Raw genomic sequence first — 281,290 nt, 5'->3', positions numbered from 1 at the left:
TACAATTGAGACCCAAGTCATATTGTAATTGAATGTTATTAAAATCTACCTTTTCAATCTACAGCGCTTTAATCTGTAAATTGCAATGCAGTATGGCTACCTGGAGGTGTTCTGTAGACAGACTGTGTACAGTACGCCCCCCAGCAACATCATTTCCTGCTTGTGTGATTGGCTCACTGACTTTCCCAGAAGTCTGCACTAAACTAAAAGTCAGATTTCAGGCATCTCCTTCAACAAAAATGTCATTTTTGGTGACATACAATTTATTTATTTATTTATTTATTTCAGGTACTTATATAGCGCTGTCAATTTACGCAGCGCTTTACACATATATATTGAACATTCACATCAGTCCCTAACCCTCAAGGGGTGCACAATCTAAGGCCCCTAACTTACATTCATACATATGCATATTAGGGCCAATTCAGACAGGATCCAATTAACCTACCAGCATGTCTTTGGAGTGTGGGAGGAAACCGGAGCACCCGGAGGAAACCCACGCAAGCACAGGGAGAACATGCAAACTCCATGCAGGTGGCGCCATGGTCTGGAATCAAACCCATGACCCATTTACTGCAAGGCAGATGTGCTAACCACTAAGCCACTGTGCCACCCCATACAATAGGAAATCACGTCTAAAAGTGCAGCAGCTGATTGATAAATATAAAACCACCCCCATTAGATTCACAGACAAACAGCTATTTCTCCAGAATAACAAAAGGTAGGAATCTGCAACAAAGTTTTACAATCCTTTTTTTTTCTCAGCAAAAGTGGAGTTACTCTTAAAGTTGATTGCATGGTCAGATTGTAACATGTATGGAAGCTGAATAAAGACCAAAGGATGGATCTCCCACCCGGCTCTTATCTTGCCAGGGTCACATCAGTAGACCAAGCCTTACCTTTAAGCTGAGCTACTCCTTTCACTGACCCAAATGTGTTCTCTGTATTTTCTATGGTATATCCACTCAAGCTGCCTTTTTTAACTTTTTACAGCAAAAAAGTTTACAAAAACAAAAAAAATCTTAGGGATAATTGGGAAAATGCTCTTTACATTGATGGTCAGTGAGATTAATGCACTCCTTACAGACAGATAAAAAGATTGCTGTGTCATTTTGCTAACTCTGCCAAGTGCCATTGGTAGTCACCATCAGGTGGGATGTAAGTCAGTCAAGACTCGCAGAACCTTCACTGAGAGTGGCTGCACTAGAGGGTGCACATCCCGGCATTGTTTTTTTCCGGGGGTGATCAGCTGTTTTGTAAAAGGCATCTGAGCAGCTAATTAGCCACTGGATTGCTTTTACAGGTGGCGGAGGCTTTGGACTCCAGATATCTGAGTACCTGCCACTGCCTATTGCTATCACAAGTGATGTTTACATATGTAAATGGAAATTGCACCACACGTGAGGTATTGCTGCCAGTGTCAGAGCGAGAGCAATAATTCTAGCCCCAGACCTCCTCTGTAACTCTAAACTGGTAACCTGTAAAGGCTTATAAAATGTTGTCTATGGAGATTTCTAAATACCATAGTTTGGCAGCGTTCCACAATTCTGAAATGTTTGGTATCTGTTTACCCAGCGTAACACCTTATTTTATATTTTACAAAAAAAATGGGTATTATATTGTGTTTGTGTGCATTGAAATTCATGAAAGTGTATTTTTTTGAATTGAGTTAGAAAAACTGCTGCATAAATACCGTGTCACACAAGTAGTTGCCAATCCCACCATTTTATTCTCTATGACCTATGCTAAAAACTATGTAATCTTTTTTTTTTCGGGGGGGGGGGGGGGGGTTCTAAATACTTTTCTAGCAAAATATACAGGTTTTTAAATGTAAACAAAGTGTCAGAAAAGGCTGGATCATTAAGTGGATCTAGTATTATCGCTCTCCTTAAAGCAGAATTTCACCCTACAGAGGAAGTTCTGCTTTATGCCCTCCTCCTCTTCTTCCTTTGGAACGTTTTGTTTTGAGGGGTGGAGCCTCCATTTCTGGTTGGCTCAGCTAAGCAATTCCAGCAGAATTTCAACCCCCTCCACACAAGTTTCTAGGACATGTCAGGTCCCAGAGGGCTGTGGAACCATTCAGAAATCACAGTTTGTGCATGCTCAATGGGAAGCCAGCTTCCCACAGTTAAAATGCCAGCATCGGGGACCTGAAGAACCGGCCCAGATGCATATGGCGCTGGATCCCTGGACAGGTGTCATTTTATTAAAAGTCAGAAGATTCAGTATTTGAACCTCTTTAAGGTTTTTGACATGAGTAGTGCAGCTAAGAAGCCATGGTGGTGAAAGGAAATTTGTATGGGCCAGGCAAAATTTGAGGCTCTGTCCCATAGCATCCAAAAACGTCTTGAGTGAAGTTGCTATTTAAAATTCATAGTCATTTTAAAGAATATGTAAACCCAACATTTCATATGCCTGATATGTGACTGTTGTACCATATACTTGTATGAAAAAGTATCCTGTTCTCTTTGTATTGCTTTCTTTGTGTGAAATCCCTGGTTTTCCCGACAGTCCCTCTGCTTTTCCATTATAAAGTGACCACACTGAGCATGAGAGAGCACAGCGTGGTCAGTTCACTAGCTGTGTTGGGAACTCAGCCTGCTCTCCTCCAATGAGAAGTCTTGTCCTGACACACCTCTGCTGCACAGCTTTTCACTGGGAAGTTCAGTGTGCAGCTGTTTCTCCTCGCCCAGCTCTTATGCAGCTGAGAATAGAGAGTATGTGATACCTTTTTTCCCTTTTTAGAAAAGTTATTTATAATGTTTTTTTAAATCTATACCCAAATATGTTGCCTTTCATTTCTTTTTGGACTGAATGGATTGTTTTACAAGGTGAGGGTTTACAATCCCCTTAAGGCTAGGTTCACAATGTTGCAGGCTCAGGACAGCGTGTAAATTGCACCATTCCTACATGTACAACTACCCTCTGCCGAAACGTGCTGCTATTTTGTAGACGTGGGGCTGCCATTCATTCTTAATGGCACCCTCACACATCTGAAAATGCAGCGCATTTTTGGGTGTGGAAAATTGCATGGTTTTTAAAAAGTGTAGATGATGGGGGTGCATGCAAACCTGAGCTGCAGCAAATGCATAGATGTGAACCTAGCATAATGCAAAATTCTGTGGTTTATTTAATTATTTAATCTCTTGTTGACATATCACCTTATTTCAACACATTACAATGTTTCCAGGAGAGAAAACTAATGGGCAGTGCCTTGCAGGTATTAAACTGTCACATATTAAAGGATAAGTTCACCCTTGGGAACATGTAACTTGTTCCTGCTGCAGCCTGGGGATCTGAACCCCTATGTGACAGCAGTACAGGGAGGAGTTCCCTGTACCAGCTGTCACTTTTTGAAAAGAGCAGAACAAAATCCTTTCCAGATGTCAACTTGTACACTGCTCAAACAAATTAAAGGAACACTTTGAAAACACATCAGAGCTCAATGGGGAAAAATATCATGCTGGGTCTCTATATTGATATGGATTGGGTAATGTGCCTGACATGTCGGGGCATGCTCCTAATGAGACAACGGATGGTGTTCTGGGGTATTTCCTCCCAGATATGGACCAGGGCATCACTGAGCTCCTGGACAGTCTGAGGTGCAACCTGGCGGCATTGGATGGATCGAAACATGATATCCCAGAGGTGTTCTATTGGATTTAGGTCAGGTGAGGGCCATTCAATGGTATCAATTCCTTCATCCTCCAGGAACTGCCTGCATACTCTTGTCACATGAGGATGGGTATTGTTGTGCACCAGAAGGAACCCAGGACCCAGTGCACCAGCGTAGTGTCTGACAATGGCTCCAAGGATTTTATCCCGATACCTAATGGCTGTCAGGGTGCCATTGTCTAGGCTGTAGAGGTCTGTGCGTCCCTCCATGGATATGCCTCCCCAGACTATCACTGCCCCACCACCAAAATGGTCATGCTGAACAATGTTACATGCAGCATAACGTTCTCCACGGCTTCTTCAGACCCTTTTTTCATGTCTGTTACGTGCTCAGGGTGAACCTGCTCTCATCTGTGAAAAACACAGGGTGCCAGTGGTGGACCTGTCAATTTGGGTGTTCAGTGGCAAATGCCAATCCAGCTCTATGGCGCGGGGCGTGAGCACAGGGCCCACTAGAGGACATCGGGCCCTCAGGCCACCCCCATGAAGTCTGTTTCTGATTGTTTGGTCATAGACATTCACACCAGTGGCCTGCTGGAGGTCATTTTGTAGGTCTCTGGCAGTGCTCATCCTGTTCCTCCTTACACAAAGGAGCAGATACCAGTCCTGCTGATGGGTTAAGGACCTTCTACGGCCCTGTCCAGCTCTCCTAGTGTAACTGCCTGTCTCCTGGAATCTCCTCCATGCTCTTGAGACTTCTGAGAGACACAGCAAACCTTCTGGCAATGGCACGTATTGATGTACCATCCTGGAGGAGTTGGATTGCCTGTGCAATTTCTGTAGGGTCCAAGTATTGCCTCATGCTACCAGTAGTGACACTGACCCTAGCCAAATGCAAAACAGTCAGAAAAAGAGAGTAGAGAAAAAAATGTCAGTGGCCTCCACCTGTAAAAGCATCCCTGTTTTGGGGGTCGTCTCATTGCTGCCCATCTAGTGCACCTGTTAACACCAAAGCAGCTGAAACTGATTAACAACCCCCTCTGCTACTTAACTAACCAGAACAGTATCCCAGGAGTTTCATTGACTTGATGCTATACTATGATTAAAAAGTGTTCCTTTCATTTTTTTTGAGCAGTGGAGTTCTCAGTAAACTATGACTGTGCTGTTGAGCACTCTGGTAGATCATTGATTCTGCCTGTCAGTGCGAAACTGCCTGCCATGACTATTGCTGGTACAATGCTTTCCAGGCTTCTACAAAAAAAAATAGACATTTTTACCTGCAAAAAATTGTGCATTTATTTTTTTATTTAAAAATGAACTTATCCTTTAATGTGTTGTGTAATGCGGTTTTCAAGTGCTGGTTGCTTACCACATTATAAACATAATGTGTACATGGCTTGTGACTAGTAAACATTCCTTACAGTAGACAGTGCTGAAATTGTGGTTTTGAAAAAATATCTGATGTATACTAACACCCTTTAACTCTAAAAGAAAGCTAACTTTAGAGTAGATGTTCTGCCAAAAACTTGGTGCAAATAATCGCTACATAACATGTTAGGGAATTCACGGATGGAATATCTCATCGACTGGTTGCTATAAAGGCTGTAGAATAGTATTACAGTGCAGTCTTGTGCCTGAACCACCCCTTGTAGAGTTGGACTAAGAGGGGACATGTTCCAGGAACAGTGCTGGTTGGAGTGCCTGAAAGCACGCAACATCTACCTCTTGCCTCCAATATTCCTATCATTGAGCAGCCTCTATTGTTCTTCCAATTTGCTCTTTTCCTGTCTTCCATATGCACAGCATGCTCACAGCAGTGAGTGAGTAAGATCTATAATTCTGCTAATGCAAGGATGCCTTTAGACGGTTTCATTGGACGCGTTGTGTTTTCTTAACCACCTCAATATCAGCATGATCCACCCCTGCCTTCCAAGGACATTTTTTCAGTTTTCAGTGTTGTGAGAGTTTGAGGACAATTACTTGGTCTTGGAGTATTTCTTTTGATGTTATTTAATAACCATTGTTTTTTTTACCATATGAGGTGTGCCCAGAAAATAAGAATATTTAAAAAATAATTTTATTGAAAAATGTTACGCTCGAACATTGTCTCCTTCAAAGTATGCACCTTGTGAGTGTACACAGCACTCCCAGTGATTTTCCATTTTTCATAGCAGCCCTGGAAGTCTTCAAGTGGGATGGTGTTCAGAGCCTGCGTAGAGGATCTTTGGATGTTATACACACCACCTAAATAGTGTCCTTTCCAATCCTTATTCATCTTGGGCATATGAAAATGTCAGAAGGAGCCCAGACGGGGGGTGGATGAGGAAGCACCGTGATGTGTTTTTTAGCCAAAAACTCTCTGACAGCCAAAGCACTGTGACTTGGTGCGTTTTCATGATGAAGGATCCAAGTTGAGCTGATCGTAGGATGTACACAAAAAACATTTCTGAATCAAAGATTTTACCTGGAAATACTTGGTTGCTTGAGACAGTTTGACCAGTAGGTGCAAATACCTTATGGACATTACAACATGAATAAAAAAAACAATGACCATTGATGTGACTTTTGATTTGCTCATTTGAGCTTTCTTGGGGCGAAGTGGCAAGGGGCCGAGGGTGTGTGCCATTCTGAACTTTGTTTCGTCATCTCGGGAATGTACTTAAACACCCAGGATTAATCTCCTGTGATCACTCGACTCAAAAATGTAGGCTCTCCAAACGGGCAAACAGGTCTTGGCAGACAATTTGACAGTGTTCCTTCTAATCAGGTGACAAGTTATTTGGAACAAGTTTTGCACACACTTTTCTCGTGTTCAAATCCTGAGTCACGATTTCATGAACTATTGACTTGGTAATTCCTGTTTCCTCTGCAGTCATTCTGATAGTGAGCCGTCAGTCACGGTAGAGAACAAACCTCACTGCATCTACATTTTGTTCTGTATTTGACAGAGGGAAATCCTGCTTATCGTTCGTCTTCAACACCACTTCGTCCTTCCTTGAAGGCCTTGTACCATCTGTACACCTGTGCAGATGATAATGCAATTTCTCCATAAGCTTTCCACACCATTTCCAAAGTTTCTGATGCACTTTTACCCAATTTCCCACAAAATTTTACTGCGTACTTCTGTTCCAAACTTGCTGGCATTTTTCTTAATACGAGGCACTTGAACAAGGTGTTGCAAAAAAGAATGTCTTGACTCTGACAGGGCTGGAATGCAACTCATCAGTATTCTAACATATACCTGGCACCCCATCCCAAGTGACCTTGGCCAGCTTCTCCTTTCACAGAGCGTAGGAACTTCATTCTCAATATATTCTAGGCACACCTCGTATGAAGAAATGATACATTCTTAAATTATGATTTAACCACTGGCCGACCCACTCACAGTAAATGTACTGCAAGCGGGCTGCAGGTGCAGGCACGGCCATGTGCATGTACAGTGCCGACATTCTTCTGGGTTTGTTGACCCTGCTGTGATTGGAGACAGCACGAGTTTGGCAGCAGATTTTAGCTAATCATTTTGGCTGAAAACCTACTAATCAGCTGTGTCCAATCACAGCATAGAGTTCTGTGTTTACAAACACATAACTTTGTACAAAAAACAGTGTTCTGGCTGTTTTTTTCTGCCTGAAAAGCAGGGATTAAAAAAACAGCCAGATCTGTGAGTAAAAGCAACATACATTACACTTGTTAGACACACAGGTAACCCCTTGATGTTAACCCTTTGCCAGCCAGTGTCCTCGGTACAGTGTATCTGATCACTGTATTAGTGTCACTAGCAATGTCAGTATCAGTGTCCCTCCCAGTCAGTGTCTGTTAGCGCCAGATTGTCCACCACACTATCACAGACCCACTCTAAGTTGTTGATCACCATCGTTACCAGCGTCTAGGTGCGTAAATGCCAGTATATGCCATAGTTTGTAGGGATTTTTTTTTTAACCAAAGACATGTAGCAGAATATATTTTGGCTTAAATTTATAAATTTTAAGAAATGTAACATTTAGTTTTCTTCAATATGTTTTATAACAGAAAATAGAAAAAAAATTCTAAATTTTGGGTCTTTATATAAAAAAAAAGCCCAGTGGTGGTGATCAAATACAAACAAAAGAAAGCTCTATTTGTGTGAAAAAATTATAAAAATTTGGGTATGGAGTTGCATGGACTGAGCAATTGCCAGTTAAAGTAGCACAGAGCTGAAAAGCAAAAAAAAAAAACTGCTCTGCTCATGAAGGGAGTAAAACCTGCTGGAGGTCAAATGGTTAATATTTTGGGGGGGGGGGACACTTAGTGTACAGTCCTTTTATATGCATAGCAAAACAACATCATCAAGACAGGAGTTTCTAAACAAAGGGCTAGTAGTTTACTGTGTTTCAGACTTGGGGGGGGGGGGGGGGTTGGCTGAGAAGAAAGGGAAAGACTGGCTGCTGATCAAATCCAGTGTCTACTACTTCTAATAGGTTCACAGCGATCACAATCAGGTACTAAGCCACTCTGCTTCTTTGACATGCACTATCAGGCAGAAGTATAAGGATGTTTTTAAAATGTCTTCTCAGATAAACTGGTGCCCCAAGTGGCCTATAATTACAGTGACCAGTTGTGATGTGGTTAAAGGATAACCTAGTCTATCATATCCTACATTAATGCCATATTTCTTTGTCGTTAACTCAGGACAGCACTCCATATGGACCTGTGCACATACTGTCACCTGCAGGAGAAATGGACAGCAAGTTCTTGGTAGACTGATGGGGACAGCGCTGCCTAGTGGCTGTAACCCATCACTACTAAAGAGCCTATGTTTTTCCCAGTATCTTAACCACTTCCTGTCCGGTCCATGTACATAAAAGGACGGACAGGAGCGGGTGGCCGTTTATAAATATCCTTCCGCTTCCCTACCTTTGTGAGCTCCCTGGGAGCACGCGACACCGCGATACAATGCCCTCTGGGAGGTCCCGATCATGTGATCACTGATTGGCCAATCAGTGATCACATGAATAGTAGTAAGCAAGATGTCACTTCCTGACATCATTACTTACAACTAGTGAAATCTATGAATGTGACAAGCTGTGACCAATCACAGCTCTCACAATATTTCTTAATGGCTGCAGGAATGCAGCCAGAGAGGAGAAATGATTGCTTTTGCAGCCTTTATGGGTGTAAAAGCAACCAGTGTTCAAATTAAAAATCTTCATCACCCCCCACCAGTAGTACAGTCTCACTGGTGACACTGTACTGCTAGGGTGACAGTATGTAAAAAAAAAACTATAAATAATAATATAAAAAAATAAAAACGTGTGAACAGTTATAATTTTTGGTTATAAACGAATTTTTTTTTTTTTTTTTTACTAAAAAGATGAATACATTTTGGCCAAGATTTATGATGAAATATTTATTTTCAAAGTTTTATAAGAAAAACACTTTTTTTAAAAATGTTTGGACTTTTTCATTTATATAGAAAAAAATAAAATCCCAGTGGTGAATAAATACCACCAAAATAAAGTTTAATCTGTCTCAAAAAAATGCTAAAAAATTCATATGGATTCAGTGTTGCATGACTGCGCAATTGTCATTCAAAGTGCGACAGCGCTGAAAGCTGAAAATTGGCCTGGACTGGAAGGGGGTGAAAGTGTCTGGACTTGAAGTGGTTAAAGTGTTGCTAAACCCACAAGAGTAGAATCAGTCTGTATATGCAGTAAAGCATGCTTGTTATACTCACTGTGGAACCTAAGGGGTTAATCCTCCGCATTGTCTAAAAACACTGTTTGACCCTGACTTCTGTGATCTTACCCTTTTTCAAAGGACCACCTCTTATCTCCAGACTGAACCGTAGGCATGCACATGCTCAATTTGGTGTGTATTGCTAGAGATATTTTTTTTTTTCTTGGGAGAGTGCATGTGATCAGCACAGGGCCAATCAGCACTGTCTAGACCAGGGGTGGGCAAACTTTTTGACTTGAGGGCCGCAATGGGTTCATATATTGGACCCGGGGGCCGGACCAAGAGTAGATGAATTATGTGTATGTGTCATCCATAGTAAGTATAGTAATATTCCCCCATAGTAAGCATAGTAATTAATCCCCCATAGTAATTCATCCCCCATATAGTAATTCATCCCTCATATAGTAATTCATCCCCCCTATAGTAATTCATCCCCCCTATAGTAATTCATCCCCCATAGTAATTCATCCCCCATATAGTAATTCATCCCCCATAGTAATTAATCCCCCATATAGTAATTCATCCCCCATAGTAATTCATCCCCCATATAGTAATTCATCCCCCATACAGTAATTCATCCTCCATAGTAATTCATCCCCCATATAGTAATTCATTCCACATAGTAATTCATCCCCCATATAGTAATTCATCCCCCATAGTAATTCATCCCCCATATAGTAATTCATTCCACATAGTAATTCATCCCCCATATAGTAATTCATCCCCCCTATAGTAATTCATTCCCCATATTAAGTCCCCCATATAGTAATTCATCCCCCATATTAAGTCCCCAAGTCCCCCATATAGTAATTCATCCCCCATATTAAGTCCCCAAGTCCCCCATACAGTAATTCATTCCCCATATTGTGTCAATTCACTTACCTTTGCTCCGCGCGTTCCTCTCGCCGTGTCCCGCGCCGTTCCGGCGTAGCATGAAAATCTGTCTCCTATGAGGATCTGTCCCCCTCGACGTATCTGCGCATGTGCCAGTTTCAGGCATTAGCAGCCGATCGGCGATCTCCGGCACATGCGCAGATACGTCGAGGCGGACAGATCCTCATAGGAGACAGATTTTCATGCTACACCGGTCTTCGGGGCGGACTGTGAGAGGAGCCTAGCTCCGCGGGCCGGATTAAAAGGTCCACCAGGCCGTATACAGCCCGCGGGCCGTAGTTTGTCCATTGCTGGTCTAGACAGAGGTCAGGGGATTGCCATCCTCCTAGAGCAGAAAGAAAACTCCTATAAGCTTTAGCTAGTGCTCTGCTGGACACTGATAGACGTCACAAGACTGCTCTAACAGCTGATGAGAAAAAGTATTTAGCAGTTTATATTTACTAAAATAATTGCATTTCCATGTTGTGTGTTCTGTGGGAGACCAGATATAGTGAATGCCGGGTCCTGGGTTTAGTAACACTTTAAAGAGAAATGTGTTCCACCAGCTGCTCCTGCTTGCTGTTTTTTTTTCCCTCCCTTCTTTCCCTTTTTTTTGCTATTAAACATGTCCAGTAAAAAAATCTAATTTTGTCAAATTTAGGCCAAAATGTATTCTACTACATGCCTTTGCTAAAAAAAAAATCCCAATATGTGTAAATTAATTGGTTTACGTGAAAGTTATAGCGTCTACAAATGGCGGTATATATACTGTGATTTTTTTTTTTAATTGTAATGGCGGCGATCAGTGACTTATAGCGGGACTGCGGCGGGCATTCTGACACTGGGGGGGGGGGGGGGGGGGTAACTGACTTGGTGTCACTGACATCCCCAGGGACACCAATACAGTGATCAGTGCTAATAAAAGCACTGACACTGTACTAATGGCACTGGGCAGGAAGGGGTTAACTTTTGGGTGCTCAAAAGGGTTAACTGTGTGCTGTGCTTTCCAGTGTAAGTACATGGCTTTGTATGGCTCTGCTATACAGAGCCATACAAAGCAGAGTGCAGAAGCTAACGGGAAAGATCTGTATTGTTTATACACAGGTCTCTCCCCCGTCAGAGATACTCACCGATTACCAGGTGCCAGCAAGAAATCACCGTCTGGGACCCGGTGATTGACAGCTGAGGCCACGAATGGTGGTGCGGGTAGGGCACGTGCGCACGCCCCTTACCTGGAACTGCATAATCACGTATATATATATATATATATACACACACATGATTTTGCACACCCGTGCCGCCCTGTAGCAGTATTTCTGCTATAGGGCGGCTTAGAAGCAGTTAATTAAACAAGCTGAATTTAGAGGCTGATTGGCTATCATGCACAGCTGCACCAGATTTTGCACTCTCCAGTTTTAGTAAATCAACCCTAGTGTCTCTGTTCTTCGGGTTATTGAACTGTTGTATAACAATAGTCAGACAGTCTAACAATAATTCAGACGTCAAGAAACGTGAGACATCAGATCTGTATGTATTCTTTGTTCTGAATAACTTTGTAAAACTACAACATAAGCACAAACAAAACATATGTGTCAGTACATTAAACATTGTACAACAGCTTCATCCCATCAGTGAGTGTACTCTAGGACAATTCCACCATAAGTCCAGGAATAGCTTGGAGCTCCACTGTATGCTGCTTGTTAGATCCAGAAGCAGTCACGAAATGGAGAACAGGAAGTTCCAGGTTAAAGGTTACTGTCTCTATGTGAAAATTACCACTTCCTGTCATGTCCTGATATAACTAGGCATAATAACTAACTTTGACCACTAGATGGCAGCAACATCACATAACATTGCAGTATATTCCATTACAGCACATTACATACATTTATTTTCAACAAAATGGGCAGAACAGTCTCCTTGATGAGCAGATCAGTTGTGCTCCATTGAGACAGCCCTGCTTTGGAAATTGCAGTGGCTGGTGTGATAATGCTGGCAGTTTAGATTTTACATTTGACAGGACAGATCCAAGAAGCTGTGTATTCCCAGCAGGTCCCCCAGGTGTCAGAGCACCAATATTGTGTCTTCTTGATAGCTCTGCACACTCGACATCCATAGGAAGTAGGCTGCTCACACCTTCGGATCACTGACTGGGGAACAGGTGACTTGACTCTTTTTTACGTCTTTAGGGCGAATGGGTCTCAACTGTTTTAACCACTTGCCATCTTGAGGATATACCCCACCCTTCCTGACCAGGCCATTTTTTGCATTACAGCGCTGCATTATTTTAACTGACAATTGCGCAGTCATGCACCACTGCACCCAAATTAAATTTACATCCTGTTTCCCCACGCATTGTGCATTTTTGGTGCTATTTGATCACCTGTGTGATTTTTATATTTTGTGCTATAAAAAAAGACTGACAATTTTGAGAGAAAAAAAACAATATTTTTGACTTTTTGCTATTAAACATGTCCAGTAAAAAAAATTTAAAAGGTCAAATTTCATCATAAATTTAGACTAAAATGTATTCTGCTATGTCTTTGCTAAAAAAAAAAATCCCAATAAGTGTAAATTAATTGGGTTATGTGAAAGTTATAGCGTTTACAAACGGCGGTATAGATACTGGAATTTAAAAAATTTTGATTTTTTACTAGTAATGGCGGCGATGAGCAACTTATAGCAGGACTGCCGTGGGCATTCTGACACTGGGGGGAACTGACTTGGTGTCATTGACATCCCCAGTGACACCAATACAGTGATCAGTGCTAAAAAAAAAAAGCACTGACACTGTACTAATGGCACTGGGCAGGAAGAAGGTTAACATGAGGGGTGATCAAAGGGTTAACTGTGTGCTGGGTGTATTTTACAAGGGGACAGTGTCTGTGTGCTCACTGTAATCACACTGCTTTGCATGGGTGTGCTGTGCATAGCCATCCAAAGCAGTGTACACGAGCTGACAGGGAAGAAAACTGTTTTGTTTACATACAGTTCTTCTCGTCGGAGATGCTCAACAATCACCAGGCACCAGTGGGTAATCAGCAGCTGGGACCCAGTGATTGACAGTTACGGCCATGAATGGTGGCACAGGTAGGGTGCATGCACCCCCTACCCACAAACGCAGAATCATGTGTGTGTATATATATATATATATATATATATATATATATATATATATATATGATTTTGTGCACCGTGCCACCCTGTAGCCGTATATCTGCTATAGGGTGGTCGGAAAGCAGTTAAGCATGAATTAGGAGCAGCAGTGTGCATGAGGCCCTACAGTGCCTTTGGCTGCCATCCTGGTTTGGGGCATTTAACTACTTCATTTTTTTTTGCTATATAAATGAAAAAGTCCAAAAATTTTGAAGAAAAGTGTTTTTCTTATAAAAGTTTTGCAAATAAATAATCTTCATAAATCTTGGCCAAAATGTATTCAGCTATCTTTTTAGTATAAAAACATATCCAAATTCTTGCAGCCATTGAGAAATACTGTGAGAGCTGTGATTCGTCACAGCTTGTCACATGGTACAAGGCTGTTGTGAATAGCCTTGTACCATGTGATCTCTGTGATCATTCACAGATTTCACTAGTAGTAAGCAATGATGTCAGAAGTGACATCTTGCTTACTACTATTCATGTGATTACTGATTGGCTAATCAGTGATCACATGATCGGGACCTCACACAGAGGTCCCGTACAGCGATCGGTGTTCCACTGTGTCCTCCGAACAGAGCAGGCACCGGATTGTGGTGCCGCGTGCTCCCAGGGAGCACGCACAGGCTGAAAATGTGGGCGCCAATTATGAATGGCAACCCACTCCTGCACTGCTCCCATCCTGCCATGTATATGGGCCGGACGGGAAGTGGTTAAAGCAGAAATGCATGAAAAAAAATTTTCGTGCCCGTGCGGTGGGGCTGTTCTGGCACTGCACATGTTAAATGCTCATTTTGTTCTAAGGGAGAGGACACCTAAGATATACTCACCTGACCCACTGCTCCTCCCCATACAAGACCAGTTCTTTTGGCTCCTGCCCCTTCCCCTCCCATCCAGTCCAGCGGTCTTGTAAATGGACTGTTCCTGACGTCATCACACTCCACAGACATGTAGCTTATCAGATATGTAGCTAGTGTCTCAATGCAGTTGATTTTATAAAACTGGAGAGTGTAAAATTTGGTGCAACTGTGTATAGAAACCAATCCGCTTCCATTTTTATTTTTTTATCAAAGCCTTGTTGAACCAGCTGAAGTTAGAAGCCGATTGGTTACCATGCACAGCTACACCAGATTTGCAGTTTTAGTAAATCTACCCCGGTGTGACTACAACCAATGTAGCTGCAAATCCTCTTCCATTCTGCCCATTCATGCTCTCTATCATGAACCCTCCTTGGAGAGAACTTACAAAGCAGCCTTTTCCACCTCATCTTCAGACCCAGAATTCGAGGTACCATAGCTATTGCCACCCAGGTGTACAGAGAGATTCCGTTTTCCATAACTTGCTCAATGCTTGCAACTTCTTTTCATAGGTCAACCATCAAAGCTAGACGGCTCAATTCTGTTTGTGCAAATCAAAGAGTTGTCCCCTTTTTTCAGTGAGCGATATATCTGAGAACAAAGCAGAGTATTATTACAGGGCAGATTTTTTACTTTGGGTATTCTTTTTTTTCAGCACATTCCTCTTCAGTGTTCATCTTTGTTCAAGGCACGTCTCCTGTTGTCCCTTGGAACTGTGCAACCTTCATTTAGTTCTCTTTGTTTTACAGAAACTCTTCCAGTGATATTAAAGCGGTTGTAAAGCTCAGACATAAATAATGAACAAAACATTTCCCTCTATATTGTATACTTACCTCAATTAAGAGCACTAAGTGTCATTTCTGTCTGCTGCTTCATTCCTCTGCTATTACCATGAACCACTTTGACATGTTTTCCTGACACCAAGTGAAAAAAAGGTGACACAAAAGGGATCTCCAGCACACAGCCTGTGATTGACAGCCGCATCTCTGTTCCTGTGTGCTGTGTGAAGGGGGTGTGTGTCCCTTCCCTCCAATCAGCTCTCCGTTCTTCTCCCTGAGCTCTTTAGTGTGTAAAACTCTCTGCCTCCTGCTTTCTGAAAGCTCACATAAGCTTTATAATTTCTGGAATTTGAACAGATGTAGAGGAGACTGCAGATACATAGGTACACCTAAGGAAAGAGGATTTGTTTAATCTCTGTGTATCACCAGAGGCCAATAACGTCACTGGCTATATGTAAAGGTTTACAAACACTTTAACCCCAGAACCAAAAAAATGTATATATTACAGCTTCCCAATCAATAGATGTGGTGGCTGCATTTGTTTTCTTCTTTTGAGGGCCATAATCACAGTTCACATCAGTGCTTGCAGGCCCAGTGCTTTCCGGTTGTAGAACAGGCTGCATTTTTGCTGCACAGAACTGTACTAGGACGCAGTAAAACACATAAAAAATGCATTAGAACACACATGTCCCTATTTAAATTGACTAAAAAGAGAGGGGAAAAAATGAACAGGAAAGCATAAAAAAAAGCACCCAACTGTATCAAAAATGCACCGAAACAGTCCAAAAACACGCATGTGGAAACGCATCTCTATGGTGTGAACCCGGCTCTTAGGTTTTGTTTTTTTTCTCTACTCTGCTTTTCTTTGGTGATCTGGCCAGTAACACACCTGTATTAGAGTCTCCTACTCTGGGTGAAGGAGCACAGGGGGCACCTTAGGGCAGCAGCATTGTCAATCTTGGACAGAAGTCTTAGGTGGACCTGCAGATTAAGACACACTAACAAATTGAAATCAAACTCCAGCTAATACTTTGCATAGCAGTTTTTTTTTCATTTTGGGATAAAGGCTTTCCATAAATAAAATCAGATCATTGTAAGCACCCCTACATGTGTTACATGATTTGTCTCATCCCTGTAACTGCAAGAAAGCTTGTTCTTTTGAAAAACAACAGACTTACTGGCCAGATCACCAGATGAAAATACAAGAAAGCCTAAAAAAGAAAACTAATGCAGCCATAGCATCTAAGAAATGGTAAGTTGCAATATAAGCCAAGCTCTCTTTTTTATGGTTTTCTCATTCCACTTTAATTAGAACATTGTCGTGCCTTTGCTGTGCCATGCTCTGGATCATTACAAAATTTCTTTGTGCACTTTGAAAATAGTAAAGGCAATCAGGGTTTACCTGAATGTCTCATCAACTTTTCAGAAGTCAGACTGTTCATTGTTCCATATGATCCTCAGGTCTTCTAACATCTTCTGCAACCATTTCCTGGTGTATTTCCAGGTTATTTCTCAGGCATATGCCATGAAGCAGAAGGTTCCACCACTCCAGGTTACTGTTCATTCCACATCAAGTGCTTTCTGGGCTTTTCACAATCATACACTGCTCAAAAAAATTAAAGGAACACTTTGAAATCACATCAGATCTCAATGGGGAAAAATCTCATGCTGGATATTTATACTGATATGGACTGGGTAATGTGTTAGCAATGTAAGGATGCCCCATCGTTTGATGGAAATGAAAATTATCAACCAACAAAGGACTGAATTCAAAGACAATCCTAAAATTAAAGTGAAAAAAATGATGAAGCAGACTAGTCCATTTTGCTGAAATTTCATTGCAGCAACTCAGAATGGTACTCTGTAGTTTGTATGGCCCCCACGTGCTTGTATACATGCCTGACAACATCAGAGAATGCTCCTAATGAGACAACAAATGGTGTTCTGGGGTATTTCCTCCCAGATCTGTAACAGGGCATCACTGAGCTCCTGGACAGTCTGAGGTGCAACGTGGCTGCGCCGGATGGACCAAAACATGATATCCCAGAGGTGTTCTATTGGGTTTAGGTCAGGTGAGCGTGGGGGCCATTCAATGGTATCAATTCCTTCATTCTCCAGGAACTGCCTGCATACTCTCATTACATGAGGCCGGGCATTGTCATGCACCAGGAGGAACCCAGGACCCAATGCACCAGCGTAGGTCTGACAAGGGGTCCAAGGATTTCATCACGATTTCTAATGGCAGTCAGGGTGCCATTGTCTAGCCTGTAGAGGTTTGTGTGTCCCTCCATGGATATGCCTCCCCAGATCATCACTGACCCACCACCAAAACAGTCATGTTGAATGATGTTACAGGCAGCATAACATTCTCTACGGCTTCTCCAGACCCTTTGACGTCTGTCACATGTGCTCAGGGTGGACCTGCTCTCATCTGTGAAAAGCACAGGGCGCCAGTGGTGGACCTTCCAATTCTGGTGTTCATTGGAAAATGCCAATCGAGCTCTATGGTGCTGGGCAGTAAGCACAGGACTGACTAGAGGACGTCGGGCCCTCAGGCCACCCTCATGAAATCTGTATCTGATTGTTTGGTCAGAGATATTCACACCAGTGGCCTGCTGGAGGTCATTTTGTAGGGCTCTGGTAGTTCTGTTTTGTGTGTCAGATATGTAAAGCAGCACCTTGGTCACTGACAAGGTTGATGTGGCTGACAGTTTCAGTTGTAAAAATTTTGCAGACAGTCATTCAATTCAACTCATTCTTCAGGAAAGCCAAGGGTTTAATTTATTTATTTTTTTATTGTGTTTCCTGTCCATCATTCAATTTTATATGAAGCGTGTACTGTGTCTATACTTGCAGCGCTCCCCTCTGTTTCTGTGTTGGGCTCCTTACCGTGCTTTTCTTCTGCATGCTACTACTGAGACATTCTAGCAGTGATAGGATATAGCCAGAAGGTGGAGCTGTTCCCTTTGGCTGTGTCTGTGGGGTTTTTCTTGTGTGTGTTAACAATCTAATGTCTATTCCTCCTACAGGTGGCAGTATATAGGTTTATGGAGTGGTTTGTATCTCCATGACAACACAGAAAAAATTTTTATGGGGAGTATAAAATTCTTATTTCCAGTAACCAGTCCCATTTTTTTTTTTTGCGCTTTCAGAAAATGCCCTTAATTTAAAATGTTGTCTACCTTTAGGCATAGGCCAAGTTGCCCAGTTAAAATGACAGTTTGGAGCATTCTGTTCCATAATAGGAGACAAGTCATTTTTGCTGTGACTTTTCTGAGCTACATCCATATTGTAGCCCAGTCACACAGAAAGAATTGATGACAATAGGTCAAAATAACAGTTTGGTGACAAGCATTTCAGAAGAAAAAAGGTCAGCAATGGCAGCTCCCATTTTTCTCTCTAAAAAGCAAAAACAGTTATTCAAATACAGTACCTTGGATTAAATCTTTCATTGCCAGAGATGTTTTTTTTTTTTTTAAGGGGGGGGGGGGGGGGGGAGTTTGCACACAATAAAATGTACATTTTAGACCCAAAAACTGGTAAAGTATTTCTAAAGGCTAGTTTTTTGATTTTTTAAATAAGGATAAGTTAAAAAAAATTAATAAATGCACTTTTTATTTGCAGGTTAAAAAATGTAAATTTAGGAGCCTGGAAAGCATTGCACCAGCAGTCAGCATATCGCTGGTGCAATACAGGCCTCCTGCAGACTGTTAGTGTGATCACTCTGGCCGTACAAACATACATACAAAGAATCAAATGAACTACCAGAGCGCTCAACAATGCTGTGCTAGTTGGGAACTACAAGTCAACATCCACGAAGGATGTCAGGACCTGTAGTTTCCCATTCACAAAGCTCTGTAAATGAATGACAGCACGGCCATTTTTTTTTTTTTAATTTTTCACAGCTGAGGAGGAGGGGGGGATACACTCTCCTCTAGCTGTCACATTGGGTGGGGGGACATGATGCAGGGGCCAGTCATACAGCAAGGCAGGCCATAGATGGGCCGTTTATTGGCCGATAAAAGAAAAATTGGTTGGCCCCGTTGCTGATGCTGCCACCCATGTCCACAAAAATATATGAGGAGATCCGCAAAAAACAGCCGACAGACTGGCCCCACTAACGGCGTGATTATCTGCCGATTTTTCCTGCAGACGAATATTCGGCCAATAAACGACCCGTCTATGGCCTGCACAACATGTTACACTCTGGACATAGGTCACCTCTTTGGCATTCCCTGCTGGCACTGTCCACTCCTTTTTCCAAGCTGTGTGCTATAGGGGTGTGTAGGCACGCTCTCAAGCATGATGCATACAGAGGCGGACACATGCAATGATGGTAAGCCAGACCCCCGGCTCTCTCCTTACAGGAGTGTCACTGACAGCAGGAGAAGCCTATGGCACCCACTACTGTCTGTGTCTCCTGCAACGCCAGGAAGTGGAGGGGTAATTCTGCAAAGGGGACAAGCTGAAGCAGTGTTTACGGATGGAACGTGAAACAGTGCGGCATTTTTTTTTCCCTATAATACATTTTCAACAGAGAGAGAGAAGAATCAGCTAAAGAATATTTGCCACAAGTGATGCCTTTTATGTCTGCTCTGTACATTCAGGTAGGAAAGCAGAACCTGGGATACATGGCTGGGGGAGGGGGGGTTAGCAGTACTTTTGGAAGTGATTGAGCAGCTTTACAGCTACCCTAATCACTTCCACTGGAAAGGTAACAGTCACACAAGCTGTAGCGAGAGAGAGAGTGTGAATGTGTGTGTTTGTAAATGCTGCTTATATAGAATTCGGTCCACTTGTCCCCTAAATACACCGAAAGAGAGAAACTGACTGCCTAGGGTAACGCCAGCACAGAGCCCCTGCCTTCTGTTTAAGCTGTAAAACAGCTAAAAAAGGTCAATCAGAACTGCAGACCTTTTATGAATGCATGAGCAGGGATGTTGGACTGGTGCCATGTATGACACAAACATTAATAAATGTGAAGGATCACAGTATTTTGGATCCATTGGTCAAGGCTGTTTATGTGCGAAAGCAACCACAGATCAACACACAGGAGGTTGTTGAAGGTTGTAAAGCTGGAGTGAGCAAAATCTGGATAGAAACCAATCAGCTTCCAGGTTTTATTGTCCAAGCTTAATTGAACAAGCTGAAGTTAGAAGCTGATTGGCTACCATGCACAGCTGCACCAGATTTAGTAAATCTGTCCTAGAGAGCCAGAGCCCTGAGTGGTCTATCACTATTATGAACAAACCATCAGTTCCATTCATAAGAGAGACTGAGTTAGGGATCACATGATGACGTTGAACAGGCTGTAGCAATTAATTATAATTGTCCATCCACATATTTTAATAGTAAAAGTCTGTGCCGATTTCAATATAATTTCTTCTTAGGATGTTTAAAGTTAACCTGTCAAAATTTGGGCAATTCAAACTGAACGTGGGTACCCTCATCAAAAACTTTACAAGAAAACTTCTGATTAACCACTTCTTGTATATAAACGGCCGGACGGTGGCACTACAGGTCAGGTGGCTGTTTATAAACGGCCTCCCCACACCCTGCTTGTGCGCGCTCCCTGGGAGCACGCAGCACCGCGATCCGGTGCCCTCTGTGTCCTCTGGCCACAGTGGAACACCGATCATTGGACGGGACCTCTGTATGAGGTCCCGATCATGTGATCACTGATTGGCCAATCAGTGATCACATGCAGAGTAGTAAGCAAGATGTCACTTCTGACATCATTGCGTACTACGTATGGAATCTGCAAATGATCACAGAGGTGACATGGAACAAGGCTATTCACAACAGCCTTGTACCATGTGACAAGCTGTGACCAATCACAGCTCACTCAGTAGTTCTCAATGGCTGCAAGAATACAGCTAGAGAGAAGGAGGAATGATTGCTTTTACATCCTTTATGGGTGTAAAAGCAATCAGTGTGAAAAAAGAAAAAAAAATCATCACCCCCCACAAGTAGTACAGTGTCACCATGGTGACACTGTACTGCTAGGGTGACGGAATGTAAAAAAAATAAATATAAAGAAATTTAAAAAAAAAAGTAAAAATTTTTTTTTAAAAATTATACTTTTTGGTTATAAACTAATTTGGGTTATTTTTTTTTTTTACTAAAAATATAGCGGAATAACTTTTAGCAAAGATTTTTGATGAAATACTATTTATTTGCAAAATTTTATAAGAAAAACTTTTTTTCAAAATTTTTGGACTTTTTAATTTACATAGCAAAAAAAATAAAAATCCCAGCGGTGAATAAATACCACCAAAATAAAGCTTTATCTGTCTCAAAAAAATGCTAAGAAATTCATATGGGTACAGTGTTGCATGACCGCGCAATTGTCAAAGTGTGATAGGAAGGGGGTAAAAGTATCCGGACTGGAAGTGGTTAAAGGATAAGGTCACCTTTTGACAAAAAATAATAAATGCTAATGTTTTTGCGGGTAAAAAAAAAATGTGCATGTATTATTTTTTTTGGCAGGAGCCTGTACAGCATTGCACCAGCAATTAGCAGATCGCTGGCACTATGCAGGTCTCCCTTCCATTCCGTATAAGCAAGCAGATACACACTGAGAGGATGAACTAATTAACTACCACAGTGCTCACAGCACCATGGACTTTCATTGAGAGCTAAAAGGTGACAGCTGCTAAGAGTACTTTTCGCATTCACAGGACTCCACCCGCTTGGCTGCATTTTTTAAACATTTTGACAGCTAGCGGGGGAGATTATTAAGTTGGGGAGCGGAGGCTGGTTCTTTTATAACTTGCTACATGTTACACCCTGAATGAAAAAAAAAAAAAAAAAAGTGAGACCCCCCCCCCCCCAAAAAAAAAAAACCCTCTAAAAAGTGAAACAACATTCTGAAGAGTGAGCTCAATATAAAATCGTAGGACTCTATTCCTCAGAAGGGTGAACCAACACTCTAAAGGGTTAGCTCAATAACCACTGTGAATACAAATACAACATTGAATGGAAATATGAAAAACAAAGAAACTTCTGAAACGTGAAATGACACTCTGAAAAGCAAGCTTAATAGTGAAGAAATAACTAATATCCCTCTGAAGGGTGAAAACAACGCTCTGAAGAGCCAGCTCAGTAACCACTATAAATATATGATCAGTATTCAATAACACAAAAAGGTCAGCTGAAAAGTGAACCCCATGCAAAAGAATAGTCTTCTGAAGGGTGAGTTCAAAACTGTATAAGCAGGATACAGTGGGGAAAATAATTATTTGATCCCCTGCAGATTTTGTAAGTTTGCCTACTTGCAAAGAAATGAAGGATCTATAATTTTTTTATCATAAATGTATTCTAAATGATAGAGACAGATATCAACCAAAATGCAGAAAACACACAATACAAATGTTATAAATTGAGTTGCAGTTCAGTGAGTAAAATTATTTTATCCCCTACCAACCAACAATAATTCAGGCTGGAATAGGCTACAAGACCATCAGCAAGAAGCTTGGTGAGGAGACAACTGTTGGAGCAATTATTTGCAAAAGGAAGACATACAAAATAAACATCAATCTCCCCCGGTCTGGAGCTCCATGGAAGATTTTGCTTCATGGGATAAGAAATATCATGAGAAAAGTGAATGATCAGCCCAGAACTACATAGGAGGAGCTTGTGAATGATCTCAAGGCAGTTGGAACCACAGTCACCAAACAAACCATTGGTAACACAATATGCCGCCATGGATTGAAATCCTGCAGTGCCCACAAGGTCCCCCTCCTCAAAAAGGCACATACAGGCCTATCTGAAGTTTGCCAATGAACATCTAAATAATTCAGAGAAGGATTGGGAGAAAGTGCTGTGGTCAGATGAGACCAAAATTGAGCTCTTTGGCATTAACTCGACTCACTGTGTTTGGAGGAATAAAAATGCTGACTATGACCCTAAGAACACCATCCCTACAGTCAAGCATGGAGGTGGAAAAATTATGCTTTGGGGATGTTTCTCTGCTAAAAGTAAGGGCCGAATTTGCCGCATTGAGGGTCCAATGGACAGGGTCATGTATTGTAAAATCTTGGATGAAAACCTTCTTCCCCAGAACACTGAAGAACACTGAAGATGGGTCATGGCTGGTCGTCCAGTATGACAATGACCCAAAACATACCACCAAGGCAACAAGTGGCTCAAGACACAGCACATTAAGGTCATGGAGTAGCCTAGCCAGTCTCCAGACCTTAATCCTATAGAAAATATATGGAGGGAGCTGAAACTTCGAGTTTCCAAGCAACAGCCAAGAAACCTTAAGTATTTAGAGAAGATCTGTAAAGAAGAGTGGACAAAAATCCCTCCTTAGATGTGTGCAAACCTGGTAACCACTACAAGAAATCTCTTACCTCTGTGCTTGCCAACAAGGGTTTCTCCACCAAATACTAAGTAGTGTTTTGCTTGGAGATTAAATACTTATTTTATTTACTGAACTGCAACTCAAATGTTTATATTTATTTGTATCATGTTTTTTTGTTCTGGATTTTTGGTTGGTATCTGTCTCTATCATTTAAAATATACCTATGATAAAAATTATAGACCCATTTCTTTGTAAGTGGGCAAACTTACAAAATCTGCAGGGGATCAAATAATTTTTTTCCCCACTGTATCTTGCTAATTCCACTCTCAATGTGTATCTTCCATAAACATAAAACTTTCTGAGGCTTACTAGAGTATATGTGACCTCCACCTGAGAAGTCACAGAGCTTTTGTATCAAGCAAGATGCTCCTCCGCACCATGGTACATGGGCTAATTGCTCGCCTTCTGATCTCTCACTCCACGTTCAGTAGCAGTATCATACATGTAAAAAAAATGCAAATAATGCTTCCCACAGTGTATAACTAATTGATACATTTATTAGACGCAATAGAAGACCCCACATAAAATAGTAGTACTCTGCAGAGTGAACTTAAACTGTGCGGAAACGTAACTCCACTCACATCACATGTCCTCCACCAAGACAGAGTACTCTGAGGCTTACCAGAGCATATGCGATCTCCTTAACAGAAGTCATAAGCAGCGTTTGTATTAAGCAGGTTGTTCCTCCACACTGTGGCACATGGGACAATCACTCATTTCCAATTCGCTCCCTCAATACTCAAAATTCGGCAGCAGTACATCAGCATCATACATGTAATGAAATGCAAATAACACCTCCCATACTGTAAATCTGATTACTACATTAAAATCAGTTAAAACCACTTACAATCGAAGGTCTTGAAAAGTGGCATATAAAATCACATATGCCAGAATCCTTGGCAACGCGGGTTCATGTGTAATATCAGAACGGTCTCAAAGCAATTTGGAGGCGAGTGATTGTCCCATGTGCCAGTGTGGAGGAATAACCTGCTTAATACAAACACTGTTTATGACTTCTCGTGTGGAAGTTGCATATCCTCTGGTAAGCCTCAGAGCACTCCAGGGGTAGGCAACCTTTAAGAGGTGGAGATCTACCTGGACATGGGAGAAGTCAAAGATCTCAGGGCACAGCGTCAACTCCTCACACCTGATTCAGATCTCTAATTACCGTGCTATTGTGTCTCAATCACGTACATTACATGGCAAACATGGGTTTTAATCTGATAGTGAGAAGGCAAAATATTCACAATTGTTGAGCGAACCCTTTAGAGTGTTTGTTCACCCTTCTGAGGAATATAAGTCATTATTACTGAGCTCACTCTTCAGAGGTTTTTCATTTATTTTTACTGAGTGCTGATTGAACTACCAGAGAGCTTGTGGAATGAGAAGGATGCTGAGAAAGCAGATATATTCTATAGCAAGGGACTGGCTAGCTCTCTTGGTGCAGGATTCAGAGCTGAACACAGGGGGACTTCCGGTTTCCTCCACAGACACATTGCTGGCCTAATGCTGTGGGACTCTGCACATCAGTTCAGCACAGCGGTGATGCAGATCGCTACACCGGGATTGCATCAGCTTCTCTGCATCAGGGCTGTCACTGTCAGATTTTCGCAGACATCTCTGTTCGCTGTGCTGACAGGCCTTCAGGTGGTAAAAGCCAAGAACCAGGGCAAGAACGCTCATTCCTAGGAGACCATGCTATCCATGGGATTGGTGAGCAGGAAGATACCCAACCTCTGTCATCAATCTAGATACATGGGATGCAGACACCTTTACACCTCAGTTACCAGGAGCCCTTTGCTTTCAGCAGTACCACGGCTTATGTATTTAACATCATTGAATTACCAGTATTCACTAATGTCCATGAGCTCTAGCATTGGTAGCAGAAGACAGCGTATACCACCATATCAGGATCTTTAAACATTGCCATCTCTAGTTAAAGGGACCTTTTCTCTTTTAAGACCATTGTTATTCAATTTAGGGTGTTTGTATCTATTTATGTCAGAGTATACATTTACATAACTCTTCGCATGCACTGTTGCGGCACCAGTGGCACAGAGGGAGCTGAGAAGTTAACAAGCCTTTTCTTCTCCCCCTTGCTGCTGGTGTTGCATCTAAACAGTTGAGGCTTACCACTTATGACTACATAATCTGTTAAACGTTGCCAATTGATTATTTCTACTTTACCAGTGTTTTGCTTGTATGTGTTAACTGGAGTTACATAGTTAGTCTGGCTGAAAAAAGACAAAATCCATCCAATTCAACAATAAAAAAAAGTTATAATCCTACACCCACAGTTGATCCAGAGGAAGGCAAAAAACCCAGCAAAGCATGATCCAATTTGCTCCTGCAGGGAAAAAAAAAATCCTTCCTGAGGCAAATCAGGTATTCCCTGGATCAACTTTATCTATAAATGGTAGTATCCAGTTATATTCTATGTATCCAAGAAATAATCCAGGCCTTTTTTAAAGCAATCCACTTAGCTGGCTAGAACCAACTCTTGAGGGAGTCTATTCCACATTTTCACAGCTCTCACTGTGAAGAAACCTTTCCGTGTTTGGAGATTAATTTTTTTTTTCCTCCAGACATAAAGAGTGCCCCCTTGTCCTCTGTGATGACCTCAGGGTGAATAACTCTACACCGAATTCACTATATGGACCACTGATGTATTTATACATGTTGATCATATCCCCCCTTATTCTCCTCTTCTCAAGAGAGAATAAATTCAGTCCCTCTAATCTTTCCTCATAGCTGAGCTCCTCCATGCCTCTTATCAGTTTGGTTGCCCTTCTCTGTACTTTCTCCAGTTCCCCAATGTTCTTTTTGTGAATTGGTGCCCAAACTGCATATTCCAGATGAGGTATTACTAATGATTTGTACAGGGGTAAAATGATATCTCTCTCTCTGGAGTCTATACCTCCTTTAATACATGAGAGGATTTTGCTCGAGTTGTATATCCTAAACCCATTATTTTTGTGGTCTACTCTTTTGAACAAATTTAATATAGAGGTGTCTCTTGCATTATAATTCTAGACTGTTAAAATAGGTTTGAACCCAAAGTGTCAGAGATGGTGGGAGGCTTGCAAGGTCAGGGCAACCACTGTGGACAAGCATTAAGTGACCCCTACAGGGGTAGAGGTATGAAAGGCAGCTAACGTTTTAATAAAATCTTGACTACTACTGTGAAAATTGACCTTTTCTGTTTCCCAAAACCTGCATTGGTTGTCCTAGTGAAGGGCAGTTTACCGAGTTTACTTTAAGCCATTTAAAAAAAAAAAAAAAAAAACATGCTTGCTTGTAAAGGATTGTTCTAAACCCTTTGGGTGGACAGTTTGATGGGACGCAAAATGTAATAAATATTTAAGAAAGAAAAATAAAGACGCAGAATAGTATTGCTATAGGCCCTACCTACAGTAGATATATAGAGCCTACACACCAGTTAAAATGTCAGGTTTCTGCGATGTTAAAAAATTAGAAAGATAAATAATTTCAGAACTTTTTCCACCTTTAATGTGACCTATAAATTGTGCAGCTCAATTGAAAAAAAAATGAAATCTTTGTGGGGTGGGGGGGGGGGGGGGGGTGGGGGGTAATAAACATAAAAAACTAAAATAATGTGGTTGCATAAGTGTGCACACCCTTTTATAAAACTGGGGATGTAGCTGTGTTCCGAATTAAGCAATCACATTCAAAATCATGTTAAATAGGAGTCAGTACACACCTGCCATTATCTAAAGTGCCTCTGAATAACCCTAAATAAAGTTCAGCTGTTCTAGTAGGTCTTTCCTGACATTTTCTTAGTCGCATCCTACAGCAAAAGCCATGGCCCGCAGAGAGCTTCCAAAGCATCAGAGAGATCTCATTGTTAAAACGTGTCTATCAGGAGAAGGGTACAAAAGAATTTCCAAGGCATTAGATATACCATGGAACACAGTGAAGACAGCCATCAAGTGGAGAAAATATGGTGCAACAGTGACATTACCAAGAACTGGATGTCCCTCCAAAAGTAATGAAAAGACGAGAAGTAAAACTGGTTTGGGAGGCTGGCAAGAGCCCTACAGCAACATTAAAGGAGCTGCAGGAATATCTGGCAAGTACTGGCTGTGTGGTACATATGACAACAAACTCCCGTATTCTTCATATGTCTGGGCTATGGGGTAGAGTGGCAAGGCGGAAGTAAAAAACAACAAACATCCAAGCCCAGCTAAATCTTGCAAAAACACATCTGAAGTCTCCCAAAAGCATGTGGGAAAATGTGTTATGGTCTGATGAAACCAAGGTTGAACCTTTTGGCCATAATTCCAAAAGATGTGTTTGGTGCAAACACAACACTGCACATCACTAAAAGAACACCATACCCACAGTGAAGCATGGTGGTGGCAGCATCATGTTTTGGGGCTGTTTTTCTTCAGCTGGAACTGGGGCCTTCATCAAGGTAGAGGGAATTATAAAAAGTTCCAAATACCAGTCAATATTGGCACAAATACAAAAAATGGCCACTGCCCCAATCTATAACTGGCCTTCACAGCAAGGAGCACATGGAAGGGCGACGTATGTCAAACAACAACAGAGAAAAATGCCTAGTTCAGCTTGCCAACCAGCCTGTAAACAAACTGACTTAACCTGCGTAAGCTACAGAGCCTCGTCGGCTTATGCATGTATTTCCAAATGTGTGCTAACTAAACCCGGTTTTAACGCATAGTGTTAGGTTAATTCGGTTTGTTTGCAGGCTGTTTGGCAAGCTGAGCTAGGAATTTTTCTCTTTTGTTGTTTGACATGCATCGCTCTTCCATGTGCTCCTTGCTGTGAAGGCCAGTTATAGACTGGGGCAGTGGCCATTTTTTGTACTGTTGAATTGTAGGTGATTGGGCGCACTGGACACCTTAGCTGCCATTTTGCTATAAGCTGGGTGTCCAGTGTGCTCCTATATCTTTAAGGAGGGGTGGGCTCCCTCAGGTCCACCTGCCCTTGGTCTATCCATTAAATACATATGCCTCTACTATGGGGGCTCTCAAAATTTGTAGAGTTAGGAACTACAGAATATCTGGGTGCCATGACGAGGCTCTGTAGGTTACGCATGTATTTGCAAATGTGTGCTAACTAAACCCGTTTTTAAAGCATACTGTTAGACAGGATAATTTGGTTTGTTTGAGGCTGCTTGGCAAGCTGAGCAGGGAATTATTCTCTTTTATTTTTAAATATTGGCACAAAACCTTCAGGCTTCTGCTAGAAAGCAGAACATAAAGAGGAACTTCAACTTTCAGAATGACAACCCAAAGCATACAACCAAATCAACAAAGGAATGGCTTCACCAGAAGAGGATTCAAGTTTTGGAATGGCCCAGCTAAAGCCCAGACCTGAATCTGATCAAAAATCTGTGGGGTGATCTAAAGAGAGCTGTGCACAGGAGATGCCCTCACAATCTGACAGATTTGAGTGTTTTGAGTGTTTTTGCAAGGAAGAGTGGGCAAATATTGCTAAGTCAAGATGTGCCATGCTGATACTCATACCCAAAAAGACTGAGTGCTGTAATAAAATCAAAAGGTGCTTCAACAAAGTATTTAAGGGTATGCACACTTATGCACCCATATTATTTTATTTTTTTTATTTTTACTTCCCTCCATCTAAAAGATTTCAGTTTGTTGTCCAACTGAGTTGTATAGTTTATAGGTTACATTAAAGGTAGAAACAGTTCTGAAATAATTTATCTGTCTCATTTATTTTACATCACAGAAACCTGACATTTTAACAGGGGTGTGTAGACTTTTTATATCCACTGTATGTACAAATATCAGAAAATCTATATTTTTAAGATGGGGTCCTAATCTGACATCTGGCAATGACAAAGGAAAATTACCAGTGTACTTTACTGAAAGAGTGCTGGTTTCCAGAGCTGGAATCTGCTGCATTCCAGCTTCTGGAACACACATGAATTGCTGTTTGTTTATAAATTTAGCAAGTATACCACAAGCCCGAGCAAAAGTTTAAAACAAAAATATTAATTTTACGAAATGTAAAAATGGGATTTTTTTTTTTAACTTACCATACCATTCTTTTCTTGGAGTATATTAGGGGACACGGGATAAAGTTTTCAGATACACTGGGTTATGCTGCTGCCTTCAGGAGACTGGACACTGTCAAACAAAAGCTGTAAGAACTGCCTTGTATAATCCATCCCACTCATCAGATCTCAGTTTAGTAGCAAAGCAATAGCAAGAGTGGATCATAAGAAGAGAGGGGGAGGGACCTGTCTTAATGTGTTCAAGAAAAAAATTTTGATACGTCACAAATTCTGTTCTCTTAATCATACATCAAGGGGTACACAAAATATTTAGGCACATAGGAAGGTCCAAAATCAGTTCAACTGAAGGGTGGGCAACAGAAAACAAAACACTAATAGGCCCACAAAAACCAAACATGGTAACAGAAGGGGCTCAATAAAGCCTACAAAGCCAACTGGGAAACTTTAGAATTGAAGCTGGCAGCAACAAAGACCCAAACATCCACCTGCTAAAAAAACATGCGAATAGAAGAGCGAGTAGCGGCTTGAGTTCTGAGAAAAAGTACTTCTTGGGCTTTCTAGAATCAGGCATCTAAGTGAACTCATGGAGTATGCTTGGACAAGGATCTATAGGCTTGAAAGACAAGTTGCTGAATCCACCTGGCAATAGTGGAAATGAGAAGCAAGCTGTTCCCTGTGGGGACCTTCAGGAATGACAAAGTTAGACCGTCTAAAGGGAGCTGCAGTTGAGATGTAGACTCTAACAACATGTACTGCATCCAGACAAATAAGTGGAAGAATTCCTATAAACGTCTTCTCCCCCCCCTTTTTAAACATCTTGCAAACCCTGTGTAAAAATATGCATGGTAGGTCAGAGGAGGGAACTTTCTACAAATAGTTAGAGTTAGGCTTTACTACCACTTTTATAAAGCAAGACAAAGAAAGGAGGAGAACAATGTATTTGCAAAATGTGAACGAAAAACCCCACCTTGAGAAGAGAGGAGGCCTTTGGTATCAAAGCAACCTTATTTCTGAAGGACAAGAAAGAGTTATTTAAAGGTTAAAGCCGCCAACTCAAACTCACCTCACGGAGGTGATGGCAATGAGGAAAGAAATCTTGCGAGTATGAGTAGACAGAGGAATTCCTAATAGGCTCAAAGATTGGTTTCTGAAGAAAGGACAGCACCAGGTTGTGATCCCACAATGTCGCTAGGGGACATACAGGTGAAATAATGTAGACAAGCACCTGTATGAAGGGCCTTCGATTTTTGATAAAGAACCGCTAGGGCTTAGAGCTGACCCTTGATTATACTCAAGGCAGAAATGTTGATCTAGACCAGACTGGAGAAAAGACAGAATTCATCTCAGAATACTTTCTAAGATTACATTTCTTTGCCTATAAAACACGAGAATTAAGCTTTCCAGGTGCAATAGTAGACACTGCAAAAAGTTGATTTCCTAATGTTTAAAAGCATAGGGAAAACTGATCCAGACAGGCCCCTGTCCTTCAAGACAGAGCCTTTAATAATCAGGCCATTAAGCCCTTCAAGAGGCAGGGTGCGAATCTGAGCCCTGGGATAAAAGATTTAGACAGTCTGCGAGAGCCCATGGAAAGTCTATCTGGAGGTGAAAGAGGTCCATGCCCCACATCTGCATGGGGAGTTCAGTGTGGTGGGATTTGCCTGAATGCCCTTCATCTCAATCCTGCAGAACAGGCAAGGAAGGAGTTTCAGATGAAAAAAGGCATAGATCAGGCTGACCTGATCTCATGGACACCAAAGCATGCACTACAAAAGGTAGGACAATCCATGGACCTGGAGACAAATCTGTTTGTTGATGAACCTGAAAGCCAGTAGGTCTCTGGTGTCCCCAACCTGCAACACGTCTTGAAAACATCTTTACACCACTCTCCATAGTTCAGACAGTAACAACTGAGGAAGTCCGCCTGCCAATTTCCATGTCTTAGTTGTGCATAACAGACAGGTTTAGAAGATAACATTCTGCCCATGCGAGAATCAGATCTACTTCTCTATGAGCTTGGAGGCGGCTTCTGGTCCACCCTGGTGGGTGATGTAAGTAATGGAAATGACTAGAGATGAGCGAAGAAATGAAAAATTCGATTCGACTGATTCGGCGAATTCGTGGACAATATTCGATTCGAGTCGAATAAATTCGCTGTGAATTTAACTTAAAAAAGGGTGTTTCTAGGCTTCAGAGAGACTTAATATTAGTGCAGAACACTGTACCTTTAATTTAAATGCCCTTGGAGTCTGCTGGGGAAGAGAAATAATACTGTCACTCAGTATGACATGCAGATGAGTGCCGTCGATCTTAGAATCACCGCACACTTCACTCATTTGGCCAGTCACGGGGCCAAAACCAGTGTTTGGAGCCACAGTGTGGCGGTGGAGGCAGCAGCAATGGGAGGCCATACAGCAACCTATGACAAAATGGAAACCAGCAGGAGTATGAGGAGACCTGAAAGTGGCACATGGCAGAGTGGGAGCAATGGGAGGCGGTACAGGGACCCAGGTCACACTGTGGGCCCAGCAGCAGCGTGACCAGGCGGTACGGGGGCCCATGGCAGATTTGGGGCCTGGCAGCACCTATGGGAGGCCTGTAATCTGCCAGCACCCTATGACAAAATGGAACCCTGGGCTGGGGCAGGCAGAACCGCCGTATCTTTATCACGGTTTTCCCAGGCCACCGAATGGCGACGCTGAGTAGGAAACTTTGCCTCCGCTACTCCTCACTGGCTGACTGCTACTTCCTCCGTGCACACCGGCACCACTACTGGCCGTGGTGGTAGGCTGCAGTGGAGCTGGTGCTCTACTCCGTGGCCGTTTGCCTCCACTGACACTGCTGCGACCCTGCTGCCTCCTGGCAGCAGCAATGGGAGGCCGTACAGGGACCCATGAGAGACTCTGGACTTGGCAGCAGCATGAGGAGGCGGTATATAGGGGCCCATGGCAGATTAGGGGCCTGGCAGCAGCTATGGGAGGCCCGTAATCTGCCAGCACCCTATGTCAAAAAATTCAACACACCAGCAGTGTGAAGAGACCTGAATGTGGCACATGGCAGAGTGTGGCGATGGAAACAGCAGCAATGGGAGGCCGTACAGGGACCCATGAGAGACTCTGGACTTGGCAGCAGCATGAGGAGGCGGTATATAGGGGCCCATGGCAGATTAGGGGCCTGGCAGCAGCTATGGGAGGCCCGTAATCTGCCAGCACCCTATGTCAAAAAATTCAACACAACAGCAGTGTGTGAGGAGACCTGAAAGTGGCACATGGCAGAGTGTGGCGATGGAGACAGCAGCAATGGGAGGCCGTACAGGGACCCATGAGAGACTCTGGACTTGGCAGCAGCATGAGGAGGCGGTATATAGGGGCCCATGGCAGATTAGGGGCCTGGCAGCAGCTATGGGAGGCCCGTAATCTGCCAGCACCCTATGTCAAAAAATTCAACACAACAGCAGTGTGTGAGGAGACCTGAAAGTGGCACATGGCAGAGTGTGGCGATGGAGACAGCAGCAATGGGAGGCCGTACAAGGACCCATGAGAGACTCTGGACTTGGCAGCAGCATGAGGAGGCGGTATATAGGGGCCCATGGCAGATTAGGGGCCTGGCAGCAGCTATGGGAGGCCCGTAATCTGCCAGCACCCTATGTCAAAAAATTCAACACACCAGCAGTGTGAAGAGACCTGAATGTGGCACATGGCAGAGTGTGGCGATGGAAACAGCAGCAATGGGAGGCCGTACAGGGACCCATGAGAGACTCTGGACTTGGCAGCAGCATGAGGAGGCGGTATATAGGGGCCCATGGCAGATTAGGGGCCTGGCAGCAGCTATGGGAGGCCCGTAATCTGCCAGCACCCTATGTCAAAAAATTCAACACAACAGCAGTGTGTGAGGAGACCTGAAAGTGGCACATGGCAGAGTGTGGCGATGGAGACAGCAGCAATGGGAGGCCGTACAGGGACCCATGAGAGACTCTGGACTTGGCAGCAGCATGAGGAGGCGGTATATAGGGGCCCATGGCAGATTAGGGGCCTGGCAGCAGCTATGGGAGGCCCGTAATCTGCCAGCACCCTATGTCAAAAAATTCAACACACCAGCAGTGTGAAGAGACCTGAATGTGGCACATGGCAGAGTGTGGCGATGGAGACAGCAGCAATGGGAGGCTGTACAGGGACCCATGAGAGACTCTGGACTTGGCAGCAGCATGAGGAGGCGGTATATAGGGGCCCATGGCAGATTAGGGGCCTGGCAGCAGCTATGGGAGGCCCGTAATCTGCCAGCACCCTATGTCAAAAAATTCAACACAACAGCAGTGTGTGAGGAGACCTGAAAGTGGCACATGGCAGAGTGTGGCGATGGAGACAGCAGCAATGGGAGGCCGTACAAGGACCCATGAGAGACTCTGGACTTGGCAGCAGCATGAGGAGGCGGTATATAGGGGCCCATGGCAGATTAGGGGCCTGGCAGCAGCTATGGGAGGCCCGTAATCTGCCAGCACCCTATGTCAAAAAATTCAACACACCAGCAGTGTGAAGAGACCTGAATGTGGCACATGGCAGAGTGTGGCGATGGAAACAGCAGCAATGGGAGGCCGTACAGGGACCCATGAGAGACTCTGGACTTGGCAGCAGCATGAGGAGGCGGTATATAGGGGCCCATGGCAGATTAGGGGCCTGGCAGCAGCTATGGGAGGCCCGTAATCTGCCAGCACCCTATGTCAAAAAATTGAAAACACAACAGCAGTGTGTGAAGAGACCTGAATGTGGCACATGGCAGAGTGTGGCGATGGAGACAGCAGCAATGGGAGGCCGTACAGGGACCCATGAGAGACTCTGGACTTGGCAGCAGCATGAGGAGGCGGTATATAGGGGCCCATGGCAGATTAGGGGCCTGGCAGCAGCTATAGGAGGCCCGTAATCTGCCAGCACCCTATGTCAAAAAATTCAACACAACAGCAGTGTGTGAGGAGACCTGAAAGTGGCACATGGCAGAGTGTGGCGATGGAGACAGCAGCAATGGGAGGCCGTACAGGGACCCATGAGAGACTCTGGACCTGGCAGCAGCATGAGGAGGTGGTATATAGGGGCCCATGGCAGATTAGGGGCCTGGCAGCAGCTATAGGAGGCCCGTAATCTGCCAGCACCCTATGTCAAAAAATTCTACACACCAGCAGTGTGAAGAGACCTGAATGTGGCACATGGCAGAGTGTGGCGATGGAAACAGCAGCAATGGGAGGCCGTACAGGGACCCATGAGAGACTCTGGACCTAGCAGCAGCATGAGGAGGCGGTATATAGGGGCCTATGGCAGATTAGGGGCCTGGCAGCAGCTATAGGAGGCCCGTAATCTGCCAGCACCCTATGTCAAAAAATTCAACACACCAGCAGTGTGTGAGGAGACCTGAAAGTGGCACATGTTTGAGGCATGATTCATGGCGGATTTAGTCAGTTGTGTCAGGAACTGGTGGTTTGAAATCCAGACTAATCCACGCCTGATTCATTTTCACAAACGTGAGTCTCTCCACACTTTGGGTGGACAGTCGTGTCCTCCGCGGAGTTACAATACCTCCTGCCGCACTAAACACGCGCTCCGATGCCACGCTACTGGCCGGGCATGACAGCCTTTCAAGGGCAAATTCAGCTAGTTGGGGCCAAAGGTCAAGTTTTGTTGCCCAGTAGTCAAGGGGATTGTCTACCTCGGTTGGCAGGGTGCTGTCCAAGTAGGCCCAAGCCTGTTGTTTGAGCTCCTGCTCCAGGTCCACCTGATGCTGCTGCTGCGGCTGGTTAGTAGTTTCCTCACTGCGCTGGTGAAGAAAGCTACTCATCGACTGCAGACTGAGGCAGCCGCTGCTGGTGGAGCTGCCACTGCTCCTACCACCCCACCCCTCCCCTGCTGCCATGCCAGCGGAACGCGAGCGCACAGGGCCCACAGTGTCTGAGGATGGACGTTGGCGCACAAAGGCAGAGACCAACTGACTACATAGGTGGTTTTTATAGTACGTAATTTTGGCCTCCCTCTCAGCAGGTGTGAAAAAGGCCACCATTTTGGACCGGTAGCGAGGGTCCAACAAGGTGGACAGCCAAAAGTCATCCCTCTGTCTGATGGTTATTATTCGGCTGTCGCTACGCAAGCAACCGAGCATGCTATGGGCCATTTGTGCCAAGGAATGCGAGGGACTCCCTGCCTCCATCTCCACAGCATACTGCCACGGTGCGTCTGGGTCCTCTGTCTCCTCCTCCTCTACCAGATGCTCCTGCTCCTCCACTCCTGTCCGCTGAGTGGAAAAACCACCCATTTCACTCAATAATTCCTGAGCACAAATGTCCTCCTCTACCTCCTCCTCTTCTTCCTGTCCTGCCCCCACAGGGGTCATGTGGCGTTGAGATCTGTGCGCCACGTCTACCGCACCCTGACCAGCCATTGTTAACAGCATTTGTTCCAGGACGTGCAACAGAGGAATGACGTCGTTCATCCCATAGTCCTGCCGACTCACAAATAGCGTGGCCTCCTCAAAGGGCCTGAGCAAGCGGCAGGTGTCACGCATGAGCTGCCAATGGCTGACATCTAAGTTACACAGGGGAGTACCTTTATCCGCTTGTAACATAAGGAAATCGGTGATGGCCTTTCGCTGCTCGTAAAGGCGGTCTAACATGTGTAGGGTTGAATTCCACCTTGTTGCAACGTCGCAGATCAGGCGATGCTGTGGAATTCCGTTCTGCCGCTGCAGCTCAATGAGGGTGTTCTTTGCGGTGTAGGAATGGCTGAAATGCATGCACAGTTTACGTGACATTTTAAGGATGTCTTGCAGTGGGATGGTGGATTTTAGGAACTGCTTGACAACCAGATTGAACACGTGAGCCATGCATGGCGCATGGCACAACCTTCCTTGACGCAGAGCAGACACCATGTTCTTTCCGTTGTCGGTCAACATGGTTCCGATTTTAAGTTTGCGCGGAGACAGCCATCTGTCGATTTCTCTGTTCATTACACTCAGCAGTTCCTCCCCTGTGTGACTACGTTCGCCAAGGCATACCAGGTGCAGCACAGCGTGACACCGTTGCGCCCTGCACATGTGATATGCCGGTCGGGTAATGGGACTTGGCACGGGGGTGGCGGCTGAGGACACGGCGGAAAAAGAGGTGGTAGAGGCGGACATGTTTGCTGGACCAAGGACGTGCAAACGTGGAGGCAAAAGCGTCGTGACCTGTCCAAGTTGCTGGTGCGGCTGTGCCGGCACCACGTTCACCCAGTGGGCCGTAAATGACATGTACTGTCCCTGACCGTAGTTACAGCTCCACACGTCGGCGCTGCCGTGCACTTTGGCAGAGACCGACATGCTCAAAGACTGGCCCACCATCTCTTCTACATGTGAATGCAGGGCTGGCACTGCCTTTTGGGCAAAGAAATGACGGCTTGGCACTCTCCACCGCGGCGCGGCACAAGCCATCATTTCTCGGAAAGGTGCTGAGTCCACCAGTTGGAAAGGGAGGGACTGCAGCACCAGCAACTTGGACAGGAGGACGTTCAGCTTTTGCACCGTCGGGTGCTTGCTCGCAAACTGTTGTCTCTTGGAAACGGATTCCAAGAAAGACTGTTGACGGAATCCGAGAAGAGGAGTAGCAGGAGAAGGAGCATCTGAACGAGCGGAAGATGCCAACGAGCGACAACTCCCCTCAGCAGAGGTGTTGGAGCCTTGACTGGCTGATAGAGGGCGATTGACAACGTCGGGTGACGGAGCAAGTAACGGAGCGGGTGATGGAGCGGGGGCTGGGGCAGGCAGAACCGCCGTATCTTTATCACGGTTTTCCCAGGCCAACGAATGGTGACGCTGCATATGCTGACGCAACGCTGTAGTCCCAACATGGGCCCCCTGGCCACGCTTGCATTTCTGGCCACATAGTCGACATACGGCTACGTTTACTTCCTCGGGCGGCTTGACGAAAAATTGCCACACCACCGAGTAGGAAACTTTGCCCCCGCTACTCCTCACTGGCTGACTGCTACTTCCTCCGTGCGCACCGGCACCACTACTGGCCGTGGTGGTAGGCTGCAGTGGAGCTGGTGCTCTACTCCGTGGCCGTTTGGCTCCACTGACACTGATGCGACCCTGCTGCCTCCTGGGCAACCCACCGACTGTTTCGCTCGCTGCCAAGCTGGCACCCTCTTCTCCTGATGATGCGGAAGAAATTGCCTGATGACGACGAGGCAGCCAAGTGCGATCAACCTCCTCATCATCAGGTACGGTCTCCGCCTCACTACTAGCCCCCTCGGCTGCGTCTGGGTCAGGAGACAGACCTGTCTCTAGACCGGCTACAGAGCCACTCTCCTCGCCAGTACTTCTTCGCCTGGCTGCTGAAAAGGCCGATGTCTCCCCCCGTTCCTGACCGCCCTCTGTTAGCTCTTCCTCACTGTACAGTGGGGCTGAGCCCACAGCATGCGATACTTCGCTTGGTGAGGGAACAGCAAAGGACAGGGGCAGGTAGAGGACATGTGATTTCAGTGGGCTTGCTCCCGGGCCATGCCAACTAACGGTTGTGTCTGACGTACCCACCGACCGTTGGCTGTAGGTGTCAGAGGTGACCTGGGAAGAGGAAGACGACCGAGCCAACCAATCAATGACGGCAGGGTTGTCGGTGGAGACACGACCGCTGGATGACACCGGGAGCACTGGCCTCTGGCTGCGAATAGTGCTGCCTCGACCCCTTCCTCTGCTGCCACGTCTGCTCGCTCCTAAAAAATTGCCTCCTCTGCCACTCCTCTGCATGTTGTCTGACATACTCTTTAATTCAACGATTATGTGTCCCTGAGTAACAATTCTCTGGCACTCAGTAACAATTCTGTCTGTCCCTGAGTAAAAATTCTGTGGCCCTAAGTAAAGTTTCTGTGGCCCTGAGTAACAATTCTCTGGCACTCAGTAACAATTCTGTCTGTCCCTGAGTAAAAATTCTGTGGCCCTAAGTAAAGTTTCTGTGGCCCTGAGTAACAATTCTCTGGCACTCAGTAACAATTCTGTCTGTCCCTGAGTAACAATTCTCTGGCACTCCGTAACAATTCTGTCTGTCCCTGAGTAACAATTCTCTGGCACTCAGTAACAATTCTGTCTGTCCCTGAGTAACAATTCTCTGGCACTCAGTAACAATTCTGTCTGTCCCTGAGTAAAAATTCTGTGGCCCTAAGTAAAGTTTCTGTGGCCCTGAGTAACAATTCTCTGGCACTCAGTAACAATTCTGTCTGTCCCTGAGTAACAATTCTCTGGCACTCAGTAACAATTCTGTCTGTCCCTGAGTAACAATTCTCTGGCACTCCGTAACAATTCTGTCTGTCCCTGAGTAAAAATTCTGTGGCCCTAAGTAAAGTTTCTGTGGCCCTGAGTAACAATTCTCTGGCACTCCGTAACAATTCTGTCTGTCCCTGAGTAACAATTCTCTGGCACTCAGTAACAATTCTGTCTGTCCCTGAGTAAAAATTCTGTGGCCCTAATTAAAGTTTCTGTGGCCCTAAGTAACAATTCTCTGGCACTCAGTAACAATTCTGTCTGTCCCTGAGTAACAATTCTCTGGCACTCCGTAACAATTCTGTCTGTCCCTGAGTAACAATTCTCTGGCACTCAGTAACAATTCTGTCTGTCCCTGAGTAACAATTCTCTGGCACTCAGTAACAATTCTGTCTGTCCCTGAGTAAAAATTCTGTGGCCCTAAGTAAAGTTTCTGTGGCCCTGAGTAACAATTCTCTGGCACTCAGTAACAATTCTGTCTGTCCCTGAGTAACAATTCTCTGGCACTCAGTAACAATTCTGTCTGTCCCTGAGTAAAAATTCTGTGGCCCTAAGTAAAGTTTCTGTGGCCCTGAGCAACAATTCTCTGGCACTCCGTAACAATTCTGTCTGTCCCTGAGTATGAATTCTGTGGCCCTAACTAGCGTTTCTTTGTCCCTAAGTAACAGTTCTGTGGCCCTGAGTAACAATTCTGTGTCTGTGCGAGTAACAATTCTGTGGCCCTAAGTAACAGTTCTGTGGCCCTCAGTAACAGTTCTGTGTCTGTGCGAGTAACAATTCTGTGTCTGTGCGAGTAACAATTCTGTGGCCCTAAGTAAAGTTTCTGTGGCCCTCAGTAACAGTTCTGTGTCTGTGCGAGTAACAATTCTGTGTCTGTGCGAGTAACAATTCTGTGGCCCTAAGTAAAGTTTCTGTGGCCCTAAGTAACAATTCTCTGGCACTCAGTAACAATTCTGTCTGTCCCTGAGTAACAATTCTCTGGCACTCAGTAACAATTCTGTCTGTCCCTGAGTAAAAATTCTGTGGCCCTAAGTAAAGTTTCTGTGGCCCTGAGTAACAATTCTCTGGCACTCAGTAACAATTCTGTCTGTCCCTGAGTAAAAATTCTGTGGCCCTAATAACGTTTCTGTGGCCCTAAGTAACAATTCTCTGGCACTGAGTAACAATTCTGTCTGTCCCTGAGTATGAATTCTGTGGCCCTAACTAGCGTTTCTTTGTCCCTAAATAACGATTCTGTGGCCCTCATTAACAAGTCTGTGTCCCTGAGTAATGGTTCTCTGTCCCTAAGTAACTTTTCTCTGTCCCCAATTATCGTTTCTGTGGCCCTAACTCTGTCCCTGTCCCTAGTACAGAGCGGTCTGCCTCTGTTCAATGACTGCAGGCAAATGAAGAATTCCAAAATGGCCGCTAGTTATAGCTCGACCATTACACAGTGCTGGCTGGCTGGCTGCTGATTGGCTGATGCGATCACATGTAGTTGAGGAATGCATTATGGGTCAGCGCGCCTTGTCTGCGCGCCTTCCCAGACATCCCCGCTCCGTCGCCGCACATGTCAGCCGCCATTTTCTGAAAAATTTCGATTCGCGCGTCCGAATTAGGCTATTTTTCGGATTCGGCACGAATCGAAATTTTTCCGATATTCGACTCGAATTCCACTTCGGATACTTCGATTCGCTCATCTCTAGAAATGACATTTTCTAAATAAAACTTGTTGAGATAACCTAGCAGTTAAGGAGTTCAGTGTTGAAGGGATAACCAATATCACTCTGAGCTGCAGAATACCGATCCGTAGGCTACCTCTTTACATCGAGAGTGTATTGAAGTTGGCATGTTGTGAGAACCATCCAGACCAGTGAGAGGAAGGATTTCCCTCACCCCAGCGGTGCGAGTGCTGGGATCATGATTCACCAGGCTAGGGCAAGCCCAGTTTTGTAGCTCAGGTGAATGTGGCAGTCCAGGGACTGAGTCAGCTTTTCCTGCGTTGCCAGAACATTGAGTTGCTATATTCTGGAATATTGGGCAAATGGGACTAATTTAAAGGAGGACAACATCAAGCCCAGAACCAGCATGCAAAAGCAAAAGGTTGGTTGGCTCCTGGACTGTAGAATCTGCACATGGGAGCAGAGAGTTTGGAGCCAGTCCCAAGGATGAAACTTTGAACAAGGCCATATCCAGGACCAGGCATAGACAAACAATGAGACAAGTCCAGAGCTGACTTCTGGAGAAATAGAATCCACCCAAACCTCTGTAGGGCCTGGACAGTCTGAGGGATGTTGGCTGATAGAGCTTGCGCCAACTATTGTCTCAGAAGACAGTTTTCCAGCTATCCAACCACAAAGCTGTTCTGAAAGTTAAGCAGAGCAAGAATAGGGGCCAACACTGATGCGCCAGGAAGGTGGAGGGATGCGAGTAGGCATCCATGATGTCGACAGAGGCCAGAAGGTCTCCTGGATGCAGGAAAGCAATGACCAACCCAGCAGATTCCATGTAGAATTGTTGTACCTATAGAAAGAAGTTGAGCACCTTAAGATACAGTATGGGGGAAATGCCCCCTTTGACGTTGGGAATGGTGAACAGGTTTGAAAAAAAAAAAAGGTTTTGATTCTCAGAGGAGAGATGTTTGCTCTTCTGGGACACTATGAAAAACTGAGGCTTGATTGGGGGGGTTATATTTTGCTGAACTTGCACTTTTGCCAATATCCACTCTCTTAAAGGTATCATAGCAGCATAACTGTGTACCTGAATACTTCATCCAGTGTCTCTTAAATGATTAGGAAAGATATTTCTTATATTTTCTAATGGTACAGTCAGATATGCTAACAGGCAAAGTTGGAAAACATGCTTCTTTCACTCTGACAACACAGATTTAAATGTGAAGAGGAAAGTAGTCACAACCATCATATTACAAATCCTTTATTTGACGAAAACATGAAAAAATGTCTCTTGTATATGTTTTTTCAGGCACAGTATTTTATCAAAAGGACTCTATGAGAAACAAACATTCCAAGCCTCTCTGCTTGCCAGAACCAGGTTCTCATCAGAAATTACAAATGAAACAAGTGTACTTTATTCTACCACCCCCTCCCCAGTATGGCACCAACACAGGGCATGTTAGAAGTTTGAAAGAAAGTTACATGATCAGTAGGTAGTAAAGTAGCAGCTGCAGTCTGGGTTGCCCTCTGCTGCTGTTTTCAAAACTATATGTTCTACAAAGGATTCAAGGGAGAGTTTTAATCATTTGAAAAACAGGCATTTAGAATTATATTCTGCACTTGCAACTCAGCTTAGAAACTGTGGGAAGAAATGTATGGGGGCAGCCTATTTAAATCAAATTTTATCAACCATTTACATAAACAGAATCGCCAAACAGTGTGCATCTCACACATGCTATGCATTCACAATGATTTCCATGGAAGAAAAGAAGCAAATCACAAAACTGACAAGTTAAACTTCACTGATATGTTGAGGTGCTAACTGAAGTCTATGCACCCATCCTGCAAACTGATTAAAGGTCATTGCCCCACTAGGAGGTGAATAACAAATGAACAAACCTGCACCAATGTCATTTACATTACCATTGACACTTTCTATATTTTTAAACACACAGCTTCTCATTAAAGTAAACATATCCTGTACTCTAAAACGAACAGTGCTGTCTGAGAACAGACTTCAGGAAATCTTGTACCACCTTTTTTTGTGCAGTCTCCCCAGTACCCCATCTAAGATTTCATCTTGCTATAAAAGGTCTCAACTTTAGGCAGAAACCCCACCTACCTGCTGGCCCGTCTAAAAGAATGCTTACTGTCTATATAGGTTATCTCATAACTTAGGGGCAGCAATTTTCGTTTTAGATTCTCTTTAAGAAGTAACATTTCAAATCAAGCAAAAACTATTAATTTTAATTTGCTGTTCTCTGCAAAAAAAACAAAACAAAAAACAACACTGAATACTCCTCTGTTGCTTCCTCCACTACTCATTTCTTCAGTAGCAAAGAGAAACCGCCACTTGAAGATCCTCTAGAACCTGACACCTTTGGAGCTGTAGATTTCTAGATCCCCTTTTTTGCTGTGAAACAGCTAACATCAGCGACTGAGTCGCTTTACCAGCTTGACAACATTCAAATACTGAGCTGCTTTCTGTTAAGAATTATTTTGGTGGGGTAAAAGTTTAGTTGATTCAGAAGCGATATGAGTTTTAGGAGTCCAACAGTCTGGTCTCTTACATCTCCAGTAGCTCTAATTGGTGAGTTCTTGCTAATGTGGTCTCTGGCCCAGTTCTTGGCCATTTTAGCTACTGCTAATACAGTGGTGTTACTACTCTGTTGAACTGAAATCATAAAAGCCATACCATAATGATCACCCACCATAATCCGTCAAAGCATGTAATCCATTAGACCTCCGAAGGTATGCTGTGGTATCTGGCACCAAGCCATCAGTAGCAGATCCTTTAAGTCCTGTAAGCTGCGAGGTGGGGCCTCCATGGATCTGACTTGTTATTTCAGCACATCCCATAGATGTTCAGTTGGATTGAGATCTGGAGAATTTGAAAGCCACGTCAACACTTCAACTCGTGTTCCTCAAACCATTTTTTCATTCCTCAGACACGGCCACCGTCTTCCATTGCTCTATGGTCTGGTTCTGATACTCACATGTCCATTGTAGGCACTTTTGGCTGTGGACATGGTCAGCATGGGCACTCTGACCTGTCTACAGCTATGCAGTCCATACACAGCAAACTTTGATGAATTGTGTTCTGACAGCTTTCTATCAGAACCAGCATGAACGTTTTCAGTAATCTGAGCTACAATAGCTTTTCTCAGCCTTTGCTTCCCACATATACCAAGGAGCCTTGGCTGCCCATGACCCTGTTGTCAATTCTCCTTCCTTGGACCACTTTTGGTAGCCCTCACAAGGGCTGTATTTTGGAGTTGCATGAAATGAAAAATAAAATAAAAATCTAAGGCTCCAATCACACAATTACCATCCAAGATTCAGAGATACAGGCTTGCATGAAAACTTTCATTCTAATGCAGAACACTGCAGCTGTGAGCAACAGATAGAGACTGGTGGACAACATAAAACAGCCCCAAAACATAAAACACTTGCAAAATCAACACTCCAAAAAAAAAAAAAATTAAAAAATATAATGTACACTTAAAGAGTTAAATAAATAATTTCATGATAAAGGATATATTGCACCATTGGTAGGCATACATTAAATTCAGGAAAAATGCAAAACACTTCCAAATAGTATCAGAATCCACAGGATTTGGTTGATCTTGGGACACACACAGCCACTTTTTGACATGTGATTGTATACCAGGCATCACTAAATGTCGGACTGCGGTCCAAACCTGGACCAAATGACAGTCCTATCTGGACCACGGCTCCACCACCCAGCAGCCTGGGTGTCCTCTCCCAGCTGATGACCTCCTCCTCCCGCCGCCACCTCCTCAACATTCATTACTACAGCAGCTGGCAGGCAGAAGGTGCTGCACACCCAAAGGGCAGGTTTGCCCAGACTCAAAAGTCAGTGACTTGCTGCCAGGACAAGGGTCAGTCCCAGCTACCAATCTCCTACCAGCCAACAGGAAATGCTGGGCCGTCCTGCCCCTATCCAGACATGCCGTGGCCCCACCCACCAACCGCTGTACAAGGTAGGATTGCAAAGGTTGGAGACAGGCTATGACTGGAAGGAGGGAACGGAATGTAAGGGAGGGGGCTTTCATGTAAAGGGGTCTGGGGGTTGTAAAGTAGTGGCTGTTAAAGGACCTGGGAAACAAGAAGGGAATTGTGAAGGGACTGGTATACAAGAAATGGGGGGGGGGGCTGTGAAGGGAAATGGGAAACAAGAAAGGGGGGCTGTGGAGGGGACTTGGATGCAAGAAAAGGGGGGGGATGTGGAAGGGACTAGGATACAAGAAAGTGGGGGCGGGGCTGTGATGTAAGGTGAGGGTTGTTATGTGAAGGGAACGTAAATGTAAAAAGGAGGCCTGTGATGTGAAGTGGTGACAGGGGACACCAATGTGAAGGTGAGGGGAACTGTGATGTGGGGCTGAGGACACTGATGTAAAGGGGGAAGGTCTGTAATGTAAGGGGGGGCTGTGATGTGAAGGGGGACTGGGGACACTGAAAGACACTAAAGGGGGCTGTATTGTAAATGGGGGACTTTGATGTAATGGGGGACTTTGATGTAATGGGGGCTCTGCAAAGTGTGAGCTGTAATGTAAAGGGGGGCTGTATTATAAAGGGGTGTGCTGTGATGTAAAGGGTGGCTGTGTTGTAGATGGGGGCACTGTAATGGAAAGTGGGGCTGTGATGTGAAGGGAGGTGATGTAATGTAAAAGGGGTTTGTATTGTAAAGGACGGATGCTGCGATATAAAGAATGACACTGATGTAGAGAGGGGTTCTGCAATGTTAAAAGGGGACACTGAAGTAAAGGGGAGACTGTGATGTGAAAAGGGCTGTGGTGTAAAGACACAAATATAATACTCTGACCCCTGCTAGATTTTACTGACCGGAGATCTGTGAATTTTAATTCCATACCCCTGTTGTATACTATATTCATTGAAGGTGTTCTGATTTACCACTCACAGGGTTTATGTTCACTTCCTTACCAGCACAAATATCGAAGAGGTCTGTTCTTGGCAAATCAGTGTGAACTCTGATCCTATTTGGAAGTGTTGCATTTATCTTGAATATCATTTATGCCTACCAATGGTGCAATAGATCCTTTCTCATTAAATTATTTATTACATTTACACTTTAGGTGTACTTTGTTAATTTTAGCTCTTTTTGGAGTGCTGATTTTGCAGGCTGTTTTGTGCTTTTGGGCTGTTTTGCAGTTTTGGAGTTGCTCTGACCCAGTTGTCTAGCCAGCTCTGTGATGGACGATATCACAGAGGCAGTCCCAAACTTTGGAAGGATTGTGACTTGGAGGCTGGGATCCACCAAGATGTCTGACCAGCAGCTGTCTCTGCCTCTCAGTGTGCCACTGAGAGCCTAAGCCAGCCACTCACACCCCTTCCACAGCCCAGCACTCCAGTGAGCACTGAGGGAAAGAGCACAGAGGAGTGACTGATAGTCACTGCTCTCTGCTCAGTGAAGGCAGAAAATTAAGTGATCAGCGGTCATGTAACCGCTCAGTTCTCAGTCTTGAAGCTGGTTGGAGACAGCTGCAGCATTTCCCACTTCTCCTTTAAGGCTCTTGCACACCTTTCCATTCTTGGGCTAGAGAATGCACTAGGACACACGTTTGCGCTTGTTTTTCCCAACACAGCTCCTAATGAGCTATTTTGTAGTTCAATTCCACTTTAAGAGATGCCTCTTTATTGGCTAACTTAAAAAGGGTGATGATAATGAAGTCTGATGAAATTCCTCAATTGGCAAAAAAAAAAAAGATTTAAAACACTTCTAGGTTAGGCAGCCAGAGAAGGGGGCACATTTGTCAAACCACAGGGACAGCACAGTGGCTAAATGGTTAGCACTTCCGCCTGGCAGTACTAGGGTCGTTGGTTTGAATCCCAGCCACGGCACCACCTGCCTGGAGTTTGCATGTTCTCCCTGTGCCTGCGTGGGTTTCCTCACACACTCCAAAGACATGCTGGTAGGTGAATTAGTTCCTGTCTAAATTGGCCCTAGTATGTGTATGTATGAATGTGAGTTAGGGACCTTAGATTGTACACCCCTTGAGGGTTAGGCACTGATGTGAATGTACAATATATATGTAAAGGACTGCACAAATTTACGGCACTATATAAGTACCTGAAATAAATAATACACCACAGTCCAGGCTTGAGCCATATTTGACAGTTTTACATAGAACTGAATTTTCATACATCTCAAACTTTCAACTCTAAATTTATAATTCATAACTCATATGGAGGGTCTCCAAATTTCAGCCTTCCAGCATTTCAGGCTGCAAGCCCCATAAAGAATTGCAAGACTCTGACAGCCAGAGGCATTAAGCCTAATACACTCGATCATAAAATTGTCCTAAAAATCCTGTTTTTTTAAGCGATCGTATGATAATCTGATCATTAGTGCCGAGTTTTTGTCCGAAATTATTTGAAAGGACAAGCACGAAAATTTTTCTCGTAGGATACCAGATTATCCGATTTTTGTTTCATCAGTAAAGTTTTTGTCCGAAAATACAATACAAATATATTACATCATTTCCAATTTTTTTTTTCTGTTGTACAAGAATTTTCGTAACCTCTTCACTCTCGATATTAGACTAGCATGCAAAAACAAACAAAAAAAAAAAACACGGACGATCATTAGTCCACTATTCTCAACGTGTTTACGGAGCTTTGCTCTAAGTCACTGCTCTCTCTGCTCCTCCAGGGCTCACTGGTGTGCCGGGCATAAGAGGAGGCAGGCGCAGCTGCCTCAGATTCTCAGCCGCATGCTGAGAGGCCGAGCCAGCTGTCAATCAGGCAGCTTGGTGGATACTGATTAAATTGGTGATTTTTCCAGAGCCTGCAGTGGCTCTGTGACAGCTGACAAGCAGGCTATAGCCTGCTGTGTACAGATTGTACAAGGGAATTATGGACAAAAAAGACCATACTTTTGTTTTAATAATCAATAGTTATGAAACTGTGAGAAGTTACCCAGTTCAGCTAAATTGGCCACTCAACTACATCCATAAGAAATGTTTTAACGTCCAAAGGATTTGTGAATCTGTTATACAGTATCTTGTGATCCAGGCATCCCTGCCAGACATTACAGTCCAATCCCCAACTTGCACTGTAGAACACCATCAGGATATTAAAACAACAGCAGCAAGCTGATGAGGTCATCCTGTTGTAGGAGGCTGGCTGGTCCCTAGTGCTGACCTACCCTCTACAGGGAAGTGAAGGAGGCCAATAAGAGGAAAGATTTAGGTACTTGCACAAATTGAATTTGCAAACAAAAACCAAGTTAAGGGTTTATTTTCTAAATACATAACTGTAAAGAAACATAAAGTGGTTCTAAAGGCAGATTTTTTTTTTTTTTTTACCTTTTATGCATTAAGGTAACAAACCTTCTGGGTGCAGCTCCCCACTCAGCCTTCCTTATACTTACCCAAGCCCCATCCTGATCCTGCAATGTGCAGTGGGAGCCATTGTCTCCTGCTGCTCTCAATCAGATGCAAAGAGGAGAGAGCTAGGGGGGTTTGGGGCTGAGCTACGCTGTGTGTGAATGGACAATGTCCAGCCAAAGGAGCACAGCTCAGGAGTGAGCCTGCTTAAGTGCTCCCATAGCAAGATTCTTGCTATGGGGGGCACTCAGTGGGGGTGGGAGGGTTGGAGCCAGGAATGCTAGTGGGGGACCCAAAATGAAGAGGATCGTGGCTGCTCTGTGCTAAATCATTGCACATAGCACGCAAGTATAACGTTTGCTGTCTTTTTTAAAAAACTACAACCTTTTAGAATAACTTGAACTCTACGCTATTCATTTGAAATTCTCCTGGAGGTTGTTAAAAAATTATATATTGCTTTTTAACACAAATTGCTAGTCAGCCAATCACATGGCAGCAACTGCTGGTCTACTGGGATTTTTACGCAAAACCATCTAGGGTTTACAGAGAATGGTTTGAAAAAGAGAAAATATCCAGTGAGCGGCAGTTGTGTGGACAAAAATGCCTTGTTGATGTCAGAGGAAAATGGGCAGAATGATTTGAGATGATAGAAAGGCAACAGTAACTCAAATAACCATGTTACAAGCAAGGTATGCAGAATACCATCTCTAAATGCACATGTTGAACCTTGAAGCAGATGGGCTACAGCAGCAGACCACACTGGGTGCCACTCTTGCCAGCTAAGAACAGGAAACGGAAGCTATATTCGCACAGGCTCACCAAAATTGGGCAACAGAGGATTGGAAAAATTTTGCCTGGTCTGATATCTTAATTTCCCTAGAGATGGTTGTGCGTGAACATCCCAGTAGATCATCAGCTGTCGAAATACTCAGACCAGCCTGTCATGTTCAAAATCACCTAAATTCCCTTTTCTTCTGAGGCTCGGTTTGAACTTCAGCAAGTCATCTTCACCATATCCAAATACCTAAATGCAATGAGATGCTGCAAAGTGATTGGCTGATTAGCAATTAAACAGGTGTACCTAATAAAGTGGCGGGTGAGAGAGAGTGTGTGTGAGTGTGAATATATATACATACATATACACACACACACAAACACATATATATATATACACACACACACACATATTTATATACACACACACTCACATATACTCTTAACTGTAAGCTCCAAGGAGCAGGGCCCTCCTATCCCTCTTGTATTGAACTGTATTGTTGTTGTATTGTCTCCCGTTATATTGTAAAGTGCTGAGCAAACTGTTGGCGCTATATAAATCCTGTATAATAATAATATACACACACACAGAGTGCAATTTTAACCTTTAATTTGAAGCTGTCCCTGCAGTGCTCTTTTCATCACAAGATGTCCTCAGTCTTCTGAGTTGCGATGCCCAGTGTTAACCAAGAACATATTGGGATTGATTTACTAAAACTGGAGAGTGCAAAATCTGGTGCAGCTCTGCATAGAAACCAATCAGTTTCCAGTTTTTTTTTTGTCAAAGCTTAACTGAACAACATTAGCTGTCATGCACAGCTGCACCAGATTTTGTACTCTCCAGTTTTAGTAAATCAACCCTAGTGTGAATACATATGGTAGCCTGTAGCCTGCATTCAATCTAAAGCTGTGTACACACTAGATGGTTTTTTTTTTTTTTTTTGTTCAACCCATCAAGCTGAACAAAAAAAAAAAAACCTCAAGAGATCACCTTACCAATGCAAGCAAGTTTAGTGCAGCGATCTCCCCCCACTGTTCTTTTGTGTTCTGACGGGGACACTGATCTGTGCTAGCAAACATTGGTTGTGAGCGCTGATCGGATGCTGGTTTTCCAGCATGCCCATTTGAAAAAAGCCAGTTGTGAGGCCGGGTTCAGTAGAACAGACAGCTGTACACACGGGCCGAAAATCCTGCTTAACTGACTGATTTCACCCGATTTTCTGCCCCTGTGTACATGGCTTAATGGTGCAAAGAACAACACTGATGTCATCACATCAGATACACACTCTGCACCGAGGACCGCCTACCACCAGGTGGAGACCAAAGTGGGAGAGGACACAGCGCTTAATGCTACAGACCAGAAGACTTTAGAAAAAAGGATTTAAATAAAGCATTGCTGGGGAACCTTTAAGGGGAAGTGGGAATGCTCTGGCTTGATATTTTTTTTTATATCTGGCTGAAGTTGAACTTTTCATATAATTGGGAGACAATGGAAGGTGTGCTCTTTTACCTGCAACACCACTGACCATTTCGTTTAAAATAGAAATAAAAAGCAAAACATTTGTGTGTGTGTATATATATATATAAATAAAACATTATAAATACCTTTTCTTCCTCTTGTGACTACATGCCCACTATTCTCAGCAGCATAAAAGCTGGGGGAGGAGAAACTGCAGCACAATAAACTTGTCAGTGAAAGGCTGTGCAGGAAAGGTGTTTCAGTAGAGGTTTGATCATTGGAGAGCATACTGAATTCCCAGTACAGCTAGAGAACTGGCCACGCTGTGCTCTCATGCTAAGTGTGGTCAGTTTTTGATAGGAAAGCAGAGCAGACAGGCAGAAACACCACAGATTTCAAAGGAAACAATACAGAGAACAGGATACTTTTTCACACAAGTACATGGTACAGCAAGCACGTATCAGGAATATGACATGTTGGGTTTACATATTCTTTAAGATGTAGGGCTAAATCCTGGTTGCTGCCATCTGTGTTTATCAGGTCAGGCCAAGGGAAAGTGTAGCATGGCCATGTGCTTCCAACCTCATCCCAGAGGGGTGTGCTACAGTTCACTCACCATGAGGAAAGCAAAAAAATTGCTAGCAGTGAATGATGGGATTTTAACAACTTCTCTTTTAAGCCTGTAATTATGAACAATTAAAGTGTAGGTAACCTCTAACAATATTTTTTTTTCTAACGGTTTATCAAGTGGAGAAATAAAGGCTTTTCATCCAGCCAGAAATCGTGTGAGTTGATAACATCTTGTACTCTCTGCCTCTGAACTGTTTTCAGTTTAGCATCCTTTCCTGCGGACTACAAAACAGTCTCCCACCACTGTTTATAGAGGAGAGGGAAGAATTATGCTGTCCTTACACATTCCTTTTCCTAGGATGACAACGCTGCTCAGAATAGTTGTCACCCTAGGCCAGGAAGTGCAATAATTACAGCATTACCATATATTAATATGAGAAAAAGTGTGAATAAAGAAAACTAATGCAGCCACCACATCTAAGGACCAGTAAGCTGAAATAATAATTTGTTTGTCCTTTTTCGATTTGCATTGTGTATATAAAAAAAAACCCCATAAAACACCGAAATGCATACTTATTCACAAAAATAACAATTTGCTTTGACAAAGTAAACCTTACATCTGAGTAGGCACACATACACTAAAGACACACATTTTTAATTAAATTGTAAACATTTTAATAAAATAAGAAAACAGTAAACGTAATGGTTAGTCTCCAGGAATAAAATTTTTCTTTGATGCATATTTAAAGTAAAACATTAAAGGGAAGAAAACAAACGCTGCAAAACAGAGAGACATTTGCCTGAGATACACAAGGCCAATACCAGATACACAATCTGAGCAAAAGCCACATGCTTGATAGTTAAGATGTCTTTTAAAGCTGCCATTTAACTACTATAAATAGTGGATGTTTCCTTCTGTGACCCATAAAACCCAAAGTCCATGTCTAACTACTCTTATGACTTATTTGTTCATTTCTGATGTGTTACTGCACTTCGCTCCTTGCACTGTTCACTGAACAAATTAGCAATTGTTTCAAAGGTATTCATATTTAAAATGAAGGCTAGTATTTAAATAGCAGCCATACCAAACATTTGCACATTTTATAAATACTTTGAGGTCACATTCACATCACAGCAGTCCCTTGCAGTGAGCGAATACACTTTATGGCATGAATGGTTAATGCAGTCCATTCCTTACTAAGGGGCTACCAATGCAACACATCAGATGAAGAAATGTGCACAACTCTTTTCTGAAAATGCAGCACACCACAATACACAGTATGTGTGTTGTGGTGCACTGCTGTGTGTCACACTCTACTATAATGTGCATTGGGGTGCAATTCACAATGAATGGTACCACAAAGCGATGCAAGTAGAGTAGGTGCAGTGTAGCGCGTTGTGGCAACATACTTTAAAGGGTTAGTTCACCTTTACAAAAATTGCCCATGTAGGTAAGAAGTGTCCGTAGATAAAAGTAAATTGTGCCTCTGAATTAAATTAAATAATGCCCTTTCTATAGGTGTATGCCATTTCCATAGTTCATGAAGCCTGAGTGGAATACTCCCATGACATTGCTAAGTGAGGCTTAATCATTACTGCTCACCTCCACCATCATAGAAGTGAGGTTTTTCTTACTAAAACCCCCATACATAGCATGTAAGAGCTCTCTCCTGTGATGGTGGAGGTGAGCAGCAACGACTAGGCCTCACTTAGCAACGTCCTGGGACTATTCCAGGTCAGGCTTCATGAGGTAAGTAAATGGCCTACACCTATAGCAAAAGTAGTAGTCTACTTTAGTCAGAGCTGCACAGTTGTTTTTATCTTTAGATGCCCCTTATCTGCATAGGTAGTTTTTTGGGAAAGGTGAACCAGCCCTTTAACAAGTACATTTAAGGCTGCATAGCTTGAAGCTCCAAAAACACTCAAAACTTAAAAAATAATTTGTTCTCTATGGTGCCTGTTCTTGTGATCAGATGCGAACAGGAACCATAAAGAACAAATGATATTTAAAGTTTGAGCTTTTTTGGAACTTCAAGCTACAAAACACTCAAGTGTGAATGCAACCTTACACCCCGGTCACATCAAGTCTGACTTTGAAATCATGCGACTTACAGTGAAGTCGCACGATTTCAAAGTTGGGGGACATGACGATTTCAAATGAGATTTGCAAGACATCTGACACAGATGTCTATGAAAATCACATGAAAAGTAGTGCATGTACTACTTTAGAAATCGGTGCGGCTCCAAGCAAGTCGGACAATAGGGTGCGACTTGGCATATGATTTCCAAGTTGCATGGCATGAAAATCGCATGCCAAGTCGCACCCAGTGCAACTGGGGTGTTAGAGTGCATTGCGACAACACATGTGCGTACAGGCTCTTATTGTTTGAATTCTGATGAGGTTATTGCAAACGGCAGTGCAAAATGCAACAGCAAAGGGCAATGAGCCCAGGAAAGTGAGTAAACAATGGCAATCGGGAAATTAATACAGTTTTATGTTACTACTGTCAAACCAACATGAAATCCACTGCAATATTTCTATGACTTGAGGACATGTGTCAACAAGCTTTTTCTCGCTTTATATGGGATTTGCATTCCCATACAAGTCTAAGAGAATGAAAAAAAAATATTTGAATAGTTCAAAACAGGTCAGAATGAGGACAATTGCAGATCAAGTTCACTTGTCCATGAAATCTGAATGATCTCAGAAGTATCTCAAACTGATGTCATTAATACAAGCCTAAAGCTCTTCAACAGTTTAAAATGTCTTGGCAGCATACTGGCAAGATATATCTGGAAAGCGGTGCAAGTTACTTAAGAAAGACCTTTGAGGCTTTCCCAACTGTTTTTACCAGCTGATCAAATTAGATAACCAATTCCAAAACTTTAGTAGGAGGAATCTGCAATTGTACACTGAAAATTGTCAATTTCCCTTTTTGGATTTGTCTTTCAAGAACCAGCTTACCTGTAATGCTAGCCATACATGCATGGATTTCTCTCAATCAGCGTCTAGAGTAAACAAGTGAAAGCTAATAGATTCCTTGTGGCTATTGTACTGAAGCACCCGAGAGACCAGTGGAAGCTTGAATACCCAGTGACTGCATCTGAAAGAATACAGTCACTGTTCGGCCAACAATTTTCCATTCTGTTTCTTCGAATTTTCAGTCTATCAAGCTGGTTGGTGCTGACAGTGACACCCACAGCTCAAGTTTTGCCCAAATCAGCACAAATTCTCTAGTATATGGGGTTATTATTTTAATGCTCTTCCTGGACAATCAGCTCATAATTTCTATGCTTTTTAGGTAAAGCTGGAATTCAGCCACATTTTAAAATGTGCCAGATGACTATAAATTAAGCCCAGCAAGGTGCATGCCACCTTGTGGACTTATCTCTAAATTACAACTATCATTTTTAATGAGCACCAGGAGCATAGTTATCGTTCTACTCTCTGCGCTCCATTTCTGGATCTTCTGGTCTCAGGTGCTGCAGAGTCATATGCAACCAACCACCTTTCTCTTTCCCCTGTCCTATCACAGAGCACTTTTTATTATGTGAACCCATTCACAAAATACAAAGCCTTCTGTAAAGAGACAGATGAGGAGGGCAGCATTTTTCCTATCAGAATGCTGGGAGTTTAATGATGACTATACTCCTGGCACTCAGTAAAATGATCAGTTGCAAATAAAAGAAAAAAGTCCATGAGGTGGCACGCACCTTGTAAAATGTGCAGGCTTACTATTTATTAAGTCTAACAAAGTGGCTGAATTCCTGGAGAACAGCTTAAAAGGTTATGTATCTGTGGAGACAAGTCAAACCTTGAAGAAAAATGCCACAATATGCCTATGTTTGGTTTTGAACACATTTTTTGCACTTTTTATAATAAACGTGAATAAAATACTGTTTTCGAATTAAAAAATGGAGCTGATGCTACAGAACCATTGCTTTTATACCAATCTTAAAATAAAATTACCTATGTCAATAAATTATAGTAACTTGACATACATTCTGTATATCTGCCAACATACAGTGAAACCATTGTATTGCATGTTGCAGTGGATTGCTCATTAAGCTTAAGAATTACAGTGAAAAAGTTGATTTGATCACAGGAACTAGGGTACACATTTCAAAGAATAGTCATTGTATGAAACAAATGCCAACAAGGTTCCATTTTCTTAAAGTGCAGGCACATGCAACGGACTGAGAACACCTTCACAGGCATGACAAAACCTGATTTATCTATGGTACTTCTTGAACCCTAAAATGTATAAAAGGAAATTATCCAATGTTAAAGTGACATCTAGCTGAGGTTTGTTTCTGTAAGAAAATATATTAAAGTTCAATAAATATGGATAAGGCCCTATACAGGAGACCTGGCATTGCATTTAAACAAGTGGGGTGTGCCCTTTTAGCATGATGTTGAGTCCATGGCCGAAAGAGTCAAGATGCTTCTGTCATTCGAGTAGTAGGGATCCATTTCACTCCAAGATCTAAAGCAATAAAAAGAAACAAATGGGCAAACTAGAAACCTCTTATATCAACAGAAATGCTATTCAGTGTCTCCTGGTCTTCTCATCTGGCAAAGAAACCACGAATACTGCAAATACATTATCAGTTCTATGTTCATTAAAGGTCTAAGTGCATAATTTCAGAGAAAACCAGTCAAAACATAATACTCAGCAGCATTCAGAAATTCTGATTCAGCCATTAGTGATGTTTGTTTTAGATGTTTCCTAGACTCTACCTATGAACATCCAGGGATATCTGGTTTAAAATAATCTGACTGAAGTGCCTCTTAAATGTTACAAATGTCTGAATAGATATATGATATTTCCAATCAGGTCTACCTGTCAGTATTTCAGGGGGACCTGATCAGACAGTCTATTCACCCCTATGGGTGAGTGTAAATGGATTTGTGCCTGTTCACACCTGCCTACCTCTGATCTGGTCTTACAAAAAACGTAAGAGGATCTGTCCTCCATCTAGGCAGATCAGATTAAAGAGCAGTCAGGTGTAAATGGATAGCGGAGTCCATTTACTCCTGGCCCATAGACCAGAACAGGCTGTGTCCATGTTTATGTATCTGCCCACTCTGCGATCTGCAGGGGATCAGTGTACAGATCCCCTGCTGATCAAAACAGAATCTGCCCCATCTGAAAGGTGAAAGGGGTTTTACCCAGTGTTTAGGAATAAAGAATAAGTCAGTGTAAACATTACTGCTTTCTGTAAAATCGTGGTCATCAAGCATAAACATGCCAGCACACAAGCGAATTATAAATAAAGGTTCATTTACACCTAACTTGCAGATAATTGGCCTGGATGTGGGTCGCTTAAATCCCTACTCAATTATCAGCTTGCCTTTGGTTCACAAAGTTTGGCATAATTGGTTGTACTTGCATCTATACGTACATATAGTGTGCCTTTTCATTGTCCCTTTTCACAGTCCAAACATGAAGCGGGATATGAAATAGTCTGTCTGTACACATCTGATTTACACCAAAGTTCAATCATTTGTACCTTGATTCCACTGTGTGTGCACTTTTAGATATTTGGTAATCGTGGATAATGGCTTTATAATTTGTAGGTAATATAGGGGACGTCACTCCAGTAAAATATACATTTTTACCAATATTCTAATAATGAATTCACCTTTACCCTTGCCAGGTAATGCAATGAGAAAAATAGACATGCCTTGGGCATGTGCCTTAACAGATGCTGCCATTATTCTTTACGTCTCCTGACATACGCCAGATTTCTAATCAGGATCAGGGCATCAGAGAAAAGAATCCCTGTGCAGCATTTTCTGGCTGCATTATTATTGATACATGGAGGGCAGGGAAGGGAAGCTAGTTGATTCAATTTTCTAATCAGTCGAAAGGCAAACTTCTGAGTACAGTACTGTTTCTAGCTAGAATTTATGATCATTTTCACTAATTTCTATTTTTACAAGAGGTTTATGGTTCTGTGGAAATTGCTGGATTATCAGTGTTAATGAATAGATGCTATTGCACACTGGCACCAAACAAATGACCTAAAAACTGTTCAAGGAAGGCTCCTGGCAGGTGTGTAAAAAAGACAGAATTCTACAAGGACTGGGCGAGTAGAGCGGTGGACAGTGATCTCTATAACACATTCAACTAAAGGGATGATTTTACTGCGCTACTTTTACTACAATATTATTGTTTCTATGAATAAACCTCAACTTCTGCTGCAATATTTGTTTCCTTAAGAAGGAAGCCATGCAAAGGTTTTCTGTTAATATGGATCATGTGCTAAAGGGCATAGAAAGTTAACTAAATAAAGGTGGCGTATGCAATGCATAATTTAGTGTTAACATTCCTATCTGAAACTAGCGCTTTAACCTTTTTTGGCTTTGAGTTTCCTGCTAGCAAGTGCACCATCATGTGCTTGAACTCCACCTTTGTATTTAGTAGGATCCACAAATACACCTTTATCCCTCCATAAAAGGCTCAGTGAAGCATCTAGATAACATACATTTTAAATGCCTGTGTGTCCACTACTTAAACCTCACATTTTTACAGAAAACTCTCTATATCTCTGGTGTCTACACAACACTTAAAGGAAGACAGCTGTACTTGGCAATATTTATCCTTTAAATTAAAAATCAATAACATTGTTGATTAGTGCTAGTAATCACAGGAGATGGAAAGATCCTCTTCTTCACACCATTTGGACTTGTGCTTTATTAAAGCATAATTTTCATTAAAAACTGAAAAGCTGACCATACACTACATGAATTTTGGCCAGTTCCTGAGGCATTTTTGTTTGTTCAGCCCACAGGCTGATGGACTGCTTTAAGTGGTTGTAAAGGCTGAAAGCTTTCTTTTTACCTTCCTGCATTCTATGCAGACAGGTAAAAAAAAATAAACTTTCACTATGCAGCTCCCCCCCCCCAATACTTACCTGAGCCTGATCCCAATCCAGCTGTGTGCACAAGAGCAGCTGCTGTTCCAGCTCTCTGCCTCCTCATTGGCTCATGGTGGGAGCCATTGTCAATCACAGCCAGTAAGGAGGGAGCAGGGGACGGGGCAGCCAGTGTCTATGGATGCAGCCAGTGGAGCTCAGGAGGAAGCCCGCATGATTCCCCTCCCCCCCCAGCAAGCAGCTTGCTAGGGGGTACTCAAAGGGGGGAGGAGCAGCGGTGGAGGACCCAAGAAGAGGAGGATTGGGGCTGCAGTGTGCAAAACCATTGCACAGAGCAGGTAAGTATAGCATGTTTGTTATTGAGAAGTAAAATTGAGCCTGTATTATCACTTTAAGAAGAGGCTCTGACAATACTCCTGAAAAATTGTTTGCTCAAAGCCAGCCAGACACCTCTTTACAAGACTGAGGGCTGCCTTTTTTTTCTTTTGCATAAAAATACATGTTTTAATGGAAAAAAAACTGTCTATGTTGCATGATGCTTGCACAGCTGTTTTTTTTGTAACTTTATTGCTATCACAAAGTCGTAAACAAGCCCCCTGTCACAGCTATGGGCTGTGACAGGTACTCTTTGTAGAGACATCAGGGGTCTTTTAGACCCCTGATGTCTCCTTTGCCCTCCAAGGCCGCTGATCATGTTTAACTTTCCAGTCTGATTGCCAGCTTTAAAAAAACCGTACCAGGATCATGGTTGCAACCATAATGCTGGTAGAACCGCTTGCTGTCCAGGAAGTTTATATGCATATGCTAAACGGAAAGTTGTTAATCTTCTGTAAACTGTAGTAACCCTAATCATTAGTGTTTTTGAATTAGTTTTTACCATCTATAGATCAGCTGCATACACTATTGGGCCAATGTGAGTAGTTATCAGAGACTAACAGGTAAATGTGTAGAAGGGTGCTTTTTCTAGACAGGAAGATATTGATTAGAATTTACGTAGACCCAAACAGAAGTATTTGAATGCATTTGTAAGCAAACAGGAATTTAAAAGGACTATTCCACCACATATGCAAAGAAGAGATTTTTTACTCACCATAAAATCTTTTTCTCCAGTCATTCATTAGGGAACACAATGGTTGGTACTTGTGTCATAATGAATGCTGGAAGAAAATGAGTCACCAGGAAAATTATGGGACTGATGCTTAAAGTGCCAAGTAGATAAATTAAACACTTCATAAATAGGCTTGCAGTGTAACATGCTGATCTATGCTTCTCAGCTCCAAAAGAAGTCACTCTAGGGCCTGGAAAATGATACTAGTTGCTTGCTGCTGAAAGATAAAGCCACTTGCTGGCAATCAACCCATTTGCAGAACACCAATGATCATATCATTCAGTAACAAGTAATTAGAACATCCTGTGTAACGGATACCTTATACTCTGCTGATATCAGCACCTTCACAATGGAGGTCTAATTTAGCTAGGTTTCACTACAGGCACATAGGTTTTCAGGAAGAGAGTGACACCATATGCATAAAAGTGATGGTGGTGGAGGAATAGTGCTTTAGCTTAAGTTATCTTCAAACATTAGTGCATACATCAGTCAAAATAATGTAAAAAGCAGAAATAAATGGGCATTTTCAGGATGAATATAAAATAAAACTCCTGTAGGAGACCCAAGTGATAACGTTCCCCACCTGCACCTACTAGTAAGAAATTGTGGATCTTTGGCAATGCATAAAGTACGTTTTGAGACATAACAGTGGTCACATTCTCAGTTAAAGTGGTGCAGCAAAGGGCACTAGGGCAATTCTATAAGGAGTAACATTTTATTTTAACCTGGAAATCTCCATCAAGTGTTTTTTGCACAAAGGGAGCTGGTTTTCCTAGTAAAGTACTTCATAATCCTTAGCTAATTAACATGTCAGCGTATGATTAAGTATGGATTATAATACTGTCTAGGATAAAACAAAAGCAATCACCAATTTCATTATCACAGTGCAGAGAATCCTTGTCCCAGTTTGAGAAAGAAAAGACAGATTTACTTGTGCATAGGACAAAGTTATAGAAATTATAGAATGATTAATAAACACCATATACCACCCAGGATTAATGTGTACATGATAAAGTTGAGATTTTTCTGTAATTGTCAGCTGTGGATTCCAAAGGAGAAAGCAGTGCTGCTTAATATCTATGTAAGCCATGCATGTATTTGACACCTTTTTTTATCAAGATCTTTATGAACAAATGAGCTCAAGATGATAGAATGACACCCAACACACAAATAAAATATTTTACAGCTACTCAATGAGTTAGTATTCTAAGCCACTACCTTCATATCAATTTCTATGCATAAAACACCATCATGCATCATAGATTAAAATATCGAACAATGCAACATATGTGGTATCAATTAAAAATACACGCCATCAGAAAAGATTATAAATGACCATGTAAACAATCTATATTACAGTTGGTTCTCTGACACATTCTGATTTTTGCATCATCGGTCAGAAGCAATCTGTCACAGCCAATCGACTTACCAGTGTCAAAATTGACTGACAGCTCACTAAACCAATAAAATGAAAGGTCTGTGGTTTACAATTTCCATAGTTTTAGTTGCATTGAATCATATTGATATGTGCATGGTCACATTTAACTCATCTGTTTGCAAAAAAAACAAACATTTAAAAAAGGCAGTCAGTATGAAGGCATCAAATAGTATAAAGTTTTCTAGAAAAACAAGCAGTGCTGTTTGTATATTTTGTTGTACTAATTCAATAAATGTTTCCGATAAAGATTTCTAGAAAAGCTTGAAAAACATATCACTAGTCAGAATGATTTTTCATTACAGGAGAAAGTGTGGCTTAGGATAATGACTCAAGTAGCAATGTTTTAAGCTAATTAAGGCACCAAACAAAATTGTTCATAGTAGGTAAAATCCCATCAGAAACCAAGAAGCAAATCAGTAAAAGAAAGATTACATATCCCGCATTCCCAGTTGGCAAAACAAAAACAGCATTTGTAATTTTGCAAAGGATGCATTTATTTATGAAAATGGAGATATCTCATAAGAATGCTAAAAAAATTACAATTTGTTTATAACATGGTCTTTATAAATATTTACTCTTTTGATGCTTTGAGCTACACACAGACACTTAAAATAGAAATATGTATTTTATACTTTGCCATTTATGTTCTAAATATAAAATAAAAGAAATTTGCATATTGCTCCATTTGAAACATACATTAAAAACAAAAAGAACAGAGCTAGCATGAAAATGTTCTCCCATCTTTGGAACACAGTTAATGTGTCTATTTTGTTGTTTGATGCAGTAGTTAGTAGATATCCAACTTTCTGCTAGTTTTTGACTAATGTGGCATTACAAGGCAGGGCAAGGAGATAATCAGCTATTGCCTTTGCAGTAAGTTCAAGTATGTGTTATGGCTAACGGATAGCCATCATGTCTATGAATCGCTCACACAGACAACTGCATTCCATACTACCAAGAATTCTACCACAGCAACAAGCACATTTGGATCACTGGCAAAATGTATGCCTCAATAACACATATATTCATATGGAATCATCAGGGAAAAAAAACTCTTTACTAAAATTATCCTTCTGCCTTGCCTTAGAATTTTTATTTTTTTAAGGTAGGAGGGCTTTATATGTAACTCGTTGTACCCAAACCTGCATTACATTAGAATATCTTATTAGTCAAAAAGACTTACATGTATTTTTAATGTAGGAGGGATTTATATTTAACTTTGTACCCAAACCTGCATTACATTATTTTGAACTTAAGCTGAGGTTTTCCTCCCCACGTTCCCCTGCTTCTTATGGTACATATCTAAAAGACAAGTCACAGCTCAGGTAGTACGGTGCAGGAGCATTAGAGGAGGAAAGTTTAGGTTTGGGAGTTTCAGTTGGTGCACTGTAGATGAATCAGTTTAACAACCCTGACTGGCCTTAAAGCTGGCCATACACTTATCAAAATTCAGGTAGTTCAGCAGGGACTGGCCAAATTTTGATGAGGATGTGGCCATCCCTGCTTGAGAGACGTCCATCTTTTGACGGACTTCGTTCAAAGGGACCAGTTGGAAAATGTTCCTCAATCAGCTGCAGTCACTGTCTGAATACAATGTCCTAACAGGGATGGGGATGCTCCATCCACCTTGTTTGTGTGGATGGATGAATCTTATTTTTTCTTTTTCGTTCAGCCAACTCTAACCATGTATGGCCAGGTTTAGTCCTCCATCCATACATTTGTCATATCACAAAATGGCTGCCTCAACAGTGTTTGTGAACCAGAGACTTAACTCCTGCTGGGGAATATTCAACACTTTCATAGTGGGAACACTAAGGGATACACATCAAAGGCCTTTACCCCTAAACTGAGTAAAAGTGTATGGCATAATTCAATAGCTTAAGTGTTTTCCAACATTTGAATACCACACTTACCAGAAAGAAATTGGAAATCATTCTTCTGTGTACATAAAATCAGAAATATGTGTGTGAACTGGACAGAGGACATTGCAAGACTGTACAGAAAATGGTGATAGACAAAAGACTTAAACCAACAGATAAACCCAGCATAAATATTTTTGGTAAGCAATTTCTGGGAAGGAAGGCAGTATTAAAAAATAAGCCACCTTCATTTTGGGACATATGCTGAAAAAGACATTTTCTATCATTTAAAAGGCGCATGCCCAAAAGTTCAAATGAAAATCCCAGAAATCAAATGATCACATAAAGAGGTTACCCGATACTGAATTACGTAGACAAGATGCTAGCAAAAGGAAAAAGAGGAAAAAAGCCAGACAAATAAGACATGTACAACAAAGATGCATCATACAAAAATATACAGAAGACATAGGAAATTAAACAAGAGAAAGAAAAGTTCATCAATGCATGTTGATCCATCTTGGTTCTTAATGACCTAGGAGTATTTAAGCCCCGAGAGAGAGAGAGAGAAGTAAAGAGAGAAATAGAGAGAAAGAAATGGAGAGAGAGAGAGAGAGGCCTTTCTCTTAGTCATCTAAAGCTGCAGGCTCATCGTTTTCCAGTTTATAGGAGAATCGTTGGCAGCAAAGGGTATTTAGAGAAGTTCCACACCTGGCGACCCGTGGAGCTGTGCAGCGGCCCATCACTCGTTCCAGCAGTCTTCTAACAGGCACGCATGCTGTCTCCCCGCTGGTGTAGCAGCACATTGAGTCCAAGCAGTTGATACCTGATCCTGTCTCAGCAAGCTGAGGAGGAGATAGAAATATGACAGCAAGGCATTGTTACAAGTGCATTTACACCATAATCAGAGAAACATTTATGAAATGATGTTTCAGTCGAAAGAGAAAGTTAGAGATGCTGAAGAAAAGAAAAAAATACAACGGACATGTAGAATATGTTAGCATCTTTTAAAATATGTACAGAAATGATTACTAAATCCTTAAACCTACACTGCTGGTAAGAGCACCCATCTGTAAAGTCTGACAGTCATGTATGCTACAGTGCAGTGCACTGTATCATTATCTGAATCCAATGAGGGTTAGATGGTATTTCAAAAGACACATGTATAAACACACAATGAGCCTAATAAAGTACCCATTGCAAATAGTCTTACTTGAGGGATGAGAGGCCCAAACAAATTAACTGTACTCACCACAGTTGTTCACTAACAATTCAGAACAAAGACCCAGCTCAACAAACAATTTTTTACATACAAAGGTTAAGCATTAAAGTGACACTAAACTATAGCCTATTTAGCCCTCCTAGCTGTTATCTGGGACTACAAAATGATTAGCTTTTATGTTGGGGGTAGGTGGATCTGAGTAATTTAGAAAAAGAAAAAATTAGAAAAGCTGATACCACTAGTCCACAAAACTGTTGCGTTTTGCTGGCCCACAATAAAACTTAAGGTGGCCTGTACATGCTTCAATTTTAGTAAAAAAAAAAAAAAAAAAAAGCAAATCTTTCTTTCCAATCAATTTGGATCAGAAATGATCAAACTGAGTCAAATCGGTCAGGGCAGAAAATTATTGATTGTGTTACATTCATTCAAACATGAAGAAACACTGCTCAGGTGAGTGAAATGGCCAGTCCCAAAGCCTATCCCACTGACAGGTGCTGGCCCAGCTCGCCACCATGCTGAATTGTGAAGAAAGGGAAGGAAGGCCGCACTCCGCAAAGGGATAACGAAGATAAAATGTCTATTCCAGATGACAGTAAACAGGATACAGGGAAATGATAGATCGGTTTCACACGATTTCAGTGCTTCTTCATAACCAGAAGCTAATGGCAAAACCACCACCTAAAAGACAAACACGCATAGGTTGTCACAACCTTTTTGATGTCTATAGTATTATTATATGCAATATTTTTGATATGTAAAAATTTACACGTGCACTATCTTTTGTTTAGTATGTTTTTAAAGGTATATGATTTTTGTGATGCTTGTCAAGCAGGAGTTAATGGTGCTAATTTAGTTCCTCCCCTTGTCAGGTACATTTGCCTTTTAGGCCGTGGTTTTGCCATTACTGCCAGGTTATGAATAAGAACTGAGATTATGTGAAACCAGGCAACCATTTCCCTGTATCCTGTCATCTGGAATAAAGACATTTTATCTTCGGTATCCCTTTGCAGAGTGCAGCCATCCTTCCCTTTCTTAACCATTCAGAACGGTGTTGCATTGATGGTAGCACTGAAATGTTTAGTTTATCAATGCACTTGATCTGATTTATGAGTTTACTTGGTAAAAACAGATTAACTTGTATGTATCATATCAATCAAATCATCTGACAACTATAGATCCCTATCAAGTGCTTGCAGGGTCTTTAAAGGAATTAAATATCGGAAAATGTGCACGTATGGCAGAAAGATACTGCATATGTTTGTTTTTTTTTACTTAATTTGCTTAAACATGTTACAAGTATGTGTTTTCCTATGCTGATATCCAAGATATGTGTTCTCCACTCAGGAATCATGTATACAAAAAAAAAGTAGCATGTACCTTACTGTGGAAAAAAATTCACTTGCCTGACAGAAAATACGTATGGCCCCCATGATTAATCTTCAGCAACTGTATGTGTAGCGATAGCTACATATACTGTAGCAAAGAAGTGTAGCATGTAGTAGCAATAAGGTTAATGATCCCACAATGCTCCAAATAAGAGCTTGGCTGCTTTGCAGAATGGAGAGATAAGCATTTTACTGGCATTATGTCCTATTCGTATGCTCTGCACTATGCAGCTGTACAAGCATTCCCATGGAATTATTCCCACTGACTACTATATTTGAATGATGAGGCAAACAGCCACCCAGTGAGGAATTTCACATATTTGATTTTCATCTGGAAAAAAAATTGATGCACAAAAAAGCTTTCATCTGAGCCCATCTTTAAAGTAAACCATCTTAAGTGTAGAGGTGAGCAATGGTAAGCTCTTCTGAAGTTGTTGGTTGCCTGCGTGTCATGCAGATGCTTTTGCTTCAATACTACAGTTACTGAATGGAACAAGTATATGGATAAAGACTTCTGACAATCTGCACACTTTTCTGATCTACATTGGCTTAGTGGCAACGTATTGAAGATAAAGGAGCAGTATCACTAGGCAGCAAGCATTTAAAAGAGAGGTCAATAGTGGCAGCCTTCATACTTCCTTCAATAGGTTTATGTTAAGGCTGACAGTACATGGATATGCCATGTATTTGTTTAGGACACTCCATTAAGAAGCAAAGGAGCAGAATGCTACACAAAACTCTTTTGCAGATATCCCCTTCATCCAGGATCCAGGTGTAATTTCTGCCTTGTGACCAATACCTCTCAATGCAGTCCTATTCTTCTGTCCATCTTTCCTTTTCTCACTATGGGAGTATGAAAGGGAATGGGGGACAGATCCTATTACTCTATGTGCACATGGCCTAAATGTTCAGGCTTTTTAAGCTTCCAGTTTAGGGTACATGTAGTTTAAACATATAGTGTCCACCATGGGGAGAAAAAAAAGTACAGTAGTAGTGTAGTTTCAATATGCAATGGTTGTATTAATGTCCAATCTGCAATTAAGGTAAATGTATATGGGCATGTCTGAAAAGCATTTTTTTAAGACTTTAGAGCACAATATCCAAAATGTGAACTGCAGCATAAGGAGCATTGCACACTGTACTTGCACTATTTGTTGCTTTTGCTAGGTCAGTGTGAATGTAACATGAATTCACTGTAAACACATTTTAAATGCAATGAAAGCTGCCCGCACACACAAGCCCTAAGTGTTTGAGGACCAGACTTTGGAGACACTGCATTAGAGACAGCAAAACCATTTACTGTCAAAGTCAAGGTTATCTGAAATGAAATTCTCAAGTATAAACCAATAGGATCTGATAAAACAGCTGACTAAAGAGTTTTTTCTTTGAGAGCATCAATGACCTCAAAGTGCCAGTATATATTTAGACATGGTTCTCATGCAGTGAGTGGTACATGCACCCCAGGGGGTACTTCTGCTTCTTACTTTGTTCATCATTACAGTTCAGAGTTTTAGCAAAGTGTTTTGTACTTTAATAAAGCCAAGGTACAATCTACTAAAAGTAATGGCATATTAGATGCATTTGTTTATATACTGCATCTTTGTAACTAGTCCTTTGTCAGATATGTAGATTTTAAAAAACAAATGTAGAAAGCATCAGCGCAAAGCACTGAAAGGGCCTCACAGACTACACTGATATCAGTGATACAAATAGTAAAATATCTGATAAATGCACTTTAAAGGTGTATTGCAAACATACAAAACATATGTAGCACTTGCCTGGCAAGTGTGTGAGCCAGCAAAAATATTTCTATAGGGAAACAAAATTTTTAACTAGATTTGGTCTTCTAAACCACAGGTACAGGACCAGTGTTTCGGGGGGGGAGGGAAAAAAAAAAAAAAAAAGACATGCCTATTTAAATCTTTGCAAACTAATGAGCAATTCCATGAGTCTCAATCATGAAGACATCACATAACAGGAGTGGGCATCTACCAATATATTTATAATTCATTTACAGAGCCACTATCATCTCCTGCGTTGCATAATGTCTCATAATCAGACCACCATAATCCATTAGGCACACCATACATGTGCCTAGAGGTCCTGTATAGCTATTGCCTACACATTTTTTTTCCAGCATCTGTACAAATACAGTCATCTCAAGCTTACATGAGGCATGCTTAATCTTTCTGCTTAGACCTAGCCTACAGAGTGTGCTTGCTATACTTTTATGAGACTTAGATTCATAGCAGAAATACTATTGACTGGCTCACTTAGGACCTGCTACGGTATAAGTGCAAAGTTAGTGACCCCTCTAATGCAGGTCACATGCCCAGTGTGTTTGCACTGGATTGCAGGGTAAAAAAAATGCCATGTAGTCCAGTTGCACAGAACTGCATGTGAACTGCACAGCAGTTCAAAATGTGATTATGTTAAAGGGGGGCGATTCTTTTCTATACCCACTGTATTAATGAACTATAGAAACTGGTAAATAGCTTATTACCATGCATAATTATGACTGAATGCTGTGTATTCCACCATTATTCCTACAGTACTTCCTAAAATGATTACTTTATATAGGATACAAAGGCATGCTGTCACAGAAGCCATCACTCATCTGGCAGCCTCCAGTGGCTGTTATTTTCTTGGTTATCGTCTTTTTACTATGGCTGGAAGGTGGGTGACAGTCTATGGCAGTGGTGTCAAATTGGAGGCCCTCCAGCTGCTGCAAAACTAGAAGTCCCAACATGCCTCTACCTTTGGGAGTCATGCTTGTAACTGTCAATCTTGAAATGCCTCATGGGACTTGTAGTTTGGCAACAGCTGGAGGTTCGCCAGTTTGACACATGTGGTCTATGGCTTTGTTGACACATGGGGGGGCCTCTGTACTGGTGTCTCCTGGCAGTCAGTAGCAAAGTAAAAATCATAAACATAAAAAACTTGTAAATGGCAAAGTGCTCTTAAATCAAATGCTTTTGAAAAGAAATCCTTAACACTTGTTTTTGCAGGTCTGCTATGGTCGACCATTTTTTTTCTTCAGATCTTCTATATTTTAAATTTACACAAGTTCCAAAGGCTCAAATGTCTGCTCGTTTTGGAAAAGGTTTCAGAAGTCTCCCACTCTTCAACTAGAAACATTTCCAGCATGCTTGAATGTACTTTCTCCACCCTAAGCAACAGAATTTCATCACGCAGAAACGCTTATTCTCCAATTTCTCAAACTTTTAACTACGAAGGAACCCATGAGTTGTATATCCATGAAGAACCCAGCAAGTTGTATATACAGGTATAATAATAAAGACTATGGTGTACCAAGACTTGACATGGTCACATTTTATAAACACTCCATTGCTCTATAGAAGAAAATTATTTTCAGTAATAATTAAATATGAATAAAATAAAGGAAGACAGAAAAAACTGTAGTACTCCCTTCCACTAGAAGTCAGCGAGAGAGAGAGAGAGAGAGAGAGAGAGAGAGACCCACTGACTTTGGTGATCAATATAGTGCTCCCATACATTTGTGTTCATCCTTAAAAAATTCAACCTTACAGACAGCTAAAAAGATAAATTTGTGTCAAAGGTTATCAGAAGGAGGAGAGACTGGTCACACACCACTAACCCAGCCAGGCCCCAGAACTATGCAGGCACTGTCAGACAAGAGGTAAATTTTCCATTGCTCAATACTGAAAGACCCTCTACCCTCCTCTTGAGGAACCCTAGTGTTCCACAAAACCCTGGTTGAGAATAGTTGCTTTAATTGCCTATTTCTGTTAGTTGATATAAATACTATAGACATTAAATCAAGCCAGAACTGGTTAGCTCCACACACAATTGTGAGCATATGCTGAGAATGTTTTTATTTGTTGGTATTTTGGCTGTCTGCTGAGGTATAAAGAAGTGATATTTAACACATTAAATCCCAACTGCACATAGTGATTTAACAGGGATGGACAAATTCTAGCCATTAAACAGCACTCTAAAAAAAAAAATACAAAAAAACCCCCACATTAGGTAGTACTCTCCTTGAATCTCTTCCATTGATGTCAATGGAAGCACATTTTTTGGCCCCAAACATGGCCTGTTGGCTTCTATACTTGAATGGACAGTTCATGACGTTTTAATTCATTTGTCCACCCCCGTTATTTCAAGATATAAAAAGATAAGAAAGGTGCACAAAATGTTGTTTTTACTAGCATTATTGAGGTGTCAAAGACTATGGAAAAAATAGCGTTAGTTGACATGCTGTCTTTTCTAGATGTGAAAGCACATAATGTGGGTTAAGTCACACGTCCACTAATGGATGAATTCACAAACACTTATATGTTTTCTAAAGTGATAACATGTGTGGCATAAACACGGTTCTTTAATGACGAATACATGCCACCATTTCATGGGCAGTACCACAAGTGACTACACATCACATTGCAGTTTAGCGTACTACCTAGTCTGCTCAAGTGCTCTGCTGGTTTGAGGCATCTGCTAGCAATTGCCTATTGTCCGACCCTCTGTGCTCGCTTTCAGTAAAGTCAAATGCTGAGCTGACTGAACCCTTATCCTCTTCCATCTAGAGGGATAGAAAAGTAATACAGCTAGTAAAAGAACAGCCATTACACGGAATTGTTGAAAAAATTGATATCACCTACATATCTATTCACATACAGATATAAATCTTTCCTTAAAGGCAAGCTGAAGTATGTTGACTTGTTTTCCATATTTGTATTTCCCAAACCTGCCCTAATGCTTTGTGGGTATCCACAAAGATAGCCAAACCACAATTCTCATATTAGGAATTCATCCAATGGACCACAGGTAATTACATTTAAAATGTAGTGTTGGTGGGATGTGAGAGCAGGTTTGAGAAACACGGATTTAAGGTAAGAGAATGTACTTGCAGGAGGAATTACTGTGTGGTCTCTGCATTGTAACAGCAGAAGATCTCTGTGAAAACACATGCTTAGTATAAATATGTGCTGTGGATTTAAAGCTAGTTGAGGCACCTTTGTGGTGCACTGTACTCCAACAGCTTACATGTATACGAAGCCTGCAGTTATCCGATGTGGTCACCATGCAGTAAACACCTCTAAAGGAGGCTGCACACATCCACACGTATACTCACAATGGTACCAGGGCTTCATAGAGCCATTTTCTTAAGAAAATAAAAACACTTACTACTTTAAAACACTGGGAGACATCCACTTTAAAAAAAAAAAATTTCAAAAGGTGGTAAAGTTCCACACAGCATGTTTCCTAGCGTTTTCTTAGCTTTAAAACGGTAGTATGACATCCAAATATTTCTCAAGAAAAACCTTCAGGGGAGGAAAAAAAAACATGCCTACCTGCATAGAGGCCGTTTTTTTTTTTTTAAATATGCTTCTAAAGCATGAAAAATTGATAATGCATTTTTCATGTCACAGATGAAACTGTAGGCAGAAGACCTGCAACACCTTTCCATTAAAGAAAGGCTGTTTCATGGACGACACCTGGAGTGATCAATTCATGACAAACCAGTATGCTTAGTCAAAAAGGCAGTCCAAAGAGTGCAGTGCCCCAAGCAACCAATCAGAAATAATCTCTTAATAAACCTTCTACTCTCTTTGTATGTTCTCTCTGCTCTTTGCAGTGCCATTTTGAGTAAGTCCTACTTGTAGATATTGAGTGTGATCATGGAGGTGCATGCTCAATATTATCCATAACACAAAGTGCTGTAACTGAATTCGGAGGAACATTTACTAACAGTTTCTGTAGATTTTTGGAACTAGTTCATAATTACGATTTAATTATCAAAAGCTGAAAGTGCAAGAGGGTAGAGGCCCTTTAAACATAAGATATGTTTGTGCTTTGCATTTTCAGAGTCTGACAACAAATTTTCAAAGCCCACTTGAACCTTATGTATTTATTACAGTAATGCAGTCAGATACATATACAGTAATATACTTTTTCTACATACTATATAGAGGCAAGGGTTAAAAGAATGCAGGAGAGTTGGACTGCAGCTTGTACAGAACACAGCACCCTGGGTTTCCAGTGGTGCCACACTCCCTCTGCACAATACTCCAATCAACAGCAGTCACACACCCTAAGCAGTGCTGCTCACTGAAGCAATGCGCAAGGGGTGTCACACCACTAGAAACCCACATCCCTGCAATATGTGTAAGTAATGAAAAAACAAAAAGACAAGCATCTTTATTATTGCATATGCAGCCTGAACACATTACAGCAACACATATGGAAGTTTCAATATGGTTTTAAGAAATAATAATGTATAAACTATGCAGTATGTGCTTTTTTTCTTCCACCAATACTCTGTCATATGTTATAGGTGCTGTCACACAGATAGAGGGCAGAAAGGGATTGTCATTTTTTGCTCATCTATTTTCCATTTATTTCATTAATATTTTTTCCTTTATATTACTTTTAACATGGAGTGAACAAACATTCAGAAGTTTGCCAGTCGAATGTACAATCCAGCATATACAGTATAAGATGCTTTTACAAAGCATTTTCAAAAGTTTTACTAGGATTCCAGCAGCTGATTCCTGAAGCCATTAACTCTTTTTTCATAACCAGGGGTCATTGATGGCTGGATGCTGATAATTAACAGTCTAAATATGGGTCAGTAAACTTGACCATAAACATAAGACTAGTTTGCATAACTAAATTTTATATATGTTTAATGACATAAGGCTTTTATTTTGAACAATTAAAAAAAATCTATTTTCCAGTGCATTTTTTTAATACAGTTATTGTATCTGACCAGTATAGTTCCAGAACACTGTCAGCCTGCCATGGCATCTGCAGGCTGATTTTGTCAAATAAGCCCCTAGGCTGCATGTGGTAACTATGTCATAGCTGGCAGGAAGGGACCAAAGATGTCAGTAACTGACAGGATTAAGAGCCACCAGTTGTGTTATGTTTTGGTTTGAGACTTTCAGAGGGAAAAGGTTTGTTAAGGGATAATTAAACCCAAACACAAAAATATCTATTGTATTTTGCAGATTGCCAGGTCTTCGTTGTGGTGGCTGTGTGTGTTTTCATTTTTTCAGGCCAAGATCATGTTCAGCAAGTACAGAATATATATGTTGATCATATCAGAATGAGTCTTTGTCACTTTACACGAGCTGAACTGGAACCATAAAAACAAGGTTATCTTTCTTCGGTAAACTACTAACCTCATCAGCCTCAATGTAATAGAGCAAAGGCTACCCCTATAGATACAGTGGACAGGTGACTGTAGCCAGGAAATGTGAATGCGATACATGCAGAATTATCAGCTAAAATAAAAGAAATAAAGCCTGATGGACTGGTAAGCTGCAAAATATTACATTTTGTTTTTGTTTAGATATGCTTTAAAACTGAACTCCAGTCATACCTTGAGTTTTGCACAGGTGTACAAAATTCTCTCCTGTACTAAAACATGCTTACTCCATTTTCCCTGCAGATTCCAAGCTTTCCACAGAATGCAATAGAAACAGCTGTAAGTCAGATACAGTCCATTTCATTTCCTGGCTGGAGAATATCCATCATCCAAGCCTTTCCTCCCCAGCCTTACTATCCATGGCCTGCTTCTTTTAATTATTGGATTTCAGTTCTTTCAATTAGGAAGGCTCAATAATACATGTGGGCAATACATGTAATACATGTGGACATGCACATGCAGCCTGCCTTAGAACGCCCACTCCAGAATGATATCAACACATTAAGGCATTTTGATATTTGCATAATGCCTTCTAGAAGCCAAGTCTACTGTTTGCATCAGAACTGAGGGCTCTTGAGAGGAGTGCTGAGGCAGGGTGCTGTGATATTTTCAGGAAACTATGTAACAACAATGATCTGCCTGTATAGCACAGAGATCATGTGATGTCACTAGATCTATAATAAAAGGTATGTAGTGAAAGTGGAAAGGTTTTTTTTTTTAAATGTCATTAGAAAGTTGAGTTGGGAAGGGGGGGGGGGGGGGCAAGGAAGGGAAAACAAAAGGATAAACCATGAACCATGCTGATATGCTGTTAGCAGCATAACATTAAAACCACCATTACCATTGTGAATGGTGTTGACATCCCCAACAGGGTGTTGAAGATCTATTTAAAAGGGTTGGTTTACAACAGGAACTGTACAGGAACTGAAGCTTGCTGTAAACATTGCAAATTCTTCATAAAAGTGTGCCCTTATAAAATTGAAGCCTGCGTGTACAAGATCTGAAGGAGCAATTACAAAATTATAAAACATTCAGAAAAACAGGCACCATTTCAGAGGCACCGATTACCTGGCTTTTGACATATATTGTGTGTCTCGTTAATAGGTTATATGAAATTGGATACACTGTCCTTCTAACCCTAAACAGTTATTTTGACGTTTGGTCAATTCTGAAGAGTTAAATCACCAAACACATTTTTGACATCTCTTGAAGACCCCAGTGGTGAAATCTATGCTTTTGAATTCTGGTGCACAACCACTGCAACCTTTTTGAAGGTTTTTATTTTACATTATGTAAAATGAGCAAAAGCAATAAAACTGCAAGGTGGTGGGAAGAGTCGGTAACACCGACTAAAAGATCTCGAGAGTCATGAGTGATATAAAAAGTCAATATGTGTTTTAATCCATCAGATTCTACGAACAAATTAAGTCTTTTGAGCGGAATGAAAATTTAAATAATTCAGCCATCACATGAATGGACAATAATAAAGACTACATGCACAAAGTTGTACATGTTTTTGATCTCTAATCATTTCAAAACCAGCAGGTCCATCCCAGAATATAGGTTTCACAAAGCCAAGTTGTAGATATTTAATAATTATATACTTTCCAATATCAAAAGCATGTTTAAATGAAAAAAGGTTAACAGCCAGGTAACCAATGTGAATTAAAATAAATTTAGAATGTTAGAAAACCTTATTTTTTTTTTTGTTAGTGGCAGCCTACGATCTTGCTCTTGAACTGGATTGACAGACTCTTGAATTCTGCATTTATTTGTCCACTCCTGATATACTTCTACTTTACGATATTCACTCATGTAACCCCATTCTAAAGGTCAGACATTACTAAGCTGCTCTGGAACACAATCTAAAAGTAACCACACTCTGACATCAAGAAGGGAAATTATTTAGACACAAAGCTACCTCCCTTGTTTTATTTGACTTTTAAGCGCTAGGCTGCGAGTTAAAGCCTGTCTCAAAAGAGTTTGCTAATTTTCCAGATGGATACATGTTGTCATTTTGATTTACTAAGAGCCATACAAATGACTATGATCAAAAACTTACTATGTCCCCAACCAAAGTGTACAGCAAAAAAAAAAAAAAAAAAAAAAAAAAAAGAGAAGCACAAAAACAAAGGAACAACTCTTCTCTCATCTAATTTTTTACAGTGGCTTTTTGCTATAGGCAATTCCATTTACATGGGCAGCTAGGCATCCTTCTTGTAGTGATAAAATTGGTATTTAGAAGTACAATAGCAACAACTTTTCATTTTTTTGGAGAGAGTGGGGAAGGGTTTGCAAGCCTGACAAATTTTTGTCTGTCTTCACAGTCGCGACTCACCATCTCTATTTGTTCTAATAACCAGGAATTTTGAGCTGTGACTTAAGCAACAATAGAGGGGAAGATTTTCAATAGGGACACTTCACATCCTGAATTTCCAGCTTTAGGTATACTTTAAGTATTAGCTTTTGTTATTCATACTACAGCTTGGAGTTAAAAGAAAAAAAAAAAAAAATCACAATCAACTTTCTATACTGTGGTTTTCAAAACTGCAGATCAGATCCATCCCTATGTAAATCTCTTAAAAGACAAGTTCACCTTTTGAAAAAAATAAATAAATGCAAATTTCTGTGCACGCATTTATTTTTTTCTAAGGGGCCTGCAGCATTGTACCCATGAACAGCAGATTGCAGGTGCAATCTCAGACTCTCTGCATAGCTGCCTGCCTGTACAGGTAGGCAGTTACCTGAGAGCAGGAAGACTAGGAGAGCACTCACCATCACCGCTGCAGTTCTCTCTCCCTGTGATTGGTAACCTATACTGAACCATTTGGATTTTAAACACTTTGTGTCCTATCTCTAATTGCATAAAAACAAAGATTCCTGGCTGTTTTCAACAGGTACAGTGGTTTTCAAGTTAAAACCTTTTTTCCTCCTTAATGCATTCCCTGGATTAAGGTAAAAAACTTCCCACCACTTGACCCCCCCATCTATCCTTAAGCACTTTCCCAACTCCTCCACCGATCCAGTGTTGTCCCATATGCAGTTCTGCTCTCTTCTCTTCATACAGAGTACAATAATTATTTGATCCCCTGCAGATTTTGTAAGTTTGCCCACTTGCAAAGAAATGAAGGGTCTATAATTTTAACATAGGTGTATTTTAAATGATAGAGACAGACTATCAAACAAAAATGCAGAAACAACTCGTGATACAAATGTTATAAAATGAGCTGCAATTCAGTGAGTAAAATAAGTATTTAATCCCCTACCAACCAACAATAAGTCTGGTTCCCACAGACTGGCAATGTGCTCATGTGGTACACAGATTAGTCCTGTCAATTTCAGAAGGTGCTTCTAATGACAACTCGTTCTGTGTATAAAAGACACCTATTCACAGAATCTCTTTCTTCTATTCAAACCTTACCACCATGGGCAAGACCAAAGAGCTGTCAAAGGGACATCAGGGACAAGACTGTAGACCTTCACAAGGCTGGAATGGGCTACAAGACCATCAGCAAGAAGCTTGGTGAGAATGAGACAACTGTTGGAGCGATTATTCGCAAATGGAAGAAATACAAAATAAACATCAATTGGCCTCGATCTGCAGCTCCATGCAAGATTTCGCCTTATGGGGTAAGGATGATCATGAGAAAAGTGAGGGATCAGCCTAGAACTACGGGAGCTTGTGAATGATCTCAAGGCAGTTGGGACCACAGTCACCAAACAAACCATTGGTAACACAAACGTCGCCATGGATGAAATCCGACAGCACCCGCAAGGTCCCCCTCCTCAAGAAGGCACATGTATAGGCCTGTCTGAAGTTTGCCAAAGAACAACTAAATGATTCAGAGAAGGATTGGGAGAAAGTGCTGTGGTCAGCAGAGACCAAAATTGAGTTCTTTGGCATTAACTCAACCCACCGTGTTTGGAGGAAGAAAAATGCTGACTGTGACCCTAAAACACCATCCCTACAGTCAAGCATGGAGGTGGAAACATTCTGCTTTGGGGCTGTTTCTCTGCTGGCATGGAAATTTTGTATTGTTGGTCGAACTTTAAATGTGTCATATATGAGTGTTATTCATATGTCTCTCGTGTGGCTTAATTAAAGCTCTGAAGGCTGCGATTGGGCCATGCGCATGTACAATGTATGTATTACAGTACTCAGCTCGGTAATGGATGAGATGGCGGATCTGCGCTTATAGACCGGCGTGTATACCACCACGGCATTCGATGCGAATGCCGCTGGCAGTAGACCGCGGGCCTGTATCCACATATCAGCAGCATAGTACCACATGGACTTCGTGCCGCAAGGCGCCAAGCAGTACGAACTCCGCGTGTAGGCTTATGCATATCTTACAACCTATTACCAACTTGAAACTGTATCTTGGATGGATGTGTTTTAATAAAGATCGTACCGGGCCCATCCAGGTACAGACTGGTGTTTAGCTTAGGGAATGCTTGTACAAAGAATTTACATACCAATAGGAGCTAGTAGGACAGGAAATATGCCCTCCATAGAAGGCTCATGGGGGGGAAGGGGAGGAAGTTTGCTGACCTCAGAAGGCTCATGGGGGAGGACCAGTGATAGATAATAGGAAAGACTATGCTCCAATCGGAATGTACATCCTGTGTATAGGCACTCCCCATTGCTTTGTTCGGTGGGAGGGGATTGACTTTATTCATGTGGGGGGCATGTGTGTGCTTGTAATAAAACCGAGGGCTGAGTCTGAAGCCGGCCCTTATGTGAATTCAACCATCAACCTGAGAATGTCGTGTGATCATTCTAGGGTAACGGAGCTCCATCACCCACATTTCAACAGAAGCTAAAGTAGTTGGATGGGCAGGAATCGTGTAGTTTAGCTGCAGTCGTGGTAAGCGAGATTCGCACAGCTTTATGGGGGATTTCTGCGCATCCAACTGCGAGTACTCACGGTAAGGAGAAATTCGTTAAAGCAAATTTCCAAGACACTGCTAAAGGTACAGGCCGACTTTGCTGCATTGAGGGGCCAATGGATGGGGTCAGGTAACGTAAAATATTGGATGAGAACCTTCTTCCCTCAGTCAGAACACTGAAGATGGGTAGTGGATTGGTCTTCCAGTATGACAATGACCCAAAACATACAGCCAAGGCAACAAAGGAGTAGCTCAAGAAGAAGCACCTTAAGGTAATGGATTGGTCTAGCCAGTCTCAAGACCTTAATCCTACAGAAAATTTATGAAGGGAGCTGAAACTTTGAGTTGCCAAGCAACAGCCTTAAGGATTTAGAGAAGATCTGTAAAGAAGAGTGGATCAAAATCCCTCCTGAGATGTGTGCAAACCTGGTAACCACTACAAGAAACATTTTACCTCTGTGCTTGCCAACAAGGGTTTCTCCACCAAGTACTGTCATGTTTTTCTTGGGGATCAAATACTTATTTTACTCACTGAACTGCAACTCAATTTATAACATTTGTATCATGTGTTTTTTCTGGATTTTTGGTTAATATTCTGTTTCTATAATTTAAAATACACCTATGATAAAAATGTATAGATCTTTCATTTCTTTGTAAGTGGGCAAACCTACAAAATCTGCAGGGGATCAAATAATTATTATCCCCACTGTATTCTAAGAGATGACATGGCAGCAGCAGGAATCATATGTTTAGCTTTTTTTTGCTTTTTTTTTTTTTTTGCTTTTTAATGTCGCATTAAAAAGGACATAATTGAAAAAAAAAAAAAAAAAAGCCTCGCTTTCATTTGTAAATAATTTTGCTCTGCTTTGTGCCAGAATCATCTTTGTGTAATGTTAAATAGGATTTCAAATTTCAAATTATGGATTACAATTTATACCTATTATCGACATTTACTTTTTTTTTTTTAAATCAATGCTAGTCAAACTAGAAAAAAAAGTCTATTTTTTTTCACATTTTTGTCTATAGACTGTGTAAAAAAGGAAATCATATTTTGGAGGCAGTATTACCAAAAGAAAGCCCCCTTTGTGGATATACAGTATGTTTTACCTATGAATTATCTTATCTTCAGTCTTCAAACTTACGGCTTAATTACTAGGCCCATAGCTGGAAATCCATAGGCAGTGTACAGGTGTGGGAGCTGAATTAATATTCGGTATAAGTTTCAGTGTCTCATTATGTTCAAACTATAAAATTCATAACTTTCTTTGTTAATAATAACAGTACTTCAGTGAGGCTCCAGCAGTTTACCACACCCACTCCAGTAGCTGCTTCAAATTGAATTTTTAAAAAATAGAAATCCTAGATTTATTTTTACCTACTGAAATACAGCACAAACTGCATAGTACAATGAGAATTCTCTATATAACATCATTTCTTTTCTTTTTTTTTTTTTTTCAGTGTGTTGCTTCCTACTGCTCTGTTTTCAAACCCATGAGTCATAATTGTGAAAAAGAAAGTACAAATAAAAATACATTTACAGTGGAACATAGTGTGAATGCACACTGAAAGCCCAAGCACAAAGAAATTTTATCCAAAGAAACAAACACCAATCAAAAAATAAACCATAAAACATATAGCTGGCCTGCCTTCTGCAGCCTAGAATTATCTAGCATGCACCAAATATAGTTTTAATTGTACGTTTATCCTCCATCAACAAGCGCTCAAATCATGCTGAGAAAAGTAACACAATAGCACAGTAGGTCTGTTATCAGAGTGTCATGCTAGGGATTTTAACGCACGACATGCACTCTTATTGCAGGCTCTTGGACCTGATAAAATAAATAAATAAAAGGAATAGCAAACTGAACAGCTGGCAGCTCTGGCTGTTAACATAATGGTACTCATGCCTCGCTCCATCTCTCTAAGTGCTGGTTAGTAGAGCCTCAGCATGCATAACAAATAAAGTGGATGAGGAACCTCCCCTCCTACTCTACCTAATTTTGCTCAGCTGATTCCTTGCCCGTGACAGAGGCTGCAGGGCGATGAACTCGTCACTTAAAGTAACTCTGTTGGAATACATCTATAGGTGGACAGAAAAGTTATGTAACACACATCATGTCAATAAGAATTAGTCATTTCAAACATGGGTGAGGAACTTCAACACATTAAAAGCAAGTAGTGGGAAGAAAAAAGACTTGTGTATCATCATGCACAGTAAAATATTGGAAATGTAATGCAATACAAAGTAAATTTGCTTGCCATTCTAGAATATTTCTGTGGGCAACACATCGCTTGCCACACATCTTCATTCTGAACACCTGTCCTTACAACAAAATTAAAATGCAGACTAATCGATCTACATATAAGGGGGCTCATTTACATCAAAGACTGATATTTCTATACGTTATTTTCATAAAAAAACATTAAGGATTACACAGTAAAAATAAAAAAAACAGGCAAGGCTATAGTTGACATGTACACACGTCAAAACTTTATTATGGTAGATTACAGTTCACTTGAATTTTTCTTACTGTACTAGATTGAATTGCTGACATTTGTATGTAACAAAAGCATTTAAAATCATGCTAGATATTTGCAAAACAAATATATTGGTATTAAAATATTGCGATGCCAAGCCACCCATATAAGTAACAATCTACAGAGTTCGGCTTCTGTAATATTTTTCAAGTTTAAAATAATTCATATTGCTGGATTATGAAAGTATTTACATAGTGCAATAAGGCTATCGTAATTGATTACCCATAAAAATGACTCTAAAACATTTATTGCTGTATAAAAAATGTCCACAGAAATTCCAGTTTCCAACTGTGATTCTATATCTCCCCCAATGCAACTTTCCTGTAACAAAAGGTCTAGAAATTTCCAATAAAGACCCTGTACCTTTAGCCCTCCTAGGGCCAATCTTCTTTGCTTTTAGTGGTTTCCCATAGAATTTTATAGGTCTTAGAGGAGAACTACACTATATTGCCTAAAGTATTGGGACACCCCTCCAAATCACTGGATTCCGTTTGCTTCAACCACTTCCATGGTCACAGGTGTAAAAATCAAGCACCTAGGCATGCACGCTGCTTCTACGAACATTTGTGAAAGAATGGGTCGCTCTCAGGAGTTCAGTGAACTCAAACTAAAGACCTCCAAACTTCATTTGGCCTTCAGATTAGCACAACAGTGCATAGAGAGCATCATGGAATGGGTTTCCATGGCTGAGCAGCTGCATCCAAGCCTTACATCATCCAGTGCAAAGCAAAGCCTTGGATGCAGTGGTGTAAAGCACGCATCCATTGGACTCTAAAGCAGTGGAGATGTGTTCTCTGGATTGACTAATCACGCTTCTCTCCCTGGCAATCCAATGGATATGTCTGGGTTTGGTGATTGCCAGCAGTACTTGCCTGACTGCATTGTGCCAGGTGTAAAGTTTGGTGGAGGGGGGATTATGGTGTGGGGTTGTTTTTCAGGGGTTGGTCTTGGCCCCTTAGTTCCATTGAAGGGAACTCTAAAGGCGTCAACAGTCCAAGACATTTTGGACAATTTCATACTCCCAACTGTGTGGGAACGGTTAGGGGATGGCCCCTTCCTGTTCCAAGATGACTGTGCACTAGTGCACAAAGCAAGGTCCATAAAGACATGGATGAGTGAGTTTGGGGTGGAAGAACTTGACTGTGCTGCACAGAGTCCTGACTTCAACCCAATAGAACACCTTTGGGATGAATTAGAGCAGAGACTATGAGCTAGGCCTTCGCGTCCAACATTAGTGCCTGACTTGACAAATGCGCCTGTGGAAGAATGGTCAAACATTCCCTTTGACACACTCCTAAACCTTGTGGACAGCCTTCCTAAAAGAGTTGAAGCTGTTATAGCTGCAACAGGTGGGCCAACTCAATGTTGAACTCTACAGACTAAAACTGGGATGCCATTCAAGTTCATGTGCGTGTAAAGGCAGGCGTCCCAATATTTTTGGCAATATAGCGTATTCGAATACTGTGGTGTTGGATTTGGAGAGAGGAAATAATAAAAAGTGGTATTAACCCAAAAACAAAAAATTCTATATATTGCAGCTTACCGATGCTTAAAGAAGAGCTCCACCCAAAAAGGGATGTTCCACTTTAGGCCCCCTCCCCAGCTCCTGTTTGTGAATTGGAGCTTTTGGGGAGGAGTGGGTACCCAATTTTGATAGGTACCCGCTCCACTCCCACTTCTGTTCCGACTGCCTAGGCGATCAGAAGTGGAAGTTGTCCTCCCCTCTCCCTCCCACAGTCTTCTGAGACACGCAACAAGTGTCTGCTGACTGCTGGACCATTCACAATGTGCAGCGCTGCTTGTGCATGAGCAGTGGGCGAACGGCTGAGAAGCCACAAGGGATCACAGCCAGGTGCCCATAGTAAAGATGCCAGTGCCGGGGACACACATACACAGGGAGAAAACTTCTGGGCCAAGCAGAGCGCAGGAATGCAGGACAGTTGGGTAGTTGTTTATTAAAAGTCAGTAGCTACAGTTTTAGTAGCTGCTTCTAACTTTTACACAGGAGACTGGAGCTCTGTTTTAAGCTTGACAGCTGCATTAATAATTTTATTTTTTTAGGCTTCTTTTCCCCTTTACTACCTGGTGATCCTGAGAGTACCAAACCTCCTGTCTTAAGGTGTCTTGACGTTACTGGAAGAACAATGGAGACACTTTGGACAGCAGCATTGTCAATCTGTATAGAGTGCAGTGTTAGAGGCACTAGCAGATTTAGATGGACTTCACATAAGTTACTAACAAATTAAAGTTGAACTCAAGTAAACATGTTTTAAGCAGTTACAGCAACAGGTTTTTCCCTTGCGGCATTAAAGTTTTATATAAATTAAAGTTGTCCAGTGTAAGCACCCCTAGAAAAGTGTTAAACTGTTTGTCTGAACCCACTAACTGCCACTTTCCAGGACAGCTTGGACTGTTAAAAGGAAGTTAAAATAAATATTTACCGGCTGGATCACCAGGTGAAAAAAGGGGAACAAAACTTAAAAAAAAAAAAAAAAAAAAAGAAAACGAATGCAGCCACCACATCTGATTGGTAAACTGCAATATAATACGTTTGTTTTTTGGCTTAATATCGTTTTAAATTTGAGACTCAACTCCCCAAGCCTGATAGTTAAAATGGAAAAAATTACAATATTAGAACCATTTGTGACAAGTACTTACAAAGACAAGACAAGTACTTACAAAGGCAAATAATGGCTATGTAGCATATATGTGTGTAACATTCCTGTGGCATTAATAGCATTCTGTTAATTTGATGGTTTGTCTTCTGCTTTGTACTACATAGCAAACCAAACAGAACCCTAATAACGGTTACCCCAGCCTTTTATATTTGAATAGATAGATGAAGCAATGCTGAATATTGCTATTGAAAGACTGCATTGTGCACATCTAGAATTTGCTACAGTGGTTCACATCTTGTTTGTCATTTTACAAGAAATTGAAATTCTTACTAAAATAACCTTTCTGAAAAAAAAGTCTGATGACCATGTACAGTTCTTGATACCTGTGCCTTCTCTGTACTTGTAGGATAAAGGTGTCTGTACACCACCTTCTTCATGACGTCAAGAAACAGACAAGCAGTGATGACGATGATTATGGCAAACCATGCAGATCCACTGGAGAGCAGCTGCACGAACACAAAGTACATGTCCTGTGTGTGCAAAAATGGCCTGTAGAACAGGTAGAGAAAACAAAATATATGAGCTAGGTAATCACACAATCTATACTTGTGTATACTGCTGCAAAGATTTGGCGTGCACAATAAGTTTCATTCTTTCCAAACATCATAACAGGGCATATTCTTAATTTTAGACCTTGTTCATATAAAAACCAATGGAAAAATACACAGATTTGACTTGCAAAGGCTTGTTCACACACACTTGCTTATTTATTTCATATGCCTCTGCAAGGACACAAAGAAAACTGTTCATGAAGCTTGTTTATTGTTTGGTCAGAGACATTCTTACCAATGGCCTGCTAGAGGTCATTTTGTAGGGCTCTGGCAGTGCTCACCCTGTTCCTCCTTGAACAAAGGAGCAGATTCCAGTCCTGCTGATGGGTTAAGGACCTTCTACGGCCCTGTCCAGCTCTCCTAGAGTAACTGCCTGTCTCCTGGAATCTCCTCCATGCTCTTGAGACAAGAGCTCTGGCAAAAGCACGTATTGATGTGCCATCCTGGAGGAGTTGGACTGCTTGTGCATTCTTTGTAGGGTCAAAGTATCGCCTCATGCTACCAGTAGTGACACTGACCCTAGCCAAATGCAAAACTAGTGAAAAATAGTCAGAAAAGATGAGTAAGGAAAAAAATGTCAGTGGCCTCTATCTGTAAATCGTTCCTGTTCTGGGGGTCGCTTTATTGTTACCCATCTAGTGCACCTGTTTTTAATTTCATTAACACCAAAGCAGCTGAAACTGATTCACAAACCCCGCTGCTACTTAACTAACCAGATCAATATCCCAGGAGTTTGACGATGCTATACTTTGATTAAAAAGTGTTCCTTTTAATTTTTTTGAGCAGTGTATATACTGACCACTGCAAACTGAGGATCCTCATTCTTTTAGCACATTAGAGGAGAATAAGGGCTTGTTTGGATTATTTTCACTGAGCTGCATTTTTCTGCACACCATTGCACATGAATGATTAAAATAGAACACAACAATAGTTTTCCAAGTGCCCAGTTTACACCATACATGTGCATTGCTTTGTAATAAAATACAGGTCAACAGACATGATATGAACAAGCCCTGAACCTGATTGCTATGTATACCAGAGTCTCTGGTAACGATGGTAAATGTTCCTTATACAGTGCCTTGAAAAAGTATTCATAACCCTTGAAATTTTCCACATTTTGTCATGTTACAACCAAAAAAGTAAATTTATTTTATTGGGATTTTATGTGGCAAAGTGGCACATAATTGTGAAGTGGAAGGAAAATGATAAAAGGTTTTTTAAATTATTTACAAATAAATATCTGAAAAGCGTGGTGTGCAATTGTATTCAGCCCCCTTTACTATGATACCATTAACTAAAATCTAATGGAACCAATTACCTTCAGAAGTCACCTAATCAGTAAATAAGAGTTCACCTGTGTGTAATTTAATCTCAGTATAAATACAACTGTTCTGTGAAGCCCTCAGAGGTTTGCTAGAGAACACTAGTGAATAAATAGCATCATGAAGCCCAAGGAACAAACCAGACAGCTCAGGTTTAAAGTTGTGTAGACGTTTAAAGCAGGGTTAGGTTATAAAAAAAATATCCCATGCTTTGAACATCTCACAAAGGACTGTTCAATCCATCATCCAAAAATGGAAAGAGTATGGCACAATTGCAAACCTACCAATACATGGCTGTCCACCTAAACTGACAGGCCGGGCAAGGAGAGCATTAATCAGAAAAGCAGCCAAGAGGCCCATGGTAACTCTGGAGGAACTGCAGAGATTCACAGCTCAGGTGGGAGAATCTGTCCACAGGACAGCTATTAGTAGGCCAAAAATCTGACCTTTATGGAAGAGTGGCAAGAAGAAAGCCATAAAAAGTCCAGTTTGTGAGAAGCCATGTAGGGGACACAGCAAATATGTGGAAGGTGGTGCTTTGGTCAGATGGGACCAAAAGTGAACTTTTTGGCCTAAAAGCAAAACGCTATGTGTGGTGGAAAAGTAACACTGCACATCAGCCTGAACACACCATCCCCACGTTGAATCATGGTGGTGGCAGCATCATGTTGTGGGGATGCTTTTCTTCTACAGGGAAGCTGGTCAGAGTTGATGGGAAGATGGATGGAGCCAAATACAGGGAAATCTGAGAAGAAAACCTGTTAGAGTTCGCAAAAGACTTGAGACTGGGACAGAGGTTCACCTTCCAACAGGACAACGACCCTAAACAATAAGAACTACAAATGGAATAGTTTAGGTCAAAGCATATTCATGTGTTAGAATGGCCCAGTCAAAGTCCAGACCTAAATCCAATTGAGAATCTGTGGCAAGACTTGAAAATTGCTGTTCATAGACGCTCTCCATCCAATCTGACAGAGCTTGAGCTATTTTGCAAAGAAGAATCGGCAAAATTTTCACTCTAGATGTGCAAAGCTGGTAGAGACATACCCAAAAATACTTGCAGCCGCTAGTCAAACCAGATCCCACGGAGGAGAGGGGCCTGATCATGGCGCTGTGAGCCTGTGACATGAAGAAGCTCCAGACGCCGACTCTATGGAGGGTTCGGTGCCTATCAGCGGAGTGTGGATTGAGGAGGAAGGCAGAATCCCAAAGGAGGACCGATCCTGGAGGGATCCCAGAAGGGATTGCAGACTGGAACTATACCTGAGGGAGCATGAGACCATGGAACACCTGTAAGCACAGGACACTCTGAACAGACTGAATTCCTGCCTAGATCCCCCCCACAGGGTGACTCTGTATACAGGGCCAAGAGACAATGAAAGGGACAGAAGAGCACATAGAGAAATGGAGCCAGCATACCAGGTTCGGATGGTGATGGTGAGTTGCCGTGGGCAACGGCCGGATGATTACGCCAATATTGTTTTGTCTCTATTATAAGTAAATGTATACCTGAGAGGTGGGACTGGGCGGTCAGAAGATTAAGGTGCTGGGTGATCTCAGAGGTTAAGGGAGTGTGCAAATATATTCTCTAAAAGTTATACAGGACTGTATATGTGACAGAGAACATCTAGGAGGAGGGGCCTCACACAGGTGTGATGATATCGTTTGAGCTTATCTGCTGGTTATCTGTTTGCTGCTCACAATCAATATGAAGAGTAGACCCGCTAAGGGAGGAGGGGTAAAAACCCCGCAATCGAATTAAAACATGAGTACAATTAAGAAATATATGCCAATACAGGAAAAAAGTCCCGAGATACATTGCCCTGAGAAACAACAGGAAGGAAGCAGAAAATATGATGGGGAGCAAACTAGATTGTCATTTGGAATGCGGGATGGAAATTTGACGAATTAATCTATAAATACTGATAAAGTAATAGAGCAAAATGTGATGGAACAACAGGGAACTATATCTCAAATTCCTACAAAAACCGAGATGGTGGAAATGTTCGCAAAATTGGAACGTTCCATGAAAAATTAAATGCCGGTGATTCATAAGTATCTGGGACGAATGTTAACAAGAGTGGAAGAAGTGCAAGGAAAAATGGAAAACCAGGCCCAGCACATTATCAAATTGGAAATGCAGGTGGAAGAGTTAAAAAAGGAACAGAGGACGTTATCATACAATTTAGAGGAACCAGAGAAGGAAGAAATAACTTGATGGTTCAGGGCCTACCAGAAGATGCAAGAGAAGAGGACCTGCAGGAAAAAATAAGAAGTGTGTTTAACCTATTGATAGGAAGATCAGATACAGACCCATTAAAAATTGAGAGAGTGCATAGAACTAGACATCCGCCAGGAATTACATCAGAACTTCCAAGAGATGTGATTGTCCATTTTCATTATGAGGACAGAGAGAGAATATGGAAAAAATTGCGTGAGACAACCAAAATACAATTTGGAGAAATGAAGTTGCAAGTTTTTGCAGATGTAGCTGCTGAGACTCTGTCCTGAAGAAGATTGCTGAAACCGTTATTGGATCAGATGAGAGAGAAAAGAGTTCGGTATAACTGGGGGTTCCCGGAGTGCCTGATCGGGTGGAAAGATGGGAAATCAGCAAGGCTGAGATTCCCAGAAGAACTAAGAGACTTTTGTTAAAAACCAGAACTACAGAATGTGGTTATTGTTGGGTGGTCAGAAGGGTCTAATGAGAGAGCGGAGTTAAGAAAGGAGAAATGGCAGCAAGTAAATAAAAGGAGAATATAGCCAGAGGTGGGGTCGGGGGACAGGAGGGGTGAGGAAGGGGAAGCCAATAGTGTTGACCTTTGGGCTGGGGATCTAGGTCCCCTATTCCCAATGGGATGGTTTCCCCCTGTGTGTTTTTTTTTTAGTTTGTTTCCTTTTCCACCTCTCTCCTCCCCTCCCTTCGTCTGCCCTCCCCTCTGTTCCCCATCTGGTTTCATTGAGGAAGCTGGAGTAAGATATGTTAGATATGGCGGGACGTCTGGAGGCCTAACAGGACACAAAATAAAAAAAAAAAACCCATGTTGAGAGAGGGGGATCAGGACAGGTGTGCATGTACAGAGCCATATCCTAAAATAGGAATCACTAGTAGGGGAATCCCGCGTCAGATTCCAGGGCAATATATAGGCTAGAGGGTTCTTAAGAGCAAGTTGGGTATTGGATGGAAAGGGGGACGAGGTGTGGGAAGTGGTGAGGTGTGGGGTGCGATAGGGTAGATGTCCATGATTTGAATAGCCTATGTCCTCCTACCTGGAAATGAAAATGTAGAGGGGAAACAAAATAGTAAACAGACATGAGTTTGATTAATTTTATGACCTATAATATGAAAGGTTTAAATTCTCCGACTAAAAGACATAAGATACTGAGGGAAGTACATCAACATTCTATAGATGACATACCTATGTTATGATACCAATGTAAAGCTATATTCGGGCAACTATCCAACCTGGCATTATGCGGATTCAGCAATAGGAGGGCTAAAAGAATTGCAATTGGATTTTCAACAAAATATGGGTTTTGAGGTTGAGGAGAAACTGGTAGATTCAGAAGCTCGGTATCTAGGCTTAAGAGGGAAAATGCAAAGACAAAAATACACGTTGGTTAATATTTATTTCCCAAACAAAAATCCAGAAGTATTTCTTCAAGAAGTGCTTGGGAAAATTATGAATTTTAAGAGGGGTAGTCTGATCGTGGCAGGATATTTTAAATCTTTGTTTGGATCCATGGATGGATGAATCTTCGAGTGCGTACAGAGAGGGAGGTAAAAAATTAGGAATGTTGAAAAAGAGGTTACACCAAAATCAACTAATAGACAAATAGAGAGTGAAACATCTTACAGCAAGAGATTTTACCTTCTTCTCTTCTGTGCACAGATCGGATTCACAATTGGACTATATATTAATACAGCACAGACAATTGGAATCCCTGATTAAATCTGACATAGAGGTTATATCTATCTCGGATCATGATCCTGTCACGGCGAGACTACGGTTAGGAGGTGAGTAGAATAAGAGGGATATGTGAAGATTAAATGAGACACTTATACAAGATCCCGAAATAGAGAAAAGATTAAGGGAAGAGATTGAGCAATTTTTTGCTCTGAATGAAACTGAGGAAATATCGGTGGCTACAACTGTATATGGGAGGCACATAAAGCCTCTATATGAGGGGAATCTTGATAGCTGTAGGGACAAAAAAAAGGGAAAAAAAAAAGGAGACAGAACTGTAGCAATCAAACACAGGGATGGATGTGAACCTCCAATTTGCTAAAGGAACTTCCATCTTGTATCATGTCTACTCCCAAATCAGGCTTCCTCCTCCAATCCCCCCCCCCCCTCAGGAATGTGGTCTGTGTTAAAAAGGCAACAGGCCCCAGTGGGAGAGCTCCAGGGCTATAAACGTCCAACCAAGCTGGGGCCTAGATGTCTGCTAACTTCTCAATCGTAAAGCCATAAACCAAGTCCTTCACTGAGCTCAAAGACATTCCAGATAAATAGTAAACCAGACACCACATTCAACATCCATTTTCCCCTATGATTACATATCTTGGATTATGAAAGACTTACACAAACATGGAGCACATATTCGGATGGCTCACTTTAATACAAATCGTTTGAGAGATTACATCCCCTGAGATCAACAGGAGAGACAGAAAATAATATCTCCTTAACCATCCCAGCAGGTATGACATTTCATATGTAGATGTTCAGCAGACGATTCTGCGTATTAATCTACCGTGGGTGGAATGTTACATGTACCTAGGAAAAGTTATTGACCAAAGTATAATTTCTGAGGGCTTTGGTCAGAGCCTGAGCTTCCCGCCTCCAACTCCCTCCCCAAATGAGGCGATTGGTTCTCTGCTTCAGGGAGACACCCTGCTGAGTTCCTAGAAAAGCTAAGCTAAGCTGAGTTGAGTAAAGTTGAAGATTCTCCCTTTTAACATCGGAAATAACTTTGGGAGATAAGGCATCCTTTTGGCTCATGAAACCTGATCCGCTTAAACCAGGATGTTTGGCAAGTACTTTACCTCCCTAAATTCCTGTCATCTCTTTGCTGTGTTATTGCTCTCTGTATATTTATATATATATTGGCTACATCTTTTCTGTAAATATTTTTATTGCACCCTTTTGACCTTTTAGAAATAAATCTTACTTTCTGAAAGTGTTGAACTGTTTCTAAAGCTCTTTAATACAAACTAAGAATCCCTGCCTCTGAAGAGCGCTACTGTGTGTGTGTTTTAAACTTCGGTATATCTATGCCTGTGGGGACAGTGGCATACCGACGCTTATGCAAACATCATAGTGTTATTGTTGATATTGCTGAGTTTCCTCTTTCTCTGTACAAAAAGGAGGTGGTGGCAGTATGAAGGGTTAATTGCGTAATTAACCTGACCCAGTAACAATCGCTCCCAGGCTGCCGGCACACAGGCTGTGGTCCATTAGCTGGAAAATCTTTGTGCAGGGTGCAGCTGGGCGTGGCATTGTTATGCACGTGACAGCGTAGTCTTAGATTGGCTAGTCCTTCAGTCACGAGTTTGGTGAGAAGGGCTGGGGTCTGATACCACGATCATCACAGGAAAATAAAGGGGGTAAGGGAAGTGTTATAGAAATTAGAACAGGTACATTAAAAAAAAGCAGGATATAGATTTACATCAGAAGATTACCCTTAAAAGAGAAGAACTGAAAGATCTATTGGAACAGGAAACAAGGAAAGTCTTTAACAGAGTATCAAAGGAAAGATACCAGTGGGGGAATAGACCAGGAAAATATCTGATGAAAATATTGAAGGATAAGAAATCAAAAAATTATATAGAAAAAATTAAAGATAACAGTAAATTGGTATACTCCACCACTGGTATCGCTAATACGTTCCAAACGTTTTGTAGTAGGCTTTACAAGGTGAACCCTACAAATCAGAAAATAATAGAGGAAGAAAAGAGAAGGAAAAGAAAATAATTTTTAAAGGCGGCACACCTACCAAGAATATTAGAAGATAAATTAGTAGCCTTAGAACAAGTAATTTCCCAGGATGAAATTAGAGCGGCCCTGAAGAGTATGGAAGGAGGAAAGAGCCCAGGTCCTAATGGATATACGGTGGGTTATTATAAGAGATGTAAAGAGTTATTGGTCCCTAGACTCTGTAGATATATGAATGAGTTAGGTGAGGGGATGGAAATGAGAGAAGAATCACTACATGCATATATAACAGTTATCCTTAAAGAAGGGAAGGATAGTTCACAATGCGCCAGCTATAGACCTAAATAACTATTAAGTATTGATACAAAATTATTTGCGAAAGTGCTAGCTACCAGGATGAAAGAGCTGATGCTGGAGTGGATACATCTAGATAAAGTGGGGTTTATTCCAGGGAGGGAAGGGAGAGACAATAGTCTAAGAACATTGCTCCTCTTACAAAAAGCAAAAAAAGGAAAGCAGCCAACAATTATACTGTCGATTGACGCAAAAAAAGCTTTCAATAGGGTAGATTGGGGATTTATGATAAATACGCTAGAGGCATTAGGAATAGGGGCCAAAAAGGTAAGGTGGATAAAAGGGCTTTATAACGGCCCTTCAGCAGTAGTCAAGGTGAATGGGTCCTTATCAAGGACCTTTAAAATATATAATGGCACTAGACAGGGATGTTCATTATCCCCGATGCTATTTTTCCTATCCCTGGAACCACTTTTGGCTTTGGTAAGAAAGAGCACGCATATTACAGGAACTAAGATAGGAGGAGTAGAACATAAGGTGGCAGCGTATGCAGATGATATGCTGTTTTACATTGTGAACCCTAGACTGACATTGCATAATTTATTGGGCTTATTAAAACGATACGGGGGGCTGTCAAACCTGAAAATAAACCCTTCAAAATCTGAGATCTTAACTATTAACCTTTGAAAGGTAGAGATGCAGACCCTGCAAGAAGACATTCCATTTACATGGAGGGAGAGGGAATTAGGCTACCTGGGAATAAAGTTAACCTCCTCAATAAAGAACTTATACCAAGTCAACTATATTCCATTAATAAATGAAATTAAAGATGAGTTGAGAAGACTGTCAATGGGGCGGGTCTCATGGATTGGGTGTATAAATCTGGTTAAGATGGTGATAGTCCCAAAAATCCTGTATAAATTTCAAATGCTCCCAATATATCTACCAGGATCTTTTTTTAGGATAAGAAGAAAATTGATACGGAGGTTTATATGGGCTAAAAAGAAACCAAGAATTAAGTTTTATGTAACAACAAAAGAGAAAGGAGGATTAAATCTGCCAAATATGAGGAAGTATTATATGTCGGTGTTATCACAGGTGGTAGATTGGACACACAACTCGCAAGAGAAAAGTTGGGCTAAAATGGAAGGTATATTAAGTAATACACTATTAGAGAGGATTATTTGGATCCTACGAAAGTTTTGGGATATAGATGAAAATAGTAGCACACTGACACAGGAGGTTTTGAGAATATGGGATGGGTTTCACAAGTCAATGGGCTGGAACAATTCACTGTTGATGCCCCTGGTGCATACAGAGTTTTTTTTCCACCAGTGAAAGATAAAATTTCTGGGAAATAGTTTAAAGATAGAAATGTACGGTTAAGGGACATAGTAGACAAGGGGAAGTTATGCCCTTTTCAAGAGTTAAAGAGCAAAAAAAGATTTATTTTTTACATTACGTGAAATGAGATATTACCAATTAGGACATTTTGTCTCAACACTCCCCCAACCACTGAGGATGCCGGAGGACATGCTTCCATTTGAAAAAAAATGTTCTAGGATAGTACATAAACATGTAACCTCTAGGTTATAGAAGATCCTTATAGAATGGATGGGATCTAAACCTCCGTTATTCTTAGAGAAATGGGAAAGAGAATTGGGTACAAAAATGAATGAGAAACAGAAGAATAAAATGTTTAAGTTAACGCACGGGGTGATGAAAATGAACACAGCTGAAATTAATTATAAATATTTACCCAGATGGTATTTTACACCGAGTGTGGCACATAAACGAGTAGAAATTTCACCACTATGTTGGAGGGGATGAGGGGTTAGGGGGACAATGGCACACATCTGGTGGGATTGTCCAAAAATACAGGGGTTTTGGCAAGACATAATTCAATATATACAGGAGATCTTGGGGATAACTATTCAAAAAGACCCGTGGGTGTGCCTATTTTATAGATCGGAGATGTCAGTGAAACAATATAAAAATAGTATATTATGCCCTCTAATTAGCACGGCAAAAGGTCTAATCCCCAAATTTTGGCAGGCACAGGACCCTCCAACAATGAGGAACTGGATAGATAGGATTGAGTATATAAATAAGATGGAGGAGCTATACCATATAGAGGACGATAAAATGGAATAATTTAGAAAGGATTGAGTAGGTGGTATGATTTTAAGACATCTGGAAAATACCTCAAAGTGATGGGTGCCCCGGCAGTAGAGTTGGAGAATTAAACTGAATAAATTGACAGTCGTAAAGTAAAGAGAGAAAACAGGGTTTTAGACTTAGACTGGTAAACAGGGTAGGAAAGAAATGGAAAGAATTACTTGGGACAGGGAGGGGTAAAGAAGTTATTTGGATTGTATGTGTTTTGATAAATGATACATTGTTGATTTCTGTATTGAAATAAAATTTAATAAAAGAAATTAATATAAAAAAATAAATACTTGCAGCTGTAATTGGAGCAAAACGTGGTTTTACAAAGTATTGACTCAGGGAGGGGGTGAATATAAATGCACGCCACACTTTTCAGATATTTTTAAAAATTTGAAAACCAGTTCTTTTCCTTCCACTTCACAATTACGTGCCACTTTGTTTTGGTCTATCACATAAAATTCCAATAAAATACATTTACGTTTTTGCTTGTAACATCACAAAATGTGGAAAATTTCAAGGGATATGAATACTTTTTCAAGGCACTGTAAGGGGATGGAATTTTTTTTTCCCACTAGTGTCACTAGCAGGTCAAAAAAGACCCAGGAAAATAAGTCAAATACATTTTGATTTTTGAAAATCGGGGTGCTGTTCTAAATGGCCCTAAATAATGAATAGTATTTAGAGCAAAGAAAAACATACGAGAGCTAATCTTATGGATGCAAAACATTCCTGTGAATACTGGGCACTGAACCAACTGTTCAGTGATCAAATTGCCCACTTAGTACATCACTTCTAAAAAATACAATCAGTATATTAAACCAGCATTTTTCAACCAGGGTGCCTTCAGTTTTTTTCAGGAGTGCCTTGGCAAAATGCCTAAAAACTTCTCAAAAATTGTTTACAAGCCAGTTGATGGATCAAGCCTGCTTTTTAGTTACACAAACCCACAGGTTTTCCTTGTGCACTATTACAACCTTCTAACCGCTGGCAACCTAACAACCAATGATGCCATTGGTTGATAAAGAGGTTGGGCGTCTTTGTTTGTCCCTCTCCGTCAGCACGGGGGTCACATTAGCTGAGTAAGGGAGAGAATGTGAGGGAGAAAGGAAGCACTGGAATATTAATCAGTATCAGTGTGCAGTATCAGTGTGCAGAGGTGTGTTTGTTTTGCAAGAATAAATCACCTCTAATGTTTGGTGTCCTACGTATGTGGATGTTGCTGCATTATGTAAAACTATTAGTTTAGTTTTTTACATTTTAGAATGGGGTGCCTTGGGATTGTGGAGAATTTTAAAGAGTGTCTTGATTGAAAAAAAGGTAGAGAAACACTGTATTAAAAAAAATCTAATCCTTACATGGCCCAAAATTCTGCTGCTAGGCTTGTATTCACAGAACCTTAAAATCCAAAAAAGATCATTTTTCAGGCATGCAAAAGCATTTACTAATAAAAGGACCAGGAAAAACTCAAAGAATAGAGCCAGGAGACGTAACGCTGTTCGTTTTGTAAATATTTCTTCTATAGCCATGTCTTACTCTTTCTTAATTTATGGTATTTTTAATCAAATGCCCCTACCCAACAAGATAATGAAAATAAAGACACATGATATGTAGGAGTTTGTACATTAGAAAAAATATGATCAGATGTGTTTAAGGTTACGACCCCAGGTATTAGCTTGCTAGGGTAGTGGGAAACACCCATAAAAACACATCAAATAAAATGTAATAGAAAGGTTGTCTCTAATAAATTGGGTTTCCAAAAAATTCAATCCAAGACCTTATTTGGGGTTATAGTAAAAAGGCTTCACACCCAAAATTACAGAACAGGTTTGCTCTTACCAGATGATTCCACCATAAAATAAGGAAAATATAAAATAAAATGCAATGGAACCCCAGGTGACAAAATGATTCATCCATGTCCAGAACTGGGTTTCTAGAGCCATCTGGAAAAGAAACAAAAGTGGTTACTTCTTACAAGCTACTGCATAGAGCTACAAACTATAACGAATACAACTGAAAGTACATTTCAATCTTCAAAAAGAGAAATGAGAAATGACTGGAGTTATACAAGTAATCACAGCCTTACATCTAACAGGATTTGAAGGATTAGTTAGCGGAAAGTGATATTTTACTGATAGTGATAGTTGCCTGGTGGGTTGAGTCAGCTCCTACCATCTCACGTGTCTTGTATACTCCAGCAAGATTCTCTGTCACAAGTCCTGCCTTCGTTCTATGAGCCTGGGAATATTGAGTGTTCCTACACCTCTTGCTGCATTCTTTATAGTAGAATAAGAACGCCTCCTCACCACATGCTCTAATGCCTTAAACCCCGTAATAGCATGCCGCAACCGGGTGCATTCACCCCATTTGAATGGGTCGCATCCAGCAGGCAGTATTGCCCACATGAACGTGACAGCCGGGATCATTTATGCCACGTAATGATGCAAAGCATTATGGCCATAGCATATGTATACACCCCTCTGTTGACGTGGCAGCTAAAGGGGGAACACTTAAGGGGAAGTAAATCTGCAACTCAACAGTGTTGTTTTACTGCCACCCCACAACCGCTAGCATAAAGAGGGCCATAAGGAGTTTCAAATGTGGATTTGCCTTCAAAGTCAATCTAAATTAATGTTTGTATGTGAGCAACAAGTGACTATTTTTTATTTTCTTTTATTTAGCTTGCGAGATTAACTCTCGTTGCTTACCAATATTTTATTTTATACCAAGAATCATTGTGGCTGGTACAGTTCTGACAACCACTAAGTTATAACAGCTTGTGTTATAGAAATACAACTCTATGCATTATTAATATAACTTTTTAAATCTAGCATTTTATTTTTGTACTCACTTTCTGGCATACAAAAAAAATATATATATATTTTTAGGCCAGCGCAAGATAATAGAGGTGTGGGACATATAACCCTCAAAGAACATGAATGTTTTTTTTGGTATTTAGAGAAAAAAAATACATTTGGACATACTGTACCTGTAAATTCCATATAATGCAGTGCAGTACAGGACACAGAAATTGATTCTTGGACCATGGGTTATATGCTGCTACCTTCAGATGATTTGACACTGGAAAAAGTTTTGCTGGGAACCAACCCCTAGTGTACCTGTATAACACTGCCCACTCCGTGAGGCTCCAGTTTTTTTTAGCAAATACGGAGACCAAAAGAGGAAGAAAGGAGGAAACTGTGTCTTTTAAAATATGCCACGATTTGGAATTTACAGGTATGTCCAAATTTTTGTTTCGACAGTGGAAGCACCTTGAGGCAATTCAGGGATCAGCAGGAGCTCAAATAGCCAGCTGTCAAAAAAATGGTTTTGGAAGCACGAAAAGTACAGGTACTGACCCTGCTACACTTGAGAAGGGCCAGTGGTAAATGCTGTAGAGGGTGCCGAAAGAAAGGCAAAATAACCACCCATCCAGGTAGAAGAGGGAGGAATCCCATAGAGGGACCAGGGATATACATGGCAGGCATCTTCAGATGACAGTCCTGAACCCACCCAGAAGGTGAATTGTAAGTTGCGGATATAACTTTAAGGCAGGACATAGGGAGGAAGAATGGCATTTCCACACAAGACAATGGGAAGAGTCCTAGGGAAACAAGTACAAGGCTCCAGAATAATTTGTTCCTATGTAGTGTACGAAAAGGATAAACACTGAGTGAGCAAAATCAGAACTACAGCTGTTAGGGTTAATGGAAAAAAGAAGGTTTCATTCTTACAGAGGTTCTGATTAGATGTAACAATCTTGAGCACAAGGGGGGGGGGGGGTTCTGCATGGGCAAAAGGCACCAGAGGGAAATAGAAAGTCACGAAGGTGACGAAGAGGAGCAACGCCTTGCAAAAGCAGTGTGAAGAGGGCCTGGCGTTTAGTGATTCCTAATAAAAGATGAAAGTAGTTGGATGAGGAATGGGACCATTTTCTAGGACAGGGTTTCCAATCACACTAGCTGAGAACTACTTCACATAATAGAATACAGAGCAAGGAGGGAGCAATTTGTCCCCAAAAAAGAGGGACATTCAACCTAGAGTTTGTGATGTGCCTAACTGGAAGATATCAGGGATGTAGAGATGATGGGAGATGTCTGGGCAAGAGTCTGTCGAACAGTCACATAACTGAAGATGTCTGATGAGATGGACAGGCAAGTGCCGAGGCACCTACAGACCAAATGTGAAGTGAAACAAGTACATAGGAACAGTACTAGGAAGGTAAGCTGGTTTAATATACTGATTGTATTTTTTAGAAGGGGCAAGAGCAGGACTGCTCAGCTTGTAAAAAAAGGCAACTTGGTGATCCTTGACTCTGATATGGAGTAAGAGGGCATTTTAAAACTTGGGGCAGAGTCTAAGGGTTGTATGTCAGGGAGACCTGGGTAGAAAAGGGAGTCCATGTAATAAAGAACATTCCTCATACTGAAGCCCCCCCAACACTCCGCACCTTTGACCTTACTACCATCGAGGAAGTCTCCAAGATCCTCTCTGATGCCCGCCTCACCACCTGCCCCCTCGACCCTATCCCCTCACAACTCCTACGACCTCCCTCCCCCTCCATCCTACGCTCCCTCACCCACATCTTTAATCTCTCCCTCTCCTCCGGCACTTTCCCCTCCCCTCTGAAACATGCACACATCACCCCCATGCTTAAAAAGCCCTCCCTGGACCCCAATGACCCGAACAACCTCAGACCCATCTCCCTGCTCCCATTTACATCTAAACTCCTCGAGCGCCTAGTCTACACCCGCCTAAGCTCTCACCTCAACGACAACAACCTCCTCGATCCCCTACAGTCCGGCTTCCGTCCCCTACACTCCACAGAAACTGCCCTACTTAAACTCTCCAACGACCTGCTAACCGCCAAAGCTAATGGCCACTATTCAGTGCTCCTACTCCTTGACCTCTCTGCGGCCTTCGACACAGTCAATCACCCCCTCCTCCTCAAAAAACTACACTCCCTCGGCCTCAGAGATTCTGCTCTCTCCTGGCTCTCATCCTACCTGTCACAACGCTCTTTCAGCGTTACCTATAATGCTACCACCTCCCCCTCACTCCCCCTCTCTGTTGGGGTCCCTCAAGGCTCTGTCCTCGGGCCCCTTCTCTTCTCCATCTACACCTCCTTCCTTGGCCAACTCATACACTCTCACGGCTTCAACTACCATCTCTATGCCGACGACACACAAATATATCTCTCAACCCCCCACCTCACCCCCTCGGTCTCCGCCCGAATCACACACCTACTGAGCGACATATCAGACTGGATGTCGCTCCACTTCCTTAAACTGAACCTCTCCAAAACCGAGTTTCTTGTCTTCCCCCCAGCCCGGACACCACCCCCCATTGACTTCCCCGTCACATCCAACAACGCCACCATCAAACCCGCCCCGCAGGCCAGAGTACTTGGTGTCATTCTGGACTCCAACCTATCCTGCCAGCCCCAAGTCCAATCTTTAACAAACTCAGACTCCACCTCCGCAACATCGCCAAAATACGCACGTTCCTAACCCCAGAAACCACTAAACAGCTCATCCACTCCCTCATCATATCACGACACGACTACTGCAACTCCCGCCTCATTGGCCTGCCTCGTCGCTGGCTATCCCTGCTTCAGTCGATCCTGAATACGGCTGCCAAACTCATTCACCTTTCCAACCGCTCCATCTCCGCCACCCCCCTCTGCCAATCCCTCCACTGGCTTCTGATTGCGCAACGGATCAAATTCAAAATCCTAACACTGATGTACAAAGCTGTCCACCATACTGCCCCGTACTACATCACTGACCTAATATCCAAGTACCGCCCAGCACGCACACTCCGCTCCTCACAAGACCTCCTTCTCTCTAGTTCCCTGGTCTCCTCCTCCCATGCCCGCCTCCAGGACTTCTCCAGGGTGTCACCCATCCTCTGGAACTCCCTGCCCCAACCCATCAGATTATCACCTACTCTCCTCTCCTTTAGGCGCACCCTGAAAACCCATCTCTTCAGGGAAGCCTACCCCACCCCCTGCTAACCTCCTCCACTCTTCCTACCACTCCATCCCCCACAGCTATCTCCTCCTGTACCACTATCCCCTCCCTCCTAGATTGTAAGCTCGAAAGAGCAGGGCCCTCGATCCCCTCATGTTTTGCATTGTATTGGTATTGTTCTGTCACATGTTCTGCCCCCCTTTGTAATATACAGCGCTGAGCAAACCATTGGCGCTTTATAAATACTGTATAATAATAATAAAGTTAACTATTGTGTGTAGTGAGGAGTAGAGTTTTAGTGACCTTGAATGCAGAAACTGGTCTCTGTCCAGAATGAGTCAGCCAGCAGAACTGGGAAATTCTTATGGAGATGCAACCAAAGGGTGCCAGTGGCAGCATGTTCCTAAACATGGGGTCAATGATCAACAAAATGCCAAACTGTATGAAATGTAAGTATAATGAGATGAGTAACAGATCTGGTTATCCCGAGCAGTACAGGGTCAGGGGAGGAGTATGAGAAAGGTGGAGTGTTAACAGCTGGGGGAGTGAGCACACATCAGTGTTTGGGTCTATGGTTTTTAAGAATAAAAGGTCTCCAAGGCCCCTAGGGATATGAATGCTCAGGGTTTGAAAAAGGATCTAATGATATGGCACTACAAAGTTTGGTGAGTTCAGCAATGTGAAAACTACATTGAAGTGTGGAGCATAGACAGATAGGAAGCAAGAACCATCAGGATTAGAGGACATAGTGGTAGGTAGAAGACCAAGCATGCTTTTGCAGTAGGCTTACTGACAAGTATACAGGAGACAAGCCAGGAGGTTACTGCAGTAATTAGAATAGATGAGATATTAGGAGCATGATGGGATATGCATTGTTAAGTGGATAAAGGTTCATGTACAGGGTTTTGAAAACGCTTTGTAATACTCCCTAGGAGGGAAGAAGAGATGACCACCCCTGGTGATTGTAAATTGCAAGGAGGTATAAGAAAACAGTATGCCTTGTAAAGCAGCAAATAAGAGCATGTAACAGAGGATAAAACAGAGAGGACAGCAATATAGATTTTGCATCCTCTCTCTTCGAGTCAAAAAATGGGGTGAACCTTTAACACACAAAAAAAAAAGTTTTTAAGCAGGTCTGATGGGCTCAGTGGAGAGGTGTCTGCCACGAGGTGCACGACATGCAGTGGACGATGAACCAGATACTCCTGAACCAGAGACAACATCAGAAGCGTTTTACCTGAGCTAAGGAGAAAAAGTGTTGCTCAGTGGTCCAAAGTCCACTTTTCAGATGAAAGTAAGTTTTGCATTTTCATTTGGAAATCAAGGTCCGAGAGTCTGGAGGAAGAGTGGGGAGGCACAGAATCCAAGTTGTATGTGATCCAGTGTGAAGTTTCCATAGTCTGTGATAATTTGGGGAGCCATGTCATCTGCTGGTGTTGGTTTACTGTGTTTTATCAAGTCCAAAGTCCGCGCAGCCCTCTACCAGGAAATTATAGCGCACTTCACGCTTCCCTCTGCTGACCAGCTTTATGGAGATGGCGATTTCATTTTCCAGCAGGACTTGGAACCTGCCCACACTGCCAAAAGTATCAATACCTGGTTTAATGATCATGGTGTCACTGTGCTTGATTGGCTAGCACTCTTGCCTAACCTTAGCCCCATTGAGAATCTGAGGGGAAGATGAGAGACACAAGACACAGCAATGCAGAAGAGCTGAAGGCCACTATCAAAGCAACCTGGGCTTCAATAACACCTTCACAGTGTCACAGGTTGATCGCCTCCATGCCACGCATCATTGATGCAGTAATTCATGCAAAAGGAGCCCCGACCAAGTATTAAGTACATACTATACTGTACATGGACATACTTTTCAGTAAGCCAACATTTCTGTATTAAAAATCCTTTTTTTTTTTTAATTGGTCTTATGTAATATTTTAAATTTCTGATATACTGAATTTTGGGTTTTCACTAGCTATAAGCCATAATCATCAAATTTAAAAGAACAAAAATGCTTGAAATATATCACTTTGTGTGTAATGAATCTATAGAAGTTTCACTTTTTGAATTGATTTACTGAAATAAATTAACTTTTTGATGATATTCTACATTTTTTGAGATGCACCTGTACATATCAGTCAAATTAGTTACATTTAAGCAGTCCTCACTTCCCACAAGTGAGACTTTTTTAATTTAAAATAAATTCATTTTTTTTTTCTGTTTAACCAATCTCTTTCATTATATGTAGTCTACAATTATCCATCTGTAATTTTACGAGCTATACATGTCAATTTCCATACTTTTTTTTTTAATAGAAAGGCTTGTGTGCTGGTTATGTGCTCTAGTCCTTTACAATTGGCTTAGGATATTTGCATATGCTCCTTCTAGTCTTCTCCCCTCCTTTTATAATCACATTGCACAGATTTCATTAAGGTTTGAGAAAGAGGCGGTCCCAGTTGCTCCAAAACACATAGCCCCCACTATCTCTCCTCTGCATCTCTGTTCTGGCTCAAGTCCCTGGTTAAGTGGTGTGCTCCACGCTGGCACCCGGAGGTGACTCCTGTGCTGGCTGCCTGCTGCATTGGTTGACTGTTTTTAGCAGTGCTTCCATGGCAAACTCTGCATAAGATGCTCCAGCCACTTCCCACCGTTGCTCTGCTCCACCTGGCTCAGCTCTGAAGATGACACTAGAGGATGGTATATGCTTTTACCAACTTACCGATGTGAGTGCAATTTTAACTCTTTACTGTTTTTAAATAAAATTTACACTTAGATGGTGGAGCTCCTTGTTCTTTTTTCAGACCACAAAGTGATAATCTTATACACCACAGAGGTCCTGCAGCCATTTGCATAGTGACTTTTATTGGGCATTTGGTGTGACTCATGATTTCATTATAACTTTACCACCCCAACTTTCTTGACACCATATATATAACTACTGATGAAAGCTGGGGACAGCAGGCTGAAACTCCATATGCAGATAATGCATATTCTATCAATATGGCTGAAATTACCTCTTGTAACTCTAAGGCAGTGTTTCTCAACCTTTATCTGTCAAGGTACCCTTTAAAATTATGGACAGTCAAGAGGCACCCTTTAAAATTATGGACAGTCTTGAGGTACCCCATTTTAAAATGGAGTGCCTCAAGACTGTTTATAATTTTAAAAGGGTACACCATTCTAAAATGTGAAAAACGATTCTAATAGTTTTCTATAATGCAGCAAACTCCACACATGTTGGACACCCAACATTAGAGGTGATTTATTCTTCCAAAGCAAATACACTTTTGCACACTGGTACTGACTAGTATTCCATTGTTTCTCTTCTCCCTCAGTTTTTCTCCATCACTCAGCTAATGTGACCTCAGCACCGATGGAGAGGGGCAGGTGAGGGTCAAACTAGGATGCTGTTTAGGCAGCTGACATCCTCCTTATCAACTGATGATGTCATTGGTTGTCAGGACGCCAGCAGCTAGAAGGTAGTAATGGTGCACAATGAAAACCTGTGGCTTTGTGCAACTAAAAGGCGGCTTGTATCCAAGTTTTGGGCAATTTTTTAGACATTTTGTCAAGGCACCCCTGAAGAAACCTCAAAGGCACCCTGGTTGAGAATGGCTGCTCTAAGGGGATGGCAGGAGAATGTGATCACCCCAAAACAGCTTCTTCAGATAGATAATATTGGGACTCTGAAAATCAGAGATAAGTCACAATGACCCAGCCTCAGGAAGGTCAGAGATAGAGCTATGGAAGACTAATATGATGTAGACCCTAGGGTCATTGGATTCAGATTACAGACCACAGTGCCCTCACAGGAAACAGAATAGACACCCCTGGAATCAATGGAGAATGGGCTGCGGTCACTTACAGCAGTGATGCTGTCCCTTCTATGTCTGTGAACAGGCCATGTGGTAGTGATGCAAGTAGGTCCAGAATGAGAGGCAAGACCTGAAGTTCTCACAAACCTAGGCAATTGGTGGCTGATAGGGGTCGGATGGCTGGAAGTCACCAGGTGAGTAGTAGAAACAGACCGGAGATTGTAGTTCTACATGGTGCTTTGCAAGAGCATAAGCAGACTGATATTTCCTTTACATTGAATAGCAGTAAAGAGACCACACAGTTTCCGGAGCTTGGTGTAGTAAAAACACAAATTTTATTCATAACTCTTTTGCTTGTTTCTACTATGTTTATTTAGACCTGTAGGGACAGTGGGGGCAATCCAGCTCTTTACGGTGTATTAGCATATGCTGAGGGTAAGGGGTCTCTTTCCTAGAAACCCTAACAGAGAAGAGTGTATGGTTGCCTATGTCAAAAGAATTATGTAACATGTACTAGAACAATGAAAGCCTAGTTGGTTGCAGTAGCCAGCCACTCTACTTCCCTTCTGCTAGCACTCGTAAGTTCAGAGGTGTAGCAAACACACCAAAAACATGTAGATAGGCAGTTTCGTGACCATACAAGAAATGAGGCCAACAGTGTGAGAAATTCTTACCTTCATGGTAACTGTTAAAACCATCACTGTAAACACCAAGGTCCCAAATGTCCAGTTCCCAAACATCTAAAGGAAAGGCATAAAACCAAATTTAAATTTTTACAACTTATAAAGACATATACAGCTGTAACACATAAGAACTTGATTGTTAAATATACAAAGTGCCAGGACCTACAGAAGATACATGGAAGAAAGCAATTACCAGTTACTGAAGTACAGCAGTGAGGTAGACATTTCAGAAAATGTTAGTTCTCATCTCATCATTAGTTTAAATGCCTTCTGAGTCACTGACCTGGATCAAACATGTGGCAAGTCTTAGTGCAATCAGAATTCCTGCTGCATACTTGTTGCAGGTCAGTTACTCGAAGTGTTACTTGATGTACCATGTTGATTGTGTATTTTTTTTACCCTGTACTGGGGTTGTTTTTTTTTTTCCCCCAGAGTCCTGCTCTGCGTACCAAAACAAAAATAGTGCATGAGGTTTTATTTTCTCTGCTCACTATTTTTAGTCCGCAGAACTCACTAATATGAAGGACTCTCAAACACCATGGAATGAAATAATCCGGTTATAAGACTCAAAATCAACAAGGTTTGGCTTGGTAAGGGGCCTTCTTCACCTTGGCCTTTCACGTGTACAGCCTAAATTGAATGTAGAAATACTGATGTCTGTGTACAGGCTAGTGTGTCACACTAACAAGGCCAATTCAGCAGGTTTCCCTGATATGGCCTCCTGCACATGGCCTAGAAACCTGGTGCTCAACCTGCCGCCCTTTTGCACTTTTGGTGTGGACCTTGGGGTCCCTGCAGACACTAATTTGTGTTTACCTATTGCCCTATTATAGCACCCTGTTATAGTAATGATTTCTACCAGTTTTATGTAACATGTAGTCTGACTGTCTCGAACAACTCCTATAGCATATTCACAGTTTCCTGCAGCATGACCGTAGTTTCTGAGCATCTCTTGAATTATGTCCACAGCTTCTGACCATCTCTAGAGGCTTTATAGTCCACAGCATTTTCCCAACAGTTGGAGAACCGCAGATGGTGTATAAAGTTATCCATACATGTGAATAGCTGCAGATGTGTGCATGACTTATTTCCACAAACGGGAAAGTGGCGCATTTGAAAAGATGCTTCAAATGTGCATGCATGGGTAAAAACTGAAGCAGAAGCCATCAACCTTTACACAGGTACAGCCTTTCACTTATATTGGGAGTGTATGGCACACGGTGGCTCCCCATGCGCAGGGAAGCACACCTGATTTTACACTAGAAAACTTTGAAGCCTCTAGATGTCCGTATGCATTGGGGCCAATGAGTTAGGAAACACACCACACCAATGGATGATGCTCCTACCGCCAACATGAGTGTGAAACATTAGCGTCAGTTCATCTGTCTGCAGAGCTCTAAATATCCTTATCCAACTACAAACCTGCGAGCTACATGAAATGGCTCCATTATGGATGGCAAGCTACAAGACTATTGTTAAATCAGGAATTCTCTTTGCTGCTGGATAAACTGACAAGGTAATGAAGAAGTAAAAGTAATGCTAAAGTGTTCCAAAATGTTCTCCCAGGAGCAACAACACTCCAATATTATATTAATTAAGCACTTTTAAATCCAAATGTGGCACGTGCCGTATAAATGTAATTTGGCATTATACCTTTTATTATGCACCTTTTATATGTCAATATTAGGACTTTACTGATCTGGAATTTGATGGCTAAAAATGTAAAGATTTTCATGCTGGTGATGCTTTGTTCAATGGTTAGCAATGAACTAACTGCTGTACAATCATGCATATGCTCACCATATCTACACTATTTCAAACGTATCAGTTGAGCACTCCATAGACTTAAAATACAGTAAAATTATTCAGCTGTCACAGCATAGCACTCACAACTAGTACCAATGATGTACTCCAACCACAGCATAGAGACTGGGCCTACAGTGTAAATGTCTGAAGGAAAAACTTTTGATGGTCAAGGAAAATATATTCTTCCTTTTATTGTTCTGTTTCAGTATGAAAGATTCCCACTGACATGGGCAACAAGAACAGTCCTTTCTTTGAAATATATTATATATGAAGGTCTCAGAGGGAAAGCCATGAAGAAGTACCCTTGTCTCTTAAGGAACAAACTGCAACACAGTAAGCACTAGTTCTTTAGCACAATATCCCTTTCAGCAGCAAGAGTGCCAACTGTTAATGTGACAGTCAACAATATGGAAAACTGCTTCTTATCTTTCAGTGATACTCTTACCAGTTGCCTGTTAGGCTTCATTATCTGATGGCATGCACAGCATGAAAAGGAGGAAAAAGGAAGAGATGTAGAGCCAAGAGATAAAAGCAAGAGCACAGCAGAGATGAACTGAGAAGAGGGGAAGTTTTACTAGCTTCAAATTAAAAATACAAAACAAACTGCGTAAGATTAAAATATTAGCCAAAGCAGAAATATATGCAGGACAGGATGTAGAACTAGGTTTAGGGCACATACATTTTAAAGTGACAAATAACAGAAACAATTAAGGATGGACAGGTGGCTCTAATTCGCAAACGACAGATTTTTGTTAATAGAACTAGTAATACTTCCCCAGAAAGGCTCCAGAATCAAACACAAAACAATGAAGTTTAGAGATGTAGAAAAATACACTGATATCAGCTAAGGTACAGCTAGCAGGCACATGCTAGTTAAACAGAAAAGCTGCACACCCTAGAATTGTGCTGGATAGATCTTTTTATTGTTGTTATAATGCCTTGAGAAGGTATTTACTCCACTTCGTATTTACACATTTTTTTGCACTACAGCTTGGAATTAAAATGGATTTTTGGTGTGTTGTACCATGGGTTGTATACTACATGCCTATGACTTTGAAGGTGCAAAATTTTTTGTTGTTGTGACACAAACAAGACAAAAAAAAAATCTGGATTATTCACCTCCTTTATGTTGAAACCCCTAAATAGGATGTAGTCAAACCAATTAGCTTCAGGAGGACCCATAATTAGATGTTTACATAAGGTCCACCTGTGAGCAGAGTGTCACATGATCTGTTATAAGATGTTAGTATGAATAGAATACCTGTTCAGAATGCTCTCCAAGTCTGTAATACCACTAAGCAAGCAATATGAAGACCAGAGAGCTCTCAAAACAGAGACAAAGTTGTGGAGAAGTATAGATCAGGGTGGGGTTATAAAAAAAAAACCCAAACTTTGAACATCCTACAGAGCACTATTAAAGGAGTAGGTTCACCTATTTAGGGGGGAACATGTAATATGTTCCAGCATCTGCAGCTTCTCCCCTCATTCCCCTCCTGCAATGTTCTGCAGGCGCCTTAGAAAAAAAATTAAAAATGCGAATTTTTTTACCTATATTATTTTTTTTTTAACAAAAAGTGAACTTAACCTTTATATTCTTAAAGTAAGTAAATAAATAAAATAAGAATACACGTTTGAAGTTTACCAGACAGCTTGTAGAAGTCTCCAAAAACAAGTATGGTGATCATAGGAAATGCTGTGTATGGCACAAACTCTTCCCATCATCCTGAGAACACCATCTCCACAGTGACACATGATGGTGGCACCATCATGCTATAAAGGTGCTTTTCATGGCAGGGACTGGAAAACTGGTCAGGATTGAAAGAAAGATGCATGGCACTAAATGTTGGGCAATTCTTAAAGAAAACCTGTTTCAGACAGCCAGAAATCTAAGACTAGGGCAGAGACTTATTTTCCAGCAGGACAATTACCCTAAACATGCTGCTAAAACTACGCTGAAGTGGTTTACAGGGAAACAAGTACACTAAGGGGTTAAGTTACTAAAACTGGAGAGTGAAAATCAAGTGCAGCTGTGCATGGTAGCCAAATAGCTTCTAAAATCAGCTTGTTCAATAAAGCTTTGACAAAAAAGAAAAAAAAAAAAACTGAAAGCTGATTTGTTTCTATGCACAGCAGACCAGAATTTGCACTCTCCAGTTTTAGTAAATCAACCCCTAAATGTCTTCGAATGGCCTAGTCAAAGACCATAACTCAATCCTGCTGAGAATTTGTGGTATGAGGTTTGCTGTACACCAACACAGCCAATCTAACTTGAAGGAACCAGATCAGTTTTTCTCTGAAGAATGAGTAAAAATCCCAAGGGATATGCGTGCTAAGCTAATAGAGACATAGCCCAGTAGACCCGCAGCTGTAATTGCAGCAAATAGTGGATCTACATTCTATTGACTTTTGGGATAGTAGGAAGGTAAACACTCGTGCATCTGCAGGATTTTTCTTCTGTCCTAATTGTGTGACAATAAAAAAAATGCACAATTAAAAGTCTAAAGCATGTTGTGCATGTCACATTATACAAAGCACCAAAAATTAATTTTAATATAAAGTTGTAATGCAACCAAACAGGAAAAATGGGGTGGGGCTATGTTAAGACTCCAGTATATAGCGCCACACATTATTAAAACAGGTCTAGAAAGTGTGAAAGGGAACCTGTAATTGGAGAAATATGTAGCATCCATTGCTGATTTATTTCTGTAAATGCTAGCTGCCTGCCTGTTGTAATCATCTATGACATCTGGTTAATTCTCCTTAGATGTTCCCATGCCTAAGCTCAAAAGTATAACAAAATTGTGCTGTAAACTGCCCCCAGATCTGATGACACACCGTGTAAGATTTCTATATGAATCCAATTTGTTATACTAAAGGATACAAATGCGCTTTGCGCATTTAGTGAAATATTTAATTTTAGACGTTTACATTACATTTACTGTGGTAAAATCTCTCCATGGGTCAACAAAAACACCTTGGTCATGATTATATTGCCCTAATGCACTTTTGTTCATGTTACTACTGTAAATTCACATCTGCAATTCTCATCATGTAATGACCCTTTCCAATCATGTTTACATTTTAATAAAAACATTAATGTAAAACACCTTGAGATCAGCTGAGGTCCCCTCACACCCTGGATACCACCACTATATGCTAGAAGAACTCCTTTTACCAACACCAAATAGTGCCTGGTTTTTTTTTTTCTTTGATGAGAAAGCCAACACAGCACACGATTGCATCAGATGTCAGAAAATCCCTTTCAGAGCATTACAAGAATTTAAAAATAAAAGAATACCAAGAGGTTTTGACAGTTTCAGCACGTTTTCCTACAATAAAAGTCAGAAAACTGTTACATACCTGGCCATTTCCAAGAAGAGAAGTGTCTTCCCCCATCAGAAAATATGACCCAAAAAAGAAGATAAAGGCATGCCCAAAACCCAGAAGGGTCCAGTAAAGGAAAGGTTTAAATCCAAGCAGGGCATTTTTACTAATGTCTCTGTGGAAATTACAGAAAGACCAGTACATTAGAAATGGCATAATTATTATTTGATTGAAACCACAGTGGTTCATATACATTACTATATTAGTAAGAAAGCGGTGTCCAAACAATAACATCTGCAAAGGCAGGGATAGCATTACTAGTGCATGCGGTTTTAACATTTAACAATATACACACTATAGACTTAAAGTGGTAGTAAACTTCCTATTAACTAAAAAACTAAAAATGTCGCGCTCCAAAATTAATACCTATGTGATAAATCCAAACAAACAATCTCCTACTAAATGATTACTATCCTACGTTAAATAAGTAGGAATAGTGAAAAACTTAAATGTGATATGGTTTAATTACAAATAATAATGAGGATGTGATTAATGTCAGCAAACCACATTAGTAATATAGTAAATTATTCACGGTTTTTTGTGGCTCACAAGTACAATACACATATTGCTTATAAACTTCCTATTAACCACTTAAGGACCGCCCTACAGCAGATGTACTGCTACAGGACGGTACCTGTGCGCAGGATCACGTATATATATACACATCATTCTGCATTTCCGGGTAGAGGGTGCTCACGAGCCGCACATGCGCCCTACCCGCGCCATTTGCGGTCGTGGATGTTAATCATCGGGTCCCGGCCGGTAATTACCGAGCATCTCTGACAGGGAGGAAGATTGTTTTGTTTACAATCTTCCTCCCTGTTAGCTCGAACACACTGCTTAGGATGGCTGTGCACAGTACAGCCATCCCGATTAGTGTGCTTACAGTGAAGAACACCCTCTCCCCCGCCCCCTAGTAAAACACTCCCAGCACACAGTTAACCCTTTGATCGCCCCTCACATTAACCCATTCCTGCCCAGTGCCATTAGTACAGTCTTAAAGCTTTTTTTTTTTTTTTTTTTTTTTAGCATTGATCACTATACTGGTGTCACTGGGGTGTCAGTGACACCAAGTTAGTGCCCCCTCAGTGTCAGAATGTCTGCCGCAGTCCCGCTAAAAGTTGCTGGTCGCTGACATTACTAGCAGAAAAATAAAAACCCATTATCTATACCGCCATTTGTAAACGCTATAACTTTCACGTAAACCAATTAATTTACATGTATTGGGATTTTTTTCTAAGCAAAGACATGTAGCAGAATACATTTTGGCCTAAATTCATGACAAAATTTGATTTTTTATTTTTTCACTGGACATGTTTAATAGCAAAAAGTCCAAAATATTGTTTTTCTCAAAATTGTCGGTCTTTTTTTTTTTGCTTATAGCGCAAAAAATAAAAACCGCACAGGCAATCAAATACCACCAAAAGCAAGCTCAGTTTGTGGGGAAAAAAAAAAAGGATGGACATTTAATTTGGGTGCAGCATTGCATGACTGCACAATTGTCAAAGTAACGCAGCTCCGTAGCGCAAAAAATGGCCTGGTCATGAGGTAAATCCTCAGGAGGGCAAGTGATTAAAGAAAAAAAAAACAAAAGAAAAAACAAAACAAACATGGGCCCTGTGCTGTTTAAACCGTAATGTGCTAGTAAGCACCAAAGTTTATGGAAACCAACGTTTGGTCGATTCTCTTCCTTGACAGCAGTTCTGTGACCAAGGCTTCATTGTTGGTCTTGTGACATCCAGCAAAATAATCACAAAGCAGTATATTCTGCAGCCATAGCAAGTATTTCATGCTTTTTATTGTCTGGCCTAAAAAGCTGGGGTGGTCATATTTGAGTTTAAGTACACATTAAAATACAACTTCACCTTTTGGCAAGAATATAAAATGTATGATTAGTGCGCAAAAGAGCATATGATCTTTCCAACAACCACGGTATCTACAAGTCCGTAATAAGCCTTGTAGCACGAATGACAGCCATCTCAGGTTAAGCCAGTGCTTCTCAATTATTTTCTGTCATGCCCCCCCTAGGAAGAAGAAAACATTTCGCGCCCCCCCGCGCGACTGTAAATAGTATCATTTGTCTATAAAATTGTTATAAGTAGGAATAGTGCCCCATCGTTCGTGTCAGTGGGAGGAATAATGCCCCATCGTTGGCGTCAGTGGGAGGAATAGTGCCCCATCGTTGGCGTCAGTGGGAGGAATAGTGCCCCATCGTTGGCGTCAGTGGGAGGAATAGTGCCCCATCGTTGGCGTCAGTGGGAGGAATAGTGCCCCATCGTTGGCGTCAGTGGGAGGAATAGTGCCCCATCGTTGGCGTCAGTGGGAGGAATAGTGCCCCATCGTTGGCGTCAGTGGGAGGAATAGTGCCCCATCGTTGGCGTCAGTGGGAGGAATAGTGCCCCATCGTTGGCGTCAGTGGGAGGAATAGTGCCCCATCGTTGGCGTCAGTGGGAGGAATAGTGCCCCATCGTTGGCGTCAGTGGGAGGAATAGTGCCCCATCGTTGGCGTCAGTGGGAGGAATAGTGCCCCATCGTTGGCGTCAGTGGGAGGAATAGTGCCCCATCGTTGGCGTCAGTGGGAGGAATAGTGCCCCATCGTTGGCGTCAGTGGGAGGAATAGTGCCCCATCGTTGGCGTCAGTGGGAGGAATAGTGCCCCATCGTTGGCGTCAGTGGGAGGAATAGTGCCCCATCGTTGGCGTCAGTGGGAGGAATAGTGCCCCATCGTTGGCGTCAGTGGGAGGAATAGTGCCCCATCGTTGGCGTCAGTGGGAGGAATAGTGCCCCATCGTTGGCGTCAGTGGGAGGAATAGTGCCCCATCGTTGGCGTCAGTGGGAGGAATAGTGCCCCATCGTTGGCGTCAGTGGGAGGAATAGTGCCCCATCGTTGGCGTCAGTGGGAGGAATAGTGCCCCATCGTTGGCGTCAGTGGGAGGAATAGTGCCCCATCGTTGGCGTCAGTGGGAGGAATAGTGCCCCATCGTTGGCGTCAGTGGGAGGAATAGTGCCCCATCGTTGGCGTCAGTGGGAGGAATAGTGCCCCATCGTTGGCGTCAGTGGGAGGAATAGTGCCCCATCGTTGGCGTCAGTGGGAGGAATAGTGCCCCATCGTTGGCGTCAGTGGGAGGAATAGTGCCCCATCGTTGGCGTCAGTGGGAGGAATAGTGCCCCATCGTTGGCGTCAGTGGGAGGAATAGTGCCCCATCGTTGGCGTCAGTGGGAGGAATAGTGCCCCATCGTTGGCGTCAGTGGGAGGAATAGTGCCCCATCGTTGGCGTCAGTGGGAGGAATAGTGCCCCATCGTTGGTGTCAGTGGGAGGAATAGTGCCCCATCGTTGGTGTCAGTGGGAGGAATAGTGCCCCATCGTTGGTGTCAGTGGGAGGAATAGTGCCCCATCGTTGGTGTCAGTGGGAGGAATAGTGCCCCATCGTTGGTGTCAGTGGGAGGAATAGTGCCCCATCGTTGGTGTCAGTGGGAGGAATAGTGCCCCATCGTTGGTGTCAGTGGGAGGAATAGTGCCCCATCGTTGGTGTCAGTGGGAGGAATAGTGCCCCATCGTTGGTGTCAGTGGGAGGAATAGTGCCCCATCGTTGGTGTCAGTGGGAGGAATAGTGCCCCATCGTTGGTGTCAGTGGGAGGAATAGTGCCCCATCGTTGGTGTCAGTGGGAGGAATAGTGCCCCATCGTTGGTGTCAGTGGGAGGAATAGTGCCCCATCGTTGGTGTCAGTGGGAGGAATAGTGCCCCATCGTTGGTGTCAGTGGGAGGAATAGTGCCCCATCGTTGGTGTCAGTGGGAGGAATAGTGCCCCATCGTTGGTGTCAGTGGGAGGAATAGTGCCCCATCGTTGGTGTCAGTGGGAGGAATAGTGCCCCATCGTTGGTGTCAGTGGGAGGAATAGTGCCCCATCGTTGGTGTCAGTGGGAGGAATAGTGCCCCATCGTTGGTGTCAGTGGGAGGAATAGTGCCCCATCGTTGGTGTCAGTGGGAGGAATAGTGCCCCATCGTTGGTGTCAGTGGGAGGAATAGTGCCCCATCGTTGGTGTCAGTGGGAGGAATAGTGCCCCATCGTTGGTGTCAGTGGGAGGAATAGTGCCCCATCGTTGGTGTCAGTGGGAGGAATAGTGCCCCATCGTTGGTGTCAGTGGGAGGAATAGTGCCCCATCGTTGGTGTCAGTGGGAGGAATAGTGCCCCATCGTTGGTGTCAGTGGGAGGAATAGTGCCCCATCGTTGGTGTCAGTGGGAGGAATAGTGCCCCATCGTTGGTGTCAGTGGGAGGAATAGTGCCCCATCGTTGGTGTCAGTGGGAGGAATAGTGCCCCATCGTTGGTGTCAGTGGGAGGAATAGTGCCCCATCGTTGGTGTCAGTGGGAGGAATAGTGCCCCATCGTTGGTGTCAGTGGGAGGAATAGTGCCCCATCGTTGGTGTCAGTGGGAGGAATAGTGCCCCATCGTTGGTGTCAGTGGGAGGAATAGTGCCCCATCGTTGGTGTCAGTGGGAGGAATAGTGCCCCATCGTTGGTGTCAGTGGGAGGAATAGTGCCCCATCGTTGGTGTCAGTGGGAGGAATAGTGCCCCATCGTTGGTGTCAGTGGGAGGAATAGTGCCCCATCGTTGGTGTCAGTGGGAGGAATAGTGCCCCATCGTTGGTGTCAGTGGGAGGAATAGTGCCCCATCGTTGGTGTCAGTGGGAGGAATAGTGCCCCATCGTTGGTGTCAGTGGGAGGAATAGTGCCCCATCGTTGGTGTCAGTGGGAGGAATAGTGCCCCATCGTTGGTGTCAGTGGGAGGAATAGTGCCCCATCGTTGGTGTCAGTGGGAGGAATAGTGCCCCATCGTTGGTGTCAGTGGGAGGAATAGTGCCCCATCGTTGGTGTCAGTGGGAGGAATAGTGCCCCATCGTTGGTGTCAGTGGGAGGAATAGTGCCCCATCGTTGGTGTCAGTGGGAGGAATAGTGCCCCATCGTTGGTGTCAGTGGGAGGAATAGTGCCCCATCGTTGGTGTCAGTGGGAGGAATAGTGCCCCATCGTTGGTGTCAGTGGGAGGAATAGTGCCCCATCGTTGGTGTCAGTGGGAGGAATAGTGCCCCATCGTTGGTGTCAGTGGGAGGAATAGTGCCCCATCGTTGGTGTCAGTGGGAGGAATAGTGCCCCATCGTTGGTGTCAGTGGGAGGAATAGTTCCTCATCGTTGGTGTCAGTGGGAGGAATAGTGCCCCATCGTTGGTGTCAGTGGGAGGAATAGTGCCCCATCGTTGGTGTCAGTGGGAGGAATAGTGCCCCATCATTGGTATCAGTGGGAGGAATAGTGCCCCATCGTTGGTGTCAGTGGGAGGAATAATGCCCCATCATTAGTATCAGTGACACCAATGATGCGGCACTATTCCTCCCACTGACACCAATGACACTTGCTGACCCCTGTTGCAGTATGGTGCTGCTGCAGCCAGCATATGTGGTTGCAGCAGCACCTCTGCACTGCACACTTACCGGCTTTTCCCTCACTCGATTTTCGCGGGTCCGCTCGGCTCCGCCTCCTCGCCCGTGATTGGCCGCCTGTGTACCTTTCCTGAGCTACAGTTCTGGCGACCAATCACCGGTGAGGAGGCGGAGCAGAGCGGCAGGAGTGAGGGAGTGGCCGGAGTGACGGAAGGAGCAGCGCTTCCTGGATGGATCCAGGTAACAGACAGCAGCCCTCTGCCCACCCTTGTACTTAGTGTCCCTTCTGTCGGAAGGGGGGGGGACGGCGGCGGCACTGCGCCGCGCCCCCCTTGACGGAGCCTCGCGCCCCCCACTATTTGAGAAGCACTGGGTTAAGCTAACCCTATAAAGACGAAGAGAAAGAGGCACCTTTTAAGTGCAGTATCCAAATGATGTTTAAGACAGCCCATCAGACATATGTGAAGAGTAGTGAAGATGCACCACGAGATTCCACAGCCTAAACATCCACCAGTCATAAGATGTAATCACTGTAGATGGATGAGAAGCCTCAAGCCGCTGCAGCTGAAACATCATTTGGATACTGCACTTAAAAGAAGTCTCTTTCTCCATCATTTTTCTCTTCACCTTTTGGTAATGTTTTCCTTTAATTTGGCCATACACCACACAAGTTGGAGGCCACCCAGAGTATAGTTATGCCATAGGAAATTGGAGGAGACAGCAGGAGGTTTTTTTTTGTGAAGATGATTTTGTCATTTAGGGTTGGCTGTATTCTTTTGCTGAATGCAGCACTTGGTCAAATATTTATCCTCTTCTAAGTTCACATGCACAATGTCTGCTCTGAAGAACTGTCTCTCTTAGAGAGAGACATCTGTAAGGTTTAGGTTAATCACTTAAGGACCAGGCTTATTCTGACACTTTTTGTTTACATATAAAAATCTGTACTTTTTTGCTAGAAAATTATTGCATTTTTTTTTTTAGCAGAGGCCCTGGAAAATAAAATGGCAGTCATTGCACATTGTCATATGGTATCTGCACAGCAGTTTTTCAAACACAATTTTTTTAAAAAAAGAAATTCACTTTAATGAATAGAAAAAACAAAACAAAACACAATTTTTTTGTAAACTACAATAGATGATGTTACGCCGAGTAAATAGATACCCAACATGTTAAGGTTTAAAATTATGCACACCTCTGGAATGGTGCCAAACTATGGTACTTAATCTCCATAGGTGATGGTTTAAAGTTTTATTACAGGTTACCAGTCTAGCATTACAGAGGAGGGTCTAGTGGTAGAATTATTGCTCTCACTCTGACGTTCACGGTGATACCTCACGTGTGGTGCAATCACCGGAGAACACAGAAGAGTTGTGGGGTAAATTTTTTCCTGATGTACTTAATAGCATTTTTACAGTCAGCAGTTGCAGTCCATGTATTCCTCTTAATATGGGTTTCTGCTGAATGCTTTGTGTATGCTTGCTGAATATAATCTTTACCAGCCATCCAAAAATTCCATGCAACAGGATTACACGCGCGTCACAAATTCATAGTTGGCTACTATTCCAAAATTACAATTTTTGGTTTACCAGTAAAATTCTTTTCTTGGAGTACAGGAAGTCACAGAGGAGGTCCCATTCATAAATACTTGGATTATGCAGCCACCTTCAGGTGAGTGGACACTAGCCACAAAAAAACAAGGAATCCCAGCCCAAGCATAATCCCTTCCAAGTCAACTAAGCCTCTGGCACAACAGGACACAGAGGAGTTCATATACATGACTACTAGGGATTCCCCAAAGCACGGGACATGAATGGTGGGCAACAAAGCAACAAGGCAAAAACAATTAAATTCTAAAACCAGAACAGTGGAAAACCCCACTAAACAGCTGCCTGCAAGACCTTTTGTCCAAAAATAAACATCGACCTGGTAGAAAATAGTAAATGTATGAAAAGAAAACCAGGTGACAGCCTGAAGACGCGTGTCAGTCACCCTAAGCCAGAAGACCTGTGTGGCAGTCTGCCCTTAGTAGACAAAGTCCCAGTACATACTGTGCTTGGGGAGAGGAACTAGCGATGGCTGCTGTGCAGTGCTTGTAAGCAGAATGCTGCTGAGCAGACAGACATTGTGGAGCAATTTAACAGTTTCCCCGCACTGCGGAGGCTCAGGAACAGCAATGTATATGTACTGTGCCCAGGTTTCACTTAAAAATGGCGCCCACGATCGGGTTATCGCATGCAGTGCTGGACCACCTATTTTGTGCTAACGCTGCCAAAACTGCCTGAAAACGCTCCATAATACAAGAAACCCTGCCCGGGGGACTACAACATTGCTCCACTGACAATTAGAAGCAGCTCACTATGTCTATAGCTTAAAGCACCCTTTCTCAAATAGGGTGCTTTGAAGTTTCTTCAGGGATGCCTTAGCAAAATGTCTAAAAAATGCCCAAAGCTTGTATACAAGGCAGAGGAAGGAACAAGCCCGCCTTTTAATTACACAAAGCCACAGGTTTTCATTGTGCACCATTACGACCTTCTAGCTGCCGGCATCCTGACAACCAATTACATCATCAGTTGATAAGGAGGATGTCAGCTGTCTGCACAGCATCCTAGTTTGACCCTCCCCGCCCCTCTCCATCGGTGCTGAGATCACATTAGCGCAGTGATGGAGAAAACCTGAGGGAGAAGATAAATCACCTCTAATATTGGGTGTCCTACATGTGTGGATGTTGCTGCGTTATATAAAACTATTAGAACCGTTTTTCACAATTTAGAATTGGGTGTCCTTTTAAAATTATGGGGTGCCTCAAGACTGTCCATAATTTTAAAGGGTGCCTCAGGACTGTCCATAATTTTAAAGGGTGCCTTGACTGAAAAAAGGTTGAGAAACAGTGGCCTAAAGATCCAATTTTCATTTCACCTATCACAGCTGTTGTGCCCTACAGGGCCCTTTAGGTATTCAACTCCCCTCCAGGGGGACCACTGCCCTGGACCTGTACAGCACCAAGGCAATCAGCAAGGTTAATGGGTACATCCTAGACTGGGAATCTCTGCCTGCAGGACAAAGTGCCAACCAGCAGACATTACAAGCCATACCTGCTCTTGACTGTTGGGTTCGGGTACAGTCCTCTCTTGGCCTGCTGGATGAAGTCAACCTCTGCCCCAGAAAGGATGTAGGAATGGACTAGAAAGTATGGGAACTAAGCCCACAGGAGAGATCTTCTGAGACACACAGGAAAGCACTATTATTACCCAAGGACACTGGCTCTAAATTGAGGCTTAGCTGAGCTAGAAGGGTTTCCTGCCTGGGTGGGGATCCCAGCCTTTTATGGCCAGTGTCCACTGAACTGAAGGTGGCAGCATAACCCAAGTACTCATAATTATGAACTCTTCTGTGTCCTGTGATGTTCAATTAGAAAGGAGATATTTATCCATGTTGCAATCTAAATACAATGAAGTAACAAAAAATGTACGATGCTAAAAGAAACAAAAAGGGCAGATGTACTCACCTATAGAGACCAGGTTTTGTGTGCAATACATGTGGATGCACATGTTGCTCAAAGAGACTGTACACCAGGATAGGTAAGGAAGTGAAACAAATATTGTACAAAGTCAGGTACACACTGTCATACAGTGTCTGCAAAAATAAACAGGGAGCTTAATTAAAAAGTAGCAACGACTTTTAAAATTCAGTAATGCGCTACACTGTCTAAGGTGAATTACTGTACATTATAAACTTTAGAAGTTTTATCTACCATTGAGGATGGAGATATTTTCTACAAAATCAACATAAGCTTACATGATTTCTTTTTAAATAAATGCATAACTATCTACCCTTAAGTATGAGAGGTGCGTGACCAGTTAAAAGTTTAGAGCAGGTTCCAAGCTTTGTACAAAGGAAACTATTATATTTTCAGTATAGCCAGATTTTGATCACTTTAAACACTTACATTACACATTTTCTGATGTGGCTCTCTAATATTTAATAGCTTGCTGTCCCATAGTGTGATTGCAGTAGTTTACAGTTTGGCAAATGCTCCTGCTAGTAATCAAGTGTATATAACAGGGAATGTGATTAGCTTCCTTTTCTAAGGACTGCTTAAATAAGTTCACTTAACCACATACAGGGCGTATGGTTTTCATTCAGGTGGGACCTGATTCCCAGACTTGAACTGGGAGTGATCAGCATTGTTCAATAGTATGAAGCAGGAAGCAGTGATTGCATACGTAATGAGAAAACATGGCTGCCCTACACAGACACTTACAAATATATACACAGAAACCAAGTTTTTAAAACACTGTTATTTATAAACTTAAAGGAGATTATCACATTCACACAAATATCAATAATACATTTTCCTTTTAACATGATACTATCTTTATTACTCCTGACACCGATTTCGAGTTTCATTTAGCTTTCCAACACAAGTTATGCTTTTCTCAGGTATCCCATCTTATTTTTTTATTTCATGACACTTAAAAATTATGGAAATCTGAAGCATTTTTTAAGTTCTTCAAAAGTTTTTCCACAACTAATCCTACATCTTAAAACTAACCTGAACTATAGCCTAATTAGCTCTAACCTTCATCTGGACCACCTACAGCACTAGCTCAGGGCAGTAGTAATTAAAATAAAAAGGTTATTAACTCAGAAACTGCTTGTCACATGACTGCATTCTGAAAACAGGTACACTGCAGTTGAAAAGACCTACAATAGTATGCTGTAAGAATACATTTTTTATCAATATACCACCCTATAGACTTTTTCCTTTACCAAACCTCACTCTGAATCATTAAAGCTTACTTTCGTCACAAGCTAATAACAAAGGGCTATTAAATATTATTCGCTGGTTGTGTCAAGCACTGTTCAGCTTCAAGAGCAATTATCAATATTAAAAATCAAGACATTATTGGGAAGCAAGGTTTTGCAATGCACAACTGACCTGTTCACACCAACTCACATGTGGTATGCCCTGTATAACACACGTGCATCAGAGTGTGTGCTGTGTAAAGGCAGTGTGATGCATTGTTATAACACATCACACAGTTTACCTGTTTCTTTTAACTATTATGAAGTGTCAGAAAATGACACTTTATACATAACAGCATGTCGCGCCAGACTGGGTTGTTGTGCGCTGTACTGCATAAAAATGCAGATATGCTGTATTTCTTAAGCAATGCATTTATCATATATTTTCTCATGATCCGTAAGAAAAAGAATCATGGGGGCAATGTCAGACTTCTGTAATTCTTTTCCCACAGCTATGTGCGCATACCTCTGTATGTCACGGGGAAGGTGGGGAATGGGGAGGGTGTATGTAGCATGTTACACAGGATGCAGAAGTTTATAAATATAAAACAACTGATTGTCTGTGTAGGTATGGAAGCTTGCCTTTTACATAAACATTTCAGTTTTACTTGTATTTTATATATTCCGAAAACATTAAAAGAAACAAAGAAGCTGGCATTGCCAACTTGTTTGAAAAAAGGTTAAGATCTTGGGAATGTCATTCTTATCCTTGCTTCACTACTCAGTGACTCACTGACCCAGAACAAATGTGTAAATAAGGCATTTGCCACAAGAGATGAACATTCCAATTCCAGGTCAGTGACTAACCAAATACAAGAGCTGGAAAAAAAGACTGAACTTTCACAGTAAAATAAAAAAAGTTAGCAATGCCAGTTCCCAAATTTCTGTAACGAAAGGTTCTTTCTAAATTTCCATATGTTTTGAGCTACTGGTGGGAAATTTTGCTTTCATAGATGCCAATACGACAAATCACAAGACATGTGAGAAATCATTAGAGGGAAGAGCTATTGGGAGAACTATATTCCTAGCTCAAATTAAAATATCACAATAAAAACATAACAAATCCTGTGTGGTATCACTAACAAAAGGCAATGCTACACTTACTTGCTGTGAAAATAAACAAAAGAACTGATACAAAAACTGTGGTGTGATAAAACACACATTCTGCAAGAGAAAATAAAACATTGATATCAGTAAATCTACACATACCAAAATACCAAATATGCATCCATGTTAAAACATTTCCAGCAAACTGCATGGCAAACACCACAGAAATAATAATTGTAGTCTGAAAGGTATCATATCTATTATATATTTTCTTTACTTCTTAAATCAAGACAATATTTTTACTAAATCTAATTTAAGCTTTCTTCAAAATTCAACAGAAACTGTAGGCAGGTCCATAATAACCCCTCCTGTTACCAACATGCTCCAGTTTTGTGGCAAAGCATGAACAGAGATGATGTGCCACCTAGAAAAAAAAAATAGGACTTTTTAAAATTCAGTATAACATCCCTTTCTTGAACTCCAGAGTGGTGCAGGAAGACTTAACCCTTGGGTTATAAATTGCCATTTACAAGAGGACTGGACACTGGCAAAAAAAACTGAAGGCCAGTCCTCCTCCTAGCAGAATGTGTCTGTTTTGTAGCAAATTAGTAGTGAAAGCATGATTATAAACACAGAAGGGTAGGACCTGTGCCCCTCAATTGACTGCAAGAAAATATTTTATGGAGAGTACAAAAATGTCATTCTCAACCACAGGGATAAAGGCAAACTTCACCTTTAGGACATCCAAAAGCAGTGCAATGGCCACCAAATGCTAACAAGCTCACTAAAACAAAAAACTGGTGACTGCTACAGCTTAAAAATCTTCTGGAAAGGCATTATATTCCTAAAGAAGGAAATTGGATGAGACCAGAACATCCACCTGGTAGAATATTTGTTAACATAAAACCAGGTGGCAGTCATGCAAATCTGGGAAACAAAACCCAAATGCCAAAAAGCCCAGAGGCACTCGCACATCTAGTGCAGTGTACCTTGACAGGAAAGGGTGGAATCCGATCCTTGAGACCATAAGCTCGGATGATGACTTGCTGGAGCCACCTAGAAATGGCAGAACATGAAGCTTGTGCATATTTTTTAGAATGGGGTGCCTCAAGACTGTCCATAATTTTAAAGGATGCTTCGGGACTGTCCATAATTTTAAAGGGTGACTTGACTGAAAGAAGGTTGAGAAACACTGATCTAGACAATGGAGGGAAATTTTGTTTTGGTAAACCAAAGCCTGATAGAGCAGAAAAAAGACAACATCCTGGCTGAGGTAAAAGGCAGGAGCTACCTTAGGCAAGAAGGAAGTCTTGACCTTCATCACCACCTTGTCTCTATGCAAAACCAGAAAGAAATCCTTGCAGGATAGGGCCACCAGTTCAGACATTTGTTTCACAGAGGTAATGGCTACATGAAAAAATACTTTGTGGGTGAGATTAGAGAGAGGAATGTCTCTATTGGCGTTAAATGGCGGTATCTGAAGTGCAGAGAACCAGATTCAGATCTTACAGATGACCACAAGGGAAAACTACATGGGAGACTGTACAACAGTCTTTAACAAAGAGCAAGAGGCCAACAGTCTATGAAACCTGGTCCTTGATAGCGCTGAAATACAAAAACTGGTCCAGACTCAGCAAAAGAAAGTAGAAGATTCCGCTCAGAGAGTCCTGGATTGGAAGCCTCAACTTCACACTAAATGAAGTATGCCTTTCCTGTCTAATGATAGAGTTTGTGAAAAAGACTTTCTAGCATCGTAGGAATCACAGACTCAGAAGATGCCCCTGTCCCTCAGAATAGCTTGTTGAAGCCAGCAAATGTGAAAGCAGGATGGCAAACTGGTCCTTGGAGCCCGATGATCCAGCAGAGCACATGGAGAATTTGCTAGGAGTCTTACCGGGGCAATGGTCCACATTTGCCTGGGTCAGTAGGTGCAATAAGGATGACTGGAAGGCCCTCCAACACAATTCTGTGTAGCAGACAAGTAAGACACTTCAGTGGTGGAAAGGCATAGATCAGCATGTACTGATCCCACAGAGGCACCAGAACATCCACTGCTTCCTGCCACTAGAGAATCCCTTTACCTGGAGGCAGCCAAACCAGTTTACTGTTGAACCTGGGTTAAAGTGGTACATATACGGCGCTCCCCCACCTGTGACACGATTCATGGAAATCCTCTGGGTGTAGGAAACAGTCCCCCAAAGCCAGGTACTGCTGGCTGAGAAAATCTGTATGTCAATTTTTAAACATGGAATATACAAAGCTGGAAGGTAAAATTCTACACAGGACTAGATCTGATCTACCTCTTGACGCTTGAAGCTTGATATCCAAAATACAGTGAATGCCCACTTTAGACTTGGGAACGGTGAATAGTTTAGAGTAAAACCCGTAGAGCCTGTTTTGCCGCAGAAGACCTGAGAGGGCTCGATGAATATCTACTAATCCATGTGGGGACATAGAAGGTTTTAGAGAAGAGAAACAGAGAAGGAAATGAAACTCGTTTGTAGCCTGGCATGCCCACCTCTGGCACTCAAAAGCCTGAGATGCAACTGTCCATGCATTTGCAAAGGTTTACAAATATCCCCCACTCTTGAAAGGAGATGCACCTTCATGTAGAGGAATGCTTGTATGAAGCTTTGGCCAAATATGAATGCCAGGACGAGTAGACAAGCTTGGGGAGGGGAGTCAAGATCCCTGTTGGTCCAGAGAGTAGAGAAACAAAAAAATGGGTGTTTCATAACAGACAGACTGAAACAGACAGGGAGAAAACTTTGCAGACTGTTAGTGTTCCACTGAGGAAGATGGTGCTCTTGCCACCAGTACCATCCTTGATGCTGTTAAGAGTTAGTCCAAAGCTCCACATTTCGAGTCTGCATATGGTACTCCAAAAGCTAAGCTGAAGACGACTATGTTAGAGAGCTGCAATTGATGTACAGAAGCATCCTAACTGAAGAAAAAAAAAAAAAAAAAACTAGGAAGAAAAAAAGGTGCTAGCAAAAAATAAGAGTCTATTTACACAGCAGAGTTGCAGAAAAGACATATATCCTCTTCGGACTGAGGCATGCTGGCAGTAGGGGGAATTATCCTAAGATGACTGGCTTTAATTTGCTAGTGTCCAATCCTCCTGTAGTCAGCAGTAAAACCTGAAGGTTAAAGACTTCCTGTGTCCCTCAATGTGCTAGAAAGAAATATCAGTGTAAACAAAAGATTTTGGCTAAAATTCTTATCTGCAATTTTCTTCAAATATGTAAGTGAAATCACCTAAAAAAAATCAATGGTGAACCACTTGATAAAAGTGATTGTGGCTAAATAATACATATTCATTTAAAAAAAAAAAATCAAGGTGCTCATCAAATTGTTGGTTCCAAAGGTAGAAGGTTTTTTACCTTAATGCATACTAGGCATTAAGGTAAAAAACCTCCTGAGTGCATCTCCCCTCAGCCCCCCTTATGCTTACCTGAGCCCCATCTCAATCCAGTAATATGCATGAGAGATGTGCCTCTCCCAGGTATTTCTCTCCTCATTGGCTCACACAGCAGAGGGGGCTATTGGCTCCTGCTGCTGTCAATCACAGCCAGTGAACCAATGTGGAGTGTTGGTGTTCAGGCCTGAGCCATGCTCTATGTGTGTATGGACAATGTCCATTCACAGGAGCAAGCCTGTTTGAGTAACCTATAGCTATAGGGGGCACTTAGTGGGGGATCCAGGTTGACCTGTGCAAAACCATTGTTTTGTAAAACATGTTTGTTATTTAAAAAAAGAAAAAAAATTACAACCTTTAGAATCACTAACTGCATTCAGCTTTTTTCCCAAACCAAAATATTAATGGTTTATTTTGTCTTTAAATTAATAAAACACGCTAACATACGCAGACATACTTAGTATGTGTCAGAGAGAGTCTAGATGCTAACACATGTACACAATCTTTTATTCACATACCTTATAAAAAAAGTACTGTACAAGAGTAGCTACTCTAATATAGTAGTAGTGACCATGCACCAAGAGCAGTTTTGAGAGGAATTTAAACCTCGCAATTGCATAGTCGCTGTTCCTTACAGCTTGTCTGCCCTCTTTTCCCATGATTCCTGAAAAGCAAAAAGGTATACAAATTAAACCCAAATATTTGTCACGGTAAATGAATAACAGAACTCCATGCTTGAAAAAGAGCCCATTTGGGGTAAGCTAAGCTGTTCATGTCTATGCTCCTTGCAAAAAGCTCTACCACTCTATGGCAACTCAGCCAATAAAATGATAGCTTTGCTGTTGATAATCTTAGTACTTTATGATTACCAACTGGATGTTTTTAGGTTGATTGTTGTTTTAGTCTCTATGTACCCACTGTATATAGCTAATGAGGTGATAGCGCTCCCCATTTTATAGTTGGATACCTCAAACTAGACCATTGCCGGCTGAAGGTCTTCATGCTATTTTCTATCTTTTGTAATGTATGTAAAATTTCAATAAACATTATTGAAAAAGAAAAATAACCTGTTTAATGGCTCAAAACATAGCTTATTGATATGAAGGATTTTATCCTTTAACTTGTTGCTGCCTGTTTGCACTTTAAGCCTAGATTCACAATATGAATCACACAGGAATGCGCAAGTGGATTAATGTGCAATCCACATGCAATTCAGTGCAGTGCAATTTGAGCCCATTCATTTGAATGTGCTCAAATCACATCAAAAGTAGTGCATGAACTATTTTTGGAAACGCACTGTAACCGGATTGCATGGTAGTTTTGTTTCATGTGATCTGATGCAGGAAAATGCAGTTTTGACCTGTGTTTGGGATGTCGTTAACATTGCACTGACACCTACTGCAGATTGCAAGGGCAGTGCATTTTGAATGTGGTGTGGGAAACATGCATGGATTATGTTTTTTGTGCACTGCAATCTACTGTGCACTGGGCTAAAAGAGCTATATGTGCTGAGCTATTTGTCTTACAAGTCCTTTGTGCAAACAACTTTTTCATTACTGGAATTTAGTGGGTCATGTATGAACAATTAGCACATAAATATATTCATAAATGGAAGTGAAAATGTAGGGTAAGAGTCCTTAAGACTTTGACTGCTCTTGTAGCACTATAAAGCTCATCTTACCTATGCCTACATGGGCTTCTTGGATCATGCTGACATCGTTGGCTCCATCGCCAATGGCCAAGGTGATGGGTTTTTCTGGTGAGATTTTTAATAATCTGACCACCTTCAATTATGAAGCATAAGATTGTATTAGTTAAAAGAATCTCTTCAGAGTCATAAGAATTTGAGATTTTTCCAAATTTCCTGTCTTCATACCTTTGCTTTCTGTAATGGTGCCATTCGACAGCATAGAACTGCAGTGCAGCTTCTGCAGACTTCCATGAAAAGCTTTTCATGTTCCCTGAGTGCAAGAGAGAGGCTGGCACCATCCACAACCAGCCCATGCTGGATCACATGGTCATCTTTTAACCTAAGTTAAGCAAAAGCTCTTCGTAAGACCAAAAACTACAGATTTGTTTTTTTATTAAGTAAAATTGCTTGTTTCAACATTATTTTCACATGTGAAGTTTTAACATGGAATTTCTATTCATAAATTTCTATCCATTAACCACAAAGCAAAAGCTTCACTCTAAGTGTTGCCTACCCAGCAGCATAAACTTACCAACACACGGTTGTAGACTCCCCATGACAGTGGTGACTGGCCCAGTGCGGTCAAATGGCTAAATTGCATGCTTCTTCATGCAGCTGAACAGAGTGCTGATATAGGCGAGTATGAGCTGCTAGGGTTGGGAGGGATAAAGTATACCTGTTGTTTTGAACTGAATGTTTTGCTTTAATGCAATTACCTTGTGGCCTCACAGCTGGTTTCCCACTGCAAAAGAAGGGAGGAGGGGCTAGGCAATCTGGGCATAAGTGGGAACGAATACCGGTCAAAACCATCTATCCCTTCCATCCAAAAAAACTTTAAAAAGTTTTCAAGAGTGGCAGAGAAGGGAGGGGGGAAGCGTAAAAGCGGAACTTCCAAATATGGGTTTTGGATAGAATAAGGAGGAGTTTTTAAAAACACCTTTCAAAATGTTTGTTTTGCTCCATTGAGAAAATTTCCCTTCACTTCCCTGAGGAGAAATCTTATCTGTCAACGGCACATTTGTCCCCACTAGAAGATTGTCAGTCAGCTCCTGTCCTGCTTACAACTTTTTTTTTTCCCCATGCACACAGGGCATTTGCGCAGTTCTCTTGACAAATGTAAACACATCTAGACGCATTTAGGCATGGCAAGTGTTCTGGCCTTAATTTAAGTGGCCAAAATATTAATTAATGCTCAAGTGCTTGATGTGGCTAGCGTTAACATGCATTTAGACACTGCACTTGCAGTGGGGTTTTTTCTGTCTCTAAACACTCCTGCCTCTAAATACCTGTGTATACATGGGCACATAGACTAACATGGAGAGGCATTTACAGAAATAAAAACAAACACACCAGATGCCTGTAAAAGCTCAGTGTGCATGAGGCCTTTGGATTTATGATTATCTTTTCCTGCAACAATGGTTATCTAAACAAAAAGAGAAGGTGAAACTCCAAAGAAGTGGCTTATACAATAACCTGACAGGGGTTTTTACTTTTCACAATTTAAAAAAAAAATGCATTTAGATATACTTTTGGAGATGGCATTACCTCCCTGGCAGTATTCCCAAGTGTAGCTTGGGGTTAACTTTCAGTACCAGAAGCAGTAAGCGAACTACACTCGGGATTACACTGCAGCTTTGCTCTGGCATCCCTCAAGTACCTACCTTGTCCTGCGGTCCCGCGATGTCCCCCCTGCAGAGTCCCCGGCCATGTCCTCTGGCCGATGCCGGCATCCGTCTTCCGTTCCCTGCGAGCGTCGGGACGTACAGGGGACGGAAACGGCAGGAATTTCAAAAATGTAAAAATTTGACATTCACTCAATCCACTAACATCTGATAGTATTACATTACTGTATCAAAGCATTTCACATACATTTTGTCCCTAGTGCTTTGTCCTGTGCCCTGCCTGCATTTTTACCGTTCTTTCTGCCTGGAAACTGAGAAACGTCCATGGCATCCAAAAAGCGTCCCTTTAGGTCAAAAGTGGTTTTAGACCAGCTAGAGAACAGCGATAGTAAATTAGAACCACTTGCAGAATTGAGTGATGATTCGTGGGGAAATTCGTTATCAAGACACTGAAAACGATTTTGCGACTAAGCTCAGTGACGTGCGAACTTGGCGCTCTATTTCACATCAGTGTTTTTGGTTTGATTACATTATTGAATTAAATGTATTATTATATTATTGTTTATGATTATATTATAATTTATGATTTCGTGTTTCAAATTTTATCATATCCGGGATGTTAACTAGACTCTTGTCTAGATTTCAGTAAGTTATTCCTAAGAATTACAGGCCTACAATAAATAAACAACATATTTCGATTGAAAACAATGTACCGTTTTCAGCACAGAAATACTGACATAATCAGACGGCTAGGGAGGTTAAACTCTGTAGCCCAAAAGAATTGTATTTAATTATTAAGTCTTTTTTTTTCTAATTTACCCATCAACACATTATTTCTTTACACAGAATAAAGTAAAAATGCCATTATATAAATTAGATTGCGGGCTAAATCCACTCACTCGCATTGAAAAGGTCAATATTATTTTCTGGAGAAGAAATAGGAAGCAAAAAATACCAATCTGAAAGCCCTTTAGTTTAAAGGAATAAAAACTACAGCTTCATAAACCTTAATCTTGTTCACGATCACAGCACACTGCTTGGTAAACTTACCGCCTGGCAAGCTGTCGTAACTGCTCCGCACACTCGCGGTCTGATTTTTGCTGTACAAGTTCAAGAATATTCATTGTTCTATGAAAATGTCCACAAGATAAGCTTACACTAACAGCTGTCTCATGTTTGTCTCCTGTAAGCACCCACACTTTTATCCCTGCAAGTCGGAGAGCTTCAATTGTTTCCTGGACTTTGTCCTGGAGCCTAAAAAAACAATACAGAAAGCCAATTAAAAAAACATAAGAAAAAAGATTGCATATAAATGACAGAAAAAAACAAAAAATTATTTGCACTGTCAGCCTTTAAAAAGGAATGGAATTCATAGTTTCTTTTTTTTCTTGACATACATAAAAATGTATCTCCCTGATGTAACTAATGTTCTTTGTATTTATGCTTTAAAAACCCTATTTCTTGATGTAGTTTGTAATTACATATGTACGTTGGGGCATCCAAGTTTTCTCATTAGCGCTCTTTCAGACAAGCAATCTGGCAAAAAATCAGTGACTTACACAGTATGTGTGAACAGCTGCAGCCAGTAGACCTAGATTTTTGGTTATGGATCTGAATGCAGTGCATATATACACATCTGTGTGAATGTCGCCATTGAAAACTATACACCTGCATTCAGATCTGTAAATAAAATTTTGTTGTAACTTCGTTGTTTTTTTCACAGTTGTGTGAATGAGGCCTAAGTACCAGACAATACATCTACTTCTTACCATAGTTGTACTCCCTTAGGATCATTTATCACATTATTAACAAGGAGCAAGCTATATGGTGATACATAGCATGGGCTTCGGTATTACCTATGCTTTCATACTCCTTTACATTGGCAAAGAACCAGGAATATGTTGTTTAAACTCACACATGCTGTTATGCCTTTTACACATGCCTTGGTTTTCAAAATGGAGAGACTGAGAACACTTTAAGACTAGCTGCTTTGGGTTTTTGTTTTGTCACATTTGTTACATTTTATTTTTTTTACGTTTAACTGCAATCTATGTGTTGCAATCCACTGACCACTCAATCTCTGAACACAACACGATGCTTCACCTCTTGTCGAATATGATTTTAATTCTATTCGTTCTGCATTTGTCTAGACCAGCCTTTATCAAAAGGGGTGCAATTGGATTTATTCAGGGCTGACATCCTAATTTTAATGGTTACAAAGTGGAGGCAGAAATGTGCTAAGCTGTATGTTGGCAGACTGGGAGCTCGATCAGAGCAAAAGTGTACAGAGTCATGGATGGGGCAGCTTCTTCCAGATTCCATTAACATACGGCACTATGTGAACAAACAAAATCACCCCACAATACAGGTGCCAAATGCAAAATTTAAAAGTGAAAGTTAGACAAGTGGAGAAGGCATATGGAGCAGCCAGGTATGTAAACCTGCGTTTTCTGAAAGAGCTATATGTATCCTGTGTGTGGGAATATTTTTTTTATTTTATTAGGTATACCTGTTCAATTGCTTGGTAACACAAATTGCTAATCAGTCAATCACATGACAACAACTGCATTTAGACATGTAGACGTGGTGAAGAAAAAAAAAATAAAATGCCCCCACCCCCCAAAATGACCCCTTTTTGGAAAGTAGACACCCCAAGGAATTTGATAAGAAGCATTGTGAGTATTTTCCAGATCTAGTTTGTTGCCATACGTTTTTGGAAAATGAAGAAAGAAAACAATTTTCTTTTTGTGAGAAAAAAATGAGATCTGCAAAATACTCACCATGCCTCTTTATAAATTCCTTGGGGTGTCTACTTTCAAAAACAGGGTCATTTGGGGGGTTGGTGCTATCCTGGCATTTCAGGACCTCCAAAATTGTTATAGGTAGTGAAGACGTGAAAAGAGGAAGTTATGCACCTTCAGGCTTTCAGAGTGGTCATTGGATTTCAGGCTCCTGTATGTGGCTAGGCTCCCAAAAATCTCACATATGTGGTATCCCTATACTCAGTAGAAGTTGCAGAATGTATTTTCAGGTGTAATTCCACATATACCCATGGCTTTTGTGAGCAATATATCATTTAAGTGACAACTTTGTGTTAAAAAAAAATAAAAATGTTTTTGTCATTTTCCAAAAACTTGTGGGAGAAAAATAAATCTTCCATGGACTCAATAGGCCTGTTTCTGCAAACATTGCGGTTTGTGTGCAATGTATGAAGTGACAGTAACCTACTGCACTTGCTGGGAAAGAAAGGAGGGCGTAAGTGTATGGGCTAAACGCAGGTGATGGCAGGTGCCGGGGCTGATCCCGCTAATGCTGCATTTTTGGGGATGCTATACTAATGTAAACGCTGGTATAGTGCTGATCTGATCAAAGATATTGATCCGTTCAGACACTATACTATCAAAGGAGGTTTACTCTGTATGTGAGCGTGGTCCTGGCAATCAAGGAGTTAAATGTGATTACTGGTGTACTAACAGGCAATCTGACGTTATCTGGGAGGGGCGCTAACTGATGCTAGTGCTATCTAAAGTCACCAGCGACATGAATACAGTGATCAGCAAAACAATCTGTACACTGTATTAATGACACTGGTGACAGGGCAGTGAAGGGGTAAATGTGTCCTAGAGTGTTCTAACTCTAATTGTGTACTGCTTTTACTCACAGTTTATGTTGATTCTTCTCTCTCTGGGACGGAATGTGCCAAGAGAGAAGATTTCATCACTTCCTGTCCTGTGTAACTGTCACAGGGCAGGATAGAACAGGGGTCGATCTTCTGACTTGGGCCAGACATCAAATCGGGGCCGGTGGGGGCCCGTGAAAACCGCGGGAGCGCAAATAACGTAACGTTACAAAAATGTGAGGGGTGAACTCACTTTTGTGAGATACTGTATAGAATATAGAAAAAACAAACAATACATTCACAATCAATTATATACAGTAGCAAAAATATAATAAACAAAAAGTGCTATTCATTGGGGGGTGGAGATAGGAGACTCAAATGCGGAACATAGGCAAGAGACCAGGGAACCAGATAGTACATAACTGAGTCCTATAAAATATATTCAATGATCATCAATATGTGGGCACAATTGATATTCATTGTGAGTATGAGCCTATATATTTGGTTTAAGCATTTGTTAATTAGTATATTTAGACTTACACAACTATACTATTTGCTGGTGGCATTATATGCTTTATAGGATTGTGAATATATTGTTTTTTTTCCATATTCTATATAGTAGTACTGCTTTCCCTTATACAGAAGTTACGGTCCTGAGGAAGCCAGATGTATAGACGAAACGCGTTGACCGTTTTCTGACCTTCTACCCCATTTTTGGAAATGGTATTCATAATATAGGTGATATGTGTCAAATGCAAGGGATAGGCGATGTACTAGTTTTTTTTACTCCCCCTGTTGTGTCTGGGGGTTATGCATGTATTGTTGGTTTTGTAAATTCTTTTGTGACTATTTTATGTCAATAAACTGCGATATTTGTATATGATAGTGTGGTCTCTCACTGTGCCCATAAAATCCGCTAGTTTGGTCGTACAATTTGTACGGCAACCCTTTACTTACATTTTTTAGCATGTGGCACTAGGAAGCTTCATGGTGTGTGTGTGTGTGTGTGTGTGTGTGTGTGTGTGTGTGTGTGTGTGTGTGTGTGTGTGTGTGTGTGTATGTATATATATATATATATATATATATATATATATATATATATGAATGAGGGGGGGGTGGGTATGTGTGTGTATAATATTTAATTTATATAGAGATATATATATATAGATATATATATAGATATATACATACATACACACACACACACATACAGTCATGGCCGAAATTGTTGGCACCCTTGATATTTCTCCAGGAAATCATGTATTTCTCACGAAACGTATTGCATTAACACATGTTTTGCTATACACATGTTTATTCCCTTTGTGTGTATTGGGACAAAACAAAAAAAGGGAGGAAAGAAAGCAAATTCGACATAATGTCACACAAACCTCCAAAAATGGGCTGGACAAAAGTATTGGCACCCTTTCACAACTGCGGATAAATAAGAATGTTACAAGCATGTGATGCTCCTGTAAACTCACCTGGGGCAAGTAACAGGTGTGGGCAATATAGAAATCACACCTGAAAGCAGATAAAAAGGAGAGACGTTCACTTAACCTTTGCATTGTGTGTCTGTCTGTGCCACACTAAGCATGGACAACAGAAAGAGGAGACGAGAACTGTCTGAGGACCTGAGAACCAAAATTGTGGCAAAATATCAACAATCTCAAGGTTACAAGTCCATCTCCGGAGAACTAGATTTGCCTTTGTCCACAGTGCGCAACATTATCAAGAAGTTTGCAACCCATGGCACTGTAGCTAATCTCCCTGGTCGTGGACGGATGAGGAAAATTGATGAAAGATTGCAACGCAGAATAGTCCGGATGGTGGATAAGCAGCCCCAAACATGTTCCAAAGACATTCAAGCTGTCCTGCAGGCTCAGGGAGCATCAGTGTCAGCGCGAACTATCCGTCGACATTTAAATGAAATGAAACGCTATGGCAGGAGACCCAGGAGGACCCCACTGCTGACACAGAGACATAAAAAAGCAAGACTACAGTTTGCCAAAATGTACTTGAGTAAGCCAAAAGCCTTCTGGGAAAACGTCTTGTGGACAGATGAGACCAAGATAGAGCTTTTCGGTAAAGCACATCATTCTAATGTTTACCGAAAACGGAATGAGGCCTACAAAGAACAAAACACAGTACCTACGGTAAAATATGGTGGAGGTTCAATGATGTTTTGGGGTTGTTTTGCTGCCTCTGGCACTGGGTGCCTTGACTGTGTGCAAGGCATCATGAAATCTGAGGATTACCAAAGGATTTTGGGTCGCACTGTAGGGCCCAGTGTCAGAAAGCTGGGTTTGCGTCCAAGATCCTGGGTCTTCCAGCAGGACAATGACCCCAAACATACGTCAAAAAGCACTCAGAAATGGATGGCAAAGAAGCGCTGGAGAGTTCTGAAGTGGCCAGCAATGAGCCCAGATCTAAATCCCATTGAACACCTGTGGAGAGATCTTAAAATTGCTGTTGGGAAAAGGTGTCCTTCCAATAAGAGAGACCTGGAGCTGTTTGCAAAGGAAGAGTGGTCCAAAATTCCGGGTGAGAGGTGTCAGAAGCTTATTGATGGTTATAGGAAGCGACTGATTTCAGTTATGTTTTCCAAAGGGTGTGCAACCAAATATTAAGTTAAGGGTGCCAATACTTTTGTCCAGCCCATTTTTGGGGTTTTGTGTGACATTATGTCATATTTGCTTTTCTGCCTCTGTTTTATATTTGTTCCAATACATACAAAGGGAATAAACATGTGTATAGCAAAACATGTGTTAATGCAATACCTTTTTTGTGTGAAATACTTGATTTTCAGGAAAAATATCAAGGGTGCCAACAATTTCGGCCATGACTGTACATCTATTACCGGTGGATGAGAAGCTCTTAAAAGGTGTAAAAAAAAAAAAAAAAGGGTAGAAAAACAAACACTGGTCTAGACTACTATGGCTATAAACAGGAAGGTAAAGATCTCACTTGTCTTCAACGCCAGTTGCTCCCAGCAGCTCTAGGTCTCTCTCTATGAGTTCAAATACATCAGCCAGGCGTTCTTCCCTCTGCTGTAGTGCAGTACGAGCTTCATGAAGCTGCTGATCAATCTCTTGGTATTCCTCTGCTGTAAACCTCCTGTAGGCTACACATAATGTCCGCAGTCCTTTCTGGTTCACAAAGACAAGCATTTAAAGCAACATTAACAATAAGCATTTAAGACTAACCAAGAGCACACATTATAATAGCAATAGTAAGTAATCTCATAAATCCCACTGTAACTGCTGTAGTATCTAAAGTGAACCTGACTTAGCCTTAAAGCTGAACATTATACAGACATAATAGACACAAATTAAAGTGTTACTAAACCCTCAACAGTAAAGTTAGTCTATATATGCAGTAAAGGCTGCTTGTTATACTCGCTGTGGAACCTAAGGGGTTAATCCTCCGCATTATGTAAAACCGCTGTTTGCTCCTGTCTTTTCAGATCCTCCCCATCTTCTACTGTCCTCAGTCCATCTGCTCACACAATAGAGCCTTGGGGGGCAAGCTGCACATGCCCTGTTTGGTGTGTATTGCTAGAGTTTTTTTTTTCCTTGGCAGAGTGCATGTAATCGGCAGAGTGCATGTAATCGGCACAGGGCCAATCAGTGCTGTCCAGACAAGGTCATGGGTTATGCAGTCTCATAGGATAATCAGGGGAGAATGAAAACTCCTACAAGATTTAACCAGTGCTCTGCTGACACACACACAGATGTCACAAGACTGCTCTAACTGCTGGTGAGAAAAGGTATTTAGCAGTTTATTTTTACTAAAATAATTGCATTTCCATGTTCTGTGTACTGTGGGAAACCAGCTATAGTGAATGTAGGGTCCTGGGTTTAGTAACACTTTAATGCATCTCTCTAATCTATAGTAAGCTATAGTATGTATTTTTATTAAATGCAAATAATGTCAGTACCAGAAGCTGACCTAGTACTTCTATGTATGTTGAAAGTTTATTATAAAAGAAAAAAAGATCCCCAAATATGTATGAATCTGTAGTCTCTGAAACCACTGTAAAGACGGGCAATGGACAGACGATTATAATAACTGAAATTGAATTACCTTTAGGTCACCAATTTAGTTAGTTTTATAAACTACATCTTTAATTGTGAGATGAATCTAGTCCAAAAAAGAACTTACTAAAGCAAACTCATCTACATGCAGCCTTGTTCTTTCTATCTCTCCGCCTTTGGCATTTGGAAGAATAGCAGACTCTGCACCTTTGGTAAAAAGGAACTTGTCCCCTTAAAAAAAAAAAAACAAAAAAAAAAAGCATTGAGTGGTTCTGTTATATACACAATGTGAACATGTTAATAGTGTGAATTCACATGGAAGTCTGGAACCTTACCAGAAGGAGACTGTACAATGACACTCATACGTCGACGATTTGCATCAAACTCCAGAACATGAAGAAGCCTGTACCTTGATTTAAAAAAAATGAAGACCAGTTACACAGCCATTGTACATCATCTTACAAGGCAAACAACTGAGCATTCACAGCAGACATTTTCTCATTACACTCCATAAAGTAAAATTACAAGCATATATCCAAATACATTTGAAATACATATATGTTTACTGTGTTACCTGTCACTGAAGGATCTTCTACTTTATACCCCTCCACATAAGTGATGTACTAATTTCTTAGTTCAGCAAATAAGCTTCCTGGTTTAGCTTGGCAGCTTCCTATGTTACCCCTCTGGCTTCAGCCAGATCAATAGATAATTATTCAGCAATGTCATTGTCACCTCTGTTCAATGAGTAGAAATCTGACCTAGGAATCAGTAATACTATGCAAGAAAGTAGCAGAGCTATCATCCGTACTATAAATAAATAACACTGATTGAAATGACAAATCATTTGGCAGGTGAAACAATGGACATATGTGTATCAACTGTGTAAAATAAGGAGAACCACCCCATAGTTCATATTAGTAAGGGGAACAGTCCCCCATCCTTCATGTCAGTGGGAAGAATTATGACTCCACGTTGATGTCAATGGGAGGAATTATGCCCCACTGTTGTTGTCAGTGAGAGAAACAGTTCCCCAAGAGCTTAATAAATGCAAGCAAAGATCTGAAGTTTGGAGACCACTTCACGTTAACAGTCTATCACTATTCCATTTGTGGCTAGCTCTATTGTCTGGAAGATCAAGTTGTTATCCAACCTGAACAGTGGTTTGGCAAAGAATAGTTTATATGGGTGAAAACGGTTATACTAGCTAAATGTGCTATGTTCTTGCATTTTACATAGGAAGATGCGTTTTGAATACCCTTTTCATACAAATAAAATTGATGCTTTTTATAAACTATTGATGATTTTCACTGTAATTTCCCAACATCCCATTACCCTACATGTATAAATGAGCTGCGGTATCCTTACTGTGGGCCAGTCATAGTTCTGCCTTAAACTGTAATTAGCAGTTTGCCTCTATTTCCACTTTATAAGGAAGTTCACGTGTGAATCTAAAGTACAGGGTACGAGAGCACTAATTTATGCATATTCTAGATAAACATGTTGTAAAGTAAATGCTAATAAATAACCATGAACTATAAAAGTGTTACTAAACCCAGGACCCTGCATTCACTCTATCTGGTCTCCTACAGTACACACAACATGGAAGTACAATTATTTTAGTAAATATAAACTGCTAAATACCTTTTCTCATCAGCAGTATATAGCAGTCTTGTGACTTCTATCAGTGTCCAGCAGAGCACTGGTTAAAGCTTGTACGAGGCGTTTACTTTCTGCTTTAGGATGGAAAACTGACCTCTTTCTGGACAGTGCTGATAGTGCATGTGAGCAGCACAGGGCCAATCTAAAAAAAAAACCTCTCTAGCAATACACACCAAACTGAGCATGTGTAGAATGGCTAAAGTTCAGTCTGTCTTATCAGGAGATAAGACGTGGCCACTTGAACAAGAGGAGGAGCAGAGAAGTTCGTATCAAACGGCCTTTTTACACAATGTGACTTCCATCAGTGTCCAGCTGAGCACTGGTTAAAGCTTGCAGGAATTCTCATTCTGCTCTAGGAGAATGCAGGACCCCTGACCTCTGTCTGGACAGCACTGATTGGCCCTGTGCTCATCACATGCACTCTGCCAAGGGAAAAAAAAAAAAAAAAAAAAACCTCTCTAGCAATACACAACAAACGGAGCATATGCAGAGTGACTCCACACGATATGTCTTACCAGGGAATTAGAGGGGGGCACTGGAAGAAGGGGAGGATAAGAGAAGACAGGATCAAACATTGTTTTTACACAATGCAGATGATTAACCCCTTAGGTTCTACAGAGAGTATAACAAGCATGTTTTACTGCATATACATACTGATTTTACTTTTGTGGGTTTAGTAACACTTTAACTTGCTGTTCAATAAAACTAGTAACATAAAATTGTCAACAGGTGAATAACCAAAACTGTACCAAGGCAAATCACTCTATAGAGATGTGTTCAAGGATGCAGGGGTTCTGTAATGCACCAGAATAGTGTCTTTAAAAAGTATTCATCCTCTTAGTTGTCATATAACTCTGTACAACATGCAAACAGATTTCTGCAGCGTGATTTAATTAAAAATGTGTATGTATACCCAAAACCAAAAATGAATACATAGCTGTTTATTTAGGGAAAACAATGTTTTTTTTATCCTACAACCTACTACGAGCCTGGTGCACTTCCTTTAGGGGGGGTGAAAACACTAACTAACCTGCTTACACTACAGTAGTGGAGTTGTACATGAGCATTCCCACATCAGTATTAAAGCCTGAAATTGTAAAGCACAGAATTTTTATATAGTGTTTTCCTGCCCAGCAAGTGCATACCCTCTGTTCTGACATTGATGAACAGAAAAGACAGCCATCATAAATAATGTTTTCAAAAAGGTGTTATAATACTTTTTTTGCCATTGTCTTTTCAGTATCCAATTACTCTATATAAGATCTTCACTCTGGATGCAGACTTCCTAATTTGGGTTTACATCTGCTTTACCCCAGCAAGAAAATTACCTCAAAAATAAAGCCAAACCTACACAAGAATGGCTTGAAAAACACAATGTTAATGTCCTTGAGTGACCGTCTAGATCTCAATCCAAGAAAGAAAAAAAAAACAAAAAAAAGAAAAACAAAGTGTCCATGCGATATACAGTTGTGTTCAAAATAATAGCAGTGTGTTGGAAAAAGTGAATAAAGCTCAAAATCCTTCTAATAGCTTTTATTTCCATACACACAAATGCATTGGGAACGCTACACATTCTATTCCAAATCAAAACATGAAGAAAAAATATCAAAGTTGTGTTGTTCCTCTAATAAAATTGAAGAAAAGTGAATATTAGACTGTTCAAAAAAATAGCAGTGTTTGTATTCTTCTTTACAAACTCAAACATTCACTATATAAACTGAAAAATGTTTGAAGATTTTGCTTTCCTTTGAATGACTTAATGAATATTTAGTTGTATAAGCACTGTTTCTGAGAACTGCTGTACATCTGTGTTGCATGGAGTCAACCAACTTCTGGTACCTGTGAACAGGTATTCCAGCCCAGGATGATTGGACTACATTCCACAGTTCTTCTCGATTTCTTGGTTTTGCCTCAGAAACTGCATTTTTGATGTCACCCCACAAGTTTTCTATTGGATTAAGATCCGGGGATTGGGCTGGCCACTCCATAACGTCAATCTTGTTGGTCTGGAACCAAGATGTTGCATGTTTACTGGTGTGTTTGGGGTCATTGTCTTGTTGGAACACCCATTTCAAGGGCATTTCCTCTTCAGCATAAGGCAGCATGACCTCTTCAAGTATTCTGATGTATTCAAACTGATCCATGATCCCTGGTATGCGATAAATAGGCCCAACACCGTAGTATGAGAAACATCCCCATATCATGATGCTTGCGCAACCATGCTTCACTGTCTTCACAGTGTACTGTGGCTTGAATTCAGTGTTTGGGGGTCGTCTGACAAACTGTCTCCGGCCACTAGACCCAAAAAGAACAATCTTACTTTCATCAGTCCACAAAATGTTGCGCCATTTCTCTTTAGGCCAGTCAATGTGCTCTTTGGCAAATTGTAACCTCTTCAGCACGTCTTTTTTTCAACAGTGGGACTTTGCGGGGGCTTCTTGCAGATAGCTTGGCTTCACATAGGCGTCTTCTAATTGTAACAGTACTCACAGGTAACTTTAGACCTTCTTTGATCTTCCTGGAGCTGATTGTTGGCAGAGTCCTTGCCATTTTGGCTATTCTTCTATCCATTTGAATGGTAGTTTTTCACTTTCTTACACATCTTTCAGGTTTTGGTTGCCATTTTAAAGCATTTGCGATCATTTTAGCTGAGCAGCCTATCATTTTCTGCACTTCTTTATGTTTTCCCCTCTCCAATCAACTTTTTAATCAAGGTACGCTGTTCTTCTGAACAATGTCTGGAATGACCCATTTTCCTCAGAATTTCAGAGAGAAATGCACTGTAACCAGCATGTACAACATTTGCTGCCTTCCTTCTTTAAATAAGGGCAATAATTGGCACCTGTTTTTCAAAGAATGAATGACCTCACTAATAGAACTCCACACTGCTATTATTTTGAACATGCCCCTTTCAATTAGTGATTCAATTACACAGAATCAGCAGCATGCATGTCATGACTGTTGGGTCTGTTGGATTTCTATTACTCTACTACACCTGCTGGTCAATTATTTGCCATGTAGAAATATCATTTCTACCAAAAACAGTGATTGATCAGGTTAGTGATGTCTGACTGCTAATATTTTGAACACAACTGTATATACCCTAAACTGCACCAATTGTAGGCAAAACCTTTTTTTTTTGGATAGAGTGGGGGAAGGATTTTACTGCAGTCAGGGGCACCATTGGAGAGATTTATTCAACTTCTGTCTGGAAAGAAATAGAGGAGAAATTGCTAATACCAAACACAAACAGAAGCAAAGTTACGTTTTTTGGATTACCGTAAAATCATTTTCTTGGGAGTACATTAAAGGGCACAGAATGAAATAATGCCAATACATTAGTTACAGTGCTGCTTCCAGGAGACTGAACACTGGCAAAGAAAGCTTAAAGGACCACCTAGTATAACCTTTGTACTCCTATAATGTCAGTGTTTCACACCCAGGAATAGTAGAAGTGGATCATAACAGAGGGGATTTGTATTCCTTAAAAGTGGCTGTAAACTACAGACATACAATCTGAACAAAGCATATCTTTCTCTACTATGTAGTTACCTCTCTCCAAAGCTCTGGGAGTGATCTCTCTCTGCTGCCTGGTTCTTCTGTTATCAGCCTGACTCACATCTGATAGCTTTTCCTGACAGGTAGGAGGACTCCAGCACACAGTCTGTGATTGACAGCCACAACTGTGCTTGTTCTCTGTGTAGAGTGAGGAGGGTAGTGCATCCCTTCCATCAAACTCACAGTTCCTCTCCCATAGCTGTGCAGTGAATGCATTCAGATCCCTGCCTTCTGCTGCTGAGAGATGCTGCCAGAATCTGTGTTAATCTCTAAGCTGTAGAAGGCTGTACAGGACAAATGGCTGCAAATTATCAGGTACAACTTATGTAGGAAGATTTTTTTCATCTCTGTCTGTCATCTGAGACTAGTCACTTCACTGGGTATATGTAAGGGTTTACAACCACTTTAATGTATTCGAAGGCTGGGTTCACATCAGTTGTGTTATGTTTTTTTCCACAACGTTTTTTTGTGTGTGTTTTGCACAAGTTTTTAGGCGTACTGATAATAAAACCTCTACAGAATGCGCAGTTTATGAAAACACAAAGGCCTAAGAGAAGTATTTTATGGCGAGTCAACGATCCCGTTTTCCTAATGGTACATTAGGGCACACAGCGTGAAGTAATTCAAGCACAATGGGACATCCAATAGCAGTTCAAATAATCGGTGAGCAACACAGCAAACGATGTGCCATCAGCTCCATGAAAAATCACAGATTAATTGCTTCCCTGACGCCCTATAGTAGAACTACTGCTACAGGGCATATAGGTAATTTGCATTTCCTGGTAGGGAGCGCACGCTACCCTACACTCGCTGCCATTTGCGGGTAGGCATGTCAATCACAGACCTCTCTCCTGCCAGCAAGGACATGCTGCTTTGTAATTCTTTGAACAGCATAGAAATACAAAACTGCATGTCTCCAAGGTAAAACAGTACACACAGTAAAACACACACACAGCACACAGTTAACCCTTTGATCACCCAAAAGTTAACCCCTTCCTGCTCAGTATCAGTACAGTGTCGGTGCTTTTTATTAGCAATGATCACTGTATTAGTGTCACTGGGGATGTCAGTGGCAATTAGTCAGTTCCTACCCAGTGTCAGAATGCCCACTGCAGTCCCGCTATAAGTCGCTGATCGCCGCCAATACCAGTTTAAAAAAAAAAAAATTCCAGTATATATACACCACCATTTGTAGACACTATAATATTCATGTAAACCAATTAATGTACATGTATTGAGATTTTATTTAGCAGAGACATGTAACAGAATACATTTTGGCCTAAATTTATGACAAAATTAGATTTTTGAAATTTTTTTTATTGGACAAGTTTAATAGCAAAAAGTCAAAATAGTGGGGTTTTTTCTTCAAAATTGTTGGTCTTTTTTTGTTTATAGCGCAAAAAATAAAAATGCAGAGGTGATCAAATACCACCGAAAGAAAGCTCTATTTGTGGGGGGAAAAAAAAGGACATACATTTAAGTACAGTGTTGCATGGCCACGCAATTGTCAGTTAAAGTCACACAGCGCCATATCGCAAAAATGGCCTGGTCAGGAAGGGGGGTAAATACTCTGGAGGTCAAGTGTTTAACAGAGTTTAAAGTGGTTGTAAACCTCAGACATGAAATATGAACAAAGCCTATCCCTCTACAGTGTGTACTCGTCTCAATTAAGAGCACCATGCGCAATTTCTGTCTGCGGACTCCTTCCTCAGCTATCAGCATGAATCACTTCTGACAGGTTTTTCCGACACCAAGAAAAAAAGGTGACAGGAGAGGGACCTCCAGCTGATTGGCAGCCTCAGCTCTGTACCTGTGTGCTGTGTGAAGGGAGTCTCTCTCTTCCCTCCAATCAGCTCTCAGAGCTATTCTTATCAAGCTCTGTAGTGTCTAAATTCAGCTATCTGCCCCCATTTTCCTAAACTCTTAGACAAGCTTTATAAACTCTCGACTTTGAATGAATGCAGAGAAAAGAAAGCTACAGATAAACAGGTACAACTTATGTAGGATGATTTGTTTAATCTTTTATGTATTTACATGAGGCCAGTCACTTCACTGGGTATACGTAAGGGTTTACAACAACTTTACCAGTCTACTGCGCTGCCTGAAATATGTATGAATGATCTAAGCTAGCATCAGGAGAGACCTGAACATCCACCTGGTAAAACTTAAGTATATGAACTAAATACCAGGTGGCAGCCCTCCAAACCGAAAAACCGGTTCATGATGCTGAAAACACATGAAGAACTTAATGATCTAATGGATTGTTTTTTGACAGGGAAAGATAGAACTTTGTCCTTAAAGCGGTAATTAAGTCTTTTTACTAAACAAAAAAGAATATATGGGCTCCAGTGCAGGTTTACATTATGACAGACTTATCTGAAAACTGAGCCCTCCTGCGCTTTCATGGCTCTCTGGCGCTTCCATTTTCACCCGTTGTTCTTTCCAGGTTCGGAATCTTCAGCCACTTGAATGGCCGGACAGTGGCGATGTCACTCCCACACACGTGCGCAGGAATCACATCGCTGCGGCATGCAAAGCAGGACATAAATGTTGTCTGAACTGCGCATGTGCAGCTCAAATCACACTACCCTCTGACAGGCAAGAGGGGAGATTTATGACAGAAGTGACCTGTCAGCGGATTTTATATTTATTCAGTTTACGACCACTTTAAAGCATAACTAAAACCACTGATTTAATGGTTTTCCAAAATGCAGCAGCTGATTTATGTCGATTTATTTAAATTTATGCAGCAGCGCATGTACATAACGACAGTCATTCAGAACCGCTACATACACTCATATTTGCATGTCTGTCCCGTGCAGCAGCAGTAGCTAATACGGCCCACTTACACTGCACAAATGTAAATGTTAGCACACACATAAACGTATAGACAAATACTTAAGCAGAATCTTGCTGCCAGCGAGTCCTGTGTGAAAACTATGGATGCACCGATACCAGGTTTTTTTAATTGGCGAGTATGATTACCGATACTTTCGGTCAAGTACTCGCAGATACTGAGCACTGATACTTTGCGGTGCAATTTGCGTTAATGGACGTAAATTGCACAGCAAAGAATAGCGTGCAATTTGAACAGGAATGCCATTCTAGTCCAAATTCACATGCGGTTTCTCCTGTGTGAACCAAGGCTTGTCATAGCCCGAGTTCTCACAGGAACAGTGCGGGAAACCTCCCTGCAGGCATCCCATACTGAGTATCAGTGGTAGGAGAGAATAGAAAGCAGTGGGGATTTCAAATCCCTGCAACTCTTTCCCCTCCTTGCAGCGACAGTTCAGGCTAGACGGCATCCGATTGCTTTAGTGATTATATAGTTACCTTTCAAGTTTTCCAAGAATTTTGATTTCCATTATATCACCACTGGTTCCAAAAAAAGCAACACCCATCCTGCAACAAAAAAAGGGAATTGTTTTTTGTTTTTTTTGTACAGAAAAATAACTATGAATATTCAGAACATTCTACGCCGCTAACCAACCACAAGAAAATCTCCCTGTGCATCTCAGAACTCTCTCACAAGGCTCCATAGGTTACTGAATGGCTATAGCATTATAGCTGTGAATCTCAAGAAAATGTGTGTGATGTGTTATGTATCAATTCTTACTGTTCTCTGGCCAAGATGTGCGGTAATATATGCACAGTATGGTACATTGATAACTTCAGCAAACCAGCGCTTTTTAAAAAACATAATGAAAAGAATGCTGCTGGACAGCAGGTACCATGTTGGATGCAACACTACTATTATTTATTCCCATAGCACTGTTGCTGCCCTATTCAATCCCCAGAGCATCTGAATCTCCTCTGTTCATAATAATAGGCATATCCCCTCAAACATACCACAATACAGCACTTAATTCCTGAAACATCTATTTCTATACTCGAACACTGAATTTAAAAAAAAAAAAAAAAAGATTACCCCTAAATAAACCAGGGACCGAGACATTTAGACACAATACTCAAAACTCCCCAACACCCGATTCCCTCCATATGGAGCTGCTATGGTACTGTAGGTAACCACGCCAATGGGATCTTTGTGCTGCGGTCCGTGGATGGTGCTTGTGTGGGGGGAAAAAAAACAACAACACGCTAATAGCACACGCATCACATGCGTGTAGATAATCAAGCATTGCCATGCTGGTGACAGGGCTCAGTCTATTTATAAACTGCCAAAGCATCAACTGTCCACTTACCTTGTTGCATTTTATTAAGGAATGACAGGGGGCAGCAAGCATTTGAAGGGAGAGGTTTTAAGCAAACTCTGAGGCCCTGTGTATTGACTGGTTCTAAAATTCAACTAGCATCATAAGGATTACTTTGAAGACGTTTTACCATGATGAAGCTGGCAGGTTTGTTAATCAAGATATTCATATGATTGGGTTAATACAGACTAATGGCAGTGTCAGAGTGGGCTCCTAGTTCTACAACAAAACATAGATCAATGTTTTCTCAATGCAGGGCAATGTGCTGAGGAACATAAATTGACACTGTGAAATGGGTTAATTACCAAAAGGTAATTTCTGTGCCCTGAATCTAGGATTCAGTCATCATTGCCACACTTCAGAGCCAATAAAATTCCTGCTTTAGCTATACAGCCTCCTGTGTCACCTCCTTGGCCATCAAAGAGGGAATGATGACTCACTGTCCAATGGGGCAGCCCACAGTAGACTAATAAATCAGAAATGAGTGCTATCATCAGCCTGGGTGTACAAAGTGGCAGGAGTGTGAGAATTGCAAGGACGAATTAAATCAAACTCTTTTGCAGGTATTCAAGTGGCACTGCATGAAAAAAAATGGTATAAAGATGTAACTAGGGATGCTCCGATACCCTTTTTTGATTGGCGAGTAAGAGTACAGATACTTTCGGCCAAGTACTCGCTGATACAGGTTACCAAAACTTTGCGGTGTGATTTGCGTCAATACAAAATGTATGGATGCAAATTGCATCGTAAAGAATAGCATGCGATTTGAACAGGAATGTGATTCCTATCCAAAACCGCATGCGATTTCACACAGGAATGGTGCGGGAAACCCTCCCTGCACTGATCCCATTATGTCACAAAAGGAAAAGATGAGGATTTACAATCCCCGCAGCTTTCTCTCCTAAGTGCAGGGATGAAAATACAGGCTAGACGGCTTTTGATTGGTCAGCACCTCCAGAGTGCTAACCAATCAGATGCCGTCTAGCTCGTATTGTCAAACTGCAAGGAGAGGAGAGAAAAATGCTTCACAGGTCTGGTAAGTTGAAATCCCTGCAGCTTTCTCTCCTCTCCTTGCAGGGATGACAGCTTGTGATTGGTCAGCGCCATGGCGGTGCTGACCGATCAAAAGCCATCTAGTTGTAATGTCATCCCTGCACTTAGAGGATAGAAAGCTGAGGGGTTGAAATCCCCAGCTTTTCCTTCTGTGACAGTATGGGATCGGTGCAAGGCGGTTTCCCACACCGCTCCTATGTGACAAGCCTGGATTCCCACAGGAGCAGTGGGGAAACTGCATGCAATTTGAACAAGAATTGCATTTCTGTTCAAATTGAAGGCTATTCTTTGTGGTGCAATTTGCGTCCATACATTTTGTATTGGTGTAAATCACACCGCAAAGTATCAGTTTCAGGCATTGGGAGCATTTTCACAAGCATGAGTACTTGTGAAAATACTCGGTATTGGTACTAATACTGGTATCGGACCATCCCTAAATGTATCCAATTTTAAAATATGAAGACAGCCCCCTATCGCTGGGAAGATAGTATAATGTGAGGAAATCTAGCAAGCAGAGCACATGTGCATGATCCTGCATTTATAATAGGTTAATAATAGAATTTTAAAATAATAGGTAAAATATGTTACTTGGTAAAGGACACGGGCTCTTTAATAATTACTTCTGTGTTATATGCAACTACCTTCAGGTGAGTGGACAATGGCAAAAAAAGAAAAGAGTGAAGACAATGTCCTCAAATGGAAAGAGACCTACCTTTGAAAAGAAGGAGGCCTCAAGACATCCTTGTACTTGTGCAACACTAAAAAATGCTTCTTGTAGAATAAGGTCACTAACTCAGACCCTCAGTGCAGAGATGAGAGCAACAAGAGCGGCCACCTTGCGAGTAAAATCAGGGGAGGAAATAGTTTAAATTCACCTTCTGAAAAGCTAAGAGGACCTGATTACATCTCAAGGGGACACAGGAGATCACACATGGAGAGAAATGTGTGCTATAAAATATGTCTAATAGTAGCAGAAACAGGCTCTCCAGATGCAATAGCAGACTTTGCGAGAAGTTGTTTTCTTAGACTCCAAGTGGGTAGCAATGACAGAGTCTGAAAGGACTCTGTCACAAGGACAGTGACTTCAACAGCAATACGCATGGAACAGAAGGTCTGAACAATCTGGAAAGGCCCACGGAGTGCCTGCCAGAAGTTTGAGTATGTCTGAGTACCAAATTCTACTGAGTCAATTTAGTGCAATGAGAATCACCGGAATGCTCTCCATCTCGATCCTGTGGAGAAGACAAGGGAGAATCTGGAGGGCGGAAAGGTGAAGGTCAGGCTGAATTGAGTTCACTGCATCACCAAAGCATCCACTGTGAATGCGGAGAGTCCCTGGACCTGGTGATAAACCTGTCCAGTTTGTTGCTGAATCTAGACACTAGCAGATTCACCATCCAGCCTCCCATACCTGTGGGAAAAGGGCTTAAAACACCTCTGGGTGCAGAGTGCAATCTCTCATTTCAAGATACTGAAAACTGAACAATTCACCTGCTAACTTTCCAAGCCTAGGATGTGGACAGCAGGGACAGGGCCAGAACGTGCAGTTTTGCCCAAACAAGGATAAAGTTTGCTTCTTTTTGTATGCCACATTTTCTAGTATTTCCTTGATGGCGGATATAGGCCACATCTCTAACATTGTCTAACTGGATTCTGAATTCTCATCAGGTGTCTTGCAATAGAGTCCAGAGTTGAAGAGATGACCGAATCACTCTGAGCTCTAGAATGTGGATATGAAGTTAAATTACTACTAAACCCATAACAGTAAAATCAGTCTGTAACGTGCCTTGAAAAAGTATTCACACCCCTTGAAATTTCCAAATTTTTTGTCATGTTACAACCAAAAAAGTAAATGTATTTTACTGGTTTTTTAGGTGATAGTCCAACACAAAGTGGCACATAATTGTGAAGTTGAAGGAAAATGATAAATGGTTTTCAAAATTTTTTACAAAAAAAAAATCTGAAAAGTGTGGCATGCCCTAACTAAAATCTAGTGGAACCAATTGCATTCAGAAGTCACCTAATTAACAAATAGAGTCCACCTATGTGTAAATTTAATCTCAGTATAAATACAGCTGTTCTGTGAAGCCCTCAGAGGTTTGTTAACCACTTCCAGTCCGGACACTTTTACCCCCTTCCTGCCCAGGTCACTTTTCATCTTTCAGTGCTGTCACACTTTGAATGACCATTGCGCGGTCATGCAACACTGTACTCATATGAATTTTTTAGCATTTTTTTGAGACATTTATTTTGGTGGTATTTATTCACCACTGGGATTTTTTTTTTTTTTGCTATATAAATGAAGTCCAAAAATTTTGAAAAAAAGTGTTTCTTATAAAATTTTGCAAATAAATAATTTTAGAATAATTATAAATAATTTTATAACATTATAATCTTTCTTCATAAATCTTAGCCAAAATATATTCAGCTATCTTTTTAGTAAAACAAAAATAATCCAAATTATTTTATAACCAAAAATAATAATTTAAAAAAATCTTTTTTACATTTATTTTATTATATTATTTTTACGTATTTACTTATTTTTTTTAAACATATTGTCACCCTAGCAGTACAGTGTCACCATAGTGACACTGTACTACTTGTAGGGAGTGAAGATTTATTTATTTATTTTTTTACACGGATTGCTTTTACATTGTTTTAGATTGTAAGCTCGAAAAAGCAGGGCCCTCGAACCCCTCGTATACGGTTTTGTTACGGTATTGTCTCATGTACTGTCCCCCATTACTCTGTACAGCGCTGAGCAAACTTTGTAGAGCTATATAAATACTGTATAATAATAATAATATATTCATGAAGGCTGTAAAAGCAATCATTTCTCTATCTCTGTGGCTGTATTCTTGCAGCCATTGAGAAATACTGTGCGAGCTGTGATATTTCACATGCTACAAGGCTGTTGTGAATAGCCTTGTACCATGTGATCTCTATGATCATTCACAGATTTCACTAGTAGTAAGCAATGATGTCAGAAGTGACATCTTGCTTATCACTATTCATGTGATTACTGATTGGCCAATCAGTGATCACATGATCAGGAACTCACAGAGGTCCCGTACAGCGATCAGTGTTCCGCTGCGTCCTTTGTAGCACGCACAGATTAAAATGGTGGGCACCATTTATGAACGGCAAACTGCCCCCGTCCGGCCGTTATATACATGGGCCAGACAGGAAGTGGTTAAGAGAACATTAGTGAACAAACTGCATCATGAAGGTCAAGGAACACATCAGACAGGTCAGGGATAAAATTGTGGAGAAGTTTAAAGCAGATTTAGGTTATAAAAAAAAAATATTCCAAGCTCTAAACATCTCACGGAGCACTGTTCAATCCATCATCTGAAACTGGAAAGAGTATGGCACAACTGAAAACCTACCAAGACATGGCCATCCACCTAGACTGACAGGCCAGGCAAGGAGAGCATTAAATCAGAGAAGCGGCCCATGGTAACTTTAGAGGAGCTGCAGAGATCCACAGCTCAGGTGGGAGAATCTGTCCACAGGAAAAATATTAGTAGTGCACACCACAAATCTGGCCTTTATGGAAGAGTGGCAAGAAGAAAGCCATTGTTGAAAGAAATCCATAAGAAATCTTGTTTGCAAGAAGCCATGTGGGGGACACAGCAAACATGTGGAAGAAGGTGCTCTGGTCAGATGAGACCAAAATTGAACATTCTGGTCTAAAAGAAAAACGCTATGTGTGGCGGAAAAGGAACACTGCACATAACGCTGAACACACATTCCCGAGCATGGACCATGGTGGTGGCACCATGTTGTGGGGATGCTTTTCTTCAACAGCGACAGAGAAGCTAGACAGAGTTGATGGGAAGATGGATGGAGCCAATTACAGGGCAATCTTAGAAGAAAACCTGTTAGAGTCTGCAAAAGACTGGAGACTGGGGCGGAGGATCACCGTCCAACAATACAACGACCCTAAACTTACAGCCAGAGCTACAATGGCATGGTTTAGATCAAAGCATATTCATGTGTTAAAATGGCCCGATCAGACCTAAATCCAGCTGAGAATCTGTGGCAAGACCTGAAAATTACTGTTCACAGACACTCTCCATCCAATCTGACAGAGCTTGAGCTATTTTGCAAAGAAGAATGGGCAAAAACTTCACTCTCTAGATGTGCAAAGCTGGTAGAGACTTCCCCAAACAAGACTTGCAGCTGGAATTGCAGTGAAAGGTGGTTCTACAAAGTATTAACTCAGAGGGGTGAACACAAATGCACCCCACACTTTTCACATATTTATTTGAAAAAAGGTTTGAAAACCTTTTATCATTTTCCACCCACTTCACAATTATGTGCCACTTTGTGTTGGTCTATCACATAAAATAGCAATAAAATATAAATAAGTTTTTGGATTTAACATGACAAAATGTGGAAAGTTTCAAGGGGTTGAATACTTTTTCAAGGCACTGTATGCAGTACAGCATACTTGTTATACTCACTGTGGAGCCTAAAGGGTTAAGCCTCTGTATTGTGTAAAAAGGCGGCTTGATCCTGTCTTCTGTGATCCTCCCCATCTTCTACTGTGCCCAATCCATCTGCTGATAATACAGAGTTCTAAGAGGCACTCTGCACATGCTCAGTTTAGTGTGTATTGCTAGAGAGTAGTTTTATCTTTATGAGGGTGCATGTGATCAGCACAGGGCTAATCAGCTCTTTCCAGACAGAGGGTCAGGGCTTATGCAGTCTCATAGGACAGTCAGAGCAGAATGAAAACTCCTCCTCCAAGTTCTAACCAGTGCTCGGCTGAACACTGATAGAAGTTACAAGACTGCTATACATTGCTGATGAGAAAAGGTATTTAGCATTTTATTTTTAAATTTTCACGCTCTTTGTACTGTGGGAGACCAGATACACTGAATGCAGGGTCATGGGTTTAGTAACACTTTAAACTTCTTCCAGTGACCAAGTCCTCTACACTCAGAGGGCATCCAAGGACAGCACTTAAGCCCGACAGGCTGGCATCCATCATGAGTACCTTCCACAACTTTGGAACTTCAGCCATGGAGTGGAAATTTAAGCATGCTAGGAAAATTCTGGCCTTGGGGGTAGATGCAAACAGCTCAAGGACTGAGCCTGTTTGTCTCATCCTACCAGAATCTTGAGTTTCAGCAGTCTGGAATGAAACTAGGTGTATGGCACAGCCTTGAAGGAGGCAACTATTAGAACCAAGACCCTCATGCAAGCATGAAATGAGGGATTCCCCTGGGCCTAAAGGGCCCCAGAATGGGAATTAAAGGACAGAATTTTGTTCCGAGGCCAAAGGACTCTGGACAAAGCTGTGTCTAACATTAGGTCCTGGTTCTCAAATCTGTGACATGGGTCCAGATTTGGGGAAGATTTTGTCAGATTGAGGATCTAACCAAAGCGCTGGAGAGTCTGAACTCTGCTACAGGAGTGTTAGCCTGATCCAATTCCTTCGAAGAAGAGGAATCATCCTTAAAGTGTTACTAAACCCACAACAGTAAAATCAGTCTGTATATGCAGGAAAGCATGCTTGCTATACTCGCTGTGGAACTTAAGGGGTTAATTCTCTGTAAAAAGGCCATTTGATCCTAACTTAGCCATTCTGCACATACTCAGTTTGGTGTGTATTGCAAGAGAGGGTTGTTTTTTTCTTGGGAAAGTGCATGTGATCAGCACAGAGCCAATCAGCACTGTCCAGAAAGAGGTAAGTTGTTTTGTATTCTCCTACAGCAGAAAGAAAAAACTCCTCCTACAAGCTTTAACCAGTGCTCTGCTGGACACAGATAGAAGTCACAAGACTGCTCTAACTGCTGATGAGAAAAGGTATTTAGCAGTTTATATTTAGTAAAAATAATTGCACTTCCATGTTCTGTGTACTGTGGGACACCAGATATAGGGTCCTGAGTTTAGTAACACTTTAATTTCCTTCTCAGGTAACATGTCTGGCAAAATCAAGACTGATACAGGAGAGGAAGTTGAAGGGGCACAGCTGTAACTCCTGCAATCAATGGACTTGATAAGGCCACAAAGTATGCCCATGAAATCTGACATTGTGGCAGAAAATTCATCCATGGACAAGAAAGATGAGGCTGGTGCGTAAAATGATCCAGCAGAACTGCCAGAGCAAGGCAAGGTATCAGATTGTGGGCAACCATCAGAGAGAAGGGTAACAGGGCCCTGAGTGGAAACTACCATCATCATTAAGAGACCAAGTTGGCAAGTCCACCTGACCCTTTTTCTTGCTCTTGAAATCTGCCATGGTTATGAATATCATTGCCTGAGGGGTAGTGGTGACCTCTGCAAGTTTGCCAAGTACTTGTAGGCTGCAGTAAAAGCCAGGTAATGCGATAACAACTATACTGGGTAATCAAAGCCTAGAAGTGTTACAGGTCCAAGATTGTGCCTGGAAAGGGACAGGAAGCACAGCCACAGTAACTCAACTGGAAATGTCATAGCGCAGTAGACACAAGGGGAAAGCACAAATGAGCAGTTCCTGGCCCGCAAATAATAGTAATAAATTGCATCAATTTTAAAGGTAATCCAGTCTGTAAGCTGCGACAACCAAAAGGGTTGCTGGTGTCCCCCATATCCCCCAAAAGGGAATCCGAAGCAACAAAAGGGGGACTATGGGCTGAGGCACATATAAAAAGGTGCAGCGCTTATATATTAAAACATGCAAAATATCAAAGTGCAAGAGTATATCACTGCAAAAACGCAGGCAGGGTGTGATTATTATACTGCCCCTTATAGTCTCAATTGACACACAAATATATAGTTCACAATCTCCCAGTGAGTAGGGTGAGGTGAAGGATCAAATGGATCTCTGTTGACACACGGTGATAGCCAAAAAAAGGTGATGTATGGTGATGTAGCAAGCTGGGTGCTAAGGAGGCCTATAAGGGGCAGTATAATAATCACACCCTGCCTGCGTTTTTGCAGTGATATACTCTTGCACTTTGATATTTTGCATTTTTTAATATATAAGCGCTGCACCTTTTTATATGTGAATCTTTGGAGGTTGTTTTTGGTACCTTTTGTGTTCAGCAGCTTCATTACCTTTAGCGCTCACTTATGCCTATTTTTACAGCATATGGGCTGAGGCAGCTTCAGGAACTCGGTTCTGCAGCTGTAAAGCAATGTTACAGGTCAACACCACTTGGGGTGGTGTAGTCGGGGTCTAGGTATGCTCCCCCAAGGCTCTGCTAAGAGTCAACCAATTTGGAAGCAGCATTAGGAGCTGCAGTGGCTATGATGCAGCAGGAATCTTGAAAGTCATCTTGGTGGAATATCGTCATCAGAGAGTGAGAGACATAACTCTATAAAAAGAAGGAAAGCTTCTCTCAGGAGAGAGAAGAGGTCCATCACCTAAGAACCCAGGCAAAAAACTGAGGGTAGTTGGAAGTGAAAGGCGTTATATAGGGAGATATCCCTGCAGCCTTATTTTCTTGGCAACATACAATTTAGATTGAAAGCTCCCCGAGCAGGGCCCTCCTATTCCTTCTGTACTGAAATGTATTGTAATTGTACTGTCTCCCTTATTGTAAAGCGTTGCGCAAACTGTTGGCGCTATATAAATCCTGTATAATAATACAATCACTTGAAGGTAGCTATATATAGCCCAGTTGTAATGATTAAAGAGCCTGTGTACTGTACAGAGCACGTACTATACGACTAAGAAATCCATTTTAAGACAGATTATATGTTCTGATCAGGACATTGTTGCTTAAGCTGGCCATAGATGGAGCGATTTTCTTTCCTGCAACCACAGGCTCAATCGATCAACTTGGGTACATTCAGCCTGCCCATACATGGTTTGAAACTTGGCCAATCCCTGTTGAACTGGTCGAGATTCGAACCATCTACGGCCGGATTTAGACTTAAAACCAATAAAAAACAGGCACTGCAGATTTTTTACAATACAGGGTAAATTTTCCCACCTTTTAGAGGCTTCTACAAGTGCCTTTTCATCTGGTGAAGATGCATAGTATTCCATTTGGGTGGATATACCATTGGAGTACCTCAGGCCATCAACACAGCTTTCTGGTTGTTCATGACTTATTTGTACAGTGTGGCAAAGAGAGACTGCCTTGAAGAATAGTTCCTCTTCAACACTCTGATAAAAGTAAGAGAAAGAAATAACTATTTCTGAAGCTAATGTAAACAAAGATATATTAAAAATGTCAGCTAAGAAAAAAAAATAAAACAAAGATTAGAAAAGTTTATTTACAGGTGCTCTGTTACATTAAAAAAAGGATTTCTGTAACAGGGAAATTCCTAATCCAATAATTCCTCTTGCTACAGTAAAAGGTCTTCTCTTCAAACAACCCACAGTGACCAACAGTTCTCTGTCACAGTTTAATACATTACTTTAACTCCTATCATCATGTTCCTTTTTAGCACATGTATACAAGCTGACTGTCCTGAAATGCTGTCCCTCCCTCTCTGAGTGGTTCCGCTACAATGGATTACAAGAGGCTTAAATCAAGACAAATGAACGTGTTTACTGATGCATTTAAACAACATGTATTGCGTTTTTTTTTTTTATAAAAAGAAGTTCCTAAAGGCAGGAGAACACTAGATGAAAAGGTCTTCATTTAGGCAAGAAGGTTGAGCTATATGGGTGAGATGTACTCCGGTTGATGGCTGGAGGCTGCAATCAGTATCACTCACCCATAGAACACATGGGGGCACTTGCTTCAAATGTGAGTTACTGGAGCTATGCTGGGATAATTGCTTTGAGCGATGCCTATAAACGTTCACATATTTTATCAGGTAGGTTGTACTTAGGCTTGGGGGGATTAATTAAAGAATTGTACTAATAGGTAGAGATGTCCTACCTTGGTCACCTCCCTTACTAAGGTCCTTCTCCCTCAATTGCTCAGTTTGGCTGTGTGATCCCAGCTCTTGGGAGAGTCCTTGTTGTGCTAAACTTTTTCCATTTGAGAATTATGGAGGGCACTGTGCTCTTGGGAACCTTTAGTGCAGCAGAATGTTTTTGTAGCCTTTCCCAGAACTGTGCCTTGCAATAATCCTGTCTCTGAGCTCTGCAGGCAGTTCCTTTGACCTCATGGTTTTTGCTCTGATACAGTTTGCATTGTCAGCTGTGGAGGCCTTTTATAGAGAAGTGTATGCCTTTCCAAATCATGTCCAAATTTAATTTACCACAGGTGGACTCCAATCAAGGTGTAGAAACATCTCAGCAATGATCAAGAAAAATGGAAGGCACCGAATCTAAATTTCAAGTGTTGTTGCAAAGGGTCTGAATACTTACGCCAATGTGATAATTCAGACATTTCTAAAATTCTGTAGTGAGTGTAGATTAATGAAAAAAAAAAAAGAAAAAAAAAAAGCTGTATTTTTTGTTACCATAAAATCCCTTTCTCTGAGTTCACTGACGAACACAACTCCTTTTCTTTATTCATGACCAACCAGGTTTTACAGCCCCGCTTACAGGAGTAGGACAATAGGCAGAAAAAAAAAACCTAGTCCCTGCTATGGACAGTCTTCTCTGGGCATAACACCCCCTCTCTGCTTTAGGAGTCAGTCACAAGCACTGTCAACGGAGAAAAAAAACTCTATAGTGGGTGCTGTGTCCATCAATAAACGCAATGAAGAGACTTGACCCTTGATCATGCCCAAGGCAAAAGTTGGATCCACACCACGTTGAAGGAAGACCAACACTCAGCTACCAAGAACGAAAGAGGATAGAACCCCAAAGCTTCACTAAAAAATGATATAAGCCCCCATAGGTGCGATGACAAATCTGATGAGGGGTAGACTTACGAACCTTTAGGACAGTCGGGATCACCGAATCAGATAACCCCCTGACCTCAGAATCTGGCTTGCAATAGCCACGCTGTCAAGCCAGTGATGGTAAGACTAGATTGAATACCAGCCCCAGGGACAGAAGGTCCTCCCTAAGAGGCAGCCGCCAGGAAGCGTCTGCCACCACCACACCATGTTGGCATACCATGGACAGCGAGACCAGTCTGGAGCCACCAGGATCCTCTCATCTCCTCTCCTGCACAGCAGATGAGGAAACAGGCGGAAAGGCCTAGATGAAATTGTACCAATCTCACAGTGCCAGAAGCACCTCTGGCATGCCTACCAGATGATCCAATGAACTTGACAGAAGACAGAACTTATGGAACATCTCCGTAAGCAGAGATCACTCACCCTGATCCAGCGTCTGATGCCAGAGCTAATCGGCTCGCCAGATTTCGACACCAAAAATGTGCACGACAGACAGCGCAGGAATGAACCTTTTTGTCCAATAAAAAATATGAGCTGCCTCCAGCGCCACCCCTGCACTTCACGTGTCTGCCTAATGAATGACATACGTCACTGCGGTGGCGTTGTCCAACTGGATCTCGATCGGTAGATCCTTTGTCAACTATCTGTCTAATGTGTCAGTGATAACCTGATCACCCGAAGCTTTAGCACACTGATGGGCAGTTGAGCCTCCTCCGGAGTCCAGCAACCTTGAGCCCAGTCCAATCCTAGCCTGACAGGCTGGCTTCCAGCGTGACCACAGTCCAGCGAAGGGGAAGACCGCAGCAACCAGAGAAGAGAGGCCGTCGTCGACTGCTCCAGGTATATCTGAATGTCCACGGAAGCGGACAATCTGTCCCAGTTGGATAGGATCTCCTTCTGTCATGTTCCTGTATAGGAACTGGGCATATGGAACCTCATCAAAAGGTAGCCACCATCAGGCCTAAAACCCACATACAAAAAACACAAGGAGTGATACTTGCAAGACAAAAGCTGTCACACAGCTGAACGGACCTCTTGGAGAGTGTTTGATGGGAGGAACCCTTGGCCTGTTCCAAGTAAGGATCAACACAGACTTCCTGAGGTACAGGATACACAGAAGTCTTGTACTGAGCGCATAGTGATCTCCGCAATGTCCAGAAGGGACCTGCCAGTCTCCACACGCATAAGCAAGGCATCCAAGCAACCGATCACAGCAATCCCTCGTTGCCTCAGCAAAGCCAGAACCAGGGTCAACACCTTGGTAGACACCTGGGGATCGGAGGCCAGACCTAGGGACAGCACTGCAAATTGATAATGACCGTCCCTGATAGAGCATAGAAAACACGGATGTCCCCCACAGATAGGTGAGTGGAGGCAAGAGTCCTTGATGTCTATGCAGGCCATCACCTAGTGAATGGATGCATCTTTGAACTGGTGAACTTGAAAGAAGGCGGTCCCGGCCCTTAAGGTCTGGGATCAGGCCAACCCCGTCCATCTTGGGAACTGAACAGACTGGCAGAAAAACCATGTAACTGCCCTAACTCAGGCACTGGTACAGAAACGTCTCGAAGGAGTAGATCTTGCACAGCCCCGTACAAAGCCTGCAGACATGCCAGCAAGAACCTCCGACTGGTGAGAAAAACCTATCTGGTGGAAAGGAGAGAAATTCTATTTTTGTAGCCTGAGGGAATGACATCGAGGGCTCACTTTTCGGAATGAGGGCTGTTAACAAGCCCGAAAATAGACGAAGATGACCCCCACCCTGGAAAAGGGTGGGTGCACCTTCATGCTGAGGAGGTGTAATCTGTGGGCTTATAAGGCTCCTGGGCCCAAAGCACCACACCTGTGGGAACCTGGGAGGAAGGTACTCCTGCCACTCTGAGCTTCTTTATAAAATCATCTCACAAAGCTCCAAACAGAAGGACTCTCTGGAAGGGCACATCTGCCAAGGGCTGTCTGGAAGACTGGTTAGCAACACTGGAGTACCCATCTCAGCACTGGAGCTAAAATGGAAGGCTTAGAGAGAAGTGGAGCTGCGTCAAGGGATGCGTCACATACTGTAGACCCTGAACTAATTGGTCCACCAGCTCTGTATACTCTTGAGGCATCAGGCAATGCAGCCATTAGCCAATGTCTGCTGAACATGGTAGAACAGAAGCCCAGGCCTGTAGGGGAGGAGGGGACCCCGCAGGACCGATCGCACCGGGGAGTACCCGTGCCTCACACCACGTCCATGGAAGGAAGGGGGAGGCATCTACTTACCGATTCCTTGGAACGTGGGGTAATGCTCCCATACCGGATCATCCTCTCCACTGAACTGGGGGGCTGTTGGTCAGGGGTAGCACTGTGACACAGGCTATAGGTGCCCCGTCATGTGTCCCCGCGAGACGTTTAACTCACTGGCCGCCCAGTTCAGGATAAGCCATAGTAGAGCCGACTGAGCACAGAGCTAGCAGTCTGCGAGCGCTTGCTGGTCAGATTGGGGTGACCACTGGATCTAGATTATCCAGCCTGTCGCTCCAGCCCAACAGTTGATATAAGATCTCTGTAGGAAAAATCCCAGGGAAAAATAAAAGAAAAAAAATTAAAGAACTATAGGACCCAGCAGAACAACACGACCATACTCCTGAAACACAAGGCAGAATGACTGGAGTCCTATAGTAGAGGGAGTTTTATGCCCAGAGAGAACTGCCCATAGGAGCAGCCGAGTTTTCTGCCTATTGTCCTACTCCTGTATGTGCAGCTATAAAACCCTGTTTGGTTATGAATTAGGAAGAGGCTGTGTCTGTCAATGAACGTAAGAGAAAATGAATTTAAACAACTGTAGTGTCAGGCTGCAACATAACGGAATTGAAAAAAAGTGAAGGGGGTCTGAGCACTTATGAATGCACTGTATTTTCTCAAATATTCTTGTAACTTCCTTACTAAATACTAACTAGGAAACCTTATTTTTCAGCTTACCCATTCTCAGATGTGTTGACTGCATTAGTTTGTTTTTAATCTTTTCTTCATTTTCACCTGGTGAGCCTGCCAGTAAGTCTGTTGCTTTTCAACAGAAAAGCTCTCGTGCAGATCTAGCAGTTAACAGGTTAAGATAAACCATTTGCAACGGATAGAGGTGTTTACAATGATCAGCTTTTATGTAAAACCTTTACCCCAAAAGCAACAAAACTGTTACTGTAATTGCTTAAAAAAATGTTATCTGGAGTTTGACTTCAATTTCATAGTTTATCTAAATCTTCTTTCATGCATCTAACATTATCTTCTGACTGACAATGCTGTTGTCCAAGGTGCCTCTGTTGCTCCTTCATCCAGAATGGGGGCACTCTACAGCCTCATATGCACGATGAGAATATTGGCCGAAAAATACTGCTTTCAGAGCGATTGTTCGATAATCTGCCGATCACAACAGTTCATGTGAAAATATCTGACGTGACAAGCACAAATTTGTTTCTTGTGCGATAACAGAACAAACAATTTTGTTTAATCAGTACAGTATTCATCCGTAAAAAATTAAGTGACCAAGACTGCGCATGATCGGAAACAAAAGAATACATCACTTTTGAAGTTGTATTCTGATGTACGAGAATTTTCGTAACTTTAGTAACCTATTCTTTTTCAATACGAGACTAGCATGCAAAAAATAAAACAGATAATCATTCATCCAATATTCATATTGTGTGTACTAGGTTTAATACAGGAGGTGTGTTACTGGCCAAATTACCAGGTGAAAACAGAGGGAAGAAAAAAGCCTAAAACAGAAAACTAATGCAACCACAACATCTTGGATTGGTAAGCTGCAATATATTTTGGGTTTTGGGTTTAATAAATCTAAGTCTTTAAGTTTATTATACACATTACAATCTGACTGTAGGATCTTTTTTTGCCTGACTGGATAGTTTACATAGATCCTTGTACATTTACATAGTTTTGGTAAATCGCAAGCAGAATGCCAGCCAGACTAACGTGTATGTTGTTTTCTGGAATTAAAAAAAACTACGTAAAACGAGGACTACCTAAATTATCAATTTTATTTGTATCTAGTCAGATGTAACAAGTGTGGTGAATATAAGATTATTGGGCATTCTGTCATGCACGATAAAGAGGAAATATCTTACCAAGCTTGTAGAGGCTCCATCAGGAAAATCCATAGTTACACCTTCTGGCACAAGCTTTCCATTGATCTCCTGGTATTTAATCCCATTTACTGAGCACTCTCTAAACTGCATCTCATTTTCTGTCAATGTGCCTGTTTTGTCTGTGAACACATACTCAACCTAAAAAATATTTTAAAAAATTTACAACATTTGTACATTACAAAAAACATTTTTAATTTGTGATAAAATAGCGGCTGAAATTGTATCCATTACTTTTTGTTTTGCCTAGATACTGGTTACTCGGCCATTCCATCAAAACAAGAAGCCATAATATTGCTACACAAGTGTTGTCCTTTCAGAACATTAAATGAAGTTCAGAATATTTTTTATTTGTTTCAAAAAGCAGAACTTTCTTAGAACCATGACTAATTCCATCACAGAGTCAAAAAAATAAAAATATTATATTTCATCTCAAGATTCCTTTACGCTCTATGGCCAACAGTGTATCCAGGAAAGCTGGTTTACAGCACAGAAACAGCCTAACAAAATAAAGCCATTTCTTCCAAACTGCATTTTTATGTCTGTTGCAGTAGTGCAATATAAGGAAACAATGGCTTCTATGAAATGGGGTTTGAGACATTCCCTTGCTTCACTCTGCAGAGAAAACTCCGATTGGAGGTGAGGCAAAGTCTTGTGACCAAGCGCTCAACCTCCTGACCTTTCCCCACTATAGTGAATGGGTCTCCACTTGCTTAGGAGTCATAAACCTAGTGGATTACAATGCACATTTGTAAGGCAGTCCATACATTATATTTTTTTTTTGGTTCAACCAGAGAGTTAAAAGAAAGAAAATTCCTTGATTTCCCACATCCGCTGCGCTATTGTATTTTGACAGCCTTTCCCACCATCAGAATACAATGATCAGTGTTGCTGGCTATAGCCAGCGGCACTGATCATTCAGGAAAAGCCTGACAGACTGGTCTTGAGTACACGGACAATCTGATCATACCCATCTGAAAAACTAAAAGACCATAAAGGATAACCAGTCTGAACAGGTCCTTAAAGAAGAGAAAAGGCAGCGGTCACGCTATACTACTGCTTTGTAAAAAGAATCCCAAGTGGGATTAAGATGCATGGCTTTATAAATACAAAAAGATTACCCATAGTTTAAAACTGTGTACTTTCTTACATATAGCTTATAAAGATAAACAAATTTAAACAATATTTAAAAAGGCATAAAATATCACAAACATAAGTAAAGTATCATTAATAAGTCTAAATAAACAGTAATACTGTCAAACACATTAGAACTAAATTAATAGAATGCACTACCTCTACAGGACAGAGTACCATTCTACAGCACAGCCTCTGGCAATACTTCATACAGACAGAAAATTTTTCTTCCAGGACAGACTGGTCAGACTAAGGTTTGAAAATGGATGGCAAAACAGGAGGAAACCCAAACTAAACAAAAGATCAATTACAACCTGAATCCCCATCTTGAGTATCATCATCAATAAAAAAAAATTCCACAGTATGAATAGTATTCCGCCATGGAGACCAACATTATTACATCAAATTCATTCTGACTGCACTGGAAGGCTAGAAAGTGGCAGGCTTGGGATACGGAAAGAAAAAAAAAACAATATTATGAGTTGCTTCATAGAAAGTCCAGTTGATTCATGGACTAGCAAAAGATCGCAAAAAAAAAAATCAATGAAAAGATGAGCTCCAACAATGCAAAGCTCAGATACCAGAAAAACATGTAGCAGTGGAGCCAGAGGCACTACTAATAATGTAGAATGTAATAAAGTCATGATTTAGCAAGCATGGATTGAAATTATTTTAAATATTTTAAACATAGCAGCCTAAATATTTCTCTACTGAAGAGAACAAGCATTTAATGTCTGCTGGACCTTCCTCGTAAAGAGACAGCACAGACAAGCATGTTGCTTTCATTGTGCTGGTGTTTATAACTTCTGCTACTTTGCACAGGCTAAGACAGCCACAGTGTGGTGTAACAATTGCATATCTTAAAGCATTCTTCCAGCATAGTTGATTTGTTAGATGCTTCACTGTAGAGCAGGCATGTCCAAAGTCCGGCCCCCGGGCCATTTACGGCCCGGGGATCGGTTTAATACGGCCCTCCAACAGCCCTCCCTGCTCTGTGTAATGTGGCCCTCCCACGGCCCTCCCTTCTATGGCAGACAGTCTTCTGCTTGAGAGCAGAGGGCAGTGCGCATGCCTGACTGCGGTGCGTTCTCCCTGGTCTGTGTAAATGCGGCTGTCGCACGGCCCTCCCTTCTGTGGCAGACAGTCTTCTGCTTGAGAGCAGTGCGCATGCGTGACTGCGCCGCGCTGGAAGCGACAGAGGGCGGTGACGTCAGGGCTGGGCTTCCAGCGTGAAGTGTGTTTCTCTTCCCCTCCTGGCTGCCGAGCAGAGACTTCAGCTCCAGTTACCTTTTTCACCCTTCACATTAGTGCAGGTAAGTTTTTTTTAAATTTATTTTCAATACATTGTGAAAACTCAGCTGTCAGTTGATCTTAATGTTATGAAATGAAAAGTATGTCGTTTGCAATTAACTTGGTATAAAATAATTTATTTGCATTTAATTGTAATGGTTCAAAGAATGTTCGGAAAAATGTTCGGCCCTCCACCATGTTCACTTCATCCAATCTGGCCCTCTTTGAAAAAAGTTTGGACACCCCTGCTGTAGAGTATTCAATGTTCGCTGTAAAACTATGCAGAAGCTGTACGCTGTGCTTTTCTTAATAAGGATGTAGTCGGCAGGATTTGAACCTGCGCGGGGAGACCCCAATGATATTCGAGTCCATCACCTTAATCACTCGGCCACGACTACCTAAGAGATAGGTTAGTTATAGCTTTGAAATACCGGTATCAGGGATCTGAGTCCTACCCTGAACAGGAATCAAAAGTGAAATTAGTCACAACAGATTCTCGGGCTAGAATATGGGCCAAGAGGTTAAGGGAGGAGGGAGGGCGAAGAGTTAGAGGGTATGAGGGGGGATGGGAGATGGGGGGAGAAGAGGGGGGGAGAAGGGGGGGAGAAGGGGGGGGGAGAAGAGAGGGGGGGAGAAGAGAGGGGGGGGAGAAGAGGGGGGGGAGAAGAGAGGGGGGGGGAGAAGAGGGGGGGGGAGAAGAGGGGGGGGAGAAGAGGGGGGGGGAGAAGAGGGGGGGAGTGGGAGGGTAAAGGTCGCCTAGAAGAAAATATTTCCTGTTCATTTTGTATGTATTTGATTCTTCTCTGTGTTATGTGTCTAGAGGGAGATCAGTTGAGGAACGGTGATGAATGTATGTAACTTTATAACATAATGTTAAAGGATTGAACACCACGATTAAAAGATATAAGAACCTTAAGGAAATTCATCAATACTCGGCAGATGTGGCGTAGCTACAGGAAACACATTTATCCCAAGATACAAAGACCCAGCTATTTTCTAAATACTATCCTACATGGTTCTATGCGGACTCACCCATTAAACGAGCAAAAGGGGTGGCAATTGTGATAGCAAAAATTTTTAGTTTTACGGTAGATGATAGAATAGTTGACCTAGAAGGTTAGTATTTGTTTCTGAAAGGGAAATTGCAGGGAGTTGAATGTACTCTTGCCAATATCTACTGTCCTAATCCGATGGCCTATTTGGAGGAATTAATGAGAAGGCTTATGGATTTTAAGACAGGTCAAATGATTGTGGAGATTTAAATTTTTGTATGGATCCGTGGCTGGATACATCTTCGTGTGAGGGACGGAGGCAATAGTCTAAAATCAATCAAAAAAAGGTTGTATTGGTATCAATTGATGGATACATGGCAAATTAAACATCCAAGGGACAGAGACTATACCTTCTTTTTCCCGGCACATGGGATGTACTCAAGGTTGGATTACATAATGATAGAACATAGATACTTGGAATCCCTGGTAAATTCTAAGATTGGAGTAATATCATTAATCAGATAATGCACCTGTTATAGTGAAATTAAAATGAAGGAAGAAAATAGAAGTAATGCGTGGAAATTAAATGAAACACTAATTCAAGACCCAGAGGTGGAGATAAGATTAGGGAAAGAGATTGAGCAATTCTTTATGCTCAATGAAATAGAAGGGATATCTCTGGCGACAATCTGGGAAGCTCATAAGGCGTATAACAGGGGCATTTTGATCTCGATAGGAGCTCAAAAAAAGAAAGAATGGGAGAAGAAAATAAAATTGCTAACTAAAGAATTACATGATTTATAACAACTACATAAAAAGAAAATAGATGTAGGGACACAACAGAAGATAATTTTGAGGCGAGAGGAAATGAAAGACATCATGGAACAAGATACTAGAAGAGTTTTCAATAGAGTGGATAAAGAAAGGTATCAGTGGGGAAATAAACCAGGAAAATATCTGATGAGAAGAGTAAGAGAGAGGAATTCAAGGAATTATACAAAAAAAAATAAAAGATGAAAATGGTGAAATGGTTTATTCAACCACTAATATAGCTAAAACGTTCCAAAAATATAGTAAGTTATATGATTAAAAACCCAGTAATCCGAAAGAATCAGAGGGGGAAAGAAAGAGGCTGCAATATTTAAAAGAAGCGGGATTGCCCAGGATAGAGGAAGAGAGATTGTTAGCATTGGAAAAATTAAGAATGAAGAAATAAGTAAGGTACTGAGAAGTACAGCAACAGGAAAAAGCCCGGGACCAGATGGTTTTACGTTGAGATATTACATGAGCTTATGCCTAAATTATGTAGAGTCTCTGCAGGCAAATATCACAGTTATACCAAAGGAGGGAAAGGACCCCTCCCAATGTTCTAGTTATAGGCCAATATCACTCTTAAATATAGATACAAAACTATTTGCAAAGGTTTTAGCAAACAGGATGAAGGATTTGATGGCGTATTGGATACATATCAATAAAGTAGGATTTGCAGCAGGGAGGGAGGGAAGAGACAATGGATTAGGATCATATCTCCTTTTGCAAAAAAGAAAGAGGGGTTCGGCGTTGATAATGTCGACTGATGCTGAAGAAGCCTTTGACAGGGTAGATTGGAAGTTCATGATGAGCACACTAGAAGCTTTGGGTATTGGATATAAGATGATGCAGTGGATAAAAAAAAAATTGTATAGCTTTCCTTCAGCTGCAGTGAAGGTTAATGGTTCATTATCACAATTCTTCAAAATGTATAACGGAACAAGGCACGGTTGCCCTTTGTCACCACTACTTTTTGTTATCTCACTGGAACCACTTCTGGCGACCGTCTGAAAGTCTTTAGATGTAAAAGGAGTTATGATTGGGGACAAAGAACATAAGGTTATGCAGATGACATGTTATCCTATGTCACAAACCCTAGAGTAACGTTACCCAATCTAATGAAAATTTTTAAATACTATGGCGAACTATCAAATTTGAAGATCAATCCCTCAAAATCAGAGACATTAAATATTTCAGTCTCAAAGCTAGAAAAACAGAAACTTGCAGGAAGCCTTTCCTTTTTGTTCAGAGAGAAAGAAAATTAAATTATTTAGGAGTAAAGCTCACTCCCTCTTGGAAAAATCTTTACCAAATAAACTACCGTATTTTCCGGCGTATAAGACGACTGGGCGTATAAGACGGCCCCCTACTTTTCCTGTTAAAATATAGGGTTTGAGCTATACTCGCCGTATAAGACTACCCCTCTTCCAACGCACACCAAATAAAAATGAAAAAACATCAGATTTGATTTCAATATGGTATGCTATTTCAGTATGGTATTCCAATGATGGGGTGCTATTCCTCCCACTGACACCAATGATGAGGCACTACTCCTCCCACTGACACCAATGATGGGGCACTATTTCATCCACTGACACCAATGATGGGGCACTATTCCTCCCACTGATACCAATGATAGGACACTATTCCTCCCACTGACACCAATGATGGTGCCCCATCATCAGTGTCAGTGTGTGAGGAATAGTGCCCCATCATTAGTCAGTGGGAGGAATAGTGCCCCATCATTAGTCAGTGGGAGGAATAGTGTCCCATCATTGGTGTCAGTGGGAGGAATTGCGCCCCATCATTGGTATCAGTGGGGAGAATAGTGCCCCATCATTGGTGTCAGTGGGGAGAATAGTGCCCCATCATTGGTGTCAGTGGGGGAGGAATAGTGCCCCATCATTGGAGTCAGTGGGGAGGAGAAGTAGTGCCCCATCATTGGAGTCAGTGGGGAGGAGAAGTAGTGCCCCATCATTGGTGTCAGTGGGAGGAATAGTTCCCCATCATTGGTATCAGTGGGAGGAATAGTGCCCCATCATTGGTGTCAGTGGGGGAGGAATAGTGCCCCATCATTGGTGTCAGTGGGGGAGGAATAGTGCCCCATCATTGGTGTCAGTGGGGGAGGAATAGTGCCCCATCATTGGTGTCAGTGGGGGAGGAATAGTGCCCCATCATTGGTGTCAGTGGGGGAGGAATAGTGCCCCATCATTGGTGTCAGTGGGGGAGGAATAGTGCCCCATCATTGGTGTCAGTGGGGGAGGAATAGTGCCCCATCATTGGTATCAGTGGGGAGAATAGTGCCCCATCATTGGTGTCAGTGGGGAGGAGGAATAGTACCCCATCATTGGTATCAGTGGGGAGAATAGTGCCCCATCATTGGTGTCAGTGGGGGAGGAACAGTGCCTCATCGTTGGTGTCAGTGGGGGAGGAACAGTGCCTCATCGTTGGTGTCAGTGGGGGAGGAACAGTGCCTCATCGTGGTGTCAGTGGGGGAGGAACAGTGCCTCATCGTTGGTGTCAGTGTGGAGGAGGAATAGTGCCCCGTCGTTAGTGTCAGTGGGGGAGAGGAGCGGCTGCTCCTTCTTCCAGTTCGGCCGCTCGATTTTCGCGGGCCGCTCGGCTCCGCCTCCTCGCCGGTGATTGGTCGCCTGCGTGCCTTTCCAGTGCTGGCGCCCAATCACCGGTGAGGGTGAGGAGGAGGAGCCGAGCGGCCGCGTGACCATCGAGCGGCCGAACTGAAAGAATGAGCAGCTGCGCATCCTGGACCGGATCGTCGTGGGACCGGAGCCAGGTAAGGTACAGCAGCCCCTCTGCCCACCCCTGTACTTAGTGTCCGTTGGAGGAGGGGGGGGGGGGGGGCGGCGCCGCGCCGCCCCTCAAAAAAGTGCCGCCCTGACCCGGCTTGCACCGGCGTATAAGACGACCCCCGACTTTTCAGAAGATTTTCAGGGGTTGAAAAGTCGTCTTATACGCCGGAAAATACGGTATATCTCACTTGTAAATGAAGTTAAAGAAGAACTGAGGAAAATGTCTGTAGGGGTACTCTCATGGTTGGGCCGCATAAGTATTATAAAAACGGTTATAGATCCGAAAATCCTGTATAAGTTCCATATGCTTTGAATATATTTACCGGAGTCCTTCTTTAAGACCATAAGAAAAATAAGTAAATTAATTTGGTCAAATAAAAACCAAGGGTTAATTTCGAAGTATTATCCAGAGATAAGGTTAATGGTGGTTTAGGCGTGCAGGATTATAAGAGGTATTATTACGCTGTACTGATTTCACGAATGATTGAGTGGATTTACAATACAATGAAGAAGATATGGGTAAAAATAGAAAATACACTAAGTGGGTCACAGTTAGACAAGATAATATGGCTTCCACAACAATACCAAACTTTTACGGAAAACAAATATTTTAACACGGAATGTTTTAAGAGAATGGGATAGATTACATAAGCGAATGAGATGGGAATATAATTGACTATTAATTCCACTGGAGGGAACAGATTTTTTTCCCACCAGGACAGGAAGACGTTGCAGGTAACTGGATAAAAAATAAAACTGCACGTTTGAAGGATATCATGGAAAAGGGGAGTTGCTTTCTTTTTTAGAATTAAAGGATAAGAGGGATGTTTTTTAGGTTAGATGTGTGGCGGTACCACCAACTGAGGCATTTTGTATCAGCTCTTCTGCAACCATTAAGTACGGTGGACAGTATGTATCCTCTGGAAAGATCGTTTAGTCAGGAGACGAAATGTAAACATACAACTTCTTGTATTTATAAGATTCTTACTAATATTGCAGGAGCTGTCTGTCCGCCGTACCTTGAGAAATGGGAAAAAGAGCTTGGAACAAAACTAGAGGCGCATGATAAGAAGAAAATATGTAAATTGGCCCATAGTGCTGTAAATTTGAATATAGTAGAAATGAACTATTAAGTAAGATGGTACTGTACACCGATTGTAGCACATAAACAACGATCACAAAATTCACTGATATGTTGGAGGGGATGTGGGTTTGAAGGAACCATGGCACATATATGGTGGGATTGCCCTAATATCCAAGAGTTTTGGTAAGGAATTATTCAACAATTTCAGGTGATAACAGAAACAAGAATACCAAATAACCCTTGGTTGTGTATATTTCATAAAGGACACTTCACGGTGAAGCAATATAAGAATACGTTAAAATTTCACTTAATGGATGCAGCTAAAGGGTTGATTCTGAAACCCCTATAATAAAAGATTGGTTTAGCAGAGTGGAATATGTGTATAGGATGGAGGAACTTTACCATATTGGAGAAGATAAAACCAAAGAATTTAGAAAAACGTGGGAGGAGTGGATAATTTATAAAACAACTAAGAGTTATGCAGAATTGAAAGGAATGTAAAGGAAAGAGAAAGGAGAAGAAAGAAGAAGGAAGATGAAAGAGAAGGGGAAGTCTGCGGTAAATGAAGGAATGAGGTTAATTGAGGGTTAATTTGAGCCGCCTGGCCAAAATAAGTGATCGAGGGAGAAGGGTCTTAGCCAGGGAGGTAACCAAGCACCCGATGGTCACTCTGAAAGAGCTCCAGCACTTCTCTGTGGAGAAAGGAGAACCTTACAGAAGAACAACCATCTCTGCAGCACTCCACCAATTAGGCCTGTATGGTAGAGTGGCCTGACAGCAGTCACTCCTCAGTAAAAAGCAAATGGCAGCCCACATGGAGTTTGCTGAAAGGCACCTGAGGGACTCTCAGACCATGAGAAACAAAACTTCCTGGTCTGATGATACAAAGATTGAACTCTTTGGCCTGAAAGACAAGCATCATCTCTGGAGGAAACCAGGCACCGCTCACCACCTGGCTAAAACCTTCCCTACAGTGAAGCATGGTGGTGGCAACATCATGCTGCGGGGATGTTTGTCAGCGGCAGGAACTGGGAGACTAGTCAGGATTGAAGGAAAGATGAAAGCAGCAATGTACAGAGACATCCTTGATGAAAACCTGTTCCAGAGCGCTCTGGACCTTAGACTGGGGCGACAACTCATCTTTCGACAGAAAAACGACCCTAAGCACACAGCCCACATAACAAAGGAGTGGCTATGGGCCAACTCTGTGAATGCCCTGGAGTGGTGGAGTGGCCCAGCCAGAGCCCAGACTTGAACATCTCTGGAGAGATCTTAAAATGGCTCTGCAACGACACTCCCCATCCAACCTGACGGAGCCTAAGAGGTACTGCAAAGAAGAATGGGAGAAATTGCCCAAAAATAGGTGTGTCAAGCTTGTAGCATCATACTCAAAATTATTTGAGGCTGTAATTGGTGCTAAAGGTGCTTCAACAAAGCATTAAACAATGGCTGTGAATACCTATGTACGTGTTTTTTTTTTTTTTTAATTTTAATAAATTGCAAAGATTTCAAAATGAACTTCTTTCACATTGTCATTATGGGGTATTGTTTGCAGAATGTTGTAGAAAAAAATGAATGTAATCCATTTTGGAATAAGGCTGTAACATAACAAAATGTGGCAAAAGTTAAGCGCTGTGAATACTTTCTGGTTGCACTGTATGTAAGCCAGACAAGGTATTTATAGGATATCTTAATCCAACAAAGGGTCCTGGTAAATAATGGAGAAAACATTGTAACAAAAACACACTTTAAAAGTACAGACAGGAATGGGTACATTCCTATAGATAGTTGCCATCATCCCACTTGGTTGAATAATATTCCAAGGGGCCAGTTTCTGAGACTTAGAAGGAACTGCACTAATATATCGGATTATCACGATCAGGTGGGAGTGCTTAGAACCAGATTCATTGAAAAAGGTTATGAATCGAAAAATCTGGATCGGATTATTCAGGAAGTGGGGCTTCTTGACAGGATAGGGCTGCTCACTATGGAAAAAACGGTGAGACCTGAGAAATTTTGCCCGTTTATCACAAACTTTTCGATTCAGTACAAGGAGGTTTCTAAGATTATTAGAAAAAATTGGCCTATCTTGAAAGGTGACCCAGTGTTGGGGGAAGCTCTTCCTGAGCAGCCTGAAATTACGTTTAGAAAAGCACCCCCACTAAGACTCTCTATAGCCCCTAACGTTGTGGACCCACCTACAAGCATGTCCTCAGCATTTGGGCTGAAGGGTTTCTATCCTTGTAATAGGTGTGTGGCTTGTAGGTTCAATGGTATACACAAAACTAGAGTGAAAGATTTTGAATCTAGTGTCACTGGAAAGAAATATACAATTAACCCAATGATTACATGTAATACAACACATACTGTGTATCTCCTACAATGCTCTTGCAATTACCAATATGTAGGTAGAACAACGAGGCGTTTGAGGGATCGTCTTAGAGAACATTATAACAATATCAAGAAAGGATTCAAAGACCATTCATTGTCTAGGCATTTCAGAGATCATCACGCTATGGATCCCTCAACTTTGAGATTCACTGCAATCGATAGGATTGCGCAACGTTGGAGGGGTGGGCATAAGCGGAGAGCGGTGTCTCAACTTGAGACTAAATGGATAGTGGAACTCAGATCTTTGCAACCCCAGGGCCTCAATGTGGAACTAGACATTAATTGTTTCATTGACAATAGTTAATTGTACTATGTATATACTCTTTTGATTATCCATTATATTTTTAAAAAATATTGGGGTTTTATTATTTTTATCAAATATAGAGTCCCGTCTTTTAGTGTGTTATATATAATTTTAAATATATTTTTGATATATTGACATACTAATATTTATCTATTCCTATGTGCCATATTTTTGATTTTGAATAAGAAGGGGTTGGTTTATATTTAGGTTTTAAATAATTTTAAATTTTTATTATCTCAACAGATTTAGGTCCTTTTAGATTTTTTGCAATATTTTATGTGATCTTAAGGGACATGTGAATCTACATATAACTATTGTACATATTTTATCTATTTATGAATTTTCCGCATTTGTACTAGTAATGAGTTGTGCATGGTGATTGGTAGCTGATTATGCTGCATTGCTAATTTCATGTACATATACTGTTTTATTTGTTTTTAATTGAGTTGAGCAATGCAGGGTATCCTATATATAATGAGCAGATGGGCTACAACAAAATGAAGCTCTTGGGGTTGTATGGGGTTAATATGATGTATTGTACCCAATGAACTTCCGGTTTGTCTCCCAGCTCTATACTAGTGAATGGAGCTGTGTTAGTTCTCTTTATATACACAGCAGTTGACGTTCCCGCGCATGCGCATTAGGTGCCGTCGTGGTCGGCGGGTGACGTCATCGGCGCATGCGCGCTGGCTCGTAGTGGCGTGCGGTGCTCAATGCGCATGCGCGATCACGTTTATTTTAGCAGGCGTCCCGGGTTATGAGTCACCCCTTTGATAACGAGCGTGTTCAGCTCGAAACATGTTAGGGGACTCGCCCAGCTGACGCCATTACACACCAGGGAGCCCTAGATCACCAGGGAGGTTGACACCTGACCTGGCTATTTGCTCATGTGAGTTATATACCTTCTTTTTTGGAAATTTCTAATAAAGACATACTTCACCATCATATCGTTTTTGCTTTATGACTCATTCATTTGCGAGTCATGAAAGGTGGACCACCATAGGAGAAGTATATACTGGGAGGCTGGACGCCGTTGGACCTATCTAATGAGCTGGATGGGATCCCAGAGTGTGTGCTGATATCTCCTCCTAGTAACCGGATGCTGTCTGCAATGTGAACCAGGCTCTTCTGCCCACTGACGATACACCAGAGTATATGCATACAACGCCTTGTTTGTATGCCCTTGTGGTAAGCGCATTATTTTGTTGGTTTCTTCAGGATTGCACATTGATGCCTTGCTGTTATGAACATTTTTTTACTCTAACTGGTTTGGTTCTACTATCACATTTGGAATCTGAACTGGCTACCAGCATCATAACTTCATTTATACGGAACTACTGGGAACTTAGTTCTCTACATTCAATTTTTGTTTAGCGCTGCATACCCTGTCTGCATGGAATACTGTACATAAATGACATTTATGTCCTTTTTTAACACAGATAGAGCTTTCTTTTGGCGGTATTTGATCACCTGTGTGTTTTTTATTTTTCACGCTATAAACAAAAAAGGACCAAAAATTTTTTTTAAAAACTATATTTTCTCATTTCTGTCATAAAAAATATCCAAACAAAACCTCAAATTTTGTCATAAATTTAGGCCAAAATGTATTCTGCTACATTATTTTGGTAAAAAAAAAAAAAATCCCAATAAGTATATACTGATTGCTTTGTGTTGAAAGTTACAGCATTTACAAACTATATAGATATTGAAAATTTGCCAAAAAGTCTCTCACATATGGTACCCCATATGTGGGATACATACTTCCATACTCGAGAAAAGTAGCAGAATGTATTTTGAGGATTAATTCCACATATACCCAAGGCATGAATGAGCAATAAATAAACTGACAATTTTGTGTAAAAAAAAAATAAATTATTTTGTCATTTTCCAAAAATTTGTGGTAAAAAAATAAATTCTTCTATTGACTCAACATGCCTCTCAGCAAATAGTTTGGGGTGTCTACTTTCCAAAAAAGGGGTAATTTTGGGGGGTGGGGGCATTTTATACCACGCATCATTCACTCTTCTAACCACCTGAAGACCAAGCCTTTTCTGACATTTGCTGTTCACATGAAAAAAAATCAGTATTTTTTGCTAGGAGATTACTTTGAACCCCCCAAAATTATATTTTTTTTAAAGCAGACACCCTGGTAAATAAAATGGTGGGTGCTGCAATTTTTAATGTCACATAGTACTCGCGCAGAGATTTTTCAAACGCAAATTTACAAAAAAATACACTTTTTTTTACTTTTAATGCACAAAAACACAATATATTGGCCGATGGTGACAAACTGCATACATTTTTAATATCCATAGGCAACGCTTTAAAAACCTGTACAAGATACCATTTTAGATTTACAGAGGAGGTCCAGCACTAGAATTACTGCCCTTGATCTGACGTTCGCGGCGATACCTCACATGCATGGTGCAACTTCTGTTTACATACTGGTACAGGGTCCACGCTCGTTATGAATCATATTGATTCACAACAGCTTCACCTGGTCCCGAATACTGGTCACAGGTCTTTGGGAAGTTAGTGTGGAAATCATTAGTGAGAATTTGAGTGCAAAGGCGATAAAAAGTGATCTAGTCTTTATATATATAAAAAAACAAAAAAACACCCTAAATTGTTTAAAGCCTTTCTGATGGTTATGAAGAGCATGACGTTTAATCAACAATAATGAAACTTCTGTCTCAAAATTGCATACAGCTTTTCATTTGCAAACTGCCACATTACCTGTCCCAGCTCTTCGTTCAGGTCAGAAGTGTTCACTTGAGCTCTCTGATCACTTTCTTCATGGTAAAGATCAAGGTCCCAACCAATAAAAAAGGAACCAAGGAATTTCTGCATCTCCACCGTTACATACAATGAAATAGGGATGATAAAATTGTAAAGAACCAGGAATGCCAGGAAATCAGAAATGAACTTTAATATCTGGTGAAAAAAAAGAAATCAATATTAGTGCAAATTGTGGATGAAATAGGGTAGCCTATACTGCATTATGTTTTTATTATTTCCAATAATGTTAATACCCTGGGGTGGATACATTACAGTGTTACTAAACCCAGGACCCTGCAAACACTATATTTGGTCTCCCAGAGTGTACAGAACATGGAAAAGCAATTTTAGTAAATATTAACCGCTAAAAACTTTTTCTCATCAGCAGTATATAGCAGTCTTGTGACTTATCTCAGTGTCCAGCTGAGCACTGGCTAATCTTGTAGGATGAGTTTTCATTCTGCTCTGACTGTCCCATGGGCTGCATAACCCCTGCCCCTGTCTGGATAGAGCAGATTGGCCCTGTGATGACCACATGCACCCTCCAAAAGAAAAAAAAAAGAAAAAACACCTCTACAGCAATATACACTAAACAGAGCATGTGACCCCTAAAGCTCTGTACTATCAGCAGATGGATTGGGGGCAGTAGAAGGGGAGGATCAGAGAACATAGGATCAAACAGCCTTTTTACACAATGCGGAAGATTAAACCCTTATGTTCCACAGTGAGTATAGCAAGCATGCTTTACTGCATTAACAAATTGATTTTACTGTTGTTGGTTTAGCAACATTTAAAACTAGCTACAGAAACATGTTGAAAATCCATAGGCATAACCATGTTAGTGTTATTAACTGTGGGAAAAAGTTCTGTTCAGATAGGCAACTACACTCCGCATTCAGCATCTGTTATTCTGGGGAATGCTTATGTAGCTAGGGTAATAACATACAGTATCTCACGGAAGTGAGTACACCCCTCACATTTTTGTAAATATTTTATTATATCTTTTCATGTGACAACACTAAAGAAATGCTACTTTGCTACAATGTAAAGTATGAGTGTACAGCTTGTATAACAGTGTAAATTTGCTGTCCCATCAAAATAACTCAACACACAGCCATTAATGTCTAAACCGCTGGCAACAAAAGTGAGTACACCCCTAAGTGAAAATGTCCAAATTGGGCCCAATTAGCCATTTTCCCTCCCCGGTGTCATGTGACTCGTTAGTTTTGCAAGGTCTCAGGTGTGAATGGGGAGCAGGTGTGTTAAATTTGGTGTTATCTCTCTCACTCTCTCATACTGGTCACTGGAAGTTTAACATGGCACTTCATGGCAAAGAACTCTGATGATCTGAAAAAAAGAATTGTTTCTCTACATAAAGATGGCCTAAACTATAAGAAGATTGCCAAGGCCCTGAAACTGAGCAGCAGCACGGTGGCCAAGACCATACAGTGGTTTATCAGGACAGGTTCCACTCAGAACAGGCCTCGTCATTGCAAACCAAAGAAGCTGAGTGTACGTACTCAGCGTCATGTCCAGAGGTTGTCTTTGGGAAATAGTCGTATAAGTGCTGCCAGCATTGCTGCAGAGGTTGGAGGGGTGGGGGGGTCAGCCTGTCAGTGCTCAGACTGTACACCGCACACTGCATCAAATTGGTCTGCATGGCTGTTGCCCCAGAAGGAAGCCTCTTCTAAAGATGATGCACAAGAAAGCCCGCAGTTTGCTGAAGACAAGCAGACTAAGGACATGGATTACTGGAACCATGTCCTGTGGTCTGATGAGACCAAGATAAACTTATTTGGTTCAGATGGTGTCAGGTGTGTGTGTGGTGGCAACCAGGTGAGGAGTACAAAGACAAGGGTGTCTTGCCTAAAGGCAAGCATGGTGGTGGGAGTGTCATGGTCTGGGGCTGCATGAGTGCTGCCAGCACTGAGGAGCTACAGTTCATTGAGGGAACCATGAATGCCAACATGTACTGTGACAAGCAAAGCATGATCCCCTCCCTTCGGAGACTGGGCCGCAGGGCAGTATTCCAACATGATAACGACCCCAAACACACCTCTAAGAGGACCATTGCCTTGCTAAAGAAGCTGGGGGTAAAAGGTGATGGACTGGCCAAGCATGTCTCCAGACCTAAACCCCATTGAGCATCTGTGGGGCATCCTCAAAACGGAAGGTGGAGAAGCGCAAGGTCTCTAACATCTACCAGCTCCACGATGTCGTCATGGAGGAGTGGAAGAGAACTCCAGTGGCAACCTGTGAAGCTCTCGTGATCTCCATGCCCAAGAAAGTTAAGGCAGTGCTGGAAAATAATGGTGGCCACACAAAACATTGACACTTTGGGCCCCATTTGCACATTTTCACCTAGGGGTGTACTCACTTTTGTTGCTAGCGGTTTAGACATTAATAGCTGTGTGTTGAGTTACTTTGAGGGGACAGCAAATTTACACAGTTATACAAGCTGTACACTCACTACTTTACATTGTAGCAAAGTGTAATTTCTGCAGTGTCATCTTCTGTGAGACACTGTATGTACATACAAAGAGCTTGCTTGTTGCTCACTAGTCAGTGTGCGCTGGCAGAGTTAAAGGAAGTACTGATACCCTAATACAGGGTTTCTCAACCAGGGTTCCATGGAAGCCTAGGCTTCCTCCAGAGGTTGCTAGGGGTTCCTTGAGCAATATCCACCTCTCAGATAGCTAAAAATATCAATGGTATAAGCGGGAACCTATCTATAAGGGGGTAATTCTTCTCAATGACCACAAGTGTAAGGAACATTCTTCCCACTGACCAGCATACTAATGTATCATGAGCTGTAAATTCAGTCATTTTTAGCAGGGGTTCCCGGAGACCAAAAAGTCATTTCAAGGGTTCCTCTGTGTCGAAAAGGTTGAGAAAGGCTGTCCTAATATGATGTGACCATTTCATCTGTTATCAACCTGCAATTAGGTAGCAAAAAAAAAGCTTTTAAATGCTATCAAAACAAAATGTTTCCAGAACAGAAAAATGTCTGCCATCACCCCAATATGTAATACTGCTATGACATAGTTATGCCAGTCAATGAATGCACTAAACACCTGAAGTGCACAAAGACAGTGTATGCAAGTGGAGCTGGTGATCTCGGGATTTAAAAAAAAAAAAAAAAAAAAAAAAACAACCACTGAATGTCCGTGCACCAAAGATTTGTAACCTCAACATAAATCTTGTTTTCTACTCAGAACACTTCTCTGAGAACAAGAATACAAGGTCCAACTGTACACATTCAACACTATATTTGCCTAAGCAACTCAAACAGAAGCCAGCTGCAATTCCTGAACAAAATGCATCTGACCCATAATAGCACTGCGCGAGTCTAGACCACACAGCTACAAAGCTGAAATGAGGCTTGACTTTAATTCACGGACAAGACTGCCATTACTTCTAACCACACATAATTACAAACACACATCCTAATCAGGATGACCAGGGCAGCTAATTGTTTTGTGGGCACTCACAGGGAGTTCAGAATAACGCAGCCTAACATGTAAAACACTACATAACATTTCCACCAGCAGATGCAAGAAAACACTACTGCTCAGCTCTTTATTTGTATATGATGTGGTATACAATATTGCTAGAAGCAAGATATTTTTAGCAATCGTTTACCCAAGAAATGAGAACATTTGTACAAACCTTACTGCTATTCCTGTCGTGGTCAGTTTTTTGGTTGTACCATGGCTCGTCCCATTTTTCTTCTGCTTGCCAGGCGTACTTCAAAATTGTGCTTATAATAGCCTCAAACAGCAGGATGATCAAATATACCAGCAAGAAAGTGTTCATGGACCTACACATTGATCAACAGATAAGAATACTGGAGGAAAATCTATTTGTAAAAACAGATTCTTTTGGGCAAAACATCACTAATTAGGTAATAACCGCTTAACTGAACTTGGATTTGCCAGCAAAAGTATATAAGCATTTGCTATTACTAATCTAGTCTAGTATCTATACACAGTTTTAACAGGATTGTGGCCTGCAAATATGATAAACATATGTGAAATGAGGCATTTGACATAATCCGTAAATAAGGGGGGTGATTTTTATATCCAAGTGGTCTCATAATAGGGTAATACTATTGGATGTCAAGTCTTACTGTGTCCAGATGGTCAAAAGACCCCAAACACACAGTCAAAGCTACAACAGAATGATTTACAATAAAGGACCTCTATATCTTAGAATGGCTGAGCCAAAGACTAAATCCAGTTTCATTAAGGGAACTTTAGTCACACCTAGAGCAAACTGGGAAAAAATCCAGAATTTATACACTCTAACTCAAAGCGGTTATTGCAGTAAAAGGCAGTTCTACCAGTAATAAGCTTCTGTCCTAGGGTGACAAAGCACTTGTGACATACTTTACTGTATCTATGGAGGAGCAGCCTTGTCATTATAGGACAGGACTACAGAACACCACCCTTTCAACTTTTTCATACATAAGATGAAAGTATACTGTAGTCCTCAAAGACGAAATGGGAATGCTGATAACATTGTTTGAGACTTCAGGTGAGTGCACACAAAAAACACAAGAATACTGGATTTTAGGCAAGATTAAATGGTATGTTTTGAACGTGCACAAAATGAACAGGTGACAATTCGCTATCCACTTGGCAGGCCTCAGCAGTGTTAGGTGGGGGTATGGAAGTCACACTAATTGCTATGTAATGATACACTTTCAGAGAGTTGGCATTTTTAGACTTTGAATGAAGATACATTGATACATTACTTCTCCACAGCAGACCGCTTCTGTGATTTACTCTTATAATTTAATGCCATTTTTGCCTCCATTCCAGTGTATACAGCCACTCCTACAAGACAAATGTAAAGCAAACATCCTGAGGAATCACATACCATATGTAGCAATACTATCACAGGTTATTTTACAAACAGCTGTATATGTTATACTAGCAGTTTAGTTGTAGGCACAGCCACAGAAAAATTAAAGCCTTGTCCAAAGAAGAACACCATTTTAAAATCATGTTTACCATAAATCACCTCCCGTCCGGCCGTTGTATATAAACGGCCAGACGGTGGCAGTGCAGGGTCGGGTGGCCGTTTATAAACGGCCTCCCCGCACTCTGCTTGGGCGCGCTCCCTGGGAGCGCGCAGCAACGCGATCCGATGCCCGCTGTGTCCTCAGGACACAGTGGAACACTGATCGTTGTACTGGACCTCTGTGCGAAGTCCCGATCATGTGATCCCTGATTGGCCAATCAGTGATCACAAGCAGAGTAGTAAGCAAGGTGTCACTTCTGACATCATTGATTACTACGTGTGAAATCTGTGAATGATCACAGAAATCACATGGTACAAGGCTATTCACAACAGCCTTGTACCATGTGACAAGCTGTGACCAATCACAGCTCACACAGTAGTTCTCAAAGGCTGCAAGAATGCAGCTAGAGAGAAGGAAAAATGATTGCTTTTACAGCCTTTATGGGTGTAAAAGCAATCAGTGTAAAAAGAAAAAAAAAAATCTTCATCACCATCCACGAGTAGTACAGTGTCACCATGGTGGCACTGCACTGCTAGGGTGACAGTATGTAAAAATAAAATGTTTAAAAATTATAATTTTTGGTTATAAACTAATTTGGGTTATTTATTTTTTTTTTACTAAAAAGATAACGGAATACATTTTGGCCAAGATTTATGATGAAATACTATTTATTTGCAACATTTTTAAAAGAAAAACACTTTTTTTCAAAATTTTTGGACATTTTCATTTACATAGCAAAAAAATTAAAAATACCAGTGGTGAATAAATACCACCAAAATAAAGCTTTATCTGTCTAAAAAATGCTAAAAAATTCATATGGGTACAGTGCTGCAAGACCGCGCAATTGTCAAAGTGTGCTAGCGCTGAAAGCTGAAAATTGGCCTGGAGAGGAAGGGGGTAAAAGTGTCTGGACTGGATGTGGTCAATGACAGCAACTGCTTTTCAGTACAGAACATGCTCTAAACGACATTGTGCCAATTAACAAAGCAGCCAACACAGAGCTCCTATGATATACAACACATCCTACAGGCAAGAACTCCCAGTGCATCATAGCAGCTGAACTTCTTTATGCCAATCAGGGCAGCTCAATTATAACATGATGAAGGAAAACCAGAAACAAGCAGGAACAAAGATTTAAACCCCTATACAGTATGTGTGCATGACAAGGGATACCATAAACACACATTTCTACATGAAAAATGTATAACATTTTCTATACTTGTAGCTGTCGTGTAACCATTTTAAATGACAATCGTGCCTAACCACTTGACTTCCTGTGGATTTACACCCCTTCCTGTCCAGACCATTTTTTTGCAATACGACGCGATGTTCTTTAACTGACAATTGCGCATGGGCATGCAACACTGCACCCAAATAAATTTACGTCCTTTTTTTCCCACAAATAGAGCTTTCTTTCAGTGGTATTTGATCACCTCTGCGGTTCTTATTTTTTGCGCTATAAAAACAAAAAAAAATGGAAACTGACAAAAAAAAAATATATATTTTTATACTTTTTGCTATTAAACATGTCCAGTAAAAATTTAACAAATCAAATTTCGTCATAAATTTAGGCCAGGATTTTTCTTTCAGCAAAGACATGTAGCATAATACATTTTGGCCTAAATTTATGACAATTTGATTTTTTCAATTTTTTTACTGGACATGTTTAATAGCAAAAAGTAAAAAATACTGGGTTTTTTCCTCAAATTGTCAGACTTTTTTTTTTTTAGCGCAAAAAATAAAAAACTGCACTGGTGATCAAATACCACTGAAAGAAAGCTCTATTTGTGGGGAAAAAAGTAACGCAGTGCTGTAACGCAAAAAATGGCCTGGTCAGGAAGGGGAGTAAATCCTCTGGAGGGCAAGTGGTTAAAGTGTATTTTAACCCAAGAACAAAAATGTAATATATTGCTGCTCATCAGACCTTACAATATGTGTGGTGGCTGAACTGTTTTTTTTTTTTCTCACGTGGTGATCCTGTCAATGAAAAAACTCCCTATTTTATTACCTATGAAGCAGCATTATTACCATAGGACAGTATGTTAATGATATAGGCTACCATCCCATCTCCACAACAGAAATGGGAAGTGGTTACTTGGGCATAAAGATAAGACTGCTTGAGATACCACTGCAAAGTGCACAAGACAGCACTGCATTTCTGGCTGGAGATATAGGTTTTTGTTTTTTTTTACAACTAGTGAACTTATATAACAAAATGCTTTTAGTGGTATATTCAAAAAACCAAATAGGCATGCATAAAATAAGTTCGTGTTTGGGTTAACATACACTTAAAAGTGAAGCTGTGAGCCCATGAAGGTTCACTTCAAGATCAGATTGTTGTACCCCTATTCCATTCCAGGCTATTTTTCAGCTTTCAGTACTGTCACACTTTGAATGACAATTACTCAGTCATGCAACGCTGTACCCAAATGAATGTGATATTTTTTGAGAAAGACAGAACTTTCTTTTTGTATTTAACCACCAATCGGTTTTTTAATTTTGACCCTAATGCTAGGCTCACATTGTTCACATTGCGCGGCCCGTGTTTGCGCTGGCACGGCAACAAATTGACTGAAATGGTCTTGTGTGCCTGTTTCCTGTAAAAAAAAGGTGCATGCACCTTTTTCAAAATGTGGCCACAGGGAAATCGCATGGTGCTTTTGGAGAAATCCCACAAAATGACTATAGTTTGGAAAGCAAACACTGCAAGTTATTGAGAGTCTTTTGAAAATGCTGTTTTTGCCAGAAGTTTTTTGAAAATGCGGATAGAAAATAAAAAATGTATTTATTTATGTTTTACACAAAGTTGCCAATATTTCTAACACACAGCATAGGCATACTTAGAATCAAATCCCAAAACAGATTCTGCTATTCCTTCCAAAAGTGGTAATTTTGTGAGTGTTTCAACTGTCCTGGTGCTCCAGGGCACCTCAAAATGTGATCAGTAGTCAGGAAATTAGATGCATAATTTACGCCTTCTAGTAAGCCATTCCACCATTCCTTGGATTTTGGGTCTCTTTATGTGCTTAGACTATGAAAAAGTCTAACACACGTGGAAGTAATATCAGAATGTGTTTTGGGGTGTGATTCTAAGTCTTTCTGAAGACTACAATTGTTGCCACAAGTTTTTGGAAAATGCAGAAAGAAAATTAACTTTTTTTAAACAAGTTGTAAATTTATTAAGATATTTCTTACTCACAGCAAGGGCAGACTTAGAATTACAACCCAAAATACATTCTACTATGCCTCCAGAGTATGGCGATACCACAGGTGTGAGATTTTTACTGTTTGGACTGATAATGTATCAGCCATTGTGTCTCAAGTGTCACACTTCTCAACCAATTGTGTACTGTTATGGTGGTCAAGGAATACAGCTTAGTGAAGTATCACGTACAGCACTCCCCATTCCTATACAAAAAGCCTAGCCTACTGGTACTTGGCTGCCCCCAGGAATGCCAGATTCACTGGCCAGGAAGCACAGAAGGTTGAAGAAAAGAAGAACAAGAGAGTTCCTAAGGTTCTGGGAGGACAGCTGTCCACAGGGGATGGCTGAGACTTGTGTCTCACAGGAACGCAGCCAGTTGTACATGCAGATAGGTCAGTTCAGGGCGTCAGGCAGAAAAATGGTCAGCAAAGAAGCAAATGATAGGTCCAGGCAGCAGGCAGAGATGTGGTCAATAAACAGGATATGGCCAGTACAGGTGGAAGCCAGAGGCCACACTGCACTGCTGTGGGAGTGATCAGGAACACTGTTGCTGGCTGCACTGGTCTGGTGACAGTGGGACATGCGTATAGGTGATCAGGAACACTGTTCCTGGATTACACTGGAGACTAGTGTGACAACAAGGATCACTGCTTTTGATTTACACTGGTCTTATGACCCTGGAACTGGTGTGGTGACAATCAGGGTCACCGTTGTTGGCTTACACTGGTGTGGTGGCTCAGCGACTGGTGTGGTGGTGATAAGGAACACCGTTTCTGGCTGCACTGGTCTGGTGGTAATCAGGAACACTGATTCTAGCGCCTCTGCTCTGGTGACACTTTGACTGGTATGGTGGTGATTGGAGACACTGACTGACTGCACTACTAGGGACCATTTCCACATAAGTGTGGGGGCAGTAAAACTTCGATTTTCATTGGCCCTGCACCATTTGATCGCAGTGACGAATCACAGCAATCACAGTAGTAAACAGATTTAATGAATGAAAGCCATGTTTACTTTACTACTAATTGTGAACGAGTGATTGGTCACAGTGATCACATTGTACTCGGTCAATGACAGTGACCCTGTATCCAAATCAGAGAGGCACCGCAATCACAGATTGCATGGTGAGCCAAAGGAGATATGGGTACATCCTCCCTGATCAATAAAGCTGATTAAAGTAGGAAGCCATTACAGTAGAAGGAAAACTAAACAATAAACCTACTTTAAAAAGTTGCCTCCCCATTGATCTGCATACATTTTAGTATAAATTGGAATGTAAATACCATTTTCCCCCCAAGAGTTTTCCAATGTGGTCACATGACTGTGTAGGGCCAACAAAGGAGCCAAATTACATACAGCGGTAAAGTCACCTGCCGGCGTTTTTACTCTAGGCATTGTTGGAGGGGGAGAGTGTTCACTCTCACCAGTCACCGATTTACATAGAACCTGGAGGTCTGTGGTCAAGTGACTGCAAAGAAATACATAGGAAGAAAAGTATTTACATTGAGATTTATGCTAAAATGCATGCAGGGCAATGGAGGGCAGCATTTTAAAGTAGGTTTATAGTTTAGTCCTTACTTCTACTTTAATCTCCCCTTGCCAGTTCCATATACCTATGTTCCCTTTGATTCCTCAACATCTGTTGAGCTGCCGGGGGAAATAGAATCTGTCAAGAGTCACCCAAGTTGTAGGCTTACACTTGGCTATTGGCTCTCCCCATAGGAGTACTGGTGCAATGTGACTAGTTTAGTGCTATTACATGGCGTAAATAATATGCTCTTCCATACCTGGAAGTACTGCTCCTGCTGATTGAATAGAATGGCAGTAAGTAAGGTACAGCTGGGGAGGGGATTATAAAAGCAAATTTGTTCTTTGCCCCTCATGGCATACCAAATATCCTAAAATGGCACAGTGCCAATACTGCCATTTAAAAAATGCTTCAAGTAATGTAATGAAGATCTGGAGGGAAATACTACTAATAGTGATGCTTGAAGAATGACAGAGAAGGCAAAATTGTCCACACACAGTAAGGAGAGGTAAACTACCAAAAAGAGTAAAAAGTAAAATTATATAAAAATGGTAAAATGTACCAAAAATTTCTTTTGTGTTTTTCAACCTCGCTCCTCGAAGTAAAAGGTTTTCTGGTCCAAGAGCTCTGAGGAAATAAAGAAAAGTTTTGAGGAAGAGCCAAACAATTTTTTTTTCATTCAAAAATGCAGAATCCTAAAAATGTTTATCCGTCTGAACAGACTGTTAATGAGAAGTAACTACAATTCTCTGAAATCAAGAACTGTTTAACCTTCCTTTCAATACGATCAGCTTTCATTACAAGCACTAATCACTCAGTGATATCCTTCTATAGCCACTTCAAGGGAAACTCTAGAACAAAGATCAAACTGGGTTTACCTTACAATATCCTCTGAATGTTGTCGTATGGTGATCCTTCCAACAAACCTAAGTAAAATATTTTGATAATATTAAAAATACACAAATAAGCCATGTTTAATGCAGCTCATGAATTCACTAGCTGCTGTAAGAAGGAAAAGAATAAACATTAATTTTTAGAAAAGGAAAAGAATAAGTGTAAAAAAAAAAAAAAAGTTATTTTGTATGATAAAAAAAAAAAAAAAAAAAGTATAAAATACTTTGTATAAAGTGTAAACAATCGTATATAATGTGTGTGTGTATATATTGCTCATGCATTTTTAAAGTATAGAGCTCTCTTATGAGCAACAAGCACACCTTTAATACCTAAAACTACAGGGAAGACTGCAGGGCCATTCACAAAGCGCAGCGCTTCTCACGTGAAGTCGCAAGCTGTCACAGCCGGGTGCCCACACTAAAGATGCCGGTGCCAGGGAGAGAAGACGGTCGGTGAAACCAGCGGTGGCGAGGACACCGCTGGACTGAGGGACAGGTAAGTGCCTGTAATTTAAAAGTCAGCAGCTACAGTTTTTGTAGCTGTTGACTGTTATTTTTTTTTTCCAGCTGGAACTGGGCTTTAATTAAGAGATATTAATTTACTAATTAACATCTCTTAAGGGACATTAAGGGACAGAGCCTATTGCTTGCAAAGTGAATGTTCGCCTAGCTTCCTGAATAAGGTGAAACTTTGTTCGCTTCAATCACAAAATTAAATTGATGAAAAAACTGTTTTTTTTACCTTGCATGTGATTTCTTACACAAAGTGAACACAGTTTCCAAATTTGTATCCCCCAAACTATCCGTCTGTCTTATTCAATTACACATTTTACATAGGGCATATTGGACCTCAATTCGAGTGACAAGAGGTCGCCCTACTAATAACCCCCAGTACCCCCACTGTTCTGCAGCCAGAAGTACCCATTTTTCTTTATTATCGGCATGCCAAGAGATCCTGGGGTTTTGGCTTCAAGTGATACAATTTTTCAACGATCAAATGAGGCTCCCCTTTGTCCTTGAACGCTACACAATGTATTCTTTGATTATTCCTAGACCCAGATGCTGACAGCTATATGACAATATTTATGCATGAAACACTTTTTAGTGCGAGGAAGTGAATAGCACACTCAAGGATTATTATTATTATACAGTATTTATAAAGCGCCAATAGTTCGCTCAGCTCTGTACATTACAAAAGGGGGACAGAACATGTGACAGAAAAGTAACAATACAATGCAAAACATGGGGGGGATCGAGGGCCCTGCTCTTTTGAGCTTACAATCTAGCAGATAAAAGCAAACCCCCCACCCTCCTACACTCCCATACAAAAAGCTCACAGAGGGTGCCCGACCAAATACAATGAAGTGTCCGATCACTGGTTGGAGGTTGATCACATGCATATTACAGTTACTAGGACAGGGGCATCAATAAGTTCTAAAGACTACCAGACCCTTCAGAGTCATACTAGCCTGTATGTAATGATACTCCCTTCCCTGTCTGAAGTATATGGAAGGAGCCATTTTATATAACATAGCTTCTTTTTGACCACGAGACTACTGCCACTTAGGCCCAGGTTTCTTGTTTCACTCAGACTATTGTGATATGTTTATTGCATATGTATGGACTGGCACCAATTGTACTCTTGTGTTTGTAAGATCTGAGAATGCCTTAAAGAGTACTTACTTGTTATTTGGTGTTTCGCTATACAGATGTACACTATCTTGGTTCGCTGTTTTTTTTTTTTTACTGGAAACCTCTGTATGCATACCTTTATTTCAATAAATACCGTGTTGTTTAAAAAAAAAAAAAAAAAAAAAAAAAAAGTGAACACAGCTACATAGCTAAGAGAACAGTCTCTTTAAAAAGCAAATATACACTTTCAAAAGTGAACATTTACTTTGCTAAGTGAACAGTTTCTGTTATTTTAGTAACACATAATGAAGTGTACAATCCAAACGCACAAGTTCCTGCGTTAAAAATGGCTGTGTGTATAAGTGGGTGCTGCAGCGACCGTCGGCAGGAACTGAACAGAACCAGCAAGGGAGAATGTCACCAGCACACCGAGGATCACCAATATGGGTCCAAAAGGTTTAACGAACGATCACATAGTTACAGCAAGGCAACATTTCAGTCTTGCAGGACCCCTTCATCAGGTCACATGCCTGCAAGACTCCGAAACATTGCTTTGCTGTAACTATGTGATCGTTCATTAAAACGTTTGGACCCATATTGGTGATCCTCGGTGTGCTGGTGACATAATGAAAAGTGGCGCTTTCCCTTTATTTCCTATACAACTCATTACATTATATTACATTATACAGAGTAATGAAAATAGGGAATGCAAATCCTGCAGGATGAAAATATCTCAAGCTACAATATCTTGCTACTAACACTCCTGTGGCATTTAGACAGACTCAAAAGATGTTTTCTGTACAGAACAGAATTGTGTTCACTCTACAAAGAATTTTAATGTAACCTAGTGTTTGTCCCATCCACCTACTATGTGCCCTCCATTTACACTTAACCAAGACATAAGTCCAGAGGGGCTCTTAGGCTTATCTGCTTGACCTGAGATGTACACTGCCACTTACAATATCAAACGTGGGTGGACATTTGGATCAATGCCAGCTACATCTACTCTTGAGATGAAATACCTGTAAAGGTCCGCCTCTGGCTGGTGACATTCTATGACTGCGATTAAGGAGTCCAGGTTTGTAACAGATTGTAATACTGCTGTTTCCGGAACGGCATAGTGTGTCTGAAAAGAGATTTAAAAAACATTAATGGGAAAAACATCTGTACTTCTGTGTTTTTAAAGCAGGGAAGTGTCAGAGAACATCATGACACTCAAAAGCTGCTCAGAATCTATAAACCCCAGCTAAGCCTTTACGGTTGCTGGCAGGGTGCTAGGACTAGAAAACCTTGTGATGACAGAAATTGGTAGCATGCAAGGGTTAAATACTTGTTAAGTCCAGGGGTACAGGAAAAGGCTACATTACCTACTTGACTCCCTACTCCAGGCCAGATAAAGCATTGTCCTCTTCTGCCCAAAGCTCTGGTCTGTGGGCAGTACCTCTGCCTTCACATAGAAGGCAGGACCATCAACCCTGAAATGTACATGGTAACAGAGAATGGACAACCTCGGCCTAGAGAAGCGGAAAGAGGAGGCTGTGAGAGACTGGTTGCACCGCTGGGGGGAACCTGCTGCAGTGAGGGGGGGGGGGGAAGTAAGTAATGCAGCCTCTTCTGCAATCTCCTGGACTTGGCATTTACCCTTGCATTGTGATGAGGGTCAACTGCAAGGGGATTTTTTGTGTTGTTCCCAGAGTTGGGCTATAACAGCAAAACCATATCACAAAGCATTCAATTGGGGATGCACTCAAATTTTCGGTGGCCGAAACGTATTGGCCAAAAATAGCCCTATTGACATTTTGCCGATATGAAAAAAGGAACTGATATAGGTGCCAATAATAGCTTATCTGTTGCAGCCCACAGGCATTCAGTCACTATCAACTATCCATTGGCTGGTGCATGAAGGAAGAAGGTGCGGCTGTGACATCTTGGTTCCAACTCTGTTCCGCTCTCGTGTAGGTCACACTGTTCCCTTCTCCTTCAGGGGGAAAGCGCGGCTGCAAAATGAGGATGCCTTGGCTTCGCTGTTGCGCATGCCCAGTGGTGGTTGCCGCGCCACAGGGTGAAGTTCCACAGCAAATTTAAGGGGCTAGCTATCTGGGAGAGTGGGCTTCGTCTCTCCTCGATGGGACCTACAATATATGCTATAGGTGAGAAAGAGATCATCTTTCCAACTGCATCATGTTGCATACCTTTGGGAAGTTTAGAGTTGACAAGTGACAACCAAAGAATAAAGTACAGTATGTCACAGAAGTTGTAGAGCAACAATTCTTTTTTTCAGATCATCAGAGTTCTTTGCCATGAGGTGCCATGTTGAACTTCCTTTGACCAGTATGAGAGATTGAGAGAGATAACACCAAATTTAACACACCTGCTCCCCATTCACACCTGAGACCTTGTAACACTAACGAGTCACATGACATAGGGGAGGGAAAATGGCAAATTGAGCCCAATGTTGACATTTTCCCTTAGGGGTGTACTCACTTTTGTTGCCAGTGGTTTAGACATTAATGGCTGTGTGTTGAGTGGTTTTGAGGGGACAGCAAATTTACACTGTTATACAAGCTGTACACTCACTACTGTACATTGTAGAAAAGTGTAATTTGTTGTCACATGAAAAGATAGAATAAAATATTTAAAAAATGTGATGGGTGAACTCACTTCTGTGAAATACTGTACATACACTGGGTGATTATGCATGGTATTTAGAAAGAGAGCATTGTTATTTACTGACCACAGGGTAGTGCATTTTTTTCTAATTTAGCCACCTGACCTCCAGAAGATTAACCCCCTTCATGACCAGGGCATATTTTTGCTATACGGTGCTGTGTTACTTTAACTGACAGCTAAGCAATCATGCAACACTACACAAATAAAATTTATGTCATTTGTTTCCCATAAATAGAGCTCTCTTTGGTAGTATGTGATCACTACTGGGGTTTTTTTTTTTTTTAATTTCTTGCACTATGAATTTTCATTTCGGTGCACCACTACATTCTATAATACAAAAGATACACACACCAATATATGCTCCACTCAAGGCAAATTTCATTATTATGTAGACATTTTCTTCTGGCGTGTTAACAAAAGCAATTATACATTTATATTAAGAAACTCTAACGAAAATATTTTGGTGAAAAAAAAAAAAGGCGGACCTGGTATTTTTGGTTGCATACTTCTGTGTGTTAATGCACACAATGCCTGGATACAGAAACAGCCAATATGCATAATAGCAACAATTTATATGCCTCAAGCCATGTAATCAAACCCCCTCCATCACAACTTTTAGTATAAGAAATGCAGAGTACACACTAAGGAAGGTATTCTTAAGGTAAATTAGGGAGACCTATGCTGTACAGAAAAGGAAAGACAGACGTGATCTGGACCTTAAAATTCTCTACTCTCAGTGTAAGATTAGTCAAAATCTGCACCACACAGAATGGCCCTAATAGCAGAAATGTGGAGGCTGACATGATCTGTATTTCTCCTTGGTGTCACCTAAAACACACAATCCTTTTTTTTTTATGAAATATACCACCAATTATTCAGATTCATTAATTACTAAAGGCTACTACCTTTCATATTCTATGACTGAATCCAAATCTCAATATTGTCTAAACAAATAATCCATATAAAAAAATGTCAAAAATAATCTCCAATTACAAAAAAACACCTATTTTGGCATTCTGTACCCATGCATTTATTGTTTAGCCAAGATTGGCAAAGGAGCCCTTTGAATGCATGCATCCCCGCAGAGAATGTCATCCCTCTTCCTGTTATTCCCTCCTCTGTCCAGCAATTTAGCGGAAGGATTGTCAGGTCTAGACACAAGTTGCTGCTTCACCTGTCTGAATAATAGTCTGTTGATAGGACAGTACCAAACTGTAAGAAATCTAATTGCTTTTATATTTTAAATAAAAGTGGTAATGCCACTTAACAGTGCTGTGCCATTCATTCAAACTAACACAACCAGATGAACCTGTGCTGAAGCACAAAACAAATACCATGCGTTGCTGTGTGTGGCATACAGTAACACACCTCAGGGCCTTCGTCATTTACCATGTCATGTACATATGTTCTGACCTTGCAAGGATAAGCAAGATTGCCATCTGTGGTGATTAATTAGTACATTTTTTTGTGAAGATCCATCAACTTATATATGCGGACAGTAGACCATGTATGAGCAACATAAGCATGCTGCCTCTTTAGCTGCAGACAAGGTATGCTGGGACTCGAGCTCACAAGCAGCAGGTTGTCTATGTTGCATTTCTAGGTAAGACACTGATGCAGTAGGGGATGCCAATCACATACTTTGAGATTTGTCTCTCCATCCAGACTTGCAGTCGTCACATGGCACGAACCATTTGCTCGGTCTGAAGATAGCAACACCAGATCTGCAGGAAAGGTCTCATCTTTGGCTACTCTAACAATGTCACCTACCTAAAAGAAAAACAAAACATTAAAACAAGCTTCATAAAAGATCAAACCTCTACCCTTGTTCTACCTAACACCATTAATAAAAGAGATATACTTATACCCTGATGTTTTTTGATCTAGTCTTAACAAGGCCTCCACTACGAACGACATAAACTGGGGCTCCATTGACTTCATTGTCTGCTTTGTGTCGCAGCCAGTCTTCATAGCCCTGAAAATGCAACAGAAGAATTCATGGGAGGGTTTTGTCAAAACAAGCTACTATGCATTTCACACCGAGCTCTCTTGTGGTTAATACAAGTAACACAGGAAGTCAAGAACATGACAAGATAAATCCTTATGTAAGAAGATGCCATGAATTACCGGTATCTTTTTTCAGAAAATGCAGCAGTTTTAGGTTTCCTACTTTGTAGGATTTATTGAATCCTTCCTTGAACTTCTCAATAATTAAAAGAGAATTCTGCTTATATCTGCACTGCAGCTTTAGAAACTGTTTGAAACTTCAATAGCTTTACCACCACTGTCCTGTTACAGCAGTTGTGCTTGGGGTCTTAATCTGACTATACAGTCCAATAGGCTTCAGAGGTACACCCGCAGCATTTAGTAAAGTTGGCCAAACACTTCGTTTTATTTTTTTTTTTTTTATTCAGCCACACAAATGGGGTGGGTGGATGAATGACCCCCCCCTCCCAAGCCCCAGGACATTTTATTCAGACAGTGTACCTAGCTGCCAAACTGGGGTAAATTGTCCTGCATGTCCCTTTGACAGAAATTGATCAAACAATTGACTTATGTCAAGCAGGCAAAGCCACACTCTGATCCAAATTCAGATGGTTCCTGCAGAACCAGCCATTATGTGATCAGTGTATGGACAGATTAACAGTCCTAGTCAGACACTCCCTTTTTAGTCTTTGTAATACAAGACTGAGTGGGGTCACTTGTGAGGGATGTGTGTGGCTATTGCTCATCAATGCCAACACAGAGCACTCGAGTGGGAGGGTAGGAATTAACATTTTTACTGAGAGAAAAAGGTGCATTGAGGCACAAGCAAAAATCTTCACAAATCAGAACATTCATGGGTACAAGACTTTAAAAATCAAAATAAAAAGGTATGCAGTATCAATTGTGATTTAAAGGCATACTCCACCATTTGTAAAAATAAATAAATAAATAATAGCACGTGCATTCAACATTGACCCTGCAAAGCATTGAAACCACAATCAATGTATCATGGGGGCAATGTACAGGCAGCTGCAGACTATTTTATCAGTCCCAGGTCCATACAGAGGTACAAAGCATCAGTTATGGAGCTGAAAAAAAGTAATCATCAAACTGCTTGTAATAATGGTGTGACCCTCCTGCGCTCCAAATGTGTGTTAAAATAATAAAAAATATATAATAAAAGAACCCCAAACAGCTGCTAGCATTAAATCATATACCAATGATCAAGTGAATATAAACCATAAAAATGCTGCGCTACATTCAAACTAATTAAAGTAAATGTGGAATTCAATATCTCAAGAGAAATATTAACAATAATAATAAATATAATTATAAATGTGCTTAGTGATAACACAAAAAAGTGATGGCAAAAGCACAAAACTTAAATCAATACGCATGTGCAAAAAAATGCACATACATATATTACATCACACGTGCAAAAATGTGAAGTGAAATATATCTAAATAATACACGCAAACTCAAAGTCCAATGAATATTAAAGGTGAAAAAAAGTTCCAATAATGGAATATTAAAGGTGAAAAAAATATATTTTTTGGTTAACTGTGTTTCCAATATACTGTAAAGTGACCACAGGTGAAACAAAACGTGCAGGTATCTGGGTGTAGATAGAGCTTGTGAATCCAACCACCTTCTGGATTAGCCTCTCACCTCATCACTTCGACCCTTGCGGGTCAAAGAGCAGTAATGGATCCCTCTCACAGATCCTCCAGGCACCAAAGCACTCCAAAACCACTTCTCAGGATATAATATTCCCACTCAGCTCTTCTCCAGGTATAGATGAAATATCACTTTCCCAGAACAAAACAGAGGGATCCTCCCATAGTGTAGTATGTTTATTATAGGAACATCAAATCTTTAGTGAAAATACACTTACGTAGCAGCCAGTCCACATTAGACCCTCATGCTCTCAAATGAGGATATATGTATGTAAGTTGGGTGTACAGCTGAATCCACAGGTGTACCAAGATGGCCGCCACGCCGGAAATACGTCACCGCGCTACGCCGACGCGTTACGTCACAATATCACGTGACTTCATCAGGGCTGTCAATCACAGTGACGATAGCTCTTTATATACCCGGCCAGGATAGAAGGAACTACCCACATGCAGGTGTTTCCTTCAACCTCATCACATCGATACTTCCTGCGGCCATTAAACTGAAGACCACTGGGGACTATTATGCAGGAATACATAAGCTAATATCTGCAATGGGCACATTTACACAAAAAAACGAGGAGTGTATAAAAATGTACCAAAACGGGATATTGCAGAAATATATACACTAATAGCAGCAATGGGCACATTTACATAGGAAACAATGTGTATAATAATGCACCAAGCCGCAATCTAAATTAAAAGCAACAAAAATATATTAAACAAGAAAAACCTTAGTACCCATTCCCATTTATATAAAATGTTTTATTTGATTAATAAAAAATATTAAAATAAAAATATATAAAAATAGATCTAATCTCACTTAATTTACGCCAAAAATCAAGTGCTCTCTCATTATATATACCAATATACAGCCCGTAATTGCTAATATATATATATATATATACCATAAATTCTGCGTATAAGGACGCATCCGTATATATATATAATCCTAGATGGTGAATAACCATAAAAATACTTTAAAAAAATTTTAAGAAATTTATTTAAAAATGATATTTAATTATTGAGAATGTTTAATAAAAAATGATAATATTTATTTTATTTTAATCTTAATTAATTCTATCCTTCACCAGCCCATAAAGGGCAACTCCGAATAGAACCACACACAGATATTCTATCTGAAAGCATGAGTTTACATAGTCAAACATTATATATACCCATAGCACCATCTCGAACTACCTCAGAAATCAGAAATGAAACAATTTACATCAAACTCGATGTTCAAACCATTAGGGGAATAAGTGTGCATACTATAAATCCACTTAGACTCTAACTGGCTCAAAGTACGCACCTTATGGCTACCTCGCCAATGTCTCCTGTATTTCGTGATACCCCAAAATTTTAATTCACTAGGGTCTTTGTTGTGACACTTGGCGAAATGCTTAGAGACGCTATGCTTCGGGAACCCCTTCTTTATATTTTGGACATGTTCCCGGAGCCTGACCCAAAGTGGTCGTTTAGTTCTCCCTATATATTGCATTCCGCAACTACATTGCAGCGCGTACACAACTCCCTCCGTCCTACAAGTGATACATTCCTCAATTTTAAATTCTTTCTCGCTCACAGATGAAGAAAAAGTCATCAATTTCTTATTCCTGCCTTTTGTGGCTTTACATGCATAACATGTTCTACATGGAAAAAACCCATTTATATCCAAAAAAGTGACATTCTTTTTGTTGGGTGGATCAAGAACATTTTTAACAATTTTGTCTCTTAAAGATGGGGCTTTTCTATATCTAAAACAAGGGAAATCTGATATTATCCCTTTCAGGGCTGGATCGGCTTTCAATAGTGACCAATTTTTTCTAAAGATAGTTTCCACTTTTTTATAATGGACATTGAAATCCAAACATATTACAAGTTGGTCTTTTTGTTCCTCATTTTTCTCTCGATCTATCAGCAACACATCCCTATTTGTGTTCCCAACTTCCTGGATTGTGTTACTAATAGAATCTTGCTGGTAACCCTTGGCTTCAAACCTCTGGCCTATGTTTTTTGCTTGACTCAGAAAGTCCTCCTGCATTGTACAATTCCTTCTGAGTCTAATCATTTGGCCTTTAGGTATATTTAATAACCACGGCGGGAAGTGGCAGCTGTCACGTGGAATGTATCCATTCCTGTCAACACTCTTAAAAAATGTCTTTGTGATGATTTTATTTTGTATGATGTTAATATCCAAATCTAGGAAGCTGATCCGCTCACGACTATGTTCCCATGTAAGAACAATATTTTTAGTATTCTTATTTAAATTCTCACAGAAACATAATAAATCTTCTTCTCTTCCCTTCCATATTACTATAATATCATCTATGTATCTTTTAAACAAAATTAATTCTTTCGGGGGACTCAAATAAACTGCCAACTCTTCCCAGTGTGCCATGAACATGTTTGCCACACTGGGAGCAAAACGGGCTCCCATGGCTACACCCTTAACTTGATTATAAAACACGTTCATATGCCAGAAGTAATTATGTTTTAAGCAAAATTCTAGACAATCCAAAATATATTTTCTCTGCCCTCTTTTTAGGTTTCCATATTTTCTTAGACCCCATTCCGTAGCTTCCACCCCTTCTATATGACCAATTATTGTATATAACGATGAGACGTCAGCTGTTGCCAAGATCACATCGTTACCATCTATTTTCTCCAACAATTGTATTAGGTGCTTAGTATCTCTCAGATACGACCTAGTTTCTCTCACCAATGGTTGGAGAAACATATCCACGTATTGCCCTAATCGTGCCATTAAAGATCCAATCCCATTAACTATAGGGCGTCCCGGAGGACAGATGCTATTTTTATGAATTTTCGGGATGGTATAGATAATGGGAATTCTGCACATTTCAGGAACAAGATATCTGGCTTCTTTTTTATTCAGATATTCTTTCTCACGTCCTCTTTTAATCAACTTTTTAATCGGAGTTGCCCTTTATGGGCTGGTGAAGGATAGAATTAATTAAGATTAAAATAAAATAAATATTATCATTTTTTATTAAACATTCTCAATAATTAAATATCATTTTTAAATAAATTTCTTAAAATTTTTTTAAAGTATTTTTATGGTTATTCACCATCTAGGATTATATATATATACGGATGCGTCCTTATACGCAGAATTTATGGTATATATATATATATATATTAGCAATTACGGGCTGTATATTGGTATATATAATGAGAGAGCACTTGATTTTTGGCGTAAATTAAGTGAGATTAGATCTATTTTTATATATTTTTATTTTAATATTTTTTATTAATCAAATAAAACATTTTATATAAATGGGAATGGGTACTAAGGTTTTTCTTGTTTAATATATTTTTGTTGCTTTTAATTTAGATTGCGGCTTGGTGCATTATTATACACATTGTTTCCTATGTAAATGTGCCCATTGCTGCTATTAGTGTATATATTTCTGCAATATCCCGTTTTGGTACATTTTTATACACTCCTCGTTTTTTTGTGTAAATGTGCCCATTGCAGATATTAGCTTATGTATTCCTGCATAATAGTCCCCAGTGGTCTTCAGTTTAATGGCCGCAGGAAGTATCGATGTGATGAGGTTGAAGGAAACACCTGCATGTGGGTAGTTCCTTCTATCCTGGCCGGGTATATAAAGAGCTATCGTCACTGTGATTGACAGCCCTGATGAAGTCACGTGATATTGTGACGTAACGCGTCGGCGTAGCGCGGTGACGTATTTCCGGCGTGGCGGCCATCTTGGTACACCTGTGGATTCAGCTGTACACCCAACTTACATACATATATCCTCATTTGAGAGCATGAGGGTCTAATGTGGACTGGCTGCTACGTAAGTGTATTTTCACTAAAGATTTGATGTTCCTATAATAAACATACTACACTATGGGAGGATCCCTCTGTTTTGTTCTGGGAAAGTGATATTTCATCTATACCTGGAGAAGAGCTGAGTGGGAATATTATATCCTGAGAAGTGGTTTTGGAGTGCTTTGGTGCCTGGAGGATCTGTGAGAGGGATCCATTACTGCTCTTTGACCCGCAAGGGTCGAAGTGATGAGGTGAGAGGCTAATCCAGAAGGTGGTTGGATTCACAAGCTCTATCTACACCCAGATACCTGCACGTTTTGTTTCACCTGTGGTCACTTTACAGTATATTGGAAACACAGTTAACCAAAAAATATATTTTTTTCACCTTTAATATTCCATTATTGGAACTTTTTTTCACCTTTAATATTCATTGGACTTTGAGTTTGCGTGTATTATTTAGATATATTTCACTTCACATTTTTGCACGTGTGATGTAATATATGTATGTGCATTTTTTTGCACATGCGTATTGATTTAAGTTTTGTGCTTTTGCCATCACTTTTTTGTGTTATCACTAAGCACATTTATAATTATATTTATTATTATTGTTAATATTTCTCTTGAGATATTGAATTCCACATTTACTTTAATTAGTTTGAATGTAGCGCAGCATTTTTATGGTTTATATTCACTTGATCATTGTTATATGATTTAATGCTAGCAGCTGTTTGGGGTTCTTTTATTATATATTTTTTATTATTTTAACACACATTTGGAGCGCAGGAGGGTCACACCATTATTGCTACTATTATTACCTTCTTTCTCCCGCTAGCTCATAATGGAAGTGTTCAATTTCCTAGAAAATAGGTCTATCAATATAGAGGATATTTTCAGTAAAACTCCTCATGAACCCATAGGTGATTTAAACACATTATACAGAAGATTGGGTCATGTAATGGAGAAAAAGGTTAAACTATGGTGGGACATGGTTACCCATGAAAAGTACCTTAAAGAGAGACTAGTCCCAAGAAGATTAAGATGGGATGTGCCCATTAGTGATGGTTTGATAGACCAGGAATCTAAAAATGAATGGTTTGATTTCTTTCAAGAGAAGGGTCTGGAATTAATGAGATTTATATTAAAACGCAAACAGAGAAAATTGAGAATTTTAGAAACGCAAATTTTAGAAATTAAAGAAAAGATGGAACCACATAAGGAATCTCCAGAAATGGTTAGTCTCGCTAAAAGATTAAACAAAGATTTGGAGAAGGTTGATCTAGAAGTGAAAAATAAAAAGATGAAAAAATATCAAAGGGATATGAATGATTTTAGTAAAGATCAAGTTTTTAAATGGCAATCTTCAGGTGTAGAATCAGAATGTAGTTCAGTTAATACTACTCCCGTTAAAGAAGTACGTTTAGAACCTATTAAGGGACATACGAATGATTACCCAAAAGATGATAAAGGTCAGGATAAAAAGAATTCTCAAAAGAACCATCCCAAAGGAGATAAGGGATACCATACACCACATAATGGATGGAAACCAAAGAATGGTGGTTCTTTTCATAATAAACCACCAGGGAAAAATAATGGACATGGTAAATCCTATCGTCCACCATATAGACCTTATTATCCCAAACCCAACCAATATTATCAACAGCCTTATGGACCTCCTTTTTTTCCTAGGCAAGAATTTAGACCTTTTTACCCTAGAAGTCCGAGACAGGATAATAGGCCTTATTACCCCAGGAGTCCAAGACAAGAACAACTGGGATGGCAGGGACCACGATATGAAGGGAGGAGTCCCATCCCGGTTTATAATAGATATGAACCATTGGATTATGAATACCAACAGAGGAATTTTTTAGGGAGGGAGGGTGGGGAGAGAAGTCCCCGGAAAGAAGTAGGTGCCAATCCAAGCCCCGGAAGACAAGAGGGTGTAGAGCAGGACGGAAGGTCCAAGCGAAAAAGAGAGTAGTAGGAGAGGGTATTTTTAATATTAGTGGTACTACACTCACTAAGGAAGAAATTCTTGTATTGGACAAGGGATTGAAGTTTGCCCCCCCAAAACCAGCTAACAAATTTGATATTTTTATAGATTTACAGAAATTTATCAGAAAGATTAACATAAAAAAGTATTTTATGGGTTTATCTAGTACTAATAAAATGATTAATAATGCACCAGTTAGTAATATTCAACACACCTGTTTAAGGAATAAATCCGTATTTAACCCTCAGATTAGCAATAACTGTCAAATAGAATCTTTTAAAAAAATGGTAAGCCAAGATTTGGAATCCCTCAAACTCCCTAGGTTTCGGCCTAATATAGACATGCAAAAAGGAATCAAGATGTTAACACAAAGAAATGACATAGTGGTCAGGCCGGCCGATAAGGGAGGGGGTATTGTGGTCATGTCAAAAAGTTACTATTTGGAAGAACTGGGTACCCAATTAAGTGATGAGAATACCTACGAAGTGATTAAAAGGGATCCTACAATTAAATATAAGAAAGATCTGGAAAAGTTGATTAAAAGAGGACGTGAGAAAGAATATCTGAATAAAAAAGAAGCCAGATATCTTGTTCCTGAAATGTGCAGAATTCCCATTATCTATACCATCCCGAAAATTCATAAAAATAGCATCTGTCCTCCGGGACGCCCTATAGTTAATGGGATTGGATCTTTAATGGCACGATTAGGGCAATACGTGGATATGTTTCTCCAACCATTGGTGAGAGAAACTAGGTCGTATCTGAGAGATACTAAGCACCTAATACAATTGTTGGAGAAAATAGATGGTAACGATGTGATCTTGGCAACAGCTGACGTCTCATCGTTATATACAATAATTGGTCATATAGAAGGGGTGGAAGCTACGGAATGGGGTCTAAGAAAATATGGAAACCTAAAAAGAGGGCAGAGAAAATATATTTTGGATTGTCTAGAATTTTGCTTAAAACATAATTACTTCTGGCATATGAACGTGTTTTATAATCAAGTTAAGGGTGTAGCCATGGGAGCCCGTTTTGCTCCCAGTGTGGCAAACATGTTCATGGCACACTGGGAAGAGTTGGCAGTTTATTTGAGTCCCCCGAAAGAATTAATTTTGTTTAAAAGATACATAGATGATATTATAGTAATATGGAAGGGAAGAGAAGAAGATTTATTATGTTTCTGTGAGAATTTAAATAAGAATACTAAAAATATTGTTCTTACATGGGAACATAGTCGTGAGCGGATCAGCTTCCTAGATTTGGATATTAACATCATACAAAATAAAATCATCACAAAGACATTTTTTAAGAGTGTTGACAGGAATGGATACATTCCACGTGACAGCTGCCACTTCCCGCCGTGGTTATTAAATATACCTAAAGGCCAAATGATTAGACTCAGAAGGAATTGTACAATGCAGGAGGACTTTCTGAGTCAAGCAAAAAACATAGGCCAGAGGTTTGAAGCCAAGGGTTACCAGCAAGATTCTATTAGTAACACAATCCAGGAAGTTGGGAACACAAATAGGGATGTGTTGCTGATAGATCGAGAGAAAAATGAGGAACAAAAAGACCAACTTGTAATATGTTTGGATTTCAATGTCCATTATAAAAAAGTGGAAACTATCTTTAGAAAAAATTGGTCACTATTGAAAGCCGATCCAGCCCTGAAAGGGATAATATCAGATTTCCCTTGTTTTAGATATAGAAAAGCCCCATCTTTAAGAGACAAAATTGTTAAAAATGTTCTTGATCCACCCAACAAAAAGAATGTCACTTTTTTGGATATAAATGGGTTTTTTCCATGTAGAACATGTTATGCATGTAAAGCCACAAAAGGCAGGAATAAGAAATTGATGACTTTTTCTTCATCTGTGAGCGAGAAAGAATTTAAAATTGAGGAATGTATCACTTGTAGGACGGAGGGAGTTGTGTACGCGCTGCAATGTAGTTGCGGAATGCAATATATAGGGAGAACTAAACGACCACTTTGGGTCAGGCTCCGGGAACATGTCCAAAATATAAAGAAGGGGTTCCCGAAGCATAGCGTCTCTAAGCATTTCGCCAAGTGTCACAACAAAGACCCTAGTGAATTAAAATTTTGGGGTATCACGAAATACAGGAGACATTGGCGAGGTAGCCATAAGGTGCGTACTTTGAGCCAGTTAGAGTCTAAGTGGATTTATAGTATGCACACTTATTCCCCTAATGGTTTGAACATCGAGTTTGATGTAAATTGTTTCATTTCTGATTTCTGAGGTAGTTCGAGATGGTGCTATGGGTATATATAATGTTTGACTATGTAAACTCATGCTTTCAGATAGAATATCTGTGTGTGGTTCTATTCGGAGTTGCCCTTTATGGGCTGGTGAAGGATAGAATTAATTAAGATTAAAATAAAATAAATATTATCATTTTTTATTAAACATTCTCAATAATTAAATATCATTTTTAAATAAATTTCTTAAAATTTTTTTAAAGTATTTTTATGGTTATTCACCATCTAGGATTATATATATATACGGATGCGTCCTTATACGCAGAATTTATGGTATATATATATATATATATTAGCAATTACGGGCTGTATATTGGTATATATAATGAGAGAGCACTTGATTTTTGGCGTAAATTAAGTGAGATTAGATCTATTTTTATATATTTTTATTTTAATATTTTTTATTAATCAAATAAAACATTTTATATAAATGGGAATGGGTACTAAGGTTTTTCTTGTTTAATATATTTTTGTTGCTTTTAATTTAGATTGCGGCTTGGTGCATTATTATACACATTGTTTCCTATGTAAATGTGCCCATTGCTGCTATTAGTGTATATATTTCTGCAATATCCCGTTTTGGTACATTTTTATACACTCCTCGTTTTTTTGTGTAAATGTGCCCATTGCAGATATTAGCTTATGTATTCCTGCATAATAGTCCCCAGTGGTCTTCAGTTTAATGGCCGCAGGAAGTATCGATGTGATGAGGTTGAAGGAAACACCTGCATGTGGGTAGTTCCTTCTATCCTGGCCGGGTATATAAAGAGCTATCGTCACTGTGATTGACAGCCCTGATGAAGTCACGTGATATTGTGACGTAACGCGTCGGCGTAGCGCGGTGACGTATTTCCGGCGTGGCGGCCATCTTGGTACACCTGTGGATTCAGCTGTACACCCAACTTACATACATATATCCTCATTTGAGAGCATGAGGGTCTAATGTGGACTGGCTGCTACGTAAGTGTATTTTCACTAAAGATTTGATGTTCCTATAATAAACATACTACACTATGGGAGGATCCCTCTGTTTTGTTCTGGGAAAGTGATATTTCATCTATACCTGGAGAAGAGCTGAGTGGGAATATTATATCCTGAGAAGTGGTTTTGGAGTGCTTTGGTGCCTGGAGGATCTGTGAGAGGGATCCATTACTGCTCTTTGACCCGCAAGGGTCGAAGTGATGAGGTGAGAGGCTAATCCAGAAGGTGGTTGGATTCACAAGCTCTATCTACACCCAGATACCTGCACGTTTTGTTTCACCTGTGGTCACTTTACAGTATATTGGAAACACAGTTAACCAAAAAATATATTTTTTTCACCTTTAATATTCCATTATTGGAACTTTTTTTCACCTTTAATATTCATTGGACTTTGAGTTTGCGTGTATTATTTAGATATATTTCACTTCACATTTTTGCACGTGTGATGTAATATATGTATGTGCATTTTTTTGCACATGCGTATTGATTTAAGTTTTGTGCTTTTGCCATCACTTTTTTGTGTTATCACTAAGCACATTTATAATTATATTTATTATTATTGTTAATATTTCTCTTGAGATATTGAATTCCACATTTACTTTAATTAGTTTGAATGTAGCGCAGCATTTTTATGGTTTATATCAAACTGCTTGTGCTCCACTGATATCTGAGTTTCTCTGCCACAGTGTCAGAGGGGACTAAATTTTAGCCTTCCATTCACAGATCCATGGTTCTATAAAGTACAGGAAGCTGCAGGGAGAACAACCCCCAAATTCAGTTAAAGGACGGGGAGGCTGCTGAACATGACCATGTTTCAGGCTACACCCTAACTATGGGTGTAACATGGAATATGGCCAGTAAAGTGAAATCAGCCTTGATATTTCCAGCATGCGAATGAGCAGGCAATTCCAGCACGGAACACTGTGTCTAGGGATGCATCGAAAAGCATCATCCAAAAACAGGGTTATCGGCATTTATGAAAAATGGTACCGATAATGGCCACTGAAAACACACGTTTTTACAGCAATTTGACCACGTTTAGGGTGCTTTTTTCATAGGTCAGATGACTCAAAAAAAGGCATTAAAATTCAACACATGCGTATTTTGATGGGTTTTCAATGCTTTTCAGGCCTGGTTCACGCCAATACAGCTTGCGTTTTGTCAGTTTTGCAGTGCATTTTTGCAAGCATGTTTTTCATGCACATTTTTGACGCGTTTTGTGCTTTATTGAAATTTTTTTTTTTTTTTGCCAACTTGTTGCTGGGCAGAATAAAAACACAAAACATGTTTTCAAAGCGGAAGTACATTTTTTGTTTTTTAACTCGCTAAATATGCCTCAAAACTGCAGCAAGCAGGATATTTAACACTGCAAGGGAAGCGCAACGAACCAGTGTGAAGACAAACCTTGAATTTAAAGGGATGCATTTTTCTTGAGGTTTTCTTGCCTCTTTTTTTTTTTTTTTTTTTTTAAACGTAAAAGTGCTGCAAAAACTGCTCATTGTGAAAGTAGCATATTGGCCAAAAGGTGCTGAAAATAAATTCATATTCATTTCAATTCATAATATTAATTAAAAAGTTAAATAGAATTATACATTTTTTTTTTTAAACTGCATTTCGGCCAAATGCATTTTGGTTGGTTTCGGTCCAAGAATTTTAATTTCGGTGCACCACTAATTGTGTCTGATCCATTTTCAAGAGTAAATCAGGAGAAAACCTTTGAATTATTATGCTAGCTCTAACTGAGCAGCAACAGCTGTCCTAGCTTTGTGTCTCACTAATACAGGATAGTACAGAATAAGTACAGTAGTGACATTTATCTACATAGTCCCCTCTAATGACCACAACCTTTTTCTTCCTCCAGTAAAACTGTAAAATGTGGTAAACCATAGACACAATCATTTCATTCACTACAAAAGAAAACAGATGTACAGGGTAATGAATAAACCTGTTCTTTTTTAAGGTTACTTCTGCAATACCTGTTTAATGGCGGTCACTGTAATTACAAAAAATAATGGAAGTCCGCTTGTTACTGGACTTGTTGGAGTATCAATCATAAGCTGCAAGGGAAAAAAAGGAAAGTTAATGATACATATATTGATATTATTCTCAAATGAATCATTTCGAATGAAAACACTATCAAGGTCTTTTAGATGTTGTTAGGAAGACACACCAAGCTAGTTGCATCTGTACTTCCAACTGCCTCTACAAGAAGAATCATTCATACTTTATAAGGACCTGAAGAGACAACTGATACTGATGAGCCATACTTGCCCTGCAAAATCACTTATCTATACATTTCCACACACTTGCACAAAGACAATTTTCTAAACTGGTTGTTCCTACTAACAAGAATGACAAGAGTGATGACCTCACAACAGTACATACCTTCTAACAAATAAAGCATAACATGTACATATTCAGAAATGCATACAGATGTTCCACATGTGAAGTAAAACATACACAGTGCAAACCAGATTTCAAATTCCTAAAATCTGGATGCTTGAAATACCCGTATAAACTATTCTGCTTTCTTTCTTTTTATAATTTGTACCAAAAAAACAAGAGAACTTCACTGGCTGTTACGGGCTATGAAGGGGTTCCTTTTTTTTGTTTCTCTATAAGAGGTCCATTATATTGACCTATATGGCACTGTAACATTAAAGTGGCTGTAAGTGTAGAAGGCTTTTTACCTTAATGCATTCTCTGCATTAAGGTAAAAAACTTTGTGTGCAGCTCCCCTTTATACTTACCTAAGGCTGTTCTCAAACAAGCGATGTGCATGACAGCAGCGGCTCTCGTATCCACTCGCTGGCCATGGAGGCAGCAGCTCTAGCACAACACTGGTTATTGCTGCTGTCAATCACAGCCTGTGAGGAGAGAGTGGGGGGCAGGGCAGAGCCATGGGCAAACGGCTTGCTATGGGGGCAAAGGACAGGGGGAGCAGCCAAGAGCACAGGAGGGGGGGGGGGGAAATCACAGAAGGGAAGAATTGGGGCAGCCATGTGCAAAACCCCAGAGCAGTATAACACACACACACACTTTAACTGCTTTGAAGGTATAGTGAACCAACACTGTCCACAACCATATACTCAAAAGAGACACAGCACAAATAATACTAAATAATAAAATAATTTGAAAAATTATATTAAAGTCCAACAAGCAAAAGTCTCAAATTAAAGTCCAATGTGCCAAAAATTTGTGACGAAAAATATATAGAACTCTAACACAAACTTAATACATTTTCCAGCGTGCTCACATCCTCAGTGAAAGAAACATTTGTTCCACACTCACCAAATACTGTGAATTCTCAAGCTAATATCGCTTTACAAGACAAAAAGACAAGCCTGCAGGTGGAGTGTGGTATCCTCAGATTTTGTAATACTCCTAGATTGTAAGCTCCAAGGAGCAGGGCCCTCGAACCCCTCGTGTATTGTATTGTATTGTTACTGTACTGTCTCGTATACGGTCTCCCATTATAATGCACAGCGCTGAGCAAACTGTTGGCGCTATATGTATAATAATAATAATAATACTCTTAAACGATTTCTCACTGACTCTCCTTCCCAGGTATTTCCACTTAGGGCAATATAAAAGAAAAAAATGCCAATAGTATAATACTGTATGATGATCAAATGAAAATTTCAAGAAAAAAACCTTCCTTACACTCACATAAGGCGGCTTAAACACCAATTTCCATGAATTCATATGCCTCCCAAATCACCGATGATTTTTATACATATGGTATATGTATATTATGGTTTTTATACAGTATTACACTATTTTGGTATCCTTTCTTTTCCATTTTTCATCCATGAGAGTGAATTCAGGGTAAATTAAGGAGGAATCATTAGCAAGGGCTTGGAAGTTACACACTAGTCACAAATTACCCTTATCCATCCATCCGTCCATCCATGAGTGAGAGCTTGGAAGAAGTTAAGGAGGGATCACCATTGGTGATTTGGGAGGCAAATGAATTCATGGAAATTGGTGTTTAAGCCACCTTATGTGAGTGTAAGGAAGGTTTTTTCTTGAAATTTTCATTTGATCATCATACAGTATTATACTATTGGCATTTTTTCTTTTATATTGCCCTATGTGGAAATATCTGGGAAGGAGAGTCAATGAGAAATCGTTTAAGAGTATTACAACATCTGAAGATACCACACTCCACCTGCAGGCTTGTCTTTTTGTCTCTAAAAGCTATATTAGCTCGAGAATTCACAGTATTTGGTGAGTGTGGAACAAATGTTTTTTTCACTGAGGATGTGAGCACGCTGGAAAATTTATGAAGTTTGTGTTAGAGTTCTATATATTTTTCGTCACAAATTTTTGGGACGTTGGACTTTGAGACTTTTGCTTGTTGGACTTTATTATAATTTTTCACATTTTTTATTATTTGTATTATTTGCGCTGTGTCACTTCATGAGTATATTTTGATGTTCAGTCATTTTTTAAACAGCAGCATATATTTTGATTTATTGTTTATTCCTTTGGCGCAGGTTTTTGATTTTTTTTTTTGACTGTCCACAACCAGTTCCTAATAAAAGGTACAAAAGGCTATCGTAATTACAAACGCATATTAAAAATAACTTGCAGTTCAAAGTGTATAGCACATGTTCAGTCACAAATGTGATAAATCAATATACATATAAAATGGAAGTCCTCCACAATAGTACCAGATGTATATATAGTCCCTGGGAGGGAATAGAGAAAATGCTAAAAGTTCCGTTAGTGTGACATTTGATATGTCCAAATACATCAGAGGGACAGTCTGCATACAGGAGGGTCTTTTAGATATGATATGTGAGCACAAATATAAAAAAGGACAGACAGAGAAAGAGAATGCAGCACTCTCCATGTAGCATTTATTTAAAAAAAAAGTTAAAACCATCTATACTGCACTCACATATAATAAATGGTGTAAACTGCATTGATCAGAGTGTTTCACTAGACAGCAGTCTACTCCTCTAGATAGACAGTCTCAAAAATGGAACCCTCATGAGCTTGGTGGAATCCAACCAATGGGTGGTAAGCCAGGAAGCATACCTAAACAGGAAGGCTCTGGCCTCTAGTAGGGTAACCAGACCTGAAGCTGTGGTGGACCACATGGAAGGGAGCAAACTATGGGCAGACCACCATAATGACATCACGCATCATATAGTAGACGTGGCAATGCGCTTTGGGACAAGGAGTCCATTTATCAAACCTCCCAATGGAACTCTGATCAGTGAACTTTACAAGATTATTACATGTGAGTGTAATATGGATGATTTTATAATTTTTAACGTTTTTTAATAAATGCTACATTTAGGCTACTTTCACACTGAGGAGTTTTTAAAGAGTTTTTGCGTTAACAAAAAAGCATCTGCAAAGCTCAAGAATAACACTTCCCTATGTATGAAAATGTATATCTATGTATGCTTTTATACTGAGGCGTTGTGCTTGTGGTGCGGTGTAAAAACTCCCGCTTGTGGCGTCTTTAGGGAGTTTAAAAAAAAAAAAAAGTCCCAAAAACACTTCTTCCCATTGAAATCAATGGAAAACACCTGAAAAGTGCCTCAAAAACACCTCTGAGAAGCGTTTTTGGTGCAGTTTTTAAGTCACATGTCCTTTAAAAACGCTCAGAAAGTGCGTCAAAAACGCCTATGTGTTTTTACGGTGGAACAGTGTGAAAGTAGCCTTAAGAGTGGTGCTTCTTCTCGCTCTGTCTGCCCTCCTTTATTTTTGTGCTCAGTCAGAAACACTGACTGTGTGAATACATGAAGTCTGTATTGGTTTTGGGAAAGAAGTCTGGTACAGTTAGGCCTCATTCACACTGGCATTAGGAATAGGGCACATTTTTGTTACTTCCTGAAAGCATTGTAAATGCAGCCCACAATGTAGAATGCTTCACATTAATGTGCAACAAAAACAACGCTACGTGCAGAGACTGAGACATATTGAATCCTGTCAACTCTTTGCAATAAAGTCTATGGTAACACCCCTACAGCATTTACAGCACAATTACAATGTGTTCAGTGTGTTTGATAAGTCTATATAAAATTTCAGTGAGGTTGGAAAAACAAACAATGTTGGAGGAATACAATATCCCAGAATGCAGGTTAATTGCCTCCTGTCTAAATTGTCCCTAGTATGTGTATATATGGATGTAAGGTAGGGACCTTAGATTGTACGCCGCTTGAGGGTTAGGGATTGATGTGAATGTACAATATATATGTAAAGCACTGCATAAATTGATGGTGCTATACAAGTACATGTAATAAATAAATGATAGTGGAGATTATAGATTGTACAATCACTTTATTATTTATAAATATATACAGCAATACCTCGGTTAACGTAATTTTTGGTTTACGAATGAAAATCCATTAAAAATAATGTCGCGGTTTACAAATTTTTTACGAATTGTTTTTGGAATATGAAGTGTAGGTCAGTGCTGATTTTTAAATGCAATTGCCAGCTTTTTTTTTTCTTCACTATAGCTCACTGAATTAGCTGTCACTTTCCCTGGAGTTAACGGAAACTTTGTTTCTTTTAAGAAACTAAACGGAAACATTAGTTCTCTTAACTCGGGGAAATAAACTAAAAGAAAAAACTCTCTCACTTTTAGCTGGGGGGAAAGTGAGAGCTGAATTTCTGAGCTGTAGTGAAGAAAAAAAAAAAAAAAGCAGTAATTACATTTAAAAACCGACACCATAATAATAATAAAAAAAATGCCAAAAGCATAAATAAAAAAAAAAAATAAAAAAAAAAAACGGCGTGGGGGTCCCCCCCAAAATCCATACACCAGACCCTTATCCGAGCAAGCAGCCCGGCAGGTCAGGAAAGGGGGGGGCGAGCAACCCCCCTCCTGAACCATACCAGGCCACGTGCCCTCAACATGAGGGGGTGCTTTGGGGCAGGGGGCCCCCCCCAAAAGTACCTTGTCCCCATGTTGATGGGGACAAGGGCCTCTTCCCCACAACCCTGGCCGGTGGTAGTGGGGGGGTCTGCAGGCAGGGGCCCCCGGATCCCAGATTAACAAGGGGACTCCTGGATCCCGCCCCCTCATGTGAATGTGTACATGGTACCCCTACTCATTCACAAAAAACAAAAAGTGTAGTGTGAAAAAAGACAGGGCACAGTCTTTGACAAGTCCTTTATTAAAAGAAAAAACAAAGAATGTCCCGCGCAGTAGATCCAACGTCAATCACGATGCTTGCCAGCACCGCTCTGAACAAAGAATTAAAAGAAAAAACAAAAAGGCTTTGCTTCCAATGATGGCTTCCAGCTGTCTCCCTCTGAGGTGGCTTGACAGTTCTTAACTATGTAAAAGGCGGGGCCACACGGGGACATCACCAGAGTGACCCTGCCCCATGTAACATCATTGATGTCACATGGGGTGGGGTCACGTGCCTGATGTCCCCGGGTGGCCCCACCCCTTACATATTTAAGAACTGTCAAGCCACCTGTCAAGCGGAGCCTTTTTTTTTTAAATTCTTTTTTCGGGTTGGCAGCAGCGGTGACGGTGGGCATCGTGAATGACATTGGATCTACTGCGAAGGACATTCATCAACATGGGGACACTATGGCAGATTTCCCCTTATCCTTTACATCTGCTGGAGGATTGCAATCCACAGAGAGTGGCATTTACCGAGATCTTGTATAAGGAGAAAATTTATGGCGCATAAGTTGAGGGATATCCTGTATATGGAGTAAATTCATGCTATACAAGCAGAGGGATTCAGGGGCACTAAGAGATCTATGAGTGGAGATAAAGATATGCTTGCTTGACTCCTGCTAGCCCAGAGAGTCATATACCTCTGGTGAGTGTTGGAACACAGAGAAAGGGGGGTCTCAGAGTGTTCACGCATACAAGCATAGATGTATTGATCTCTGCACCATATTGGTGGTCTTTTTTAAGCACTGAGGACTTTACAGCACAGATTGGAGGTAAATACAGACATTGTAATTCATCACAATTTACTGTTACATTTTATAATCTTTCTTTATCATACTTTTCATATGTCAACTTGCACAAATAGGATAGTGCTGTGACTGTTGATACAGATCTCAATAATGAAGGGAAGATATGGCAAATTTGATAGATTCCATTCAGAATGGCTAATTCAATAGGAATTGAGACATTGACACCTTGATTGTAAGAACCAGGAGTTTAATAGAGATTAGCTAATCTGCACAGTGGCACAGGAAGGTTGGAGGCAAGAAACAAAAGAAAAGGAGGGGAGGGGGTGCAGGAAGAAAAACCCCATTTTGTACTCCTGGGACACCACTGAATATGTTCAAATATTTGAGATGCAGGCTGTCCAAGCATCTGTAAAGTAGGGATGCACTTTGAAGCAAAGGAAGGCTTGTCAGAGGATTTGGAAGACTGAATGCCAGGACTTGTAGGTTGACAAGGGCCTTGACATGGAGGTTGAGGGAGTTAAGAAATGAAAGGAGTGAATGAAAAGAACATTCAACAGAGAGGGAAAAGACTTTGCAGTCTGTTTTTCAGGGTTCTTCTGCTGAGGAAAATGGGTGCTCGCCATGGGTATTTAGCATTCAATGATGTTGTCAAAAGCTTGTCCAAAGAGATAGTGTCCCTCGAAAGCTATGATGATCAAGCATTTAAAAAGTGTCACTAAACTGGTTTAAAAAAAGAAAAAAAAAAAAAATCAAGTATGCATTCTTAACTCAAAAGCACCTACACGGTTTTCAACTTTCCCCAATTGCTGCTGTCATCTGACTTTCGGGGGGAAGGGGGGTCAGGAGCTCACAAGCAGGATGTTACAAGGAGGCACAAAAACACAGCATGAAAAAAATAAATAAGATTACAGGGCCCATTACATAAGCAGATAAGTATAGATTATTTTTTGAAGAATAGGGATATTGTTTAGTGTCACTTTAGGAGTTCTGCAATCCAGCACTTTAGCCAAGAGCCCTATGTATATGCACTGGTATGGGACATATGTAATGAGAGGAGAGCTTCTGGAAAATGTTACAGCTGAAACAAGTTCTATAAGCGAAAGACAAACATTATTTGACAAGGCAAGGACTTGTAAAAAAAAAAAAAACATAGCCCAAGAAAGAGTATATACGGAAAACCCTCTTTTTTGTGGGATTTTAAAAGGCACAGACAAAACCAATAAAGTCATTAAATAAGTAAAATCTTTTACAGACCATATTTTATTTATACAAAATATTAAAATGAACAAGAACACTCAAGAAATGGCGGCATTACATTACATAGCTGTTGCGATATGTGCATGGGTAAGAGAAATAGAGAATTCATGCAAGGACTCACGCGTTTCGAGACCAAAAAATACCATCGTTCAGAAATGCCTAATACAAGTAGGATACCTGTAATGGATATATAATTGTTCTCGGTTTCTCTTACACATGCTCATATTGCAACAGCTATGTAATGTATTACCGCCATTTCTTGAGAGTTCATTTTAATATTTTGTAAAAATAAAACATGGTCTGTAAAAGTTTTTACTTATTTAACGACTTTATTGGTTTTGTCTGTGCCTTTAAAATCCCATAAAAAAAAAAAAAAAGAAAACGTTTTCCATATATGCTTTAATAGGAATGATGGCACTTCTTGTTATCACACCCGTTGTTTTTCTAGCCCAAGAAAGAGCTTCCAAACATTCATTTGTCCTTAAAGTCATACACGTTTTACCAGAATAGTTAAGGCGTGGCACCCTAAGAAACATTTAGGGGAAGGGCCTTGCTTCGGCAGGACATATACTAAAATGTTTAAGGCAGGGTCTTGAATTAAAGTTCACAGAGGTCCAGTTGGTAACAATTTTCTTCCGGGAGAGGTCGGAATCTCATGTTTGCGCTATAACACATCACAGTCCTTTTCATCGGTGTCTTCAGCCTACCTTTAACATCATAGTCCACTCTTTACAACATCTTCAACCCCCCTTCACATCATAGCCCTCTCTACAACACTGTCCTTAGCTCCCCTCACATAACAACCCCCCGACATATCACAGTCACACTGCCCTTTACGGCACCAATCCCCCATTTAAAGCAGTCCAACAGTGTCTTCCATTCCCCTTCATGTCACAATGCATCTTTACACATCACCGTGTACCTTGCAGCTATAGCCCACTTCTCGTCTTTACAGTTCCCCGTCCACTTGCAGCCCTCCCCTGCACAGTCCTACCAGAGCAGAGGCACATAGCAGCTGGATGGGCTTCCGCCATCATCCTCACAGATCAAGAGATGCTCAGATCTGGACAGAGGGCAGGAGCTGCCCAACTTCAGTTAAACAAGTGAGTTAATATTAGCTTGTTAATATGAAAAGACTCCTGCTATGCAGCACTTTCCATCCTCGCCTGCTGTCAGAATGATAGCGCGGCCAGACGGGAGACCCAAGAGAGAACGCCCAGGCTGATAAGTGGCACAGCTACAGTCCAAAGAGGACTGTCGCTCAGTCCAAGTCTGGACTGTGGTCTGCCATTTAGTGAACCTTGGTTTAGGGGAAGCAAACCAGGATGCTTCCAATCTCCATAGAGAAATAGTTGGAAAAGTACAAATGGAAAGTTTTTGTAGCCTTAAGAGTTTTAAATGCCCTAAGATTGGAAACTGTACTGGTAGAAGCAACAGGTTGATCCTCTAGTTTCAGAGTTTTGTGCATTGCAATAACAGGAAAATGATTTCCTATCATTTGGGAGTAACAGCAGTAGACTGGAAACCCTCAGGAGTAAGCTAATAAGTTATAATCCTATACCCACCATTAATCCAGAAGACGACAAAAAAAAAAAAAAACCCAGAAAGGCATGATCCAATTTGCTCCTGCAGGGGGAAAAAAAATCCTTCCTGATCCCCCGAGAGGCAATCAGATATTCCCTAGATCAACTTTATCTATAAATGTTAGTATCCAGTTATATTGTGTGTATCTAGGAAATAATCCAGGCCTTTTTTAAAGCAATCCACTGAGCTGGCCAGTTCCAACTCTTGAGGGAGTCTATTCCACATTTTCTTTGAAGAAACCTTTCCATATTTAGAGATCAAATCTCTTTTCCTCCAGATGTAAAGAGTGCCCCCTTGTCCTCTGTGATGACCTCAGGGTGAATAACTCTACACCGAGTTCACTATATGAACCACTGATGTATTTATACATGTTGATCATATCCCCCCTTAATCTCCTCTTCTCAAGAGAGAATAAATTCAGTTCCTCTAATCTTTCCTCATAGCTGAATTCCCCCTAGTATGTATGATGCATGCATATTCTTAGCCCCCAAGTGCATAATTATATTATTATTATACAGGATTTATATAGCGCCAACAGTTCGCGCAGCGCTTTACAAAATGAATGTAGACATTACAGTTACAATACAATTTGGTACAAGAGGAAACAGAGGGTCCTGTGCGTTAGAGATTACAATCTAGGAGGAAGGGTTGAGTGATACAAAAGGTAAATAGCTGAAGGGGGATGAGCTGATGGAGGAAATAAAAGGCAGTTTACTAGTTAGAAGCAGAATAGGCTTCTTTAAAGAGAGTGGTTTTCAGGGATCATGCAAAGGAGGATAGATTAGGAGATAGACAGATTGGGGTAGGGAGTTCCATAGGGAGAAGCTCGGGAGAAATCCTGGAGGCAGGCATGGGAGGAGGTGACAAAGGAACTAGAGAGCAGGTGGTCTTGGGAGGATCGAAGAGAGAGGTTTGGTAGATATTTTGAGACCGGGTTAGTGATGTAGCTGGGGGCAGAGTTGTGGAAGGCTTTGTAAGTTGTTAGTATTTTGAATTTTATTCACTGGGCAAGTGGAAGCCAGTGGAGAGACTGAAAGAGAGGTAGCAGACACTGAACAGTTGGTAAGGTGGATGAGTCTGGCAGCAGTATTCATGATGGACTGGAGCAGGGATAGCCTATGTAAAAGTAAGCCAATGAGGAGGGAGTTGCAGTAGTCGAGAGAATTAGAAGCTTTGTGGTATCATTGGTTAAAAAGGGGCATATTCTGGAGATGTTGCGGAGGTTGAGGCGGCATGATTTCGACAGGGATTGGATGTGGGCCTAAAAGTATAGTTCAGAATCCATAGTTACCCCTAAGCACCCTGGCATGCGAAGATGGGTTGATACTGGTGCTATTGATCCTGACTGAGAAATCAGGGGAAGAGGCACGTGGGGGAGGAAATATGAGCTCCATTTTGGATAGATTGAGTTTTAGAAAGTGGTGTGACATCCAGTTTGATATGTCTGTTAGTAAATGGCTGATGCGTGAGGAAATTGATGAGGTGAGTTGAGGAGCAGAGAGATAGATTTGTGTGTCATCAGCATAGGGATGGTATTGGAAACCATGGGAAGCTATTAGCTGATCCAAGGAAGAGGAGTAGTTCGAGAAAAGGAGAGGTCCAAGGACAGAACCTTGGTGGACCCAGACAGTAGGAGGAGTAGGGGAGGAGGTAGAGTTGTAAGTGACACTGAAGGTGCAATGAGATAGGCAAGATTCGAACCAACGGACAGTACAGTCACGGAGACCAAGTAAATAGAGTTTTTTGAGGAGGAAGGGGTGGTCAACTGTGTCAAAGGCAGTGGAGAAGTCCAAGAGTAAGAGTATGGAATAGTGTCCATTAGTGTTAGCAAGTCGTTTGTGAGTTTTAGGAGAGCAGTTTCTGTGGACTGTTGTAGGCGAAATATAGACTGAATGGGATCGAGAAGGTTATTCTCAATAAGGTGGCAGCTCAGTCGGTTGTAGACTAGACATTCAAGGAGTTTGGAGGCAAAAGGGAGTAAGGCGATGGCTCTTAGATTGCGAAGATTGGTGGGGTCCAGTGAGACCTTTTTAAGTATGGGGGTGACTAGTGCTTGTTTTAGACAGCTGGGGAAGATGCCAGAAGAAAGGGATAGATTGAAGATATGAGTTAAAAAGTGAAGGATACAGCCAGAGGGTGACCATAGTATTTGTGAGGGAACAGGGTCTAGGGGGTTAGGTGGGCTTTAGAAAACAGTTTATCAACCTCCTCTATGGTAGCTGGGTTAAACAGGGGAAGTATAGATTGTGCAGGTGGACAAGGAGTGTAGGGTGAGGGAGATATCTGTACAGTGGAGATCTTGTCACAAATTGTATCAATCTTATTTTTGAAGCGATTATCGATCTCCTGGGCAGGAAATGAGAAGGACGAAGTAGAGAGTTAATGGTAGAAAAGAGTTGACGAGGATTGCGTGAGAGGGTGTTAATGAGAGTGATAAAATAGGTCTGTTTGGCAGTGAGGAGACGGGAGTTGTATTTTTGAAGGGCAGATTTATATTATTCGAAGTCTTGCTGGGTCTTAATCTTATGCCATAAACACTTCAGAGCACGGGTACGTTTATTGAGGCATCTGGTATTGTCTGTTTGCCAGGGCTTTAGCGGTCAGGGCCTAATTCTGTGTGTTATGAGGGGGCCAATGTGTATGATGGATGACAATGAACTGTTGTAGACAGAAGTGGGCGGGACAAGGCTGAGAATCTGTCATAGAGACAATTTGTTGCCGAAAAAAGAAGAGGGGTTAAGATAGCGAAGGTTTCTCCAGATAACTGTTAGGTAGTTGGAAGACAAGGAAGAGAAAGCCAAGAAGAGAGTGAAGCTAATAAGGGAGTGATAAGAGAGGAAAAGGAAGTTGCTGAGGTTGCAAGGAGTGCATAGGTAGGAGAATATAAGGTCGAGGCAGTTACCATTGGAGTGAGTAGAAGGATGTGTCCATTGTTTTAGGTCAAAAGAAGTGGTTAGGCTTAGGAGTAGCAGGAGTGTTCAGATTAACAGGGATGTTGAAGTCACCAAGAATGATTAGGGGAATTTCAAAAGAGAGAAAGTAGAGCAGCGAGGCATAGAAGTCTTCAAGGAAGCTTGATACGGGTCCAAGAGGCCAATAGATCACAGCAATTCTTAAAGAAACTAGAGAGAATAGACGAATACAGTGAACTTCAAATGAGGAGAAGGACAGAGAGGGAGGTGGGTGAAGGACCTGAAAAGTGCTTTGTGGGGATAGGATTCCAACTCCAACGCCTTGCCATCCAATAGGCCTGGAAGAGTGAGTCCAGAGGAGACCACCATGGGAGAGGGCAGCAGGAGAGGCGAGTTTGTTACAGACAGAGCGGGCATTCCAAAGGGCACAGGAAAAGGGGAGGTTGGTTCTAGGAAGAACAGGAATAGTAACCAGATTGTGTGGATTGTGACCGCTGTTAAGAGGATAGGGTGTGCCGGGTATATTGGTCAAAGGAAAAAGATGGTGGTCCCAGATTTGGGGAAATGACTCCAGATGTTAGGAGAAGCAGAGTGGTGAGAGGTAACATTGGGAGTACGACATATGGAGGGATAGGTCCCCATGTCCTGGAGGTTTTATTAGTATGTGGGCTCAGAATTAGCAGGAGTTGATGAGTACAGTAATAAAGTGAAGACAGAAGTGAGGGTGATTATATATAAGCTGTAGGGTGGAGAAGACGGGTGAAGGAGAGCCAGTTTGAAGAGAGAGGATACAACTGTGAGAAGGAGGAGTAGGGAGTGCATGTTACAAAGGGGTGAGATGAAGAAGCAGACTGGATAAGAGCTAAAAGAGCTGGATGGGGAAACAGGTCACCTGTAGTCTGCACAAAGCAAGAAACCATAGCAAACGTCAAATTCTAATCATTCAATGAAAGTGCAGAGCCGAAGTGCAATGCTCAATACTTAAGGCACGATCAATACTTTAGCCAAGATGATAGTTGTCAATGCTACCCTTGGCTGTGCCTCCCCTAAGGAAAGCCTAAATTTATACGGAGTTGGGTGGGGGTATTGCCAATTAATCAATTAGGAATGCATAGCAGACACACATGGCTAGCAGGGCAAATGTCTCACACCAAAGGAGGACTACAAGAGACAACAAGAGAGCAGGAGGGCAAAGTTGTAAAGATTAGGATCAGCCCCAAATTTTGGGTTAGACAATAAGAGCAAGATAAACACCACAGTAATATGGACAGACTTAGAGATTTAGGAAGCAGTAAGAATTACCAATAAGAACACTGATAGTTACGAATCAGCTTCAGTTAGAGGTGGATTTTAAAAGCCATATAGATTACCATATACAGTGGGGCAAAAAAGTATTTAGTCAGCCACCAATTGTGCAAGTTCTCCCACTTAAAAAGATGAGAGAGGCCTGTAATTGGCATCATAGGTAGACCTCAAATATGAGAGACAAAATGAGAAAAAAATCCAGACAATCACATTGGCTGATTTGAAAAGAATTTATTTGCAAATTATGGTGGAAAATAAGTATTTGGTCAATATCAAAAGTTCATCTCAATACTTTGTTATATATACTTTGTTAGCAATGACAGAGGTCAAACGTTTCCTGTAAGTCTTCACAAGGTTGGCACACACTGTTGCTGGTATGTTGGCCCATTCCTCCATGCAGATCTCCTCTAGAGCAGTGATGTTTTGGGGCTGTCGCTGGGCAACACGGACTTTCAACTCCCTCCAAAGGTTTTCTATGTGGTTGAGATCTGGAGACTGGCTAGGCCACTCCAGGACCTTGAAATGCTTCTTACGAAGCCACTCCTTCGTTGCCCGGGCAGTATGTTTGGGATCATTGTCATGTTGGAAGACCCAGCCACGTTTCATCTTCAATGCCCTTGCTGATGAAAGGAGGTTTGCACTCAAAATCTCACGATACATGGCCCCATTCATTCTGTCCTGTACATGGATCAGTCGTCCTGGTCCCTTTGTGGAGAAACAGCCCCAAAGCATGATGTTGCCACCCCATGCTTCACAGTAGGTATGGTGTTCTTTGGATGCAACTCAGCATTCTCTCTCCTCCAAACACGACGAGTTGTGTTTCTACCAAACATTTTGGTTTCATCTGACCATATGACACTCTCCCAATCCTCTTCTGGATCATCCAAATGCTCTCTAGAAAACTTCATACGGGCCCGGACATGTACTGGCTTAAGCAGGGGGACATGTCTGGCACTCCAGGATCTGAGTCCCTGGCGGCGTAGTGTGTTACTGATGGTAGCCTTTGTTACGTTGGTCCCAGCTCTCTGCAGGTCATTCACTAGGTCCCCCCGTGTGGTCCTGGGATTTTTGCTCACCGTTCTTGTGATCATTTTGACCCCACGGGGTAAAATCTTGCGTGGAGCCCCAGATCGAGGGAGATTATCAGTGGTCTTGTATGTCTTCCACTTTCGAATTATTGCTCCCACAGTTGATTTGTTCACACCAAGCTGCTTGCCAATTGCAGATTCAGTCTTCCCAGCCTGGTGCAGGTCTACAATTTTGTTTCTGGTGTCCTTCGACAGCTCTTTAGTCTTCACCATAGTGGAGTTTGGAGTGTGACTGTTTGAACTTGTTATCAGTATAAAAGACACCTGTCCACAACCTCAAACAGGTGCCATTGATACAGGTAATTAGTGCAGGACAGAGGAGCCTCTTAAAGAAGAAGGTACAGGTCTGTGAGAGCCAGAAATCTTGCTTGTTTGTAAGTGACCAAATACTTATTTTCCACCATAATTTGCAAATAAATTCTTTCCAAATCAACCAATGTGATTGTCTGGATTTTTTTTCCCATTTTGTCTCTCATAGTTGAGGTCTACCTATGATGCCAATTACAGGCCTCTCTCATCTTTTTAAGTGTGAGAACTTGCACAATTGGTGCCTGACTAAATACTTTTTTGCCCCACTGTAGCCGTGCAAGGTGAATTAGCATTCATACATGGCATGGGTGATAGTACAGATGGATATTGCTCGCAGACATTTACCATACAACCTTACATTTATCAACATTAAACCTCATTTGCCACATAGTTGCCCAATTACACAGTGCATTTAGGTTGGCTTGTAAGTTGAAGACATCCAGTAAGGATGTTATTCCACTGCAAAGCTTGCTGTCAACTGGAAAGACTGAAATGGGATTTTAATCCCAGACCCTATATCGTTTATAAATATATTAAAAAGTAAGGGTTCCAACACTGAACCTTGGGGTACACCACTAACAACCCTAGACCATCCAAGTATTTGTTTGACAACTTCTGTCTTTCATGAATCCATGCTGCCTGTTGCTTAACTGCTTTAGGACCATCCACCAGTACATTTACTGCTACAGGTCGGCCCCTGTGCGCAAGATCACGTATACAGTCAGATCCATAAATATTGGGACATCGACACAATTCTAACATTTTTGGCTCTATACACCACCACAATGGATTTGAAATTAAATGAACAAGATGTGCTTTAACTGCAGACTGTCAGCTTTAATTTGAGGGTATTTACATCCAAATCAGGTGAACGGTGTAGGAATTACAACAGTTTGCATATGTGCCTCCCACTTGTTAAGGGACCAAAAGTAATGGGACAATTGGCTTCTCAGCTGTTCCATGGCCAGGTGTGTGTTATTCCCTCATTATCCCAATTACAATGAGCAGATAAAAGGTCCAGAGTTCATTTCAAGTGTGCTATTTGCATTTGGAATCTGTTGCTGTCAACTCTCAAGATGAGATCCAAAGAGCTGTCACTATCAGTAAAGCAAGCCATCATTAGGCTGAAAAAACAAAACAAACCCATCAGAGAGATAGAAAAAACATTAGGCGTGGCCAAAACAACTGTTTGGAACATTCTTAAAAAGAAGGAACGCACCGGTGAGCTCAGCAACACCAAAAGACCCGGAAGACCACGGAAAACAACTGTGGTGGATGACCGAAGAATTCCTTCCCTGGTGAAGAAAACACCCTTCACAACAGTTGGCCAGATCAAGAACACTCTCCAGGAGGTAGGTGTATGTGTGTCAAAGTCAACAATCAAGAGAAGACTTCACCAGAGTGAATACGGAGGGTTCACCACAAGATGTAAACCATTGCTGAGCCTGAAAAACAGGAAGGCCAGATAAGAGATTGCCAAACGACATCTAAAAAATCCTTCACAGTTCTGGAACAACATCCTATGGACAGATGAGACCAAGATCAACTTGTACCAGAGTGATGGGAAGAGAAGAGTATGGAGAAGGAAAGGAACTGCTCATGATCCTAAGCATACCACCTCATCAGTGAAGCATGGTGGTGGTAGTGTCATGGCGTGGGCATGTATGGCTGCCAATGGAACTGGCTCTCTTGTATTTATTGATGATGTGACTGCTGACAAAAGCAGCAGGATGAATTCTGAAGTGTTTCGGGCAATATTATCTGCTCATATTCAGCCAAATGCTTCAGAACTCATTGGACGCCGCTTCACAGTGCAGATGGACAATGACCCAAAGCATACTGCAAAAGCAACCAAAGAGTTTTTTAAGGGAAAGAAGTGGAATGTTATGCAATGGCCAAGTCAATCACCTGACCTGAATCCGATTGAGCATGCATTTCACTTGCTGAAGACAAAACTGAAGGGAAAATGCCCCAAGAACAAGCAGGAACTGAAGACAGTTGCAGTAGAGGCCTGGCAGAGCATCACCAGGGATGAAACCCAGCGTCTGGTGATGTCTATTCGTTCCAGACTTCAGGCTGTAATTGACTGCAAAGGATTTGCAACCAAGTATTAAAAAGTGAAAGTTTGATTTATGATTATTATTCTGTCCCATTACTTTTGGTCCCTTAACAAGTGGGAGGCACATATGCAAACTGTTGTAATTCCTACACCGTTCACTTGATTTGGATGTAAATGCCCTCAAATTAAGCTGACAGTCTGCAGTTAAAGCACATCTTGTTTGTTTCATTTCAAATCCATTGTGGTTGTGTATAGAGCCAAAAATGTTAGAATTGTGTCCATGTCCCAATATTTATGGACCTGACTGTATATGCGATTCTGTATTTCCAAGTAGGGGGCGCATGCGCGCTCTACCCCGACGCCAATCACAGCCCTGGGAGTCAACCACCGGGTCCCGGCCAGTGATTACCCGCAAGCGCCCGGTGATTACCGGCGATCACAGACAGGGAGGAGGGCAGCATTGTTTACCAACAGCCCTCCTCCCCGTCAGTTTGGGAACACTGCTCTGGATGGCTGAGCAGAGCCATCCCAATCAGTGTGCTTACAGTGAAGCACACCCCCCTCTCCCTAGTAAAACACTCCCTACACACAGTTAACCCTTTGATTGCCCCTCGTGTTAACCCCTTCGTCCCCAGTTCCATTAGTACAGTGTCAGTGCTTTTTTTTAGCACTGATCACTGTATTGGTGTCACTGGGGATGTCAGTGACACCAAGTCAGTTCCTCCCAATGACAGAATGCCCACTGCAGTCCCGCTATAAGTCGCTGATCACCGCCATTATTATTATTATATAAAAAAAAATTCCAGTATCTATACCGCCATTTGTAAACGCTGTAACTTTCATGTAAACCGATTTACACGTATTGGGATTTGTTTTAGCAAAGACATGCCGCAGAATACATTTTGGCCTAAATTTATGACAATTTGATGTTTAAATTTTTTTGCTGGACAAGTTTAAATAGCAAAAAGTCCAGAATATTGTTTTTTTCTCAAAACTGTCAGACTTTTGTTTTCTATAGCGCAAACAATAAAAACCGCACAAGTGATCAAATACCACCGAAAGAAAGCTCAATTCTTGGGAAAAAAAGGATGTAAATTTAATTTGGGTGCAGCATTGCGTTGCATGACCGCACAATTGGCAGTTAAAGTACCGCAGCGCCATACCGCAAACAGCTTAACTGCTTCCTGGCCGCCCTATAGCAGAAATGCGCAAAATTATTTATATATAGATAGACACACGGGATTCGCACTCCAGTGGTTCTCACGCCCTTCTCCGAATAGCGTCAGATTGGCCGTCAGTACACCAGTAATCACTATTAACCCTTTGATTGCCAGGAACACGCTCATACACAATAAACCTCCATTGCTAGTATAGTGTCTGAACGAATCAATATCTTTGATCAGATCAGCACTATACCCTCGTTCACATTAGTATAGTGTCCACAAAAACACAGCGTTCGTGGGATCAGCCCCGGCACATGCATTTACCCCCTACGCTTACCCCCCCCCCCCCCAGAAAGTGCAGTGTGAGTAGGTCACTGTCACTTCATGCATATCACACAAAACCGCAGTGTTTGCAGAATCAGGCCTGATCTCTGCTAGCACTTGCCGGTGAATTTTGATGACTCTCATATGCAGCAGAGTGCCAGTACTAGTGCTGCTATACCTTTTGGTGAACTTGTGAGCACCAGCGGCCTAGTACATCCTGGTCTTTCACATACCAGCACTGCAGTATCACTTGGTGATGTGGGGAGTCCCATAAGTGCAGTACAAGCTGATGCAGTGGCAAGCACAAGTAGTATCTCACAACCACTAAGAAATAGTACACAGGCCTGAAGAGCCCCTAGTATCCTTCCGGATGTGCTTGCAAATCCTGATTGGCAGCCCACAAATTCTGCAGCACCCGTACTTCCCCCATCTTCTGCCCAACCCAGAATTCAGGTGGAAACAGCAAAATTTAACTACTCCCGTTGATTTTTTGCTCGATAAGATGCACCTGACCATAAGACGCACCTAGGTTTTAGAGGCAGAAAACAGGAAAAAAAAATTCTGAACTAATGGACTGCAGACACAGTACAGGAGATGAGCAGAGACTGTGGACACAGTTCAGAGGATGACCAGAGACTGCGGCCACAGTACAGGAGATGACCAGAGACTGCGGACACAGTACAGGAGATGACCAGAGACTGCGGACACAGTACAGGGGATGACCAGAGACTGCGGACACAGTACAGGGGATGACCAGAGACTGCGGACACAGTACAGGGGATGACCAGAGACTGCGGACACAGTACAGGGGATGACCAGAGACTGCGGACACAGTACAGGGATGACCAGAGACTGCGGACACAGTACAGGGATGACCAGAGACTGTGGATAGTACAGGGGATGACTGCTGACCTTTGGGGAGGGGGGGGAGCGGGTACCTGAATTTGACAGATACCCGCTCCCACGGAGTTGTTCTTTCATCTTACCTGTTCCTCTATCCAGCCGCGCGCTGTCTTCCCGGCTTCTGTAATGGCGCTCGGCATGACAGCCGGGTGCCCAGTGCGCATGAGCGAGAAGCACTTGCGCTTTGTGATTGGTCCGGCGGCTTCTGGGATCTGTCATGTGTCCCAGGTGCCGCCTTACCATTCACAAAAAGCACCGCTTCCTGCGCATGCGCACTTGGCACCCGGCTGTCATGCCCACACTACAGAAGCCGGGAAGACCGCGCCGCTGGATAGAGGAACGGGTAAGATGAAAGAACAACTCCACGGAAGTGGGAGCGGGTACCTGTCAAATTCAGGTACCCGCTCCCCCCCCTCCCCAAAGGTCAGCAGTCATCTCTATAAAGTCCCGCTGTAGAGCTGAGCGGCCAGCCCGGTATTCTGACACGGTGGCAGTGGAAATACCGGACCGGCCGCTCCATATTCGCTTCATAAGACGCACTGACATTTTCCCCCCTTTTTTTGGGGGAAAAAAGTGCGTCTTATGGTGCGAAAAATACGGTATATGCCTTGGTTGTGGATCAAAGCAATTTATATGCACAACAATTTATCGCCGCCAACCCAAATTCAAATCTTGCCAGACCATTCGTATGGAATCCAATTACGGTTTCCGAATTTACATTTTTTTTGGGGCCTAACCCTCAACATGGTCATGTTTAAAAAAAAAAAATGAATTGCGGATGTATTGGTCCACAGACCCGATTCATCATATGCCCATGTTCTCTGCTGCCATGGCCGGGCATAGATATGAGAGTATAATGTGTTTTATGTATTTCAACGACAATACACTCTGTTGTACTCAGGGTGACCCTGAATTTGACTGGCTCCACAAAATTCGGCCCCTTGTAAATCACCTTAACCAAAAATGTGCAGATGTTTTATACCCCCCAGCAAAAAATCTGCCTTTGACGAGTCCCTCATTAATTTTTCTGGCCACCTTGCATTCAAACAATTTCTCCCCAGCCTACAGCGGCAGGAATCATCCTGGTATCATTTTTTTCAGCCGGCGATATACAATCTTAGTGGCTAATTAGCTGCAGGATTGCTTTTACAAGCAGCGGGAGACTATGCCCCCCTCCCCCGCTACCTTCCACGGCCTTCTCGCGCAGTCCCGTGCCATCGGGGGAACCTGAGAATGTAGCCGATGTTTTTGCCAGCAATGGTGCCAATCATCTTTACAGTCTAAGAAATCGGAAGCTACGAGCATTTCATTACTTCATTTTTGCAGGCTATAAACAGCGCTATTTGCAAACTGGGAAAGCATCTGATCACACCGATCTTGGTGAGATTAGATAATGTAAGGGCAGAGGAGATATCTAGAGTCTAATAGACCCCAGATTTCTCAAAAAAGAATATATGACAATGCCCATTGACGTTATAGGGGATATTTTCATTCCCTGTGATAGCATTAAAAGTGATTAACAAAAAAAGTAAATACTTGGCCAATATATTGGGTTTTGTGCATTAAAAGTAAACAAAAAAAAGTGTTTTTTTTTTTTTCTTTCAAACAATTTGCGGTTGAAAAATCGCTGCACGAGTACTATGTGACATAAAAAATTGCAGCACCCACCATTTTATTCACTAGGGTGTCGGCTTTAAAAAAATACATGTTTGGCGGTTCAAAGTAATTTCCTAGCAACAATTTTTTTTTTTTTCATGTGAACAAAAAGTGTCAGAAAAGGCTTGGTCTTCAGATGGTTAGAAGAGTGAGTGATGTGTGGCATAAACTTCTAATGCTGGGCATAAAATGCCCCCAACCCCCCCCAAACAACCCCTTTTTGGAAAGTAAAAAAATTTGCTCACACATGCCGTGGGTATATGTGGAATTACTCCCCAAAATACATTATGCTACTTCTCCCAAGTATGGGGGTACCACATGTGAGAGACTTTTTGGCAGTCTAGCCAAGTACAGCACCCCAAAATCCAATAAGCACCTTCAGGCTTTTAAAGGGCTTTAATTTCCTCATTACACTTCTTGACTACCTATCACGGTTTCAAAAGGCCCTGAAATGCCAGAATAGCATCAAACCCCCCCAAATGACCACTTTCTGGAAATTAGACACCTCAAGGAATTTGATAAGAAGATGGTGAGTATTTTGCAGATCTCGTTTGTTGCCACAAGTTTTTGAACTTAAAAACTTAGATCTGCAAAATACTCACCATGCTTCTTATCAAATTCCGTGGGGTTACTACTTTCCAAAAAGGGGTAATATTTTTTTTTTGGGGGGGGGGGGGGGGGGGTTGGTGCTAACCTGGCATTTCAGGGCCTCAAACTGTGATAGGTAGTGAGGAAGTGAAATGAGGACGTTACGCACCTTCAGGCTTTCAAAGTGGTCATTGGATTTCACGCTCCTGTATGTGGCTAGGCTTCCAAAACATCTCACACATGTGGTATCCCCATACTTGGTAGAAGTAGCAGAATGTATTTTGGGGTGTAATTACACATATACCCATGGCTTGTGCTTGTGTGAGAAATATATAAATTTAAATGACAACTTTTTGTTTAAAAAAAAAACAAAACAAAAGTTTGTCATGTTCCAGAAACTTTTTCCATGGACTCAATATGCCTCTCAGCAGATAGCTTAGGGTGTCTACTTTCTGAAAAGGGGTCATTTGGGGGTGTTTGTACTATCCTGGTATTTTAGCACCACAAGAAATGTGATGGGCAGTCAGAAAGTAAAAGCTGTATAAATTCCATTATCTATACCATAGTTTGTAAATGCTAGAACGTTCAAACAAAGCAATCAATAGACACTTTTTTTTAAACCAAAAATATGTAGCAGAATATATTTTGGCCTAAATTTATGACAAAATTGGAGTTTTTTGGATATTTTTTTATGACAGAAATGAGAAAATATATTGTTTTTCAAAAATTTGTTTATAGCGCCAAAAATAAAAAGCGTACAGGTGATCAAATACCACCGAAAGAAAGCTCTATTTGTGTGAAAAAAAAAGGACATCAATTTAATTTATGTACCGTATTGCATGACCACGCATTTGTCAGTTAAACTAGTGCAGCGCTGTAAAGTACATGGCGTAAATTGCAGTATCTATACCATAGATTGTACATGCTATAACTTTCACACAAAGCAATCAATATACACTTATTGGGTTTTTGTTTTTTTTTTAACCAAAAACATGTAGCAGAATACATTTTGGCCTAAATTCATGACTAACTTTGAGTGTACTATATATTTTTTTTATAGCCGAAAGTAAAAAATAACATTTTTCTTAAAAATTTTCAGCCTTTTTTTGTTATAGCGTGAAAAATAAAAAGTGCACAGGTGATCAAATACCACCAAAAGAAAGCTCTAATTGTGTGGAAAAAAGGACGTACACTTCGTTTGGATACAGCATTGCATGACCGCGCAATTATCAGTTGAAATAGTGCAGAGCCAAATAGCAAAAAGAGGCCTGGTCATTAAGGGGGGGTAAATCCTCAAGATGGCAAGTTGTTAAAAAATGTTTCCCAGCAAGAACTAATTTATGTGGTCTTTTATTAAACTCTCCAGTATCCTCCCAACTATAAAAGTTAAACAAACAGGTCTATAATTACTTGGTAAAGATTTTGATCCCTTTTTAAATATAGGCACCACATTGGCCTTACACCAATCCAGTGGTACTATGCCAGTCATTACAGAGTCCCTAAAAATTAGAAACAATGGCTTGGTGGGTGTATGCCATCCAGTCCAGGTGCTTTATTCACCTTTATTCTGTCTAAATATTTCTGGATCATATCATATTATGGCCTCTGGATTCAGCATTAGCAAGTAACTAGGTGATTTGGGTTGAAGTATTGCATGGCTGTGGCAAAAACTTTAGCCAGGAGGGTCTAGCCACAACCCAAGAAGCCAACGTGTACTCAGAGGATGGAACAGACTCTAAAAGCAGGAGAACAATGTGATTTTAAGCTGCAGATGTTGAGCAGCAGGTAGATGCTTTTTCAGCACTGTACGGCACACAACACTCCACCCAGAGTATAATACCAACACTGAGTCCCAGCATTGTGAACCCATTCTCCTGTAAAACCAATGGGAACAGGGAATTATGGCATCCAATGATCTAAGTAAATGAGGTGGCCCCAAGGACTCAGCCTGACAAGCCTATTCACCAACTTTGTCTTCAGAGACAAAGCAAGCATTGAGGCAAGGGTATCAGGAAACTGCTCTTCAGCTTATTTTTACAAGAAAAGAGCCTTCAAAACACTATATGCAGTGCCTGAAGGTCATTTCCAGGCTAACACTGTGTCCAGTGCAATGGGCAGTACTCCAAAATGCCAGATTAAGGACAACCACACTAATCAGAAAGGTATAGAACAGTTTTCGTCAGAGAGAAAAAAAAAAGGAAAGAAAAAACATGCTAGCATAAAAAGTTATGTCTTTAGCACAGTAGAGCTGCAGAGCATCTGGGACACTATAAAAAAACTGAAGCATTTTGGTAACTGGCTGGAGTCATGCTGGAGTCATCCTGGACTGGCCTACAGTTTTTTTTTGTTCCTACAGAGTTCCTTTGTCCTCGAATAGATGAGGCAAGAATAACAGCTCTTCTATTACTATCTAATGTGCTTCTTTCCATATAAATTCAAGCTACATCTACTACCATGTATTACCACCTAATGAGCTTCTTCTCACATTACTTCCAATTATTTTTGCAACCAAATAATGTCACATAGGGTGCTTACGCCCATAATTTTCAACTACTACTACCGCCAAATAATGCCACTTAATGAGCCTCTATCCACATTTCCAACTACTTCTACCACCACATGATTCCATCTAAAGTGCTACTCTTTACATACATTATAGCTACCGCTACCCTGATACCATCACTGAATGTGCTTCATCCCATATTATTTCCACCTACTTGTATTTCTTCTGCAATCATTACAAACAAATGGCAACTGCTCTTCTGCAAATACCATACCTCTAGTTCACACAGCACTGCTTAACCATGGTAGAATATAAAATCTTTTATAGAAAAATAAGCATACTTTGAAATTTACAAGCTGCATTATATATAATGCAGCTCTATGTGTGAAGTCCCATAGATGGAAGGCAAAATACTCTATAAGGGCCTTGTCTCAATGGCCTCAGCTTGACATCATTTTGAGACTCTTCAAATGTATCTAACCTGCAGTTGGCCTGTCTGACCAGAATTTGACCAGCTTTTGGAGAGAAAAAAAAAAAAAATTGGACTTGTATGGGGATGCAAAACCTACCTGAAGTGAACAAAAGCCTGTTAACTTAGGACATAATTTGTGCACTTATTTAAAATTGATCTTCCACTCAGGGAGCCCAAGGTTCAAGAAAAGCCAATATACATTCCCCAGAACAGTAGTGTTTGGACATTCCCTATTACCTCGCCTATGACTGGAAAAAAAACAGAATCAACGATAAACTAAAATTTCCTAAGTATCATGATTTGGTTTCCTGCTATATAAGTTAGTGGCGCACATACACAATCAGCAATATACAGACTTATGGGTTAAGTAAAAGTTTTTAATGTCCATTTCATATAAGGCATAACACATCTCTATCATACTAGCAAAGATCAAATTAATGATCTAGTTAAAAAAAAAAAAAAAAAAAAAAACCTTTGTACAATAGTGCCAACTTACCTGAACAAGAAATATGATGAGAAAGTAGAAATTGGCTATTCTTCTAAATTGTTCAAACAAATTTTTTGGAACAAAATTCAACACAGTGTACTGAAAAGAAAAGAGGAAATAGCTGTAAATGCATTTACAAAAAAAAAAAAAAAAAACGGAAAGAAGACTTCAAAAATTTGGAGGAAAAAAAAAAGCATAAAAAACACCAATAATACTCATAAGACACTGCATTATTAAAGTATACATTTCCAGGCTTCTTTATCTACAAACGTTTTGCTGAGTTTTTGGTTTGTTAAACAAAGAAACATGTATCTTACAAAGAAATTTAAGTGTAAAAAAATGGAAAAGAAGTTTGTTTGTAAGACTATATTTCAAATGATTCCACAGAATAGGGGAAGAGAGTAGGAAAAGGAGAATAAAGGAAAAAAGAAAGGACAGAGGAAAAAGGTATGCAAGAAGAAAAAGGGAGAGGTTCCTAAGGGGTGGGGAGGGCTGCAGAGCCCGGCAGAGCACTCAACCCAAAGTGAGCTGAGATGGAGCGATCCAGATTCATGTGGCTATTTGTAGTCCAACCCTTATGGAATCTAGAGTGTGCTCCACTAAGTCACGGGTGTCAAACTGGCGGCCCTCCAGCTGTTGCCAAACTAGACCCATGAGGCATTGCAAGATTGACAGTTACAAGCATGACTCCCAAAGGCATTATGGGACTTGTAGCTTTGCAACAGCTGGAGGGCCGCCAGTTTGACACCCCTGCACTAAGTATTGTGGTAAGTTTATCATGCACCATAATGCCCACCATTCTGTTTCACTTTTGCAAAATTGTTTCCAAGCTTTAGCCAACATTTGCCTAGCCACTAGGAATGCAAACTCCAGCTTCTGCTCACACTCCGCAAGATCTGAAATAGGTCTATGTAACAGACCTTCCCAGGGATTCCGATTGGGACTGATTTTCACAACTGTTCTAAGCATGTTGTATATGTATATTCAAAAGCGAGTGGCCATGGGGCAGAGCTACCAAAATGTGTTTGAAGGTACCTTGTTCTCTGCAACCTCGGAAACAAGTCAGTGAGGCAAATTTGGCTGTATGATCTGGTGTCATATTCCAGCAAGGGAGCACCTTATATGCATTTTCTTCAGCCAGTATGTTAAGATGGCATTTTGAAGTGGTTGTACAAATTTTGTTCCTGCTAATCCATGTATGGGAGTTCAGTTGGGCCTATGAAATCAATGAGTGATATGTATAGGGTTGAAACCATGCCCATAGGAAAGGGTCCTTAATGCAGCTATTGTCAAAAAGATGTTAAGCGTATACGAAATTCTGTGCGTCCCTGGCTTCTTTAATAATTATGCTGACAATGTTTCTAAAGGATAGGTTACACAAAACGACTACAGTATAGATTAATGGTAGTCAACTCAGAGCATTGTAAGGGTCCTTGGGTGCAGCCTTCGACATGTCTGGAGGGGTGCACAATAAATTAGCTTTCATAAATTTATGTTTTGTTAACATGCAGTTAAAAGGTATGTCTTACCACATGTTATTGCAATGATTGGTAACCAAAGTACTGCTGTGGGTGCATTGCAATGTTAATCATTCTGAATGACACCCCAACTCAGTTACAATAGGGGGCAACACACCCACACTGCACTCCCAGTGCTCAATAGCAGAAGCAGAAGCCCAGGAGCAGATAGATTTAGCTACTATGTTTACTATGCTGGACAGCGGCCAACACTGACAGCAGGCAGTTTCAGTGCTAAAGTCTGCTGGAGCCGCTGTCACGCAGTGTGAAATCTATTGGGCATCAATGATCTATTTGCATATGGACTGCTGTAAGATCTTTTTTTTTTTTCTAGCTGACTTTATTATACACGTTTTACAAAAATAATATATAATTATGAATATGGGTAATTTAACAAATTTATTTAAAAAAATACTTCTACACACACCTCTGTCAGACAACCCTCTGCAGCTAAAGGCAGGCAGTTGTCTTGCGCCGACAATCTGTGGACTGTGTCCGGAAGCTGCCTGACATCTCCACGGATTGATTTAGTTCCTAGCCTTAGTCCTGGATTGTGGCTGTCACTGACAACTTAGCTTTATATGTTTCTAGCCTTCCTTTTCGCTAAACTGCTCATTGAACAATGAGCCAACGTCACCACCTCTGTCCAGTGAGTTAACCCAGGAAGCAGTCATGCTAAGCCAGTAAGTAGCTGAATGATCTTAAGTGTGCATCACAAGAACAGTTGTCCAGAATTAAAAATGCTTTGGGAGGTAGAGAAGTGAACTTACAAGCTTACCACACAATTTGTATGCAGGGCAGCACACCTAAGTGCAAAAGAATGGATTAAACCTTCTGATTTTGTGCAGGTGAGGGTACTGCTCTACACTACACTCGAACCTACTGCAGTAAACAATTAAAAAAAAAAAAAAAAAAGACAGGTCTTCTAAATTTTGTGTAATGCTTTGTTTCCACTTCTGTTGAGTAAGCCCACAGAATGACAGGAAACAAGGTGTTTGGTGTGCTACTTCAACAAATATGCTTTGGCTGGTTGCATGGAAGTGCATGGTATAGTATACTCTATGTAAATAAACACAAAACATATTTTAAAGAGAATCCAAATACTAGAATCTCTTCCTAAATAAAGGCAGGGAGATCAAAGGACTAGTTGCCAGTACTGCATGTGATTGCCCTGAGGCTGATCTTTCCCCATTACTGAATTACCATGCCTTGTTCTACATGTTTTCTGTGTTGTCTTAGTCCAGACAAGGATTTACTTCCTCATGTCATATTGTCCAAAAGCAGGACAGTGGGAACATCAACAAATCTCACTCTAAATATCGTGAGACCAGAAGTCACAGAAAGCAGTGCCCTGGATCTCACAGATAAACAGCTATAAGGTTGTAGGCACAGGAGTACCTAGGTATCATCAGGTACTAGAAAGTGTAATGCTATTTTTCACCATGAATTCAAGACAAAACGGTATTTTTTGGGTACTGCTAAGGCAGAAATTACATTTCCAAATTTTCCCTATAACATAACTGCCTGAGTTCAGCTCCATACACTGCATGAGTGGAAATCTTGTACTGAGTGAAAACATTGGTAAATTATGAGAATAAAATGTACAAGTATACCACATAAAATGGTTTTAATGTTTGTAAATGCTGCCTCTTGATTGTCAATCTCACTGTGCGATAGAATACCATTTCATTTAACAAAATCTCCTTTCAATCACCGATCTTCTTTGTATGTAAGAAGCAGGAAGGGGATTGCCTACTAGCAAAACTGGCCAGCCAGTACACAATGCGACAACTCTGACAAGCAGCCCCTGCTGACAGTGGTCGCATGACAGGTGAAGGCACTAGCTATCAACCAGCCTTTTAAAAGTGGATCATGGCTTCCAATCATGGGAAAGCTATTGCTGTAAATTAAATGGGACTAGTGATTTGTATTAATTTTTTTCCTTTTATCAGACTAAAAAGATCAATGGGCAATGTGACAGGATCTCCTGGTAAAAAATCCCCACCAGCTGATGCTTTCCACACCCTACACTGCTCTATCAAAGCCTTTGGCAAATACCCAGTGCTTCTGGGTAAAGGGAAACATGAGACCTACTCCAAGGATGCAATGCTAAGATATGATCAGCCCATAACAATAATCAAACACTGTCACCTGAGGAGCAAGAAGTTAATGATGAGTGAGCTCCAATGCCATCTAATACAGAGATTACCTAGCGTTAGGACTGAGAACTATAAAAGAAAAACAGAGCAGCAGAGAAGGCTTGGGGTGGTTAGAAAATTATTAAATATGCTCTAAGATTCCCCTTTACACCTGTGTGATCAAAGTGGTTCTAAACACACAAGGTTTTTAACTTAATGCATTGTATGTGAGAAGAGAGTATCAATGGAGTCAGGAGTGAGCACGCGTGAGTGCCTCCATAACAAACAACTTGCTATGGTGGGCACTTGGGGTACTCTAAGAGCTCTAGCAGGGGACCCAAGAAGAGGATCGATGCTGCCCTGTGCAAAACCATTATACAGAGCAGGTAAGTATAACATGTTTGTTTTGGTTTTTTTCCCAACTTTACCTTTAGAATCCCTCTAAAGCCAGAAGGATGATATTGATATATGATATTGTGGATGATAGTGGGAGCTATTTATAACTATTTTAGAGAATAGGGAACCATGACAGCTTTTACTATTCTATACATATTAAAGCACATTCAATTAGCCTTGACATAAAGAAGGAGCTTAGTTACCCAGCAAGCGCAAAAAAAAAAAAAAAATATTCATAACAAAAACCCACCAAAACTTTGTCTTGTCTGTCTGTAAACAATTATATTTCTTCACCTGTCATTAGAATTATAGCTTCTACTAAAAGAACGAGTATATAAAAGTAAATAAGCAGACTTGATATTTCAGCCATTCTTATATGGATTAAAAAAATATTGAAGGTACAAACCTAGCAGACTTGAAAATAGTCCACAGTTTGTGGTTACTTACAGGACCTGAACACACTAATGACTCATCACTCATCTATCTAAGCTATCTACATTTTTACTAAGTCTTCAGTCTTAGGAAATAATCCTCACAAATGCTAACTATCCTGACAGCTTTCACAGCATGAAACATACACTGGTCAGTAATTTTCATTCCATTCCATTAAATAAGTAACTGATCTACAAAATGTTATTGGCAGCGTGTGGAAATTAACCCAGTACCTACCTTGGATGATATAATTCTGTTGTCTGCAAATTTCTGGGGAACATAATGGCCATGTTGAGGGAACCGGTTTGCAACGTATACTGTCCGTGTTTCACTGTGATTCGGAGGGTCACATCCCTAACAGAATAGAAAAATACAATTTTTAGGTGTATTTTTAAGAGAAACAGGATGAACAGTATCAGCCTTGAATTAGATTTAATGACAAGATTGTCTGAGTTGTTTTTGTAAATTACAACTTATGTATACAACTATAATACACACATTGGTTCTTCCCCTAGTGATCACCTGCAAATCAAACAATGTAACTCCTCAAACTAGAACCTTTTCTAAATGAAAGTAGTAAAAGTATAACCGCGCCTTTAGTACCAGCGCAGTCCCACCAGAGACTTTTTCAACAAGTCGCTGTGCGATAATGAGCACAGCTAACAATTTGCTGGACTGGAGATAGGCAAGCATAGGACAGGGAAGGAGGTCTGTCAGGGTTAGCCAGTTAAAAATGAACTGCACTATGTATGCAGTTACACATTTTAGGCTCCATGCACACTGTCTTTAAGAAAAAAAAAAAATTGCTGCTTCTTCAGTAGTTTTGTGTTTTGCCTATAGAAGCAGTTAAATGTTATCCTGTGTGTTCATGCACATTAGAACAATTAGAGGTATATTTTTGTCTCAATGTTTCAGGCTGGAAAAAAAAAGCCCTTCCAGTTTTCATTTCTGATTGGAGCTTTCTGGCAAGAAAAAAACAAACGAAAAAACAACTTCTAACGTTTTTTTTTTCTTTTATTTAAGTGCAGTGTACATGTATCACATAAGATCCTGGTTTCTGTGAAGGCCTTTGGATTCCAGGCCTAGGCTGTCTACAGGAGACTTAGCCCAAACCAGCATTAAAGAGACTGAAACTTTACCCATTCTCTTACTAACCTACCACTCAAACCATGTACAGTATAAATGGTGTTAAGAGTGTGCGATGGTAAGAGGCTTTGTCATCATTTCTCTTTAATCACTGCCCCTACCGTTACGATTTAGCAATCCAGAGGAAGATTATAAACAGGCAGAATGAAGCAGTGCTGTTTTTGAGTCATGGATCTACAAGGTCCCTTTCTTTTAAGGCAGGCCATAGACAGGCTGTTTATCGGCTGAATTTTTGGCCGATAAACGAAAAATCGTTCAGCCCCGTTGCCGATGCTGCCACCAATGTACAGCATGACCGATAAAAAAAAAAAAAAAAAAAGGGAAGATCTGCGAAAACCGGCCGACGGGTTGGCCCCACTAACGGCGTGAATATCGACCAATTTTTCGTGCGGGTGAAAATTTGGCCGATAAACGACCCGTCTATGGCCTGCATTAGTGTCTTTATTTAAAGTGTTGATACCCAAATATTGTGCAAGCCATATCAATAACCCAATAATTCACATCTAATAGTTCTCAAAGTGCAATATGTAAATAGCGCAAAACATTTTTTTTTCCACAAGTGCATAATTATTATATTATCTCTGAATCCATATATAGATTATAAATACATTTAAACTATATGTAACTTAGCACCCTATATACTAAAGTACACCAGCATGAACGTTATACTGTATCATTATATACAAGAAAAATATTAAAGTACAAAGGGCCATTCTCTGCGGCCACACAACTTCAGAAACAAGTGAACTAATATCAAAGTGCCAAACAAAGTTCACACAACTGTGTTACTGTAATATAATCTGAGAGTTTCCTTCAGAAGAGTAAAACACACTTTAGTGTCCATTTATGTATCTTCCCCAAGAAGGTGCTTACTCAGACAAAAATAGACCCCTTAATAAAATGGTACAAAATGTGCTTCTGTAGATAATCTCCCCATCTGTACCACCAGTTGGACTTATCTCGTAAAGCAGTAGTAAAGTCTCATGTTTGATTTATGCGTACAGGTAAGCATAAAATGAGGCATACCTGTAGGTAAAGTAAATATCTTCTAAATGTGCACTGTTTAGGTGATATTTACGTTAGTAGCAGTCAGTGACGTCATCACGGCTCCATGGAAGATCACAGCCAAATCTGACACATTCCACGCAAAACCCCCAAAATGGACCAGACAAAATTATTGGCACCCTCATTTTAATATTTGGTAGCACACCCCTTGGGGGAAAAAAAAAAAAAGAAATCACTGAAATCAGTTGCTTCCTGTAACTATCAATGAGTTTCTTACACATCAACTGGAAATTCCAACCACTCTTTTTCAGCAACTGCTCCAGGTCTCTCAGATTGGAAGGGTTCCTTTTCCCAACTGTTGTTTTGAGATCTCTCCACAGGTGCTCTATGGGATTGAGATCTGGACTCATTGCAGGCCAGCTCAGTACCCTCCAGCGCTTTGTCTGAAACCATTTCTGAGTGCTTTTTGACGTGTGCTTAGGGTCATTGTCCTGCTGTAAGACCCATGACCTCTGACGGAGACCCAACTTTCTGACACTGGGCCCTATATTGCACCCCAGAAGTCTTTGGTAGTCTTCAGATTTCATAATGCCATGCACATGGTTAAGACATCCAGCGCCTGAAGCAGCAAAGCAACCCCAAGACATAAGTGAACCTCCACCATGTTTGACTGTAGGGACTGTATTCTTTTCTTTAAAGGCCTCATTTCTGCAGCGTTCAGGGTTCCAGATCTACAGCAGTACCTGCATCCAGAGGACATATCCATCCATCCAGGCTGTTCATCCGGCATTAAGGGAGACCTCTGAGCCCTGCTGCATATCTCTTCACCCAAGCTGGACGATCTGTATCCTAGAGGGGGTCCTGCTATCCATCCGGTGCCATCCACTTCAACTGATATATTATTCACATGCGCATTCTTTATGCGCGGTCGGTGAGTGCGCATTTCTGCTATTTTTTCACCAGTGAGACGTATTACAGCAGAGGAAGTGTTTTCTGGTGCTGCACACTTGATGAATTATATGAACTTTCACATCTTCTCACTTGTTGATTTATCACTAATGCTGATTTTTGACATATACTATATGAATCTTTCATTAATGAATTTATACGATTGATAGCGCTGCACTGTTATTTATTTAGAAGTGGTGCATTAGCTGACAGAAATGACAGTCTTGGCCATATATAATACTAGTGACTGGTGAATATATAATACTAGTGAAAGGAGGACAACGCTGAAAACCTCAGGACTGCACCCTCAAAAAGAAATCCGCAATGGTGTCGTGTTTGAACAGATTTTAAACTGTTCACAGTCAATGAGCTCCACATATAAAAAGATTTGATGGGTAACAGGAATACTAGCAGTATCAGAAGCTTATACAATGCTTAGGACCTAAAAAGTTCACTTTCAAACACTGGTTAAAAAAAAAGTTCACAGCCTCCTAGTATGACAATTCAGTCAGTCTCAAGCTTTGCATCAGACAACAGTCTACCAACTAGGGTATAGATGCATTTATGTAGTTACCGTATTTATAAACATCAAGCACCAATATCACATTTTAGGCCCCATTCAGCATGAAAGACATCATTTTTGCTACACTGCGTGAGTACAGCAGCATATTCATTTCAATGGGCAAAGAAACTTATGGACATACACTAAAGTATTGGGACGCCTGCCTTTACATGCACATCAACTTTAATGGCATCCCAGTCTTAGTTCATGGGGTTCAATATTGAGTTGGCCCACCTTTTACAGCTGTAACAGGTTCAACTCTTCTGGGAAGGCTGTCCACAAGGTTTAGGAGTGTGTCTATGGGAATGTTTGACCATTCTTCCAGCAACACATTTGTGAGGTCAGGCACTGGTGACAGACTAGAAGGCCTGGCTCACAGTCTCTGCTCCAATTCATCCCAAAGGTGTTCTATTGGGTTGAGGTCAGGACTCTGTACAGGACAGTCAAGTACCTCCACCCCAAACTGGCTCATCCATGTCTTTATGGACCTTGCTTTGTGCACAGGTGCGCAGTCATGTTGGAATAGGAAGGGGCCATCCCCAAACTGTTCCCACAAAGTTGGGAGCATGAAATTGTCCAAAATGTCTTGGTATGCTGACACCTTAAGAGTTCCCTTCATTGAAACTAAGGGGCAAAGCCCAACCCCTGAAAAACAACTCCACACCATAATCCCCCCTTCCCCAAACTTTACACTTGGCACAATGCAGTCAGGTAAATACCATTCTTCTGGCAACCACCAAACTCAGAGAAATCCATCTGATTTCCAAACAGAGAAGCTTTATTCGTCACTCCAGAGAACACGCCTCCACTGCTCTACAGTCCAGTGGCAACGTGCTTTACATGACAGCATCCGATGCTATGCATTGTACTTGGCTTGGATGCAGCTGCTCAGCCATGGAAACCCATTCTATGAAGCTCTCTATGCACTGTTGTGCTAACCTGAAGGCCACACAAAGTTTGGAGGTCTTTAGCTATTGACTCTGCAGTTGGCGACTTCTAAGCACTGTGCGGTTCAGCATGTGCTGACCCCGCTCTGTCATGTTACGTGGCCTACCACTTTGTGGCTGAGTTGCTGCTGTTCCCAGTTGCTTCCACTTTGTTATACCACTAACTGTTGACCATAAAATATTTAGTAGCAAGGAAATTTCACAGATGGACTTATTGCACAGGTGGCAACCTATCACTCTACCACGCTTGAATTCACTGAGCTCCTGACAGTGACCCATTCTTTCACAAACATTTGTAGAAGCAGTCTGTGTGCCTAGGAGCTTGATTTTATACACCTGTGGCCATGGAGGTGATTGAAACACCCGAATCCAATGATTTGAAGGGGTGTCCCAATACTTTTGGCAATAGAGTGTATTTGAGATGCACTTGTTCCACATTTACTACCCTGAGCTTCTTGCTTGGCACGAGACCAGGGTGCCATTAACAATGAATATCGCTGACAGCGTGACAGGCACTTTTGCCTGTTTCTTATACAAATGAAAAATTGCACAATTTTGCGTGAGTTGTCAGTCTACACTAGTATGAATGGGACCTCAGGGTGGCAAACCAAGTGTTAATCGCACGTGACAGCACAATGTGAAATTGCAGCCAGCTTTGGTAAGAGAAGAATTAAACATCTTTTTATTCCATTTACTGCTGTCTATGTCTGCAAAGTGTTATCCAAACTTTCTGTCCTGCTGACAGGTGCCAGTGAGACAAGAAGTGAGAGGCACTCTTCAATGAGAACAAAGACATGGATAAACATAGAAAACAAACGCCAGACAGAGGTCCTCATTCTTTGAAACGTGCATCAAACCAGAACCCCAACCAAAAATGTTTTGCTGGATTTTCTCTTTAAAAGATTAGAGTGTCAAAAATGCATGATCTTTTCTCTTGCAATTTTAACTGTGGTCACAAAGCTGCTCTACTAAGTGAACCAGAATTCTGTTGTCAGTAATACTTCCTGAGGCAGACGTCAGAAGCGCACAGCTGCGAACATTTTAAACACAAGGCATGTTCTCTCTACTTCCTCCTGCTGACCTCCACTTATTGCAGGAGAATGTTGTGTTCTAGGGGTCAGAAGGGGGAACAAGTGAGAGTGGCAGGGATTCAGGAGGTAAACACTCTCAGTACTGTTAGTTCTCTTGTGGGCTTCAGCAGAAGTTTTCTCAGAATCAGAGCAACATTCAGTATGAGAAGCAGTAACAGTGTACATTCAGTGTTCTCTTACAGGTATGCCTTCTTTTGATATGTGCAGTATATTAAGCAGGGTCTCCTTAAATAGGGAACTCTAGGGATCCGCCTCTTAATGTTCCAGCACCCTAATGAAAAAGTAGTGACAATGATGCTATTGCTGCTACACCTCGTAAGGACTGCATGTCAACTTTCCCTAAAGTGACACTAAATAATATTCTTATTTTTAAAAAGTAGTGAGAAAGTGGGTGGCTACACTCCTTCTTACAGTAACATAATGGAGAACAAACACAGCCACCCTATACCAGGAAGTTGGATCATAGCAAGGTAAAAAAAAAAAAAGGTGTCAATTTGCTGTCCCCTCAAAATATCTCAACACAGCCATGTCTAAACCGCCGGCAACAAAAGATGCCCCTAAGTGAAAATGTCCAAATTGGGCCCAAAGTGTCAATATTTTGTGTGGCCACCATTATTTTCCAGCACTGCCTTAACCCTCTTGGGCATGGAGTTGTCCAGAGCTTCACAGGTTGCCACTGGAGTCCTCTTGCACTTCTCCATGATGACATCACAGAGCTTGTGGATGTTAGAGACTTTGCGCTCCTCCACCTTCTGTTTAAGGATACCCACAGATGCTCAATATGGTTTAGGTCTGGAGACATGCTTGGGCAGTCCATCACCTTTACCCTCAGCTTCTTTAACAAGGCAGTGGTCATCTTGGAGATGTGTTTGGGGTCGTTATGTTGGAATACTGCCCTGCGGCCCAGTCTCCGAAGGGAGGGGATCATGCTCTGCTTCAGTATGTCACAGTACATGTTGGCATTCATGGTTCCCTTAATGACTCATGCAGCCCCAGACCATAACATCAGACCACAGGACTTGGTTCCAGTAATCCATGTCCTTAGTCTGTGTGTCTTCAGCAAACTGTTTGCGGGTTTTCTTGTGCATCATCTTTAGAAGAGACTTCCTTCTGGGATGACAGCCATGCAAACCAATTTGATGCAGTGTGCGGCGTATGGTCTGAGCACTGACAGGCTGACCCCCCACCCCTCCAACCTCTGCAGCAAAGCTGGCAGCACTCATACGTCCATTTCCCAAAGACAACCTCTGGATATGACGCTGAGCACGTGCACTCAACTCCTTTGGTCGACCATGGTGAGGTGTGTTCTGAGTGGAACCTGTCCTGTTAAACCTCTGTATGGTCTTGGCCACCGTGCTGAAGCTCAGTTTCAGGGTCTTGGCAATCTTCTTATAGCCTAGGCCATCTTTATGTAGAGCAACAATTCTTTTTTTCAAATTCTCAGAGAGCTCTTTGCCATGAGCTGCCATGTTGAACTTCCAGTTACCAGTATGAGAGAGTGAGAGAGAACACCAAATGTAACACACCTGCTCCCCATCACATCTGAGACTTTGTAACACTAACGAGTCACATGACACCGGAGAGGGAAAATGGCTAATTGGGCCCAATTTGGACATTTTCACTTAGGGGTGTACTCACTTTTGTTGCCAGTGGTTTAGACATTAATGGCTGTGTGTTGAGTTATTTTGAGGGGACAGCAAATTTACACTGTTATACAAGCTGTACACTCACTACTGTACATTGTAGCAAAGTGTCATTTCTTTACTGTTGTCACATGAAAAGATTAGAATATATTTACAAAAATGTGAGAGGTGTACTCACTCCTGGGAGATACTGTATATGTATGTGATTTTGCATTTCCGGATAGGAGGCGCACGCACGCCCTACCCATGCCGCCATTCGCGGCTGTGGCTGTCAATTACTGGGTCCTGGCCAGTGATTCCTCACAGACACCCGGTGATTGCCAAGCATCACCGAAGGAGAGGAGAAATGCTTCTCCTCCTGTCAGCTCGTGCACACTACTTTGTATGGCTGTGCACAGCACAGCCATGCAAAGCAGTGTGATTACAGTGAAGCAGACACACAGACAAGTAAAACAGCACAGTTAACCCTTTGATCGCCCCTCATGTTAACCCCTTCCTGCCCAGTACAGTGTCAGTGCTTTTTTTTTTTTAGGAATGATCATTGTATTGGTGTCACTGGGGATATCAGTGACACCAAGTCAGTTCCCCCCAGTGTCAGAATGCCCGCCGCAGTCCCGCTATAAGTCGCTGATCACCATCATTACTAGTAAAAATAAAACAAATGAAAAAAATCCAGTATCTGTAGTGTCATGAGGAAATTGGATTTTTACATTTTTTACTGGATATGTTTAATAGCAAAATTGTCGATCAGGGGATCAAATACCACCAAAAGAAAGCTCAAATTCATGGTGGGGGGGGGGGGGGACAAATTTCATTTGGGTGCAGCATTGCACAACCGCGCAATTGTCAAAGTAATGCAGTGCCGTAATGCAAAACATGGCCTTGTCAGGAAGGGGGGGGGGGGAGGGGGGAGTAAATCCTTAGGAGGGCAAGTGGTTAAAATAGAAATGAAAGGCAAAACGTTGTATAGATATTAAAAAAAAATTATAAAATACCTTTTTCCCTTTATCTTTATAAGTGATCACATTCCCTCTGTTCGCAGCAGCACAGGAGTCCAGTGTCATTTGACTCTTTTGGAGCTCATTATAAATGGCTGATCCATGGGGATACAGGAAGAATCAGCCCTTTCTCCAGACTACTATGGCTGTCTGCATCTGTTTTATAAGTTGGCAAAAGAGCAAAGGCCTCCTACAAGACCTAAACTCTGATTCTAATACAGTACCCTGGGAAACTGGCTATTTTCTATACTGCTTGAACATGTTCACATGGCTCTGGAAATTTCCAGTCACCTGGGACAGGTTGCAGCAATATTTAACTATCCTGCATCTCTGCTGAAAAAGTGAAATATTAAGAGACATACTGTGGGGTGGAATAATTGAATATGGGGCATTGTTTGCCTTACGATTACAGAAAAAGTTCAGCTCACAAGAGGCATGTCCAAAATAACTAATGAAAACAATACTTTGGGGGGGGTATACACTTGAAGCCTGATTCCAGTCATTTTTTAATAATCTGCATAAAATCAGACATACCACCATGCACAGAAGATTAGCATGCGAGGCAGATGCACTGCACCACACCGTGGATTGCATGTTACTGGAATACATAAGTGTTATTCCAGCCATAACCATACTAAAAATGTGTTTTTGCCTGTGGCCCTGATGAAGGTTCTCCTCAATTTCTGTAATGACAGACAAAGGCAAAAATAAAATCCTGACAGAAGCTCTAACCCTTCCTGCTCCATCCAAAACAAAAAGAAGTTGGGCTTGGGCTGCTTGTCTACCAAGGTATATTTATAAACATCCTGGTAGCCAAGAGCAAGTGCAGGGCTGCTGGTACTGAATTTGAAGCTGGAGATGGGTTTTCAGATAAAAGATCTGGCTGTCAAGCAATTACTGAATTGTAGGAAGAATCAATGAACTATGAGAGTGCTCACCAGTACCCTTGCAAATCATTAGAATTACAAGCTGTTGGCTTCAGCAGGAGGCGGTATTTGTAGTTCACTCAATCTTAGAACCCTGTGAATGAATGAATGAACGACATGACCCGTGTGGGCAGTTTTAAATGGCCAAGCTGTTTTAACCACTTGCCTACTGGGCACTTTCACCCCCCTTCTGCCCAGGCCAACTTTCAGCTTTTAGTGTTGTTGCAATTTGAATGACAATTGAACGGTCATGCAACACTGTACCCATATAAAGTTTTTATCATTTTTTTTCACACAAATAGAGCTTTCTTTTGGTGGTATTTACTCACCACTGGGGTTTTAATGTTTTTGTGCTATAAACATAAAAAAAAGAAAAAAAAAGTAAAACAAATTTGAAAAAAAAAGTAAAAAATTAAAAAAAAAAAAAAAGTAAAAAAAATTTGAAAAAAAAAGAAGTTTTCTTTATTTCTATTATAACATTTTGCAAACAGGCAAGGTTTCTCCTTCACTGATGTGCATTGATGAGGCTGCACTGATGAGGCGGCGCTGGTGGGCATTGATGAGGTGGCAATGATGATGCCCTGATATGAAGCAATGACAGGCACTGATAGGCGGTACTAACTGGAGGCACTGACAGATGGCACTGCTGGGTGGCACTGACAGATAGTACTGATTGGCGGCACTGATGGGCTGCACTGATTATCAGTGCAGATCTCCCGTCACTGGCAGTACTTTCCTCACGCTGTGACAGCGTGAGGAAAGTGCTACCGATAACCGGCAACTGTATTTACATTGTGATCTTCTGTGTCCGATCACGTGGTAAAAGGCCGCTGTGATTGGCCATTTACCTAATCACGTCATCAGCTGTGTCCATAGGACAAACCGATCACCGACAGCACCGTCCCAGAATTGGATACCTGCGCTGTAGCCGTCTTACGGTTATAGCGTGGTTGGGAAGCGGTTAAAATGACAGTGGGTGTGTGGAGAGGATTCCCAGCCTGCTGTCACAGGAAAGAGGGGGGGAATCGAGGGAGAGGAGGAGGGAGATGGAACAGGTTACATGTTCCACCCAAAATAAAGGTGGAACATATGCAACATGTTCCCAAAGGTGAACTTATCCTTTAACTCTAAACTGGTAAGCTGTAAAGCGTTGTCTATGGAGTTGTGCTTTGCAATGCAGTGGCTGGTGTGAACAAGCCCTAAAACATTAGGTGTACTTTGTAATCAAACTGCAGTGTGGACCTGCATCCCATTACCCTTCGTCCCTCCACCATGCTGGGCACTGTTCACACACATTTTTCAGCAAGACGTCAGACAGTGAACACACAAACTTCAGTTTCTCCCTGGTTCTTTTACAGTCTATTTGCACAATCAGCTTAAGATTTAACCAACAACAATGTAAAGGGAGGGCCTAACTGATTGCATTTACACTCATGTATGGATAGCTTAAGCTGTGTGGTTGATTTTGCAATTACTCTTTCATTTATTTGGAAATAAACCAGCCAGTAACACAAATGTTTCCAAATGTTGTACTGTAACACACAGCAATCCTCCTCCACAAATAACATGGCAGGTTCACACTGCTGCAATCCAATTTGGAGCTGACTTTCAGTGCTTCTATGTAGTGCAGTTAGGAAGCAACTTTGAAGTGTTTTGCATAGTCTATGGAGACAAACATTGCACTGAAATTGCACCAAAGTAGTATAGAAACTTTTTCCAAAATCATCCTGTGTTGAGTTGCACCTTCAAGTTCAGTCATGTATTCATTAGATCAATAATGGTATTTTGAATAAATTGGCATTATAGCTGCCTGAGGCTCCATGCACACTGGGCGTTATTAAAAACGCTGGCACCGTTAGCTGTGTAAAGTCACATTAAAAATGTGAGTTTTTCAGCGTTTGTTAGCGTTTTTTGCAATAGTGTTTAGCGGCGTTTTGCCGCGTTTGCATTTTTTAGCTTCCCCCCCCCCAATTTTTTTGTGTCCAAAAAAAACGTTAGAGTGCTTTTACAGCTAAAAAAACTCCTCTAGAAACCCATTAGTCCTGGGTTTTTTCCCAGCCAAAAGCCGTTGATTACAGTCTATATGTGCATGAACACAAAGGATAACATGCTGGGGGGGTTTATGGGCTGTAGAAAAAAACGCCAAAAGCCAAAAACAGCATCTGTAAAAACGTCCAGTGTGCATGAGGACTGAAATATGCATTTACATTATCTTCCACAATCCACTATGTAGCCAAAACCATGATTGCAGGCATTGGAGAGGAAAGGATGGTGTTTAGGCAGGTTAAAGGAGAAAGACAACACTAGGAACAACTCAACAGTGAGAACATGCTTATCCACAGTTCAATGAGCAGGCAGAGGGACTAGAAAGATACAAAATAAAAAGCTGCGTCTCCCTCCTATCGAAGCAGTCATGTGTTAATCACAAATGTTCAGGATTTTGCAGGAGTAAGGCAGAAGAAACTAGTGAGATTTGCCCCCTAGAAACATAGTGTTCCATTCCCAGTATCCAAATCAACAGTGATATCTGCCTACCCCACCCAAACAGAAACACAAACCTCACACTGCACTGTCTAGGTCACCTGCAAAATGCCTCAGGGCCTATTCAGTGCATTGCACTGTGCTGGGCAGCCTTGCCCAAAGAACAGACAATATAGTAATGTCTCGAGTCCTAGAAGTTTAGTTCACAATAAAAGTAGTACATGCTATTTTTTTGTAGTGTGGCAAGCTGCAACACAGTACATTGCAAAGCATAGCAGTGTATAAAGATGAATGAAATGTCATTTTGTGACATTACACATAATGATGTGTTACAGGCCGCTACACACATTACAATTCAATTGGGTAAACAGCATACAAACATGTAAGAAAACTGCGTGAAAGAACAGATTGTAAAGCCATCATTACATACATACGTTACAATCTGACTACATAATCTCTGTGCATGCTCCTTTAGATTTTCTAACAACTATGTAGTGTGAGGGGTCAGCTAAAAAATCATTTAAAGTGGAATTCCAGTCAAATTCTAACTAAGCCCCATCGTTGGCATCAGCGGGAGGAAGTGTTCCCCTTCGGTGGTATCAGCAGGCGCAATAGTGCCCCATCATTGGGGCCAGTAAAAACCGTGCCCCATCGTTGGGGGTCAGTAAAAACCGTGCCCCATCGTTGGGGGTCAGTAAAAACCGTGCCCCATCGTTGGGGGTCAGTAAAAACCGTGCCCCATCGTTGGGGGTCAGTAAAAACCGTGCCCCATCGTTGGGGGTCAGTAAAAACCGTGCCCCATCGTTGGGGGTCAGTAAAAACCGTGCCCCATCGTTGGGGGTCAGTAAAAACCGTGCCCCATCGTTGGGGGTCAGTAAAAATAGTGCCCCATCATTGGGGCCAGTTAAAACAGTGCCCCATCGTTGGGGTCAGTAAAAATAGTGGCCCATCGTTGGGGGTCAGTAAAAATAGTGCCCCATCATTGATGTCAGCGGGAAGAATAGTGCCCCATCGGTGATGTCAGCGGGAAGAATAGTGCCCCATCGGTGATGTCAGCAGGAAGAATAGTGCCCCATCGGTGATGTCAGCAGGAAGAATAGTGCCCCATCGGTGATGTCAGCAGGAAGAATAGTGCCCCATCGGTGATGTCAGCAGGAAGAATAGTGCCCCATCGGTGATGTCAGCAGGAAGAATAGTGCCCCATCGGTGATGTCAGCAGGAAGAATAGTGCCCCATCGGTGATGTCAGCAGGAAGAATAGTGCCCCATCAGTGATGTCAGCGGGAGGAATTGTGTCCCAATGTTAATATCAGTGGCAGGAATAGTGCTCTAAGAGCCGGTTAAAGGCAAGCAAAGGGCCACGTCTGGCCTCCGTGACAAAAACTGCGTTATCACAATGCTGTTGTGAGAAACATTGATAAAGTTCAGAAAAAAAAACAAAAAGTGGCATCTGTGCATCAGTGCTGTTCCTGCCAGATCACATCAGCACCTGTGCAATTAGCAAGGCCATCTGGTGTGAGGGAACCCTAAAAGAGAAAGTATCTGCATGACTTACTTCCATCACGAATACCCAAAAACAAAGGGTTTTATCCTTAGATTAGTGGGTAAAGACATGCAAATTATTCCTTTATGCCCCTGGGCCAACTGAGCATCACATGTAATGCAGATAAGTCTTAATTTCATACAGCCATTTATTTTCCAGTGAAATCATGGAAAATTTCCACCGTCGATATAACCTTTAGTACACTAAAATGAATTGGATAATAAATTATAAATAGACTAGCATATTGCTGGATAAAAATATGTTATTTGAGATCATAGAAACCAGGGATTGCCCACATCCTTTTCATACAGACACTCTTACTTAATTCTCCATTTTCTTAACTTTTCACCTCACTTCTGCCGATTTTCTACGAAATTAATGTAAATATTAGTTACTTTACTTAGTTAAATATTACTTAAACATTATTCGTTTAAAACTACGAAAAGGAATTTCCCTTTAATAAAAAGGTGGAATGATCAGAATTGTCACTAATATACAGTACTGTGCCAAAGTTTTAGGGTTCATGCATAAGATTTTACAGCCATTTTTCTTCCCAGTGCAATTTCCCAGAACCTGGGGAGCTGCAAGTGTGCATAAAATGAATGGCTGTAGGCAGCCGTACTCTTGTAAATACTGATGTTTTTGTTGCAGGAGTGTACCCAAGCATGCGCATCTGACGTATTTCTCCAATTACATTCGGGAAATGTGCCTGGCACGCATGATCGCATAAATGGCAATGCAAAGAAGCATCAGAGCAGCCTACTGCCATTTACTTGTGTGGCAAGCTGTATACGGTACCTGGATCTCTTAGGGTAGGGGTTTAAGGGATTAAAAGACAGTAAGGAGACTTAATTTCACCTTTTCACTGCCAATGGGCAACGCAAGTGTAAATTAAGTTTAAGGGCCCATTCACACTCAACAAGAAAGTTGCCGGAGAATAAATCGGAGCGGTTTACCTGTCTGGCAGCTGTGTGTTCCGACTGTGGTAGAGGGCGGTGTGGTGTGCAATGCAGAGCATTAAACTGTTCCTATTTTACATTTTTTTATTTGAAGTGTACAAAAGTGTAAAAAAACTGACAGATCCCTGCATCAACCTTGTGTAATACAGGGATCTCCCCTGCTGTGGTACTATGCACTACTGGACCCCACCCCCACAACAGCAAGACACAGGGTGATCTAAGGCTAAGTTCACACTAGCTTTGTTAGTGGGCATTAGACAGGCATTTGGGAAGCATTTTTAATGCTCCTCAAACACCTATGAAAATTCTACACATGGCAGCACACAGTGCTGTTCACACTGAAGCATTAGTGTTGCAGGAAAATTGACGCCTCATGTTGAGTCAGGAGGAGTTGAAGCCTCCCATTCAAGTCTATGGTGATGCTCCTCAAACGCCTGGCAGGCATTTGCGAGGTGGTTGCAGAGCGTTAATACCATTAAACTTCATTATAGGCATTTGTGGTGCAGTTTTAACGCTCAAAAACGTGCACAGGGTGTTTGAGGAGCGTTAAAAATGCTTCCCAAATGCCTGCCAAACACTATAGGGACGTTTGGCAAGAGTTAAAAATTAGCCAAGTGTGAAGGAACCCTTACTGCATCAAAGTCTCTCACAGGCACAAATTTAAGGAAGAAAAGTATTTCCAGATGTGTGGTCCAAGCTCTTCCACACAATAAGGTCAGATGCTGGTTACCTCACCTAGTGAGAGGGTAAGAAGTTGCCATATCACCAACCTCTGTCAAAACTTTTCATAGAACTATCACACCAATCTACCTATGCAAAAAAAATCTTTACAATATTCCTGGTGACAAGCACTGTATAGTCATATGTATGATAAAGTTGGCCATATGTGAAATTTGCCTGGTCCGGAAGAGAATGCATAGCCACAAGCAAGATAAAGCTGGCCAAGATAGTTACCTCATCCAGTGAGGGGGTAAGAAGTTGGAATGTCACCAACCTCTGTCAAACCTTTTCACAGAACTATCACACCGATCTACCTATGCAAAAAAATCTTTACAATATTCCTGGTGAAGTAATGCTGAATTTCAGGCAAACAGCTAAAGGCACATGTAAAACACAGACATGGGAGCTGCTTTAACTGTACAAGGTTTAGTAACTTAGTCCTGGCGATCTCAATATTTATACTGCCCTGCCAGACTGCAAAGCCATAGCGGTGAACACACGTTTATTTTTATTTATTCATTAATATTAATTTTATCATTCCCCTTGAACTACACCTAAGGGAGGATTATTATCATCATCATCATTACAACCATGTTTGTTATTCCAATTATTATTATTATGACTACCATTTTTATTAAGTCCGTACATCACTATAATTCGATTATCACCACATCATTTTCAACCATATCTGCCATACCACTATATGTATTATTTGGGTACTTTTGTGATCCAATATTGATGTACAACTGTTGCAAGGTGATCCCCATATTCCATGCCACTCACCATGCACCCTCCATTTTACCATTTTTATTTATATAACTCTAATTTTATTTTGATTTTTATTGATCATTATTCTGAATCTATTCTTCTGACCAGTTTTTTATTTCTAGCATTTTATAACCTCAATTATCCTTAAATGTATTTTTATACGTAATTTTCCAATATCATCATTCCAGATCATTATATTCTCACTTTTGTACCAATTATCATTATTATTACCTTTCATAACTATTTTTAATTGATCCCTATTTTTAATATATTTTTTATTTTTATTCTCCTTTTTATACACACCTGAGATTTCATTCAACGTGTACACACACAAGAATGCTTTAAACTACTATAATAGTGATGTAGCGCTGTATTAACTATTATGACCCTTATGTTAGGTAAAACATTGCTACAATATGAAAAAAACAATATGCTGTTAACCAAAAATAAACGTATGATATTTGTAGGTGATGCATGAAGTATAACACAAATATATATATATCCAAGTGATAATTTCATTATCGTGAAACACAGCGATACCCTGTGCAGGGGTATGTGTCACTTTAAATAGGTGATCTATACAGGTAATAAACAGTCCACAATATCCAGTGTCTAACTTGTGTATCAATAGTCCACACACACAATGACAAACTGCATGCTCCTGTGCCGATGCAGGTGGTGAGTATTGCTCCTATATGGCAGGCATGCCCGCTCACCTTCCCCTTGCGACCCACAGGGGCCAAAAAGCCTTATGGATCACCCAGGATCCTACACGATCTCTCCACACAAGGATAGGCTCCACCACCTTCAGTAAGCTTTACTCCACCTTCCACTATTCCTCCATGGCCAGGTAGTAGTATGAACGCTCATAAATAGACATGATGTTAGGGAATCATACAATAGAAACACAGAGATCCTCCATAGTGTGACACTCACATGGGTGTACTAAGAACTCTCTGGTGTACCAAGACGGTGCTGGACCGGAAATACGTCATATGTCACGTCGCGTCTACACGTTATGCCACGCCCCTCGTAGCTTCACACGCCCCCCCCCCCTTTTTTTTTAATTGCTTTGAAGCAAATCGTCAGTTGATTCAGGTTTTTTGTATTTTTTTTTAGATATATATTTTATTTTTATTTTCATTATTATTTTTATTTTTACCATCCTGTTTTTCATTTATTTGATCTACTCTTCTTATTTTCCCATTTTTTCACGTTTTACATCCATTCTGAATTTTCTTTTTCTGTTTTTGACATTTCTCAATAGCCGTGACTTTCCATCCAGGTTAAATCTCTTGTCACCTTACAACAATAGTCAAATCATTGCATATGTACTCCTCCTATTGGTTAACTGATTTGTAATTAGCCCCCAACTCCATATATATATTCAACCCCGTGCTTCCACCTCCCCCTGCTTCATAAAGGAGCGCACGGCCAGCGCATGCTCCGAAACGCATCGCAGTGCACCTTGGGAATCTGACATCATCACGGCCACGCCGCTGCTGCGTTCCACCCAGCTCTGAATGAGGACGTGCACGCCGGCCCGCTCCACAGCTGTTCCTCTCCAGCCACCACGCTGCTCCAGCAGCACGCTGACTACCCCAGACCCAACACTGATGACAGCTCTTCACGCTGGATACCCACCCACCGATGTTTACACCATAACATGGTTTTTATGCTATCATTTACCTCAACTATGTAAGTGTTCCTACCTTTTGACCTGAATAAAGTGAAATAGTGCATTTAGAGGCGCTTCTTCTCCTTCTCTCATCCTACAGAGTCTACTACAGTACTTTCTGGAAGCCTTGCCCTTAGTGCCACACGGGCCCCCCACACTTATCTTCCTCATACAGCTATAGCACCACCATCATCCTACACCAGGATAACCCAGGACTTTGAGCAGTTTTTGCGCTGATCACTCCCCTAAATGTCTCCTTACTTACATGGACATGCTATGCCTAGCATAAAATTCAAGGCATTTTCACCTGCCAGAGGTTCTGCAGGTTGGACATACAGCAAGCCACAGAAATGTATGGCTGTACACCTCTATATTCATATTAATGACAATGCTTCTGAGCTTCAGCATTTACCAGAGCATGCATGTACAAAGCTTCAGCGTTCAGGAAATAAGTTGTATGTGCGTGTCCGGTAAGCGTCAATCCACAGAAACATCTGCCTTTATACAAGTATAAGAGCATACAGTCATGCACTTCTATGGCTAGACATATGCTCCACCTTGGGCGGGGGAAAGCAGAAAGTTTAATGCGAGGTATGCCTCCAAACTTCTACGCATGAGGCCTTTTTTTCAATCCTGTATGAATTCAACTAACAAAATATTCATTGTCCTGGTCCCAATGCACTGTGCCCAGTTTGAGTTGCAAAATATAATCACAGGGCCTCCTAAACAGACTGCCATAAATATGGTGACTCATTTGCTCTTTTGCTTAATTGTTCAAATTTGCCGTTTTCAGCCTTGGCTACTGCTCAGTTCTGCAGGCAGAAATTCTGTTAGTGCATACTGTTGTCACAAGTGATTAAGTAAGCAGTAAGACTACGTCTCATTACATGTTGCTCTGAAAGATCATAAGATGGCACAAGCAAATATAGCAGTCAGGGGAAGTCTGACAACTCATGGAGCCCCGGGCAATAGGAGATCATGGGGCCCCCGTGTCCTTGCCCAAACTCAAAAAAGCCTATGAAAAAAAAAAAAGGTACCAGGGGCATCTCATGGGGCCTCCTACTGACCCTGGGCCCTCAGGGAGTGCCCAAGTTTCCAAATGGTCAGTCTGCCCCTGATAGCAGTTCATATCTTCTTCAGTATTGTAAGCAAGGGCTATTGTATCTGAAAAGTCAGACCAAAAAAAAAAAAAAAAAAAATTAAAAAACAAAATAAAATCGAACTTCCCATGTTTGATTTTCAAAAAGCACAGCTTTAGGCCTCACGTACTCAGTGTTCATTTTTATGTAGAATCTTGCTGGCAGCAATATCCTGCATATAATAAAGGTATACACATAACCTCTGTGCTAAAAATCTGTGAGTGTACAGAGTAAATGTACGAAGTTGATACTCAGGTAAAGACATGTAAATATCATCAACGTGTAGTCAGCAGCGCCTCTCAATGCAACCTACAGCTAGTCTGACAGGCATGCAACAAGGAAGGATATTGATGAAATCACATTTCATATACGAGGCAGATCTGCAGATACTGAGGAACAAACATTACATGCCTTCCACTGCTCAAACTTGACATCTGTGACAAAGTTAAATGTCCAATAGATAAGCTATAACAAACCTGCAGTGAAAGAAACATGCAGGCTGTCTGTGTTTAAAATTCAATATACCTGGCTGGCTGCCATGAGAATTCTCAGGGTTCAATACTTTGAGCCACTGAAGCTGGAACACATTTGCAGCCAAATATCAAAACTCCTTATTGCTCCAGGTCAGTAACTCAAAGCACTAAAACCACAGAATCATCACAGCACCAAAACAACTGGAAATTGTACGCGTTGAAAAAGAGAAGGTTTCTTTTTAACATTAGGAGCACTTTAGCTGAACCCCACAACTAAACATTCAGCTAAAATTGGCCAAATACATTTGAGGCCAAAAAAAAAGTGTGTTCAAAGACTTGAAGTTAATTTTCTTTAGAAAGCAGCCACAGTCCAAGAAGAAAAGCCTGTCCACTGTCAGAGTGTTACATAGGAAGGAACTATGTTTTCTGTGTGGAAACAGTGTGGAAACACCCCCTGCCAAGGCAGAGCCAGAGCTCTTCAAATCAGCAAATCTCATGCTCCCCTAAAGCTGGCTGCACATTATGCTACTTTTGTACAATTTCCTTTAGATCTACACATTATACATTTTTTGTACAATTTACTTTAGATTTACCAAAAACATGTAATATGTGGTCAAACTTAAAGCAGAGTTCCACTCGACCTATCAAAAAAATAAAAGTCAGCAGCTACAAAAACTGTAGCTGCTGACTTTTAAAAAGCAGCCACTTACCTGTCCCTCGGTCCCGTGATGTGTCCCCCACAGCTCGTTTCACCGGCCGTCCTGTATTCCAGGAGGCCGGCATCTTCAGTGTGGGCACACAGCTGTGATAGCTTGCGGTTTCACAGCCGGGTACCCACTGTGCATGCGTGAGCAGCACTGCGCTTCCTGAATGGTCCTGTAGTCTTCTGGGACCTGTCACGTGTCCCAAAAGACTACAGGGAGGGAGGGGAGGGAGGACACCTTTTTTTGATCGCCTAGGCGATCAGACCGGAAGTGGGAGCGGGTACCTGTCAAATTCAGGTACCCGCTCCCCCCCCCCCTCCCCAAAGGTGCAAATCCTTAATGGGGAGCGAGGGAGCAGTCATTAAAGCGGAACTACTCCTTTTGGGTGGAGCTCCGCTTTAAACACTTTCAATTTGTATGCAATCAGATAGGCCCTTGCACTACATAGTTAAAGGTAAATCTATAGGAAATTGAACAAAAAAATTGTATAATGTGTAGACAGCTTAAGTGCTTGGAAAACGCATCAAAAGAGAAAATAAACTAAAAGGAAACAGTCATCTAAAGGACATCTGCCTCACTCCTGCTATCAAAATAAACTCCAAAAGTGTTCAAACAACATCCAAATCACCCATCCAGCTGTTACTTATGTGCCCCCTTTCTCATCACTTCTCTGACATCTACTCTTTTTGCTTCTTACATGAAGCCCCCTGTGATTTGTTTCTAGCAGTCCAACTTACAAGTGCTCTTTAAGGTCCATTGCACACAGGGGCAAATAGCTGCACATCATACAACCCAGTGCACTGAGAAGCACAGACGGCAGTGTCCTGCCCTGCTGCCTGTAGCCTGTCAAAAGTCAATAGCAGGCTGCAGCTGGAAGCTTTATCGAGCGGGTACTGAGTTTGAGTGGGCCCTATGTGTTCAGGGATGAATGCCCAGAAAGCAGGTCTTCAGCCCCATACAGCCACAACCTGCCATAGACTTTGACACTGCAACTGTGCCTACCAAGTGCATTAAAAAACACTGGGATGCTTGCTGTGCCCAGTGTGCAAGGGGCCTTAGGTGTCAAATACCACCCAGTATATCTGGTAGACATAATCTGCAATTCTAACCACTAGATACATTTCCACTGCATTCTAACACTTTACTTATCCCTGGTTACTATAAGCTTTTCCAGCAATGACATATTGGTTGTAACATGAGGATCACAACGAGGTTGATTTACTAAAAAATTGGAGCCTGCAAAAACTGGTGCAGCTCTGCACAGAAACCAAACAGCTTCCATGTTCTATTATCAAAGCTTAAAGGATAAGTTTACCTTTATACAAAAAATAAATGCACATTTTTTTTGCTGATAAAAAAAAAAGTGCATTTATTATTTTTTGTTGCAGGAGCCTATAAACCATTGTACCAGCAATCAAAAGATCACTGGTGCCATGCAGGTCTCCTGCAGATCTGTCAGTATATCTGCTTGCTCATACGCAGGGCCATCTTTACAGAGGGGCAAAAGGAGCAGCTGCATTGGGCCCAGTCATTGTTGTGGGGCCCAAAGCAGCCACCCCACACTGTCCCAGTTTACAATCCCTTGTCCCTTGAAGTCTTTGTCCTGTGCTGTGTCTCGATATCTCAGTGTGAAGTGCTGTTACTTATGCTGCCCAGTTCTGCCCTATTGCCATGACCCACATGCAAATAGTGTCAGCATTCACATGTAAATAACCTGCATTTACATGTCAATAGAGGCAGGCCATCTGCATTGATATGTATATTATGCCCCCTGAGGTTCCAGCCAGCATCACCTGTGCTGAATGCTGCCCACTGGGCAGGTAAACGGGCATGCTTGTAAGTCCTCGGCGTCTCTGCGCCAAGAGTTATGGTGCACGTGGAAACGTGCACATCAGCAGATATATAAGTGTGTAATTAACAATTAATGGCACAGCTGTGAATCTGCCAAAGGGCAGCACATTTCTGTGGTGTCAGGAAAGCGATTTTGCATGCGTTCCCAACACGCACAAATGTGAACATAGGTTAAATGTCTCAATTACATTGGTGGTCAGTGCATATCTTTTCATTACATTGGGGCTTGGTATAGAATCCTTTCATTCACACTAGTGGTCACTGTGAATAGTCCTATTAAATCAGTGGTAAGTGTAAATCCCCATTACATTGGTGGCCACTGTAGAAACTACTCTTTATATTGGTAGTTAGTAAAAAAAAACCCTAACTTGCAATTGTGGTCAGTTTCAAATCCTCCTTTACACTGGTGGTCCATGTAGAAGCCTCCCTTAAATTAGTGGTCAGTGTAAATTCCCCCTTACATTGGTGGCCAGTGTAGCAATTCATAGGTTGTTGGTGTAAAATCCCCATTACATTGGTCGTCAGTGTAAATTTCCCATTACATTGGTGGTAAGTGTAAATCCCCTCTTACATTGGTGGTTGTTGTAGAAATGTTACCTCCCATCCCCATCCAGCACTGCCACTGATCTCATTCACCCCGTGTACTACCACTGATCCCATCTCCCACCAGCACGGTCACTCATCCCATCCCCCCCCACCACTGCCACTCATCCCATCCCCCCCCACCACTGCCGCTCATCCCATCCCCCCCCCCACTACTGCTGCTGAACCCATCCCCACCACTGCTAATCCCAACCCCCTTCCACTACTGCTGATCCAATCCCCTCCACCACTACTGCTGATCCCATCAACCCCCCAGAACTACCACTGATCCCGTCAACCCCCAGCACTGCCACCGATTCCAGGAGACCTAGAACCCCTAGGCGTTTTCTATCTATTAGTGAGTCCCCTCACCTTCCAAGTCCATGGTGTGCAGGCAGTGAGATAATGTGCTGTAACCTTCAGCAACCAATCAATGAGCTGTAATCTCTCGCAATCAATAAGCGGTAATGATGCACAGTAACCAATAGCAACCAATCAGTGAGCAGTAATAATGTGCAGTGACCTCTAGCAACCAGTGAGTGGTAATGATGTGCAGTAACCTCTAGCAACCAATCAGTGAACAGTAGTGATCTGCTGTAATCTCTTGCAACCAATCAATGAGGAATAATGATGTGCATAAAACGTTAGCAGCCAATCAGTGAGCGGTAATGATGTACAGTAATCTCTAGCAACCAGTGAGTTGTAAGGATGTGCAGTAACCTCTAGCAACCAATGGGCGAGCAGTAATGATGTGCAATAACCTCTAGCAGCTCATCAGTGAACGGTAATGTGCAGTAACCTCTAGCAACCAGTGACCAATAATGATGTGCAGTAACCACTAGCAACCAGTGAGCAGTAATGTTGTGCAGCAACCTCTAGCAACCAAGCAGAAATCATGTGCTGTAACTTCTAGCAACTAAATCAGTGAACCGTAATGTGTACTGTAACCTCTAGCAACCAACCAGTCAGTGAGCTGTAATGATATGTTGTAACCCCAGTCAACCAATTGCAATTGCTGCCTGATGTGCTAAATAAACTGATTTTGAGTCTAAGGGTGGAGAGCAAAATTTCATGAGGGTCCCAGGGTCCAATCAATATTAAAGAGGGCCCTGCCCATACAGGATGTATGAACAAGCTGATACAATGACAGGAAGACTCAATGAACTACCATGACGCTCCACAGAACCATGGTAGTTAATTGAGAACTACAAGCTGACAGCCGCTAATACTGTCAGGACTCTTAGTTTCTCATTCACAGAACACAGTGAATGAGAAATGTGGCCGGGCGGAGCCCGGCACGGCCACATATTTTTTAAAATTTGACAGCTACCAAGGGGGGAGAAGATCCCCGCTAGCTCCAAAGCGGGGGCTGGTCTGATCATAACATGCTACACTGTGAATATTGGTGTAACATGCTATGAAAGGTGAACTTATCCTTTAAAGCAGAGCTCGCCCCAAAAGGGTAAGTTCCGCTTTAAGGCCTCCTCTCTCGCTCCAGTTTGTGAAATGGCACTTTTGAGGAGCAGGTCGGAAGTTCTCCTCTTCCACCCCCCCCCCCCCCACCACCACCAACAACCCGCAGTCTTCTGGATCACAATACTGCAAAACCGTTCACTGCATGCACAGTGGGCACTGGTCTGTGAAGCCACAAGCTGTCACACCCGGGTGCCCACAGCTAGGATGCAGAGCTAGGGACAGAGAACAGGAGGTGAAATCAGCTGGGGTGAGCACAGTGCTGGATTGTGGGACAGGTAAGTGGCTGTTTTAGTCAGCAACTACAGTTTTTGTAGCTGCTTTTAATTTTTACACAGGAGACAGGAGCTCCTCCTTAAATTGAAAACTAAACAAAAAAATTCAAAAATCCATATAATTATTTTATCACACTAAGCAGCTGTACTTGGACATACAACACTCAGAAAATACAGAACTCACATCATGACTCAATTAATGCATAATCCTATTACTGCATTAAATAAAATACAAATCAAACCAATAAAAAGATTAGTGTAGTGCAAGCAATGTAATGAAGTATAGCTTTTACAGTCTTGATATCACTTTGCTTCATTTGTTTTGTACTTCTAAAAAGGTCCAAGAATTAATCCCTGAGGAAGAGCAAGTCACAAAACGCGTTGGGCTTTGGGCTCAACTGATTTAGGGTTGATAACAGCTTCAAAATTACCCCCTGGGCTGGGGGCATATACAAGCCATGATAAGGGTTTTGAACAACACTGCAAGAAATGTGTTTATAGAGATGCAATATGGATCAAATCAGATGGCCTGATGGATATGTTTTTAGTAATTTATAAATAAAGAAAATACAATATATCTGCGTGGTTCATTTGGTAATCTATTAAGCCCTTTCCACCCATGCAACCAATTGATGGCTTCCTTTCTGTTTGTAAGTCTTTGCTTAGGGCTGGGTACAGAAGCAGTCTCCGAGCACATTTATGTTACAAAAAATACATGCTCTATATTGCCAAAAGTATTGGGACACCTGCAATTACACACTCATGAACTTTAATGGCATCCCACTCTTAGTCCGTAGGGTTTAATATTGAGTTGGCCCACCCTTTGCAGCTATAACAGCTTCAACTCTTCTGGGAAGGCTGTCCACAAGGTTTAGGAGTGTCTATGGGAATGTTTGACCATTCTTCCAGCAACACATTTGTGTGGTCAGGCACTGCTGTCCTACGAGAAGGCCTGGCTCAGTCTCCACTCTAATTCATCCCAAAGGTGTTCTATCAGGTTGAGGTCAGGACTCTGTGCAGGCCAGTCAAGTTCCTCCACCCAAAATTCGCTCCTCCATGTCTTTATGAGCCTTGCTTTGTGCACTGGTACGCGGTCAAGTTGGAATAGGAAGAGGCCATCCCCAAACTGTTCTCACAAAGCTGGGAGCATGAAATTGTCCAAAACGTCTAGGTATGCTGACACCTTACTTAATTGGAACTAAGGGGCCAAGCCCAACCACTGAAAAACAACCCCACACCATAATCCCCCCTCCACCAAACTTTACATCTGGCACAATGCAGTCAGGTAAGTACCATTCTCCTGGCAACCGCCAAACACAGACACGCCCATCAGATTGCCAGGCAGAGAAGCATGATCCACTCCAGACAACATGTCTCCACTGCTCTAGAGTCCAGTGGTGGCGTGCTTTACACCACAGCCTCCTTTGCATTACACTTGGTGATGTAAGGCTTGGATGCAGCTGCTCAACCATGGAAACCCATTTCATGAAGCGCTCTACACACTGTTGTTGTGCTAATCTGAAGGCCACATGAAGTTTGGAGGTTCTTAGCTATTGACTCTGCAGACAGCTGGTGACTTCTCGGCACTGTGCATTTCAGCACGCACTGACCCTGCTCTGTCATTTTACGTGGCCTACCACTTCGTGCCTGAGCTGCTGCTGTTCCCAGTTGCTTCCACTTTGTTATAATACCACCAACAGTTGACCGTGGAATATTTAGTAGCAAGGTACTTTCACGGATGGACTTATTGCACAGGTGGCAACCCATCACGATACCACGTTGAATTCACTGAGCTCTCTCCTGAGAGCAACTGATTATTTCACAAATGTTTGTAGAAGCAGTTTGCATGCCTAGGTGCTTGATTTTATATACCTGTGGCTATGGAGGTGATTGTGACACCAGAATCTAATGGTTTGGAGGGCTGGCCCAATACTTTTGGCAATATAGCGTATATCATAGTGATAAAGCCACATTTAATACTGTGATTATTAAACAGATGGTGCAAAACTTTATAATCTCTCTGTGATAAAAAGTGCTGGCACTTAACAAAATTTATATAAATCAAAGTCTGCGGACTGCTCTTGATGAAATCTGTTTGGTGGGGTTAGGCACTGTAACACTGCTAGACACGTGGAAGAGGTCTACATGGACTGGATGTGCCATACAGTAGTAGCCCTGGCCAGAAATGATAGGGGGTGGTTTATACAGTGATTTCTCAGCAAAATAAAGCATGGAGACATGGATGGATGGGGGAGTGTACTTTGCATATTAAAACTTAAACAGCTTTTTTGGTCTGTGGTGCTCAGATGCAGTGTAGTTCTGCTTTAAGCACTTGTCTTGTTTTTAACATGCTTAATAAAGTTACAATGTGTTCATAGTTACACTATTAACTTTTCTTTAAGCTTTACTTAACCACTTGCTGTCCGCCCTATAGAAATACTGCTACAGGCCAGCATGGGTGTGCAAAATCTATCTATATATATATATATACACACACACGCACGCACGCACGCACGATTTTGCGGTTCCGGGTAGGGAGAGCGCGTGAGCTGCGCCTGCATTCGTGGCCTCAGCTATCAATCACTGAGTCCTAGCTGGTGATTACTCGTCGGCACCCGGTGATCACCGACGGGGGGAGAAAACTGTATATAGCAGAGCCATACAAAGCAGTGTGCTTACAGTAAAGCACACAAGCACAGCACATAATGTGAAACAGCACACAGTTAACCCTTTGATCGCCCCAGATGTTAACCCCTTCCTGCCCAGTGCCATTAGTACAGTGTCAGTGCTTTTTATTAGCACTGATCACTGTATTGGTGTCACTGGGGATGTCAGTGACACCAAGTCAGTTCTCCCAAGAACGCCCACCGCAGTCCTGCTATAAGTCGCTGATCACTGCCATTACTGATTTACCGACATTTGTAAATGCTGTAACTTTAACATAAACCAATTAATGTAGCAGAATAAATTTTGGCCTAAATTCATATCGAAATTAGATTTTTAAAATTTTTTTTACTGGACATGTTTAATAGCAAAAAGTAAAAAAATATTGTTTTTTTTTTCCTCAAAATTGCCAGTCTTTTATTTTATAGCACAAAAAATAAATGCACAGGTGATCAAATACCACCAAAAGAAAGCTCTATTTATCAGAAAAAAAGGACGTAAATTTCATTTGGGTGCAGCATTGCATGACCGCGTAATTGTTAATGTAACAGCGCAGTGTCGCAAAAAATGGTCTGGTCAGGATGGGGGGTAAATCCTCTGGAGGGCAAGTGGTTAATGAATCCATGAGGGAATAATAAAGGAACCAAGAAGCCATCCAACCGCCTGCCTACTTAGTACTGCACAGCCCTGTTTGACCATCGTGTAACGAGAGGTTAAGCATAACTGGTGAGTGATCCTGGGCCACTATGAATACACTTTTAAAAGGTATGAAGCATTAGCACTTTATAAGAGTGCATTTTTTGCACATTTCTGCTTCAAATGAACACTAGTACTGCTATGAACTTTGATTTATATGAATTTTGGTAAGCACAAGCACTTTATATTTCTGAGAGATTATACACATATGATTTTTCACTGTTTAACCAGTTGCCAACCATGCACTGTATTTTTACTGTTAAAGTGCAGGCCGCCTGTGCAGAATCACATATACATCCATGATTTAGCATTTCCAGGTAGTGGGTGTGAGCGCCAGCCGACCCAGCTGTGCTGTCACTGGCTCCAGCACATGCCATTCACCGGGTCCCGGCCAATGAGTTATGGCTGGGATCCATCAACTGGTGGAGAGTGACAGGCGAGAGCTCTGTGTTTGTAAACAATTGACAGTGACGATGTGCCGGTTTTTGTTTCCCCGCAACGTAGAGCAAAAAAAAAAAAAAAACACACACACATCTTAGTAAAAGCACCACACAGTCAGCACATTACCACTTGCTAGGCACACAGTTAACCCATTAAAAGCACTAGATGTTAACACCTTCTCATCCCAGCCAGTGTCAATAAATACAGTGACAGTGTAAATTTTTAGCACTGCTCATTAGTGTCACTAGCAGGGTGGATAAAAATCAATGATTTTTTTAAAAAAATTAAAAAAAAAAAATCAGATTTTTTTTATTTAAAATCAAATTTTTTTTAAATAAAATGCTTTTTGAGGAAAATATATTACCATCCAAAGGTTATTCCATCATGAAATAAAGATTAGTTTTTTAATTATGTAGAATAAGGCTGTATATGTTTAATTTTTTTGGAAAATAAATTCCATTAATCCATTCACAATGTAATGCTCTTTCAGAGGATTTTGTAAGATTATTGGGCAGTTTCTCTGCCTACAAGATATTATCACAGATGCTTGGTTTACTTTTGCAGTTCTCAAAACTGAATTTGACTCAGCGGAGATCACATGCCTCTTCTTCACAGCAAAAATGTTATAACATGAACAGAGTTAAGAAAAAGACCTTAATCCTAACTTCTACAAACCTATGAATACAGAATCAACCCCTTCACTGCTAAGTTTCAAGAATAGAAACAATATTTTTCTGATTGTTTGGAGTGGAATAGATCTGCACAAGAAGAAAGTGAAACTAAGTGTGAGGAGGAAGGGGCTGACAGTCTAAGTTTCTTAAAATATATATATTTTGTTTAGCCAAATTAGTTAACAAACATGGATGTTTGTTTAAGCAAATAACATATGCTGGAATGTTATTGTTTCAGTTGAATAAATCTATTTAAATTGTTATTATTAAGGTAATGATTATTTTTCTCCTTCCTAAGTACAACAGAAAAGTTGTCCAAATATGAATGATTAACCTATTAAACTGGGGATAAAAAAAACTAATATGAAAAGTTGTTATTCTAAAAATCTTCATCTACTTGCATATTAAAGTTATACCAGCAAGAATTAGTCTATGTAGAAAACTAGGATTTAAATCAAGCCTTACTGACTAGTGATTTAAATCAAATCCACCCTGGTCACTAGTGATGTCAGTGCTCACATAGCATTACTCTCAGACTGCCAGTCATACAGTTCGGCTAGCAGTCACTGATTGCCACCATTACCAGTATAAAAAATATATATATAAATTCCAGTATATATCCCATAGTTTGTAGATGCTATAACTTTCATGCAAACCAATCAATATACACTTATTGGGATTTTTTTTTTTTTTACCAAAGACATGTAGCACGATACATTTTGGCCTAAATTTATGAAGAAATCTGAGTTTCATTTTTTTTATTATTGAATATGTTTTATAGCACAAAGTAAAAAATATACTTTTCAAAATGTATGGTCTTTTTTTACTTTAAATACTTAAAAACCCAGTGGTGATAAAATATCACCAAAAGAAAGCTGTGCATGATCACACAGTTGTCAGTTAAAGTAGCGCAGTGGCGTATAGCAAAAAAATGGCTTGGTCATGAAAGGGGGTAAAACCTTCCGGAACTTAAGTGGTTAAAATGATTCTAAAGCCTAAACATGTTTTACCCTAATAAGTTCCTTGCATTAAGGTAAATGATGTTTAATAGTAGTATTGCCCCTCTCATTGGCTTTGCTGGGCCATTGGCTCCCGCTGCCGTCAATCAAAGCCAGTTATGAGGGGGCAGGGAACGAGCCTGTAAAAGTGCCCACATTGAAAGTGGCTTTCCAAGAGGACACTTGGCAGGGAAGCAGGAGCCAGAAGTGAGCACTCAAGAACAGGAGGGCACACAGTGCAGCTCAGGATTAAACCCGCACAAGTGCTCCCATAGCAAGTGGTTTGTTCTGGGGGCACTCAGAAGGCAGGAAGAGCCAGGAGTGCCGGCGGGGGACCCCAGAACAGGAGGATCAGGGCTACTCTGAGCAAAACTATTGCACAGAGCTGGCGAGTCTAATATTCAAAAAAAATAAAAACAGAACTTTTACAATCACTAACACAGCAGACTGTGAAATTCAGAGTGTGCTGCAGATAGCGTTTAGAACTCCATCTCGTAGTACAGCAAGAAATGGTCCCACTTGTAAAGGATTCATGCATGTGTCAGTAAAGTGTATATGAATCTGTTGCAGAAGTGTCTTAAAGATGTGACACAATTGACTCCATTATGGAGGATGTCTTAACCTCCACTTTCCTGAAAACCAATCCGGCGATATTTCTTTATGAATCTGTTGCAACAATAGCAACAGCCGATAAAAAAAGTTGCATAAACTACGCTGTTGCACTCGTTGGTACTAACAATGAAAATGTTGCATGGGTTTCATGAATTTGGTGAAAGACTTCTGGCTACATACATCCACATCTCCAGAAAGAGGTTGCAAATGCCTTATTGAATCGCCTCCACTTTATTGAGAAAGTCATATAATGAGACTAAATATATTCCAAAAGCTATGAAGCAGTAAAACACATTCTTTTACAACTTTTCAATTATGCTGCAACCTTTGACATAGTCCTTAACATACAAATGCAACACTTTACTATGGCTACAAATTGACTTTGGTATAAATAAAATTTTAACACACCCTCAAATGTTTTCACTAAACACCTAGACAAAAAAAAGGAAGAGCAAATGCTTAAAGCTGAACGTCAGCTTTTGGTACACTTTACATACCGGTAGCTCTGTTGGCTCAAGCTGGCCCAAACAAACTATGCCTCTCACTAACATGTGAGGCCGCTAAATGCATTGTATAAACTGTATGTAACTGAGGCTACATACAGCATTATCTTCCGATGCAAGTCAAGAGTTTTCTGTCTCAGACCAGGAACACAGGAAGTCGGTCTGAGTGGTGCCAAGCCACTCATAAAAAGCGATGTATTCGATCAATGAATACAAAGCTTTCTCTGATTGGCCGAGTCGGAGCGGCAGGCTGATGATGTCACAACCTACTGTGTTTCAGGTTTGAGACAGGAAAGACTTGTCTCGCACCAGAGCATGGTGCTGTATGTAGCCTTAGCTACATATAGTTTATACAGCACATCCAGCGGCCTCACATATTAGTGAGTTTGTTCAGAATCTGCCCACAAGCCTGACTGGGAGCACCGCACCAGCATGCCATGCAAAACAGATGGCATTCAGATGTGTGATCAAAATCCACATTTTCTCCCCAGATAGACTATTCAAATTGTGGAGTAAACAGCTATAATGCTTTTCTCATCTTCAATTGACAATTGTAATTAGCTGGGAAAATCCAACAGTCCGCTGACTTTTCCTTTAACAGTGTCTAGGTGGTAGTCACTTTCAGAACACTAGCCACAGATCAGAGTGGACAAATTTAGTCAAATCCAGTATCAAGTTTTCTTTGCTGCATTCACACCTGAGCGTAGCAGAATTGAGTAAAAGCACACTAAAATTAACCTTGCGGTGCCATTAGTTCTTAATGGCACCCCAAGAGCGGTTAGTTTTCCATTCAAAAAATGTTTGTGGTGAAACATGCTTGGCTCGGTGTCAAAAAAATGTTACTTGAGCTTCTTTGGTGTGTTTGTCATGCAATAGGCAGCTCATCCAAGTAAATGGGTTGTTGCACCAAAAACATGCAATCCAAAATGCAATGCGCTGCTCAGGTGTGAATGTAGTCTAGGAGCCATCAGAGTGTCTGAAGGAATACGGGAACACAGAAAGGGAAGCTTTGTTCTGGTGTACTTCCTACCGGTCTTTTGGCATTTACCTAATGCTGCCAGAGATATAGCAACTATTGTATGTATTGATCAAAAGCTACCCATTCTGGTAACAATCAACAATCTAAATGTCTAACTTAAATGCAAGTTTGCTAAAGAGATTAAAAAAAAAGAAAATGCTGTTATATTTGACAGAATACAGGAACACAGAGAGTAAAACAGCCTTTGGTGAACAATCTACAAGTAAATGCTACACAAATTCCTAAATTACTCTACACTGGCTAATGAGTAGTCTACTCATAAATCAGTAAATGGTTAGTTAAAAGATAATATCCAGAAAGGAGACCAGAGTTAAAGCCACTGCCTTAAGCCTACTAAATATAAACAAGTGCAGAGACAACCCTCTCCCTCGTCTTTCATAAGTTGTCATAAGACCTTTTACGAGTGTATTATCCACATTTCTATTCCAGCAATGACTGGATGTGACAGCGATGACCTGTGTTTACTGCAGTCATATCCACTTGCTCTTTTGGCTCCTCCACTACTACACCATATGCGCGCAGTCATAATCCTATTGTCTGTCACTCCTTATAGTGCTTAAAGTCTATTTGCAGAATGAGTCCGCAGCAGACACAGACAGCACTGGCAACAGATTAGCTATATGATAAAAAAAAAACAACAAAAAATAGCTAATTCTAATTGTCATGAAAAAGAAACAGCATTTTTTTACATAAGTCTGTGTACATGTCATAACACACAGCCAAGTATCTGTGGCAAAAAAATTGGAAAAAAAAGAACACCCTATAATAAAATAAAAAATATACTTCCACAAGAATTAAGGAGGGGGCATGATCACTGATGTATGAGCAACACAGGACTTTATCATCACATACTTTTAACTCACAAATATGTTTGTATTAATTAATGCATAGATTTTGAAGAACTGTCACAATCTATTGATTTAGTATGTACAGTCAATACTTTTTTTCAATAAAGTACGGGTTAAAACCTGTCAGTTTATTTTTTGGTGTCTGTCTTGAAAGGAAATTTCCCTTCACTTCCTTTCTGAGGGGAATTTCCCTTTGACAATTTTCACTAAAACAGGGGGTCCCCAGTGGAATACTTATGCTAACCTCTTGTTCTGGGGACAGGTTTAACATTTGTAATTTCCCATGGCCATCTGTCAGTGACAGTGATCACCAGGACAGAGGATGAATCTACCTAAAGAGCACACAGACAACCATAAAACCTTGTCAGGGGGTTGAATTCTTTACTATGCATTTATTTAAATGATTCATCTTATGCACCTTGCTTTATTAACCAATATGGGATCTACTAATGCAAAAGCAATTCCACAGGAACAGAAGTGTTCAGTCTTATTGATTCTTTTGCTAAAGAATTGTCTCCAGCGACAGATCTGCTAGTGTGGTATGAGCTTAAAGTGTCCCCAGTGGAAGATTTATCCTAATCTATTGTTCTGGTTACAACTCTAAAATGTCAGTAAGTATCTGAAACAATAAAAAAAAAATGTAATCTTCTGCAGCATCCCAGTGCTTAGATATGGAGGCTGCATTCTAGTCCCCCTTTTTTCCTTTATATTCACCAGGTGATCCTGCTACTCCAGTGCTCACTCACTATATAGAGGCAGGGATGTAAACTTAAAGAAATAGAGGAAGCCTCCCCCCTCTTCAACTTAAAGCGGAGTTCCAGACATTTTTGTGTTTATTAATAGTCAGCAGCTACAAAAACTGTAGCTGCTGACTTTTAATAAACACACATCTGTCCCAGAGTCCAGCGATGTTCTCACCCGCACCGTCCCTTCTCCGTTTCTCTCCACAGCACTGGCATCTCTACTGTGGGCACAAGGCTGTGACAGCTTGTGGCGTCACAGCCTGGTGCCCACTGCGCATGCACAAGTCGTGCTGCGCCTCCTTATTGGTACAGCAGTCTTCTGGGACCTGTGAAAGTTCCCAAGAGACTGCGAGAGGGAGGAGGGGGCTAAACTTCGGGCTCACTTCACCACAGTGAACTGAGCCGAAAGTGGGAGCGGGTAAACAGGTATCCACTCCCCTCCCAATAGGGGGGAGGAGGCAAATATGCGGAGCTTCCGCTTTTGAGTGGAACTCCACTTTAAGGAGGAAATTGGGGTTGTGTAGTTTCTGAACTGGGCATAGCTGAAAACACTGCTTAAAGTGTTTGCAAAGGTTCAGATTTTTATTTTTTTTAATAACAAATATGTCATACGTACCTGCTCTGTGCAATGGTTTTGCACAGAGCAGCCCCAAGCCTCCTCTTCTTGGGTCCCAAGCCGGTTATCCTGGCTCCTCCCTCCTGCTGAGTGTCCCCAGAGCAAGCTGCTTGCTCTGAGGGCACTCGTGCATGCTCGCTCCCGAGCCACCTCTGTGTTGCAATAAGACAAACAAAGCATGGCTCAGCCCCGCTTCTGGCTCCCTCCTCACTGGCTGTGATTGCATCAGCCAATGAGGAGGGAGAGACCCCGGAGAACTTCTGCTTTTGTGCACAACATTGCTGGATCAGGATTGTACTCATGTGACTATAGAGGGGGAGCTGCACACTGAAGGTTTTTTACCTTTATGGATAGAATGCAAGGTAAAAAAAAACTTCAGCCTTTACAGTCACTTTGAAAAAAAAAAAAAACACTGAAGAGTTCACAGATTTGTACAAGGTCACTGGACTTCTGTCAGGATTAACAAGTATTTTCTTTTTGCACACATATAACAAAACACTTTTAATGGTATACTAAACAGACCAAAAAAAGAGAACCTATGACAAGTAAATTGCTGGGGGTTTACATACACTTTTACATTGGTTCTAAAGGCAGAAGGGTTTTTTACCTTAATATATTATAGGCAGATATAAAAGATACACATTAAAGGCCAAGTTTACCTTTGGAACCTGTTACATGTTCTAGCTCCTGCCTCCTCTCCCATGCCCGCTGTCAGAATTTAAAAATAGCAGGGACGTGCATGCTCCGCCCACATGGCCACGTCATTCATTCACAGAGTTCAGTGAATGAACTACAACTATCATCAGCTTGTAGTGGTCAATAAACTGTGAGGGTGCTGGTGAGCGCTCTTGTAGTTCACCGATTCTTCACGAAATTCAGCAAATGCCTGCCCATACAGGCAGGACTGCCATACTGAGAGTCTGCAGGAGCCTGGCATTGCACCCACTATCTGCTGATGGTGAGTTCAATACCTTACAGGCTGCAAAGTGAAAAGAAAAATAACCTTTTTAACATTAGAAATGTGGCTCCTCTTATGCACTCAGTATGACACTACACACATCCAGCAAAAGCAGCCACATGCTGAAGCGTCATTTCATACACCTGTCAAAAAGCCAGTGATGCCTAAAGTAAGCCCCTGTGCAGTGAACTTTGGCCCTGGGGATCAATAACATTAGATGTTCCTGGTGGAATGCTGAGCCAAAGCAAACACTGAGATGTCAAGTGCAGGCTGCTATAGACACATTGCACATGTACCAACAATGCTTCTAGAATACCCAATGGTAACAACATGTTAGGAATGAATATTTACACAGCAATTGCCCTGCCTTAAAGAGACCCTGTCTCCAGAAAAATTGCTGCAACAATAACTTTCCTATAAGATTAATGGTGGCTTTGCCTTACGTTATGCATGCTATGTACCTGTAAAAACCTCCCTTTGGTAGAAATCCAAAAGTCCTGAATCTGCTGCTGGGAGTGGCCATTTTGGATGTGATGTCAGCAGCCCCAGGAGACTCAGAGCTGTCACTCAATGACACTCTATAGCAGGGCTCAACAAATCCCGGCTGCCAGGTTGCCATGGCAACTAGAGAATGTGGCCTGGCGCCCGGGCTGTTGTCAGCCCCAGTGGTGTAGCATAGGGCAGCGCAGCCAGGTGCAACATTGCCAGGCAGCCTGCAGTTGTCACTATGTCACGTGTGTGAGGCCGGGGGTAGGGAGGAGTGGCGCTGTGAGGGCGTATTCAAGGAGGGAGGGGCCAGAATGTGAAGGGTGGGTTAGGGGGAGATGTGGGGCTGTAGAGTAGTAGGAAGGGCGGGTCAGATAGGAGCGGAGCTGGCAGGAAGTGTTCCCTATGCCGCTCTCATTGATACCTGCCACCCCGGGGAGACTCTGCCTTACCTCGGAGCAGACACCAGCGGCAATGATCGAGCTCAGCACTCCTGTTCCCACCCAGGATGGGCTCAGACTACAACTCAGAGGGGGGTCTGGGCAGTCCAGGAGCCCGCTACCTGCGTGGCTGCCTCGTCAGGGCCGCCGTCAGCGCAGCCTCCCCTATGCCGCCTCACCGGTGAAAAAAAATTACTTATTTGAAGAAAAAGGTTTTTTTAAAAAAAGAAAACATTTTGGTCTTTTCTTCATGTATTTAGTAACAAATAAAAAAATAAAGTGGTGATTAAATATGACTAAGAAAAAGCAGTCTCAAAAAAAAAAAAAAAAAGTAAAAATTTAATCTGGGTACGGTGTTGCATAACCACGCAATTGTCCTTTAACTACTTGCCTACTGGGCACTTATAGCCCGTTCCTGCCCAGGCCAATTTTCAGCGCTGTCCCAATTCGAATGACAATTGCGCAGTCATGCAACACTGTACCCATACTAAATTTTTATAATTTTTTTTCACACAAATAGAGCTTTCTTTTGGTGGTATTTAATCGCTGCTGGGTGTTTTATTTTTTGCACTATAAACAAAAAAAAAAGGAGCATAAAATTTGAAAAAAAAATTTTTTTCTTTTTTCTATTATGATATTTTGCAAACAGGTAATTTTTCTCCTTCACTGATATGCGTTGATGAGCCTGCACTGATAGGCAGCACTGATGGGCACTGATAAGCAGCACTGATGGGTGGCACTGACTGCTAGCACTGATGGACACAGGTGGGTGGCACAACTAGGCACTGAAGAGTGGAACTGCTGGGCACAGGTTGGCAGCACTGGTGAGTGGCACTGCTGGGCACTGATCATCAATTCAATGGCAATCATTTCAATGGCACCTAAAACGCAGTGCAGTTCTACCATCATAAATTGAGTTGCAGTCGCAGCAAACCAAATGACACGAAGCTTGCTGACCAAAAAGGAGCAGGAGCTTCTTTTGGGGCGACAAGCTTCACGTGACGATTGCAGCAGAATCAGACCGCAATTTAGGTGCCATTGAAAACGAATGGCACTTGAACATGCGTGGTGTGATTTGTCATTTTGACCAGTGTTTTGGGACACGGGCATTAACTCAAAGATTCCGCATGCAATACAAAACGTCCATATGTGAACGGGGCCAGAAGACTACATAAAACCCCCAAAAACATTATATATTTTCTGCAAGCAGACAGCCTAGAGAACAAAACAGTGGTAGCTCCAATTTTTTATGTCACATGATATTACCAAAAAGGTCTAGGAAACGCAAAATTTCAGTAAAAAAAATGCACTAAAGTATTTTTCTGCATTACATTCTTTCCCACCCATACTGGCCGGGGAAAATGACCTGGGACCCGCAAGTGACATTTCACATCACTTCCAGATCAGCAACAAGAAAAGGATGAGAGCGGACATGTGTCCTCTCAGCTTCCTCCCCCCTACCTGACGGCACCCGCTATGTCAGTCTTGGACCTGCAGATGGGCAAGTGGAGTCCAGGATCCATGACGGGGGCGCCTGTTACTGGGGGTGTGACTGCTTTCATCTGACAGCCAGAAGTCAGCTTGTCAGATACACACAGTGGCGGCAGCCATCGGGAGCGTGTGTAAAACTCTCCGCTGTCAAGGCCATACAACGTACAGACCTGGCAGCAAAGGGGTACCTTTACCTTCACCAAAATTCAGCTATGGGGTGTCTACATATAAAATCAAACTGTGCAGGTCTGACCAAGTCTGGAAGAAGGGGGGGCGTGGAAGAAATATGGAGGGGGGAGGAGGAACGTGGAAGAAATATGGGGGGGGGGGGGGGCAACGTGGAAGAAATATGGAGGGGGGGGCAACGTGCAAGAAATATGGGGGGGGGCAACGTGCAAGAAATATGGAGGGGGGGGCAACGTGGAAGAAATATGGAGGGGGGGGCAACGTGGAAGAAATATGGGGGGGGGGGGGGGCAACGTGGAAGAAATATGGAGGGGGGGGCAACGTGCAAGAAATATGGGGGGGGGGGCAACGTGCAAGAAATATGGGGGGGGGCAACGTGCAAGAAATATGGAGGGGGGGCAACGTGGAAGAAATATGGAGGGGGGGGGCAACGTGGAAGAAATATGGAGGGGGGGGGCAACGTGGAAGAAATATGGAGGGGGGGGGCAACGTGGAAGAAATATGGAGGGGGGGCAACGTGGAAGAAATATGGAGGGGGGGGCAACGTGGAAGAAATATGGAGGGGGGGGGCAACGTGGAAGAAATATGGAGGGGGGGGCAACGTGGAAGAAATATGGAGGGGGGGGGCAACGTGGAAGAAATATGGAGGGGGGGGGCAACGTGGAAGAAATATGGAGGGGGGGGGCAACGTGGAAGAAATATGGAGGGGGGGGCAACGTAGAAGAAATATGGAGGGGGGGGCAACGTGGAAGAAATATGGAGGGGGGGGCAACGTGGAAGAAATATGGAGGGGGGGGCAACGTGGAAGAAATATGGAGGGGGGGGCAACGTGGAAGAAATATGGAGGGGGGGGCAGACGTGGAAGAAATATGGAGGGGGGGGCAGACGTGGAAGAAATATGGAGGGGGGGCAGACGTGGAAGAAATATGGAGGGGGGGCAGACGTGGAAGAAATATGGAGGGGGGGCAGACGTGGAAGAAATATGGAGGGGGGGCAGACGTGGAAGAAATATGGAGGGGGGGACGTTGAAGAAATAAGGGGGGGGGCGTTGAAGAAATATGGGGCGGGAGACGTTGAAGAAATATGGGGCGGGAGACGTTGAAGAAATATGGGGGGGGCCACGTTGAAGAAATATGGGGCGGGAGACGTTGAAGAAATATGGGGGGGAGACGTTGAAGAAATATGGAAGGGGGGGGGCCGTTGAAGAAATATGGAAGGGGGGGGCCGTTGAAGAAATATGGGGGGGGGGAACGTTGAAGAAATATGGAAGGGGGGGCCGTTGAAGAAATATGGGGGGGGGGGGAACGTTGAAGTAATATGGGGGGGGGAACATTGAAGAAATATGGGGGGGGAACGTTGAAGAAATATGGAAGGGGGGGCCGTTGAAGAAATATGGGGGGGGGGGGGGGACGTTGAAGAAATATGGAAGGGAGGGACGTTGAAGAAATATGGAGTGGGGGGCGTTGAAGAAATATGGGGCGGGAGACGTTGAAGAAATATGGGGCGGGAGACGTTGAAGAAATATGGGGCGGGAGACGTTGAAGAAATATGGGGCGGGAGACGTTGAAGAAATATGGGGGGGGGCCACGTTGAAGAAATATGGGGGGGGGCCACGTTGAAGAAATATGGGGGGGGGCCACGTTGAAGAAATATGGGGGGGGGCCACGTTGAAGAAATATGGGGGGGGGCCACGTTGAAGAAATATGGGGGGGGGGCCACGTTGAAGAAATATGGGGGGGGGCCACGTTGAAGAAATATGGGGGGGGGCCACGTTGAAGAAATATGGGGGGGGGGCCACGTTGAAGAAATATGGGGGGGGGCCACGCTGAAGAAATATGGAAGGGGGGGCCGTTGAAGAAATATGGAGGGGGGGCGTTGAAGAAATATGGAGGGGGGGCGTTGAAGAAATATGGAGGGGGGGCGTTGAAGAAATATGGAGGGGGGGCGTTGAAGAAATATGGAGGGGGGGGCGTTGAAGAAATATGGAGGGGGGGGCGTTGAAGAAATATGGAGGGGGGGGCGTTATGAAATGTGGACTCGGAAGAAATATGGAAGGACTTGGAACCATAAATGGATGTAACAAGACAGAGTAAGGGAAGAGCTGATGACATAGGCGAACTTGTGCTAGTAATGGTGGGGGTCACACAGACAGGAAGTGCCCTGATTTCACTGCTCGGTGTCCCGGTATGATGTGACATGTGTATAAAGTGCAGAAAAAAGTTGTAGTCCGTCCTCCTCCCCGGCCCTCCACCTCTCGCCATCCCCGGGTCCCCTTCCTCCTCCTCATACACATCACAAACACATATTCCAAAGTTGCTGGAAGCAGCAGCTGAGATTGAGGCCTACACCGCTCCCCGGGCTTTCCTGGCACAGTGGCCCGGAACGATGGAGACAGAGGAGGGACTACACAGCTCGCTACCTACCAACTGCTGCCAGACCCAGCGAACCAGGAAACAGTCCCTCCAGGAATCCATCGCCGGCTGGCGGCTCAGTGTCCCCGCTCTCTCATGGCCCCGCCGGGCAGGAGGTGGTTGAGTTTGGCGGTGACTCTCGCGCTGCGAGTCCGGCCCCAGCCGTCAGTCCCCTCCGAGATGCGCGTTCCCGCCAGCAGCATAGGGCAGCGGGGGCGCGCACTTGAAAGAGACACACACACAAACTAGCCTCGCCTGGACCACGCCCAGCGGCTTCTACGTCATCAGGATGGGTGACGTCCTGCAGAATGGAGTGTAGTGTGGCCGGCAGGTGGAAGATCCGGAGTAGCAGTGCCTGGTGTGAGGAACCGAGAGTCCCTCTTCTCAGTTACTAGAGTCCTTCCAGCGATGTTCTGTACTTGGCGTCATTCGCACCATCGTCCTGCGATCGATCTATGAGAGCACTTCGCCTGTCACACCTGTTCACCCCTTGCAGACCACACAACAGTGATATTGACGTTTCTGCTATGGACCTGTTTATTTTAATAGGTCTCTTGCACACTGAACTGATGTATGAGCACAGGGGCGGACTGACAACTCATGGGGCCCCCAGGCAATAGGGGATCATGGGGCCCCTGTGTCCTTGCCCAAACTCAAAAAAGCCTATGAAAAAGGAACCAGGGGCATCTCATGGGGCCCCCTACTGACCCCGGGCCCTCGGGCAGTGCCCAAGTTTCCAAATGGTCAGTCCGCTCCTGTATGAGCATCACTATTCCTGGCAGAGAAAACCGGGATGGCGGGCTGTATGTCACTTGTGCGTATTTGTGCGTATACACACATGCAGGAAGTGTGCCATTTACACCCGATTCCTGCATGTTTGCAACTGCTGAGTATTTGCAAGTATAGCTGCAACAATACTGACCTGCAATGTAGATTTTTGTATGCGGCGTTTGTTTAAACGCTTGTGTGTACAGGCACATTATTATACAGTATTTATATAGTGCTAAAAGATTTGCTCAGCGCTGTACATTATAGTGGAGGACAGAACATGAGACAATACAGTAACAAAACACGAGGGGGTCAAGGGCCATGCTCTTTCGAGCTACAATCATTGGGCTGCCTTTAATGCCCTGTACACATGATAAGAAAATGATACGAAAAATTTTGCAGAAACACTGATGGAACGATTTTCTCTTCGTTGATGAGCAGGATGTTTTAACCCATAACGATATTGTGAAAGAAAAAATCCGGTTGAACAACTGTGAAAAATGTCGTTTCACATACGAACGACCGATTTTCAATGCGGTGGTATGACAGTCGTATGAAATAATCTATCAAGCGCTATCACGCGTGAGCGGAAACAGAAGATGACCCGGATGTTTATGTCCAAGGAATCTTCATAAACACGAACGAAAAATCCAAATGTTAAAAGTAGATTGTCCTAATGAGATAATGAAACCAGAATTGTGTATATTATATTTTATGTATCACTATTTATGTATATAGGTAATGTAATAAACTATAATATACTCATTGCTGTTAATTGTGTATTTCGCTCGTTCTGGCCGGAAGGGCGTGGCTACAAGGTCACACGCACACTGCATCACTTCCACTTGTACGGAAGACGTCAACACTACGTATTGCCCAACAACGAATTTTTTTAGATTGGTTAATGTGGGTCACAATTTCGACCAACGAACGAACGTCCCTCTGTCCTCGGATGACTGATCGATTTTCTAATCGTGTATTCCCACTTTTAGATTAAAAAAAAAAACTCTGTACTGTGTGTTTTCAAGCTGCAGTGTGCAAGAGACCTAACTTTGTGGTTCCTTAACCACTTGAGCTTCAGAAGGTTTTATCCCCTTCATGACCAGGGCATTTTCTTTGCTATTCAGCACTGTGCTACTTTAACTGGCAATGGCACAGTCATAAAACACTGTACCCAGAAAAAAACGTAGAACTTTCTTTTGTGATCACCACTGGGATTTTTTTCTTTTTTATTATTTGAAGGAAAAAATAGAAAATTTTGGAAAAAACATAATTTCTATTTTCTGTTATAAAAGGTCTTCATAAATTCAGGCCAAAATGTATTCTGCTACATGTCTTTGGTAAAAAAAAAACAAAAACAATCCCAATAAGTGTATATTATGTGTCCATGCACACTGGGCTTTAAAAAAAATTTATTTCCTTGGCAGAAAAAAAAACTCATATAGAGCGATTTGCACAGGCATTTAGGAGTGTTTAGCATTTTTTTTCTGCTAAAATATTTTTTCAGAAATGCAAACCAGAAGGGTTTTTTTCTGCCTTTAAATGCTGAACTTAACGTGTCACTAAACCCACAACAATAAAATCAGTCTGTATATGCAGTAAAGCATGGTTGTTAGTCCTCATGCAAACTGGATGTTTTTACAGCGGCTGTTTTTGGCTTTTGGCAGTTTTTTCTACAGCCAGTAAACTCCCCAGCATGTTATCCTATGTGTCCATGCACACAGACTGTAAGCAGCATTTTTTGGCTGGAAAAAGAAAACAGCTAGTGGGTTTGTAGAGGAGTTTTTTAGCTGGAAAAATGCTCTAATGCTGAAAAACGCGGTAAAATGCGGCAAACCGGTGTTTTTGGAGGGGTTTTTTTAACAAAAAAAATGCAAATGCTAAGAAATGCAACAAAACACAGCAAACTGCTAATGCAAAAACACTAAAAAACGCTGAAAAACTCACATTTTTAACTTGACTTTACACAGCTAACGTTACCAGCGTTATTAAAATGCCCAGTGTGCATGGAGCCATATACTCACTGTGGAACCTAAGAGGTTAATCCTTTGCATTGTGTAAAAGAGATGTTTCATCCTGTCTTTCTAAACCGCCCCTTCTTTTACTGACCCCAGTCCATTTGCTGATAGAATAGAGCCATGGGTGCAACCTGCACATGCTCAGTTTGGACTGTATTGCTATAGAGTTTTGTTTTTTTTCCATAGGAGTGTGATCAGCACAGGGCCAATCAGCACTATCCAGAGTGTCAGGGATCCTACAGCCTCATAGGACAGTCAGAGGAGAATGAAAATTCCTCCTATACGCTTTAACCAGCCCTATGCTGGAAACTGATAGAAGTCACAAGACTGCTCTAACTGATGATGAGAAATGACACTGGCTAATGGCACTGGCTGGAAAGAAGCTATCCCCAAAAGGCAATCGGGGTCTTAACTGTGCCTAACAAGTGTAATGTGTACTGCCTTTACTCACAGATCTGGCTGCTTTTCCTCCCTGACCTCAGAATTGATTTCAGGGATAAGAAACATCCACATTGCTGTCTGTGTAGAGTTCTGTGCTTTTGTAAACACAGAACTCTGTGTTGTGATTGGCCACAACTGATCAGCAGGTATAGAAACAAAATCATTGGCTGAAACCTGTTGACAAACTTGTGATGTGCACACCTGAAAACCAGGAAGTTCCCTGCAACGTACGAGTACACCGCAGTGCCTGGCTGTTTCGCCTCTTAGCAGTAAATGTACTGTTAGCAGACAGCAAGTGTTTTCAGCTTTCAGCACTGGTAGCGATCAAAATGCTGGTATGGTGTATAGTGGTGATCAGGACATTAGCATGAGGTATGGCAGTGATCAGGATGCTGGTATGGGAGTGATCAGGATGCTGGTATGGGGTATGATGGTGATCAGAACACTGGTATGGGGTATGGTGGTGATCAGGAATCTGGTATGGGGTATGGTGGTGATCAGGACACTGGTATGGCATATGGGGTGATCATAATGTTGGTATGGGCATGGCGGTGATCAAAATGCTGGTACGGGGCATGGCGGTGATCACAATGCTGGTACGGGGCATGGCGGTGATCACAATACTGCTATGGCGGTGATCATGGCACTGTTATGGTATATGGCAGTAATTGGGGCACTGATATGGTGTATGGAGGTGATCAGGACACTAGTAAGGCCCATAGCGGTGATGAGGGTGCTGGTATGTTACGTGGCGGTGATCAGTTTTTGTGCACACTGGGACAGGTGACAGGGGTTGGCTGCATGTTTTATTATGTATATACTGGGGCAGTGATTAGGGACACAGGGGCACTGATCAGGGACACTGGAGTGGCTGGAACAGCAGTTTGTGAGTGCACAAGTGGTCTGACAGATTCACTTCTCTCTGCTCTCACACTGAGTGCAGAGAGAAGCAATCTTTGCTTTCACTTTCCATTGTTTACTATGTGAGTGCTGTGATTGGTCAAAGCAGTAACATGGTAAAACACCATGTGATTGCGGTAAAGTGATCTGCTCTGTCCGGTGACACACCAATCGCCGGGCAACGGGGTGCATGCTCTGTGAGCCGTCCAAGAGCCAGTAATGCGGGCTGATGTACAGGTAGGTTGGCCCACATCAGCAAAGCTTCCCGTCCTCCGTCTATGTGCAATGGGCAGAGTGGAAGAGGTTGAGGTAAGGCCAGTCTTTCTTTTCATGATATTGTCCTGCAAACTTTTTTTTTTCTCCTTAGACAATAAAAGGAAACAAACTAAACTCATAAATAGTTTTACTGTAGATAAAATGTGCACATTTTTTTCTGTAATTTGTCTTGTTTAAAATGACACTAAAATTATGATTCTAGTACAAAGCAAGTTATTTATAAATAAAATAAAGGTTTTTTTTTTTAATTTTGCACTTTTTTTAAATGGGAAATGTATAAATATGTTAAATGTATAAAAATATTAATAATCAAAACAAAAACAAAAAAGTTTAAATATTAAAAGTAAACAAAAAAAATCAGCAGGAAAATAACAGTTGAAGAGAGAAGGAGACTAAGGAGTGAATTAGGGCTGATTAGAGTAAACAAAGGGTTAAAAAGAGGTTAAACAAAGGAACATTTTATTTACAAAAAAAATAAATGTTTTCTAACTGGTCAGGTTGCTTTAATACGGTAGGCGTCATCTGCAGTTCTATGTTCATCCCTTTTGATCTACAGATGAATGAACAGGTAGATACAAAAGCATGGTTATGTTATATTGTATCTTTCTATATTCATATCTGAATCAGTGTTTATAAAGTAGTGAAAGATTCTCTTACATGCTGTCTGCAAGATGACGGGAAAGAGACCAAAGAGTGTTTATGGTGATGCTGAATCAGATGATGCAGATGGTATCCTTGGGACTGAAACTGAAATCTGTGAGTCAGGATTACATAACAATTTGAGGACGCCATTTAATCCAAAGTGGCCCCTGAAAAAAAGTGAAAAACTTGGATGCAAGTGTTTGTGAGTGCCAACAAAAGAAACCAAAAAGCCACAAGCAGTAGTAAAAGGTCTACTTTATTTTATGGGATTTAAATGTTAGTGTGCCCATTCACACTTGCATGATTTGAAGCTTCACCAAAAGCGCTTCAACATTTAACACCAGAATTTCCATTAAATTCTTTGGTGTCCTTTTACACCTGAGCGTAGTGTCGCATGCTTAGAAAAGTACTTAACCTTCTTTTGGGTCAAATTTACGCTTTTTGCCCCAATAGATGATTAATGCACATTTTCTTGCCTAGTAAATACCTTTCCATTGCCTAAAAAAGGCCCGAGGACTACAAAAAAAAAAAAAAAATCTAGAGACACTCCACTCAAGTGTGTATAGGGCATCAGAGCTGATATTTATAAACACTTGTTTTAATGGAGTATACCACACTAGAGGAATGTCTATAAGGGCCCATTCACATCAGCCCTTCTTGGCTGTGTGGGCAGCATTGACCTAATCAGTGGGACGCTTTATACACTACATTAGAAACTAACCTCAGCTTCCCTTTCTCCGGACCATCAGAAGTGTGCTTACTTGGTATTCTAAATGACTTTGTCCCACTGGTTCACAAATGGATTAATGGATCATCAGCTTAAAAGCAGGGAGAAAAAACAGCCAGATTTCTTAGTAAAAGCAACACATACTGTGTTACACACATTACACTTATTAGGCACACAGGCAGGGGTGGACTGACAACTCATGGGGCCCCTGAGCAATAGGGGATCATGGGCCCCTGTGTCCTTGCCCAAACTCAAAAAAGCCTATGAAAAAGGTACCAGGGGCATCTCATGAGGCCCCCTACTGACCCCAGGCCCTTGGGCAGTGCCAGAGTTTCCAAATGGTCAGTCTGCCCCTGCACACAGGTAATCCCTTCCCAGCCAATGCCATTAGTACAATGATAGGGTACAGTATTATTTCTGATCACTGTATTAGTGTCACTAGCAACGTCAGTGTACCTTCGAGAGAGGGTCTGTTAGCGCCAGATTATCTGCCACACTATAACAGTGCCATTATAAGTTGCTAATCAACACCTTTACCAGTATAGTGTCATAGCTGCATAAATTAAAGTATATATACCATAGTTTGTAGAAGCTCTAACATTCCCACAAACCAATTAATATACACTTATTGCGATTGTTTTTTTTTTGTTTGTTTTTTTACCAAAGACATGTAGAACAATACATTTTGGCCTGAATTAATGAAGAAATGTTATTCATTTTTTTATTGGATATATTTTAGAACAGAAATTAAAAAAATATTGTTATTTTCACAATTTTCTGTATGTTTTAGTTTATATAATAAACTTTTTAAAAGAAAAGTGGTGCTCAAATACCACCAAAAGAAAGCACTATTTGTGTGAAAAAAAATTATATAATTTGGGTACAGTGTTGCAAGACCAAGCAATTTCCAGCTAAAGTAGCAAAGTGCTGAATATTAAAAAATGCTCTGGTCATGAAGGGGGTAAAATCTTCCGGAGGCCAAGGGGTTAAAAAATAAGGTACAATCAAGAAAGGTTTCAGTATTAGTCCTGTAAAAACAGAGGATCAGTAAAAAGATATCGTTAATCATTTTAAATTCTTAATTGTCTTAAAATGTAGGGCAAATTAGCATGTGGTACCAATTAATTCTACATGCAATTAAGAATGTGATGGTATTGCATAATGTGAAGATTAATAAAAGTCAACCAAAGCAAAAAATATAAGTGACAAAGAATGTGTGGAGTGTTAAACCTAGTTGTTAGAGCATTACAATAGATCATATGTTCCTCCTAGATTGTAAGCTCTAATGAGCAGGGCCCTCTGTTTCCTCTTGTACCAAATTGTATTGTAACTGTAATGTCTACCTTCATTTTGTAAAGCGCTGCGCAAACTGTTGGCGCTATATAAATCCTGTATAATAATAATAATAATAATATGGCAGCACAGTGGCTAAATGGTTAGCACTTCCACCTGACAGTACTAGGGTTGTTGGTTTGAATCCCAGCCACGGCACCACCTGCCTGGAGTTTGCATGCTCTCCCTGTACCTGCGTGAGTTTTCTCTGGGTACTCCTGTTTCCTCCCACACTCCAAAGATCTGCTGGTAGGTTAATTGGCTCCTGTCTAAATTGGCCTAGTATGTGTATGTATGAATGTGAGTTAGGAACCTTAGATTGTACACCCCTTCAGGGTTAGGGACTGATGTGAATGTACAATATATATGTAAAGCACTTGCGTAAATTGATGGTGCAATATAAGTACCTGAAATAAATAGTGCCTATAATTAGAAGTGAGTGTCTACCATAAGACTCAGTTACCTAACTTTAATGCAAGGGTTCAAGTATGCAACTATACTGCTGTCTTTGGCAGGGTTTTGTTGGCTTTCCATACACATGTACGGCAAAACTGTGTTGAATATGGTCATGGATATCTGTTTCCATTTAAGCATGAAGAATATTCTTAATTTTCTGCCTATTTTTCCTGGAGAGATCTTGCAATAAAACCAGTCCCTGCTGAGAAACTGTAGCCAGTGACATCTGTTCTCAATTCCCTTCCCAGTGTTTCAGTTTCTCAGCTGCCTTCTAATGAAGTTACAAATCAACTACTTCCTTTTGACAGAGGCAATAATGTTAGTAATGCACCTTTTAGTTATAGACTTTAAATTATGATATTCTTTAAATAAGAGATGTGCATAGAAATAAGGTGATACAGTATTTAGATTGGATGTGCTGAGGTCTATAGCATTGGCTGGAGACTTATCTGTACATTCAATTAAATCTAGACACTAGGCAAACAGCTATCTACACCAATAAAATACATTTACATGCCAGAGGATTTGTATCTCTTCCCATACAATCCTTAGCTTTTTTTTTTACAGCCCTTCAAGACCAGACAGCCAGCCTGGTGATTTTATTTACCTCTACTGTGTTCAAACAACACAGCTTGGTCACCTTCTTGCCCTCTCCCTGTGATTGGACACTAAAGAAGTAACGACAGACTGGTGACATCATCTCTTTGCTCACTCCCCCTTGTCAACACATATACATACATAACACCCAACTGGCCCCAAGAGCTAACCCTCCTTTTCCCAGTCGGAGTGCTGCTGTACAAGAGGAAACATGAATCTGACACCAAGTCAAATTCAGTGATAGCACTTACACTGGTTGCACTTCAAACTATTTAATAATCCATTGGTGTTTTATAATATTGTATCTGCCCAAAGATATTTAACCTCTTCCTGTCCGCCCATTGTACATAGACGGGGAACAGGAAGCTTTGCCAATGCGGGCTAATGTACCTATATGTCAGCCCACATCGATGGCTCCTGCGTGGCTCACAGAGCGCACACCCCGGAGATCACATGGTGTTTTACCATATGACTGCTGTGACCAATCACAGCACTCACATAGTAAGCAATGGAAAGTGAAAGTAAAGATCGCTTCTCTTTTCTCTCAGTGTGAGAGCAGAAAGAAGTGATACTGCAGTGTGTGAGTGTACAGCAGCCTGCCAGACTGCTTGTACACTCACAGACTGCTGTTCCAGCCACCGCAGTCTCCCTGATCACTGCCCTAGTATATACACAATAAAACATGCAGCCAACCCCTGTCATCTGTCTCAGTGTGCACAAAAACACACCCATACACCATACCAATGTCTTGATCACCGCCATAGCAGTGTCCTGATCACTGCCATACCCCAAAACAAAACTCTGATCACTGCCATATGCCATACCAATGTCCTGATCACTTCCATACCAGCATCCTGATCACCTCCATACCACATAACAACATCCTGATCACTTCCATGTCCCATGCCAGCATCTTGATCACCGCCATGCCAGACCAGAATCTTGATTACCCCATATGCCATGCCAGTGTCCTGATCACCGCCATACCCCAAACTAGCATCCTGATCACAGCTATACCCCATAGCAGCATTCTGATCACTGCCATACACCATACCAGTGTTCTGATCACTGTCATACCCTATACCAGCATCCTGATCACTGCCATACCAGCATCCTGATCACCCCCATACCAATGCCCTGGCTACTGCCATACCAGCGTCCTGATCACTGCCATACCTCGTGCTAATGTTCTGATCATTGCCATACCCCATAGCAGCATGCTTATCACTGCCATACGCTATACCAGTGTCCGGCATTTTAGGGTCTCAACTGATCAATTTTCAAATATATATCCCGTAGTTTGTACACTCTATAGCTTTCACACAGACTAAATAATATACACTGTTTTGGGTTATTTTTACCCAAAAAATGTAGCATAATACGTTTTGGCCTAAATTTCTGAAGAAAAGTTATTTATTTGCAAAATTTTATAACAAAAAAAATTTTTTTTCAAAATGTTTGGTATTTTTTCATTTATATAGCAAAAAAATAAAAGCCAGTGGTGATCAAATACCACCAAAAGAAAGCTCTATCTGTCTCAAAAAAATGGATAAAAATTTCATATGGGTATAGTGTTGCATGACTGAATAATTGTCACTCAAAGTGAGATAGTGCAAAAAGCTGAAAATTGGCCTGCATTGGAAGGGGATGAAAGTGTCCGGACCTGAAGTGGTTAAACCAGTAGTAAACGCTAACCGACAAAAAAAAAGTTTTCCCCTGCAAGGCAAAGGCATAATGTGCTAGTATGCATTGCACACTAGCACATTATGAAGGACTTACCTTAAAAAGAAGCCCTCCAGCTGCGCACTGTCACCTTTGCAGAGGCTTCTATCTTCACCTGTTCTTCAGGGTTCGCAAGCTGCAGCCGCTTGATTGGCACAGCCGTGATGATGTCACTCCTGCACACTCTTTCAGAGCAAGTTTTCTTTTTAAAGGATAAGTTCACCTTTGGGAACATGTTACATATTCCATCTGTTTTTAGGGGTATCTCTAAATGCCTGCTATCCCTCTCCCTCTAACAGATAATACGGGGAGAAGTGTCCCCGTACTATCTGTCAGATTTGAAAACAGTGCGGCCATGCGGGGCTCCTCCCACATGGCAGCGTCACTCATTCACAGAATTCTGTGACTGAGTACCTACAAGTCCTGGCAGCCTTAGCGGCTGTCAGCTTGTAGTTTTCAATTAACTACCACAGTGCTGTTCGGGCAGCACAGTGGCTAAATGGTTAGCACTTCCACCTGGCAGTACTAGGGTCATCAGTTCAAATCCCAACCACGGCACCTCCTGCCTGGAATTTGCATGTTCTCCCTGTGCCTGGGTTTCCTCCAGGTACTCCAGTTTCCTCCCACACTCCAAAGACATGCTGGTAGGTTAATTGGATCCTGTCTAAATTGGCCCTAGTATGTGTATGTATGAATGTAAGTTAGGGACCTTAGATTGTACACCCCTTCAGGGTTAGGGACTGATGTGAATGTACAATATATATGTAAAGCGCTGAGTAAATTGACGGCACTGTATAAGTACCTGCAATAAATAAATAATCTCATGTATCAGAAATTTCCTCTGGGTACCCTGTTTTCCTCCCACACTCCAAAGATGTGGTGGTAGGTTAACTGGCTCCTGTCTAAATTGGCCCTAGTAGGTGTATATATAAAAAAACGTTAAGGACCTTAGTTTGTAAGCTCCTTGAGGGCAGGGACTGATGTAATTGTAGAATATACTGTTGTGCAAACTGTCAGCGCTATATAAGTACCTGTAATAAATAAAAAGATGATCATAGATGGATATAAAAAGCTTGGTGACAGGTTACCTTTATCTGTTCAGTTGTTTTTTTAAATTGAGCGAGATCATGATCAGAATTATAGCTGAGCATTTCCATAATACTATGTAGTGTGTTTGGTAGTGTAACTTACAGAAAGGCCTGTTAAAAAAAAAGTAATTAAAGTGCAACAGTCAAAATATCACAAAGCAAAAATAAGTAAATAAATAATGATCAGACAGACAAGGGCAAAATACGTCACTGGGGGCTAATATTTGTTTGCTGGCTGAAACAATATTTACTGAAGTGATGTCATTGGAGCTACAGTATGTGAAATTACTAGTAGATGTGAAGACGGATGTGAGGGAGTTCTTGGTATGAACTATACACATTTTCCACTGATCTTCATCTAGAAGAATACTGTGGATGTACAAATCCATCTAATCACCGCAGGCTCTTACTGCGATTTAGATAGTTAACAAAGAAAAGAGCTAAACCTTAACATTGTATTCAGTTCTGTCTGAAACATTGATTATAAATATAAAATAGTAATCATCTGAATCAAGGTTAAAGCAATACTTTATTTTAAAATTAAAAATGTGGAAGATGCGGCATTTTTAACTGAAAGTAGTCATTTGTGTTTGCATATTTAGTTACAACGATTGGAACTGCCAGGGAAAGTTGAACTGTTAGAGAAAGCAGATATTTTCTAAATCTGCTGTTACCAGTGCACCCTGTATACATGACAGCTCTGTGC

The 281,290-nt window shown here is 41.5% G+C and overlaps 1 protein-coding gene and 1 non-coding gene across 7 annotated transcripts; both read right to left on the bottom strand.

The window, feature by feature from the left end:
* Nucleotides 1–51,134: 51,134 nt before the first annotated feature.
* ATP11B (ATPase phospholipid transporting 11B (putative)) lies at nucleotides 51,135–269,836 on the bottom strand. 6 transcript variants are annotated; one of them, XM_089675574.1, is made up of 31 exons: nucleotides 269,630–269,836; nucleotides 230,141–230,257; nucleotides 225,430–225,519; nucleotides 200,879–200,959; nucleotides 188,054–188,161; nucleotides 187,828–187,956; nucleotides 184,539–184,642; nucleotides 181,870–181,917; nucleotides 181,554–181,618; nucleotides 175,989–176,070; nucleotides 174,902–175,052; nucleotides 171,191–171,388; nucleotides 157,622–157,780; nucleotides 151,688–151,863; nucleotides 141,826–141,894; nucleotides 133,608–133,681; nucleotides 133,400–133,503; nucleotides 132,203–132,384; nucleotides 126,670–126,873; nucleotides 124,184–124,337; nucleotides 123,989–124,091; nucleotides 122,826–122,971; nucleotides 118,947–119,006; nucleotides 116,542–116,669; nucleotides 107,578–107,716; nucleotides 102,403–102,468; nucleotides 93,784–93,887; nucleotides 81,999–82,164; nucleotides 78,454–78,539; nucleotides 62,479–62,612; nucleotides 51,135–54,970 (listed from the first exon to the last, which is right to left on the bottom strand). In XM_089675574.1, the coding sequence occupies exons 1-30, from the start codon at nucleotides 269,678–269,680 to the stop codon at nucleotides 62,510–62,512; spliced, it is 3,447 nt and encodes a 1,148-aa protein (XP_089531700.1). In that variant the 5' UTR covers nucleotides 269,681–269,836; the 3' UTR covers nucleotides 51,135–54,970; nucleotides 62,479–62,509. The 6 variants fall into 6 exon arrangements, with proteins under 6 accessions (XP_089531700.1, XP_089531698.1, XP_089531699.1 ...); XM_089675575.1 differs by lacking the exon at nucleotides 51,135–54,970 and adding an exon at nucleotides 68,816–68,938 and having other exon boundaries at nucleotides 62,476–62,612; XM_089675572.1 differs by lacking the exon at nucleotides 78,454–78,539.
* On the bottom strand, nucleotides 160,380–160,461 carry TRNAS-CGA (transfer RNA serine (anticodon CGA)). Its single transcript has one exon. It is a non-coding gene; the product is annotated as a tRNA-Ser (tRNA).
* Nucleotides 269,837–281,290: the final 11,454 nt, after the last annotated feature.

The sequence above is a fragment of the Staurois parvus genome, unplaced genomic scaffold (assembly GCF_062004578.1).
Source record: "Staurois parvus isolate SC_StPar_1 unplaced genomic scaffold, SC_StPar_1.0 ptg000155l, whole genome shotgun sequence".
Lineage (NCBI taxonomy): Eukaryota > Metazoa > Chordata > Amphibia > Anura > Ranidae > Staurois > Staurois parvus.
The sequence above is the reverse complement of the archived record's forward strand: the minus strand, read 5'-3'. Positions and strand labels throughout refer to the sequence as shown.

Coding starts and splice junctions, on each gene's coding strand:
- ATP11B (XM_089675571.1), bottom strand. CDS start 269,680: ATGGATTCCTGGAGGGACTGTTTCCTGGTTCGCTGGGTCTGGCAGCAG. Junction 188,162..200,878: donor CAGTGACCGCCATTAAACAG/GTATTGCAGAAG, acceptor TTGCATTTTCAG/GGCTATGAAGACTGGCTGCG. Junction 133,504..133,607: donor CATTGTACAGTCTCCTTCTG/GTAAGGTTCCAG, acceptor TTTTTTTTTAAG/GGGACAAGTTCCTTTTTACC.